Here is a 246,332-nt window from a genome sequence, read left to right as displayed (position 1 = left end):
GTGGTGGTGGTGGTGGTGGTGGGGGGGGGGGGGTAGATAGGTGGTGGTGGTGGTGGTGGTGGTGGGGGGGGGGGTGTTGGTGCAGTGTAGTTTAGATAATTAGGGGTGACCTATATAGGAACAAAAAATCTCAAAATGACCTCCTCACCTTGAACATTACCAGCATTTCCTATTTACTATACATTACAAACGAAGCTACTGTTAAAGTCCAATGTTCAAAAACAGAATTCAACAATCAAAAATGGAGGTAAATTCTCGAACAAAAAGAAGTCAAAATTCAGGTCATGAACGAACTTGCTTTCTGCTAAAAAACCATAGCCGTTAGAACACCGGAAACGACTCGAATAGTCGTGCAAAATAATCTCTACCCTAACTTGGACAAAATCTGAATATCGAAAAAAAACACTAGAAATAACAAAAATAGTAGACCAATATAACATAAAAAGCGTTAAAATTTTTTCAGTTCAGGGGTGTGGGTAGGTGCTGGTGGGAGGGGGGGGGGAGATAGGTACGAGGGGGGAGGTAGGTACGTTGGTGGGGAGGGTTAGGTACGTGAGGGGGTAGTTTTTTTCGGGGGGGCAGGGTGGATCAAATTTTCTCAAATTGACCTCTTCACCTTGAATTACAGACTGTTACCAATTGCTATACATTACAAACTAAGCTATTGTTGAAATCCAATGTTCGAAAACAGAAGTCAAAAATCAAAAACGGAGGTAAAAGCTAGAATAGAAAGAAGTCAAAATTCAAGTCATGAACAAACTTGCTTTCTGCTAAAAAAAACCTGTAGAATATCAATACTCCTCTTCGAGTAGTAAAAACCTGTAGAATCTCAATACTCCTCTTCGAGTCGTTAAAAAACCAAGAGCTCCGCAATATAGCTCCGCTCGGCTTACAGCTTCGCAGCTATAATGAACGCAATTTCTGCTTTAAACAGCCAGTGGCTCCAATGCTGTTGGACTAAGCAAAAGCATATCAAAAAAGCTTTTTGTCATGGATAAAATATTTTGCTATAAAAATTTCCCAATTAATCGAAACTTGATACACCTCGATATGAGATGCATGATTGTGACATATCTTACAGAACTTGAAACACTAACTTGAAGTCTTGCCTATAACTTTAAATATCAACATTTCATGGTAAATCTTGATAAGAACTCGGTAAGCTAAACCAAGACACCTCTTGACAAATCTTGATTACAATTTTTACCATTTTCAAATTACTGTTCGATGTATCTAGCACGAAAAAAATAATTCGAAACAGCTTCCTTTGAACTCAAACTACAAAGTGAAGGTAAAGAAGATCAATCGCAGTTTTTCGACCATAAAAACCTAAAAGATTTTCCAATGACTTAGATAAGCCAAAAATAGAAGCTAGAAGACATCTTTTGGTACTCATGTCCTATACTGGCTACAAACGTTTAATTTGTTCCTTAATAAAAATATTTTAAACTTCATTTCGGTGTTGTTTATTAATTTATTAGATTTTTATTTATTTATTAGATTTAGATTTTTTGATTATCGATGTTGATTAATTTATTATTTTTTCCTTTCTTTGAGAACATAGAGGGGGGGGGGGGATCCCAGTGGCGGTCCTCTAAGGTGCGTACTATATACATAACGAAATTGCATCCAATTTCATTAAACTGGACATACTAGGCTCAGTTGTTGATTAATGAATTAAATGAATTTTCCAACATATCTTGATACATCTTAATATATTGGTGCTTAATCCTATGATTTCGTGCTAAATCTCTTTTAAAGGTGCTTCATAAATTTTACGCATTTTTTCTGTTTGTGCCCAGTACGTTATGCGCCCCCTTACAGAGCACGTGCTATTACATAGCAAAGCATTATGTAAAAATATTGCACGTGAGTCTGGGGGTGCAAATAAAATGCACCCACTAAGCTGGGGGCACAAACGGAGAAGATCCAATTTTACAATTTAGTATGTCCTGCAAGTCATGGATAACGTCTCTTGGTTATCTTGCCATTATCTTGTTTCCTGATACCCATGCAAGGATGCAAGTTTGTACAAATTTTGATCGTTTTCATAGCAAGTACTATTTCAAGATCGCGGCAAAATTTAGCATCCTTTAGTATGTTTGTTATCAGTGTGTATCCAACTTCGGTTCACTGGGCCCATTAAAATGTCCACTTTGCCCAAAAAAACAAACAAAAGTTAACAAAAAAGACTAGATTTTCTTGCCCAAGACAATAGTCAGGTTTGAACGTCAACAACTAACTGTAATCATATTTTCAGATTTTCAGGTAATCAACATATCAAATACGTAACTTGTAAAGTAAATTGGTTATAACTCCATATACTGATAAGCATAAACTAAGGAAAAATAAAACTTGAAATTCCGACAGGAAAAAAACAATGAATTCATTTTTGGAAAATTTACCCACCTTCCAGATCTGAATAAAACCTATGCCTTTTTTTTCAAACCAAGGGGAATTAATTATGAATGACAGAGATTAAATCACAAAATTAAAATCATACAAACCCAATTTCGAAAAACCAAGAAAGTTAGGGCGTTTCTACATAATTTTTCTACAGAATGTTTGTATAAAATTCCAAACAAAAAGTTTATACCATTTTTGTTCAAATTCAAATGCGTCAAAGGCACAAAATGACAAAAACTGACACATAACTACAAAATTTTTGCATTTTTCCGATGCAGTTGTATTAGTGAATTATGTTTTGAGCCAAAAGTTTAGTCAACAGTATGTGAGTAGTCAAGTATTAAGTAGCCAAGTAACCCTATATTGTCTTCACAATAAATGAGCATTAAAGATACAATCAGAAAACGTTTTCAACTTTTGAACTCTTGTCTCTCCAGTTTGAATCAGTACAACTTTTTTGACATTTTCGCCTAAATGGAGTAAACAATAGTTCCTTTTGTAATTTTTACACTAGCTTGTTTGTGAAACCAAATATTGAGGACACTTGACCACTTTGTATTGTCACGAGCTACTTTTAAAGTTGTTTTGTTTAAAATGAATTATGAAGTTTTTGTCTAAAGTCCACACCTGGTGACGAATGAGTGTTGATATTGTAGTTGACGCCAGATGTCGGGTAGCTCATCACTTGGCTGGGAGTGGGCCTCTGACTGGCCAGTACATCTGTTGAGAACCCCCCGGGAGACGATGAAACACCCGATCCCGACGGACTCGATCCGACTTGAATATTTTCTCGAGCTTTCAGGTCCTCTTTCTGCAACAGTTCCGCGTAGTGCACTTGCAGATCAAGCAAATGCTGCCGTTGCTAAAAGTTAAAGGTGGAGCAAAATTAACAAACACTGTAAACAAAGTAAATAATAACATCAAAGTAGATAATCCTGTAAGAGTTTATATATGCAAGTCGATTTCCTTAACGTTTAATGGAGAGAATACGGCATTCCTATTTGAGCTGGAAAAATGTTGCCAGCTAATCCGTTCGAAAGGTAGCCTTCAGCTAAAACACATTTGTAAATAAACAAATCCTACTTCAATCTTATAACTCTTCAAGGCTTGTTCCAAGCAAAAGAATGCGGCCACGGAATGCAAAAATGCAAGAGACGATACAATCATAAAAGCAGTATGCGCCGAATGGTTGAGAATGGACACTTTTGTCTAGAGGTTTGAACACCTGTGCTTTAACTTTATTTGAACTGCTGACGTAAAATCGAAAGTCGATCTTGTGCTGGATTCATACGAATGGACATACGTATTTTGAACAAAATCAGGAAAACATACTTTGAATGACAACTTTTATAACTATTACTCGATAAATTGATAGCCAAGTAAAGCCTTGTGACCAGCGTTGGACAGGTAAATTTCAGCTGTCTGGTCTGAAAAATGCTTGTTTGAAAAAAAATAAAACAAACCACAGTTTAGGTCAATGTATAAAAACAGAAGATATTACAGATTCTCAATGACTACCGTTGAACGCGACAAGAAGTTAGATAAAGAGTCGAAATTTCACTTTCTGCATCACTGGTTTAAGACAGCAATTATTTATACCAATTTTAAGAAACCTGAAACTTTACAAAATTCGAGAAAATCAAAATTTTAAAATATCAGTTTTTTACGTGATAATCGATTTCACAAAACCGATCTAATAATGCTAATCTTACTTGCACAAAATGAGAAACAAAATATTTCAGATTTTTGTTCAGGAAAAAGTACTAAAAAAGGAAAACTATAAGGACTTTTGAGCTGCTGAAATTTTTACAATTTTTGAACAATTTTCTCAACAAATTCCATACCTTTGAAGCGCTGATCAGAAGACAAAAGGTTCATGTCAAATAGTAGCGAACTGCTGTTAAATAGAAAACCGTGTATAAAATATATTTGAAGGCAGAAATCACTACAAAGAAACATGATTGTGTTTCATTAAATATCAATTTATCTCACCAGGTGAAGTTGATTTGCAAAATCGTCGCTCTGTTTTACGAACTTGTTCTTCATCTCACTCAACTCCGTGTCCTTCCTCTGCACATCTTGCTGAAGAATCTCCTGCGAAACCTGTGAACGAATTGAACATGCTTGCTTCTTTCTACTGAGAAAATACGTAACACTTCTGATTATTTACAACGCCAAGTCAATATCAGCACTACTGGGTAAGTATGAAGATAAGTCTTACAAGTATAACACCCCTAGACGAACTGGGACGGTTATCTGCTAAGATCTTGCAAGATTCTTGCGAAAAACGGTTATCAGCTAAGACGCAAGATTGCGACGGTTATCTGGTAAGACACTTACAAGATCCTTACCAGATAGGCGTTTCATCATTTTTGGTTAAAGCACCCAAAAAAAGCCTGTGTTTTCCACCCTATAGGAAAACACAACAGAAAGAAACGTTTCACCGCGAAAAACTTTGAAACACAAAATGAGCTACATAAAAAGTATTGCTGTTTGTCATCAAGGCCAACATTCAAAAATTTTCTGCCGCTCAGTTTAAAAAATCAGCGGCCACATTTTTTTTCATTAAATAGGCAGCGCCTGGCTTCTTATCATTTGTACCAGTTGTCACATTAAAAAAACACAAAAACAGCAAATTTGCACGAAAAAGTCTATTGAAAGCAAAATACATCAGAAATGCGTTTACAATCCAAAAAAAACGGATTTATTTATGGTTTAAAATAGAAAACATTATTAACCAATGTTTGCCGTGCACCAGAGACCCAAATGGGTGACTTCAAAATAAAAGATATAGACTGATTTTTTGTTGTGGTAATACAAATAGGATTTCCAGTTGTATTTCAACCAAACAAACAAAAAATTTTGTTTTGCTACCTATACAGCCTATGATCACATCAAACAACATTTGTCGCCACCTTAAAGGGACCTGGGTTTTAATTACAAGTCTAAAAAAACAAATTTTTTAAAAAAATTCAAACAATTTCAAGCAAAAATTTCGAATTTGAACAATTACTCAACAAGTCCTCTTTTTAACTTAATTTCAATGCCAAGTTTGTTGTCAAAAGGTTTCTCGCCTCAACAATTTGAGCTTCCTTTTGTTCTTAGCTTCCTCAAGAACAATTTTCTAAGAAAAAAACGCCGTCAGAAAATTCTTCTGTTCTGTCAATCCCTACTGCTCAAAGAATTCAAAATCTCTCAGGCCAACTTGCAAACTTCTCACAAGACTCTTAATCATTTTCTAAGATTCTCGCATCACTTAGGAGTTTTCTCACAACACTTTCCAAGATTCTACCCAATCACTAAGTATAGTAACTAAACACGGAACAAGAACCATACTCAGCATGTGTTGATAATCTCAAAAATTTAGACACAATTTTTTCAGACAGATGCAATCTGCTGTTAAGTAGCCAGGGGTATTTAATAATAAAAAGATCCCCAATTCATTGAATCTTTATCTAAAGAAAGCAACTAAGGCGAAAAAATGAAAAATTCTTTTAAAACAGAACACGTAATTAAACAATAAAGTGATATTTAAGCGAAACTCGAACGTAGATTTATAATTCATTAAAGAAGACTTATAGCCAAAGATAGTAGATGTCGATATTGAGTCTATAAGAAGCAACATTTCTCGTTGCTAAAAAAAGAAACATAACAAATCGTTTCATCTAAGAAAATAAAACTAAGGTCAATGATAACTTTCCTCGCCGTTGAAAGAACTTAATAAAGACGTCATTGCAGCGGCATTTTCTGAAAAATGGCAATCAAACGATTAGAAAGTTTTTGAAAGAATACAATTTCAATAAATTAGGCCAAAAGTAGCTTGTTATGTTTTTTTTATTTAAATCATCAAATTGTTTGCCTGCTTCAAAGTTGAATCCAGCAAAAATCAAGAGCAAAGAAGTTTTTTTATTTTTTATCTTATTCACGCAGACAAAACAAACTATATAGTAAAAAAAGCCAAAACAAATAAAAAACTGCGATTACCCAATTGTTCAACTTCCAGAAGGGCAATATAGGAGCTGGGTAATGAAAAACTACGGAATATTTTGAGCTGAAAAGTAATAGGCTGCCAGAGGACAATTCGATATTGACACAGACCATCCCCTTTCATAGTCATTTTATGATCAGGAGGTGAAAAATAGGCATTTCAAAAAATTACACTTTCAATTTCCGAAGGCAGATTTATAATCCATTAAAAAAACTAATAGCCAAAGATCGTAGATGTCGATATTGGGTCTACAGGAAGCAAAATTCCACGTTGCTAGAAAAGGGAGCCTAAAAAATCGTTTAATCTAAAAAATTAAAACTAAGTCAATGAAAACTTTCCTCGCTATTAAAAAAAATAAATAAAGCCAGGATTTTCGAAGGATTCGAAAATCAATTTCAAATTATTTTCAGCTTTAAAAATGTTCCAGCAGGTAATTTTCAATTTGTCTTCTTTTCTGAATTTGTAATTAGTAGTCTGCGATCCATTGTTTTTGCCTGACCAAAATTCGAACGAATAAACGTGATAAAAAAGCCCCTGGCAAACATTCTTCCAAAAATCGTTACCTTCAAGATATTGCAAAATGAATGCCTAACTTGCCAAGCGATCAATATTTTTCACGATCCTGAAAGACGACTGGTTAAGTTTTAGCACCCTTGCAATTTCGTTCCGATCGAGCACTGTCTCAATGGTTGCTATTGACGCGTCATCCATCAATATAAGCAGAAATTTTCGAGATGAAGTTGCAGGCGCTTTAAGAAATAAACTGAAAAAATCACTGCACCTCAAAACTTTAGAAACAGAGCAACTTTTGTTAAGTCTGCCATACAACGAGATTTCACGAATCTTCAATTTCTTCATTTAATTTTTGCAATTTACACGATTAGGCCTTCTGATTATATGTCACCTGAAAAAAGTCTATTTGAATTATTACTTGTTTTTACATTTCTTTTCATTTCGCCATTACATTTTAAATCATGCTCTTATTTTTTTAAAAACAGTATTTCATACTTCAATTTGCACAGAAAGTTTAATTTTGCAAAATTACTGGTCATAAAGGCGAAAAAATTGTGATCGAAATCACGCTTTATGTAAAAGGTTGATCAAGCTGGAACATCAGATTATCCGGCATAATTTTGGAAGAGCATCGTTATATGATCAGGAAGTGAAAAATAGGCGTTTCCAAAAGTCACACCTAAATTTTTCTCCACTTTATCCTAATCTTAACCTTATTCAATGTCTTACTCAATTTCCTAAGGCAGATTTTTAATCCATTAAAAAAACTAATAGCCAAAGATCGCAGAGGTCGATATTGGGTCTACAGGAAGCAAAATTCCACGTTGCTAGAAGAAAAAACATAGAAAAATCGCTTAATCTAAGGAATTAAAACTAAGTCAATGAAAAATTTTCTCGGTATTGAAAAAAATTAATAATGACACGATTGCATTGTCATATTTCAAGAAAGATATTCAAAAGATTAGTTAAAATAATAAATACAAAATATATCAAAAAATTTTAATCTAATTGAAAGCATACGAATCAAAAATAAGGCCCAAAGAAACTTGTATTGTTTTTTATTATAATCCTCATGTGGTCGCCTGCTTCAAGGTTGAATCCAACAAAAGAATCAAGAGGAAAATTTTTATTTTTTTTAAATTATTCGCGCTGACAAGACACAATATATAGTAGCAAAATAGCCAAACAAAGCATATAACAAATAAAATGTAAGCGTTTGTCCCATAGTTCGGAAGATTTCGAGCCCAAAAGTAATAGGCTGCCAAAGGACAATTCGTTATTGATAAACTATCCCCTTTCATAGAAGGTCATTATATGATCAGGAGGTGAAAAATAGATATTTCAAATAACTATACTTAATTTTTTATCCACCTTATCCCAATTTTAATCTTGTTCAACGCCTTTCTCAATTTCCTAAGGCAGACTTAAAATCCATTAATAAAAACAAATAGCCAAAGATCGTAGATGTTGATATTGAGTCTATAGGAAGCAATGTTCCACGTTACTAGAAAAGGAAACATAAAAAAAACGTCTAATCTAAGAAATTAAAACTAAGGCAATGAAAACTTTCCTCGCTATTGAAAAAAATTAATAAAGACAGGATTTTCGAAGGACTCGAAAACCAATTTCAAAAAATTTTTAGCTTTTAAAATGTTTCAGCAGGTGCTTTTTGTCTTCTTTTTTGAATTTGTAATTAGTAGTCTGCAATCCATTGTTTTTGCCTGGCCAAAATTCAAACGAATGAACTTGAAAAAAGAGCCCCTGCAAACATTTTTCCAAGAAATCATTACCTTCAAGATATTGCAAAATGAATGCCTAATTTGCCAAGCTATTTTACACAACCCTGAAAGACACCTGGTTACTTTTTAGGACCATTGCAAGTTCATTCCGATCGAGCACTGTCTCAATGGTTGCTATTGACGCGTCGTGCATCAATATGAGCAGAAATTTTCGAGATAAAGTTGCAGGTGCTTTAAGAAATAAACTGAAAAAATCACTGCACCTCAAAACTTTAGAAACAGAGCAACTTTTGTTAAGTCTGCCATACAACGAGATTTCACGAGTCTTCAAACTCTTCATTTAATTTTTGCTATTTATATGATTAGGCGTTCTGATTATATGTCACCTAAAAAAAGTCTATATGAATTATTACTTGTTTTTACATTTCTTTTCATTTCGCCATTACATTTTAAATAATCATGCTCTCATTTTTTAAAAACAGTACTTGATACTTCAATTTTCACAGAAAGTTTGATTTTGCAACTTTATTGGTCATAAAAGTGAAAAAATTGTGATCGAAATCACGCTTTATGTAAAATGTTGATCAAGCTGGAACATCAGATTATCCTGCATAATTTTGGACGATTATCTTGCATGAGAATGTATAGTCTCGCAAGATTCTGCCAGACACTCGCAAGATTCTGCAAGTTATTCATTTAAAAACTAGCATCAGCACCGATTTTCAACAATATAACTAATTCGAAGTTGATAAGAGCCTCGGCAATAAAGTCAGCAGACTCAAACAAATGCTACAAACTGTTTGATAGCAATAATGAACATTTTAAGGAACATAACTGACTAACAACGGCTAAATGCTATCAAACCACTGGTGAGCGAATGGTAGATAGCAAAGATTTAGGGAGGATAGTCTAAAGGCTAGTGGCAGGGGTGAAGTGTAGGGGGGGGGGGGGGTTGGGCGCGCTGTAATACGGGTGACACGATGTGCAGGGGTGGCTGAAAGGGTGGGGGGAGGTGAGGTGGGAGGGGCTGATGGGCGAGGGGTTGAAATGGGGGGTGGGGGGTGGTGAAGTGGGTTGTGGGTCAAACTCAAAGAGTCGCCCTTCACGCATTAAATTTATGTCTCCGAAACAGTTTTGGTGAATCGCATACGATTATGGTAAGGCGAAAGGTTCCAAGATATCTTTATGCCCTCTGGGCGATAACTGTTTATCCGTTTTTGAGGACGAAAAGTAAGAGAAGTCAGAAAGAAATTGATCGCATCTATTCTGTCTCGGACCTCTAGCTTCGTGGACATATAACTTTTACACGTTTTTTTACATAGTAAAGGACTGTATAACAACACAAAAAGTTATTGTGTGCATTAAAATTCCGGGGGACACAGAAAAGATCCAATTGATCAAGCAAAAATTACATTAAAAAAGACCACAGGACTAATATAACTGCTACAAACTTTATTTGAGAGTCAATTAAAATAGTTCGAAAATAATGTGTTCGACTGATCGCAATGTGGACAAAAAATTGACCACGTTCAACCTTTTGGATCTATTATGTTTTGCCCCTCCCCCGTGTTTTTATGCCCCCAATTAAAATTTATGTGTAGTTATAGAGCACGTTACTTTTTAACAATAGTGCCTGGGGCGAAAAGGTTAAATGCACACTCAGCTGTTGGGCCGAAACAGAATACATAGGCGTGATAGCCGATGGGTAAGGTATGTGGTTCACACACCAATAATTGAGAGTTCAATCCCCTGCCTCCGTTACGTTATCTGTGCAAGGATGAGCTCTTACTTAACCATAGCTTCAGGTTGACCATAGCCTGACCAATGTTGGCTGCAATAGTGGTACCATTTGAAAGTTTCAGACGTAAAAAAAAGTGGCTATAATCGCCAAATAGGAGCAATGCTGCTTATAAAAAGACCAGTCGGAAATGTGGGGAATAATAAGAAAAAGGGCAGCTGAGAACAGGCTACCGTAGACCTAATGCTGTTCCGCTGCGATTACGCAGGAGCCACAATTGTTATTATCACTATTATTGATAGATCAAATGTACTGGGGGGAGCACAAATGGAAAAAGTCCCAAAATTGTTTCGGGTGACTAAAAGACGAATTCTTTAGTGTATTATATCAATAAACTAAGTATATCAAATGCATTTTTTTAGGAACAGCAAGCTTATAATGACTCTAAGCTAATTGTGAACATAGGACGTGACTTAAAAATTTTAAAAACAGTTTCAAAGTTAGAAAGGTAACGAGATTTAATTCTTGAGAGATCTTTCGCAGCTTTAAAACTCGTAAATAAGAGCTATTAGTTAACTAGCGTAGATTGAACAGTTACAGTCTATTATCAATACTAATTCGGATGTTAAATGAGCACAAACTAACTGCCTTTGTTTTTTCAGCCTTTAAGCAAGAACAGATTAGGAAATGTCTTTTTCAACACACATAAGCCACCAAAAGTCAAAAAACATGAAAGAGATTATCGATTTTGTTTTGACCTATAAGCTAATGGAAGATATCTCAGACTGTTTTCACTTCAGAATGCGTAGCCATTTCAAAAGTAAGCCAATTTTCTGGGGCCTAGTGATTGATGTTCAGGGTTTCAATTAAAGCTAGGGGTGTTCAAAGCAATTCTGATATGTTTCTGTGGGATTGCTATTCGACGAAAAATTCAGCTTGAAAAATTACGATCAATTGTTGGAGCCAAAAGACTTCATGGAAGTAATAAAAATCGATAAAATTCAACTTTCTAATTAAATAGGGGCTTGCATGTTATTAAAACTTGACCCTTTTAATCGTACCAAGTTAAATAAAATTGTGGAATCTGTTCTTTCTATAAATTATTACTGTAAAATCTGAGGTGTATGATTGCCAAAAACGAATCTAACTCAATAAAATCCAAAACTGAGCGTTATTGCCTGCAACCTATGTTTAACGACACTCAGCAATGTCTAATTAATTTAGTAATTTCCTGTAACCATTAAGCCAGCGGTCCATAATCTAACTATATGTTTGCTTTCTTTAACGTCTTTACATGATTTTTGCTTATGGGCTATGAAAAGATGAGTGAAAAAGATAAAGATGCATGGGGCACATTAAAACAAAGAAAACCAGTTTTCCAGAAAATTCGAAATTGTCGGAAACATGTAATTTGAACAAATTTTCTCATTAAATCGCAAAACATGAGATAACGAGCAATGACTTTTACAATACCAGAATTTCGACCAAAAAGTCAACTTATTTGAGATTCGTTTAAGTAAGACGGATTTCATATATCATATGTTTTCTGTTTTTTTTTTAAAAACGAAAGGCTAATGTTGAACTCCTCAAAACTCTTTTGAAATGAAATCTACAAATTTTAGGCAAGGAGGCTCGGTAATGTCCGTTCGCACATATGTTCCGACCCTTATCAACCACAAAAGTCAAAAAAATTTATTGAAAGTTTGACTATCAAAATTGACACAGTTTTCAAACTAACATAAGTTTTCAATTTCGCGCCATTGACCTAAAAATTGTCTCAATATAAATTTCAGAGAATTTTCATTAACTTTCTTGAAATTGGATTTTTATTTTCATAAAAATAAGGTTTTTGTACAGGTTTTTTCAAGAATTTTTCAAGAATATAGAGTTTTCATTTTCCTAAACCAAAAAAACAGCTGAACTCAAAAAATGTCGGTCTCTTGTAAAAATACAAGGCCAATCACTGTTTGTTATGCGAAAAACAGCAACTGTTCTCACCCAAAAATTTGTTTCGGTACAAATCGACCACCATTACGATGCAGAGGAATACCCCAAAATTTCCGCTTTAGTAAAATTGGCTCGGAAATGAGTTACATAAAATGAAAGAAATTAGATGACATCCTTTGTATCTTACTTTTCGCAAAAGGGGTTCCGCCAATTTTGCGAAATAAAAGAACATTTGGTGCAAAAAGTAGGTAACAAATCTTGTAGCACGTTTCCGCTCAATTTAGGTATCTATTATTCGCGAGCATTTTGAGCATGCAATAAGCACTTTAATAAAGATTTAATTGAAGTTTTCAAAGCTTTAAAGTGCTTTAAATACATGCAACCACAAAACCTGATTCTTTTCCGAAAAATCCCTTGCACATCAAAGACTTTGTCTATCAATGTGGGACTGGCCAATTTTCATAAGTAGTAATAAATAGTACTAATAAGTAGTAATAAGTAGTAATAAAGTACTATAAGTAGTAATAAAGTAGTAATAAAGTACTACTAGTAGTAATAAGTTAGGCCTAATTAAATAAATAGTAATTAAGTTAGGCTTAATTGCGGATTATATGCAAAACCGAGCTACATTGCGTGCGAAAAATTGATACGTAAATTGCGCGGATGCGTGATACAACTCGCGCGAAAAATAGGTTATTGAGTTTGTACTTGTATTTCGCGGCTGAAATTAGGACACTTTTGCGAACACGGGATACGATATTCCCTTCCATTTTGCCGGTTTCTGCTTAAGTAGCTATTTTCCGCAATATTGTACCACTTTTAATGTATTAACATAGTGAAAACGAACACGAGAGACACACATCGGGCAGATCTGCCCGTGACGATTTGGGTATACCTCTGCACTGTAATGACGTGTCAAAAGCGGCAACATTTACGACCACCACTAATAGATTGCCAGAGCAAATTTCAGTTGCTTTGTAGAAATTTATCCTTAAAACAAGGAAAAACAATACCTATCGATACTAGAAAAGTAAGTCTTTGAAAAAAATAATTTACCTAAATTGTAAAGATTCAATTAAATCTAAAAACTTTTAAATCTAAAAAGCTTTCCCATTAAAGGATTTATCCACAATAGACAAAACATGCCTATAAAATCGGTGACAGTCACTCAGAAACTGAAAATCAGACGTGACCAAAAACGTATTCACGCAAAAGAAAAAATTCATAAAAATGATATGTGTGTTCTAGGTCAACAGACAGCATAAGTTACAAGACAAAATAATGTGAAAATCAGTTTTTCTAACAATAATGTAACAGGCGTAATCTTTTGAGTCAATGAATAAAGAAAACTTTTCGTTTTCGCATTTCTGCTTCAATTCCTTTGACTACGACTGCCTTCAGTAAATTGCGTAACATTCTTGAAATAAATAATGAGTGAATCTGTTTAATACAACGACGGCTAGTAATAAAGATTTAGACTAACTAAGGCAAACATTGCAGAACAGCTCCTTATATCAAGTCTGAAGAACTATTAAAAAGAAAATCTGAAAACGAGAACAAAATCGCTTTTCATAACATCAGATATTAATATCAAAATATTTCATATCCAATTTAGTTTTATTAAGCAGTTTGTTCTTGGCCATTAAGACTTTATCAATAAAAAATTATCTATTTTATCAGAATTTTTATAGACAAAGCGCTTGAATTAGAATTAGGAAGTAGTAGAGAGATAGATTTTTCTATTAAGGGACACCTAAAAGCCGATCGCACTAGCAACAACAACCCTGAAAAACGCATTTTTAGGCAGCATTTTCTTTGCTTTATTTTGTTCTGCTTAACCGTAGCAGTTAAGAGAAAAGTCACACCTCAAAAGGACATACTTTCTCTCTCTCGCTCTCTCTGTCTCTCACTCGCAGATTCGGCGTTAGAAAATTCACCGTCTATATTCGAATTTCCAACAGCAATGAAAACTGAAGAATGTGCAAATATATCTTAAGAAATAACACCTCGAGAAAAGAAATTTTAATTTCTTTGAATTATTGTAAAGCAAGAGCCAACTATTAAAAAAAATATTTGGCGACAGTATCTCTTTCTTTCTTTCTTTCGTTCTTTCTTTCTTTCTTTCTCTCTCTCTCTCTCTCTCTCTCTCTCTCTCTCGCTCTCTCTCTCTCTCTCTCTCTCTCTCTCTCTCTCTCTCTCTCTCTCTCTCTTTCACACCCACGCACGCGCTCGCGCAAACATACAACAACAGATATGTCCACGAACACAAAACATACCCGGCAGATTGCCGGAAAATATCCGCCGTTGATTCCCATTACCAAGACTGGGATTGAAAGAGAAAAAAAACTAAAGAAAAAAATTATTTTTGTACACAAATATTTTAAAAGTGCGAACTATTTTGATGTCATTTTCGAGCAAAACAAACTCCTGTTTAGTATTGAGACAACACAAGGTCTTGTATCAATGCCAATAAGCATTAGAGATGGTAACTAAGAACAAACTTTGAGTAACAGGCATTTAAAATTGGGCTTTATGGGTTTATCCCGTTTCTATTTTTGATTTCGTTTTTTTGTTACTGACTCTGTTCATTTTGAATTGCTTTGCTGAGCAACTTCTGTCTAAAAACACTTTTAGCAGAGTGAAAGAATGTTGAAACTAGAGAAGTCAAAAAGATTTAACGCAAAATGTTGAAAAAGCTGTCACCTAAGGTAAAGCAAAAAAAATTTTATTCGACGAAGTAAAAAACAATAGGAGCGCTAAAATAGCCGGCTGAGCTGTAGAATCTATTAATAACAAAAAATCAAACAGACACAAACTTGCAACATTCCTATAATTTTACACACACACAGATTCAGTGCAACACAATCATACTCTCATTTGCAAGCACACACACATGTATAAATAAGTATATACAAGTCGCACTTTTAGGCATATATCTCAAATTTGTGCGCGTACAATCAGGAAGACATACACAGAGACGAGCGCACAAAAACGTTTACACATACATACACGCGCGTAAAAAATAACAGCTCTCTCAGTCAAACAGACGGACAGACGGACAGACAGACAGACAGACAGACACACACATGCCCAAACACACATACACACACACACACACAAACCTCTGTCACACACACGCACACAAACACACACATACATACATACATACATAAAAACATAACCAATTAACGTCGCTAAAATTGCTCTCGAACGGCTAGTGGGAGCTCTAATCAAAGCCTGCTTCAGTAGGGGGAGGATATAGCCTAATTGGGACTGCGAAGTTCACAAGGGGCTTCAGGTAACCTCATTTAAGGTTATTTACAGCACTATTAAGAATTAAAGCAAAAAAGGCACCAATTTCGATGCACTTATTTATTGACTTTTAGTTTTAAATTTCCGCCAATTATATTTAGCTGCTGGAAATTGTCAATGAGAGAGAATCTTAGATCACACAAAATTCAGAAAGTAAATGGCGTAAAAGTCAACCGAGAAGTCAAACAACGGTCAAGCAACAATTCTACAATAAAAGACACACACGTGTACAGTAACGGCTTCTTTTCGCGAGCAATTAGATAAACATAAAACGACAAGTTTCAGGAGAATTGCTCTCGAACGACAGGCGAGGCAGTTTAATTCAGGGACTGTTGCCTAGATAAATTTTTCTTTATGGGTGCAAAAATAGTTTACCACGCCGGGATTCGAACCACGGACCTCCCGCTAACTCGCCAAAAGCACCGCCAACTCAGCTGTCAGGCCCTTCTTGTTGCTATGCTGCAATCGATTTTAATTTAGCGACATCTTTACTTTGGAGTGAGAACAATAGAAATCACTGAAAAAGGTAGAGTGAAAGCGTGAAAAAGTCATTTGAGAATTCAGAGAACGTTTTGAAGTAAAGCGCAAAAAGGGTCAAGCAAAAAAAAAATGTAAAAAAGACCAATACGTTTACAATAACTGCTACAAATTTCGTTCGGGGGAAATTAACAATTTAATGCACACCCCAACGCTCACAACTCGTAAACTATTGATTTGTTACGAAAAGAAATTTATTTTAGGTAAAAACCTAAGGAAAAACCAAACCTTGCTTTTTCTAACGTAAACCTATTTTTCAAAAGTTTACTTTGCAGGATCAATTTAGTTTTGAGAGATCTTGAACTATACTACTTCAAACCTTAGCTAAAAAGATAAAAATTGGCCAAACTCGTCTTAAGAAAGAAGTTCGCCCGAGAAAAAGTACCAAAAAATAGGGTTCGAAAAATAAATTAATTATGTACTGCTAAAAAAACTCCATCTCTTGATGGCGTTGAGATAGATAGGTTGTTCTTGTACCACGCTAGGATTCGAACCATAGTGGATATCCCGATCCCTCATCAGAAGCACTGTCCTCTCGGCTATCAGGCCCTTCCTGTTGCTATGCTTCAATCAATTTTATTTTAGCAACAAGCTTTACTTCGCATTGAGAGCAATAGAGATGAAGAATGAAAAAGAACTCGAAAATGAAGAATGAAAGTGTGAAAAATTCACTTGAGAAGTCAAAGAATGTTCTAGAAGAAAAGCGCAAAATGGTCAAGCAAAACGTTTGCATAAAAAAGATCAACACGTTTACAATAATTGCTACGAGCTTCGTTCGAGAGCTATTAATAAAAATGTTTGGAGCACTAGTAATATCACTTGCAAATAAATCAAATCGTTATCATTTTGTAGACAATTTAGGGACCCTGGCAAAAAAATCAATATGTTTGCATTCTCTAGTGGCCAAAGATCAATTTTTTCAGAAAAACAGTTGAATTTATGAAAAACGAGTTTTTTAGATCCAAACCATAAATCATTTAACTAACTAATTTTAAGTTTCAATCAGTTAGAACCACAAAAATGGGTCTAAGTTCCAATAAATATGACAGAAAAGAAATAGCTTCCGAAAAGCAATATATTTTCTGCATTTCTGGGAGATCTGCATTAAAAATAAAATTGAACGTTTCAAAGTCTGCTCCAATGCCTGCAAGATAAGACTGACGATGTTTTCAGAGCCTTTCTCAGACAAATCATAGCTTATTTTAGATACCCAAAGACCTCAATTAGATCCAACAAATGTCAACCTTGTTTAATGGAACTAAACATGAACAAAGTTAGAGATCGCACGTTTCGAAGTTTTTAGTGGGTTTCTAAACTTGCTATTAAAAATAGAATATTTAAACAAAAATACAATTGTCTTTTGGCAACAATTTCAGTTTTTATTGATTTTTATTCTAATTAAAATCAGTGGTGACACACGTTTCTCCAAATGCAAAATTTGTGACAGACCATTCCAAAATTTCACTAAATTTATACGCGAAAGGCCTTGGACAGAAGTAAAAAAGAATAGTTGCCAACAAAAATGTTCAGATCTCTAAATCTATCTTTGGATAATACGGAAAACTACTCCAAGTGAAGGCAGTGATAAGCAAAAACGGTTAACTGTGTTAATTTTTATCCTTAATCAATTTCACTTGAAAGAATAATGTATGGACGAAAAGCTTACGATCAATTTTTCAAAAATACCTCAGTTATTTGAAGTCAAATATCACATCTTCCTTCATATGGAACATATTATTTCGGATAACAAAACTTAACCGCTTTGAAACCTTACTCCAGCAATGATATTAAACTGCAGCGGATAAACAATTAAAGATAGCATTCACTAAATTTTCTACATAATTTATTTTCTTCAAAATAATTTAAGGTCGTATTTCTCCTAGTTGTTTCTCGTGGTTGCTCTCAAGCAACTGACGAGCGGTTGGTTTCGTCAGTAGCTGACTACGGTTTGAGGAGGCTTGCTTTAGATTAATTGAATGGGCCTGGGGTGATGGACGCAGGGGAGGGGGAACTCACGGGGGTGAAGTGGGGAGGTCAAACTCTAAGAACCCCCTTCACGCCATAAATTTATGTCTCCAAAACGGTTTCGGCAAATCGACTACATAGAGTCTAGTAACTCGAAAGTCTCTAAGATAACTAGAAACCCTCCGGGATGACCTGATTATTCCGTTTTTGAGAACCCAAAAATTTCTAACTTGTTCAATTTCAGGTGACGTTTCACGCGATCGCTATCTTGCTTCAGGTATCTTGCCCGTGTTCAAAGAAAACACTGATTTGATATTTGAATGTTTAAAAAGTGAGCTAGGATGAGATTGCGATTGGCTTAATCGCTATCTTATATATCTTTTAAATGGCTTTTAATTTCTTGCCTTAACTACAAACAAACTGCTATCAATCAACTCTCAATAAACTTTTAAAAAACGACGGGAAAGATGTGGGATCAAATCTGAATTGTGTATCTGATATTTAGTTTTTCCTTACTCAATTTACAACAATTTGTCATTTAAAAACTGGACAAACACAACTTATCAATATATCAATAACTGAAAGCTGGAGAAAACATAATAACACAACCTCTTTTATAGATTCAGTTAGCCTCCAATTTATATTTCAATTAAAAAATAAAGCAAATTATGCGAAACCAATAAAATTATGATAAGAAAATGAGGGCAATCTTAAAGTCCTTGAAAGTTGCCTTGAATTTGAAATGAGTGTTAATTGGAGGAAGATGAATGTTTTAACTGACCTGAATGCGCTCAATCATTTTATTGGCCTCTTTTTCCTGGTTCTCCAGCTGGGTCATGATAGAGTTATCCCCCTGGTGGTCTAACACCATCTCCTTCTCCAGCAAGTGGAATTCCATGTCCTCAAACAACTGCAGCTCGTATTCCAATTGGTCAGCTTCGAACTTGTACTTGAGAAGCAATTCCTCGTGCTGGCTCTCGGGACACGAGTCCAGTTGTCGGTTTGTAATATCGTGCTGCTTTTTTAACAGTTCAATTTTCTCACGTTGCTTGGCTATTTTGTTCTCCTCCTGAAATTAATTATTGCAACGCTCTTTGAGTTCACTATACAACACTTGCTGTCTTTTAGCTCCAACCATCAATTTCTTTTTGTTCATCATACCTGTCAATTTTTCCATGGTCACCGGGTTTTCAATGGATACAAAGCAAGAACATGCAAACTGCCATCCCGCCTCTCACCCATAACCCAATTTCAATTAAAATGACCTTGAGCACTGAACAACACGTTCACGAGGCGAAAATGGTAGAAATATTGATGAACGAAATTTCTTCACAATGCCCAAAAGGATATTTTATTTATAATCACTGCTAGAAACCATCACGAGGTCGCTTTTCGACTTAGAATTATAATCAGGCGGAATTTAGAATGCACCCACCCCTTCCCGTACCAATAGATATTTAAAAGCCTTTCTGCTTTATAAAGAATACAGGGTCTATCCATATTTGCTGTTGAGCCATAAAAAATTTCAGCAATACAAAAATGCATTTATTTGCTCACAACAAGCTAATCTAAACATATTTTTTTAATCTATCGGAGAGGGCAACGGGGGAAGATATATTTCTATACAGAGTGGGGAAGGGGAGGGGAGATGGCGAAGTGCCGAGGGGGAGAAGGAGGGAGAGCGAGATGGGGAGGTAGTGTATCCGAGTGATGGGGGGAGGTTGAGCGGGTTTTATGGCAATTTGAAATCTGCATGGAAAATCACAACTTTTGCGATTCGAAACAATCTAAATTTGACTGTAACATGGAAATGTTGAAACACTCTTAAGCACACATTGATTTCGGCAAACCTTGATCAAAGAAAAACTCACTAGCTTTGAACAGTAGCTGCTTGATGTTTAAACGTGTAACTTTTCCTACAAACTCAGAAGCGGAACAAACAAAACGCATGCAAGAAAGAATGAATAAAACATGAACAAAATATAAAAGATAGGGGTGCTTCCTGGAGATGAGGAAACAACTCAAATAAATCGTCATCACTGCAAATCAAATTCACCACCTGCAGATTAGAGCCTCACTTCAGAATAAACACTATCCACACAACTGAAAGCTCAAATAGCCAAAAACACTACAGCCCATATTTACCCTAGTTAGTTCCCACTTACCCTATTAAGTTATGCTTATAGTTGCCAGTATTAAAAAATTTTTATTGACCATTTGATGGTTGGACACCAGGTTCAAAAAAGTTCCAGCTCTCTCATGATGAATAGATCGAGTCTTGCAATGATCTTGCTTAAAACACGCACTTGCAAGTTTTAAAGTGTCCAAAATCTTCAGTGCCAGAAGTTGAAGTGACATAGGTTTCTATATACATAGAAGAAGTTAATATGATGAACTCCCCGCATTTTTGAACTCGCAGGCTGCTTGTTTTAAGTGAGGTCCGGTAACTCTGCAGAAGTCACTTCGAAATTCTGGGTTATCTGCTCGAACCGCTACGAGGTTCTCGACAAACGCTAGAAGTTCTCAGTGACTTGCAGCAGTCACTTAACATACATTTTACATTATTGTGATCTTCACGTAGATAATTCAACTGTTTCGACATTGTGAGCTTTCGGTGTTGTGGTTTGTTTGCTGAGTGGGTTGTGGACTTACAATTGCGAGTCTCTGTTGCATTTCCGGGCTCCGCGCCATAGGCCGCTTTTGAAAGCACAATTTAGACATGTAATTCACACCACCACAAGGGTTCAACACAATTCACCCTCTCCCATATCTTACAAGAATAGGTCACTTTTTCAAACAACCCCACCAACTGAACAAATAAAGGTTCTCCGCCATTGAATTTTGCTCAAGAAGTAACACGGCTTATAAATTAAATTTAGCAAAGAGCGAGGTTGTTACAAAAAATGGTAAATCGAAAATTTTCGGGTACGAGATGAAAAAGCTGTCATTTTTGTTTTCCTTTCTAACTGACCCAAAAAAGAAAACCCCCACTTTAAACACGTAAATATTTAATGGCCAACTGGCGTGAATAATTAACGCTCACACACAATGCTAAAATAAATAGTGAATAATTTATCACGGGGTGAACAGATTAACAGCGCCGTACAAGGCTGCAAAATTGGACCGAAAAGAGGGTGCTAGGATAGCGGGTTTAGCTGACATCGAAAAATTGAAAAAAAATTAGCAGACAGCTTAATTCTGTTTGGTCGACAAATCTGATTAGTCAGCAATTGGTGTGCCATTTTTGGCTGTCGGCTAATCGCTCTGTCGGCCAATTGGGAGATGAAGGCAGAGGTATAGATAGGAGTTTAATTACAACTTACCATCATATGCGTGCTTTTCATGGCCTTTTCAATGATGCGTTTACGTCTCAATATGTGCTGCAGTAAATCCTTCTCCTTCTCAAAGCTCATCAGCTCAGCTCTCAACTGAGACTGAACCTTAGCTCTCTTTTCCTCCAACTGAAACAAACAATCATCAAACTAAACAGTAGGAAAAATCCTTAGAAAGCTGTAAATAGGGACGCTCATCAGTTTTATTCAAGCATTTTCGTGGCAATCAAAGGCGCAATTTTGGATATTGAGATTCAGTTTGCGCAAAAGCATTAAATTAAAGGTAATATTTCGGTTAACAAGCAGAAATTAAAGAATCGACCGGCAATCTCTGTGCTTTATGTTTCAGCGTAGCTGCAGAGAAATAGACGAGTAAATATAAAAAGAGGAACTGAAAGTGATCCTGTTTTGTTTTAATATACAAAATGATCAATCGAATTTAGCACATGAAACGCACCAGATGGAAGTCCTTTCGCAGGACTGTCAGCTACAAAACACATTTGATCGTCAAGATCTTGCAAACCTATTTAAAATTTGCTGGAATCTCGCAAGATACGATTCCCGAAAGTAACGGCTGCTCTTCTATCAAAGAACATAGCCGGCAGATTGCCGGAATAGCTGCGAAAGAATAGACCTGCGTACCATATAATAGAGATAGAAACAGATACAGATCTAAATTGAAAAAAAATCGACACCGCTCAAAAAACTAGGCTAAAAACATTCAGCGATAAATTAGTAAAGCTTGTTAAAATCCATTTCACAGAAGCCTCTTATTAGGGGCCTTTACTGTACATAGGAGTTGCTTTGACCTTAAACAAATTCAAATTAAACTTAAGTTTTAAAGTGCAAAAGTCATTTTATTGAGTGAGGTAAGTCACGTATGATCAAAATCTAATCACGCAAAATAACCTTTCGCTAAAGCGAGTGAGAAATGACGTCACGCGCGCAAATGCCGTTAGTGAGAGGAAGAAGTCATTCAGAAAATTTGACTTTTTCAGCTTTGCTGTGTGAGCAAATGTAAAACGAAAAAAGAGCGTCAGACGACGAAACAAAAAACATAGCCGGAAGAATTCCGGAAGCGACTCGAAGCACCAAAACTTCACAAAAAGCTGAAGCCATTGCCTTTTGTATTAAACCATTAACTCATTACCTCCGCGGGTCTGATCTAAAAATCGGTGAAATTTAAACGACTGTCACCAAGAGAAAGAAAATGCAGCAAAATTTTATTATTAAAAACGTTTGGTAACGTTAAAAAAGTCTTAAAATTTTTAGGATGGTCAAAAAACTGATAACCTGACAAAGCTGACAGGGCCATCAATTGCCCTCAGCTAATTAATGATTCTAATCTCAAAAAGATCGCGAAAGCAAACGGCAGATAAAAACTTTTCAAAAAAGACAGGAAAGTCAAAATTATTCAAAAAAGAGTGCTCAAACTTAAGAATCAGAGAACCACTACAATTAGATTTCTAATCACGGCAATTAAGACAAAAATAATACATGATTCTTCCTTGTTGTATATATGCTAGACAACATGATTTCATACTAATTCAAAAAATAAATTAATTATAGAAAAACAAAAGCAACAGAATAATATTCAAAGGCAAACAATCGTCTAAAAACAATACAAGCCGGGAAGAAAATTGCAATGAATAGTAATGAGTCGAAATGTTGGAAAAGACTTTCTAGCAAACTCCCAGTACTGCCTTATTTTGAATTAAATCAATTGCAAACCGAAGAAACCAAGATCTAAGAAAAAGCTGAATTCATTCAATTTTTTAACAACTGAAAAAATTAATATAACGAATACAAAAGTAGGTGCCAGGACAAAACTATAATGATACAAACAAGAATGTGAAGAATATAGACACAATGTTAGGAACACCGTAACAAAAAGACCAATTCTTGATTTTTGAAAGTTAAAAATCAAATTTAAAAAAATCAAAAAAAAAACGAGTACTTTTCACTGATCAGCATTCGAGACATAGAAAAGACAACGAGTCATTCGAGACAAAGATCCAACTTGCTGAACAGAATAAAACAAGAAAATTCAGAATTCAGACATACGAAACAATGAAACATTTTGCAAAAAGTGGTCAAAAATATTTAGGACCGCATTTATGAAAAAAATTTACCTGTTTTTTCAAAAACATAACAACAAAAAATGATTGAATTTTTATTGAAACGAAATTAAAGTCCCTCATGTTCCCCAAAATACTATTTCTAGAAATTAAAAGCAAAATACAAACAAAAAACTGAAAAAAATTGGCAAAAAACTACGAAAATCGGACTAGCAAATGTACAATTTTATGAAACAAAATTACATCGAGGTAGAAAGAGGCATTGGGTATATGAATTATCAAAGGGAAGTTGCCATAGTAACTGATTTTTGACAAAAAACAGCTAAAACATCCAAAAATGAATAAATTAATAGAAAAAAAGCCAAAAATTAACTAAAAAATCAAGAAATATGTGCCAATTTCGCATTTGAAACGCAATTTCAGGCTATGCAAAATACTGTGCTATCAATTTCCGTGGTTTACATTTCAACATAGCATCGCTTAAAAATTATTTCTACAAAAAACCAAATTACAAGCAAAAAAACTAGGCCACTTAGAAGAAAAAACGGCTAAAAACGGTTATCTATATGTGCCATTCAGTCAAAAACTACTTTTCAATGTCAAAAAGTCATTCACTAAACGCAACGCATGATCAAAAAACTTCTCTCGCTCAGAAAAAATTAGTTCACACTGCAATTTTACTCGCTTTCGCTTTTAGGTCAAAAGATTGTCTGAACGAATAGTACTTCCGGTAAAAAAAAAACATAGCCGGAAGAATTCCGGAAGCAACTCGAAGCGTAAAAACTTGACAAAAACCTAATTGCAGCTGAAACCATTACCTTTTTTTAATAAACCATAAACTCATTACCCCCCCCCCCCCCCCCCGGTCTGATCTAAAAATTGGTGAAATTTAAACCACTGTCACCAAGAGAAACAAAATGCCGCAAAAATATTTATTATTGAAAACGTTTGGTAAGGATAAGTGCAAAATAATTAGGATAGTCAAAAAACTGATAGTCTCAAAAAGCTGACAGGGCTATCAACTGCCCTAAATAGTTCATGATTCTAATCTCAAAAAGATCGCTAAAGCAAACGGCAGATAATAATAACTTAGAAACTAAATTAAATTTTTCAAAAAATAATGCTCAAAGTTAGGAATCAGAAAACTACTACAGTTAGATTTCTCATCACTGCAATTAAGACAAAAACAACATATACCTTTTTCTTCTTGTATATATGCTAGACAACATCATTTCAAACTAATTCAAAAATTAAAATAATCATAGAAAAGCAACCGAGTAATATTTAAAGGCAAAAAAATGTTTAAGAACAATACCAAGCTCGGAAAAAATACTATAAAAAATAAAGGTAGCAATTCTGGAAAAGGCTTTCTAGTAAAAACTTAGTACTGCCTTATGTTGAATGCAATCAATTGCAACCCAAAGAAATGACTAAAATCTAAGAAAAAGCCTAAATCATTCAATTTGTTAATAACTGAAAAAAAAATAAAACCAGTATCAATGTAGGTGCCAGGACAGAGCTAGAATGATACAAGCTAGAATGTGAAAAAAATGGACACAATGTAAGGAACACCGTAACAAAGACTAATTCTTGATTTTTAAAAATCAAAGTTAAAAAAACAAGAAAAACTAACACCATTTCATATTTCATTATTCGAGACAAAGAAAATACAGCGATACATCCGAGACCAAAAATATATCCTCCTGAACAGATCACAAAAAAAGAAAAAGCAGAAATCAAACATACGAAACATAGAAACATTTTGAAAAAAATAGGTTAAAAAATTTTTAGGACTGCATTTATAAAAAAAACTTAACTAATTTTCAAAAATTCAACGCTAAAAAATTATCGACGTTGTTATTGAAACGAAATTAAAGCCCCTCATGTTACACAAAAAGAATATTTCTAGTAATTAAAACCAAAATACAGACAAAAAACTGAGAAAAATAGGAAAAAAAACTACAAAAATCGGATTAGCATATGTACAATTTTAAAAAACAAAATTACATCGAGGTAAAAAGAGGCATCGAGTATATAAATTGTCAAGGGGAAGTTGTCATATTGACTGATTTTTGACAAAAAGACGGCTAAAAGATCCAAAAATGAAAATAATAGGAAAAAAGCCAAAAATTAGTTAAAAAATCAAGAAATTTATGCCAATTTTGAACTTGAAACGCGTTTTCAGGCTCTCCAAAACACTGCGCTATTAATTTCCAAGGTTTACATTTCAATATAGCATTGAATAAAAATCATTTCTACAAAAAACCAAATTACAAGCAAAAAAATGGGCCACTTAGACGAAAAAACGGCTAAAAACGGTTATCTATATGTGCCATTCAGTCAAAAACTACTTTTCAAAGTCAAAAAGTCATTCACTAAACGCAGCGCATGATCAAAAAACTTCTCTCGCTCAGAAAAAATTAGTTCACACGGCAATTTTTCTCACTTTCGCTTTTAGGTCAAAACAGCGTCTGAACGAATAGTACTTCCGGTAAAAAAAAAAACCTTAAGAAAACCAATACTCCTCTTCGAGTCGTAAAAACCAAGAGCACCGCAATATAGCTACGCTCAGCTTACAGCTTCGCAGCTATAAAAAGGAAAAATTGACACCGCACAGTTCGTTTAAACGGTTTCAAATCTGTCCAAATATTACGTCTTTGCAGTTAAATTTTGTTAACTGTATTATCCACTATACTGTCGATTTCCGTTGCATCACTTGATACTCAATAAGTGCAGATAACCAATTTTCAGCTTTGCTGTTCAACAAAATTGTTTGAATCAAAAAAACAAAAGTTCAAATTGAAAAAAAAAATCAAATTTTGCTTGTGTTTGGTTAATAACTCATCTTATAACTCGAATTTAGGAAATCTGCTCCCAAAAAACTATTAAGGATGACTTTGAGTAACGCTGAACCAAATTTCGAGTTCCTATCAAACTTGTATAAAGGAGTAATTTCAAAGCAACTCAGATATTATAAAACTGACTCAATTTAAAAAGCGAATTCTGCTTCTCAATTGGCTTCAGCAACAATTCACATCGAAAGTACGCTATACTTCATTAAAACCAGAAAGAGAACCTGACTTCATTTTTGGATTTTTGTTAATAACTCGAGCAAAAAAGCAAATCAGGGAAATATTGAACCAAAAAGTGACAGCCCTACGTGACTATGGTTGTGCAAAGTTTCAAGTCTATCTTCAAAAAACGAGAAACAGTTTTAGGCCGATTATTTTTGAACAAAAATCTGAATATTCGGTTTTGAAATCCAATTCAAGATCACAAAAATTTTCAATGACACCAATGTTGAAACTAGGATTCATTAAAATCAGTACGATTAGTTGACTTTATGCTTTGCACAAAGTTTTTCTTTCTCGGGAAATTTGATCCTCAGAATGAAAGATTGAGAATATCAAGCTCAATTAATGTTCGGACCCACTTGTGGGGGAGGAACTATATACTCAAATGAGTTTTTTTTGTTCAGTCAATTTTGGCCGATCGATATATTCATCGTAGAGAAATGTGAGTGGTATCATTAAAAAGCTGTTCCAGCGTAGAATTCAAAATTAAAAAGATTGTTTTGAATTTCGGTTTTTTTTTCGAGGAGTTATCGAGGATTGAAGTTTTGCGTGAACACGGGATATTTGGCCTGAATTTGTTCACTTTTAGTGTAATATACATTTCATGCCACAAAATGGACCAATTGTGTGTTACTAATAGACTGAAGGTGATAAAAAGAATAGTTCTGGTCTCATAGGGAAGTACGCTATAAAAAAAAATCGAATTCTGTTTGAGAGCTCTTTTTTTGAAAATATTTTCAGTTTCTTTTAGTTTTTTTAAGTCACCTAGGGACTAGTCACTTTTCATATCGAAGTTCCCATAACAACAAACCTCACTTACAGTCAAATGAAAACCAATGAACAAAAAAATTCGTTTTCAAGGAATTGCTCATGTTTTTTTTGTCTTCCAAACTGAGTTTTCGTAAATTTAAATAAAAATTTGATTTCCTTTTTGAGTATTTACTAATTTTTTGGAGTCCTATGGCATAAAATCATTAACTAAATGTGTAATATGTTCCGTAATGAGCATTAAAGGAACATATCTAGTGCTTTGAGTGCACAGCTATTGGCTGTTAAGGCTTTAAAAATAATTTTTCGATAACTTTTTTTGAACATTAACCACTCATAAATTTATTTCGTGAACTGTGAGTCAGTCTCAGTAATGACAGTACCCTCAATCTTCCTAAAGCAACCAATATTTACCTGGTTAGCAGTTTTATTTACTAACTATTGGATATATGACTTCAATGACTCAAGATCTCAATTTTTTAAAAAATTTTGTGGTTATTTTTGTATTATTGGTTACTTTTGAACTCATATCACATTATCCAAATTTTGATAACTCCCATTGGCTGAGAAAATACGTTAAGTGGATCACTCATAAAGTTTGCAGAGAATGGTTTAAATGGCTCCGACTTTTTCTTCTCGCACTTTTCTACTTAATTTTTGGTTGTTGCCTGTTTTTGTTGTTGTTTTCATAGTCATAAGACCAATTGTGGTGTCTTATTGATTACCTAAGAATTAAAAACGTCATTTTATTCAAATTGGGTTATACTTTCGCGTACTTATTGACTACGGTTGAAAACTAGTGACTTTAATGGCTGTTAAGACTTTGAAAATAAATTTTCAAAAAATTTTTTTGAACTCTAAACAATCTAAAACTTTTTTTCGTGAGCTGTTAGTCAGTCTCAGTAGTGACAGGGGGCCCTTTTTTCTACTGCAACCAAAATTAACTTGGTTAGAGGTTTTATCTTCCAACTATTGGTTCTATGACATCAATGACAAGATTTCAAAAATTTTTTTTTTTAATTTTTTGGATATTTTCGTATTATTGGTAACTTTTGAACTCTTATCACAATATCCAAACATTGATAGAGCCCATGGGCTTAAGAAAGACTTTCAGTTGCTCACAGATGAAGTTTTCAGAGAAAAACTTTTGCTTTAAATGGCTCCCACACTTTCTTCTCGCATTTTCCTACTGAATTTTTGGTTTTTGCCTGTTTTTGTTGTTGTTTTCATAGTCATAAGACTTATTGTGATGCTTTATTGATTAACTATGCATGACCAAATTTCTTTTTTCCCATGAGGTCATATCGGAGTGTATTTATTGACTTCCGTTGAAAGCTATTGAATTTAATAGCTGTTAAGTCCTTAAAATTAATTTTTCGAAAATTTTTAAAAATCATTAACCAATCTTAAACTTTTTTCGTGAACTGCTGGTCAGTCTCAGTATTGAGAGGACCCCTTTCTTCTACTGCGTTCAAAATAAATCTGGTTCTCGGCTTTATCTTGTACCTAATAGTTTTAAGACTTCAATGCCACGGGTTTTCATAGTTTTTTAATTTTTGGATACTTTTTCTTATTTTTGGTTCCTTTTGAAACCTTATATTATCATAATACTGAGAGTTCCCATTGTTTTAGGAAGAAGTTCAATGGGTCATAGATAAAGTTTTCCGAGTAGAGCCTATGATTTAATTTGCTTCGACACTTTCTTCAGGCACTTTTCTACTGAATTTTTTGTTTTTGCCTGTATTTGTTGTTGTTTTCATAGTTAATGACGTCTTCTAATGGTTTATTGATGAAATATGAATGGCAAAAAATCCTTTTCGTCTCATCAATTTGGCGTATTTACTGGCTTCAGTTGAAAGCTATTGATTTTCATGGCGATGATAATACGAGTTTTTATAAAATTTCGTGGTTCTAATGTATTTGTTCATATTTGATACTTTTTTGAAGTTATATTCTTAAAAAAGAAGTATCCTATTGTTGTTGAAAAAATTATTTGAAACTAGGAAAGTTTTTATTGAAAGTTCGCTTTTTAATATCTTCGACACTTCTCGCTGAATTTTTTTTTTGAATTTGCTGTTTTTTCCTGTTTTTTTTTTGTTCTTTATGTAGCCGCAAAATTGATGACCGGTCGCATATGCTTGTAAATGAAGATTGAATGAATGTTGTTACTCGAAGCACTCAATTTATAGCGAACAGTCTTAAAGTTTATGATATACAATTTCGACTTTTTTTTCAACCTTTTCAGTTTTTGTTGTTCTTTTCGTCGTAACTTATTTTCATCATTAAGAGGTCCCATCCAATTTCTTGTTTTTCAAAAAATTACATGTCTACTTTTTTGAATTGTCACTGACGTATTGTTTGTTGCGCAATATGCTTTTTATTAAACGTTGTTTGAGTGGTCAATTTTGTGTTTCTTTTTCTCTTCTTTCAACACAATCGCGTGATAATAGATCCCAGCGGTTTTCAAATGTGGCACAGGTAAAGTTAGTTAATATATCCGTATGAATCCTTTCGCTGAAATACTAGAAATAACAATTGAAATAAAAGTACATAATATTCAGATATTAGCTATTGATTTTAATGGTATCAATAAATTGTGTTTTGGCAAATCGTTTGTAATTTTTTTAGTTGTTCTGCATCTTTAGTACGTTTTATGGCTTAGTCCAACCAAAGACAAGGCCTCTTGGATTTGTAATAACTATTTAAAAAGTTTTCAAGGTTTATTTAGTTAAAAGCTAATGCTTTTTAAGACTTTCGAAACTTCTTGGTTTAAAAAATATTGATTAATTTTTGAATTTCGCCTCATTATTCGTTCTCTTTGTCGACTTGTTAGCTAGTCCCATTAATAAAATTTTCCATCTGCTGTACAATTAAGAAAAAGTAAATTTGTGTTGTTAAGATTTTGTCTGACCGCATTTTGACGTTGTTATTAGGTGCTTTTAAATTTAGTTATTGAGTTTTTGCCGTGAAATGTATGTTTTTGCTTATTTTGTTGTTTGTTTTTTTTCTCGTAGTCTTTTTTAAAGGCAGATCTTGTTGCGCTGTAATGAGGCATGGCATTATGTAATTTAATTAGTGGTTAGATTGTGTAACGATTGTTTTCAACTCAAATATCTATTTTTTTTTATCGTCATTTGGTTGAAAATTAAGTAAAGAATGTTGATAAGCCCGGGTCGGAACATCATGTGCGAACGCACATTAGCGAGCCTCCTTGTCTTTTCATATGTCTAACTTAAACGGTACATAACTAATATGTCCCGGAAAGACAAGAAATAGCAACAAGTAATTCAGTAATGTCAGCTAATTAAGACAAAGTTAACGAGTTTCAACTGATTTTTGGTAATTTTTCAAGCTCTATTTCTACTGCTTTACTTGTCAATACTGAACTGTTGAGTGAATAGAGCCAAATAATTTGTCAGAATCTCTAAGTACAATGAATTCGGCGTTCGGGATGCTTTTTACGGTGCGCCGTGCTCTCTGAATTGATATCAATATCGCAAAATTCACTGAAACTGGCATACCAAATACGGAATCTCGTACTCCATTTGAGCTCAATTCGTTTTAATAACATATTTGATTTCATAATTTAAAAACATGTGACAATGACAATCTGTTAATCGTGACAAAACTTGGGTTTGAGTTCCAGTTTCCCTTCAAATATGATAATCATCTACTAATCATAGTTACTAAATATAAACGTTAACAAAATTGAACAAATTAACTTGTCTTCGATACGATTCAGCATTTAAATTTGCCCGTCTTGCTATTCTGACTTTACTTTGATATGGCCTTGAGTTGATTTGCTTATTTTTGAAGCTCATCCTTAACGCCGAAGAAAATTATTATAAATATCAGCCTATGTATAGCAAAAATTTTCTTTGATAAAAATCAAAAGCATTTTTGCAGATTTTTCAAAATGGTAGAATAGTTTACCATAATTCGTTGGACAATGTCTGAATCGTGTCGACTATATAGAGTGCAACTGTTTGAGTAAAAAATGGTCTGAAAAACACTCTAAAAATCGAATTTTTTAGAGAATTGGATTCATATGCTGCTTGGTTTTCTTCAGTTCTTTTGCACCTAATATCAAAAATAAAATTCGCTCAATTTAACTGTACTCCGTTTAACTTCTTCAAGACGTTGAAATAAAAGTTTTTAAGTAAGTATTTCAGTAATGGCTTTGCAGGAGCAAAGGAAAATCAATATTTTATGAATAGTGACACTACCAGAGCAGTAAATACTCAAAGTAAAACTCAAATTACTCGCATATTTTGCAATGAACAGTAATGAGGGCAAACAGTAATGAGCACTATAACGGATTATTTTGGCTTGTTTCTTTTTAATAGAAAAACAAACACCGCAAAAACAAACATTTAGATTTTTAATTTAGCAAAAGTTGAAGAGGCAGAAAATACGTACAATTTTTTTTGTTCTCCTTCCATCAGATTTAGTCCAACCAAAGACAAGTCCTCTTGGATTTGTAATAACTATTTAGTAAGTTTTCAGGGTTTATTTAGTTAAAAGCTAATGCTTTTTAAGACTTTTAAAACTTCTTGGTTTAAAAAATATTGATTAATTTTTGAATTTCGCCTCATTATTCGTTCTCTTTGTCGACTTGTTAGCTAGTCCCATTAAGAAAATTTTCCATCTGCTGTATAATTAAAAAAACGTAAATTTGTGTTGTTAAGGTTTTGTCTGACTGCATTTTGACGTTGTTATTAGGTGCTTTTAAATTTAGTTATTGAGTTTTTGCCGTGAAATGTATGTTTTTGCTTATTTTGTTGTTTGTTTTTTTTCTCGTAGTCTTTTTTAAAGGCAGATCTTGTTGCGCTGTAATGAGGCATGGCATTATGTAATTTAATTAGTGGTTAGATTGTGTAACGATTGTTTTCAACTCAATTATCTATTTTTTTTTATCGTCATTTGGTTGAAAATTAAGTAAAGAATGTTGATAAGCCCGGGTCGGAACATCATGTGCGAACGCACATTAGCGAGCCTCCTTGTCTTTTCATATGTCTAACTTAAACGGTACATAACTAATATGTCCCGGAAAGACAAGAAATAGCAACAAGTAATTCAGTAATGTCAGCTAATTAAGACAAAGTTAACGAGTTTCAACTGATTTTTGGTAATTTTTCAAGCTCTATTTCTACTGCTTTACTTGTCAATACTGAACTGTTGATTGAATAGAGCCAAATAATTTGTCAGAATCTCTAAGTACAATGAATTCGGCGTTCGGGATGCTTTTTACGGTGCCCCGTGCTCTCTGAATTGATATCAATATCGCAAAATTCACTGAAACTGGCATACCAAATACGGAATCTCGTACTCCATTTGAGCTCAATTCGTTTTAATAACATATTTGATTTCATAATTTAAAAACACGTGACAATGACAATCTGTTAATCGTGACAAAACTTGGGTTTGAGTTCCAGTTTCCCTTCAAATATCATAATCATCTACTAATCATAGTTACTAAATATAAACGTTAACAAAATTGAACAAATTAACTTGTCTTCGATACGATTCAGCATTTAAATTTGCCCGTCTTGCTATTCTGACTTTACTTTGATATGGCCTTGAGTTGATTTGCTTATTTTTGAAGCTCATCCTTAACGCCGAAGAAAATTATTATAAATATCAGCCTATGTATAGCAAAAATTTTCTTTGATAAAAATCAAAAGCATTTTTGCAGATTTTTCAAAATGGTAGAATAGTTTACCATAATTCGTTGGACAATGTCTGAATCGTGTCGACTATATAGAGTGCAACTGTTTGAGTAAAAAATGGTCTGAAAAACACTCTAAAAATCGAATTTTTTAGAGAATTGGATTCATATGCTGCTTGGTTTTCTTCAGTTCTTTTGCACCTAATATCAAAAATAAAATTCGCTCAATTTAACTGTACTCCGTTTAACTTCTTCAAGACGTTGAAATAAAAGTTTTTAAGTAAGTATTTCAGTAATGGCTTTGCAGGAGCAAAGGAAAATCAATATTTTATGAATAGTGACACTACCAGAGCAGTAAATACTCAAAGTAAAACTCAAATTACTCGCATATTTTGCAATTAACAGTAATGAGGGCAAACAGTAATGAGCACTATAACGGATTATTTTGGCTTGTTTCTTTTTAATAGAAAAACAAACACCGCAAAAACAAACATTTAGATTTTTAATTTAGCAAAAGTTGAAGAGGCAGAAAATACGTACAATTTTTTTTGTTCTCCTTCCATCAGATTTAGTCCAACCAAAGACAAGTCCTCTTGGATTTGTAATAACTATTTAGTAAGTTTTCAGGTTTTATTTAGTTAAAAGCTAATGCTTTTTAAGACTTTTAAAACTTCTTGGTTTAAAAAATATTGATTAATTTTTGAATTTCGCCTCATTATTCGTTCTCTTTGTCGACTTGTTAGCTAGTCCCATTAAGAAAATTTTCCATCTGCTGTATAATTAAAAAAAAACGTAAATTTGTGTTGTTAAGGTTTTGTCTGACTGCATTTTGACGTTGTTATTAGGTGCTTTTAAATTTAGTTATTGAGTTTTTGCCGTGAAATGTATGTTTTTGCTTATTTTGTTGTTTGTTTTTTTTCTCGTAGTCTTTTTTAAAGGCAGATCTTGTTGCGCTGTAATGAGGCATGGCATTATGTAATTTAATTAGTGGTTAGATTGTGTAACGATTGTTTTCAACTCAAATATCTATTTTTTTTTATCGTCATTTGGTTGAAAATTAAGTAAAGAATGTTGATAAGCCCGGGTCGGAACATCATGTGCGAACGCACATTAGCGAGCCTCCTTGTCTTTTCATATGTCTAACTTAAACGGTACATAACTAATATGTCCCGGAAAGACAAGAAATAGCAACAAGTAATTCAGTAATGTCAGCTAATTAAGACAAAGTTAACGAGTTTCAACTGATTTTTGGTGATTTTTCAAGCTCTATTTCTACTGCTTTACTTGTCAATACTGAACTGTTGATTGAATAGAGCCAAATAATTTGTCAGAATCTCTAAGTACAATGAATTCGGCGTTCGGGATGCTTTTTACGGTGCCCCGTGCTCTCTGAATTGATATCAATATCGCAAAATTCACTGAAACTGGCATACCAAATACGGAATCTCGTACTCCATTTGAGCTCAATTCGTTTTAATAACATATTTGATTTCATAATTTAAAAACACGTGACAATGACAATCTGTTAATCGTGACAAAACTTGGGTTTGAGTTCCAGTTTCCCTTCAAATATGATAATCATCTACTAATCATAGTTACTAAATATAAACGTTAACAAAATTGAACAAATTAACTTGTCTTCGATACGATTCAGCATTTAAATTTGCCCGTCTTGCTATTCTGACTTTACTTTGATATGGCCTTGAGTTGATTTGCTTATTTTTGAAGCTCATCCTTAACGCCGAAGAAAATTATTATAAATATCAGCCTATGTATAGCAAAAATTTTCTTTGATAAAAATCAAAAGCATTTTTGCAGATTTTTCAAAATGGTAGAATAGTTTACCATAATTCGTTGGACAATGTCTGAATCGTGTCGACTATATAGAGTGCAACTGTTTGAGTAAAAAATGGTCTGAAAAACACTCTAAAAATCGAATTTTTTAGAGAATTGGATTCATATGCTGCTTGGTTTTCTTCAGTTCTTTTGCACCTAATATCAAAAATAAAATTCGCTCAATTTAACTGTACTCCGTTTAACTTCTTCAAGACGTTGAAATAAAAGTTTTTAAGTAAGTATTTCAGTAATGGCTTTGCAGGAGCAAAGGAAAATCAATATTTTATGAATAGTGACACTACCAGAGCAGTAAATACTCAAAGTAAAACTCTAATTACTCGCATATTTTGCAATGAACAGTAATGAGGGCAAACAGTAATGAGCACTATAACGGATTATTTTGGCTTGTTTCTTTTTAATAGAAAAACAAACACCGCAAAAACAAACATTTAGATTTTTAATTTAGCAAAAGTTGAAGAGTCAGAAAATACGTACAATTTTTTTTGTTCTCCTTCCATCAGATTTAGTCCAACCAAAGACAAGTCCTCTTGGATTTGTAATAACTATTTAGTAAGTTTTCAGGGTTTATTTAGTTAAAAGCTAATGCTTTTTAAGACTTTTAAAACTTCTTGGTTTAAAAAATATTGATTAATTTTTGAATTTCGCCTCATTATTCGTTCTCTTTGTCGACTTGTTAGCTAGTCCCATTAAGAAAATTTTCCATCTGCTGTATAATTAAAAAAACGTAAATTTGTGTTGTTAAGGTTTTGTCTGACTGCATTTTGACGTTGTTATTAGGTGCTTTTAAATTTAGTTATTGAGTTTTTGCCGTGAAATGTATGTTTTTGCTTATTTTGTTGTTTGTTTTTTTCTCGTAGTCTTTTTTAAACGCAGATCTTGTTGGCGCTGTAATGAGGCATGGCATTATGTAATTTAATTAGTGGTTAGATTGTGTAACGATTGTTTTCAACTCAAATATCTATTTTTGTTATATCGTCATTTGGTTGACAATTAAGTAAAGAATGTTGATAAGCTCGGGTCGGAACATCATGTGCGAACGCACATTAGCGAGCCTCCTTGTCTTTTCATATGTCAAACTTAAACGGCACATCACTAATATGTCCCGGAAAGACAAGAGATAGCTACAAGTAATTCAGTAATGTCAGCTAATTAAGACAAAGTTAACGAGTTTCAATTGATTTTTGGTAATTTTTCAAGCTCTATTTCTACTGCTTTACTTGTCAATACTGAACTGTTGATTGAATAGAGCCAAATAATGTGTCAGAATCTCTGAGTACAATGAATTCGGCGTTCGGGTGCTTTTTACGGTGCCCCGTGCTCTCTGAATTGATATCAATATCGCAAATTTCACTGAAACTGGCATACCAAATACGGAATCTCGTACTCCATTTGAGCTCAATTCGTTTTAATAACATATTTGATTTCGTAATTTAAAAACACCTGACAATGACGATCTGGTAATCGCGACAAAACTTGGGTTTGAGTTCCAGTTTCCCTTCAAATATGATAATCATCTACTAATCATAGTTACTAAATATAAACGTTAACAAAATTGAACAAATCAACTTGTCTTCGATACGATTCAATATTTAAGTTTGCCCGTCTTGCTATTCTGACTTTACTTTGATATGGCCTTGAGTTGATTTGCTTATTTGTGAAGCTCATCCTTAACGCCGAAGAAAATTATTATAAATATCAGCCTATGTTTAGCAAAATTTTTCTTTGATAAAAATCAAAAGCATTTTTGCAGATTTTTCAAAATGGTAGAATAGTTTACCATAATTCGTTGGACAATGTCTGAATTGTGTCGATTATATAGAGTGCAACTGTTTGAGTAAAAAATGGTCTGAAAACACTCTAAAAATCGAATTTTTTAGAGAATTGGGTTCATATGCTGCTTGGTTTTCTTCAGTTCATTTTCACCTAATATCAAAAATAAAATTCCCTCATTTTAACTGTACTCCGTTTAACTTCTTCAATACGTTGAAATAAAAGTTTTTAAGTAAGTATTTCACTAATGGCTTTGCAGGAGCAAAGGAAAATCAATATTTTATGAATAGTGACACTACCAGAGCAGTAAATACTCAAAGTAAAAGTCAAAATACTCGCATATTTTGCAATGAACAGTAATGAGGGCAAACAGTAATGAGCTCTATAACGGATTACTTTGACTTGTTTCTTTTTAATAAAAAAAACAAACACCGCAAAAACAAACAATTAGATTTTTAATTTAGCAAAAGTTGAAGAGTCAGAAAATACGTACAATTTTTTTGTTCTCCTTCCATCAGATTTATCAAAAAATGATTTGGATTTTATTTCTACTCATAAGGAGGTTCAATTTATTTCAACAATTTTTTGACACACCAAACATAAATTAAGTTGGCAGCCTTTTTGTTCGAACTGATACGACTCAAGAAGTATTCGAGCCAATAAATACATTGAAATGTAAAACCAAACTGATTTTGATAACATAAGTAATATGATATTCATTTCACTGTGCTTGTGATTTATAGCAGCATTTGAAACTCTTGCCTATCACGAGTTGACCCAAAAGCTTGGAAGATTTCAAAGGTGAAGCCATTCCAGACGGATGGAACACAATTATCTTAATTCCTTCAGGCGCAAAAGTCTGCTCCGTTCGTTAACAACGGTTCTTTTAAATTATAAAGGGTCAAATTCTTATTTTTGGTACAAAAACATAATAGACTGTCTACTCGGCAATGCGGTTTTCAACCTAAATAATCTTGAGGCGATGCTAATAAAATTTAGCGAATTTATTTGCGGACTTGCTGTAAAAATACGCAGAATTTTTCTGTTTTGTTGACTTAAAAAGGCTTTTGATACAGTTAGTTTGATACAGAAAAATTTTGAGTGAAAATCGAGTGGTGAGAGTTCTGAGGTGTTCTCCTGAAGTTTTTGAGAAACTACTCATCAGAAAGGCGACAATAAATTGAAATTAATCTTGAATGCTCAGATTAAAAAAAGTGAAATTCAGTGAACCGCAGGGATCGGCATTTAGCCCACAATTGTTAATAGCGTCAAATGAAATGTCGAGGGTTTTGACAAATGATTTGAACGGTTTAACTGCGATAACCTAATGAGCATAGAAAAATATTTGCCCCTAAATTCTTGTTTGAAAACAACGAGACATAGAAAACCAACCAGTGCAAGTAGGTATCTAGGTCTCATTTTAGAAAACGTTGAAATTCAAGCTTCACGTCAACTAATTTTCTGAAGTTTCATAGTTTTGCACAGTTGTACATCACGCTAGAACTATTAGTACGCTAGTAGTTAGTACATCACGCATCTCGGACTGAACTCATTAGCTGATCCGAAATCAGTTAATGGGCATGGTTTATTAGTATGGTGCAAAGTATAAAAATGTTTGATTGAGATTTGGTAAAAGAATAATTCAAGTTATTTTTTCCAGCGCTCGACTGAGTCTGTTTCATTCGTACTACGGGATCACGGAATACTAACTGTTTACTCGTTTTCCGTGAACCACATTTTTTCTAACAAAATTCAAGCAAATTTCATTATAAAATCAAGCTCATACCAAGAATTCAATGTCTTTCAAAACGTTCTTTGCTCAAACAGTTTTTACGCATTAGCCATAACGAACTGAGAGAAACTTCTACAGCTGTGTTAAAAAAATTCTTATGCGTTCATCATCGAAAATATTGGAAATGAAAAAAACCATTGCTTCTTGTCTTAAACGAAGTGACCTCCTTTTGCTCTTTGTTCTAAAAATACTTTTGGAGTTTTGATATTATGGACATGTTTATCAGCTGTAAGCATATTTTACTGTTTTATTACGCGATTGTAATTGAACGAATTGGAACAAAAGCATGGATAATGGTCAAATTCAGAACAGCTTGAATTGGTCTCTATTTCACAGTTTATATTTGACTCTAAAACAAACAAGGAGGCTCGTTAATATGCGTTCGCACATAATGTTCCGACCCGAGCTCATCTACATTTTTGACTTAATTGTCAACCAAATGAAGAGATAACAAAAATAGATGTTTGAGTTGAACAAAATTGGTACAAAACCTAACAACTAATTGAATTACATAATGTCATGCCTCATTACAGCACTCACGAGATCTGCCATTGAAAAGGCTACGAGAAAAAACAACAAACAACAAAAAAAGCAAAAACAAAAATTTCACGGCAGAAACCCAATATCTAAATATCTAAATTTAAAACCACCTAGAAAAAACGTCAAAATGCACATCAGATAAAACCTCAACTACACAAATTTAGTTTTTCCTATTTATACAGCAGATGAATAATTTCCTTGATGAGAATAGGTAACAATTCGACAAAGAGAAGAAAAAATGAGGTCAAAAAAATGAATAAATCAAAAATCAATCAACATTTTTTCAAACAAATCGTTTCAAAAGTCTAAAAAACTTTCAGCTTATAACAAAATAATTCTTAATAAATTTAATAAAAAAACAATGGTACCTGTCTTTGGTTAGACTAAGCCACAGGAACGGACTAAAGACGCAGAAAATCTCAAAAATTACGAACAATTTGCAAAATTACAAATTATTGAAGCCATTAAAAATCATTACCTCTTATCTGAACATTATGTTTGTTTATTTTAGGTTTTGTTTATACTAATTAAGCTTTAATTTATAATGAAAGAATAAATAAGTTCATTTGGGCCACATTTGAAAATCATTGGGTTCCGTTATTACCTGAAAGTGCTAAAAGAAGAGAAAAGAAACAAAAAAACACCAATCACAAAATTTTTAAGAAAACGCATCTTGTCCACCAACCAAAACATCAATTACGACATAATATCAGTAGACAAGTTAGTTTTTGAAATTCAAGGAATTGGAGGGGACCTCTCAATGACGAGAATAAGTTAAAAGTTGACGAAAAGAAACAAAAACTGAAAAGTTTGAAAATTCTCTGAAAAAGTAGAACATCAAAAATTTTAAGGCAATTCGCTATAAACTGGCTGCTTTGTGTATAATGATTCATTTAATCGGCAACTACAAGTTTATGAGACCGTTCAGCATTTTATGGCTACCTAAAGAATAAAAGGCAAAAACAGCAAATTCAAAAAATTATGCGAGAAGTGTCAAAGCCATTAGAGTATAAACTTTTCAATAAAAATCGTTGCATTTTAAATTAGTTTTTTAACAGCAACGGGATCGTTTTTTTGTTACAAAAGGACTTGGAAAATCAACAAACTTAAACAAACATAATAAAGTCACGAAGTTTTTTAAGAAAACCATTGTATCAAAGCCCCTAAATTCAGTAGCTGCCCATGGAATTAAACAAATACGCAGTTCTTCTTCAATGAGTAAGCAATGATGTTTTTCATCCATACGTAATCGGTAACTCATCACAATAGGTCGCATGGCAATGAAAAATACAAAGAGCACGAAATTTTTGAGAAAACCCATGTTATCAACGCCATAAAATTCAATAACTTTCAACAAAAACCAATAAATGCGCTAACTTATGTCCAGATGTGACAACAAGGATGTTTGCCATTCAAATATTATCAATAAGACAATACAAAATGTCATTGACTATGAAAACAACAACAAGTACAAGCAAAATAAAAAAAAATTCAGTGGAAAACTGCGAGAAGAAATTGTCGAAGCCATTTAAACCAAAAACTTTTCTCGGAAAATTTTCCTGCGATCCATTGAACATCATTTCTAAGCCAATGGGAACGATCAAAAATAGGAAAATGTAATAAGATTTCAAAAGGAACCAAAATTACAAAAAAATAAATTTAAAAAAATTATGAAAACTCGTTCTTCGAAGTCAAAATACTGTTACATAGAAGATAAAACCGCTAACTAGAACAATTTTTGTTGAAATAGAACGGAAAAGGGTTCTGTAGTTACTGAGACGGACTTACAGTTGACGAAAATATGTTTAAGATTGATTCATGTTACAAAAAACTTTTCAAAAATTTTTTAAAAGTCTCAACAGCCATTAATTTCAACCGCTTCCAACGGAAGTCAATAGGTGCCCTCTAATATGCCTCAATGAGAAGACAAGGATATTTTTCATGCATAGGTAATCAATAAGACATCACAATAAGTCTTATGATTATGAAAAAAACAACAAATAAAGGCTAAAACCAAAAATTCTCGTAGAACAGTACGAGAAGAAAGTGTCGAAGCCAATTAAACCATTCTCTGAAAACTATAGCTATGGTCCATTGAATTTCTTTTTCAAGCCAATGAGAGCATTTAATAAGAGGATAGCAGGATAAGATGTCAGAAGGAACCAATAATACGAAATGTAAAAAAAATTGAAAAAAATGAAATCTTGTGGCATTGAAGTCATATAATCAAAAATTAGAAGATAAAACCGTTAACGAGATTAATTTTCGTTGCAGTAGGAAGGAAGGGGGTCCTGTCATTACTAAGACTGACTTAAAATTCACAAAAAAAGGTTAAGATTAACTAATATTAAAAAGAATTCGAAAACTTATTTTCAAAATCTTATTAGCCATTACCTGTCCACTCAAAGCACTAGATAGGTTCAATTAATGGTCATTACGAAACCTATTGCACTTTTAGTAAACGATTTTATGCCATAGGATTCCAAAAATTTAGTAAAACCTCAAAGAGAATATCAAAAATTCATTTAAATTTACGAAAACTGAGATACGAGTCCGAAGAAAAAAAGATAATCGATTCCTTGGAAAAAATTTTGTTCATTGGACTTCATTTGCCATTAACGAAACCTCGATATAAAAAGTGACTAGTCTCTAGCTGAGTTGAAAAAACAAGAAAAATATGCAAAATTTTCTAAAAAAAGAGCTCTCAAATGGAAATCGATTTTTTTTACAGTAAACTTCCCTATGAGACCAGAACTAGTCTTTTTATTGCCTTTCGTCTATTAGGAACAAAAAAACGATTTATTTTATGCCGTGAAATGTAACTTTGAATTAAGGTTTTCGTAGAAAAAATGTTAATAACAAAAATTACGGTAAAAGTGAACAAAAGTGAACCGAATATCCCGTATTCACATGAAATTTACACCTCGATAACTTCTCGAAAAAAACGAAATTCAAAAAAATCTTCTTAATTTCGAAGTCTACGCTGGATGAGCTTTTTATTGATACCACTCATATTTCTCTACGATGAATATATCGATCGGCCAAAATTGTCTGAACAAAAAAACCCGTTTGTGTATATAGTTCCTCCCCCCACAAGTGGGGTGGGAAAAAATAGAGTCTGGGTCTCTCTGATTGAAAGAAAATTCCACATAAGTAGTCCAAAAAACGACCCGAATAACAAAAAGCTTCACATAGCAATTGAATAGGAAAAAGTAAGTCGACTACCTACCTTAAACAAAAGAGTTTCGAAGCGATTCTGTGATGTATATAATATTTCCAGTCGGTACAAAATACTTTACATACATGCCAAACAAACCTCGCTTGTTCTGGAAGGGCAATAGCAGTTCATATAAATTGAAGAAACTTGACGGTTAAAAGTAATTTCTCATTTTAACTTCAGTTCTTTATTTTCATAGAAGTTCGACAGAGAAAATAAACAATTAATTACCTTTCTTATAATTATAGATGCAGAAAATAAATTAGCTGCAATTTTTGCTGAATGTGTGAAGAAATTGTTACAAAAAACGTCACAGTATTAAATACTGACGTCATAATCTGACGTCAAAACAACAAATTATCAGACATTTTCAATACTTAGAAACCATAAAATGGGAAATCCGTGAAATTGTGGCCTTAGATCAACCGAATTTGAAAATTGCGATGAACCGATCTTCTAGATGAGCAGAGCACAATGATGCGCATAAATTTCTACTCAATTATTAAACAGAATTAAAAATGACAAGGTTACGATACGGTGTCAAGGGTTCAAAACAAAACTACAAATTGGCTGTAAATTTGTTGCTATTTTGGCGACAGTGTAATTGTGCGTAAGAACTTGCATGCGTTAGGGTTTATATGTATGTGTATAAATGGGCGTGCCTGCGTGTGGGTGGGCGTATGTGTGCGTGTGTGTCTTTTTTCGCGCTGCTATTGAGGACTTCTTCGGAAATTCCAGTCGAAACTCACATAAGCTCAAAACTTAACAATAAGCTGCCAAGGGGGAAGAGGGTGGCAGAAAAAACAAGACTTCTGAGAAATGCCTCCTATTGCAACCCGACTCTTATATCTTTTTGGGCTGAAAAATTCGACCCGAGCAAGAAGCTTATTTACCGCATTACCGATGGTGAGAAAACATTTCAAAGCCGGCAGCTTACGTGCAATCGCCAATTAGTATTTTGACTTCAAAGCGACCTAGAATTTTCGTTTGACTATTTTTCGCCTCTGACCTTAGTGCAACTTACGGTCGCACCATTTTCCCGATCTTACCCCAAGATCCGACTTTGGTGCAACCAACTTTCCAGATTATTAAGTTTTTTTGCGCTTTACCCCCCCCCCCTCTCTTTATGCAAAAAAATGGTCTGATTGTACACCGCAGTATGGAAAATTCCTGTGAGTAGCTCTGGAAAGCTATAGCAGTTAACTGCCAGAAGAGTACAAGCGTTTCTCTTGATGACGAGGAGTGTGATGTGGTGTTTCTAAGATTGCGATCAAAGTTACTGACCTCTTTGATGGCTGCACTCTGGTTGAGCTTGACCTCCTCGAAAACAGCTCGCAGCTTCTCCATCTTCACCTTCGCCTCTCTCATCACCACCTGTGCAATAAACCACATATTTACACTTACTAAGACATAAGAATTATGACAAATAGCACCCGTAAAGACTGACAAAAACGGCAATGTTTTATCCTTGATGGAAGAAAAGAATGCTCGTTAGACTAATAAAAAACCTGAATTCAGATAATGATGGTGGACAGATAAAGTGAGCCGCAGCAGACAGTCTCCTCTTTTATCGCTACTTGATAATTGATAATAAATAATTTATAATAGATACTTAATAATTTGATAATTGGGTAAGACGTTCCCCGATGAGTAGCTTGAGTAATCATCAAAATAAAACGACTAAACTCAAAGCGAGCTTTACTTATTCTAAATGCCCTTCACCAATTTCTATGTGCTTTTTACCTCTTTCTACCTTTGCTTCAATTATAACTGGATAAGGACATTAATTGTACTTGACTTATTTACGGTGCACACATCTTTGTTCTGCTGCAAATTTTGTTGAATATTTTGCTGCCCATTTAATTTTAGTTCAAATATCGCTTTACTCGCATAAATTGCTCTTGTCTCTTTAGCTCCTGTGTTTAATTTTGTTTTGGGATAAAATCTCTATAAAATCTTTCAAATTCAATAAGCGCAAAAATTTGCCCGCTTTTCATTAAATTTCTGTCCAACTTTTCAATATTTTCTATCCTAATATATGCAAAACCATAATTGATCTTAGTAAGTTTATGAAGCCAGAAATTCGTTGGTTTACACTTACATTAAAAGGAATTGAAGTAGTTTCCGACACTTAATTTAATTTATCTTCTGAAAATAAAAAATCGCACGTGCGTTGTTAGGTTGTTAAGCAAATTCAGCAGCTAAAAGGAGAAAATTATCGAAACTTGAGCTCGATATAAATACTTTTTGCCCCCTGTTTTTGCGTCCTGATTATTTATTTGTGGAGTGCACGTGGAATCTATTTGTGGCTATTGGGGCTAGACGAAGATCTTTATATCAGTTCCCCGGTGAGATCGTTCCTTTTCTAATACTTTTTACGTATTTGTTGCCGCGGTTGCCATAGGCTTCATTCGTCAGGAGTCACGAAATTTGTCCCACCCCCACCCCCCAAGTAAACTTCCTGTGGTGGCTGTCCCCCCAAGTTTTCTGGGGTTTGCCTGTGAAAATAATTGTCTCAAATTATTCCCCAATTCGCGTTCTTCACTCACAAGTCGGAAAATGGAAAACAAAAAGATACCAAAAAAGTGAGTTCTGCTTGCGGTTCTTGCAATTTAATTTGCAGAGATTATAGTTTCACGATAGACACGAATCGAGATAAATTAACAAACACCCAGTTAAATTTGATTGAAACCGGAAACCGCTTATTTATTCACTGTTTTTGCGTCCAATTATTGTTCACCATGCACAACACACTTAGTTCTGAGCAAGCTAATCAGCTTGATACAACAGAAAAGATCCAGACAGGTTTTGAATCCACCGAATTCAGTGATAGCGAAAACCAAGAAATCCACGACGAGTATTTTGTCCATAAGAACACTGAAATCTGGATTCCTGGTCACGATAAAAACATATACAAAGCAAAAGTTATTGGCCACGAAAACAACAGACCAAGAGTCCATTATGTGAATTGGAATAGAAAGTATGACACCACTTTTGACTCGTATTCAGTTTGGAGTTATCTGCAATTGGTAGAAAAACTCAAGCAGCATACAGTTATGACCGATGAGGTAAACAACTTGATACAAAACGCTTTTGAAACTCCAGCGCAATTTAGTTTTGAGTCTTCTTCCAGTGGTTTAACACAAGATTTAGCGAGGCTTAATCTAGGGGACAAAAATCGTGCAGATAGAATTTTATCAAATGCAGAGAAAGAATCTTTGATGAAAGAAATTTTTCCACTCAGAAACACAAATTACAGCGTGCCTCATGAGAACGAAGTGTGTTGGGAAGATATATGGAATACTGTTTGCACACGCAGATGCAAGTTTTACAGATTGCCGACGGGAAAAATTGGTAAACAGTATGTCGAGATGCTAAATTGCGAACTTGAATTGTTCCTGAAATCAAATATTCCATCAGAGCGACTTCTGGTTTTTTCGGCTCTCATACTCCACAGAGACAATCAAAGTGAGACACTCCAAAGATGTAAAAATAACAATTGAAAGTAGGATGAAGGAGTGGTCGATGGAAAAATTTCAACCTCTTGTTCAATCTTTTAAGAGATGTACTCAATTCTCGAGCAAATCTGTGAGAATTCAAAAGAGCGACCCCGAGGAGAAACTACGAGCGTTTGCGAAAATGGTTCAAGAAGGGAACATCAAAAATGCAACTAGGTTCCTTGCAGACGAAAACGGAAGGAGTGTTCTTAAGCCTTCTGATTTAATAGACGGAAGAACTGTAACCGAAATTCTGCAAGAAAAGCACCCGAAAGCCTCACCATTATTTGAGGGGACATTCAACATATCAGAATTTCCTCCTCTGGAAAAACTGAATATAACAAGTAGTACAGTTGAAAAACAAGCCCGGAAACTTTTCGGTAGTTCAGGACCCTCTGGATCAGACGCCAACCACTGGTTTGATGCGTTAATTAGGTTTGGCCTCGAAAGCTCCAGGTAATTTGGAATAGAAAGTATGACACCAGCTAGGAAAGTATGACACCAGAAGTTTCTCAATAGAAAGTATGACACCAGAAGTTTCTCAGCTAGGTAATTTGATCGCAAACGAAATCATTTCGTGGCGTAAAATCAAAGCCTTGTTCTCATGTCGACTTATTGCATTAGATAAACAGCCAGGAGTCAGACCAATCGGCATTGGTGAAACTTTACGAAGATTACTCGGTAAAGCAGTAGCTGACTTAACTGGTGATGACTTGGCTTAAGCGTTTGGATCAGAACAACTTGCGGGTGGAGTGTCATGTGGAATTGAGGGGTCGATTCATGGACTTCGAGAGTTGTTTGAGAAAGTCCTCCAATGGTTTTGGTCTGTTGCTGCGTGATGCAAAAAATGCATTCAATTCTATAAACAGAAGTTCCGCACTTCTAAACGCTAGAACCCTTTGGTCCAGAGCTTCCACTTTTCTGTACAATAGTTACCAGGAAAGCTCTAAACTTGTGCTGAGCAATACTGACGTTGTTATCCGCAGCGAAGAAGGGACAACTCAAGGCGATCCTCTTTCAATGCTGTTTTATGGTGTTGCTCTATTGCCTTTAATACAAAAATTGCACAACCCGACGAAACATAAACAAAGTTTTTATGCAGATGATGCCGCGGCTTGCGCTAAGTTTGATGACTTAAAACAGTGGCTGCAACAAGTAGTTGATGAGGGGCCAAAGTATGGATACTACCCTGAGCCAAAAAAGCTTCCTTATTGTTCATCCAGACCATGTTGATGAAGCCAAGAGTTGCTTTGAGCAAACCGGTTTGAAAATTGTTACTGTAGAACGTTATCTTGGAGGCTTCATTGGCGATAAAACTACCATGAAAGAATTTGTTCATGAAAAAATCAAAAATTGGCAGGCTAAGATTAAAATTCTGAGCGCTGCAGCCAGTTCATGCCCTTATGAGAGTTTCTCGGTGTTCACTAAATCAGTCCAGGCCGAATGGAATTTTCTCATGAGAGTTGTCCCAGATTGCGATGAATTTTTGAAACCACTAGAAGATTCAATAAAAAACCAGTTCATATCAACCGTAACTAAAATTTATAATGTGAGTAATCCCCAACGTACCCTGTTCAGTTTGTCTGCTAAGAATGGATGATTAGGTATTCCTGACCCAGTGGTAAAGGAGAGTGAACAGTTTGAATTGTCCAAGAAAACATCTTCACTGATTTCGGATTCTATTGTGAATGGAACGGCTTTGGACGTCGACGCACACAAAACTCACGTTCGCAGCAGCAAACAAACTTTTCAGCTGGAAAATGAGTCCCAGCAGAGTAATACATATAAGGCTTTGTTAGAACAAGCATGCTCATCAGAGAGAAGAATGGAGCGGAATTTCAAAACGGGGAAACTCTTGTTGGTTAACCGCAAAAGTGTCAGAGAGAGACAATTTTGTTTTGTCGAAGAACGAATTCCAGGATTCCATGGCGCTAAGATACGGTTTACCCCTAACAAACCTCCCTGTGAAATTTGACGGTTGTGGTGAAGATTTCCATGTTCAGCATGCCCTAATCTGCAAAAAAAGAGGCCTGATTACACAAAGGCATAATGAGATTTATTGGGAGACTTATCCTGCCTTGCATGGACTTACACTCAAAAAGAACCAGTAATTCGTGAACGTTCAGAGAATCAGAAAGCTTTAAGAGCCGATCTTCTCATAAGAGGTGTCTGGAGCCCGCAAGAAACTGCCTCGTTTGATATTCGTGTCACAGACACTGAGGTTAAATCTTACAGCAACAGAAATCCAGAGGATGTGTTGGAAAGCCGCGCTGACGAAAAGAGGAGAAAATTACTCCGAGGCTTGCCATGAAAAACATATCGCTTTTACTCCGTTAATTTTCAGTGTTGACGGCATGATGGCCAGAGAGAGAAAATTTTTCTCAGAAGACTGGCGGACAGACTCGCTTCTAAGTGGGACAAACCCTACAGCCTTATCATGAACTGGGCCAAACTGGGATTAAATTTTGCAATCTTAAGGGCTTCAAATCTGTGCATAAGAGGAACTAGATCTAAATGGAGATCGTTTCGCTATGAAGATGGAGCTTTTATTCCTTAAAGAAATATGTTGACGTTCCTGTTGTAATCGGATAAAAGTTGTCAAATATTTATCACGATACTTGAGAGGACAACGTACTTGTAGAATAAATGTCTGCTGGCATGGATTCAAAAATCTGTTTTATAAGTCACCCAATCAGCAGGGGCAACAAATTTTAACGCCAATTGTTAGCGCTCTGATGTTTTTGTCACCCAATGAGTGGCAGCATCAAACTGAAATCAAATTGAATATGGTGCGAGCAACTTCAAATCGGCTCAATTTGAAAATGTCATCAACCCAAAAAACTAAATTATATATCCAGAAGAAAGACCTCTAGCTAAGTTAATGCCTATCCAAGTGGGGAGAACAAAAAGCATATTGCAAGAGGCCTATTTCTCGTTGTGAAGAAAAGAAACGGACTGCTGATATTTGGTTAAATGAACTGCTAATCTGCTGTGTTGATGAGAATATCATGTTAACCAAGTTAATTGTCAGTTGATTTTGAACTAAGATTTTGCAATTTATGATTTTGTGTTTCTCTATACGTTTAGCTATTTGATCATTAACAAAAGTCGTTTCCCAAGATGGAAGCATAAAAACTAAGTAACTAAACCATGTTTTGATTTGTAACAATTACTCTCTTTGGCAAATGCTGGATCAGGTTTGGAGAAAAGTGTAATTTCATTTCTGGATAGAAGACGAAAAAGTTTTGGAGTCATTGCTTCATTTGTCAACACTATCAGTTCGAGTTTTGTGTTCAACAAAGACTTTTAATGGAATAACAAAAACTATATATTAGGCTGCCATGAGCTGAAGAAAGCGACTGCTGGTCAAACTTATGAGATTAAAAAACAAAATTATTTCGAAAAACAAACAGTAACATGAATGACCCAAACGGACTTTTTCAAAACTTTTGTTTTAATCAGCACAGTTTAAGTTATGAAATTGACTAAAGCATAGCTGTGCAATTCAATTTGATTGCAGACAAGTTTCAAAATAAATTTCCGAACAAAAATTAGCGTTTTCAGCGTAATAGAGAACAATAGTCTGGTGGGCCTAGTTCTGTCAATTTTCTCTTCTGTTACTAATTTTTACAGGTCTGTTTGTAGTTGCCCTATGATTCTTGCGTTTTCTTGGCTAATTCCGCTTCAAATCTGGTGACCAAAAATGATTCTTGGTATCATGTTTCTTTTCCAGTTTTTTTCAATGTTCGGGATCAAATACTTTTCAGACTAATTTGAATTTACCGAGACACCGGCAGTGCGAAAATATTTCCATTTGTTGTCACTTTTCACGATTTGTTCAGTTTTTAAAAAATGTATAGGAATCGGATATACACCTAGGAATAATACTTTTATCAACGTTCGAAGAAGAAAACTATTGCTTCTCTCTTTTCATTGTGTGCTACTTGATAAAAAACGCCATTCAGTTTATTAAACAGATATGGCATGATAATGCATAGTTTGTGGCCTGTGAGAACTGGTTAGCTTTCACTGTAGTCTTCACGTCTCACGAATTTTAGAGGCAGGCGGAAATATTCCTATTCCTCTTTCTCTGGATTTGCTTCATTGAGAGCCAGTTCCCAGTTCACTTGACAATATCTTGAGACGTGAAGACTACAGTGAGCTCCAGAATGTCTCAAACAATCCTTTAATCTACGTGGTCTGTCACTGAACCCATACGCCGAAAACAGAAGGTGCTGCAGAATCAACTATTTCGAGGCGCTTTAGCGAGACGGCGCAATTTGATAAATCGGCACGACGGGATAAGTAATACAATTTCCCCTCATCGATCCAACGGTCATCATCCCTACCCCATCAACGATTTGTGCAGAATTTTGACCCTGTTTAGACAAAGGTCTTGAAAGAACTGGGGTGACAGACTTAAACTTACGAACGAGGCTGATATCGAAAAAAAGAAAGAAAAACCCGAAATTCATGAAGTACTTAGAATATGTTCATCCGCCCTTCTGTTTTGAGAAGAGTATTCTGAAAACTGTCGTGTCACACAAAAAACATCTGAAGCAGCTTTTCAAAAAGAAAAGACCCTGGAAATAAGCCCTCAAAGAAACAACGCGAACGAAATAAACGTCAAGCGAAATCCCCAAAGGAAGATACAGCATCCACCAGCAAAGGAACAACGCTGAGTAAATGCAAGAATTGCAGTAAACAGTCAAACAGTTAGCCAAGGTAAATATTTATTCTCTGTCTTATTTCTCTACCTATTACTTAACGGTGGGGTTTAATTATCAAGCCTGTTGAGGAAACGTAGAAAAAATAGACAATGTATTTGGCCCAATCATTACAATGCCATTCATGCAAAAGAATTGTAGCCGAAGAAGATCACGTCTTTAATTGTGTCTCTTGTGATAAGTAATGCATCTCAGCGAAAAAAGCGCCGGCCTTTCGAAAAACACATAAGCCGCAATCAAAGAAATTGGCGCAAATCTACTTTTACTTTGTAATCATTGCGTGGCCACGAACAGCAAAGATATTGTGACAAAGTCGATTGCGAACCGAACATCGTCACAAAAGATCAGAGCTGAATTTAACGATGTCAAAAGGGCTCTTGAAGAACTTCGCGAGACCGTTGATACAACTTTAGAAAAAAACAACAAAAAAGGAGAAGAACGAAAAGAACAGCTCTCCCACCTGTCTAGCACGGCCAAAGACCTCAATAACATCTTTGCGCAAGTTGCTGGTAAAGGCAACTCGCCATTGAGTTCTTCTCTACCAGAAACAAGCGGAAATCGACTATGTGGAGTTCTGGAGCCCGTGGCAAACGACTCACTGGAGATAAATGGACGAAATTGCCAATATTTTTGACTGTCTTAATGCCAACTGGACAATAACAGGCATTAGGACAGACGAGTCGGAAAACGTGATATCTTGAGACCTGAGTCTTGTCGAATTATAATTCTGAACGTGTCAAACCCTTAAGACAAAACAATAATTTTATTTTCTGCACGAAAAATGAAAGGCCATCAAAATAAAGTGTTTATTGACCGTGACCTATTGGCTGAAGAGCGGGCCACGGAAAATGCTGCCCTGAGGAAGCGACGAGAAATGATCGACACCGGAAATCATCCGAAGAGTTTGCGATTTTGTAATCTACAGCACAAGCAGAGAATGTGAGACGAGTGTTTACCGGTTTGTTATGAACAACCGGCATCAGCATGACTAAGCCAATAGCATACCGAACTCTCTCCTATTGAATTTAAGCTACGAAGTATAGTTGATTTGAAGCGGAGAATGAGCCTCTCAAATATTTTAAGTTCTACCGATTATACTTTTATCTGTTTGACAGCAACTTGGTTATACTTTTGTCTGTTCAAGCCTTCGTTCATTGTATTTTGTGAAGATCGTGTATAGAACAAGGAGAAGTCGTGACGGTGATGCTATGATAGTTACAAAGGAGTCTGAGAATTTGAAAAGCCACCAGTGAACGGTTGCCGGTTTTCTGACCGACTTCGTTACTGTCGAAGTACAAGTAACTAAGATCTAAGATCACTAAACTGGCCCAGCTATCTTTCCCACTAACCAGTACGCAAACCAAGTTCCTAACAAGCTAGTTGAGCTCAATTTTCAACAACTCGTCAACGAAGAGGGATACAGTCTGGACGTAGTCCTGTGTAATAATACTGACCTGATCACGAGCTGTCATCAAGATTTTCCGATAACTAATGCTTATCAAGCATGCGGTAAGTGTCTATCTGTTCACATTGCCGTAAAAACCATCCTGACTGTGACTGCAGGTCGATTAAAGCGGCCTCTGAGAGCTTTAAACCATAGCTTCTGAGAAAAGGAGACTTATCTGTCTTTGCGTTCTCAAAAGTGAATTGGGAAGAAATTGAGGAAGACATATTTCAAAATCCCTTCTCACCATTCTGTTACAGCAAGGTCATTGTGCTAGTTGAGACATGGTGCAAATGATTGTACAATTTTTTTGAAAAGTGGGCATCCAGAAAAACGCAATATCGTCGAAGTTTGCTTCCCTCCATGGGAGTCTAAAGAAATGTCCCACATAATCAATTGCTGCTAGACAACTAAACACCCAATTTCAGAAAAACGTAGACTGGCTCGGTTAATTAAACTCAAACGTTAAGAAAAGTCAATAAAACAGAAACTGCTGGTTGATCAAGCCGATTTTGAAAAGTTTTGAAGGTCGCAGGTTTTCTGACGTAGAGAAATATCTGAAATCGATTTGACAAATTAGGGATCTGCCTTCAAGTCTGCAGTGGCAGACACTGACAGCAGAGACACTAAAAAAGATGGTTGAATTGTATAACAGCTTTTTTCAAAGCGTGTTTTCCCAAAAAGAATTGTAACAGCAAGTCTGTAACAGTTAAATGCTCTCAAACCGGCTGTTCGAGAAAGTTGCTTTTGACAGAAGACCGCATTCAGGCCGTCATATACAAATTGAAACCAAATAAATCCACGGGCCTGATGTATGTCCACGTCCATTCTTAGGAACTTGAGCAGAGCATTAAGCAAAGCTTAATGCCTAATCTTTAAGACCTGTTGCAATAACAGAGTGTTTCCTGCCGAAAGGAAGTATGCTTACATTGCCACGGTTCACAAGACTGGCAGTAAAATCTGCCTTGAAAATTACCGACAAATCAGCCTACTCTGAGCTGTTTCAAAAGTTTTCGAGAAGCTGATTTATGACAGCATCGAAAGACAAATTCGACAACAATTACTAGATATCAGTTCGGGTTCATTCCGAAATGCTCAGCGGTTGCTCAAATGACCTGCTTCTTGTCATCGTTGCTGCACTTGTCCCCTGGAGACAACGAAATTCCTAGTAAGCTGTATCTTGACTTCTCAAAAGCTTTCGATAGAATTAATCATCAAATCTTTTTACAAAGGCTTCAGGAGTATGAAATCTGTAGGCCTCCGATGCAACTGATTAGCAGTTTCAACGCTTCCAACGCGTAAAGTTGCAAGGCATCAGGTCAAAAATTCTGCAAGTTAATAGCGGTGTCCTCAAGGATCTCGGCCAGGCCCGTTATTTTTCCTCGCCAAAATAACTGATCTTTTACTACAAATTAAATCGCTCAGCTATGTCTCCGTTGACGACATAAAGCTTGATTGCACTGTCATCAGCGATTAGCAGAAGGATGCTAAATACCTGGAAACCTGGTGCAAAACAAATTTCATGACACTAAATTCCGAAAAAGTTGCTGAAATTTGCCTTCGTGAAAATGCTTGCACCCTACTCGATGGAAGTCCAGTAAAGCAAGTTAACAAGCAGAAATGGCTCGGTGTCATTATCACTGAAACAGTAAGCTGGAAAGATCGTGTCGAAATCAGGAGCAGAAAAGCAGAAGCAGCCTTGTTTCAAGACAAAAGAAACCTGTGAGGTGATACATCAGTTTTGATAAAGCTTGACGCTTATTGTACCTATGTGATGCACATTCTTTCTTATGCAAAGAAAGTTGATGTCTCAACAGTGCCGACACCAAATTGATGGAATTGGTTCAAAAAAGGTCAACTTCCAGGATACTTGATTCCTCTTATAGGAGACGACTTCTAGTTGAAGCTGTTGCCGGTTTCGTTGTACATGAGCTGCACTGTTTGTAAGTGCTTTCGTCCATCCTCTGCGGACAAGTTGACATCGACTGGAAGTGCTTTGTGTCACTTTCTACTGGCAATACAATACAATCAGAAGAACATTTTGTGTTGCCTTGTCCAACTTACAGCAAGATGAAAGCAAGCTTCTTTTATTGGGCTCTCAGATTGCCCAACAAGTTAAACTCGCTGTTTGATATCCACACAGATCAGAAAAAGTCAAAAATCGACTGACCTTGTTTTACTGGAACTTCTACGAACTTCACTACAATGAATTGCTGCAATGCACGATGCGTAGCATTAGTGGATGCACATATTGGACCTGCACTGTAACAAAGAAACTTAATGTTACACAAACTGTGAACGGATTTGTTTTTTTGGGGTTGTCTCCATATTTTTTTTACTTCCACAGGTAGTTTTCGTAATTTTTGTAAGATTGGAAAAAATTTATAACAAATTATGTTTATGACCTCTATTAAAATCAATTCATTTCAGAAGACTCTGGCTTGTATTCATTTCTGCAGAAACACTGTCCGACGAGCCAAAAAGTTGTGGAAAGATTTTTGTCTTCCAAAAACCGAACAGTTTTTTGTTTCGATGTTACGAATGTGAGAATATTCTAAATAAGCGAATGTGACTCTTGAATCTAATGGTCCAAGGATGTTAACAAAAAACGATAGTGGCCTCTTTCTTGAGATTAATGAATGTTACTTTCATAACCTACTAACGTCGGACAAATTGCTCTCAAACGGCAGGCACGCGGAGTTGGTTAATTGTAACCCGCTTAAGCAGTGACGGGGAAGGAGGAAAGAGGATGTAAATTTTCCAAGGCGCATCAAATGATTCTTTCGGAGCTTTCAAATGATTATTACAAGAAATTTATCAAGTTAGAAAAATTTTGAGATACAATTGATTTGAATTTAATTAGTACACATACACCACAATTGAGTTTTGAGCAACTTGAAAGTGTGAATGAGAGCAATTAAGATCACGCAAATTGAAGAATAAAAGCGTGAAAAGGTCACCGAAAAGTCAAATTGGTCAGACGAAAAAGGGTCAAATGAAAAATCGAATAAAGAGACGATCAACAGGGCCCAAATATTCTCTGCACATTTTCTCTTAGTGCAATAATTTATACCAGTTCCAAAGGAAGCCAAGTTTCCTCTAAAAGGTAGCCGCTTGAATACACACAAAAAATGGGATTACAGTTCTTCGTATTGATTTTCTAAGAAGCACTCAGGGCTCAATTAACCGTTTGAAGGAAATAGGCATATCATAGGACATCGTTACTGAAAAAAACGGGCCTTGAACACGCTAACCAAAATAATTAGGGAAGTGGTTTTTTCTAAAAATTATGCTCAGAATGGCTGATATCAGTTGCTTGAGCTGCATTTTTTGTACTTTATACATTAATAATTTTGCAAACAGTCATGAGTGATTTTCCTATATTCACACTTAAATACTAATGCTCAATCAAAGCTATCGAGGAACTAAATTGAGAATCAATTTTTCAACACAAAGAATGATACAAGCTCAAAAAAGCATGACTACTCAGTTCAAACTTAAAATCATGACAGCGATAGATATTTCAGTGCCAAGATATTTCAGTGCCAATTCTTCTTGAGCTTATTTAGATTGAGTTCCACTTTTCCACCCCTATTAGTTTCACCCCTCTATCATTTCACCTCTATTTTAAATCTTTATATAATTGGTACATTTAACAATCAAAATGGGGTTTTAGTTAATAATTTTTTGAATTAGAGCCTAAAACGAGAGACGCGGAGGGTTTGGAGAAAGGTTTGTGCGGCGAAATGATCGCGGGGCTAAAGTAATTGGGGTGAAAATAGGAAGAATTGATTTAGATATTAAGGCACTAAGTTACCTCGTGCTCCTCCAAGGTCAAAGGGAACTGCTCCTTAGCGGGCAATTGTTGCTGCGGGAGATGGTGTTGAGAACTATACTGAGGACTGACTGATGAAGAAAACTTGTTAATCTCTGAGAAAGCACCACTACTTGGCTTGCCAGTCAAACCAGCCTGCTGAAAGAGACAACAACCAAATGCAAATCAACTCAAATTTACAAAAAGAAAGCAAACCAATTTTGAAGGAAAAGCATGGAAACCGAAACGCGTGAACAAAAATATAAAATGCAATGAGCGAAAATCAATTCCTTTTGCAAAGAAGGCTGAAATCACAAAATGCTTCTGAACTTAAGTTGAGTGAACGCAGGGAAAGAGCAATCAACTCATGGTGTCTACTCAACAGAACTCGACGTCAGCGTCAAAAAACATACTTGATCACTTTCGGGATCCGAGTCCCGACCGATCATTTTCATTTGATTGGACGCCGATGACGAAGAAGAGGATAAGGAAGTAGCAGCGTTGTTGTTGGTGCTGGTACCGCTGTCACTTGTTTGGTTGTTGTTGTTAGAAGGAGACCCGGCACTTGAATTCAAATCTAGGGTCATTTTGTGAGCAGGACTTTGTTTGACGGTTTTGCGACCGAACTCGTGTCCAGCGAAAGCTAAAGTAAAAAACATTCATTCGTATTTTGAAGAGAAACTAAGAAGTTCGCAGCAAAAACAGGAATTAAAAAACAAATAGTTCACAGCTCGGATTAATAGTTGTTAACAGCTGCTACTACTCAAATAAACTTGAGAAGACTTCAAGCACAAAAATCAGTAATTTAACGATACTCATCGCGAATTTACCCTCAATGAGTAAATTTCCAATGAATTATACTTTATAAGACATTCAAAAAACAATATGAGCACTCTTTGGGGTGACAGATCGCGTTCAAATTTAACAAATCAACAAAGAAGTTTGTAGTAAAATTAGTACGGTTAAAGGAAGTTTTGATTGTCATGAGAAATTCCTTAGTTTCAAGCCCAACAAAAACAATTCTTATTATTTGACCAAAAATTTCGGAAATCAATTATTTTTTTCTCAAAAATTTTTTTCTGCCACTTAAAAAATATTGTAACAACAATTTTTCTCTGTATCGAACAGTTTTTTTGCACATTAGAAGACTGCAGGAAATTTAGAGCTCTCAAAATAGCCAAAAAATTAACTTTGAAAATGTAAAATTAAAAGCAGTAAAATGTACTCTTTTCTAAATTCTAGAGTTACATTTGCAAAAAAAACCCTAATTTCAGCAGAACCGACCATTTCAGCGTTTTCAAAAAACCGGTGAGACCAAAAAAACCGGTTTCAAGGAATGAACATCAAATCAACCAAATTCATTATTCAAGAGCGAAGATAGAACTCTTCCTATCTGTTTTCATTGTATTCCTTATGTTGTCAGAACAGATCGTTCAAACTATCCTCCTCTGGTATATTGTAATACAGAAGAAACAGAGCTAGAGTTTATTGATAGGAAAACTTTCATATTTTTTTGAGAATTAGAAAATTAATTCTCGTTTCACTATTTTGAAATTGCTCTACGAATTGATTTTTTCCAGACTGTGGGCAATTTCATAAAGTGAGAAACTAAATTGTTTAATTATTGTTACGGTCCTCAAAAAAAGAACGAAGTGTTTTTGAAACAAAAAAAGTTTTCTGTTTTTCATTTTACAAAAAAAACTTCGAAGATTGACAGATTTTCTGATAACCAAACTTTTTTCAATACTACTAAATAAGAACTTTTAAGGGCAGCCTTTAACAATTCCGTGCTTGTTAGACACAAAAAATGTCAGAGTGCAAAAACTGTCAGTTATCTTAAAAATTAAGAAAATTACTTAATATTTGCAACAAAAAGCGGCTTTAAACATGTTCAAAACCGAAATTTTGTTTTAAAAACCTACCTGGTTAACACATCTGCGAGAAAATGAAAAGAAAAGAATCAGCCCGCTATGCTTATGAAAGATCATAAGACAAAAACTTTCGAAAAAATTTTTAAAAAAGTACATTTCAAACTTTACTACAATCAATGAATTTGACTCAGCAAGAGCCACTTTTAAAGTTAAATCAAACAAGACAATCAACGAAGCAAACCATGGGTAAAAAAGCCGCCAGTACGAAAAAAGAACTTTCTGTATCGGTGTTTCTTTTGTGTGCTTGTGTGCGTGCGCTTAAATAGTGTATGTATGTGTGTGTGTGTTGTAGGTGTAATGCGTTTGCAAGAGAGTGGAGAAGTCTTAAATTATCAAAAAAAAAAAACGAAAAACATTTGTTATAAATTGGAAAAAGTTTCAAAAAGTTCATTAACATTTATGTGTCAATTTTACAATTCCCAAAAAAATGCCTCAAGAAGTACGCATCTATGTTTCCAGAAAGAACAAACAAGACATAAAAGAAGGAAGCGAACGTTGGTTAAAGACCAGCTGTCAAAAAGAATTATTTTTGTGTCGGAGTTTTGTTTGTGTGTTAGCGCACGCGCGTGTGTGTAAGTGTGTGTGTCTGTGTATGTGCGAGCGCGCTTTTGTGAGTTTAAGTATGCGAGTGCGTTTGTCGTGTCTGTGTAAGTGTGTGGAATGTTTGTGTAGGGGAGAGAGAGAGAGAGAGAGAGAGAGAGAGATAGAGTTAGTTAGTTAGTCTGAGAGAGCTGGTTCATTTAAATGTTAGACACAAATAGAGGCAGAGTGCTGAAACTGTCAAAAATCATTTAAAAACATACCATATCTTTGTTACAAATTGCAGCTTTAAATTTGTCCAAATACAAAATTCCGTTTTTCAAATCTCATTGGTAACGCACCAGCGAGACTTTAAATAATTTAATGTTTTCAATATGCTCATTAGACATTAAAAACTATATTTTTCAAAAACTTCAAAAAGTTCCACTTCAAAGTTCAGAGCCAAAATTGCAATTACCAATTCAATAGCCCCGACAATTCAATAGCTGTTTAGAAAAAATCGACGAAGACCTAATTGAACGTGAGGAACCTTGAGAAAAGATCAGTTGCCAAAAAGAAAATTTGGGATCAAATCTGTTTGTGCCCCCCCCCCCTGTACGTTACGCTCCCCCAGTTACAGAGCAGGTGCCATTACATAGTAAATCATTATGTATAAATATGGCATAAATATGACCTCTGGGTTGGGGGTGTGCACCCATTAAGCTGGGGTCACAAACGGAAAAAATCAAAAAAATTGTTCACGTTTTTTTAAAGTTGGGATTTGTGTTTGTTTGTGTTCGTCTGTGTATGTATGTATGTGTGTGTGTGTGTTTGTATGATTTCGCTGTGTCTGTGTCTTTCTACCCAAAAAAATAAGCAAATATAAGTTGCTTTGGGATACTCCCTCTCAACTGTTTCTCTGACAGAAACTAACGGTTGTATTTACAACCTCGAGAGTTATGTTGGAACAAACTATGCTACACATAGACTCGCACGAGCCATCTTGTTAACATGTCTTATCTGGCATTAATGATATAATCAAAAATTGCGTGACGAAAACTAGAAGGATTTTATAATCAAGTGAAAAAGTGAAAGTGTGTTTGTATGCTTATTTTTGTTGAGAGGCTTTTAATTTTTTTTTATATTTACAGCAAAGAGCCAAGGAAAATCATCTAATATTTTTTTTAAAAAGCCAGATATGTTCTTTCACCATTAAAGAACCAAAATGACGTCAGATTACGACAAGGATAATTTTGGATCTTATGATTAGCATAAAGTGTCTCTGATAGCAAGATGAACATGCAAGAACCGACAAAGGTGATATTGTGTGAAATGCTAACTTTGCAACTAAAGAGCAAAAATAAAAGAAACGACATATCAATTCGCTTTTGAAGTTTCATTCATTTGAAAAATCAGTGCGCTTTTTTTATATTTATTTGTTCTGGACCTTAACTATCTAAAACAAAAGATAACTTGTCCGGAAAAATCATTTTGCAACTTCTTTATTTTTATCGCCGTTGCTAAAAATCACAAAAGAAATAAAAAAGCAGTGACTTTTTTCAGTCGTCTTCATACACAGAGAAAAAATTATATTGGCTAAAACTTGCTTCAGCTAATAAAAATCTATGCAAAAAAATACTCCTTTTCCAATCTAAAAACGACCATTTACAACAATTGTAAGTTTACAACAATTGCTCCAAACATTGTTCGACAGCAATTAAAAAATTGAAATAAGATCCCATCACAAAAACATTCCTTTTCAAGATGAGACACAGACCTGCAGCCAATTTTTTCACAATTCTGACTATCTCAGCGCCACTGGCTAATGTGCAGCAGCTAGGACAATTGCACTCACGGATTTGATCTTTACAAATAAGGGTAATTGACAGATTGAGAAATTGAAAACAAAGCATTTTTCACCCAAGATCATTATAAAATTCCTAGTTTGCAAAACCCCATTCAACTTAATTAACATTTTAACTGGTACAGCTGACAAGTTTGGTACCGCTGAGTACAGCTGAGATACCGCACTTTTTGTAGAACATATTTAACAAAATCAAAAAAAACCTTATCAAGTTGGTTATTTAAAACAGAAAGCAAAACAAAATTTTGCCAGGCGCTTCGTTCGACGTTTAAGGGTAAACGGCCACTATTTGAATTAGGCCGCTAAAGCAGAGAGAGAGAGAGAGAGAGAGAGAGAGAGAGAGAGAGAGAGAGAGAGAGAGAGAGAGAGAGGAGAGAGAGAGAGAGAGAGAGAGAGAGAGAGAGAGAGAAAACAGATTAGATACCACAAAAATCAAATAATAAAACTTATGAATTTACAGTTGATACTTTACAGTAACCTTAATGAGTAAGAAAAATAAAGAACTTGTGGAAAGCAGTTACAGCAAATGCAATCTCAGCTAAAATTAAAAAAAATAGCCCAAATCAGAATACTTTCAAAAGTAAAAGCTCAAAGCAAAACAAAACTACATACTGAAACCCTCAACGAGAGCATGAAAAACAATTTTAGAAGTCGCAAAGCATTAGCAATTCCGTTTAGGGCAAGAGGGACAACAAACAAATGAAGGAGAGATTCGAAAATTCACTTAAAACCTTTCAAAAACAAATAGTACCTGATTCGATAAATGTATGAGAAACGAGTCACACTAGAAGGCCAAGGAAAACAGGTTTTTGTGAAGATTGAGCAATAAGACCTCAAAAAAAGCAACAAACAAACAGGACTAAAAATCACTAAAATTTTAGAACATAAATAGTTTGAAGTAATAAAAACCATTGAAACGAACGCAAATTAGTTAATTCTATTCATCTATGCTACGACTCATTAGCGACGATGACAATTGTCAAACAAATTGGAACTATTGCCAGAAAATAGCGCCACTGTTTCCCGTAACACAAATTGGGATTGAAGGAACAGAAAAACAATGGTTAAAAAACTGATTGTTGTACGAAAACATTTTTAAAGTGTGAACTTTTTGATTGCATTTCGTAGTTATGCATAACCCTGTTCCTCAATGAAAATATACAGAGACTAATATCAGTACCAATAAGCATTAGAGATGCTAACTAAGAATTATAAGATCTTAATTAAGCTCTTAATTATGAATTATACGATTTTCTTAGCGGGCATCGAAAATTGGGCGTCATAGGTTTATACTGTTTCTATACTGATTTCGTTCTTCAATGTCGATTCTATTGCTTTTAGATTGCATTGCTGAGCAATTGCTATTTAAAAGCAATTTGAGTAGGATGAGCGAAAAAGGAAACTAGCCAAGAAAAGTGAAAGAGATTTCATGAAAAGTATTAATGTTCGTCGAAAAGAAAGAAATTAAAAATTCAAAGACAAACTAAACAATAAAAAGAGGGCAAAAACAAAAAAGCGCTTAAATTTTCAAACAGTTTGCTTCAACGCCAGAGAGAGCGTTAGCTGTTCTCTGGAAAACAATTCATATAAATAAATTTCATTAGCAACCAATAATTGATCTGATCATTAGGCGATATGGCAACAAAAATTCAATAAACATCAAACGTAAATAAAAATTTTTGAAAACAGATAAGGTCAAAGTCATAAAAACACTAACTACTAACTCAAACTATCAATTATTGCTTTATTAGCAAAGTATGAGATCAGTATAAAATGAGACTAAGAGATAACACCACAAAAGGTCATCCAAAACTGGGCGTAACTCTGATATTGTTTGAAAATAAAGTTGTCAAAAAACAGTTAAAACATTTGAATATCAATTGCAACTATTACCAAGCATCTATCACGCAATATTAGAGAACCAATTGTACCAACGACTAAAGAAACAGTGCCACAAAAAATTACAAAAGCGAACAAAACTAAAAAAAAACTGATATTTCATTTAAACAAATAGTGTCAGAGTCATATAGACAATTAACCGCCGTTGATGAATTCAATAAATGCAACCATGCATTATTAGAAAACATTTATGACTTGTTGAAAACAAGTGTTGATAAAATCAGTAGATAAAATAGAAGTCAAATTGCCATACGAAAATAAATCGCTTCAAAACATCGAAAATTGGTCCAAATACAAATGTCTCGCTCTACTTTAAAGGGAATCTGAAAAAATCACGCTTCAGACCTACTCTCTTTTCTGCTCCCTTCACAACACCAGCATGAATAACATGGCCTCCTTAATTTGACTTCTTTTTGGCGTTAAAAAGTCAAAATTTGACCAGGTCTTAAAAAAACATAGCAGGACAAGTCGTGAATAATAATCCGAAGAAAAGACTTAAATTATGAAATTAAAGTTAATGTTTTACAGTAACCTTAATCTAAGGCAGTCAAAAAACAACGGGACCGAAGTTTGATTTCAAAAAACTTCAGAAAACAAAAATATTTAATCGGAAATCAGGTGGGCCTGAACACGCAATGTTACTTACTTTTATTCAGTTGGCAACAGAAGTATAAAAATTGTGACCAACTTAATACCTTGGTCAAAATGTTAACTGAAGCAATTCTGAACAACAGCGGTGCTAGATGAGAAAACGCAGTATGCTATGCGGAATTAAATTCTGATGGCTCTACCATATTTAATATCTTGTTTCCAGTCAGATTTGTGAGACCAAAAAATTGCAAAATAGCTCAAAAAAGGTAATTGCATAGAGGTAATAATACAAAGAATGTTCACATGTGAATTTCAGCTGAATTCAAAGTGAAAATTCAATTATGCTTCAGCAAAAGAAAATCTGCGCAAAACCAATACTCCTTTCCAATCGTAAAGCGACCAAAGTTTACATTAATTGCTTCAAACTTCGTTCGACATTGATTAAAAATTCAAATAAAATCAAATCACAAAACCATTCCTCTTCAAGATGAAAAAAAGATCTGCAGCCAATTTTTATCACAACTCTGACAATCTCAGCGCCACTGGCTCCTGTGCAGCAGTTTGAACAAATGCAATCTCGGACTTCATCTTTACAAATAAGGGTAATTGACAGATTGAGAAATTGAAAACAAAGCATTTTTCACCCAAGATCATTATAAAAATCCTAGTTTGCAATACCCCACTCAACTTAACTAACATTTTAACTGGTACAGCTGACAAAAAACAATAAACTAAAATAAACTCTTTTGAATACTTCTGAGATACCGCAATTTTTGTAGAACATACTTTACAAAACAAAAGGCTTAATTAATTTGATTATTTAAAAGGGAAAACAAAACAAAATTTCGGCACGCTCTTTGTTTGACGTTTAAGGGTAAACAGCCACTATTTGAATTGAGCCGCTGAAGAGAGAGAGAGAGAGAGAGAGAGAGAGAGAGAGAGAGAATTCAAAATGGTCAAGCAAACATTTTGAATTTAAAATACACTCGTCCAAAGATCGCTCAGAAGTATTTGAAAGCCCAACTCAGAAGTAAATGAAAAAGAAATATTTTTCCTGTTAACATAATAAGATCCTGGTTTGCAAAACCAAACTCAATCAACATTTTAACTGATACAGCTGACATAAAACAATAATATAAAACATACTCTTTTGAATACTTGTGAAGCATCGCAGTGCTTGTAGAAAATACTATACGAAAAAAAAAATCGTCATTATTGTATTTATTCAATTGTTCTCTCTGCCAACATGAACGAAACAGAAGAAAATTTGAAACAAAAAGTTTTTTTAATTCAAAACTTACTCCGAAAAAAAACTAGTTACTAAATAACTTTTTCCAAAAACTAAGAAAACACTATGAACCGCCAAAACAGTTTCTGTGAATCGGATACTTAGAGACTAGTGAGCTAAAACGCACTAAGATAACTTAACGCCCTCTAGTCGCTACTTGTTTATCCCGTTTTTGAGGACGAAAAGTCAAATGAGTCAGACGAAAAATGAGTCAAGCAAAAAATCTCAAAAAAAGACCACAGTACTAATATAATTGCCAAACACTTCGTTTGAGAAGAATTAAAAATTGACACTAGGTCTTCTTAGAATGAGTAAGAAAAATAAAGAACTTGTGGAAAGCAATTACAGCAAATGCAATCTCAGCTAAAATTAAAAAAAATAGCCCAAATCAGAATACTTTCAAAAGTAAAAGTTCAAAGCAAAACAAAACTACATACTGAAACCTTCAACGAGAGCATGAAAAACAATTTTAGAAGTCGCAAAGCATTAGCAATTCCGTTTAGGGCAATAGGGACAAAAAACAAATGAAGGAGAGATTCGAAAATTCACTTGAAACCTTTCAAAAACAAATAGTACCTGATTCGATAAATGGATGAGAAATGAATGAGTCACACTAGAAGGCCAAGGAAAACAGGTTTTTGTGAAGATTGAGCAATAAGACCTCAAAAAAGCAAAAAACAAACAGGACTAAAAAATCACTAAAATTTTAGAACATAAATAGTTTGAAGTAATAAAAACCACTGAAACGAACGCAAATTAGTTAATTCTATTCATCTATGCTACGACTCATTAGCGACGATGACAATTGTCAAACAAATTGGAACTATTATCAGAAAATAGCGCCACTGTTTCCCGTAACACAAATTGGGATTGAAGGAACAGAAAAACAATGGTTAAAAAACTGATTGTTGTACGAAAACATTTTTAAAGTGTGAACTTTTTGATTGCATTTCGTAGTTATGCATAACCCTGTTCCTCAATGAAAATATACAGAGACTAATATCAGTACCAATAAGCATTAGAGATGCTAACTAAGAATTATAAGATATTAATTAAGCTCCTAATTATGAATTAAACGATTTTCTTAGCGGGCATCGAAAATTGGGCGTCATAGGTTTATACGGTTTCTATACTGATTTCGTTTTTCAATGTCGATTCTATTGCTTTTAGATTGCATTGCTGAGCAATTGCTATTTAAAAGCAATTTGAGTAGGATGAGCGAAAAAGGAAACTAGGCAAGAAAAGTGAAAGAGATTTCATGAAAAGTATTAATGTTCGTCGAAAAGAAAGAAATTAAAAATTCAAAGACAAACTAAACAATAAAAAGAGGGCAAAAACAAAAAAGCGCTTAAATTTTCAAACAGTTTGCTTCAATGCCATAGAGAGCGTTAGCTGTTCTCTGGAAAACAATTCATATAATTAAATTTCATTATCAACCAATAATTGATCTGATCATTAGGCGATATGGCAACAAAAATTACAATAAACATCAAACGTAAATAAAAATTTTTGAAAACAGATAAGGTCAAAGTCATAAAACACTAACTAATAACTCAAACTATCAATTATTGCTTTATTAGCAAAGTATGAGATCAGTATAAAATGAGACTAAGAGATAACACCACAAAAGGTCATCCAAAACTGGGCACAACTCTGATATTGTTTGAAAATAAAGTTGTCCAAAAACAGTTAAAACATTTGGATATCAATTGCAACTATTACCTAGCATCTATGACGCAATATTAGAGAACCAATTGTACCAACGACTAAAGAAACAGTGCCACAAAAAATTACAAAAGCGAACAAAACTAAAAAAACTGATATTTCATCTAAACAAATAGTGTCAGAGTCATATAGACAATTAACCGCCGTTGATGAATTCAATAAATACAACCATGCATTATTAGAAAACATTTATGACTTGTTGAAAACAAGTGTTGATAAAATCAGTAGATAAAATAAAGCCAAATTGCCATACGAAAATAAATCGCTTCAAAACATCGAAAATTTGTCCAAATACCAATGTCTCGCTCTACTTTAAAGGGAATCTGAAAAAATCACGCTTCACACCTACTCTCTTTTCTGCTCCCTTCACAACACCAGCATGAATAACATGGCCTCCTTAATTTGACTTCTTTTTGGCGTTAAAAAGTCGAAAATTTGACCAGGTCTTAAAAAAACATAGCAGGACAAGTCGTGAATAATAATCCGAAGAAAAGACTTAAATTATGAAATTAAAGTTAATGTTTTACAGTAACCTTAATCTAAGGCAGTCAAAAAACAACGGGACCGAAGTTTGATTTCAAAAAACTTCAGAAAACAAAAATATTTAATCGGAAATCAGGTGGGCCTGAACACGCAATGTTACTTACTTTTATTCAGTTGGCAACAGAAGTATAAAAATTGTGACCAACTTAATACCTTGGTCAAAATGTTAACTGAAGCAATTCTGAACAACAGCGGTGCTAGATGAGAAAATGCAGTATGCTATGCGGAATTAAATTTGATGGCTCTATCATATTTAATATCTTGTTTCCGGTCAGATTTGTGAGACCCAAAAAATTGCAATATAGCTCAAAAAAGGTAATTGCATACTTACATTTCCGAGAGACATTATAGCATACCATAGAAAACAATTTTGATACAAAGAATGTCCACATGTCAATTTCAGCTTAATTCAAAGTAATAATTCAAATACTAAAAAAATACTTTCAAATACTTAATACAAATACTTATTTCAAATACTCAAAAAAAAACTAAAATTATGGTAAAAATTTCTCACCTTTGTGTGCGGCACAATTCATGCAAGAATTTGCTTTGTAATATTTTGGAAATTGATCAAGACTACAGCTTCGAGAGCTTCAAAAGAGCTAGCCTATGCCGTCTTAATTCTTTGATATGAAATGCTGATAATTGACAACGTCTCAAATCAAGCAAATAAATCTAATTAACATTCATAGACAAGATTTGAAACAATAACATGGTTTTGAACTAATCCAACCACTATTTAAGCCATTCGACTGTTTGAAACTTCTAAAAATAACCTTCTGTAACTTGAGGGATAAAACTGAAGTACATAACAGAACATGTCCACTATTTTGACGAAAAAGCAAGGCACCGAAACTATCAACAAGGAATTCTGAAGACTAAACAAGAATAGGTCGCAAAACGTGAAATAATTCTCGCCTACATTCTTATAAGGGCGAAATATAGAATCAGAAAGAGCGAAAATGATTTATAATTTTAGAACATAGCCGAGGGCTAACCAAAAGAGCCCAGTGACAAGTATATGGTAGTTTCTAACAGGTATTACAGTAGTATGCAGACACAATCACTCTTACCTGTTGGGCTATACAGTTGTGAACAGTGTGTGCTAAAAGCGGTAATTACTAATCGCACGGAATAATCTACGGGTCTAGAAAAAGGTATTCACAATCTAAACACACAAAAGCTGCAATGAAATGGTGGAGCGTTTCTTGATCTTATTAGCAGAACTAAGCAGCAAGCTAGATTGTAAAATATACCTTCGCTAACGGTGTAAATAACACAAAATTCAATTTTGCATAGATTAGACAGTACTTACTAAAGCGAACGATATCTCAGTATATGCAAATGTACAACACAACTAAAATTGAGAAAATTGATATTTTCTCTTTTTTCTTCACTTAAAAATGCTTCATTATAATTTTTCGTGTTTGTTGTATAACCAAAACGCAAATACGTACAAAAATGCGTCACGCTAAGTTAAATAATGACAATTTTGAAAAGTAGCAAAAATGATCAAAATTTAAAGCAATGCTGTGACGCTTGACCTATAGACCAAACTAAACACTGAAAAAAATTAACGCCATATTTTGATCCTTTGGATAGGAACGATTTAAATTTGAGGCATTAGCTATACAAGTTTGCCTAATCTCATGCTGCTGAAAAATATCTCAAGATTAAGCTTTTTTAAGACAGCAGAAATTCCGTTGTACCTTTTAATCCTTGCAAGTCAATTTGAAAAACAAAACGTCAACAATTCAGTTCTTACAATACATGACATTTGCATAACTGTTTTCTTTTCTCCACAAAGACTAGACAATCGCGTCATAGAATATAGAATAACCAACTCAAGAGCTCGTGAAAAATCAATTTGCATAGACAAATCCAAACCTAATAGAAATTGCCACAAGCGTTAATTTAAATTACAAATTCACTCATTTAAGATGATTAAGGTAACAACTTTCACCTTAAAACATTTCGTAGAAATATTTTCAAAAACTCACCTGAACGGCTACAATACAATGTGAACATTAAAATGAAAAACTATTCTAACAATATATGTGGTACGTTATTAAGCGAAAAATTGATTATAAAGAAGCTCAGGGAAATTTTTCCGCAACGAAATTGATGTGGAATTTAGGCAAAAACCAATTAAAGCACTTGAAAAGTCGTCGTCACTTGAATTACAACTTGACATTTGCTTACAAATGTGATCAGGAGACCTTTTATTCTACTGAAAAATATTTTAACTAATTTAATGGCTGCAGCTTTTAAATGCCATGCTGAAGAAATAGCAGCAGATCTCTCGAAGCAGAAGTAAGAGAACAAAATGTCATGCATTAAACAAGTGAATTCCATCCACAAGAATCAAGAAAACAAAACCTAAAGTGCAGCAAGTAACATTCCGGATACAATCAAGCTTTCTATTGAACAAAACATAGCCGGCAGATTGCCGGAATAGCTGCGAAAGAATAGACCTGCGTGCCATATAATAGAGATAGAAACAGATACAGATCTAAATTGAAAAAAAAATCGACGCCTCTCAAAAAAACTAGGTAAAAAACATTCAGCGATAAATTAATAAAGCTTGTTAAAATTCATTCCGCAGAAGCCTCTTATTAGGGACCTTTACTGCACATATGAGTTCCTTTGACCTTAAACAAATTCAAATTAAACCTAAGTTATAAAGTGCAAAAGTCATTTTATTGAGTGAGGTAAGTCACGTATGATCAAAATCTAATCACGCAAATAACCTAAAAACTTTCGCTAAAGCGAGTGAGAAATGACGTCACGCGCACAAATGCCGTTAGTGAGAGGAAGAAGTCATTCAGAAAATTTGACTTTTTCAGCTTTGCTGTGTGAACAAATGTAAAACGAAAAAAGAGCGTCAGACGACGAAACAAAAAAAAACATAGCAGGACAAGTCCTGACGTACAATTCAAAGAATTTTCATTGACTAAACAGAAAACTAGACCTAGAACGGACTATGAATGGATTGGGAAAACCATTTAAAAAAAATCCGATCCAAAAAATCGAAAAAACTGTAAAAATCAAAGTGAAATTGCCGCATGTGAACAAAAAACCACTAGCGAGAGAGTGAATTTTTGTTCAAACACCGTTTTCTCACTCTACTTTAAAATTAGAGAGAAAAAATTTCACGCCGCAAAACCACTCGCTTTTTCGCTCCACTTCCTGTTTCGGCGTGACCAAAATCACTACTCCAATTTGACTTCAAAAATCATGAAAATGTGTGAACAGATCTAAAAAAAAAGACAGCGCCCCAATACAATTCAAATTCTTTGAATTGTAAAAAACCAAGAGCACCGCAATATAGCTTCGCTCAGCTTACAGCTTCGCAGCTATAAAAAAACAAAAACCTGATTATTGTACTATCCCCTTATGCAACCCAGCTTGTCCGTAGGCAGTTCTTCTGTCTTCAAAGTAAATTTGAGATATAAATTGAGCTTACTGCTCTGACATTTATTTGCTAAAACTGCCTCTATGTTCCAAGCTGGTTTTCTCTCCAGATCAAGTCGGAAAAGTTTCAACGTACCGCAGAGCGATAATAGTGCTGATGCTGGGGGTGAGGTGATTGTCTACAGAAACTGCCTTTGTCCTCGTAAAAAATGTTTTTGCTATCGTATAACACTGCCATCGAGCAGCCGGAGAAGAGCCGCGAAAGAGACTCCTGAGAACTGAGACCCCATATTAAAAGAGACCACTGATAACAAAATCTTTTAAAGTAAAAATGATATTCTAATTTTCATTGAATTCTACTCAAATCATCTTTGAAACTCCAATTGTACTTCAAATAATAGAGCCCTGTGATCATTTAGTTTAGAGGACCTAACATTCAAATAGCGTTTATATTCTCCATTTAAATTCAATAAGCGAGTGCAAAAGTCATTCGTTTAAATTAACTCACATTAAGTCGAAAATATTATTACACACCATTAACATAAAAACTAATACCATGAGAGTAACAAAAGATATCACGCAGAAATATTGCTGCCGAATGCCAAGAGTTGCCATAGAAAACTGATGTTTGTTTTCTTATGATGTCATCAAATGGTCACAAAAAATGGATGGATACGACGAACAAACAATAGAGGACATTTCCTGCACTACAAATACAATTTCAATGACTCAACACGAAAGAACAAGAACTCGAAAAAAACACTCCGAAGATTGCCTAAAAAATAGCCGCCGTTCCCCTAACCACGATTGAAAGAACTGAAAATAACTATTATAAAAACAAAATTAAAAAGCGATCTATTTTGACATCAAATCGTAGTTGGACAAAGTCCTGTTTCTTAATGAGGGACAGGGACTACTATCAAAACCAATAAACATTGGAGATGGTAAGTAAGTGTAATATGAACAAAGTTCAAGCCGCGAGCACAAAATTGGGCTTGATGAGTTTATCCCGATTCTACTTATGATTTCGTTTCTGCGATACTGACTCTGTTGCTTAAAGACAGCTTTGGTGAACAACTGCCGTTTAGAAGCACTTTGCGCAGAAAAAAAAGAAAGTTGAAACAAGCCATGATTAGTCAAAAAGATTTCACCTACAAGATTGAACGAGCTTTGAACTTAAGACGCAATTACTTAAGACGCAATTGCGTCGCTTTACCGAGCGGTAAAGCGACGCAATTGCTGTTCGACAAAGTTTAAAAAAAAACAGGACAAATCCTGAATAAAAATCCAAAAAATTGAATGATCTAATAATCTGGCAAATAACATATTTACTGAATAAGCCAATGACCCTATATGCGCAAACTTGGATAAACAAGCAATTAACTTTTTTCAATATATAGTGTCCTACGAATAAACCATAACATTACTCTACAGAAATATTGACACTACACACCATTACAATGAGGTCACACAACAACTATAAGCGAGTCGAAGAACGACAGTCGAAAATAGAGACAAAAACTGAAATTGGCAAAAAACGAAACTTTTTAAAATCTCAGTGGCGTAGGAGTAAAAAAAACCACATAACTCCAAGCCATGTTTCATAAACACAGAATGCAATCAAAGTCTAGATGTAATAAGATATCCCTTACCAGTTTTAATGGCTGAGTCAAGATTCATAAATTCAATTAAACACTTCGAAAACAAACGGCATCTCACCCTGTGAAAAGGCAATCTAAAAAATGAGCAAAAAAATTCAACCTTACGCAGCACTAAAAACCCAACACGAACTGTTCTCTTTGAGGCAAAGAGATAAGATCAAAAGAAAATCAACAATCTATCTAACTCTTTATGTTGCTATCTAACTCTTTATAGATCAAAAATACAGTTTTGAGAGTTACAAAGACGCTAGCCTATGCTGTCTTAGTTTTTTGATATGAAGATCTTATAATTGACAAATTCCCAGGGAGAGGAAGGGTTGGTGAGTGGGGGAGGGGTGGAGAATGGCGTAGGGGGTGAGTGCGGGCGTGCGTGAAGAAAGAATTGAGTGGGAGGATGATTGAGGGGGTCAAACTTTAAAGGTTAAGAAAAACTCTTCACGTAATGAAATTGTTTCCTCACAAAATTTCGGTGATTTGATTACTTACAGAATAGTAAAGAGTGAGACTCTAAAAATACTGCTCAGGCTTTACCTGTTACTGTTTTCTAACGAAATGTTAAAATGCTCAGCCGAAAAAACGGCCAATTGAAGAATTGCTCAAAAAATGCCACCTGAGTAATATATGTGCTACAAACATCGATTGAGAGCAAATAAGCAAAAACAAAATGCAAATTGACTTGCGTGAAAAAAATCTTTCTGAAAAATCAAAAATTTGTTCAAACATTAATTCTGGCTCCACTGTAAAAGTATATTGAAAAATTTAACATCTCAAACATAGTAGCTTTTTCGCTTTCTTTACTACTCCAGCGTGACCAAAAGACAGCACAGCCATGCCATATAAATCTTCTGGATAATGAAAGATCGAATCGCTATAATAGGCGTCTGAGAAGATGAGGTAGGCTTTAATGACTATTAAAGCACTAGAAAACTTCGAAAACAAATGACTGAAAATCTCTAATAAGCAGTCACAAAGAGAACACTTGCCGAACCCGAACAAACGCAATCACGAAAAAAGAATTTTTTCAAATACATTTTTATCAATACACTTTAGAAGCAGCTTGAAAGTGCAACAGCCTTCAAACTACTCGCCTTTTCGCTATCATGACTCCTTTGCGTTGACTAAAATCACCACAGCAATCCGACTCTTCTGTAACCTCAACAGATGTTAAAAAGAAAAGAAGATGTTCTGTTACATAAACGGATGCAAACTTACGTGATGGAGATTCAAAATAATCACTGCTTCGGTCCACAACAGCTCCACAATCAGTTACAGTGGTCGAGATATTAGCTGAGATTAAATTATTATTATCTCCGATCGTACTGCCTCCCTCCCCAGTAGCCCAGTAGAATACGTGTTGACTTCACATCTGGATAAACTAATAGCATCAGGGGGAGTACTAATGGAAGTAGTGCCAGTAGACATAGTGTTGGCAGGAGTACCCCTCCTCGCTTCATTGCTCATGAATTTATTACACAGCGAATCTGTCCCCTTTCCTTCGTATTTCCTGCTGCGTGATTGTTTCCTTCATCTTCCGAGCTCAATCTTTCAATCATTGCCGGGAAATAGCTGTCATTGATTCCCATAACCACGATTGAAAGAACGGATAAAAATTATATACAAAAACAAAATTAAAAAACGAACTATTTTGACATCAATTCGTAGTTGGACTAAGTCCTGTTTCTTAACGAAAAACAGGGACAACTATTAAAATCAATAAACATTAGAGATGGTAAGTAAGTGTTATAAGAACAAAGTTCAAGTCGCAGGTACCAAATTATGCTTTATGAGTTTATCCCGGTTTTATTTATGATTTCGTTTCTGCAATAAAAACTGTTGCTTAAAGACTGTTTTGGTGAGCAAGTGCCGTTTAAAAGCAATTTGAGCAGCAAAAAAGTTGAAAAAACCAAGAAAAGTCAAAAAGATTTCACCTAAGAGATTGAACAAGCTTTGAACTTAGGTAAAGCGACACAATTATTGTTAGAGGTAAAGAAGTAGAAACATAGTAGGACAAATCCTGAATTAAAATCCGAAAAGTCAATGATCTAATGACCTGACAAATAATATAATCACAGACAAAGCCAGTGACCCTATATGCGCAAACTTGAAGATATAAAAGCAATTAAAACCTTTCTTTTTCAAGATATAGAGTCTTACGAATAAACCATAACATTGCTCTACAAAAAAACGGACTCTACGCATCGCTGAGAATGAGTAGGTCATACAACAACTTTGAGCGAATCGAAGAACAATCCAAAATAGAAGCGAAAATTGATATTGGCAAAAGCGAAACTTTCTGTAAGGTCAGTGTCGTAGGAGTAAAACACCAACCACATAACTCAGAGCCAAGTTCCAAAATCACAGAATGGAATCAAAGTCTAGAAGTAATAAGCTATCCCTTACCAAATCTAATGACTGAAGAAAGGATAAACCAAACAAAGGAAGTCAAGATTTACAAATTCAATTAAACACTTCGAAAACAAACGGCATCTCACCCTGTGAAAAGGCTACCTAAAAAATGAGCAAAAATTCAACATTACGCAGCACTAAAAACCCAACATGAATTGTTCTCTTTGAGGCAAAGAGAAGACCAAAAGAAAAGCAACGAAACCATAAAAGACGCAATTATCACCTATTATGTTGCTATCTAACTCTTAATAGATCAAAACTACAGTTTTGAGAGTTACAAAGGCGCTAGCCTATGCTGTCTTAGTTCTTTGATATGGAATTCTTATAATTGACAAATTCCCAGGCGGATGAAGGGGTGGTGATCGGGGGGAGGGGTGGAGAATGAGGTAGTGGATGTGAGTGAGGGGTGTGCAAGGAAAATAGGGTAGGGATGTGAGTGAGGGGGTTTGCGAGGAGAGAATTGAGTGGGAAGATGATTGAGGGGGACAAAATTTTAAGGTTAAGAAACGCCCTTCACGTAATGAAAATGTTTCCTCAAAAAAGTTTCGGTGAATTGAATAATTACAGACCAGTAAAGCGTAAGACTCTAAGAGTACTGCTCAGTCGCCTAATTTCCTCCGCGCTTTACCTGTTATTGCTTTCTGAGGACGAAATGTTAAAAAGCTCAGACGAAAAAACGGCCAATTGAAAAATTGCACAAAAAAGGCCACCGCAGTAATATAAGTGATACGAACTTCGATTGAGTGCAATTAAGCAGAAATCAAAAACAAATTGACTCGCGTAAAAAAAAATCCCTCTCAAAAAGCAAAAATTCGTTCAAACATTAATTCTCGCTCCACCTTTAAAGTATTTTGAAAAAAAAATCACGCCTCAAACCTAGTAGCTTTTTCGCTTTCTTTACTACTCCAGCGTGACCAAAAGACAGCACAGCCATGCCATATAAATCTTCTGGATTATAAGATAGAGTCGCTATAATAGGCGGCTGAGAAGATGAGGGAGGCTTCAATGACTATTAAAGCACTAGAAAATTTCGAAGACAAATGATTGAAAATCTCTAATAAGCAGTCAAAAGAGAAGAAGTCTTGCCGAACCAGAACAAACACTATCACGAAAAAGGAATTTTTTCAAATACCTTTTTTATCAATTCACTTTAGAAGCAGCTTGAAAGTGCAACAGCCTTCAAACTACTCGCCTTTTCGCTATCATGACTCCTTTGCGTTGACTAAAATCACCACAGCAATCCGACTCTTCTGTAACCTCAACAGATGTTAAAAAGAAAAGAAGATGTTCTGTTACATAAACGGATGCAAACTTACGTGATGGAGATTCAAAATCATCACTGCTTCGGTCCCCAACAGCTCCACCATCAGTTACAGTGGTCGAGATATTAGCTGAGATTAAATTATTATCTCCGATCGTACTGCCTCCCTCCCCAGTAGAAGACGTGTCGACTTCACATCTGGATGAAGTAATAGCAGTAGGGGGAGTAGTAATGGAAGTAGTGCCAGTAGACATAGTGTTGGCAGGAGTACCCCTCCTCCCTTCATTGCTCATGAATTTATTACACAGCGAATCTGTCCCCTTTCCTTCGTATTTCTTGCTGCGTGATTGTTTCCTTCATCTTCCGAGCTCAATCTTTCAATCATTGCCGGGAAATAGCTGTCATTGATTCCCATAACCACGATTGAAAGAACGGATAAAAATTATATACAAAAACAAAATTAAAAAACGAACTATTTTGACATCAATTCGTAGTTGGACTAAGTCCTGTTTCTTAACGAAAAACAGGGACAACTATTAAAATCAATAAACATTAGAGATGGTAAATAAGTGTTATAAGAACAAAGTTCAAGTCGCAGGTACCAAATTATGCTTTATGAGTTTATCCCGGTTTTATTTATGATTTCGTTTCTGCAATAAAAACTGTTGCTTAAAGACTGTTTTGGTGAGCAAGTGCCGTTTAAAAGCAATTTGAGCAGCAAAAAAGTTGAAAAAACCAAGAAAAGTCAAAAAGATTTCACCTAAGAGATTGAACAAGCTTTGAACTTAGGTAAAGCGACACAATTATTGTTAGACGTAAAGAAGTAGAAACATAGTAGGACAAATCCTGAATTAAAATCCGAAAAGTCAATGATCTAATGACCTGACAAATAATATAATCACAGACAAAGCCAGTGACCCTATATGCGCAAACTTGAAGATATAAAAGCAATTAAAACCTTTCTTTTTCAAGATATAGAGTCTTACGAATAAACCATAACATTGCTCTACAAAAAAATGGACTCTACGCATCGCTGAGAATGAGTAGGTCATACAACAACTTTGAGCGAATCGAAGAACAATCCAAAATAGAAGCGAAAATTGATATTGGCAAAAGCGAAACTTTCTGTAAGGTCAGTGTCGTAGGAGTAAAACACCAACCACATAACTCAGAGCCAAGTTCCAAAATCACAGAATGGAATCAAAGTCTAGAAGTAATAAGCTATCCCTTACCAAATCTAATGACTGAAGAAAGGATAAACCAAACAAAGGAAGTCAAGATTTACAAATTCAATTAAACACTTCGAAAACAAACGGCATCTCACCCTGTGAAAAGGCTACCTAAAAAATGAGCAAAAATTCAACATTACGCAGCACTAAAAACCCAACATGAATTGTTCTCTTTGAGGCAAAGAGAAGACCAAAAGAAAAGCAACGAAACCATAAAAGACGCAATTATCACCTATTATGTTGCTATCTAACTCTTAATAGATCAAAACTACAGTTTTGAGAGTTACAAAGGCGCTAGCCTATGCTGTCTTAGTTCTTTGATATGGAATTCTTATAATTGACAAATTCCCAGGCGGATGAAGGGGTGGTGATCGGGGGGAGGGGTGGAGAATGAGGTAGTGGATGTGAGTGAGGGGTGTGCAAGGAAAATAGGGTAGGGATGTGAGTGAGGGGGTTTGCGAGGAGAGAATTGAGTGGGAAGATGATTGAGGGGGACAAAATTTTAAGGTTAAGAAACGCCCTTCACGTAATGAAAATGTTTCCTCAAAAAAGTTTCGGTGAATTGAATAATTACAGACCAGTAAAGCGTAAGACTCTAAGAGTACTGCTCAGTCGCCTAATTTCCTCCGCGCTTTACCTGTTATTGCTTTCTGAGGACGAAATGTTAAAAAGCTCAGACGAAAAAACGGCCAATTGAAAAATTGCACAAAAAAGGCCACCGCAGTAATATAAGTGATACGAACTTCGATTGAGTGCAATTAAGCAGAAATCAAAAACAAATTGACTCGCGTAAAAAAAAATCCCTCTCAAAAAGCAAAAATTCGTTCAAACATTAATTCTCGCTCCACCTTTAAAGTATTTTGAAAAAAAAATCACGCCTCAAACCTAGTAGCTTTTTCGCTTTCTTTACTACTCCAGCGTGACCAAAAGACAGCACAGCCATGCCATATAAATCTTCTGGATTATAAGATAGAGTCGCTATAATAGGCGGCTGAGAAGATGAGGGAGGCTTCAATGACTATTAAAGCACTAGAAAATTTCGAAGACAAATGATTGAAAATCTCTAATAAGCAGTCAAAAGAGAAGAAGTCTTGCCGAACCAGAACAAACACTATCACGAAAAAGGAATTTTTTCAAATACCTTTTTTATCAATTCACTTTAGAAGCAGCTTGAAAGTGCAACAGCCTTCAAACTACTCGCCTTTTCGCTATCATGACTCCTTTGCGTTGACTAAAATCACCACAGCAATCCGACTCTTCTGTAACCTCAACAGATGTTAAAAAGAAAAGAAGATGTTCTGTTACATAAACGGATGCAAACTTACGTGATGGAGATTCAAAATCATCACTGCTTCGGTCCCCAACAGCTCCACCATCAGTTACAGTGGTCGAGATATTAGCTGAGATTAAATTATTATTATCTCCGATCGTACTGCCTCCCTCCCCAGTAGAAGACGTGTCGACTTCACATCTGGATGAAGTAATAGCAGTAGGGGGAGTAGTAATGGAAGTAGTGCCAGTAGACATAGCGTTGGCAGGAGTACCCCCTCCTCCCCCTCCATTGCTCATGAGATTATTACACAGGGCGAATATGTCCTCTTTCCTTCGTATTTCCTGCTGCGTGATTGTTTCTTCCATCTTCCGAGCTGTGGCTACTTCATTATGTACAGACACTAGCACTGTCTCGCTGTCCACTACAGCTAGAAAAAAATGTCTTAACTTATTCAGGAGTTTAATTAAAGTAATACTATTGCCTCCTCCTCTGATCCCCTCGACCGCCTTCACCTCTTTTACAGTGATATTATGTGAAAGCAATTTCAATTTTAAGCACATCAGAATTAGATATCAATGGTTGCTTGTCGCAGTCATTTACAACGCTGAAGTTGGAACAAAATATACGAAAATGAGATGGAGATCTAAACTGCAGTTAGTGAATTGGATTTGGTTAAAAAATTACGGCCGAATTTTTCCTACAATCGTCTTCGTTAAACAAAAAAATGCTGTATTCGTTTAAATTATCAGGCTGAGAAGTAGCTAGTACACAAATTATGGGACTCAAATAGAGCATTCGTTGAGGGTAAACAGTTTCAGTTAACGTTCTGAGAAATAAAATATTCCAAAGACAAACAACCTTTCTGGGTCATGAGAAAAAACAGCATGCAGAATGCATCCCATTCTTCTCTTCTCACGCACATTTTCAACTTAAAATTCATCTAGAAAATTTTCAACTTGAAATTAAATCAAAGTCGTCAACTCAGCCATGCTTGTCAATTCAGTAAAACTTTTCACCTCATTTCTCTTAAAAGTAATTTTTACTTCCAACTCTAATTTTTTATACGAGCTAATGATTCGAGCAGACAAACATTCTTCGGCTTACCTGAGGTATTCTGCAGAAGCTGCGAAATGATTGGTTGACCAGAAATTGTGGACACTAAACCCGCTGAAATTGGTGACGTCACTCCGTCTTTGCCAGGAGCAGCCGAAGTCTCCAAGATTGATGCGAGCAGTGGAGTTTCAGGATAGCTAGTGCACACTGGGCTAATAATGGGTCGAAAAGCGCTGTTGTTCAAGCTTGCTGGGGTAGCTGGACTATCGCTATTGTTATTTAGCAGCGCACTGTGGAACAGACTTTCATCAAAAGATACAGAGAAGTTACTGTCGGTTTCGATGCTTGTGAAAGAACCGACTCTTAACTCGTTTTGGAAACCGATTGGAAATGAGAGGACATTTTTATTTGACAAGGGGCTCACAAGCTCTTTCTCTTCTTGTTTTTCCTCCAACGATACTTCACTTTGACAAACATTTTCCTGGGTGGTTGAAAAGTTTTGAGCCATATAGTTTGTGTTTTCATAGTCGGGAACGTTTTCGGAGGGGTGATTTCCATAGTCATCATGCTCAAACATTTCTTCAATTTTAAACACGCGCTCATTGCAATTTTCATCAGCATCGAATTTCATCTCATCGGAGGTAAAATTAACATTGGAAATGTGTTCACTTGTCTGAATATCAAAAATATCGCCTGTGGCAATTTCCGCTTTCTGAACATCAACGTTTAATCGATTTTCCACAATATTTGAGTTCACATAAATATCTTCCTCGTCAAAAGAGTTTCTATATTCTAGATTTGCAGCTTTCGCTTGTGACTCTAATAGTTTTTCCGAGGAGTCACTATACGGTTTTAAAATCTCAGTGAGTTGGTTTTGTGGGTCTTCGACACCATGAAGTACGCCAGACTGACCGGGCTCCTGGTCAATATCCCCAATCAATTTATCGCCAACTGTTGCGCTTTTATCATTAGCACATTCCGCTGACTCAAAACCTGCAGCATCAACACAGTAACTAACCTGGAAAATGTCAGTTTCAAGATCATCTTCAAAAGGATCCAGGGATGCTTCCTGATTTTCTAGTTTTCCGTCCCCTAAGATAAATTGGGTTTCCAGCGACTCCTCTTCGAATTCTATTAAGTTTTCTTTCTCAACAACCCAATTTTCGTCGTCCAATATTGAAGTTTCCTTAGGTGAATGGGTTCCAAATTCAATAAGAGAAGTTACATCTACATTGGGCAAGCTAGGTTCTTCAGATATCCCTTCAACAGCGTCAAAATTGCAAGATGTTAAACTAACTTCTGGGCATTCGTAGGCCGCGTCTTTTTCTTTATCATTTACAGGAGTCGGAAGCTCAAAAAGGGGGCCAGGAAAGACATTTAATCCATCTAATTCAGAAAATTTGCTGGATATTGGAGTATTTGCATTTACTTCGGCATCGTCAACAATATTCGTGTTGTAAATAGGGCCATCAAAATCAGAAATAACTGTTCCTGATAGCAATCGAATATCAATGTCAGTTATTTCATCGAAAGGACTACCTTTGTCAATTGTGTTTATAGTGTCAATGTCTTCGAAACTACTATTCAACTCTACTTCTTGTGCTTCAATGTTGGGGTTTAAGTCAGCAGTGTTTACGTTTGAAGAACTTTCACCACTACATGCAAACTTGCTTTCATCACGTGACGGCCCAGTGAGTATCAAATGCATGTGAACATTGTCGTCCACACTTTGAACAGACTTTTGCTCTGATTTTAGTTCCGAAATATCTGAAGACTTTTGGTCTCTAGGTAGAGAATGATTAGGTGTGTTTTGAAGACTACTGCCACTCTCGGTACGACTTTTATCCGAAAATGAAGATTTCAAAGTGTTGAAAGCGGATGAAAACGAGCCTGATAGTCTCTTATGTATGTTATCCACTAAACTCGGTGAATGTTCACGCATTTTAGGTCTTTCTAGGGTAGCAAATTTTGTTGGCGTTGATTTTGATTCAATACTCTCTCGTAGTTGGATATTTTTGGCATTTTCCACATCCATTAGTGGTTCCGTTGAAGAAAGATTCCGATGAATCGACTCTTCAGCTTTTAAAGACGATGGTTGAGAAACTCCGCTATCTTCATTCAAATCAACTAAAAGTTCCTGTTTTGGTGAAAAGTCACACCCAGCAGCCAAGCTTCCCGATGAAGTTGGCGGCGGCGTATCGTTAAATTGAAAATCGTTGCGTACATTTATTTCAGCTTCATCAATCCTTGCCTCTTCAGAAACAAGAGCTTCGCCGATAATTCTTGTTTTAATTTCACTTGTAATGTTCAAAGTAGATGTTTCTGACTCGTCTTTCGTTGCATTTTCAGTTTCATCGTCCGTATCGTCACATAGACTTGTCTCTCTCAAGTTACGTTCCATTTCTATGTTTAAATCCGAAGGTAGTCCGGACACGTTGATATAATTGGGCTCTAATTCATCATCATCTTCCTCGTAAAAATCCAGCATTTGTCTGTTAGACGATTCGCAGAGATTTTCACTCTTAAACGACGACATCATAGAATCCAATTCAAGTAGTTCAATTTCTTGCTTTTGTGATAGGCACAACTCATCTTGTAGTTTTGATAACTGGTCAATTTCAGCGAATACGGCTGAAACATCACCAAGATCAATGTGCACATCGCAATCATCCATTGACCCTGGACTGCTAAATGAACATACTGCGTTCGTTCTCTCATACGTAAATGAATTTTGCTTTATCAAATCTGAGCTCGATTTTGATTTTCCAACCAGACTCGATCTTCTAAGCGGCGGAATGCTAGGCGGTACAACTGCTTCCGACTGCATTTTAGATTCCATTGATTCTGGATTTGGTCGACTAATACTTCCTGAAGGACAATGGTCCGTAGAAGGTTGAGAAAAAGTCTGAAACTGGTCCGATTCTAGAACGCGGTCTGGCTGTTCAAGGTAACTCATCTCTTCAATTTCGCTGACATCATACAATTTCGATTGCGATATTGGGTAAACAGCATAATCAAAGTCCGTGCATTCGTCAAAAAATGCAGATTCGCTTGTAGTAGACTGCACCTGCACCCGTGTTGCTTCGAATGAGTTGCATTCTCGTTTCTCAATTTTATTGCTTGATGTCGGCAAATCAATATTCCGTACAGTTAGGTCATCGTTTGTTTCCCGTATCTCGCCCTCATATTTAGCGGTATTAGAGGTAGCAGAGATGATATTTTCATTTTCACTGTAGTTCAAAAGTTGGTAAAAATTTGCATTGTTTTCAGCGTAATCGTTCCGTTTATTTAACAAACAGTGTGATATATTAGGGGATACGTGCAAATTTTGTTTACTGAGAGAGGTTGAATCTGCAATGTCAATTTCAGAAGTTCTATTTGTCGCGCCCGGTAAACAATTATTTTCCCGTTTATGTAGCGAAGTAATTCCCATGCTCGAGGGAATTGTTTCACGCTCGCTTAATCCAAGATTAGTGGCTTCAGATAAAGGTTGCAGATAGGAGTTTTGAAGATCGCTTGAATAGCTGCGGGATAAGGAAGCACTTGTGCTGTTTTCGTTCTCTTCCCAGCCACCAACACTTGTTTCCTTCAAAGCTTGAGAATCAAGTGCTTCAGTGGGGAACAAATTTGTATCTATCTCATGACAGCTTTGCTTTATTTCGTTAGCTCCTTCGCTATCCATGTTTAATCTTGACGCCATAATTTCATTGGTTTCTTCTAAGCTTTCCTCAAATTTAAGATTTGATTCTTTGATTGTCGTTAACACTAAGTCTTCATCTAAACAAAATTAAATTCAAAAATCCCACACATGAGGCCCCACATTGAGGCATGAAACTTCAATAATCCAGAATGGTTTAAAGCAAAAAACAATTGCAATAGATTTTCTCTATAGCAGCTCAGCGCAACCTATTAAAACGTTCAATGATATTCACTGAAACAGAAGGTACATTATCAGCGAGAATTTAGACAGCCCATTAAAATTGTAGCTTTGAAGTTATGAACATAAGATGAATCAATTATCACCAAAATGGATCGAAAGCAAAGCGTTATCACTATTAATCACCTAGGTTTTGCACAAACTGCGATCATGTTAAACTTTGTTAATGTTTATTATGCTGCAAATGCAACTTTGCTAGCATGAAGAAACACATAAAAGATTAACGTTTGCAGGTCATTATAAAACTAAATATTCTGGCAAATTCGCGGATAAAACCTTTTGAAAAGTCCTCACAGAGAACGGATGCAGGAGAGATGAACAAAACTCCTGACATGAAGGCAACGTTCATTAATTGTAACCGATGCACTTTCTGAGTGAAAGGTGTCGAATGAGAATCATGTTTGAATTGGTTTCAAGCAAAATGACAGGGAATTACTGACGCGGAGTAGAACAAAGGAAACTGTGTGGATCTGTTCTTATTATCAGAAAAAGGTACAACAGAGGACCCACGTGAATTGAACTGTAAAAGGGTGCGGATCTATTCTGTTTCCCCCCCCCCAGTGTTTTTATGACCCCCAGTTACAATTTATATGTTGTTATATAGCAAATTATTATGTAAGAAAATAGCACGTGCGCCTGGGGGTCATAAAAGATTTATGCCCACTAAGCTGGGGGGGGGGGGGGAACACAATAGATCCAAGGGTGCACCCATAAAATGGTGTGCACTGTATAAGGGTAGAGTGCACTTCACAAAACTTAACAGCGACCCAAAAGGAATGGAAACCTGGCCTACCTAGATCTGAACAAAAACGTAAATCAGGACAGGAAAATCACATGCCATTGCTGTTAAATGTCTACTGACACTGGAATAATCTTAAATTTCCGTAGTTGCGCACCTTTACAACATTTTTAAAAAATGTGATTCAAGACTCTAACCACAGGATTTTCAAGGTAAACAGTGATTGGCAATCTTCTGATATAGCTCTTAATAAAAATCAAGAGTTGTATTTAAAAAACATTCGAGTGGTTATCTAGTATTGTTGTTGTGACTTTTCGGCATCAAGCCGAGAAAATTGCTCCCATAGAAGTTTTGGTCTTGATTCCACTATTTTCTGCAATCGGAGCAATCACAGAAAATGGTCCATGTACACACTACTCTTTTGTTGAAGTTCGACATCAGTCGGTCCCACATGAATGACAGAATACGCCTTTTGAGTCCCAAAGGCTGGGAAAAGTCTATCTTTCTCTAGCTTTAGCTGTAATATCCGTGCACTGTCTACGGTTACGGTTTGGGTTGGATGTTATTCCTAAGCACTTTAAACCTCGGAGTTACTGAGGAAAATTTTCCAAGTTTCAGACTTGAATTTAATGGAGCAAATGTAAAAGTTCAATCAGTTTAATACAAAATTAGATCAATTGCTTGTAAATATTAGTTAAACTAACAGATAACAGGTTTACCTGCTTGACGAATCCCGTCATGAACAAACATTCCTTGACATGTCCCGTCAAGATTAAATTCTATGATGATTCCCATCATTATTTATGATGCTTTCTCTATATTGTTAAAATCCGGTTTACTATTAGTAACCATCTCTTTTTGTTCTCCTTTTTGTTTATGAAAATTTCGAATTATGCGCTTAATATGTAATTTATGAGCATGTCATACATTATGGTTCACTATACTGCCTCCCTCTTAGAAAAATGTGAGTGTTCCACTCACTCACACAGTAAGAGTTTCAAATGTCCATTTTCGAGTTCATATATTCTTGTGCTTTTTCAATGCCGTACTTGTCATAGATATTACGGGCCTCCTCGTCTTCCATTATTTTCTTTGCTTGAAGAATGATTTTGAACATGTCCTCACGACCACCCTTGTCCGGATGACAAAGCATTGCTAACGTTTTGAAATGTTTCTGGATAGTACTGGTTGTGGCCCCCTGTGGCAGGAATAGAAGTTCATAAACATTTGGAGGTCGACTGAACGGGCTCTGCGCATTGATCGCCTCCAGCCTCCTCTGTATGACCTTCTTTGAGGTTTGCTCTGTTTTTACTCTACCCCTCAGCTTTCTATTGTCTATCTCGGCATTCTCCAACTCCCGAGCTAAGCACTCCCGCTCGTCCACCAGAGCGATACATTCCCTTGTTTTTGTTTCGGCTACATTTGTAACCTCCTCCAACTCTTTCTTCAATGTTTCCACCTGCCTTCTGCAGGACTCCCGCTGATTCCCAGCGTATTCAAGTTGCCGTTGGGTCTCCAGCAATTGATCACCTAATCTTTGACTTTCAAGTTTTAACTGCCGGAGCTCCTCTTCGAGCCGAGCCCCGGCTGTTCCCAGCATTTCGCTGTTGTCAATCTTCTTTTGTTGTTCCTCGATTCTGTGTTGCATCTCATTTAACTCATCAACGCTAATTGCGGCTCTATCCACTATATTGGGTGGTTGCAGCTGCGTCAGTGGCACCACGTACCTTTTGTTTGAGGTTACACCAACAATCCGATACACTTGTTGCCTGACTATTGACCTCACTTCGAACAACTCGGGTAGATAGTAGCAATAATCACCGATTTTTGGTTCTGCCATTCCTACATATCATACACGTAAATTAGTCTAATGTATCAATTTCAATTTCTGTCATATCTGGTACAGATTTTGCCTTTTTTGCTTTTATAACAACGATGTTTGTTTCACCGTCACACCGTTCAACTGTCCTTTTTCTTGTCAATTCTTGTCCCTTTGTACGTTGTTTTAGATAATGAAAATAACCTAGTTCCCCCATTGGGTTAATGGGTTGCAGTGCAATTACAGGATTGGTGCCACTGCGTAGCATATCGATTGAAAGAAACACGCGTACCAAACAAAATATGATTTTAGATCCAATAAAAATAGTCATTAAACTGATGGTTATTTCCCTGGCCACATGCCAGATTTGTTTCATTTCTTTACCCAAATATTCAAAAATCAGCAATTCATGCCACTGATTATTGTAATTTAAATCCGTGTTGAAATACTCTAGAGTCTCATGCTCATATAAACCTCCTTGTCCCAGGAAAACTTCTCTTCCTGTTATCGTCTTTCTCGAATGCCTTAACCTTTGGGCCCTTTTGCTAAGTTCCAGGTCCTTGTCATTGAAAAACCCTTCCATTGGCGCTGAAGTTGACCAATTGACGTTAACTCTATAATTAGGCATAACATTGGGTTTTTCAATTAATTGTATCCTTCGCCCATATGTTATCCATGACCCATTCTGCAATTCAAGAGCGTTCGGGTACATGGGGTTGCAATTAATCAGTGTGAAATTTCTATAGAATACTCTAGAAATGGGGTCCATGTATCTAATTACTTCTGAAGTGTTGTCAGAAAACACCCTAACTGGTACTTCCTCCGTACAAAACTGATTTTCGACAACATGTACGATTACTTTAGCGCACCTATGGACATATAGTATTCCTCCCGCTCTTTCTGCGTGTGTACCCAGAGCGTTTTGTTGACTTAAGAAAATTTGGTGTGAATTTCCGTTAATTGATGTCGTTAGAATCATAGCTCTGTGCAGTTTTTCTATGTGACAATTTAATAACTCTATTTCTTTCAGGTTTTCAAACATGCCTCGAAAATCCCACAGAAAAAGTTGATCGAGTTTTATGTCCCTGAGATCTGTCTCAGATATATCTGTTATTGAAAAATTTTGTTCCGTGGCCGTCAACTTTTCCGTTGTATAAAACAAATTTCTGTGGTTTGTTTCAAAAAGCAGAAAACTGTCTATTTGTTTTGTCTTGTTTTTCAACTGGACAACTAAATTTCTTTTTCTGTCTAATTTGCTCGTCAAGTACTTTTTGTTTCCAGCGCGGACTAGTTTTGCTGTTATCGAGTCTGAAAATTTAACGATCGTTAAGATGTTTGGTTTTTTGTCTTGGTCGAACAGATATTGTACTGAATCTATTTCAAATGTGTCTCCTTGATATAACAAGGTCTGCTCCTGTTTCAAAGGGTCTTTAAAATATAACCATGTTCCTTCATTTGCTTCCCTAGTTTCAATGAACAAAGTCCCCATAAAAATTTCTGCATTTATCATGATGTTACCTTTCTGTGTTTCACCTTTTGGATTGATCCAATCCACGGGGTAGACATAATTCACTCCTTTCTCATTTCCGCCTTTCATGAAAGTTTTTGATATCTTCTGAACAAATTCAGCGTCGGTTCGGTCAATATTCATCTCGTTGAGGACTTCTTTGGGAGCATTGAATTTAAAATCACCAAGACCCGGTAACCGCGTTTTGTGTCCCTGCCATAGATTTTGACAGACTGACTCTTTTATTGGGTAAAACGTTGGAATTATTTGTGATTTTTCGTTTAAGTAAGTTGCGTCGTCATACCAACTACTTTTTTTCAGCACAGTTACCGTATATGCAGCCCTGTACATGCAGTATTTTAGTTTACTCATGCTGCTTTTGGCGTAGATCAGTCCTCCTTTGTTTACCTGCTCCTCATTTATATGCGTTTCACATTTTGTCGGTTCCGTCATTGCAAATTTCTGCGTCTGTAGAATGTTCTCAAAATCATACCCCACAATCTCCAAGGATTGTGAAAAACCTAATATGCTAACCAACTGAAGAAGTTTCCAGTTCAGCTGCACGATCCAATGTGGGTTCCACGCACTCTGCATTTTGTCGTATCACCTTTTAAAAAATACATCATTATCAAATTTTTCATCTGAATCGTTATCCTTGAATAAAAAATAGTCTTTCAGTTTCCGTGGTCTTGTTATTCCCGACGCACTTCTTGTCTGATATCGTCGTTCGGTGACATTTTGCGAAGTAGAAGCCGTGCTCCTATTTGGAAATTCTTCGCCTTCACTCCTCTCGGATGTTGACACCAGACTGTCCCGCTTCTGCTGTGTGGCTACTTTGGGCGCAGGTATCTTGGTGCTTCTGCTCTTATTGTTGGTGTTAGTATTTATTGATTCTCTTGTACTCCCACCCATAGGTGTTTGAAACGATTCGTCTTTGACTGTCTCATTGTGAGTTTAAGTATTAGGATTAATTTCACTAATATTTCCTTCAGGTTGAACTTCTCTTCTTTCTGTGTCATTCTGTTTTGGGGTCACCACTTCAATTTCCACAAAATCATTGTCCTCCGTAAGGTCGTTTTGTGTTATTTTCGGTTCAATCTTTCCCTTCTTAGGTTCTTTTTTATCGGTGGTAGCACTTCTACTGTTAAAACGTTTGAGTCGATCGTAGTGGACCTTTTGTTGTTTTTTTGTTTTCACATCCTCAATAACAAAGTTCAGATCGTTTATTATTTCACGTATTACCTGCGGTCCGCTGTAAAAGGATTTAAATTTCTTTGTCTGGCCAGTTTTTATTGTGGGGTTGAACACCATTACTAAATCACCTACTTCATATTGTGGTCCAAATGTGCTACGGTCATAGTAGGTTTTTTGTCTTTGTTGCTCCACCTCCATGCTTTCCCGTACCAGCTCATGGCACGTTTGTAGTTCATCTTTCAAGCAACCAACATAATCACTCAAAGTTGGGTAGATTTTGGTTTGTATTGTTTGATACATGCAATCAATCGGCAGCGCGCATGATCGTCCAAAAAGGAGGTAAAAGGGGCTGTACTTCGTAACAGAGTGAATTGATGATCTGTACGCCATCATTACTAGCGGAAGGTAGTCGCTCCAGGTGTTGTGATGTTCACCCACGTATTTTGCAAGACTCTCTTCGATTGTGCGATTGGTGCGCTCTATCATTGCGTTTCCTTAAGGGTGATAAGCTGTTGTTGAAGTCCTGTTAATTCCCAGCTCTTTACACATGTTCTTGAAAAGATTCGACATGAAATTACTGCCCTTGTCGCTATGAAGATTTGCCGGACAACCAAACCTTGAAACCCATACATTTACAAAGGCCTTAGCGACCGTTGAAGCTTCTTGGTTGCTCATGGGAACTGCTTCATACCATTTTGTAAATTGATCTCCAATTAACAGAATGTATTTGTTTCCGCTGGACTCGGGTAAAGGTCCCATAATGTCTAAGGCAACTTGCCAGAACGGATGACTTGGTTTCCACGTTGTCAGACTGTGTATGTGTTTCTGGTGTGGAGATTTCTTTTGACAGCATTCTTCGCAAGAACTTACCCACTCATGGACATCTTTTTTCATCCCGGGCCAGTAGAATCGTTCTCGAACCCGATCAAATGTCTTGGCCATACCAAAGTGTCCGCAATGTTCATGAAGGAAAAGTAGAATTTCTTTTAGAAGTGATCTCTGAATGACTATTTGTGTTATGTTATTAATTTCGTCAATATGTTTCTGTCTCTTGATTAGATCATTTTCAATCCGTAAGTTTCTGAAATCAGTCCAAACTTTCCACAGTGCCCTAGAGGCTCCTGCCATGTGTTTTCTTTGAGGGCGTTTCCCGTTCTCAATCCAGTTTCTCAGAATAATGAGGTCGGCTGCATTTTTCTGATGTTCAACTAGTTGTTCAACAGATTTCCCTAGTCCAATGGACCAGATATTTTTTTCTTCCGTATTTATTTGGTTCACTTGATTGCAGTCTTTGACTTGGTCTTCAGTCTGTGGAACTCTCGACAGACAGTCCGCGTGAGGGATCTTTTTTCCCGCTTCGTGTTTGATTTCAAAGTCAAACTGTCCGAGCTTTTCTATCCACCGGGCCAATAATCCGTCTGGTTCCTTAAAACTATATAACCACGTGAGGGCCCTATGGTCAGTAACAATTAAAAATTTTTGTCCAAGAAGATAATTTCTGAAGTGTTGAGTAAAATAAACTATTGCAAAAAGTTCTCGTTTTGTCGCAGAATAGTTTCGTTGACTTTTGCTGAGCGTTTTGCTTGCGTATGCAATAACTCTTTCACCCCATTGTTGTCTTTGGGAAATAATTGCGCCAATTCCAAACAAGGAGGCGTCGGTGGTTAACGTATAGGGATCCATGTCATTCGGATAACCCAAAATCGGTGCTTTCTGTAAAGCTTGTTTTAGTTGTTCAACTGCTGATTCGCATTCCTTGCTCCAAGTAAAACGTTCTTTTTTGTTTAATAGCTTATAAAGCGGCTCTGCTATTTTTCCGAAATCTTGTATGAATCTTCTGTAAAAGCCTACTAGTCCTAATATAGCTCTCAATTCTTTTATTGTTCGTGGGCTTTTCATTTTACTGACTGCCGCTACTTTCTCCGGATCCACTTCTACGCCTTTATTTGATACAATGTGTCCCAGGAAATGAATTTTTTCCTGAAAAAACCTGCATTTTGAGCCTTTTATTTTCAATCCAGCGTCTTTAAGTCGCCCAAGTACGAGATCTAGGCGGTTGAGATGCTCCTCAAAGGATCTACCGAAGATGATTATGTCATCCAGGTATACTAGAGCCACTTCATAGGAGAGTCCCGACATGATCAATTCCATTAAATTTTGAAAAGCTCCTGGCGCTGACGCCAAACCCATGGGTAGTCTCTTCCATTTGTAGAGTCCCATTGGAGTTACAAAGGCTGTCACGTTCTGTGACTCTTCATCGAGTGCCATTTGAAAATATCCCGATGTCAAATCGATATTGGAAAAGTAACAATTTCCATCTAGCGAATCAATAACGTCATTTATTCTTGGTAGCGGCCAACTGGTTTTCTCGATTTGTTTATTCAAACCTCTGTAATCTACAACTAGTCTGTAGCTACCATCTTTCTTCTTCACCAATATTGATGGTGCTGCCCAATACGAATGGGTTGGTTCAATTAATTTTGCATCCTCTAGATCTTCGACAATTTTTTTCATTGCTTTTCTTTTGTCAAAACTCATACTGCAATAACTTCTTCTGAACGGCTGTGCATTTTTGTTGAGTTTAATCTGGTGTTTAATTTTGTCACAATATCCTAAGTCATTTGAGTTTCGTGAGAAGACTTGTTGATGTCTCGTGAACAATTCCTGTACTTTCTCTTTCTGCTGGTCATTTAGTTTAGAACCTTCCAAGTTTGCGTGTTTTCCCATTTGAAAAGTTTCTAATGTTTTTGGCTTATTTTGATTTGTGAAAATTCCATTCACAACTAAGTTCTGTTTGTTTTCAAAGTAAGTTCCCACTTTAGTGCTTTTATACACGGTTACTGGTGCGTCCGTTAGATTTAACACTTTTATCAAACTCCAACCATCCTCCATTGATATCATACAGGCGGCTAAAAGCAAACCAGTCTTTAGTTCAAAATCTCCAATTGCTTCCACTAATCCTTCCACTCCCGGAATTTCTTCTCCGTTTTCATCAGCTAATCTAATTTTCATTAGATTTTCGTTTTTACTCTGTATATAAGTGTTTTGTCCCGCAATTGCAAAAACTTGAACACCTTGCGTTTTCTCTGTGGTGAGCGGTATTGAAACTTTAAAGTGACTGCTATATAGTTTCTCTTCGTGTAAGTTCAATACGCATTTATTGGTTTTCAGGAAATCAATTCCCAGTAGACATTCTATACCTTCGTCTGCCGTTATCACAAACTCTTGTTCGACCTCCGGTAGTCTGGGTTGCATCTGTACCAAAAGCGTTACTCTTATTATTTTGACAGCTGAGTTATTGGCTGTTAACACTCGTTTTGTGTATGTTTGTACAATTCCCGGTTTTCCCAGTTTTTCGTATGTGGACCAGCTCAAAAGCGATATACTACTTCCACTGTCTATTAATCCAACGCATCTGTTCCCATGAAGTATGATTTCTGCGTTTAGACATTTAATTGTGTTTGTCGAACAAACTCTAATGACATTGCAGTTCTCGGTGGTTTTCTTTTTAAAAGGGCAGTTTCTTTTCAAGTGTTGGGAACTTCCACATAGGAAACAATTTCGACAATTCCTCGAAAGGTGTCCTTCTTGTCCACAGGCTCTACACTTGAAACCCTGCCTGTCGTTCCTCCTAGACGGTTCCTCTCTTCCAAAAGATCTGTCTCGGTGACTAGGTCCTGGCGTTGGAAATCGCCGCCGATCGTTAAACCCACGATCTTGTTGCTGTCCTCTGTCACGTCTGTCGTCACCCCAGCGTCCCCGGGAACCACTTCGCTCCCTAGATTGGTTTCGACGGTTTTCTCGCTGTTTGTCATCTACTGACAATTGGTTCACAAGCTTGGTGACGGCCTCCACTAAATCTTTTGTTTCATCTCGTCTAATTACCGCAACTTTTGGTGTTTGCTCTTCCTCCTCTATTCTTGTTACAGCTTCCAGATGCAATGCTCTTTCCAAAACTGTTTCAATTTTCATATCCTTGTCGCCGATTTGCTTTCTGAGGTCTAACCTCACCTGACTATGGTTGATTCCTTCTAGAAATCCTCTCAGAACGAGATGGTCTCTAATGTCTTGCGACTCCGTTGGGTAAGCTTTCAAAGCCAACTGCTTTAAATCTCCCAAAAAATCAGTCAGTTTTTCTCCTGGTTGCTGTACGCGGCGAGCTAGCCGTCCCCGGAAAACGACCGGTTTTTCGCTGTAGTGTTCTCGAAAAGCTTTAACGCATTCATCATAATTTTCTCGTGTAGCTTGCGGTAGAGTGCGATAGAACTCTATGGCAGATTTTTGTAGCCTAAGTGCAAAGTAATGCGGCCGTTCATCAACTTCGCGAGCCGGATCTCCTTCAGTTCTTTTCCACTTTTGTAGTTCCGCTAATAGCTCAAAATGCGTCACGTAACTTTCCAAGTCGTTTGAACCGGTAAATGCTTCCGGTAATAGCATTCTAGAGGTTGAGCCCGTTGCCATTTTATCTTTCCCCTACTTGTATCGTGCCCTTTTAAAACTTTGTTAAGTTGTTGAAATTAATAGTTTCTATAAAATAATTGTCAAGTAGATCGTCACCGGCAGGTGTTTTCTATTTTTAACTTCGAATTCCTATAGCACTCTCTGTTTTTTTTTACTGTTTAAAAAACTTTTCTCTATAAAAATCTAACGCTTATTTCAATACGGTATTTCCCTTTTTTTTACTTATTTATTTATTTTCCTTTATTTTCAAGGAAGTTTTAATTTACAGTTTTATAGACAACTGTCCCACCTGATTTCTGTTTTTTTTTATATGATTTTGTCTGAACTTCGATTTTCCTTGTTTTATTGATGTTTTTAATATATTTTCTTTTCTATTTACGGCAAGGATGATATTAGGTGCTTTAGTTTTCTTTTAATTTCCCCTGCTTATTGTTACCTGATCAACTTTTTTCGCTTTATATTTTCTTTTTTTTTAATGGTAGTTTCAGAAAAAGTAAATATATAACTTTCAGCAACTGTTTCAATTGATTCAACAAGGCGACTATCCCGCACTGTTTTTTTTCCGATGGTTATGCCGCTCGTTTTCTAGAACTCAATTTAGCAACTAAGGTCAAAAAAAATATTTCCTTGAATAATAGGAATTACGCAGTTGCAATCAGTTTCAATTACGAACGACAAAAACAAGAAAGAACTCTTTATTTCTACTCACTTGGTATGATGCGGTCTTTCCTTACAGAGAAGTTTCTGTCTCCACCAACGAGTAAAAGATAGCACCACGCGAGTAATTTCCCACTTGCTTTCCTGCGACTGATGTCCTGTGACTGATGTCCCCCGCTGTGGCTTCTGCAATTGACTCCCACACAAATTGGTGGAAATGGGTGGTAATTGAAAGATTTGATATCCCAAATCTTTGTGTTAGTATCGAGAAAAATTCGATTCTCGGAGTTTTTGGGGTTAAAGTGCTTTTTATTTGCGTCTCCCTACCGACAAATTTGTTAAAGATTTTAAAATGTTAACTTTCCTTTAAATCTCTGTCGCCAGTGTAATATCCGTGCACTGTCTACGGTTACGGTTTGGGTTGGATGTTATTCCTAAGCACTTTAAACCTCGGAGTTACTGAGGAAAATTTTCCAAGTTTCAGACTTGAATTTAATGGAGCAAATGTAAAAGTTCAATCAGTTTAATACAAAATTAGATCAATTGCTTGTAAATATTAGAAGATTTGTGAAGATGAGAGATGTAAAGCAATTAAAGAGAGGCAGCTCGATTGTGTAAGGTTTAGGTTTGAATATGTTCTTTGGTTTCAGTCCTATCAATGGTTAATTAATCTTAGGTTATTTTTACCCATTTTCGTTAATCTCCGTGGGATTTTCTCATAGTTATTTTCTACCGCATGGGTCCCTGTTAGTTAAACTAACAGATAACAGGTTTACCTGCTTGACGAATCCCGTCATGAACAAACATTCCTTGACATGTCCCGTCAAGATTAAATTCTATGATGATTCCCATCATTATTTATGATGCTTTCTCTATATTGTTAAAATCCGGTTTACTATTAGTAACCATCTCTTTTTGTTCTCCTTTTTGTTTATGAAAATTTCGAATTATGCGCTTAATATGTAATTTATGAGCATGTCATACATTATGGTTCACTATATAGCTAAAATCCTCCGTGTGTCCCAACAGTTGGGAACAGTTACTAGAACGCTTCTTGGCTTCGAGCGCTCTTTATCAAACCTTCCAAGTCTTCTCACGTTTTCAACCGTCGCGTAGACTTCAAATGCATCAAATATATCTTTTATGTTCTCATTTAGTGAAATCAAGTTCTCATCTTTTGTCTTTTCGAGGTCCTCTGGAATTCTTTGAATTCTGAAGGTTTTCAAGATATTGTGATGTACTTCCTTCTGTTCGTCAGACGTTTTCTGCACATTTTCAACTTTCTTAACTATCTTCTCTTCAAGGATTTTCTCCATGGATTTCTCAGTCTTCGCATTGCTGCCTGCAAGAGCAGCTTCGATTTTCTAATCAATCTGTTTGATTAGGGAATTCTCCATCTTTCTTTTTCAGGCTTTCGTTGAGCTTGTCGTCAATTTTTCCATCCACGTTCCCTTTTGTGCAGTTCTGGATGATTTGCTCTTTCTTCCCTTTATTCACGCATTCGTTACACAGGAAAAACATTACTCATCAGACTTGAGAGCACCTTTATGGCGTACTCTTCCAATCCAGCACTTTCCATGTGCATCTTCAATCCACAAGAGATACAGTTGTATGCAGCTTCTCCTATTTTGATTTGACTTTTACATGTTTTGCATTTCCCTTCGGAGTTGCGAGACAATTTGCCCCACGATACTTCAACTTTTAAACTCGGCACGTGATACTAAGGCCCAGGTGCTCAAACCGGTCCGAAGTAGCACAAGATGAGTTTTCAAGCAATATCAAATGATAAACTGAGAACCAAGAGTTATTTGCTCTTAGTTATTTTTTGGTCGCGAAGTGATTTTTCCCGACGAGCTTTTGATAGTCTTTTCTTTTTCTGGGCAAAGCGATTCAATTCACCGATGACTCCCTTCAAAGCTGCTAACGTTCGAAGTTCGTACAGAGGTTTCTGATGCAACTGAAAATACTCTGTTAGGATTTCAGGATCGTTAGATTTTTGCTTCGGCAGAATTTCACGAACAATGTTTGTTACTTGGAAACATTGGGTTCTCAAGGTTTTGATGTGATCCCAATTATCTGGAGCACCTTCACGGGTGCAAAGGACGACCCCTTTTATCTGATTGCCATACGACAATAAGATCTTCCTAAATCTTTCTGGCGACACCTGAGTGAAGTTGTTACATCTATGTTGAGTCAGCGAATTATTGAGCGTATCGGGCCAGATAATAATGTCCGTACGACGTCGCAGAGATCTCCTGAGTATGAACCGAACAGTTTTCTGTTTGTTGTTCCTTTTCTGATAGATGCACAAACCGGGTATGGCAAGGATGTGACGATTTAGTCTTTTTCGGATAAACCAGGGTAAAGATCGAATCGCATGCGACAATGAACTTTCACCAAGGATAAACATTTAGGGGATAACCACGGCTATCCCAGAACAATCTATCTGAAAAACACTATTTCCAAGTTAATAAGACGTTGGATGAAATAATTACGATGTTTAAGTAAAGCCTATCGAGAAAGATAAACTGATCATTACAAACAAAATTGTCATTAAAAACGAGTATAAACGAGGTTTTTGTCTAATACAGAGCAAACATAACTCAACATTTTGCTGGTTCACCAAAAAAAAATTGGTGATATTGAAATCATGTTTACGAGAAAATTAAGATTGCTTGCCCACACTGAAATCATCTTTTGATAGAAATTTTAAATAGCATGTGGTTACATAGACCCAATTCCATCTTTGTTGTCCAAAAGAGCCAGCATTTTACCACTAGAATTTCCGAAAATAAAAAAAATATTCTCCGGCAGGGCAACATCTCGCTGAATGTTGTACAGGACGTATTTCTGAAAAGTACAAACTCGGTGCTTTTTGTGGGTTTGAAAAATTAACAACAATTGAAGCACCCTAAATAAGCAATTGAAATTCGCAGAAAATACACTTGCATGTTACCAGGGGCGGTAATTAATATTTAAATATTAAATAGTATACAGAATTTGACCTTCAAAATGTGAAAAATGAATTAGTATTTGTAAATTCGACATTATGCCAAATAACCTTAGTTATAAAAACAGATAGAATTGAACGCGTGAACTCCTGTTGAGGAAAATTGAAACATTTGAACACCTCGGAAAAATGTTAAGCTTTGTTTTCTTACAAGTAGATGAACCAATTATTTTATTTCAAATTCAGAAAAATTCAAAAATAGATTTTATTATAATTCATTTCTTGGAACTGTAAGGGTTGGTCAATGGCAAAAAAAACTCTGTAAAATAGTCTGTTTGATTGAGCATCAGTTTCGAGGCAGCCCAACTATTGACCCAAAGTTTGAAAGCATTCAATTTAATAAATTGTTTTCAGTTTTAATGGAAAATTCCAAATTTTCTTCAGGTTATTTCTTCTTGGATATCAAAATAAATACTGATTAAATCATTAGAAGAAAATTAACTAATTCCCGATAACCCATGTTACCTTCTAAAGTACAAGGAACACCAATTATTATCCCTTTATAAAACTTAATTTTTGAACATACTAATTAAATATTGTCAGTTCAGTTACTCACAATCTGAAGGGCTACAAATCTGGCGTCTATAAAATTGTTATCAATTATAGCATTTAGTTTCGGAGACAAAAGAATACAACATTCGTTCTACTAATTTCTCTTTGGTGACATTTTTCTACTAAGTGTGCAAATGGAAAATGTGATTGGGGGTCGTTGAGTTGTGATTTCTTATTCTCTCTAATGCCATATTTGCTATAAAATCCATTGGAATTAACTTAGATTCTAAAGTATCCTCCGAATTCGAAATGGTGGAACTAGTTGAATTCAGAAATTATTGGAAAACTTCAGCTCTAGGAAGGATTAATACAAGTTAACTTTTATAAAAGTGAAATGTAGGGAAGGCAGCTTCAGAAATTGAGTTAAAAGTTATTATGAACCGTGATACGCGAATTTAGCCGGTTGAGCCCACGGTTTTGTCTTTATTTGCGTTTGCCAAGATAACTTGGTCTCAGAGTCCTTGCGTTGTTTATTTCTCCCAAACGCAGTGTTTGATCCCATCGATAGCGTTGAACATCATATTTATTCTCTGACATAATCTCGGTTCTAATGTTTGAACCATAAATTATTATGACAATTGGTTACAGATACTGTCTCATAAATAATGAGCCATAAATCAGCGTGTTTAGCTGTCACTTTCAAGTGTTTTTCTGTTTACAGCCATTTAAAAAGTAATTTTCGGAAGCTTCCGCATTCGAAAATTCGTGAGCATGTTTGTAGGGTCACTACACTGTCTTCCCCTATGAAAGCTTAATGCTCCACTCATTATTAATTTAAAAACCCAACAGCGAACTTCCATTCATAAGTTTCAAACATATTACGTGCACCGTCATCCATAAGCACGCATATTATTTAATTTACTAACTGGAATCTCTCTGTTTGGCCTCCTTTATCAGGGTGTATGAATAGCGACAGATGTTTGAATCGCCAACGGATTTCCTCAATCGTTGCAGTGGGCGAAATCCACAGTAGATCGTATATTGGCAATGCTCCTGTACCGAGTAACTTTTTCTCAGTCTCCTGTAGTCGTCGTGTAGTGAGCTTTTTGGCGTTTATCTCCGCCTCTATTTTTAACACTAACGTTTTTACCCTTGAAATAGTTTTTGAAGCTTTTTTTTTGAGCTACTTCCAGCTCCCCCTCGTATTCAACAAGTTTTTTAAGAGCTGATTTTAGCTCCCCAGACAAAACGTCCTATTCAGTTTTTGCTGACTCGCAGTCGAGTCGCATTCGCTTGAGTTGGCATTCTAACTCACCTAAACTATTAATAGTTCCGATTTTAGCACCAAAAGTGATCCCGTTGCTGTTCGGCAACGATTAGTTGTTGCTTTAACTCAAAAACTTGCCTTTGTACAATACTGTTTTCCTGTTTTCCTATTGTACGCTTTTAAGTTGCTCCTGTAATTGCAAGGAAGCAACGCTAGCTTTTGGCTGTTTTCTAACAGTGCTTTCATCCGACTCCATTCCTGCGTAGTAATAGGCGGTCTTTGTGTTAGTGTTGTTGGGTATAATTCATCGAGGCCCAAACCGTCCTAAAACGAGTTTTGACCCCGCAGATTCTATAGGCTCCTCGTCGGACAACTGCTTTCACTTCGTACAGTTGCGGCAGATAATATACATAATCTCCCACTTCTGGCTCCATTTCGCTTTCTAAACAAAACCAGTATTAGAAATGTTTAAGAGAATGAACACCATTCCAGACATTCTATTGACGTTGAAAAGTTTTCCAACTGAAAGTGATTTTTTTCTTGGCTTACAGCCCCCGGCTCATAGACCTTTTTGTCGGTGCCCGACAACTCGCTTACTTTTTTTTCAACAACATTTTTTGAGACTTGTTTTTGTTTTAACTGTTGGTTTTTCAGAACGGCTATATAATTAAGTTCGATTAATGGGTTGATCGGCTGTAGTGCCACTCTTGGTTCAAAACTTTTCAAAAAAAACTTAGTTGATAAAATTATTCTTAAACACTTTATTAGAATTTTTGCAGTCAAAAATAATGTCATTAGCGTTAAGGTCAATTTCTTTACTAATTGCTAAACTTTCAAAATGTTTCTTTCTGTGGGTTTAACTTCATGTCAATTCAAATCACTGGTGTATGTGTTGAAGTTTAATAGTTGTTCATGTGTATACTTTCCATTTGGCTCCAGGAAAACTTCTCTTCCTGCTATCGTTCTTCTAGTGTGTCTATACATATGAGCTAGTTGACTTTCTTCTAGCTGCTTCTCCATGAACAAACCATCGAAAACTTCCTTGAAAATAGGAATTTAACGTTTGGGCTCCTCAAGATGAGACAACACTTGTGGTTTTTTCTACTATCGTAAGGTTTTTATAAACCGCTATCCAAGAACCATTACCTAGTTGGAATACATTAGGGAACAATGGGTTGCACTTTATAAGCGTAAAATTTCTATAGAAAACCTTGGATATTGGGTTCATATAGCGCACGTAGCTATGATTATCATTTTGTCTTACACTAATCGGCACTTCCTCAGTACAGTAATTTAGAGCAGTTAATTCTACTATTGTTTTTGAACAACGATGAACCTGATTTATTGCACCTGCTGACTCTGCATGCAGTCCTATGAGTCCCTCTTTACCAATGAAAAGGGAATGCGAATTACCGTTGCCCATTAAAGCCAATACGTTTTGTGTAAAATTTTGTTCATTCTACATCTCAGACTTGATATTTCGTCAACAATTGCATGCAGACTATTAAATTCTAGGACAAATAACGCATCTAAACCACTTCTGCTGACATCTTGAGTAGTTAGAGTGTATGTAGTTTGCTGAGAATTTATATCGAGGCTAAATTGGTAAAAATAAACGTTTTGATGGTTAGTTTTAATTACCACTAGATGGTTTATTCTGAATTCCTCGCTCAAAACTTCTATGACAAATTTCCCTTTATCAATGGTGTAGCCCATCACATAATAATGATTATCTACAAAAATCAACTCTGCTGTGTTTTCGCCCAAGAATCCAGCTAGATTGAATAATTTTGTTATATTTCCTTTTTGGACAATGGATTGGATATAATCAAGCTCGAATCTATCTTGCTTCCAGGAATGAAATTGTTGGTTTCCAAATGGGTCTAGGAATACAATCTTTGATTCTTTTTCTGTTTGCAACATTTCCGCGTTAGTTTTTCCAAGAGTTACTTCTGAGTTGATGACTACACTACCAGAAATATTATTTTTCATTGAGGTTTGCCAAGCTACTGGATATGCAAATTTTACACCTTTGTTGTTCTCGCCTTTCATACAGGCGCTCCCTATTTTTGTTTTAATTTTGATTTCTGTTTCTGACTCTCGTAACTTCCTCAATAGGGTGGTTTCGAACCTTATTTTTTCATTTCCAAACCCCGGTAAATTTACCGGTATCCCTTGTAACAATTTGCTACACGCTTCGCTGGTAGGTGGAGAGTACGTGGGAATCAATTGCGAGTTTTCTTGAGTAAAAACTGCGTTGTCCCACTTTGTGCTTTTGTTTAGACCACTGACGGTGTATGCAGCTTGATACATGCAGTAATTTAATTGGATTTTAAAACTCTCATGATGTAATATGTGTTCGGTAGAAAATACAAGAGCATGTTTTTGGTTTTGAGTGCAGTTATGTCTTTACCACAGTGAGAACCTAGAGGTTTTTACTATAATTTCAAAGTTATTTGCTGTAATTTCTATTTTGTTGCTTTTTATGGATCCCATGAAAATGCAAAACACGAATATCTCACCAAAATTTGAGTCTGTTTGATGTCATCCTCTCTGTGTGCCTTTGCTAAAACACCTATTTTTTTTCAGAAACGTCATCACCTGGATCTTCGTACTTATCTTTATGCAAGAAACAATCTTTAAATTTGTTAGGTTTCGGTTGGCTGGCAGCGGGTCCTGTATTTGGTTTTCTGATGTTTCGACTGTTACTCGACCAGGTCCTGGTTTCCCACTCTGGGTCTTTTTCATGACTTGCTTGTCTAGTTGAGTTCGTGTAATCCTTTTTGAACTACTGTGATTTTCACCCTGATCTCTTGTTGTACTGTTGTTCGGTTTGCCTTGTGTTGCTGCTTTTGTCTTACTGGAAGTCTCACTCGGAGTGCTGTTTAGCTTTATTTTGTTGGAACTGGATGGCTGTGCTCCACTGTCTTTAGATTTTGCTTCCACATTTGTATCTATCAGTGTCTCGATGACAGGTTTAGGCTCCAACAGACCGTCATCAGATTTTCCCACCTCTGGATTAACTTCAACTTGACTTGGGAGCTTTTCTGTTTTTGTTCTCTGGTCACTTAATCCAGTGCTTTGTTGCTCGACTTCAATTTCGATGAAGCCTTCCTCTTTTTCTTCGTTGCTAGCCGGCCTCTCGGTTAATTTACTTTGTTTTTGTTATTCGTGTTGACGAAATGTGAATTTCTTGAGTCTGTCGTAATGCAATTTTTGCGGTTTTTGAGTTTTTAGGTCTTCAAAGATGAAATTCAAATCATTTATTATTTCTCGTATATCAAGAGGACTCTTATGGTACGACTTGAACTTTTTTCGTTTGCCCTGGTTTTACTGTTGGATTAAACAGCAAGATTAGGTCCCCAGTTTGGTATTTAGGTCCAAAATATTTTCGATCGTAGTAAATTTTTTGTCTCTCTTGTTCCACTTCATATTCAATTGTACAAGTTCTTGGCAGAGTTTCGGCTCATTTTTCAGGTTATCAACGTAATCACTTGGGGTTGCAAAGATTTGAGTTAGGAGTGTTTCGTACATGCAATCATAAGGTAGTACACAAAGAGCACCAAACAGAAGATAATAGGGACTGTATTTTGTTACTGTGAGAAGAGAACTGCGATATGCCATCATTATCAATTGAAGGTTTTTACTCCAAGTGTTGTGGTGTTCTACGTATTTTGCCAAACTCTCCTCAATTGTTCGGTTCGTTCGTTCCATTTATGCATTACCTTGAGGGTGATACGTTGTTGTAGAGGGGCGGTCAATGCCCATTTCCTTGCAAATATTTTTGAAAACATTTAACATAAAGTTTGTACCCTTATCACTATGCAAGTTCGCAGGGCAAACAAATCGTGAAACCCAACAGTTCATCAAAAATTTTGCTACTGTTGTTGCTTCCTGATTTTGCATGGGCACCGCTTCGTACCATTTTGAGAACTGATCTCCTATGAGTAAAATATACATGAAGCCATCACTTTCGGGTAAAGGTCCCATGATATCTAGCGCCACCTGCCACAAATGATGACTCGGTTTCCATACTGTAAATGGGTGCCTGTGAGTTTGTTGAGGTCTTTTCTGCTTTGAGCATTTATCGCAGCTCAAAATCAAATCGTATATATCACGTTTCATTCCGACCCAACAGAAACGTTCTTGGACTCTTTCAAGAGCCTTCTGCACTCCCTGGTGCCCCATGGATTAATGTAAAAGAGGTACAATGACATCCGTGTACGATCTGTGTACAACTATTTTCTGGACTTGATAGTTTTCTTCGTGCAGCCTTTGTCGCCTTAGCAGCCCTTTTGAGATATACAAATTTTGAAAATCGGTCCAGAACTTCAATGTTGTTTTTGAAGCCCCAACCATTGGTCTTTTGTTAGGTAGTTTCTTTTGTTCCACCCAGCAGAAAACTTCTTTTATTTCTCGCGAATTCGGCTGATGCTGTCGAAGATCATCTGTCTGGTCTCCAAAAACATCGGAACAGCTGTTTTCTTTGGGTTGTTTGATTAGTATCTGGGTTTTTTCTTCCTCGAGAGATGGGTCCTCTACCGCTGGCACTCTGGATAGACAATCTGCATGATGTATATTCTTCCCTGCTTGGTAATGAATTTCAAAATTAAATTGTCCCAGCTTCTCAATACACCTGGCCAGCATCCCTTCGGGTTCCTTGAAACTGTAAAAACACGTAAGCCCTTATTCAGAGTATTACTGGCACGTAAGCCCTTATTCAGAGTTTTACTGGCATATGCGATTACTCGGTCCCCCCAGTTCTGCTTCTGGATAAATATTGCTCCTCTTCCAGTTAGGCAAGCATCTGTGGTCAACGTGTAAGGGTCGGTATCGTTTGGGAAACCCAATACGGGTGCTTCTTGTAATTTTAATTTAAGTTGGATCATAGATTCGCCGCATTCTGTAGTCCAAACAAACTTTTCAGTCTTACTCAGCAAACGGTCTAGCGGCTCCGCTATTTTACCAAAATCTGCAGAGAATCGCCGATAAAATTTAACTAATCCAAGAATTGCACGAAGTTCTTTCAAATTTGAGGGAGGTTTCGTATTTGCTAATGCGGCTACTTTTTCTGGATCAACCTCTACCTCATCCTTTGATATAATATGACCTAAAAAAACCGTTTTTGAAAAAAAAACAACATTTTGAGACTTTGATTTTTAAACCGGCTTCCTCAAGCGACTTCCCAAAAATTTTTATGTCATTAAGATATATCAAGGCTACTTCGTATGAAAGTCCCGCCAGGATTAGTTCCATCAAATTTTGGAACGTTCCTGGCGCTGAGGTTAAACCCATTGATAACCTCTTCCATTTATAAAAACCAATAGGAGTGATGAAAGCAGTCAAGTTTTGTGATTCCTACTCTAAGGCCATATGGAAATAGCCTAATGTTAGGTCGATGTTCGAAAAATAAACGTATCCATCCGACGAATCTATTACATCGTTAATTCTTGGCAATGGCCAGCTTGTTTTTTCAATTTGTTCATTTAGACCTCTGTACTCTACTACTAGTCGGAATGTTCCATCTTTCTTTTTGACTAGTATGGATGGTGCTGCCCAGTATGAATGAGTTGGTTCAACCAAGTTAGCTTCTTCTAGGTCTTCCACTATTTTTTATTGCTTTCCGTTTCTCAAAGCTCATACTGCCGTAGGCCCGTCTGAATTGTTTTGCAACTTTTTCTAGTTTTACTTCATGTTTTATTTTATCACAGAAACCCAAGTCATTTGAGTTTCTGGAGAATACTTGATTGTGCCTCATGACCATTGCAACTACTTGGTCGGACTGATTTCTACTCAAATCTGTCCCCTCTAATGTTGCGTGAGTCCCCATCCGGAAAGCTTCAGGATGTTTTGGCTTGTTCTTGCTTGTGAACAAACCATTTACTTGTATGCTGTCATCGTTGCTGAAAAACTCTCCAATTTTAGTGTTTTTGAATAACTTGATTTCATTATCAGAGAGGTTCACAGCCCTCAATTGGCTCTTTGAGTCGTTTACAGATGTCAGGCAGTCAGCCAATAAAATACCTGTGCGATTCTCAAAGTCCTTGAGGCCTTCAATTAGGCCTTGACTTTTCTGTTTCACCTCAGCGTTCTCTTTTTTTACAATTACGTCTATCCAGGCTTCGTGTCTTGCCGGTATTATATGCGTTTTCAACAGAAGAGTAAATGAATTAACGTTGTTTACGTTCTGAGTAATAAGCGGAATAGTGAATTTGTCTCGACCACAAAGTAATATCTCTTTCGTTTAAATCCAGTATACATTTTTGATCAGTAAGGATGTCCAAACCTCCTAGAACCGAGATATGATTTTCGTGAGTGACTAAAAACTCATGCAAAAATTCGGGTTGTTTGAGTTTCATTTGAACTAAAAGTTCAACTTTTCCTAAGATTTTAACTGAAATGTTATTAGCAGCTAATACTGTGTTATTGTATGGGTCTTCGTTTTGTGTCTCCTATTTCTTTCGGCAGTTCAACGCTAATGAGGGGTACGCAAATGCCGCTATCGACTAGACCTACTTTCATTTGCTCTTGTATGAGTATTTGTATACTAAATCATTTTGTTGCGATAGTTGAACAGACTTTGATAACATTTTGCTGATTCTGTTGTTTGCCTGGGTTTTCTGTTAGAACAGCACAGTTTTAAGTGTTGGGACCTTCCTCAGAAAAAACAGTTCCGACAATGTTTGATTCTGTGCCCTTTTTGTCCGCATCCAAAACATGTATCATTGGAGTTTCTATTAAAATTTTTCTCCTTATTGGGAAATCCACTTTTTTCGTTTTCTAGCAAATTGGGTCTGCTTTGGTTTTGGTTGAGGTTATTTTGTCCCTGATACCCGCGTCGTGTGTTAACCCAGCGTTTGCTGTTACCACCACTTTCCCTGGAATTATCATCAGCAGTTCCCGATAACTTCTGAACCAAACCGTTAACCGCCTCGACTAGGGATTTGTTTGAGTCATCCTGTCTAATGGCAGCAATTTGAGGCAATTGTTCCTCTTCGTCTATTCTTGTCACGGCTTCCAGATTTAACGCTCTTTCTAGCGCTTTGTCCACAGTCATAGCTTTATCTTTTAACGTTTTTTCTTATGTCTAACCTAACCTGACTGTGATGTATTCCCTCCAGAAAACCCCGGAGCACTAAGTGATCACGGATATCTTGTGACTCCTCTGGGTATGCTTTGTGAGCTAAGTGCTTTAAATCCCCCAGAAAATCCGTTAATTTTTCACCTTGGTGCTGAAAACGACGCAATAGCCGTCCACGGAAAACAACCAATTTTTCGCTGTAGTGATTTTGAAAAGCCTTAACAGTTTCATCGTAGCTATCTCTCATGTTCTGCGGTAAGGTTCCGTAGAATTAAATTGCTGACTTCTGTAAGCGGAGGGCAAAATAGTGCGGCCGCTCATCTATTTCGTGAGCTGCTCCGCCAGAGCTTGCAGGTTCTGTACGTTTCCATTTTTGCAGCTCCGCCATTAGCTCAAAATGTGTCAGGTAGCTCTCAAAATCATTTGAACCGGTGAAAGCCTCCGGCAATAACATTTTTAATATGGAACCCGCTGCCATTTTGACTCAAATTACTAGGATACTTCTTTATTTTAAAGTTATGTATATGTATATATATATATATATATATATATATATATATATATATATATATATATATATTAGGTCGGAGCAATTTTAAATTATAAAGGATTTATCCGTTTTACTGGGTAAAATTTACGTTCAAATGTTTGAGGCAGCCAAATAAGACAATCTAATGCTTACGAAACTAAAAATTGCAAAATCTTATAGTTTGCTAAATCATTTGAACAGGAAACAGTAATAAGTTTTGATACTTACCTTCTTTTTCTTTCAGAAATGCAAATCTTTGCCCCAGTTTCCAGTAAACGGCCCACTATCACTGTCCACTGCATCCGAGCTCTGGAAAGAACGTCCACTGACTGCTCAGACACTCCCAGTGATTTGCTGTGATTCCCTTCTCTTGAATAATTGTTCACTCCCAGCACTCGCTGTATTTCTGCTCAATGTTAAATAATTTGTCACACCGCCCGGACTGACTCTTCTTCTTTTTTTGCTGTGTTTTGCCTGCCGTGTTTCTCTCAACTTGCCTGCGCAGTGTTTTATCTGCAATGTCGTATTGTGTCGCTGCCGCTGAACCTGCCTCTTTCAGTCACGCCCTTGCCGAGCCGAGAAAGTGTGTTTCCTTTCTCGCAGCAACAATTGCCGTGTTGACAAAACTTGTGTTCCCTCTTCCGCACAATCGCTGGCCGTGCCGATAATCGAAATACTGGGTTTTGTTCCAGGTTCCATGTTCTTTTCCTAACGTAAAAAAACAATTCTCTGTCGCCAATATAGAATACCTTGGAATTAACATAGATTCTAAAAACCCTCCAAATTCTTGTAAAAATCTCGAAATGGTGGAACTAGTTGAATTCAGAATTTGAAGGCAAATTTTAGCTCAAAGAAAAATTAATACAAGTGAACTGTTATAAAAGTGAAATGTAGAGAAGGCAGCTTCAGAAATTGCTTTAAAAGTTAATATGAAGTTTGATACGCGAATTTAATCGGTTGAGCCCCCGGTTTTATCTTTATTTGCGTTTGCCAAGATAACTTGGTCTCAGAGTCCTCGCTCTGTTTATTTTTCCCAAACGCAGTGTTTGGTCCCATCGATAGCGTTGAACATCATATTTATTCTCTGACATAATCTCGGTTCTAATGCTTGAACCATAAGTTCTTTTGACAATTGGTTAAAGATACTGTCTCATAAATAATGAGCCATAAATCAGCGTGTTTAGCTGTCTTTTTCAAAAGTTTTTTTTGTTTGCAGCCGTTTAAAATGTAATTTTCAAAAGCTTCCGCATTAAAAAATTCTTGAGCATGTTTGTAGGGTCACTACACTCCTAACTTTATGTTTACTGCATCTACTAGATCGTCATTAAACTATGGGATTCTCGTTTCGGTGCATTATTAATTATTATTTGCGAGCTTTTTGCTCAATTCTGATTATTAGTGTTTTTTTATCGTTCGACAGCTTGTATGAATTAACTTTCGAATACACTTATTAAATATTGTCAGATCAGTTACAGAAGACCTGCAGGGCAACAGTTCTGCCGTCTACAAAATTGTTATCAATTATAGCGTTTAGTTTTGGAGACAACAGAATACAACATTCGTTCTACTAATTTCTCCTTGGTGACATTTTTTTTACTAATTGTGCAAATAGAAACTGCAATTCTGGGACGTCGATTTGTGATTTTTCATTCTCTTTTTTACAATTTTTTGCTAATTTTATGTTTTCTGCATTTACTAGAGCGTCATTCAACCATGAAATTCTCATTTCTGGTGTATTAATAAATAATGTTTATCGAGCTATTTGCTCAATTCTGATTACTAGTGTTTTTATTCGTTCGACAGAAGCAGGTGTCAATGTTTCTAGGAGTAGTTTAGCTTATGTCTCTGATTGTTGGTTATCATGTGTTTTCTGAAGTTCTCGCAAAAAGTTTGCTAGTTCTTTTGAGTTTCTAGCGATAAAAATGTATGCAGTTGTTGGGCTGTCCAAATAATGCTGTCTGGATCATGGCAATTTTTTTGGGGGGCCCTGCCTCTTGAAGTGTGGAGTCAGTTTGTTCTGGTCTTCCTGTTATGAGTCATGAAGCTATTTGTCGGGTTAGCGTATTGGAAAATTTCGGGGGTATATGTGGGAACTTTGTTAAGAAATCGTCTTAGTGATTGTTGCACCAGACTGAGCCTCCTAGATGAATACAACAATTTCTCACTGTAGTGGAAAATTTTTGAGTTTAAACGGCTTGTAAAAATACGGTGTTGGGACGTTTGTAGTCGCCTGATTATTTTGTGTAACTATTTGCCTTAATAGATTTACAAATTCCTGGGCTGTCATTTTATGCTCCAATGATTTTTTTGTGCCCGTTGTATAAGTAAATTAAAGGCAATTAAAATTACTGATTTATTATTAAAAAGTCTTTATTTCTGTCTCGGTATTTTAGGTAGTGGATTTTTTAAATATTTTGTAAGATAATTCCATCCTCTAATTGTTAGGAGATAAAAACTGTTTCAATTGTTTTAATTGGATTTATATCAATTGGTTGTGAATATACAATTTTGTTTAAATCTTTTAGTCGACGAAACTCTAAATATATTCCGTTCTGTGTTATTATCAAAAGTAAACGGGTAGTTTTCGGTGTTATGATTACTTAACTGTAACCGCAAGTTTGTTAATTCGTAATATTTCACATTGAGATGATTATATTAAATAGCTAAAACTTTCTATTTACTGTGCTGCTAGTTAATGTACTCATTGCGAACGTGAAATTGAAGTGTGTGCATTTAGTGTGGGTGCAATTTCTTTTTGAAGATTTTGAAAAATGACGTTCTGATTTGATCTCATGTGTTGGAAGTGCGATTTTTGTCATGAACACTTCTCAGGAATTTAATTAATGAATCTGATAGGGAGCAGAAGAAAAGTGCCAAAAATAAGAGGAAGCGTGTCTATTTGATATCGGGTCAAGAATAGAAAAATTTTGCTGTTAGTTAAATTTTGACCGGATAATTTCATCAACTGAGAGAGAAATGCATTTATAGTTTTTTGAGAAGCTTTTTATGCGGGAATTGGTCGTTTTTCTGTGTTGAAAAAGAGAGCTTTTATTTATAGTGCGGTGTCCATAAACATATTAAGTTGATCCTCATTATGGACCTTTAGGAATTCAATTAGTTGTAAATCCTTTAACAAGCGTTTGTTTCTTTGTTCTCATGCATCACGAGGAGTGTTTGAGGCGAAAGGAGTTTCGCTGTAGTTAATGTTTATCGTGTTTCTAATAGTTAAATAGTTTGTTTAATTGGTCGTTTCTGTTCAACGATTTATCAGGATTGCAATTCCTTTAGTTAAGACTAAGCGTATCAAAAGCATTCAGAAGTAAAAACTCTAATTCTCTGTAAGAATTTTAGTTTCTGTTTTCGCGAGTTCATTCGACGGTTAGAGTTTGTTATTGCACTGATTGCACTGGTTAAGGCAGACCCTATTGGGGCCCCCGTTACAACCTTAAAATGTGAAGCGTTAGGGCTAGTTATTTCTGCGCGCGAAGTAGACCTAACTAGCTCTATCTGACCAACCTACTCTATAAAACCGTGAAAGTAAGTTTCAATTACTACGTTAGTAAATATATACAGCGCCGGAGTCAATGATATACACATAGTGCAACTATCTAGTCGACTGACTAGAGTCAGTCATGCAACAAGCGCTATATAAAAGAAAATAAAATCTTGGCAGTCTCTGATTAGTGAGGAGTACACATTTTGTATTTCCGTCTCCTGCAGTAGCTTACTAAAAAATTGACTCACTAAAGCGTTCTTTTCCATGTGAAGCAAAACCTTGTTCATGTTTTTTTCCATCTGCAAAACAAAGCAATCACAATGCAGTTTATTCAAGTTGACATAAAACTTTGGATAGTTTTTCATTGTACATTTGCTTTTTGCACAGACGCAAAAGTTTTCTTGCTTTTGAAAAGGAAGCAGCAACATGTTGTATTCTTTTATAGATTTTTGCGCCTCTCAAAACCAATGAAAAAAAAGTTATTATTCAGGTCGATACAAACGTTTGATAAGACAAGAGTTCAAAACTGGCATGTTTAACGGTGATTTTTTCAATACCATTTTGCATAATTATTAGTGATACCTGCTATCAGGCCTCGGTTGTCTCATAGAAGAAACTAATTCATTTATTTCCGACATGAAATTTGTGTAATCGATTTTTGTTATAATGATTATTGTAATTTACAGATGCGGTTCGTTAACAAAGAAAGGAAACATATGACAACAAGTGTTTTTTTTCAGTTTTGAACTCTTGTCTTATCAAACGTTTGCATCGACTTGAATAATAATTTTTTCATTCATTCGTCTTTTTAATCTTCTCGCATATTTTTTTTGGAGGCAAGTGTTAATTTAAGATCAACAGAACCCAACAAACTGCCGTTGATGTTTGCAATCTACGGCTCAGGTTGCTGTTTTATACAAAATTTTGTTTTGTTGGAAATGGTTTTATGCAACACCAATTTTATTAATCCTAAATGAACCCCGCTTTTTGTCTAAAACAGGTTTTCTTTGATTTATGGATAGAAATAAGTCTTGCATCAAGCCCATTTAAAAATTGTTTTCAAACTACAAAATTTTAAATATCCAATATTTTTTTAAAGGTAAATGTGTTCCAAACAAGCTTTCCATCAGCCAGTGGAAGGGCAGAATTGGCGTCTTTCAAAGAAACATGGTTAGAACTCCGGACAAAAAATCCCGAAAGAAGAAGTTAATCTCATTTTCCCGTTGCTTGACTCTTGATTGAAGTTTTTGTTTCCCTATAATACGTTAAATTATGCAAGGTTTACCTTTTGTCAGGTTTACTTTTTCTCCAAGAGACCTTTCAAGTTTTTGTCATGCTTCCGAAAGATAACAAATTGTTTCATTTCCAGGTCAGGGTCCTGGTATAGTGCTTTGTATTGCCTAAAAAACCAAAATATCTCCATATTTTTGTCCTGAAAAGCTGTGTTGAGGAAGTTCTTTGAGTTGTTCATTGAGTTCTTTTGAGTTGCTTTGTAAAATGAGATGTGCATAGGTGTTATTCTTATATACTGCTATCATTTTGATGTCATTAAGGTCGCCATTCTACTACCAACCCGATTATTTTTTTTTCAAAGAGGACTAACAACCAAAACAAATTTGGTCTCCTAAATACTTTTCAAGTTTTAAACAATTCTCCAACCAAATTCTCAATTTCAGTACTTCAAAATACCAACAAAAATTATTTTCAAATTTCGCCGGAAATGTATATGTTTCTAGGCAATAGAATACCTGCTCGGCAATTCTTTCATTACCATATTTCCACTTAGGAATAATAAGAGGGTCATCAAGTCATGTATGTGAGTGAAAAATTGAGCCTGGTCGGTAGGAGAGAGAAATCAATTCTTCTCTTTTGAGATTAGTGCTATCATTATTTAGATTCCAAAGTATAGCATTTTTGAAGGTCGATTTTTATGCGGATTTTGTTCGGTGTGGCTTAATAGCAGCGTCATATTGGAAAAATAAACAAAAATAAGCAAGAAAATAACACATTTTTAGTAGAAACACTGAAGAGAAAATTAATTGTTTAAATTATCAAGTGAACGTTTCTTAGCACAACTTGGTCCCACATATTTATGAGTTGCCTTAATTTTTACAAATAATGTCCAAAATCTAAATTTTGCCTAGAATCTGAGGTTTTAATTGATTTTTTTTCTCAATCTGAATCACTTTGTACATATCGTGGTTCAGAGCCGATGGGTATTTGTCCAACTACATTGTCGTTGAAACGAGTGAAATCCGAAAATTAAGTTTTCACCAACTGGTAAGAGACCTTGTTTAGTTTAATTATGCACCTAATTTAATTCAGAAGATTGCCATTTGCCACATACCCACTAGGCACATTGTCTTTGCATTTGTCATATCCTTCTAATGTTAATTTGTTGGGCTACCAAATAATTGAACTGGAGAAGACGTATCTTTCAATCATTACCCATTTGATGTTGACTCTATTCAAAATCAAAACCAATCGAAGTTATCTTTTGATAACACGTACTTTCAAAGTGTTTTAGTTCAATATGGTCATCCAACTAAAAGTTTGTGATAAAAAGTTAAGAAAAATTCGTTCAATCATTTGATCCCGTCAATCTCATACTCTTTTTCTTGATGGTTACCATCAGCAACTATTAAGCAAAAACATCAGTATTTGTTTCAGTACAAAATTCATCAATTTCAGTTTCCTGAAGTCAGGATCATTTCAGGAGACCATGAACCTAAAAACAGCAACAAATGATCCTCCTGGTCCACCATTATTCTACACTTACAAATTCTGACTTAAATTTCTCGTTGCCACACATCTGCTGCCTAAAATTTGAAAACTTTTCATCAAAAACATGAGGACAGAGTCTGTAAGGAGGACAGAGTCTGAGAAGTGATAGTGAAAGTAAGAGATCGATTTAAAGTAACGTGGTTGTAAAAGGGCTCTTCTATAATAAATGCATCTTAGAGGAGACATTGATGATCTCGAAGTTCAGTTTTTCAGTAAATCGACGGCATTGGAAAACTGTATCTTCAAAAGTCTGCATTCTTGTTCGGATGCGAGCCAAATTTTCTAGTTTCTTTTTCTGTAAAAATGTTTCAGTCAGTAAATTTTTTTCTGACAGTCTATGTTGCCCAGTAAATTTAATTAAAAGAGGAGTAATTATTTCTTCCTATATAACTATGTGTTCATCTAACATGAGAGGATTTCTATATCTATTCAAAACACGATCAACATCATATCCTGAATCACATATCGATAGGCTTCTGGGACCCCCTGTGCGTTCCAGCAGTCCCTTTCGGCCTCAATCGTTTAATGTTTACAATTTACTCCAATTTCCGCATTCGGTTATAAATGTTCGTGTGATTTTGCTGTCTGTTGATATTACCGTTTTTATAACATGAGATTTGTTAGTGTCTTTTAAACAAACACTCTCTTTACATAATCTTGTGCAAAAGAAGTTTATTAAAGCAGCCCGTATCTGCTGAAAAATGAAGTTGAGTTTATTATTGCTATAAAAAATTAATGAGCAAAGCTATACTGAATACTGAGTGGGATAATGAGTCGGATGCAGTCGAATATTTTAGTTTCGATTACATCTCAATTGTTAATTTCACATGAGTTACAATCCAGATATTTAGATTGCATTGGAGCGTTCTTTTTTACAATCCAAGAATTGGATTGTACTGGCGCTCTGTCTTTTTACAATCCAAATATTTAGATTGCATTGGTGTACTGTCCTTTTTTTACGAATTGAAGAAAAGTATTGGAGAAGTGTCTTAATCAACTTTATCTGAGTGAAGTCTGAAGCATGAAACGAAACGCGAGAAAGATCTTGGAGAGATTTGCGTGCTGAACAAAATTGAAGAGCGGAACAAGAATTAGCGACATTTCGCCTATTCTTTCTTTTAAAGCCTTAATTGAGGTTTGAAAGGACGTTTATTAGTTAGGGTGATTTTGCATACCAAGTGATTCCGGTTATGTTGGTATGAAACTTTGTTTTTCTTAGGAAAATATTACACAGACTCGAGAATATGAGAATTATTAAACTATTTTTGTTAAATTTTGTAGTTATTCGACTGGAATGTTAGACAATTTTTGAAGGAGTAATTCCGTATCCGTATAAGGCCTTGCAATATAAATAAACTCTTTCAATTTTTCAAGTTTTTGCGAAAGCTTATTTTTGCATAAATTGATATAGTTGTATTTACGGGAGAGCGAGAAAGGAACGCTTTAAAAATTATCCCTAAGAAGCCTAACTTTACCACGTGCGGCCTTTTAGCAGTAGTTTTTTTTAACAAAACCAGTTTTCTTGTTAAAGGTACTTGTGTCAGTCATCTAAACCAGTAAAAGTTCGTTTTAAAGCTTTTATGACTATTTTATGAATAAAACTACAATTTCAGATTTAATTTTGACCTTTTTTCGGCAATTCCTTTTTAGGACGCCATATTATATAAATTAGTGTTTTTAAGCATCTTCAAATTTTTTCAGCAATTTGGGAAGTTCTTTTTTATATTAGTTTTTCTAGCTGGTTCGAGTGCCGTTAAAGTTTTAGTAATAATTTAAAAAAGTAGATATATAAACAATTTTTTTTACATATTTCTCTGAATTTTGCGCTCTTAGCTATAGTTTTTCTTGTTCGATCTTAATTTTTTATTCTTGATCTTTTTTTAGAGATTTTGATTTTAATAGGTGCCACTGAAAGCCAGGTGGAGCTTTTCACTGATATAAATAATAAAAGTGATAATTTTTGTAGGTTTTTTAAAGTTTCAGGTGTTGGGTATGTTTCGGCAGGTGTTGGGCATCTAAATGCGTGAGCAGAAGAAGAAAAACCGTTTTTCCATTTGAGTTTTTTTCAAATTGACGGCGGGGAATACGATTGAATACTGTTGTTATTTTTCTAGAGATTTTTTTATGTAACAAGAAATATATAGTTAGCTTTTCTGTCAATTGGTAAATTTTTATCACTTTAAGTTAACTTTAGCGAGAATTCAACGGTTGTCTTTTGCCGACAGTTCTATTTGCACTTTCAGCTTATGATAGAGAAAAAATAAAAGATTATTTCGTTATCAGAAAGAATAGTATTTTTGAACACGGTTTTTATTATTTCAGGTAGGGTGGTCAATTTTGTCCCTGAAGTCGTTTCCGAAGTTCGTTCGACAGTGAAAACCTTAGATCTTTTCTGATTGTGCCCCCAGTAAATTATGCGCCCCCAGTTTCAGAGCACTTGCCATTACATAGTAAAATATTATGTAAAAAAGTTGCGTCTGGGGGTTGCGCCGACAAAGGTGGGGGACAAAAACGGAGAGAATATCAAATTTTCAGATCGGTTTAACAATTTTTTGGTTTTTTCAAGTCAATGAGAACGCAAAGTAGAGTAGTGATTTTAATCACACAGTAGAAAAACTGCAGATATGTTAGAAAGTCTGTAGCTTGATTTTTTCAAAGTTGATTTTTTCCAATCAATTTTAAACAATTTTACGGTTTTTTCAGGCAATTTCTTTTTCACGTGCACCTATTCCTCTTTCTTTTTTGGAGATTCACCTCATGAGTGGGGTTTTTCTGGCATGTATCTTTGATTTTGTCAACAGTCAACTGGTGATGAGGCATAATGGATATAAAATAAAAATTCTACTTCTTGGCTGGTAATTTTCATAACTTTAACACTATTTGCTCCCGAAAATTGTTCAGAAATATTTATAGTTTTACAAGCTTTTGTTAAAATTTTTGTTTTCTAATCATTTAATAGAATAATTACCAATTTGTTGCCAATGTTTGATAAAAAAGAGTTATTGGCAATTAAAACTCAGTCGCACTAAAAATTTAAACGGAATGATCTTCTTCTGTCTGCAATTTTTTTAGAAAGAGAAACTCGGTGTTTGTTTAAAGCAATAGCAATAAGCAAATGATTAGGATGATCACCTTTTTACGCGTCCCGCCATTTTTTCCAACTCAGCAAAATCTTAATCAATGTTTTTGACAACATAGCTCATAAAAAGCTCACATTTTTTTTCAATTTGTCCTCCTGCTCAGCAGTTACAGGTTACAGTTGAAGACCCCTTTTTCCTGGATATTACCGTTACCAAGTAAATGACGGAAGTTTATTTCCAAGGGTCATAGAAATCACCAACTGTCACACTAGAGAGCACATTTTTTCGGAAAAATTGGTTTCAACGTCACGTTAAAGGATGATGAAAATTAGTTATTGAGGAACGGCTTCAGGCGTTACCCTCACCTGGAAAAAATCATCATTTCAGTTTTCAAAACAGCAACGATAAAAAACTGTTCAACAGAAAACATCTTTTTAAAAAAAACTTGTTCAACAGAAAACTTCCGCTAATTCCATAATTGATTTAAGTTGTTTTTCGATTCTTTGACTGAGAAACAACAATATTCTTCATTTTGGTCATCAAAACAGTAAATGTAAAAGGAACGGTTCAGCAGAACATATCGTCCTACAAAAAAGTTTCATTGCAAGCTAATTAATTCTGTGATCAGTAGTTTGTGTTGCATTGCCCTTTTCCTAATTCCATTATTAAGTTCACCCGTTTTTTTATTTTCCTTGCCTCAGAAACACAAAATTGTTTACCCGTTCAGTTGAGGTATCGTAGAAACAACTGGATTTTAATCGAGAATAACTAACAAAAGCAAAATTCCTTGGTCTAATATAACACTTACATAGTCATACTATTTATTCTTGTCAACACTTCTCCTTTCAAACCAAAAAAGTGTTATAGTTTTTCTGTTTATTTAACTATATGTCCAAACAGTATTTTCTCATTAATAGAAAGAGCAAATAATTGAGTCTGTTGACGAAAAAATAGGTTTACCTCATCAAATTTGAGTTTTTCTTGTTTTTTTCTGAAAGAAGAACTCATAAAGCTGAAATTAGCTTTAACAAAACAGTATAACTGTTTTGAAGAAATTGTTTTGGGGTAAATCATCAGAGGAAAAATCAATTTTTTGGTCTAATTGTTCATTTGGTGTTCAGCATGGCTAAGAAAATTTAAAACCGTTTTACCTATCTCTGATAACGGAAAAACTCGATAAAGACAAGAAGTGATAAGAACAACAAGATTACAGAGAATAGCACCCAGAGTTAAAAAATTGCGCAAAACAGTTTCAAGATATCAGAGTATTATGTCAAGTATCAGCTCAATCATCTACAAACTGCGTTCTTGGGGTTTTAGAAAGCTGACTTGCTAATTAACAACCTAAAAGAAACAAATGAATTAAAAGAAACAAAGGAAGAACTGAGAAAGGCAACTAAAAAGTTTTCTTCGAAACCACTAATCCAAGCACAGTTTCATGAACAACAGAAAGATAGTCCCCTTTTCTCTCAAAGTTGCAGATAAACGAACATAAAGACAATAGCCTGGATGACTACTGAAAACCCGGCCAGTCGTCCACACATTTACAAGGTGACATTAGCGTCAGTTCGAAGAGCAGCTCAGGATCTAACAGATTATTGCCAACAACATCTGAAAAGTCAACACATGTCGTTCAAGACAACAACATTGAAGTTAAAGCTCTACTTCAACCACCTCTAACACCTCCCAGGACCAACCTTTCCCTCTTTTTACCAAAAAAACAGCAACACACAACCGCTGCTATCCAAATTTCTAAAAACCAGTAAAGCCGTTTCAGCAGAAAAAGCCAAATCGAGTCAACAACTGCAGATATCCACAAACACGTTCTTTCGATTATACCATTCAAACTGGTAAACTGAATCTCAGCGCAGCAAAAAGTCATCACATTGCTTTCAACAAAACCATCAATGGACAATACATCTGAGGTTTACGTAAATTCCAAAAAAAAGAATGATTTGCCCAACGTTCAACGCCAACAGCCGCAATCACAACTGTTGAAGCCAAACATCATGACCCACAACTAAAACGTACAAAACTATGAGTTGGAAATGGGTTAGAAAAAAGCAAAAACAACATTGAGGGTAACGTTACCCAACAGCAGATATCACACGGTGGAAAAGCGTAACTGCAGCAGTATCAATACGATCACAAGTTAGAATTCAGAGCAAAATTTTCTATCTATTTCCTGTACCTAATAATAGTGATAGCGTTTCAACTTCTGCTTCTTCTTCCCTGATGCCTTTCAACAGATAACTCGGCCATATGAACAAACCGAAGATCCCTTTTTGTAGGTATTCCAGCTCACGGAATTCATCGGTTAGTTTTCAAAAACCGTGTATCAGTGATAGGACTTGTAAAGTCGGGTACACAGAAAAAATCAAAAGTGCGAGTTGTTTCAAATTCAAGAGATAACATAAAAAGACTTGAAATCATTTTAAAAAGTCTCAACTAACAAATTTGTCTAATTCAAATACAAAATATACAGCAAAGCGGTATGAGTTCATAAAAACACACGATTTTCAGGTTTTTCCTTGAAACATGGCTGAAATTACAATTGTTTCTAAACGGAGGAACAGACAATGACATTAAATGAACAAACAATGACATTAAAACAAACAATGACATTAAAAGAAAACGGAAAAAACATAAAGGCTGCAAATGGACGGCGGTTAAACCGTACTCTTAGAGTCGTCAAATTGCTGGCAACGAAGATTACTGCGCACAATACGGAGAATCAGATAGCTGGTACTCTACATCCATGGGAAAATTTATGCCAGCGACAGCTCCCTGACAACACTTTAGTTCAGTATGAGGTTGAAAATAAAATAGACCAAGTTATTCGGCACAACAATACAGGTCCAAAAACATTCATGATTGTAGTTCTCCGTCGATGAACCAGTTGCTACGATTACAAAATTCAGACAAAAAGTACACAACTGATTATATACAAAGGAACCAGGGAACCCCTGTAACATTAATTTATAACACCAGACATAACTACTAAAACAAAATTTCTAAATTGCTTGGTCCAAGAGTTGCAATGTTCAATGATAACAACAAACCAAATGATTCTCGTTTTGCTCAAATACCGAATTGTTAGCCACCATCAGTTCCACACGACCTATGCAAAAATTACATTGCCAACGACGTTGTAAGTAGCAAGTGGCAACACTCTTCTATAAAATGAATGTATTAACACTTTCGTTTCTATGGTACAGAAAAATCTGGTGAAACTGACTTACACGGGATCAGAAATCTTCAAATATCAGTCTCTGGAAAAGTAAAAAAAATTCTTTGAGTTAACTTCTGTAACCCAGCGTGATATGAAACAGCTCTAAATGAACTGATTAACCATTTTGGAGACCCTGGTGTTGTAGTTGGTGCCGTAAAAAATTAAATCCGTTCATGGCATGCGACTGATTTAAATAATATGAAATCCTTTGTCACTTTCTCAGTTTTTTTAAATTGATTATTTCAAGAGTGTGAATACTTTAGGTTTGAAGACATTATGAGCTAAACACTGATTTAAAAAACGAAAGAGAATGTGCATTACAATATTATGTTGAAATAGACACCACATTGGCTCACAGCAACAGCTGAACTGCCTTCAATTTGTTCCGTTCCACAATTGTTAGAACATCATGCTCAAATTTATAATAAATTAAATTGCGAGCAAACATTTTCGTTTAGACAACAACGAAAAACACAAGCAGCTTCACAGAATTCTGATGGGTCGCTAGAAACCGCAATCATAAATGAATAACCAAAGCCTATCTGTCGGTGACCATCCCAACTCTGTTTTGCAGCGTACATTCAAACCACAAATAGCTACTGCTAAAATGAATAGTACGTCCTCAGTGATCTCAAACAAAGCCAAAGTAATAGAAAAGAGCAAAACAACTGACATTGCCCCAATTGCAAAAGTAACATTTTTTTGGGAATTTGTCCCGACTGCCAACAGCAGTCAGCATAAGATCGGTATAAAATTGTTATCAAAATGAAATTGTGAATTAATTGTTTGAGCAATAATCGGTTCAGACAAGTTCTTCCTCACAAAAAATTGCCCAGCTTGCAATGGCCGATATCAATCTACTCTACACGACCCATCAAATCAATTGATGACTGCGAGCAGCGTTTTCATCAGGATCTGCTACATTCAATCATACACAGCGTTCATCAATTGAAGTGTCATAATTCCAAGGCAAACATCAAAATTGTAACTATGATCAATCTTTTAGTAAAACTAAAGATCCTTAATCCCAGAGGAGTAACCCCAATTCTTATTCAAATCACCAAAACTTCTGCAAAAAGCAAAAGCCGGCTCCACCAAGAGATGATCTTGATCAGCTTCAACTCATGCCACTGTCTTTTGTAAAGAAAGCATTCTTTTGATAGTTATGCACTCAAGGATCATGGCAGCCTGTTGAAGTTCCTGCTTAACATCAGATGAAAATTTCTAGCGCTTCCTTGCGGAGACATCAACCACACTCCAATATGTGAATAGCCAGAACGAAATGCCACGCGCAAAGATGACAACGGCAGTTGTTATCACTCCATATGTCATTGAGACAAACTCTGAGATATCTTGTGCAAACAGCACGCCAGCAATGAACGTCACACCAATAAACATAATTGAGCTGAATCAAATAGATGACGCATTTTGTAATCTCCGTTCATTCATTTCCTTCAGGTTTGTGGTAGCAAGGTTTGATAACTTTTAGGTGTGAACACATCAGCCTTCAGTAGTACCCAGAACCAAAAATCAACCGTTTGGTGTGAAAACGAATTTCCACATCTAATGTACATTTAGAGATCATTCAACAACAACCAAACCATTCGTTTATCATGTTTCAAGACAAAAGACCGAAGAACCACATTGAACCAAACTCATTAAGCTTTTCTGGAAAATTGAAAGTGAAGGAAACCAGGAAGACATATCTGTTATTTCAGATGAAGAAAATGATGCATTGAAATTCTCGCAGAAAAATCCCACAAAGTTCGGAGAGATATTGATTTGGCTCGCGGGAAAACGGTTTCAGTTTTAGAGAACAAATATTTCTGTGCTCGTAATTAGGTCCTAAGCTTGGAAAAAAACTACGTTATGATAACACACAGAAAAGAAAAAGACCATCAAACACATTCAACAGATTAAGCAAAAATTACCAAAAATCAATCGAAATGACAGAGGCTGAACCTAAAAAATTATGATACCGGCCAAATCATCTGGTTAAAAAACCAAACAAACCGAAAAAAAATTCGAAGAGTGGCAAGTGCCGGTTCGATGTATCGAGAACAGTCATTGAACAACAACGTTATAATAGGACCAGATCTATTGAACAGCTTACTTGGCATACAGTAACGTCTTGGTGAACAATCATTTGTAGTATATGTAAATATTCAAAGTATATTCATGTACGTTGCCATCAAACAAAAAGATCAATCAGCAATTTGATTTCTGTGGTCAAAAAACAACTTTATAGTGTAATTTCAGTTCACTCGCTTGATTTTCGAGCATTCTGCTTGCTCTCAATGGCAGTCTTTCTCATAAATCAATGTGCTTAAGACAGTACAGAATACTTTTCCAAAGTTTTACAAAAAACAAGCAAACAATTTTAAACGGACAACTACGTTCAATTGTGCCCAATATGGCTGAAGCAAAAAACAGTGTAATGCAAGTCAAAGAAAGCCTCCAATAAGGAGATTTCAAATTGACGAAGCTCATATCAAATTGTCACGAAGCATTAGAACGTAATCCATATGAAGACAAGTCAAAAGATTTCATTCGCGTATTAGGAGGAAAAAGAAATATTGTTGATAAAAAACTTTTCTTAAAACCGTTGGAAGAACTTTCAAAGAATGCAGCAATGTATACCCAACGAAAACTTTTCAGTCTTGTTGCTTGAAATTTGGACCCAGTTGGGATTGCGTCACCAGTGACTATACGTCTCATGGTGTAGTGCAGCAAATATGGCATCGCGATCAATATGGGACACAACGTTACCTGAGAAATTACAAAAACCACTTAGTGGTTAGTAAATTATATAGATATTTTGGATTACCCCCAATTGAGCACGCGTGAGCAATTAATTTTCTTGCACTTTCACATCAAAGTAAAAATCGATTGCATGTCTTTTTTGATCCGTCAGCATATGCTATGGCAGCAATAATTTACCTGCAAAATCATGACAAAAAAACCAAACAAAGATACCAGTTTTATCAGTAAATGCACAAAAAAAAGCCCATTAGAGACTAAATTTTGGTGGTACCTGCGAATGACTGATCAAACATGCTTAACGAATCCTTTTGATCATTCTAGGGAGCAAGAGGCTCCTAAACGCCAACATGGCTGAGACCGAGCGCATGCTGAAATCCTGACCACTTACACATGAGACTGATATACCAAAAAATGAAAAAATCACTACCCCAAACTTGTTTCTGATGCAAAGATCCCACAGTTTACTGCCACCAGGAGACTTTTCGTGAAATTTACCAGCATTCTTCAAGTCGTTGAAAAACGTAAATGGACTTTTGAACAGCCTGGAAACGACATAGAAGCAAGTGGTTTGAACAGAGTCAGTCGTTGAAGGTCACTGACCTTGTGTAGATCTTCGAAAACCTGTGTGTGAGATATGGCCTTTGGACAAATTGTGAAATCATTGCCTACAAAATATGGCTCTGTACGCGTTGTCAAGGTAAAAACGGCTCACGGTACGTTAATCCACCCCGCTAACGATTTTGCACGTGTTTTATCTGTTCAGCTGTTTATTGATCAGTTTTGTTTCTCGGAACGGAAATAAATCTAGTCATCGCGAGCTACCTTCTGGTCTCTTGGTTACATCATTCAATCCTTCTTTTGTCCCATTTATGGGTATCTCCTCACCGGAGCCTGTTGATGATGCGTCAATTCAAGATGGCCGAAGCCAAAATTACGAAATTTGAAAATTTTAGCAACAAAAATATGGGAACTTGACTATGTCCGACAAAACGTGTTAACGAGTACCTCTCCCATAAAATATCAATGAATTTACATTAATAGAACAATTTTCGCTACACATAGAAAAAATTGCTTGTTTCCTTCAGATTTGTGGTGGCAAGGTTTGAGCATACTTAGGTGTAAAAACCTTAGTCTTCAAGCCTCCAATCGAAGTAGTACCCAGAACCAAAAATCAACTGTTTGGTGTAAAAACGAAAATCCATTTGTTTATCATGTTTTGAGAAACCTGGAGAAATGTGGATTTGGTTCGGGGAAAACGGTTTCACTTTCAGAGAACGACTATTTCTGTGCTCTTAATTAGCTCCTAAGCTTGGAAAAAAAACTAAGTTAAGATAACACACATAAAAGACCATCAAACACTTTAAAAAGGTTAAACACAAATTACTAAAAATCAATCGAATTGACAGAGGCTGAACCTAAAAAAACTACGATACCGGCCACATCATTTGGCTAAAGATCCAATCAAACTGGAAGAAATTCGACGGGTGGCAAGTGCCGGTTCGAAGTATCGAGGACAGTCATTGCACAGCAACCTTTTAATGGGACCAAAACTATTGAACAACTTACTTGGCAAAACGTAATGTTTTTGTGAACAATCATTAGGAGTATATTTAAATATTAAAAGTCTATTCATGTACGTTGTCATCAAACAAAAAGATCAATCAACAATTTGATTTCTGTGGTCAAAAAACAACTTTATAGTGTAATTTCAGTTCACTCGTTTGATTTTCGAGCATTCTGCTTGCTCTCAATGGCAGTCTTTCTCATAAATCAATGTGCTTAAGACAGTACAGAATACTTTTCCAAAGTTTTACAAAAAAAAGCAAACAATTTTAATGAGGACAAGTCAAAAGATTTCATTCGCGTATTAGGAGGAAAAAGAAGTATTGCTGATGAATAACTTTTCTTAAAACTGTTGGCAGCTCATTTAAAAGCGTTGAGTGTTTGAGTGTTCGAAAACTTTAATTTGAGGCCGCAAAAGTATGGATACAATTACTCAAAACAATTTTAAAAGAGACAATACTTAAGATTCACGAGCAATTGTTTTAAACAGACGGTGGAGTTGTTCGTGATTGAAATGCTTCAAAGGAAAAGCAGAAACAATTTGTTGCTAACGGGCTCAGAGAAATACACGCATCTACAGAATCTTGTCACGTTAATGGCTTTATGTACCAACAAATCAAAGTTCTGCAGACCATAAAACAAGTGGCTTAGAACAAGAAGAATTATGTTCTAATTGGTTAAAGGCTCCTAATTTCCTAAAGAAACCTTACTTTGATTGGAACTCAAGTCACAACAAAAAATTATCAGTTAACACAACAGCGTGCACATCAAAACCAAATGAAACGGTCATTGACTCAACACGTTTTCGATCTTGGACAAACTGCTGCTGACACTCGCAACTGTTTACAATCTTCTCTCCAGAATTAAAAAGCAACGAAAAAGCAAGGAACAGTACACTGCAGACTACATGGGTCAAGCATAGAGCAACTTAATCCAGGTTTCAAAGGAAAACCCTTTTCCATTCAGCAATTAGTTAGCTAAAAAGTTGACGCCAACTCGACTCTAAATGCAGGAATTGATCCGTCAACCCATACTTAGACAAAACAGAAAACTTGACTCACTAGGCCGACTACAATTTGCCCCTGTGGAATTCCATATAGATAGATTACTGCTAGATCTTCATGCTAAAGATGCAAAAACAGTCCTGTATCTTGAGCATTCACATTTACTTGCATGCAATAAGGTACCGAATCCGTCAAAGTTTTTGTTCAACAGCGATACGTTGTAATCAGCCTCAGAAACCGTTGTTAAGCATCCAATATGATGCTTTTTGTGCTGCCGTTTTGCTGATCAAAACATCCAGCCGTTAATGGCTGCACTGTCACTGTGCAGGTTCTTTGATACTCCTTCGAAATTTGCATCAGCTAATTTAGGAATCGATTTTTTTCAGACCACCTATATCGAAGACACCAAAGACAACCTCAACAAGTGCTACGGCCTGTTTTTCACTTGCACGGTCACATGTGCTGCACATCTTGAGTCATGCCCTCATTTAAAGACAAACGCGTCCCCCGACACCCTGCGACGTTTCTTTTTACAAGGATGTCAACCAAATCTCTTCTTGAGTGACAGCGGTAAAACGTTTGTTGGAGCAAACAAAGAACTAAATTGATGCGTTCTTACTCTTGACAATTAACTCAGAAGTTCTGATAAAGAACACGATTTGGAAATTCAACCCACCATACAGAGTGAGTTTTGGTGCTACCTGCGAATGGTTGATCAAAAATGCCAAACGGATCCTTTTGAGAATTCTAGGGAGCAAGAGGCTCACATCAGATGTCTTAAACGCCAACATGGTTGAGACCAAACGCATGCCGAAATCCTGACCCCTTACAAACGTGACTGACATAACAAACAATGAAAAAACCATTACCCCAAACTTTTTTCTGATGCAAAGATCCCACAGTTCACTGCCACCAGGAGATTTTTCATGAGACATACCAGCATTCGTCAAGTCGTTAAAAAAGGTAAATGGACTTTTGAACAGCCTGGAAACGAATATTTAAAAAATTTTCCCGCTTCAGCGAAGGCGAGCAAGTGATCTGAACCGAGTCAGTCGCTGAAAGTCACTGAACTTATGTTGATGTCCGAAGACCTGAACATGAGATATGGCCATTGGGACAAATTGTGAAAACGTTTTCTGTAAAATTTGGATCTGTACACGCTGTCAAGGTAAAAACGGCTCACGGTACGTTAATCCACCCTGCTACCAATTTCGCACTTGTTTTATCTGTTCAGCTGTTTATTGATCAGTTTTTTTTTCTCGGAACGGAAATCTAGTCATCGCGAGTTACCTTCTGGTCTCTTGGTTACATCATTCGATCCTTCTTTTGTCCCATTTATGGGTATCTCCTCACCGGAGCCTGTTGATGATGCGTCAATTCAAGATGGCCGAAGCCAAAATTACGAAATTTGAAAATTTTACCAACAAAAATATGGGAACTTGACTATGTCCGACAAAACGTGTTAACGAGTACCTCTCCAATAAAATATCAATGAATTTACAATACTAAAAAATTTTCTCTACACATAGAAAACATTGCTTGTTTAAATGATGTGTTTCAAATATTGTCTAAAATACTTCAAAAAAAATCCAACAGCTCGTAAAATCAGCCTAATGACATATCAGTCAAATTGAGAATGAGACAGAAAAAAACTCGTTGCTGAAATAAATACTGATTTAAAGATTCTCGTATTTCTCCTGAAAACCAATATCTTTTTAGTCACACATTTTGAACAGCTCTTTAGATGGTCATAGGATGTATTTTCAGACAAGAGGTTTCATCCCGAGCAATGCAGTGTGCGTAATTTTATTTGATCTTACAACTGAGAACAGTTTGAGTCTTTAATTAACTTGCTTATGTTTCGCTAAAAAACACTTTTTTACATCAAAAAAGCAAGGAGCAAAACTCTGTAAGTTGTTGCGCAAAACTATAAACATGGAAGTAACTTTATGTCAACAGCTAAAACAGAAGACTGCTAAGATTACTTCGAGAAGATGCATACCATTTTTTAATGATACCAAAAACATATGATGCTCAGCCAGGTTTAATTACGTTTGACATTCACTTCCAGCTATGAATATAAAGCTCGAAAAACTTAATAGGCGTTCAAAAATAGTTTTAAAAAAAGGTTGGTTAATTTCGTAAACAATTCGAACCTTGGATTTGTGCTTTGGTGGTCTGAAGATTAAAGCTAAGATTAAAGCTACATTAAATAAAAAAGAGACACTGAATGAAGCATACTAATTAGGCAACTACTGTTTGATCAAAAAATCTAAAACGCTAGAATTATTTTTGAAGTCTTGTGTTGTGTTAAGGCCCAGCTTCTTTATTAAGCTAACAAAATCGATCAAGTTCAAACCAATGTGCGAACATAGAATAGCATGAAAGCAAAACTGAATGCTACATTTCATCGAAGCTAAATAAATTTATTCATTTTGTCCATTTATTTAGCAGTTGTGAACAGTACGTAATTATCATACATGAAGATAAATTTCAACTCAGACTAGAACGATCCTCAAAATCATAATATCATTATTGGCATGTATTATTAATTACCAAGTCGAATCTATTAATAAATGGAATTCGGCTAAAATGGCTTATGAGATACCAAATTTGGTATGGCAATTTCAGCAAACTTTACAATATTCAGACCAAATCAGAGCAAGCAGTGCACTGTATAAAGAACTCTGAAATCATTTAATTAAGAGTATTTGATTACTGAAATATCTCTACCCATTCAAGAATTCAGAATTGACATGTAGAGCAGTATAAAAAGCGCTTGAAAAACTACCAAAAATCAGATGACATTTGCAATTTTAGGTTTTATCAAACTCACATACAGTGCGTAAGAAAGCACAATTTTTGTGCGGTAAATTTTTTGTTATCGTTCCTATTCTGGCTGGTTTCTGTAAATCAGCTTTGTGATTGTACAGTTTAACTAAATTTGACATATTGAAAAGAGATTTAACTTTGATATTCTCAATCTTTCTTTCTGATGAACAAAGTTTTTAAGTAAAAAAAACTTTGTACAAAGAGTTTAGTCAGTTTCTCTTAATGTTTTTAACGAAGCCGAGCGTAGTTCCAACACTGGTATTATTGAAACCAATTGAAACTATAGTTTCATTACAAATATTCAAAACTTCAGGTAAAAATATCTGGTCTATAGTTGTTTTTCGTTTGTTAAAGATACAGAAAGTTTGCATAATCATAGCCGTGTTGTAGGACGGCATCTTTTTGGTTTGGTATTTCCCTGATTTGGTTTATCGCTTGAGTTATTAACAAAAATCTCAAGGAAAATTAATTGTTTTAACTTAGATTTTTTTTGTATTCTGAGAAAAACTAATGGCTGAACAGCAAAGCTAGTAATCTAAAGAAAAGCGGATAAAAGATTTCATAAAAGTTAGCTGCACAACATTAATATCCGGACGGATTTGAAACCGCTGAAATGAACTTGGCGTCTTTCCTTGTCATTGATAGGAGAATCGTCGTTACATGTTGGCAAGTTTTAAAACTAGAAATATGAACTGCTCAGTTAGTGCAGATTTGTACACTGGACACGTCTTGTCATCCAGGCTTCAAAATTCCCTCCAAAATAACAGCCTGAGACCTATACTAATTTTGCTGAGTACGAAATAATAGTTCTGAGTTGTTTTGAAAGTGAAGAATCGTTTTTACCTGATACGGTTTCTTCCATTGCATCATGATTGTAAATGGTTTCATGGATGTTTGCTTCCTGGTAGTTTTGAGCAAATGCAAACGTGTAATTATTTTGCAAAACGCTCGAGTTCTCGTATATGGGCGAATAACGTGAATCCTCCTCATAAAAGTTGTCTGCATCAGTTGAATTAGTGTTTAAAAGTGGCAAGCTCATTTCATTGCTTGAGTTATTGGCTTGTCCGAACTTTGTAAAATTTTGATCAAAATTTGAAGTGGTATCTATCTCAATTGTAGCTGAGTTGTCCTCGTCCTTGGGGTGCTCTAACGTCGGACCATCACCTGAATTTTGATTGGATTCAGAGGGATAACATGGAAAAGTGGGAGGGGCTAATTTGTCAGAGGGAGCGAGTTGTTTACTGTTGTCTGTTTGTGCTGTTTTAGATGGGCTTGATGCATTTTGTTGCTCCAAATTAGCTGAGCCGACGGCTGTGGAAATTCGGGTAAAAGCCGTCGAAAAAGTTTGCTTTGTAAATTCGAACATGTTGCAAAAAGTTTGTAATGAATTTACATCATAGAGTGAATTTGTTGGAAAGTATTAGGAACAAAATAGGTAACTATAACTATTATATTGCAATGTTTGCATATTGGATGCGGATTAAAAACAATTATAGGTAATAAAAGGCTGCTATAAAAGTGCCGAAAATAAGCTTCATGTTTTTTTCGCACACTGCTCCATTTGATGATATACGCATGGTAGGCTTTTAAGTTGACTAGCAAGCATAGTATTTGGTTTCCACCGAGGAAAAATAATAGAATGCACTACAACTAAGTATACTCGAATCAAAAATACAAACAATATGTGTGTTTTCCCTTCACTTTTCACCAATTCTGTTGTAGCATTCAATTTCATTCACGTGCACACCACACATATACACATATAGGGGGAGAGAGGGAATAGCGAGAGAGAGAGAGAGAGAGAGAGAAAGGTAAGATTATGAAGAGTATTTTTGCTGATTGTGGTAAATGAAAAGTATAAGCAGGCGAAAAAGAGTATAATACTTTTCGATTCAACTAAACTAAAAAAGAAAACCTCCCCTGTACCCTCCTTTCCCCTCCTCCTTCCCTGTAAAATAACTGCCCGACCACCTTACCCCCCCCCCCCCCCCCCTACCACCCCGTGCCTCCTCCATTTAGGAATGGTAGCAAAACGCAACAAGCTATAGGTGTTACAACAAGAACGCGCAGCATATTCAAGGGTAGAGTGCGAGGTTATATCTAGGTTATGTGTTATAACCAGAGGCGCTTGGCTGTTTGCTGCTTATTCGCTAACCAATACGGATGCGGAATATTAAGACCCGGTAGGAAGAAGTTAAGCGCAATAGTACATTTCAGCCGTGTTTTAAGAATGAGGAAAAATTAGGAAATGTCAGTTTGATTCACGTGCGTGACTGAAATTGGCGCTACTACTTTAGTTGCTGTAATCGGGAAAAGGAAACCCTTCTTGTCACGTTTCGCTACTGTAAATATGGAGTAAATGTCTCAAGTTAAGCCGTGTTCGATGGAAAGGTTTGCGGGCAGGAGACGATACTGTGGAAAATGAAACCATAACGCAACGGTTTATTTTAAGAACACGGAACAAAGAGTGATAATTAGTGGTTTGTACACTTGATAAGAAAAAAGATGCTTTTTGGTTCAAGAGACATGTAACTTAAAAAAGAACGCAAAAAGAAATTGGAGAAAATTGTTTTGGGCACCCCAGCTTGGTGGGCGTATATCTAATATTTCTATTGGGGGGGGGGGGGGGGGGAGGGAGGGGGGAGGGGGGTGGTGTTGGCAAAAAATAATACCGAAACATAACAGATCCAATTGTGATAGGAATTTTAAAAATTAGGTAATTTTAAGGAAAAATTGAGTCGATTAAGTAATACTCTTAACCTTGTTCAGAATTGATTAAATCGGACCTCTTGCTCGAACCTTTTACAAATTTCACGTGGTTTTATTTACTTCAATGTATGCGCTCTTTCAAGTGTTTGCACCAAACTGGGAAAACTGGCAAATTTGATCGCATGTTGGATTTGTCACATGAGCGCAAAAAGGCAAATATATTCCCAGATATGAAATAGCTGGCTATGGATATATGCACGCGTTCAAAAGGGGAAAATCTGCACCCTTTATTATGTGATTAATTCAAGTTCAAAGTCTGGCTCCGTTTTGCACGATGTGCCTCAATGTTCACCTGCACTGGCCAACTTGGAACTGTAGATAAAATATTTAAAACATCTCTTTATTCTATGCCACTCTTTTTGTTCAGGTTGCACCTTCAAGTGGCTAGTTTTCTACTCCATTTCCTCCACTATTTTTTTTCATCTTTTAAACATGTGATGGTAGGTTAAAAGCATACAACTCATGGATGCCCCTACGTTGCAAAAACCACATACGTTCTGCAAAATTGTTATTAGCTTGTGAACCAAACTAAAAGCAAGGACTGCATTTTGCGTTTGACTGCTTGCTCGTATTGGTTTTTAAGTTGGGCTTTCTAATCAGTTAATTAGGCGAAGTGAATGGCACGTGAAATTCTGCTCCCAAATATTTAACTGGAACTTCAAACATTACGCGGCAAAAGCAACATTTGATTGCGTAAAGTTACTCGTAACGGTCAGCTTTATCTACCAGCATCATGTTTTAAGATTAGATTGGTCAGCATGTGTGGATAACAGTGACAAGAGAAACTAGTTCATATTTGCTTCATTATTGAAAATACTGAAGGTATATTTTTCAGTATTGAACAACAGCGATTAATGAAACATGCCAGTTAGACCCCAATTACGGAAATAACGACTAAAGTACTATATTTGTCTACAATGAAGACATTTAAAAGAGTTCAAACCACTCATATCACAATACATTTGAAAATTTAGGATGAAGGTCAATCTTATTCACGATTCCACAAGTCCCCTTGGGATATTTCAATATTTCTCTGGAAAAAATCACTACTGGGAGGACCAGTAACTTCACACGCTTACTGCCCTTCAACTGAATAAAGGGTTATACCAAGCCTTTCGTTCAACCCCTATATATAGTTTGTCCAGGCGTTAAAAAACTTTAATCAATTGCCAAAAACTATAAAAATTAGAATACGTTCTAATGTTTCTCGTTTGAGTGATATTCTAAGGCTCTCAAGAATTTTGATGATAAGGAAAGTGGGCATCGACTTTAAGATTGAAAGCTAGACCAGATTCTTTGTTCAGTTTATTAAATACCTGATCAAAAAATATATTTAAACATGATTGCAGATGGCGTGAATAGCTTGTCGGTGTTCACCCACTAATAGTCCACTTGAAAGAATGCTTTGCCTATCAGGTACTTAGGTTTACCGCAGACCTAGTAGAGTTCACTTTAATTTCCCGTCCATCATGCTAAATGGTTTTACGGTTTTCCTATCTTGTCAAGACTTTTACGGGTGGGTAACCCTATCCTCAGAGGGACTTCACTTGTTCGTCTGGGGGAAAGAGCGGGACTAGTTTAAAAGTTGAGGAAACAATCGTCTTGCTGATGTCCACGGTCGTCATTGTTGTTCTCTCTCAGTCGTTGTTGTACTCCGATTTCAACCTAATCTACCCTAAATATTGATTACCTGATCGTTGATTAAATCAAATGTCAACAGACAAAGTTAAACCCTTGTTGGGGAAGCTGTATTTTTGAAATCTGATTATTTGAAATCTAACCTAGATTAAGGTGACGCTAACAATTACATTTTATAAAATTTCGTTGATTGTTTTATAGAATGCAACATATTTTCAAAAGTTAAAGTTCCTTTCAAGTCAAAATCTTTAATTGAAACTAAATTTACGTTTAAATGGATTGGAAGCAACCGGTTGAAGATTATATAATGGCAACGATACTAAAAAACTCTATATTAAAAGAAATAACATCTTACATCATTTTTAAGAAAACAAATGTCTACCGAAAATCTATAAATACAAGAAGAAGTTTCCATAATACACGTTGTGTACCAAAAACTATTACTAATGACCTAAAATCACAACAAAATCTGTTGACTCACTCATCAACACACAAATTTAAATTATAAAGAAAAAGCATCATTATCTGATTCATAATTTAAAAATTCAACTTTAAAATACTTCACTTTCATCTTTTAAAAACTTTCAAACTTAGATTTCGCTTTTGGTTTAGGTCAATTGATAACTCAAGGTCTGTATCAATTTGGTACTTTTTCTGATAAACTCTTATGTTAAACTTTCTGTTCCTACAATTTTGTTTGGCAGGAATAACTATGACTTTAAATGGAGTCTGTTGTAATTACTTATTACGGTCGAGTAAAAAAGGCTGAAAGCAAATAAAAGGCTCATAATCGAGGACAACGCTGACTGAGTACGAGTGACAACACGTTATCTGTTGTCCTCGCTTAACGTAAAAATTTTTCATGGTAGACAGATGAAATGAAAATGAGCGGCAAGGTGGAGCCACTGTTGCCACCAGATAAATGAAAGTGCCAAGAAACTATGCAGAATCTAGTGCTATTGTTCTCAAACTTGCTTTTCTTCCACATTTCCTAGAAGCCAACCTTGGGTGCTTGTTATTCTTAATAAAATGCGATTTTGGGAAAAACAGTCTTAGTTTCGAAAATATTATTAGCAATTTATTCTAATCAATTATCTACTTCAAACAGTTGAAAGATAACGTTTACAGCATTTCGAAGAAAAAATGTTTTAAGTTACAGCTGAAAAAAACCAGGCCAAAGTGTGCTATAATCTTTTGTGGTATTTTTTGTGGTATTCCGCTCATAGTAGACTTTTCAGTGGCCTTTAAATAACAAAGCACTCGGTTGAAACACTTCTGGTTCCTCAAGAGAATCGACCCTCGGATTTATGAAAAACTAGGGAAGTTATAGTAACGGACAAATGTAACACATCGTAGTCTCACGTTTTGTTTGCAAATTTTTTATTTTTTTTATTTAGAATTAGGGTTCGAAAAATTTTTGCAGTTCAGTATTACTAGCAGCAAAACCAGAGCAACAGGAACATATAGGTTCCAAAATTGAACTTATGGTTTAATTGAAATGCCTGCAACGTTCCAAAAACAATCGACAAAACTATTTTGTCATAAAACTATTTTAACATAAAATTATTGAAAAATTAGACAACGAAGGACTAGCAATTAGCCTACAAAAATGCGACTTCGCTAAAAGCAAAATCGAATGGCTCGGATTCACTATAACCCCGAGCGGAATTACCCCACTAATTACAAAAAAAGAAGATATAATGAAACTCCACAACCCGAAAACTCTAAATCAATTATGATCGTTCCTAGTGAGCGTACACCACCTGACAAAATTCTTTCCGAATCTCGAGGACCTTTCCGAACCACTACGGTCGTTACAAAGAAAAATCAAGAATCAAAAAACAATAAACTTGATTGGAAGGACGAACATAGTTCTACATTCAACAAATTAAAAAACAAAATACATCAATTAATAGAAAACACACACTTCGACACGACAAAACAAACAAGCGTCAAATGCGATGCAAGCGCTAAAACATTCGGTGCCAGCACAGAACAGAAAAATAATAACGAAATTCACAAAATGGCAATTGCCAGCCGATTTTTAAATAATCAGCCAGATATAGCACAAATGATTTAGAACCGTGGTATGGTCCTTCGAACACTTTAAACATTACCTCTATGGAACAGAATTTACATTACAAACGGACCACGGGCGCTCCCAACAGGGTTAAACGAAAACCACGGCTAAAAACATATCAAAGCCGCTTAACAAGATGGACTAGATAGACTACTACCATTCAATTTTAACTTAGAGTATATCCTCGGAAAAAACATTGGGTTCGCTGATTAGCCACCAGTCAAAAAATCAGCCGCCCTCACCGTCGGCCGATGATACACAGTATATAATCAATTTAATTAATGACTTTAAATTCGTGCTAACACAAAATTCGATGAAATTAATATCGTCTACGCGCACTCTCCCATACAAATATAAGCCAATTTATATGGCAGCACATAATTGTACGCAAGTTTACAATAACGACAGCGGTTTGATGTAAACAAAAATCAGTCGCATTCCTTTTACCAAATTTCATCGCAATTAATTCAGTCTCGGTCACCAAAAAAATCATTCACTATTAATTCAGCCAATCAAAGATCCCCGGTTTTACAATCCAAAATTCAAAAAGTTACACAAAAAATTCAATCAATCAATTCTTTTACTTCGAATTACTTCTTACTAAATCCCCTGGGAACAATAGAATTAACGTTACAACTAGAAGCCGCCCCAAATACAATACTTTTGAACAAAAAATCATCAAAGAAAGAGAAGAACAAATAAATCAAATAACAAAATGGAACACGCAAAAGCAACAACTATTGCCACACAAACAGAAGATGAGCAATTAAGGGTCTGGTTAGAGCAGCCCAAATACCTGAATCTTCAAACCCCATCTATGCCCTTAGTAACTCAAGAGACATGCTTCAATACAGGAAAAACTTATATCAAGTGTTTGGCAAGGAGTTTTTAGCGGAGGCAACAGAAGAAGATCTCCAAATGGCACCAATTATCAAATTAATCCGGGATCGGGACTGGGAAACCCTCAAGTGAGTGAGCCATTATTTCTACTCACTGAAAAGAGATTTTTCAGTCACACCATCTGGATGCGTGCTTTAGGACAATAGATTAATGTTACCCGCAACCCCTAGACAATTAGTTTTAGATTCACTACACCAAACACACCCAGGCCAAACCGGAATGCTCAGTCTCGCGGACCTGGCCTGGTTCCCGCAAATCCATAGGGACGTCACAACTAAAGCACAACCATGTGGCGATTGTATCAAGAAAGATAAACATCTAAAACCAATTTTACCAAAGCAATCACTAGGGACACTCCCTAAACTAACTGAACCTAACGAAGAGGTCCAGTTAGCCTTTGCCGGACCCATCCCTTTTAGAGAACATAAACAAAACTGTTATATACTAGTCTCAGTAGACCGCCTAACACGCTTTCCACACGCACAAGTTTTTAAGGATTGCGATACACAAACGGCGCTTACTTGTTTAGAAGAATATTGCCAATTTCACGGCATGCCAAGATCCATCCGCTGCGACCAAGCGAAAGCTTTTAAAGCTAGAGATTTTAAAAATTTTTGTTAAAACAAAAAGATCAAACTAATTCTGGCACCCGCAGGAGACCATAGAGCCACCGGTATGGTAGAGAGATTAATTCAAACAATAAAACGCAGACCAGAAAAAGAAGCTGTTTAACCAATCCAGAATTTCTTGTGTGCTCGTACTCGGCAAATGGGCTTGACCGACAATTTTTGCCGCTTAATTGTGCATTGCTGCTGTTGGTTGCAGTTGAAGAGATGGGCGTAGCAAAATTTGAGTATCATACAACTAGCCGAGCGGGCTGAACATCTTCGAAAATGACGAGGGTGGGGGTCTCTTCATGTAGCCAACACAATTCTAAGAGAAAACCCAAACGATTCCAAAAGAAAGAGTTAATGCCGGGCACTTTCAGTTCGTAACCGCTGTCTTCTTATCATCCAAAGTGGTCCAATTGTTGACATGGAATACAACCATATTTATTTGTCCAGCTTGGACACCTTTTCCGTTATACAGTTTACATAAGAGAAAGTCTCGGATGTGTTTAGATGTCTGATTTGTCAATGAGTTTACAGCATTGGTTTCTATACCAAGACTATATGGTTGTCTGCGCGTAGTCATTTGACTACTTTGTCTGGTTGGTTTACAATCTTGATTCCTTTTTAATCGGATGGCTTAACATGATCGCTATTTCACCAAAAAAGAGTATATCTTCTTCTTTATGTGAAAAAATCAAATGCTAGCTGGTATCCGTAGTGTACAATTTGAATTTGGGAGTAATTAAGCAAACTGAGATATACCACTTTTCATGAGTTTCCTTTGTCTTATTTTGGAACAAATGCTAGTAATTGATCAAATCAAACAGACTACAGGATTATGTTACGAGGTAGAGCTCTCTCGAAAGTTGATTCAGACCTGTCGCTTCTTACAACACATCTTTCGTGACCAAGCGCCCGCAAAAAAAAATATAAAAATGTCCTCAAAAGATTGCATATGGTTGTTTGATAGTGTTAATAAAGTGCAGTGTTACCAACAGCCTACCCTATCTACCAATCTAATGCCAACAGATTTTAACCCAACCCAACTTTTCATAAAGGTGCAAACAATAATATGACTTTTCAAACCAATATCTATCTAGTCTTTACAACTCTAATAAATTTTAAGTATCTGAAACAATTCTTTTTCAAAACGTGCGTTTGGATTCGAATCGCCTAGGAACTAAATCTGAAGCTCAATACCAACCATATTTATCGGAACTCAACATTGTAATAATGGGTTCAAGGTTCTATTTCATCATCCTTTTTCCCATCATCCCTTTCTTCTCACGTCCATCATATAAAATGGGTTTTCCGGTTATCCAGGCTTTTACGAGTGGGTAACCCTATCCTCAGAGGGACTTCACTTGTTCGTCTTGGGGAAAGAGCAGGACAGGTTTAAACGTTGAGGAAACAATTGTCTTGCTGATGTCTATGGTCGTCATTTTTGTTGTCTCTCAGTCGTTGTTTTTTTCTAATCTAATCATCGTATTGATTAACTGATCGTTATTTATGTCAAATGTCCTCAACAAAATTAAACACTTGTAGGGAAGCTGCACTTTATTAATAATTTAAATCCAAATCAAATTAATGTGACGTCACCAATTACCCCCTATAAACCCACTTTGGTTGCTTCATGGAGTGCAACATTTCTTAACGAGTTCAAGATTAATCTACCTTCAAATGGTTTGGAAGCAACCGGTTGAAGATTTTCAAGTGGCGAAGACAATAAAACAAAACTCTAAATTAAACGAAATAACTGCTTATGTCAATTTATTTAAGAAAAACACAAGAAGAATGTTCTACCGAAACTCTATAGGTACAAGAAGTTAAATCAATACTTTCCTTGCACCAAAAATTGTTACTAATGACCAAAAATCACAAGGAGATCTGTTGAATCACTCTTCAACATACAAATATTACTCAGAGTAAAAATTAGACTTTTGTTTGATTTAGCGTTTATCTATTCACCCTTACTTATCAGTATATAATACTTCAACATTATTTTTTGTATACAGTTTTAAATCTGTTTCTTTTTGGCTTGGGAATAATTTAGGTCATTATCAATTTTTGTTCTTTCGTTGAACGTTGAAATTAAACTGCCGGTTCCTTCAGTCTCGTTTGGCTAGAACAATTATGTCTCTATATTGAATCTTTAGTGATTACTTAATAAAGTTGTAGAACAAAGGCTTTAGGCAAAATAAAGGCTCAACATTGAGGACAACGCTAACTCAGTACGAGTGACATCACGTTTTTTCGTTTTTTGTCACTGTCGGTTAACATATCGATTTTCATTGTAGACAGAGTGAAATGAAAATTAGTGATAAGGAAGTGTCACTGTTGTCATCAAAATAGAAAATGCCGGGATTCTAATTGTTTTAAAACATATCTCTAGTCTAATCATTCGCTAAAAGAGCAGGTCTAGGTTTCACGTTGTTGGACAAAAGAGTCAAGTCTTTGTTGCAATTTTGTCGGTTTATTTGAATCATCTTGAAAGTTGCAATGACATTGGCAACATGCTGCAAGGGCACAAAGGGGGCATCAAGGGTTTTGGAGGCATCAATTGAAGTATTTTGTCATCTTCTTTGAAATTGGCTCTGAAACTCTAAACTGAAATTTCGTCAATATCATTATTACATCAATTTGTGGGATAAGGTTAACTCACGTCGCCTAAACCAAAGAAAATTCGATTTAAAAAAACTACGGAGAAAAAACACGTGCGAGACCGGAAACGGGGCAAACGAACGTGTTTTAAGCCGTTTTTACCTTCACGACTCATGTTTCTCCATCTCATCCTGGCGTTGTCTCCATGACTCTTCCCAGTGGCTAAATGCCTCTTGGTGTTTGGTCTTTCAACACCGAAACAATGTTGAACGGTCGATCGTTGCTGTTTGACCATTTTGACCGTCGGCTAAGGGTTGGAAGATACTCTTTGAGCGGTCGATCGTTGCTGTTTGACCATTTTGACCGTCGGCTAAGGGTTGGAAGATACTCTTTCACCAAGCGTGGCCATATATGGTTCATCAGCTTCTGCGTGTTCTTCCATGTTTTCAAGCTTGCAGTTTGCTGTTCTCCAAATTGTCCTGGTGGCAAGCTATTGAGGGGACGCTGGATACGAAAGTGCTTTAGAAAGTCAAAGGTTCCTCGTTGTTAGGCTGTTCAGCAACGTTAGTCAGTAGTCTGGAGTTGAGGATTGATTCTGTTTCCCCCATGATTGTTAGGAGAGTGTCAAAAGAGAGTCTTCTGGATCCTAGAATGAGGAGAAGCGTTCTTTTGGCGCTCTGGATCAAACGCTCCCAGACACCGCCAAAATGAGGGCCGTATGGAGGATTGAATTTCCACGTTGTATCGGCTACTGCTAATGCTTTGTAGATTCTGTCATTGTCCAAGGCTTTAACAGTTCTCTTCAGTTCTTCCAAAGCTAACGAAAGTTTTCCCGTTGTCGCTGTAGAAAAGTTGGAGCTGGCATCAACGACTGCAAAATCTTCTGAAAGCATTGAGAAACGTATCTGTGTTTAGGTCTGGACACGTTTCTAAGTGAACTGCACGCGTAACCATGCATGTAAATATCAGACCATAATGTTTTTCTATAATGCCTTTGGAATCTTCGATTTAGAAGGGTCCAAAAAAATCTACACCAGAATTAGCAAAATGGAACTGTGGGAACTTTGTTTTTGCTGTTGGAAAACGAAAACTAGGTAATGGTGCCATAATTGGTAGAATGTTTTTCGTGTCAAAGTCGACGTAAGAAACAATGAAATTGTACGCTTCCTAACGCTTTCCGAAGGCCAATCACAAGGTAATGTTGTTGAATGAATGCTTTTGTTGGTTCTGTGGACTGGTGAATACATATTTGATGGGCATGCTCCAAGTACAAATGAACAATTTTGTCCTTGGCGTGCAAAATTAATGGACGTTTTTCCAAATCCAGTTGTGCATATTGCAATCGACCACAAGATCTGTGTAATCCGTTCTCATCCAACAGCGGATTTAGGCATCGTATTTTGCACTTGGAATCTAGTTTCATTCCACGTTGTAAGGAATTAACGGTCGAATGGAAAAAACTGTCCTGAGATAAATTCAGGAGATAATTTCTTGATAATTGAATGTCTTCAGTTGTGTATTGGTGATTGTTCGTTCGCATTTTAGTTGCACGATGAATTAGGTTGAAAACTGTTGCAACTGTCAGAAGAAGTTTGCCCCATGTTTAATTGTCTTGGGACTTCTCGTGACTGCCGCACATGTTGCGCGTGGTTTATTTATCTCATTCCAGATCGACTCGTTTTTGCAAAAAAATTGGGGTGGATCTAACCGTTTCTGCTGAATTTCGTTTGTCTCAAGACCGCGAGTTCCGTGATCGGCGGGATTGAGATAAGTTGAGATGTGATGCCAATGCTGGGGTAAAGAACTTTTATGAATTTCTTGCAATCAATTTGAAACAACAATGTTTTGCTTCTTATTTGAGGCTATCCAGTCCAAAACTACTTGACTGTTGGAACGGAGATAATTTTGGCCATTTGTCCTTGTCATTTCTCCTTGGATCAGTTGTAGAAGGTGCACTCCTATAACAGCGGCTTCTAGTTCCATTTTTGGGACGCTCATTTGCTTAATGGGAGCGACTTTGCACTTTCCCATGAGAAAACACGCTTGTGGCGGAGTGGCTTGACTATTAGTTGTGCGGAGATGAGCAACGGCTGCCATAGCTGCCATTGAGGCATCCACAAATATATGAAGTTGGCTGCTTGTGAATTTACTGAAATTGTGAACAGTTCTTGGTATTCGGATTTAGGGCATGGCAAAGTAGCTATTTAGGACCTTCTGGAGGGCCTTGTGTAGTTGTTGTGGTATCAAATCATCCCATTCTCATCCAAGTTTCCAAATGTGCTGCAAAACCATTTTTATTCTAATTGTCAGAGGAGACAGCAGACCGAAGGGATCGAAGATTTAAGATACCAAACTGAATATTTTTCTTTGTGTGTACAATTTTGCATCCTTAAGAAATTGTTGTAGGGGAAGTATGACAAAATCGCCAGTTGTTATGTTCCATTTTTGACCAAGGACTCTTATCATCTCTTTTGTTTCGTCTTTGTCGTCGGAGGAGATATCAGCGAGTACATCTGGTTCGTTTGAAACAAATTTTGTCAACCTGAAGCCACCATTTTTCAGGCATCTTGTCGTCTGTGATACGATTTTTTTGGCTTCTGAAATTGTTGGCAGGGACTGGATGTAGTCATCCATATAAAAGTGGTGATTAATTGCGTTCAAGCCGGCTGGAAATTTACTTTTGTTCTCTTCTGCACATTTATTGAGCACATAAATTGCACAAAATGGTGAACATGTTGCGCCGAAGATTAATCTAGTGAATTGGAATTGTCGAATGGAGTTGTCTATCATCCAAAGGAAACGAGGAGCAGACTGGTCTTCTTGTCTCACGGCAATTTGCATAAACATTCCTTTGATGTCTGACAAAACAGCAACCGGGTATTCTCTGAATCTGAACAGAACTCCAGCTAAGTTATTCAGCAAATCAGGACCAGTTAGAAGATTTGAGTTCAGTGAATCACCGCGGAACTTTGATGCTGCGTTGGCAACTCTTCTCACCATATTGACTCTGGAGGCGGTGCTTGCATTTCGACTGGCTTGACAAAAGTTTTATCCAAGTCTGTTTGGAGTGTCTGGTTGTACTTCTGATTGAGACCGGGATAGTTTTGTAGTCGTTTTTGTGGACTTTTTAGTTGGCTGACTGCTGAGAAATAGGTATTCTGGACTTTCTATACGAGTTTCCAAGGAAGGCCAATCTGATATCTTTCACCGTTGTGACAGATTGAGTTTTCCATTGTTTGCACTGCTAATTGGTCTAGTGAGCTCTCTTCATTCTGTTCGAGTAATGTACCTTCAGCTTCTATTTTCCAGAATCTTTGAAGCAATTCTTCCAACGGTTTCTCTTCAATGTCTTTCCGGCAGAAATGGTAAATGAATGGTTGGCGCGGGGGCTAGTTTGCGTTCATTGTTTTATGAGATAGCTCGTACTCTCCAGCGAGAGTCCAACCAAGCTTTGTTTTGACGCCGAATGGACGCTTTTTGCTACCTTGGATTACATTGACTGGATATGTGAAGGCAAAGGTATTGACACCAAGAAGGGCGCCTATTGCACCGTTGGCTCTGTCAGGGAAAAATGTGACTAAGTTCCTTGAAGGTGCCGCATAATTGATTGAGTTCAAGAACGTTAGTGGGTGAAACATTGAGACATGGCGTGCTATAGGCTCTTGCAATGCTGATTTGCTGATTGACTTTGTCAAAAGGCGTTACTGTCACTGTTTCACTTATTTTGGACAGTGGCATTTCGTGTTCAGTGTTTAGGTACTGCAGAGTTGTTGATGCTTGATCTTCGCAGGGAAGCTCAAGAAAGCTATTAACTTTATTGCAGCAGGAAGGTGAACTGGCTTTCGGGGTTGATCAAGGGGTAGGTATCAAACACTTTACTTCCGTTTACAAATGAAACTGGTAGTATTTGTAGATGTTCATAACATTTAGGAGGAGGAATTATATTTCGGTTGACACTGAAGTTTTGGGTCGGATTCCAAGCATTCAAATGGGCGCATTGAGTATTTTGTTGCTGTGATTGTTGTTTACCAGAAAACGCTTGACCATATCTTGTGTGCTGGCTTTTTTTACTGCTGACAGTGTCAGTACTTTTGTTTTGATTTGGTAGTTGAAAGAATGGCTGTGTTTGGGGGCTTGCTATGTTTTGTTTCGGCTGATAGGGATTACTTGTTGAGAAAGCCGCGCTGGACGAGCAGAGATTGTTCTTGCTCACAATGTCATACCTTAGGTCTGGCGCACATTTCTGGTATTCAGGGCATGTTGCGAGTATTTGACTTCCTTTGCATTTCTCGCAAGACTTGTTTGACTGATCAGCATCTTTACGCGAAAGAAAGGGTGGTTGACCATACTGGTTTGCAGGGCAATTTGAGTGCAAGGAATTCTGTTTCCAATTGTTTTGTGATTTTTTAGAAAATTGATTCATAGCATTGCTGTTCCTATTATCATTGTTGTTATTAATTCGGCTAATGTTATTATTGTTTTGACCGAAAGTGTTCCAAATATTAAACGGCTTATTAACATTTTCTCTGCTGATTTTGTTGTATTCTTGTGCCTGTACTTCAAGCCATTTCTGAAAATCAGAGACGGTTGGTTGATTACCAATTGATGTTATTGTATACTCTGTCCATTTTATCAGAATATCATGTGGAATTTTTTCTTTTCCCTTTTCCATCAATGTTGAACTTTGCAAGTCATCTTTGAAGCCTACATATTCAAAAGCTTGCACTAAGCGTTTGAGAAAAGAAGCAAAAGATACATAATTCTGTTTGTTGTAGTCATTGTTCGGACGCCAGGCTTCCAGTTGACTGATGAAAGCGATGATTGATGAAAGTGATCCATAAGCTCTTTCAAAGCAATTACGTAGTAAGCTGGGTCACACGAGTAGGCTTGAATTTTTTCTTTGGCTTTTCCTACGACCGAGTTCTGTAAGTAAGCTATGCGGTGGGCCGCTTAACTTGTTTCGAAGGATCATGCAAAGTTGTGTGGTGAAATCTTTTTCATGTTTGGCATAGTATGTGGAAGGATGTGACTGCTTAAAATGTTTGTTGCTTAAACAACTCGAGCAGAGATTTTTCTTGCTCACAATGTCATACCTTTGGTCTGCCGCACATTTCTGGTATTCAGGGCATGTTGCAAGTATTTGACTTCCTTTGCATTTCTCGCAAGACTTGTTTGACTGATCAGCATCTTTACGCGAAAGAAACGGTGGTTGACCATACTGGTTTGCAGGGCGACTTGAGTGCAAGGAATTCTGTTTCCAATTGTTTTGTGATTTTTTAGAAAATTGATTCATAGCATTGCTGTTCCTATTATCATTGTTGTTATTAATTCGGCTAATGTTATTATTGTTTTGACCGAAAGTGTTCCAAATATTAAACGGCTTATTAACATTTTCTCTGCTGATTTTGTTGTATTCTTGTGCCTGTACTTCAAGCCATTTCTGAAAATCAGAGACGGTTGGTTGATTACCAATTGATGTTATTGTATACTCTGTCCATTTTATCAGAATATTATGTGGAATTTTTTCTTTTCCTTTTCCATCAATGTTGAACTTTGCAAGTCATCTTTGAAGCCTAGATATTCAAAAGCTTGCACTAAGCGTTTGAGAAAAGAAGCAAAAGATACATAATTCTGTTTGTTGTAGTCATTGTTCGGACGCCAGGCTTCCAGTTGACTGATGAAAGCGATGATTGATGAAAGTGATCGATAAGCTCTTTCAAAGCAATTACGTAGTAAGCTGGGTCACACGAGTAGGCTTGAATTTTTTCTTTGGATTTTCCTACGACCGAGTTCTGTAAGTAAGCTATGCGGTGGGCCGCTTAACTTGTTTCGAAGGATCATGCAAAGTTGTGTGGTGAAATCTTTTTCATGTTTGGCATAGTATGTGGAAGGATGTGACTGCTTAAAATGTTTGTTGCTTAAACAACTCGAGCAGAGATTTTTCTTGCTCACAATGTCATACCTTTGGTCTGCCGCACATTTCTGGTATTCAGGGCATGTTGCAAGTATTTGACTTCCTTTGCATTTCTCGCAAGACTTGTTTGACTGATCAGCATCTTTACGCGAAAGAAACGGTGGTTGACCATACTGGTTTGCAGGGCGACTTGAGTGCAAGGAATTCTGTTTCCAATTTTTTTGTGATTTTTTAGAAAATTGATTCATAGCATTGCTGTTCCTATTATCATTGTTGTTATTAATTCGGCTAATGTTATTATTGTTTTGACCGAAAGTGTTCCAAATATTAAACGGCTTATTAACATTTTCTCTGCTTATTTTGTTGTATACTTGTGCCTGTACTTCAAGCCACTTCTGAAAATCAGAGACGGTTGGTTGATTACCAATTGATGTTATTGTATACTCTGTCCTTTTTATCAGAATATTATATGGAATTTTTTCTTTTCCCTTTTCCATCAATGTTGAACTTTGCAAGTCATCTTTGAAGCCTAGATATTCAAAAGCTTGCACTAAGCGTTTGAGAAAAGAAGCAAAAGATACAAAATTCTGTTTGTTGTAGTCATTGTTCGGACGCCAGGCTTCCAGTTGACTGATGAAAGTGTTGATTGATAAAAATGATTCATAAGCTCTTTCAATGCAATCGCGTAGTAAGCTGGGTCACACGAGTAGGCTTGAAATTTTTCTTTGGCTTTTCCTACGACCGATTTCTGTAAGTATGCTATTCGGTGTGTACCCAGTGCGTCGGATCCCGGAAATCTTAATAAGATCCCGGTTTTTTTCCCGACAAGATCCGGGAAACACACAGGGAAGATCCGGGGATCTTACCTGGAAAATTACCGGGAATTTCAAGATGTGCCAAGATAGAGCAAGATCCCGCATTTCCCGCCGGGAAATCCGGGACATTTAAAAACCCTGACAGGAAAACCGGGAAAAAATTAAATCTCGGCGGGATTTCCGGGATTCACCAGTGGGATCTTACCGGGAAACTCGGGAACTTTAAGATTCCCGCCAATTTTTCCGGGATTTCTCCGCCGGGATCTTACCGGGAAAATCGGGAAATTTAAGATTCCCGCCAGTATTTCCGGGATTTACCGGCCGGGATTTTACCGGGGAAACTGGGAAATTTAAAATTCCCACAAGTATTTCCGGGAATGAGCTGCTGGTCTTACCGGGAAAACCGGTAAAATTATGATTGTTCTGAGTGAAATCAAGAACGCTCGCCAAGTTTTTTTTCTTGGAGACAGATAAGAAACGTTTTTTTTTTCTCCGCAAAACAGACAAAACTACTTTTGATATTTGACGAGCGCAGTATTTGATAACCCGAAATTGGAGCAAAACAGATACGGCACAAACAAAACACACACACACAAAATTGAGGCAAAAATTTTTATTAGCGCAAAAAAAACGATCTAGATAGCCACTTGTTTGTAGGTGTCAAAAAAAGGCGGGCATTAGGGTATATCTCCTCAAAATCCAAATTCCAATGTTTGCAAACATGCAAACATTGAAATTTGGATTTTGAGCAGATGTACCCCATGGCCCGCCGTTTTTTTTCATCTCAAACAGTTACAATATTCCTAACCAAAAGCACAAGAAAATTTTTCAGGGAAACTGCTTTTGTCACCGGGTCACCTAACTAACCGACTTCGTCGCACTTAACATCTTACGACCCGAAAAACCAAAGTAAGAACTATCGAAATCTTTTTTCTTTAAAAATTTCATTTTTTTTCTGGACTTAATTAAACGTTCAATGCTGTCATAAAACATTAGCAGACGCTAAATTGTAAGGAAAACTAGCACAACTAACACATAACTGCATAAATTATTGCCGAGCACGTTAGAATGACACTAAGTTTCCTCGGAAGAGCACCAGAACGCTTGTACGAAATCACCCCACCAACACAAGTTGAACGGCATTTTCTCCATTAATAAAACGCGCACGTAAAAAAAAGCTGTCTTAATTCATCTGTCACAACAGAGGGTCCTTAGCTATACTCTACTCAGTGTCTGAGTTAAAAAAGAACATTGTTCTGAGTGAAATCAAGAACGGTCGCCAAGTTTTTTTTCTTGGAGACAGATAAGAAACGTTTTTTTTCTCCGCAAAACAGACAAAACTGCTTTTGATATTCGACGAGCGCAGTATTTGATCACCCAAAATTGGAGCACAACACATACGGCACAAACAAAACAGACACACACAAAATTGAGGCAAAAATTATGGCCTTCACATAAATTCATTTTTTAGACAAGTTATTGCAAATCTGGGCAAAAATTTTTATTAGCGCAAAATAACGATCTAGATAGCCCTTTGTTTGTAGGTGTCAAAAAAAGGCGGGCATTAGGGTACATCTCCTCAAAATCCAAATTCCAAAATTTGCAAACATGCAAACATTGAAATTTGGATTTTGAGCAGATGTACCCCATGGCCCGCCGTGTTTTTTATCTCAAACAGTTACGATATTCCTAACCAAAAGCACAAGAAAAACTATTCAGGGAAACTGTTTTTGTCACCGGGTCACCTAACCAACCGACTTCGTCGCACTTAACATCTTACGACCCGAAAAACCAAAGTAAGAACTATCGAAATCTTTTTTCTTTAAAAATTTCATTTTTTTCTGGAATTAATTAAACGTTCAATACTGTCATAAAGCAATAGCAGACGCTAAATTGTAGGGAAAACTAGCACAACTAACACATAACTGCATAACTTATTGCCGAGCACGTTAGAATGACACTAGGTTTCCTCGGAAGAGCACCAGAACGCTTGTACGAAATCACCCCACAAACACAAGTTGAACGGAATTTTCTCCATTAATAAAACGCGCACGTAAAAAAAGCTGCCTTAATTCATCTGTCACAACAGAGGGTCCTTAGCTATACTCTACTCAGTGTCTGAGTTAAAAAAGGACATTGTTCTGAGTGAAATCAGGAACGGACGCCAAGTTTTTTTCTTGGAGAAAGATAAGAAACATTTTTTTTCTCCGCAAAACAGACAAAACTAATTTTGATATTTGACGAGCGCAGTATTTGATCACCCGAAATTGGAGCAAAACACATACGGCACAAACAAAACAGACACACACAGAATTGAGGCAAAAATTATGACCTTCACATAAATTCACTTTTTAGACAAGTTATTCCAAATCTGGGCAAAAATTTTTATTAGCGCAAAATAACGATCTAGATAGCCCTTTGTTTGTAGGTGTCAAAAAAAGGCGGGCATTAGGGTACATCTTCTCAAAATCCAAATTCCAATGTTTGCGAACATGCAAACATTGAAATTTGGATTTTGAGCAGATGCACCCCATGGCCCTCCGTGTTTTTTTTTATCTCAAACAGTTACAAAATTACTAACCAAAAGCACAAGAAAATTTTTCAGGGAAACTGCTTTTGTCACCGGGTCACCTAACTAACCGATTTCGTCGCACTTAACATCTTACGACCCGAAAAACCAAAGTAAGAACTATCGAAATCTTTTTTCATTCAAAATTTCATTTTTTACTGGACTTAATTAAACGTTCAATACTGTCATAAAACATTAGCAGACGCTAAATTGTAGGGAAAACTAGCACAACTAACACACAACTGCATAACTTATTGCCGAGCACGTTAGAATGACACTAGGTTTCCTCGGAAGAACACCAGAACGCTTGTACGAAATCACCCCACCAACACAAGTTGAACGGAATTTTCTCCAATAATAAAACGCACACGTAAAAAAAGCTCTCTTAGTTCATCTGTCACAACAGAGGATTCTTATCTATACTCTACTCAGTGTCTGAGTTAAAAAAGAACATTGTTCTGAGTGAAATCAAAAACGGTCGCCAAATTTTTTTCTTGGAGACAGATAAGAAACGTTTTTTTTTCTCCGCAAAACAGACAAAACTGCTTTTGATGAAGCACAAGGAAAATTATTCAGGAAAACTGTTTTTGTCACCGAGTCACCTAACCAACCGACTTCGACGCACTTAACATCTTACGACCCGAAAAAACCAAAGTAAGAAGTATCGAAAACTTTTTTCATTAAAAATTTCATTTTTTTCTGGACTTAATTAAACGTTCAATACTGTCATAAAGCATTAGCAGACGCTAAATTGTAAGGAAAACTAGCACAACTAACACATAACTGCATAACTTATTGCCGAGCACGTTAGAATGACACTAGGTTTCCTCGGAAGAGCACCAGAACGCTTGTACGAAATCACCCCACAAACACAAGTTGAACGGAACTTTTCCATTAATAAAACGCGCACGTAAAAAAAGCTGCCTTAATTCATCTGTCACAACAGAGAGTCCTTAGCTATACTCTACTCAGTGTCTGAGTTAAAAAAGAACATTGTTCTGAGTGAAATCAGGAACGGACGCCAAGTTTTTTTCTTGGAGAAAGATAAGAAACGTTTTTTTTCTCCGCAAAACAGACAAAACTAATTTTGATATTTGACGAGCTCAGTATTAATCACCCGAAATTGGAGCAAAACACATACGGCACAAACAAAACAGACACACACAAAATTGAGGCAAAAATTATGACCTTCACATAAATTCACTTTTTAGACAAGTTATTCCAAATCTGGGCAAAAATTTTTATTAGCGCAAAATAACGATCTAGATAGCCCTTTGTTTGTAGGTGTCAAAAAAAGGCGGGCATTAGGGTACATCTCCTCAAAATCCAAATTCCAATGTTTGCGAACATGCAAACATTGAAATTTGGATTTTGAGCAGATGCACCCCATGGCCCTCCGTGTTTTTTTTTTATCTCAAACAGTTACAAAATTACTAACCAAAAGCATATGAAAATTTTTCAGGGAAACTGCTTTTGTCACCGGGTCACCTAACTAACCGATTTCGTCGCACTTAACATCTTACGACCCGAAAAACCAAAGTAAGAACTATCGAAATCTTTTTTCATTCAAAATTTCATTTTTTACTGGACTTAATTAAACGTTCAATACTGTCATAAAACATTAGCAGACGCTAAATTGTAGGGAAAACTAGCACAACTAACACACAACTGCATAACTTATTGCCGAGCACGTTAGAATGACACTAGGTTTCCTCGGAAGAACACCAGAACGCTTGTACGAAATCACCCCACCAACACAAGTTGAACGGAATTTTCTCCATTAATAAAACGCGCACGTAAAAAAAAGCTGTCTTAGTTCATCTGTCACAACAGAGGATCCTTAGCTATACTCTACTCAGTGTCTGAGTTAAAAAAGGACATTGTTCTGAGTGAAATCAGGAACGGACGCCAAGTTTTTTTCTTGGAGAAAGATAAGAAACGTTTATTTTCTCTGCAAAACAGACAAAACTGCTTTTGATATTCGACGAGCGCAGTATTTGATCACCCAAAATTGGAGCAAAACACATACGGCACAAACAAAACAGACACACAAAAAATTGAGGCAAAAATTATGGCCTTCCCATAAATTCATTTTTTAGACAAGTTATTCCAAATCTGGGCAAAAATTTTTATTAGCGCAAAATAACGATCTAGATAGCCCTTTGTTTGTAGGTGTCAAAAAAAAGGCGGGCATTAGGGTACATCTCCTCAAAATCCAAATTCCAAAGTTTGCAAACATGCAAACATTGAAATTTGGATTTTAAGCAGATGTACCCCATGGCCCGCCGTGTTTTTTTTATCTCAAACAGTTACGATATTCCTAACCAAAAGCACAAGGAAAATTATTCAGGAAAACTGCTTTTCTCACCGGGTCACCTAACCAACCGACTTCGTCGCACTTAACATCTTACGACCCGAAAAACCAAAGTCTCAGCCACACAATCGGCTTTTCAGTCAGCCACACATTCGGCTGTTCATACTATTGAATTACCTATTGTTTAAGCCACTCAATCGGCTTTTCAACCAGCCACACAATCAGCTGTTCAAATTCTATTTATCTACTTATTGTTTACGCCACACAATCGGCTTTTCAGTCAGCCACACAATCGGCTGTTCAAACTATCGAATTACCTATTGTTTAAGCCACACCTTCGTCTTTTCAGCCAGCCACGCGATCGGCTGTTCAAATGCTACTTCTTTTTTAATGCTATTATTTAATGCTGTTTCTTTATGTTTAAGCCAGTTTATTTATTGTTTAGGTTCATGCTATTCTTCCACCAGATACACAGAATACTCAAATGAGCAAAAATTCAAAAGTGTAATATAACAGCTCAGTCAAAAACTATGTATACGGAGAGAATTTTTAATTACTTTGAATCAGACAAAAATGGCATAACGAAAGCAAGTGTCAAAAATTCAAACTACAGCTCGAAACTTTAAAATTACGTAATTCACAAAACTAATTTCAAGTGCAACAACAAAAGCACACGCGACAAAGTTACAAATTTCGGGCAAGTAAACCTTTAATTCACATTCTCAGCGAGTAGTTTGATCTTCTTTATAAGATATTGGCTCAGAAACTCATAAGAACTGAGGTGAACCCCAACAGAGAAATCGCAACCAATGGCTTCCGCTAATTCTATATGTTTTCTCTTGTATTTGTTCAGCAGCCTACTATTCATTTTGCAGATTCCGTCAGGATTGTTCAACCGCGGAATAATATCTGCCGTCAACACTAAAGTATTGTTCTGCTGGCAGTAACTGAACAAATCGCGGATTTCCGCTGTTAACTCTTTCAGGGATATATCAGCGGGTGTAAAGATATCCCTGGGGCAAATATCATTTCCCCCAATCATGATGACTAATACATCGTAACCTCTTAGCTCATTTGTGTAATTCCTCCAATTGCGGGCTCTTTCTCCGCCTTTGCCCAGGGCAACAACATTTTCGGGTAATTGGAGCCTTTGAACATGGCTGTCCCCAAAAATTCCAATCTTTTTCTCTGTAAAAGTGTTCATTTTTAGCTGAAACAGAAATGAACTTTTTTCTAAATTTGTTTATGCCCAGCTTTTCTATATACATAAAATCAACACCTAAGACAAGACAGACTGAATATCATGGAGCTTTCGATACAAACAACCTATCAAACAGCATAAATTGAAAATTAAAAAGTTTGGTTGACCTGTAAAAATGGTCAATAAATTAGCCCCCTTGAAAAACGTAGACCACTCGTACCCACTTTTTATTTATACATACACACATAATATCAACACCTAAAACAAGACAAGATTGAATGTCATGGAGCTTTCGATACAAACAACCTTTCAAACAACATGAGTTGAAAATTAAAAAGTTTGGGTGACCTGTAAAAATGGTCAATAAATTAGCCCTCTTAAAAAACGTAGCCCACTCGTACCCACTTTTTATTTATACATACGCACATAATATCAACACCTAAGACAAGACAAGATTGAATATCATGGAGCTTTCGATACAAACAACCTTTCAAACAACATGAGTTGAAAAGTAAAAAGTTTGGGTGACCTGTAAAAATGGTCAATAAATTAGCCCTCTTAAAAACGTAGCCCACTCGTAACCACTTTTTATTTATACATACCCAAATAATATCAACACCTAAGACAAGACAAGATTGAACGTCATGGAGCTTTCGATACAAACAAAACAACCTTTCAAACAACAACAGTTGAAAATTAAAAAGTTTGGATGACCTGTAAAAATGGTCAATAAATTAGTCCTCATAAAAAACGTAGCCCACTCGTACCCACTTTTTATTTATACATACACACAAAATATCAACACCTAAGACGACAAGATTGAATATCATGGAGCTTTCGATACAAACAACCTTTCAAACAACTTGAGTTGAAAATTAAAAAGTTTGGGTGACCTGTGAAGATGGTCAATAAATTAACCCTCTTGAAAAACGTAGCCCACACGTACCCAGCTTTTATATGTACAAACACATATAGTGTTCATGCATACAGACATACATAACTTCGAGCCCGATAAATGACCTGATAAAAAAAACCTATTTTTAAAAATAGTTGTTCGCAAACTTGATTATAAAAACCCAACTTTTTGCCTAGCCCAGCTATACCACAAATCCTCAAGCAAAAAAAGTCCTTGACTAGAATGAACAATTCAATTGAACAAGTCTTTGACTGCAATGAAATTCACTTTTTATGAAAACCCACAAAAATAATTTTTGAGCTCGAAATCTGACAACGTATTAAGTACTTTTTACTCAGACCAGCAAGATCATCAATTAGTCCTCTATCAGAAGCTACTAAGACTTTCACACTCCTACGTAGACCCTCAGTTCCATTGAACAAGTCCTTGACTGCACTGAAATTCACTTTTCATGAAAACGCACAAAAATAATTTTTGAGTTCGAAATCTGACAATGTATTAAGTACTTTTTACTCAGAAAAACTAGATCAACAATTAGTCCTCTATCAGAACCTACGAGGAATTTGACACTCCTACGTAGACCCTCAGTTTCCTTGAACAAGTCTTTGACTGCAATGAAATTCACTTTTCATGAAAACGCACAAAAATAATTTTTGAGCTCGAAATCTGACAACTTATTAGGTACTTTTTAACTCAGACCAGCTAGATCAACAATTGGCCCTGTATCAGAACCTACTAGGACTATGACACTCCTACGTAGACCCTCAGTTCAATTGAACAAGTCCTTGACTGCACTGAATTTCACTTTTCATGAAAACGCACAAAAATAATTTTTGAGTTCGAAATCTGACAATGTATTAAGTACTTTTTACTCAGACCAGCTAGATCAACAATTAGTCCTCTATCAGAACCTAAGAGGACTATGACACTCCTACGTGGACCCTCAGTTCCATTGAACAAGTCTTTGACTGCAATGAAATTCACTTTTCATGAAAACGCACAAAAATAATTTTTGAGCTCGAAATCTGACAACGTATTAAGTACTTTTTACTCAGAACAGCTAGATCAACAATTAGCCCTGTATCAGAACCCACTAGGACTATGACACTCCTACGTAGACCCTCAGTTCAATTGAACAAGTCCTTGACTGCACTGAAATTCACTTTTCATGAAAACGCAAAATAATTTTTGAGTTCGAAATCTGACAATGTATTAAGTACTTTTTACTCAGAACAGCTAGATCAACAATTAGCCCTCTATCAGAACCTACTAGAACTATGACACTCCTAGGTAGACCGTGAGTTCAATTGAACAAGTCCTTGACTGCACAGAAATTCACTTTTTAAGAAAACGCACAAAAATAATTTTGAGCTCGAAATCTGACAACGTATGAAGAACTTTTTACTCAGACCAGCTAAATCAACAATTAGCCCTCTATCAGAACCTACTAGGACTGTGACACTCCCAAGTAGACCCTCAATTCAATTGAACAAGTCCTTGACTGCACTGAAATTCACTTTTTATGAAAACGCACAAAAATAATTTTTGAGCTCGAAATCTGACAACGTATTAAGTACTTTTTACTCAGACTAGCTAGATCAATAATTAGCCCTCTATCAGAACCTACTAGGACTATGACACTCCTACTTAGACCCTCAATTCAATTGAACAAGTCCTTGACTGCACTGAAATTCACTTTTCATGAAAACGTACAAAAATAATTTTTGAGCTCGAAATCTGACAACGTATTAAGTACTTTTAACTCAGACCAGCTAGATCAACAGTTAGCCCTCTATCAGAACCTACAAGGACTATGACACTCTTACGTAAAAACTCAATTCAATTGAACAAGTCCTTGACTGCACTGAAATTCACTTTTTATGAAAACGCACAAAAATAATTTTTGAGCTCAAAATCTGACAACGTATTAAGTACTTTCTTACTCAGACCAGCTAGATCAACAAATAGCCCACTATCAGAAGCTACTAAGACTTTCACACTCCTACGTAGACCCTCAGTTCCATTGAACAAGTCCTTGACTGCACTGAAATTCACTTTTCATGAAAACGCACAAAAATAATTTTTGAGTTCGAAATCTGACAATGTATTAAGTACTTTTTACTCAGAAAAGCTAGATCAACAATTAGTCCTCTATCAGAACCTACGAGGAATTTGACACTCCTACTTAGACCCTCAATTCAATTGAACAAGTCCTTGACTGCACTGAAATTCACTTTTCATGAAAACGTACAAAAATAATTTTTGAGCTCGAAATCTGACAACGTATTAAGTACTTTTAACTCAGACCAGCTAGATCAACAGTTAGCCCTCTATCAGAACCTACAAGGACTATGACACTCTTACGTATAAACTCAATTCAATTGAACAAGTCCTTGACTGCACTGAAATTCACTTTTTATGAAAACGCACAAAAATAATTTTTGAGCTCAAAATCTGACAACGTATTAAGTACTTTCTTACTCAGACCAGCTAGATCAACAATTAGCCCACTATCACAACCTACTAGGACTATGACACTCCTACGTAGACCCTCAATTCAATTGAACAAGTCCTTGACTGCACTGAAATTCAGTTTTCATGAAAACGCACAAAAATAATTTTTGAGCTCGAAATCTGACAACGTATCAATCTTCTCAGAACAGCTAGACCAGCAATTAGCTCTTTTTCAGAAACTACTAGGACTATAACACTCTTAGGTAGAATGTCAAATTTTTAGAATAAGTCCTTAGCTGTAAAAATTGAAACTGTGCGCTGCACAGAAAACCAGACCAAAAAAGCGGAAGCAAACAAAAAAAAGCGCAAAATTGAAAAACCAAGAAGAGCGCAAAGCTTCGGCGAACCTTCTTGCTTTGCAAGAACACATTCCCGCGATGTGGGAACACGGACCAAAAAACCGGTCCGAAAACCGCAGCTCTGCGGTGCAGAGCAAACCAGACCGAAAGAAAGCGACAGCTAGCCACGCTAGCAAGCAAAGAAGCGGGAAGAACTCACCTGGCAGCAGAGACGACAGCAGAGAGAAGAGAAGAGAAGACAAGACAAGCAAACAAACTCTGAAAAAATACTTTGTTAATATACATAAAAGAACATCAAAGACAACACACGAGACGCACGGCTACCCCACGCACCGACCCCCCCCCCCCCCGGCGCCAAACCGCCACCCCCCCCCAAAGGACCCCCCAAAACACAAACCGACCAACGCCAAATTTTGGCATGAGTTCTGGATCAATGCCATGGAACTCACACAACTCTAAAAGTGAGATCTACATGTCAGTAAAATGGTCATCAATGTAGTGTTTCCCCTCCTCAGGGGTCAATCTGGGGTCAAATTTCCCGGTCAATTTCTCAAAAACGGCTGAAGAAAAACAAGTCCTTGACTGCACTGAAATTCAGTTTTCATGAAAACGCACAAAAATAATTTTTGAGCTCGAAATCTGACAACGTATCAATCTTCTCAGAACAGCTAGACCAGCAATTAGCTCTTTTTCAGAAACTACTAGGACTATAACACTCTTAGGTAGAATGTCAAATTTTTAGAATAAGTCCTTAGCTGTAAAAACTGAAACTGTGCGCTGCACAGAAAACCAGACCAAAAAAGCGGAAGCAAACAAAAAAAAGCGCAAAATTGAAAAACCAAGAAGAGCGCAAAGCTTCGGCGAACCTTCTTGCTTTGCAAGAACACATTCCCGCGATGTGGGAACACGGACCAAAAAACCGGTCCGAAAACCGCAGCTCTGCGGTGCAGAGCAAACCAGACCGAAAGAAAGCGACAGCTAGCCACGCTAGCAAGCAAAGAAGCGGGAAGAACTCACCTGGCAGCAGAGACGACAGCAGAGAGAAGAGAAGAGAAGACAAGACAAGCAAACAAACTCTGAAAAAATACTTTGTTAATATACATAAAAGAACATCAAAGACAACAAACGAGACGCACGGCTACCCCACGCACCGACCCCCCCCCCGGCGCCAAACCGCCACCCCCCCCCCCCCAAAGGACCCCCCAAAACACAAACCGACCAACGCCAAATTTTGGCATGAGTTCTGGATCAATGCCATGGAACTCACACAACTCTAAAAGTGAGATCTACATGTCAGTAAAATGGTCATCAATGTAGTGTTTCCCCTCCTCAGGGGTCAATCTGGGGTCAAATTTCCCGGTCAATTTCTCAAAAACGGCTGAAGAAAAACAAACGCCCTTAGTGCCGTTTGTAGCACTGCTTGAGATACGCATCATATTAAAAAATGAGCCCAATCGGTACATTCTTCGAGGAGTTATAGCAAATATAAGGTACCGTACCAAATGACCCCAGAGCAGAGATACAGCACATTCAGAGCTAAAATTGACCATCTCAACTACATAAAATGAGGTGTAAAATATATATGGGGACAATTCCCATTACAAATGGAGTTCAATGAGCCTATTTCTGGAGTCAAAGTAATGAATTTCAACATTTCACATGTAGAAACGTGAAACGTACCAGTCACTTACTGGACAAAATGACCGTATGTGTCGAGGCCAATTTCTCAAAAACCGCTGAAAGAAACAAAACGCTATTTACAGGGATTCAAGTACTGCTCAAGCTGAGTTCAAATCAAAAAACAGATCAAAAATCGGTTCACTCTACGAGGAGATATTCCAACATCAAGGTACCGTACCAAATGACCAAAATGACCCATTTCGGGTCTTGTTTCTCTACTATAACCAATAACCACTCATTACCACTCATCATAACCACCTATAAAATATATATGGGAACAATCCCCATCATCAGGCCAATCTAATGCACCAATAAACAAAATTTAAATTGCATTATAGATGATGTAACAGAGCTCTGGTGTACTGGTACCCTGCTCCAGCAGATCAAAATAGGGGTTTCTGACCTGGCCAATTTCTCAAAAACGGCTGAACAAAAACAAACCATCTTAATACTGTTTGTAGCACGGCTTGAGATACGCATCATATTAAAAAATGAGCCCAATTGGTGCACTCTAGAAGAAGTTATAGCAAAAAGAAGGTACCGTACCAAACGACCTTGGAGGAGAGGTACACCACCTCCAGAGCTAAAATTGAACACCTAAACCACAGAAAATGATATATAAAGTATATATATTCGGAATCTGCATTAAACTGGCTATTCAAAACAGTATAATTTATACCAGAAGTGACGAAATTCAAAGTCACCAAACCCGGACCGCTCCTGTCAAACGCTTCTAGAGGTAAAATCGAGGGCAAGTTCACTGGCCAATTTCTCTAAAACGGCCGAACAAAAATAAACGCCCTTAGTACAGTTTGTAGCACTGCTTGAGATACGCATCATATTAAAAAACGATACATTCTTCGAGGAGTTATAGCAATTATAAGGTACCGTACCAAATGACCAAAAAAGCGAGGTGACGGCCATTCAGAGCCAAAATTGACAATCTCAACTACATAAAATACCATATAAAATATAGATGGGGAGACTCCCCACTAACTGGGGATTCTAAAACACTAACACTTGATGGGTAAATCGCGTGTTTTGTAGTACCGAAATTTGGGTCACCCTTAATAGCCCGAAAATTCGAACTATTTCAAATTTGAACATTGATAACTTTTTGATTAGGCCGATTTGGGAAACCAACCAAATACTGCAAGCAAGAGGGGTTCAGTGCTAACAAAATGAGACCACTCCCGTTTAATTTGGCCCTGTACTTCAGAAGTTATTAACAAAACACTGTTCTGTACCCCAGTTTTTGGGCTAAAATCGAAGCCCAAGATCTCCGGAACCGACGTAAAACAACGTGAAACAGCGTTCCCGGCGTATTTGTGGGTGTAATTCTGGTCAACTTCCACGTTCTAGGTCACGGCAAACCTTCATGGTGAGGTGGGAAAAAATTTCCCACCTCACAATGAAGGTTATGATGTTTTGTGTGTTTTGACATAAAACAACATCAACAAAAATTTGATGAAATCGTGAAAAAAGAAAAATGGTTGAATTAATGCCATTGTTTGATACAATTAGCTTCAGCAACCTAAATAGTGTCTAGAAAACGCAAAACGCACGCCCAAAAACTTGTTCAATTGCAAACAACACCACTTCACTCATTCATTTGGTCAAATGACCTATTTTGACTACCAAATATCAAGTTTCGCTAAAATAAACCTTCAAAACTAGTAAGAAAAAGATACAATCTGTTTATAGTGATACTCCCCATTAACTGAGCAATCTAAAACACTATAATTTGTAATCTTGAATCAAAAAAATTCAACATTATGTCACCGCCGAATTGGCCGAAATTGGCCGAAAGTCGAGGTTCGGCGCCTACAGAGCAAAAAATGACCAACTCAACTCCATAAAACCAGATAAAAATGTGTATGGGGTTACTCCCCACTACAATACAAATCCAACAAACCAATACATGTAGGAATGCTATGGTATTTTGAGGTACGCATATTTGGTGAACACCAATATCACCTGAAATGGTGACTTTTTTTTCAAATTTAGCAATCAATAACTTTTTTACCAGGCCGAATTAGGGTAGTACAATATATGACAAGCCAGACGATTACAATGCCAATAAAATTAGACTATGTTGGTAGAATTCTGCTAAGCACTTGACTACTTATCATTAAAACAACAAATTGTACCTCTATAAATCTAAATCTGCAAGACTTCAAAAAATGGAAGCTACTTGAGGACCGTATGTCGTTACCGCTTCTATATTACTGTAATCCAGTTTACCAGTGATCTATTGTTTTGGTAGAGTACTTTGGGTGTTATTAGCAAATTGCTGATTTACACCCAACTTTTTCAGCTATTTTAAAAGCCCAAAATTGTCGAAAAACACGCTTGACGGCGTTTAATGGCACAACTGTCGTGTCTCTGGGGCTAATTCCAGTCTATCTTTGCGTTCCTGGTTGAGTCAAACATTCATGATGAGGTGGGAAAAAAATTCGCACCTCGCCATGAAGGCTATGATGTTTTGTGTGTTTGACACAAAACAACAGTCTCCGAAATTTGCCGAAATCATGAAAAAAGTAAATTGTTGAACTAACAGCAATCACTGGTATAGTTTGTTTCATGGACTAGAATATTGTATGAAAAACGCAAATAGCACGCAGAAGATCCTTTTCATTTACCAAAACACAACACAATCAATAAAATTTGAAGATAGACATGTCATTCAGGAATCAACCTTAAATAACCGTTCGACAACAAATTTTCAGGACAAACACATTACACTACATGCATCAACAGCTTGCATGCTCTGTGAGGAGCGGTTTAGTTGTTTCTGATCTATCTAGAAAAGAAAACAATCTTCTCTTTGTATATAAAGACGTTTCGGAAAGAGAAGTTGTGTTTCAAATAAAAAAAAATCGCTCATGGACGGGTACGTTTTTCTACGATGCCCATTGGAAAAGATAGAGACGTTTCCAAAAATTATTGTGGAGATACTCATCACTGAATGGGGAAAAATTTATTACTTTATCTGAAGCATAGACTTGACAACTCTACTATATCACCTCCATCACGGACAAAATCGTGTAAGTCTGGAATTCGGGAATTGAATTATCATTCCTGAAAAAAATTCTCCTCATCACAAATTGAGGAAATGTATAGATTGGAAGCCTGCCAATCAGAAATGAAAGGCAGCTAGGTTGTTAGTTCAACTCGGGCTCCGTAGGTTACAACTCGGGCTTCGTATGTTGGTCAGACATGAACTCAATCATAATCATTTTTTTCAGCCTTAAAGCCTTTTTTTCGTTATCGTCAAACAAAAACTTTTTTCTCTGAGTTAAACTGGCACTGATGGAGCACCGTTATGACAAAAATAAGAGAAATCGAAATCTTGAGAAATCACGCAAAATCTCGTCAAGATCCTGTCAAGATCTTGGAAATGCTGCTGTGAGCTCGAAAAAAAAATGTTTTTTTTCTAAGTTTTGACTGTTATGCAGGGCAATCGAACCAAAATTTTGTCTTTCTGAAAATTTTTGGGATGTAAAAGAAGCATTTGTAATCAAAAGTAAAACTTGGAAAACCACGAAAGTTCCTGCCAAGATCCTGGAAACCCTCGTGTGGTTATTGAAGAATCCAAGATCTTGCGTGGACTTGGAAATGGTATCGTGGAAATCCAAGATCTTGCGTGGACTTGGCGTGGATGTCGTGGGTTCGAGCACTGGGCTACCTCAGAAAGTCAAAGATTAGGGTGCAAGTAGCATTTTTGTGCGAAACCATATACGGTGAATAGTGTTGAATTTTTAAGAAAACTGTAGGAGTGTTTACGAGATAATGTTTCTTGTCTATTGGTTTTTGTTACTAATTGAATCGACAATCTCATGCTTGGTCAGAAAACGTCAACGTTAACGGGTTTCCAGCTCAACTAATTAAAAAACTTACTATTCTCTTTCTTTCGGCTGAGATCATTGGAAAAGTTGACACTCCCCAGTTTCCTACCAAGATTACCGGGAAAAAAAGTTCCCGGGTTTCCCACAAAGAAAACCGGTCAAAAATTAAATCCCGGGTTTCCCACCAAGATTACCGAGAAATTATGGTATTCCCGGGTTTCCCGCCAAGATTACCGAGAATTTATAAGATTCCCGGGTTTCCCACCAAGATTGCCGAGAAATTATAAGATTCCCGGCTTTCCCGGCAGGGTTTCCGGGAATGGGATCACTGGGTATCCGTACGGCTAGTATTATTGTGAACTAGGTTGAAAAAATTGTTTATCCACTCATGGTATTTAAGTGGGTTACCATTGAAATTTGATTTTGTTATTGGCGGAAGTTTAATGCAATTTTTGTTTGTGTTTTGTAAATTAAAATTGTTTTCAAAGGGGACCGTTTCTGTTTGTATTTCAGTTCGTGGCTGAAACAGTTGCTTTCCAGGAAAAGACCAATTTGAAATTGAATTCGAATTTCCCGAAACGTTTGGTTGGCTAATATATTGAGTAATTTGGGGATGAATGGCTGTTTGGTAGTTTGTAAATGGATTTTCCGGAGCAAGCGGAAAATTAAGTGGCTGAGATGATGTACAGCAAACAAGGTTGGTACTTTGGTTGTTGAGTGTTGTATTGGGGGGAACAATTCCATCGTTTGGTTCTTCCGTTCGATTTCCCATGCTAAAATGAACTCCAGTTGGGTAATGTGGGTTCTGAAATTGTTCGGAAACGTTTCCTTGCGCTACAGTTGGTAACAACATTACTGACGCCAATTTTCCGCTAGTCTGGTTTTCACTTATTGAAACAGCTGAAAATTGAGTGTTTGAAACGGTTTGAGCAGTTGCACTTTGATTGTTGTCAAAATATAGGGGATTGTGACGACTGTCTTTGTTACAATATGGATTTGGCGTGGTCTCATTTGTCACTATATTTGTTCCTTTTTCTGAATGAAATTGACGCTGAAGCATTTGCTCAATTAAAATGCATGAACTTGATGTTTGGTATGTATTGGTTTTGTTGACTGAGCAGTTATGTTGAAGTGAGTTTTGTAAATCTAATACAAGACGTTGTATGCTTTGATCTTCTCTTTTGTTATTTAAGAGAACAGAAGACTTTTCTTTTTGTCCAACTGTGGCACTTGCTGGTTGATTCATTGGCATATAGGGCAATGTGATCAATTTTGAACTAGAGAACTGGTTCAATTTTCCAGTTGATGGGTGAATTAAATCCTGGCCGGTTATCAATAGATCTCTTTTCGGTTATCTCTTGGTCTCTGAGAACAACGTTGTGTTCTGGGGATTCAGGATTACTCAAGAAAAATCTGTCTTCAATGTTTGCTCTGGATAATAGGGTTAATGCTGGTGTTGGGGCTGCTAACAACGACATTGATTGATTTATATGTTCAACTGTCGCAAACTTTTTTTACCGTTTCTTCAGTCGTTAGTATCCTGCGCAAATTGTCTGTTGCTCTCAAGAAATTTCAAGAGGAGGTTGGGTTCATTTTCCCCTTGCTGAAGGAAAAACGCTAGTTTCGACGGTCTTGTGGGCACTGAAGGGGAGACATCGCTGGCAGGGTTCTTTACTGTCATGTTGTTTTTCTCTGAGTTTTGGGAAACTGGTGTCAATCGATGCGACTCGAGTTGTCTTCTTGAGGACTGTGAGACGCAGTTGATGTCATCACGCACTCGAGTTGATGATTGACTCAATTGACCATCATCGTCGAGACTGTTGACTTCTAGTTCCAAGATTTCTAGACGAGAGATCAAGTTCGATTGACGTTTCATGACTGAGTTTATGCTACTAGAGCTTAATTTTTCCATCATGATGCTGTCAAGGTTTGTCTTCAGCTCTTCAACGCTCTCCTTGATTTTTTTGATCAACAAAGAAAGAGTGTGGAAGCTTTTTCTCTGCTCAACGGATGTCTGTAAGAGATCAAGCTGATTTTTCATGTTGAGCTCAGTCATTTTGAACTTGTTCAATGCGTATTGTAACTTCTGGTTGTTTTCTTTTGTCATCTTGATGAACCGGCTTTAGTCAACTCGTAATGGTTCTGTCATATGTAAAGTAAAAGTAAAGAACGGCTCGAAATTTGCGGAGCGACGACTTTTTTGGTAAATTAAAAATCTTTTATGTTTATGTAGGCTAATCAGCCTAGCTTTTTTCGTTCAAAAGTAGCGACGCACATTTTCACAAAAACAAGAGTTCAAAAGTAGCGACGCACATATTCACGAAAACAAGAATTTTCACACACCTACATGTGTTTTTTTGGTGCTAAACTTAGCTGAAAAAATTGCTTTAAAACGGAAAACTAAGCGTTCGCGCGTGTGTACCGTTGATTTGTTGAACAGGACCAAATAATTGCTTTCATTTTTTTTTACATATATGACTTTGCAACGATACTCCTGTAAGTTTTAGTTCTTCTTTAATCACAATCAAGGTACCAGAAAAATTTTACTGGAGTGTTTTCTTTTTTTTGCGTGTGGAATTTTGGGAACAAGTAAAAACTAAAAACCAAACAAACTAAATCTATACTGATACTTCTGCAAAAAAGTTAATTTTTTTTCGAATTTAAAATGCGGTGCGACGACGCAACGTGAGCTACAGAGAAACAGAGGAAACTGGTTGCTTAATTGCTGGGTCTACTTTGAAGCTCTTTTCCAAGAAATTCTGTTTTGCGATTCTTATGAAGTTAAGGACAACTGCTACCATTAAACTGCTTGTATTCAATTCTGGATAGTATCTGCCACCTATGAATTGCTCATCCTTACTTTGGTGACTACTGCGACCCAAAGAAAATGCACTCCTCGTCAGTTGGTGACTACTGAGACCGACTACATTAAAAACTGAACTATTACACTTAATTTTTTTTTTGGTTTATTCGAGTTCAAACATTGCAGACCAAAAAAACTGAGACTGTTTTGATGATTAGTTTTTCTGCAATTTTCCCTGCTGTGATCAATGTTAATGACACCACATGCAATATTTATGTCATCTGGTTGTAAGTAGATATCATTGAGATGGTTTTCGAGCTCAATCACGGAATTTTTACTGCAGCATTGGTTTTCATGTAAACAGCCGTTATATAGATAGCAATGGCTCTAGAGTTCCTGGCTGCTAAATTTTGTAAAATGTTGTTTTGTGTTTTTTGTGCAGTTCCATCACTACTCCCTTCTTTGAGATAATAGCAACACCGCCCCCTTTCTGTTGATGGTTGCACTTTAACGGATCATTATATCCGTCAGTTTTGAACAGGTGATTTGTATGATTGTCCGATAAACATGTTTCAGTCAAGCAAAAAAAAGATGGCTGCAAATTCAACAGTTTTATTAGAATCTGCAGCTCATCAATTTTTTTTCTTAGGAGCGTTTTGTTTAGAAGAAGTAGACTATGTGTTGTAGACATCGTTGTTTGTTGAAAAGATTGTAGCAATTGATTTTCCTCCAATTTTTGCTTTTAGCTTTTTTTTCTGCTGTATACGATACTTTGATTTTTATTTTTTAATACCGTGTGGTGGTCATCTGCGTACAAGAAGAGCTGATATCGCTGAACTTGACAGAAAAAACCAACCAATCACTTTTTCAGAAAGTTCAGTGCGGATGTCGCAGCTGAATTGTCTGAAAATGATGAGTAGAAAAGTACTTGAATAAGAGTTGGACAATGCGTTTGTCGCAAACCCAAGGAGTAATATTTTTTTAAATTATCATCAGGCAGCAAGACAAACGGATGTGGCTATTGTTCTCTTTAGAAAAAAAAGAAAATGAAAGAAAAAACTAAGTTGAAATTCGTTCTAAAAAAATTAAAAAGCTAATTGGCGAAACAGTTTCAAATAGAAAACGCTTATGTTCAAAAGAGACCAAAAAGTTTCTGCATCACACCTTTTTTTTAGTAATTTAGTTCATCAAATACAGAAAACAAAAAATTTTTGAAGTAGTCCGAACAAATAAGTACACAGTCATGATTTTGTTTTTGGTTCCTTGTTTTAGTTTTTTGTTGTTGACTCGTTTGATGTCGGGAGTACAAATTGATTTCCCATTGCGGTATTTTTCCAGTTTGTGTTCATAATGGCATCTTTACGTTTGATATCATTTGGAACATTAACAAGGTCACCCGTATAATTGATAAAGTGATAACCGATCGTGTTGTTAACGTTGGATACCAGAACAGAAACTTTGCAGTTGTTTAGTGAAGTTATGAAACCTTGTTTTTTAGCTTCATTGTTCTTATCGTCAAAGCAAATAAGTTTGATGATAACTGATGGCAAGACAGTATCATTTCTAGTCCAAGGGAGTATATTGCAAGCTTTTATTCTCGTTTCATGTAGTCTAATTCTCGTTTCATAAGTCTGATGTACTCTGATTCAAAGAACCAGAGAGTGTCAAGAAGTACGTTGTTGCTTCGTAGCGCATCAAATGGTGGATTACAAAAATCGAATGTGTCTTTTCTACTATATTGCTCTTGAGAACGAATTCGGTCATTCAAAATTTTTCGCTCGGTTTCAACTTTTTCTATCCTCGTTTTATAGCAAGATTTTTTGCCCTTTATTTCATCTAGTTGCTCTTGTAATTTATTAATCTCTTCTTGTAACGAATTGTTTTCCCGCAATTGCATCTCTTTTAGTTGTTCCGCGTTTGTGTTAGCTTCCATTTTTGAGTTGTTTTTATCAACAGTAGAAACCGAATAAAACGTAAGAAATAAAAAAAGAACTGGTTTTGTACGATTTTTAATTTTTTTTCTCATTTTTTGCTTGTATGATTCTGGGGTACTCACGAACACTACCAAATCGTCCTAATTTGAACCTAATTCCTCCTTGCACTTGCTCGTTGACAATAAGGATAATGATAATGAGAAAAATTATCTAAAAAAGGTACGTAATCTATTAATTAATACGAGTTTTAACTTTTTAGAAATGACTGTATAAATCTGTAACTTTCATCGACCTTAATACTAGTATTTTTAATGACCCTCGGTTTTGATGCCAATTAGAATAATTACTTGAAAATCATAACAATTATAGAAAAATTATACAAAACTTTTTCCAATTTGAGCTATTCTCTTTTTCAGTTAATTCGGTAATTTTTCTTTCTCACGAAGCAATAGAGATTTCAAAGAACAAGAAACGACCGTCTTGCTCTATGTTCAACGTCTGTTAATCGTCTGCGTAATCTGCGTAATCTTGATACAATGGTCATGTTCAAAATATTCAACTTGCAACAGTGATATGCTTAGTCTTTTTAGGGCGGCCAAGTTTTAGAAATTGAATTTTTGACTATAATCGCTGAAACCATGTTGCGACGGCAAATTCTTTAAAATTGCAACTGCAATTAAGATTGCCATAATCTTGTAACGACGGCCATGTCTTAGAAATTGAACTTTCAATATGATTTCAGTAATCTTGTTACTTCGGCCGCGTCTCAAAACTTTGAACTTGTAACTATGACGAAAAAAGAGCCAAAAAATCTACAGCGAATTTGCATTCGTTTCAGTGGTGCCATAAAATAGAACCTGAAGCAATATTTACTGATGAATCGTTTGGTTTGAAAAACCTTTTATTTAGAAAAGGGTTGTTCATAAGGTTGTTTGTGTTAAAAAAAATAGAAATTTTTTTTAATTGTCAAGAAAAATATCATTTTCCCGTTATTTTTATGATGAAAACAGTGTTTTGTCAGAATCATATAGGTGAGCCGCATTCAATTGGATGTATTCGCATGCTTAGATCACGGTGCAAGCCAGCCAAGAATGACTCGACAATGTCAACTGCGACAGAGGTCAAATGATGTCAGAAAGGGCTTATGGCTTACACTGTCGGCAACGAGAAATCAAAAGGGCGTATCACGAGTATAATACCCAGTTGAACTGAAATTCAATCATTTTTGCGAATGAGTGAGCTCTCGAGAAGCATTAACAAGTATTTCAAATTAAATCGGAATCTTGGATAAGGTCTACACTCCGATCATCAAAAAAGAATTTGGCAATACTTCTTCTATATAATACTGATGAAGAGTTAAGTGATGAAAAAACTCACGAGGAACTTCAATCACTCAAGCCGAAAACTTTTTTAGGATAAGGCAGAAACCAGATCGATATGCGTAGAAACCAGTTGATGATCTAGGTGATTATTAATGTCCTGCCATTGAACATGCGAGGGTCTTTGGAGACTTGGTTGTAGTTCCAATGAAATAAAAGCGAAAGCCAGAACCGGTACCGAAATAGTATTGCAGCGATCAACTGGATTCCCGTAAAAACTAGTTTTCTGAAAAAAAATCAATTGCAGAATGATAATTCTCAACAACGCTTGCTTGAACTACAAGCTGAATTTTAGTGAAGTAATCGTTGGGCTGAGTTGACCTCTTTTCTGTGGTTGAAGCAGCTGGCTCCTGGAGACCATGAATTTAGAGGGGATCAACAATTTACATTTTGTTTTAGAAGGTTCGGGAAAAATTCGGACTGAACGATCATTGTGCTTTCAACGAACTCTTTTCACGGTCGTCAAGTTTTCTGGAGACCCCAGGTTGACCACCATACACCGATCTTAGATACCATATCAAAGTCATATATGGAGTGTATGGCTTCTTAGGTACCATATCCAAGACCATAAAATGTTCCATCGGTGGGAAAACCATCAAAAACGTGCTGCTCTGCCTAAATTACCAATTTCATGTAAAATCTTGAAAATCATACCAAAGATCATATATGGCTTCTTAGAAACCATAGCAAGATCATGCAAGAAATTTTGCTTAGACTTGGATGGAACCATATATGGTCTTTGATATGGTATCTAAGAAGGGTCATCCCGGGAAACATCAAGTTAAATGTTTCAAACTGTTGTTTCAGAATATTGCTTAAACCATCAAAAAATTATGGTCGTAGCTTTTTATTAAATGCAACTACATTCAAGGTTCAACACAGTAGACGAGGTATATTCAACTCTCAAAAGTCTTTATCGCTCAATAAATTGATTTTTTCTACATGCAAACGGTAGTTTTCCTAAAACTGAAAATCGAAAGCGAAAAAACGTTCATACGAAACAGTTGACCATTGCTCTCATTTATAAGCAGTAAATACAGAGAAGAGGTAGTTTTTGAACCATTCCGTTCAATAAGCATGGAAACACATAAAAGAATCAGCACATTGAAAATTAACGTCTAACTTTGAATTTCCTGAAATGAAAGCCATAAAGTCTGCTACCGAATCACCCATGTTAACCCTTAACGATTGGTTACAAATAAAAAAGAAAGAAACGTCCCATAAAATATTCTTGGACGTACAAAAACAGAACTTTATCGCTAACGTCATGGTTACTTATGAAAAACATCTACAGGAGAAATCAGCTCCATCCAAAGAGCTAGGTATTTCTGCAGGCGGGACGGGAACAATCAACTGTGACCCAACATCTTCAATGAACTAAGTTCTTATGCAAGAGGTCTGAGAATCAACCCCCTTGTAAGATCAACATGCAAATTTGGTTTAGGGAGGTTTAGCTTCAGTGGGGAAACTGGAAAAAAATGCCACCATTCCATTAGTTACCACTATCCATGCATATCGGGGAATAACCACAAAAGAAGAACTGAAGATATTACGTGTATAAATGAAAAAATTGTGCTACTTAAAATTAGTGATTTGATATGATCCATCCCCTCATCTCATTCCAATATCAATCAAAATCACTTTTTGAAAAATGAATACGTGCAATTGAATTAAAATAATAGAAGACCGTTTCTCAGAAGTCATCTTTTTTATGTTCATACTTCATTTGTTTAAAGGAATCTTTGATTCAAACAAATTTACTGATCGGAGCTACAATTAAAATAACCCTTTCCAACGGTTTGAACCACAAAATTGGCTAAACTGTGACCGGAATTCAGTTAATTTTCGCTATCTGCCTCATTAAACTGAATGTTGGCTTCAAAATGTTAGTTAAATTATCAAAAAATTGTGGTCCTATCATTTTATTCAATGCAACAACATTCAAGGTTCAATACAGTAGATGAGCTAGATTCAACTCTCAAAAGTTTTTATCGCTGACTAATTTAATTTTTTATAAATAAGCAAATAGTGGCCTTGCTGAGTTTAAAAGCAGACAGCGATAGCACATTCTTACACTTTAGTTGAAAATCGCTCTATTTATTATGCAGTAAAAACAGAGAAGAATTAGTTTTTGCCCTATTCCATTCAAGACACATAGAAGCACATAAAACAATCATCGCATTGAAGACTAGCATATAAATTTGATTTTCCCGAAAATGAAAGTAATGAGCATTTTTCTACTGAATCACCCATGTTAACCCTTAACGATTGGTTACAAATAAAAAAGAAAGAAACGTCCCATAAAAAATACTTGGACGTACAAAAACAGAACTTTATCGCTAAGGTCATGGTTACTTATGAAAAACATCTACAGGAGAAATCAGCTCCATCCAAAGAGCTAGGTATTCCCACAGGTGGGACGGGAACAAACAACTGTGATCCAACATTTTCAATAAACTAAGTTCTTATGCAAGAGGTCTGAGAATCAACCCCCTTGTAAGATCAACATGCAAATTTGGTTTAAGGAGGTTTAGCTTCAGTGGGGAAACTGGAAAAAAAATGCCACCATTCCATTAGTTACCACTATCCATGCATATGGGGAATAACCACAAAAGAAGAACTGAAGATATTACGTGTATAAGTGAAAAAAATGTGCTACTTAAAGTTAGTGATTTGATATGATCCATCCCCTCATCTCATTCCAATATCGAACAAAATCACTTTTTGAAAAATGAATACGTTCAATTGAATTAAAATAATAGAAGACCGTTTCTCAGAAGTCATCTTTTTTATGTTCATACTTCATTTGTTTGATGGAATCTTTGATTCAAACAAATTTACTGATCGGAGCTACAATTAGAATAACCCTTTCCAACGGTTTGAACAACAAAATTGGCTAAACTGTGACCGGATTTCAGATAATTTTCGCTATCTGCCTCATTAAACTGAATGTTGGCTTCAAAATGTTAGTTAAATTATCAAAAATTGTGGTTCTATCATTTTATTCAATGCAACGACATTCAAGGTTCAATACAGTAGATGAGCTAGATTCAACTCTCAAAAGTTTTTATTGCTGACTAATTTAATTTTTTATAAATATGCAATTAGTGGCCTTGCTGAGTTTAAAAGCAGACAGCGAAAGCACATTCTTAAACTTTAGTTGAAAATCGCTCTATTTATTATGCAGTAAAAACAGAGAAGAATTAGTTTTTGCCCTATTTCATTCAAGATACATAGAAACACATAAAACAATCATCGCATTGAAGACTAGCTTATAATTTTGATTTTCCCGAAAATGAAAGTAATGAGCATTTTTCTACTGAATCACCCATGATAACCCTTGACGAATGGTTACAAAAAAAGAAACTTCTTCATAAATTATAGTTGGACGTATTTCAAACAAAAGCAAATGAAAAGAAAAAGTTATTGATAAATTCCTGATTATTCTGTGAAACCCTAACAACTAAGTACTCCCACAGGTGGGACGGTAACAAACAACAGCGAACCAAGATGCTCAAAAAAAAGTTTAGTGGAAGAGGTCAGAGAATCTGAACCAATTCTGGAGTCAGTGTTGACTTCCAACAAAAGGATTTATAAACTTGTTTTATTTAATAAATAAATACTAAAATACTCAACCCTGATTGGTTGAAATTATGGAAATACCTTTCCCTTAAATGTTTATTTGTTATTCCCAGAGACAACAAGACAACTCTACCCTTTAGTCGGTACCAGTCAGACCTGATATAATAATAAAGTATATTTCTCTCTCTCTACTCCGCTCTTGTTTTGTATTGAGATATACGTTAGACTTTAGCATTGCGGCCGGTGCACTGTCTACTGAAGCTCAGATAGAAGAGTAACAGACTAGAGGAATAGAACTTTAGTTAGTCAGGTAAGCCTTAAGATATACTATATTCTTGAGACTCCATAAGACAGAGTTAGAGTAACCTTCCTAGGTAACCCTACCTCAGCACACGTCTTATCTGGTGCGACCAGTGCCGGACTAATTTTGAAATAACGAACAATTATTTTTCATTATCCGTAACGGAAAAATTAACAATTAAAACAGAATAACCTATAAATTAAGAACACTACAGAGATAACAATGGCCAGTAATTATCATCAACAACTAGATGATAATAATTATAACAATTACTTAATACCATTTACAATCTCTGATCATTGTCCTTTAGAAAATCGCGAAACAATACACAAAATATTAATAAATTTGAAACAAAACATCTTCAAAGAAACAAAACATATACAACAAATAAGTATCCATAGAAATCATTTAGCTCATTATCTTCCAGTAATACTACTAGGAAGAGACCAACTAAATAAAAACTATATATTTTCATTAACAAACGAAAACAAACAAAAACGAATATACTATAATTTCCAAAACGACATAACGTTACCAGACATGTTAAAAACATTTTTAAAACGACACGAAGAATCCCAAGATCGAACAAAATTAGCAGCGATACCGACTTCAACATACGAATTACTACGAAATACATCTGAGTATCTAAATGAACATCAAAAACCGATACACTCAGTTAACGATAAACTTCGAAACGATATAACAAATTATAACAATTGGTTAACAAGGATTATTGAATTAAAAACAGAACTGAAATTAGCTACCTTAGATGTAGTACAAATAATTTCTGAGTTCACATTCTTATTCTGGTTAGATAATTTTGAACATATTAACGAAAAAAGAAAAGAATTTGGAATAGCATTCAGAACAGAAATTGAAAAACTCAATGAAGAACTAAAACAAATTTGGAACAGTGAGTATTATTCACCGTATTTTGAAAGCACATTAAAAGTATGCTCAGATAGCATAAATTACATACAAGGTTTAGACAATTATATACAAATATTGGATCAGGGACAAATGGGTTCTACCACATTTAACCTATCGAAAACAGTAACAACAACTTCGACACCGAAAGATATTCAAATGAATTCAAATCTTCAAACAAAACAAAAATCAACAATTAAACCAGATAAACTGCTAACATCAAATTTATTTGGACATCAACAAACAATTACAGATGAAATATTTATTTCGGATTCCGAAGAAAGAGAAAAAGAAATAAGATTTCACAATTGGATACCAAATACAGTGAACCAAAGAGTACGAAAGAAAACTCAATTGACAGAAAATAACAACTATAGAAATAATAATTACATAAATACTCTAACGGATAATAACGACCTAAATTGGGAACAAGAAGCACAAAACTATAATAACTTAAAAAACGAAATAACAGAACAAGTAACAAATCATACAAATAAATTAATAGATAACATAGAAAATAGATTTCAACAAATAAATGAGAACATGGAAAGAAAACAAGATGAAGCATTACAGTTTATGTTTGACAAACTAGAAAAAACTATAAATGACATGAACACACAAAAAACAATAGACCCTTAGAAAATAGAAACACAGAGAATAACTATTTAACAAATCATAGACACGAAACTAGAACAAGAATATCAAATTCACAAACTACTAATTCTAATACAACGGAAGAAAGAGAAACAACAGTTACAGAACCTCCACTCCCATTTTATAAGCAATTGACATCAATGAGTATAAACGAAGAACCTCTAATTGAACAAAACATAAGTAGCGGGTCAGTACCAACAACAATAAGACCATTCGATGGCACAGATCCAGCATATACTGTCGAAGAATATTTGAACAGTATAGTCGCAGCGATGATATTTAGCAGTGGCATAGAACCAGTTAACAAACCAGGTCACCACCAATGGAAAGTAAAACGAGCAGCCTTAATATTACATACATTACAAGGCCCAGCCCAAAAATGGTATTCAACTCTACCGAGTGAAACAAAATTAGATTGGGAAATATTCTGTAAAGAATTCTCAGACATGTTCGATTCAGAAAAATCAAAACAACAAGCAAAAATAGTATTACAACAATTACAAAAACATACTAACGAGTCACTACGCTCACTTGCACTAAGAATAGAAACACTTGTCAAAACAGCATATTCATTATATACAGAAGATTATCGAAACAGCGTAATGAACCAAACATTTATTAGGTGTTTGGATAACGAATTAAAAACAACAGCACTGAAAAAACACGCAAACCATAAACAAACACCGAGAGAACCAGAAATGACATTCAAAAACTTAGTAGACAAAATAGACCAAATGGATTTGACAAGAACAATAACAAACAATCACAAACGATTATATGAAGTTAATCAAACAACAAATAGTATTCATGATGATCTTAAACAAATGAATATAGCATGTAACAATATAAACGATTTAAACCAAAACGATTTAGAACAGTTTGAAGGAACAATTTGTAATGTCCTTAATGGAATTAACAATACTTACGACAGAAAAAACTTTAAAGGACGACCAAAATTTGCATTATTTTGTAGTTACTGTAGCTCTCATGGTCATACAAAAGGCAGATGCTTTAAACGACCAAGAAGAGAAAGCATACCAAGACCAAAAGAAAAATCCTTTTACGGTCATATGAGAAACAACCAATTCTTACCAAATCGGAGAATTGACTCAAATAATGTTAATGGACGTCAATTACCATCGACGTCACCAGTCTATAACAGTTCTAGAAGCAGAACAACATATAGACCACAATCACGAGATAACTATAATACACCGAATGATCAACGAAACAAAAACTCTAACAATTATAACAACCGAAATTTCAGTTACAATAGAAATAACTATAACAGAAGCAGAACAAACAGCTACAACAGAAGCAATGATTATAACAGTCGAAACAACAGTAGGTCGAATTCAAGATATAACAGTCAAACAAGACCACAATCACCATATAATAACAATAATAACAGAAATAACAATTATAATAATAATTATGATAGACAGAGGTACAATAGTAGATTCAAGTAGAAGAGATAACTACAGAAATAGATCAATCAGCGATAGTAGACATAATTCAAACAACTATCGCACAACTACTAATAGTAACAATGCTAGAAAAGACAGACGAAATTCATCAAATAGAGAATACAATAACAAAAATAGATCACAAGATCGCAGATCGAACGGACATAAATATAACAATAATAACAACAAAAATAGAATAAATAGCATAGAAGCTGAGAGACAAAACGAAGATCCACCAGGCATAGATGAATACGAATACACATCAGATTCATCGAATGAAGACCAGGAAATACTTGATAAATTCTACAATGCAAACGAAGAAACATGTAACAACATAGTGAATGCATTAGAAAACAATCCGACATGGATTCTACCAATGTATCAATGTAATAAATTTGAACAAGATTTCACAAAACAAAAACCAATACTAGAAATCGATTTCCTACTTGATTCTGGAGCAACATTAAATCTCATAAATGAGGACACTTGGAACGAGATACAATATAACAACCCAGAAATACATCTGGAAAGAGCAAACAAAACATTAACAGCAGCAAATAATACTACTATAGAAACACTTGGAACTATAACATTAAATCTTACAACAGATAGAGTATCAAACAACAGAAACAAACTACAACACAATTTCAATATTCATTTCTACATAACAAAATGTAACCACAATATTCTAGGAACTCCATTTTTCAAGGAGTACATAGAAACAATAAACGTGAACACAAACAAACTAACAATAAACACTAGCACAATTCTAGATAATGATATAACATTTTTTATGAACAGTACAAAAGGATACCCATATTATTCTAGACTTTACCCAATTTTCAACAAAGAAACGATCTATCTAGATAGAGAACAAAATAAATGCATAACATTTCCAATACCAATATTTAAACAAATGGAAAATTCAAACGGAAAGAAACTTTACAGTTCCAACCACTATTTTGAACCGATAAACAAATATCAAAACATATCTTTCACCGATATTAAAGATCTTACATCAGAAACCGAACATTTTATAGACATATTCCTAATAAACAAACAACAACATAAAATAACAATAAATGAAGGCCTAATTGGTTTCATGTATCAAAACATTACATTCATAAAACAAAACGAAGAGATGTACCAAACCAATTCAATAGACTTCTTTACAGCGTTATATTTTCTTACTTACGAAAACGAGAATGATATCAATGAGATATCAAACATACAACAAAACGAAACAATTGAACAAGTAGCAACATTCGAACGAAAACCGAACTTCAAATGTAAATTTAATATCCACAAATATACAGAATCCGAAAAAGAATTCATTCAAATGTTTGATTTTCAACACTCATATCTAACACAAGATGAATTTGAAAAAGTAGTAAAAATTATACTAGACTACAAACAAGTCTACGCAACAACAAAATTTGATGTGGGAAAAACAAAAGTCAAACTGAACCTCCCTATAAAGAAAGATGCAATCTTCAAAAAACAACGAATAAGTAAAGTACCGATACATTTACGAGAAAGAATACAAAAATTACTCGATATTTTGAAAAAATACGATATAATTGCACCAGTCAACAAAGAACAATTATCAACAGGGAATACATTCACAAATCCAGTAATAATATTACGAAAAGGGGAATCACTGAAGATAGTACTAGACGCGAGATACTTAAACAGTATGATTGACGAATCAAAATGTAATTGGCCGATCGAACCAGTTGACGTGGCACTAACACGCATAAATGGAACAATATTTACAACAGCAGATCTAAATAGCGCCTACAACCAAATACCTCTTGATGAAGAATCTATGAGATACACACACTTCACAATAGGCAATGAAAAATATTGCTTCAAACGTTTATTTTACGGAATATCTATTGGACCAGCAGCTTTTGCTTCAATACTAACACATTTTCTCTATCCTTTAATACGAAAAGGAACAGTAATTACATACGTAGACGATATTTTCATTCAAACAAACTCATACGAACTCATGTACGAAACACTTATTGAATACCACAAAGTATTGTTAAAAGAAAACTTAAAAGCAGCACCCGATAAAACATACTTCATGTTAAAGAAAGTTAAATTTCTTGGACACATAATTGAAAATAAAACAATAAAACCCCTCAGTTCACGTATAGACGGTTTTCAAAAACTTGAACCTCCAAAAAGCATGAAAGCCTTACAGAGATATTTAGGAACAATAAACTTCCTTGCCAAATATGTTTATGGCATGCAGCCAATACTTCAACCATTTTATACTCTTTTACACAAAGAAACAGATTTCAAATGGACAAAAGAACATCAACAGATTTTTGAACAAATGAAAAAGACAATAACACATAACTTAGAATTAACAATGCCAGATACTACACAGCCATTCTACATTATAACAGACGCATCGAATACAGGAATTGGAGCAGCATTACTCCAACAACACCCTACTGAAAAGAAGATGAAACTAATATCAGCAAATTCTCGATTGTTCACACCTATCGAAATGCGACTCTCTACACTAATAAGAGAATGCTCTGCAATAATTTTTGCATTAACAGAATATGAATTCCTACTAACAGGGTCGAAGCATCCTATTGTACTATTTACAGATCATAAACCGATCATCTATCTATTTACACAGAAAAATAAACCAAATCACAGAGTTTACTGATTCCAGTTAATACTGATGAAATTCCCAAACTTACACATAATCTGGACAGAAGGAAAAAACCTAGCACTCCCAGACCTGTTAAGCAGAACAATAGACGAAGAACATTTTACAAAAACAAGAGATATAACAGTAGAATTACCAGAAAACATTAAATTCTTCTTTGCAAAAACACCGTTTACAAATAACCTCGAATGCAAATACAGCGTTTGCAATAATCCGAACGATGAGAATACAGACCGAACACATTACCCAGTATTAGCAAACATACATAACAACTACTTTGAGATTAACATAGATAAAAATACATATAATCCGATCTCATACGAGAAATACAATACAGAAACAAAAACAAACCTAATACCAAAATACAAACCAAAAATAAGAGATTGGCAATCACCAACAATAGAAAAAGACGATCTTATTATTAACAAAAACCAAAAAGGACCGTACACAATTCATCACGACGATGATTACCTCAGACTGATTAATGTTATAAAACAAAATTCAGAATACGAAAATGCAAAAATATCAGATATATTCTATGACGAAAAAACGAAGGTAACAGAACAACTTATTAAAGAAACACAAATATTAGATCCTGTACTACACAGAGTGAAAATACGGAAAAAACACAATAACAAACCACACTCAGTAACATTGGAGATCCGTGGCAACAAAGGATTATTTGCTTACTTTCGGAAATATAAATCAATAATAATTGACGAAACAACAGAATTAATGAAAATTATAATAAATGTTCACAAAAAGTCATTACAACGAATTTGCTTACCATTAACATTTTTGCTATGCGTATTTTACGAAAATCATTGCATAGATCTCGTAGGTCACACAGGACTCGAAAAAACAAAACGAAATATAATGGAAAAATTTTACTTCCCGAACCTCACAACATGGATAAAAATTCTTATTGCAGACTGTATCCCATGCCAAACAAACAAGGTATTCGCCAACACAAAAATAAAAAGTAAACAAGAACAATTAGCACCAACAAAAAAGTATTTTAATGAAATGATAATGATAGACACAAAAGGACCAATCTATCCTACATCAGAAGGAAACAACTATATATTCGTTATAGTTGACGCATTTTCTCACTATGTGACAATAATGTGTGCACCGAAAAATACAGCACACTATGCATTTACCGCATTATTCGAACATTGGTTCATGAAATTCGGACTACCCGATGAAATACGATCTGATAATGGATCAGAATACATCAATACAGAGCTAACACACTTATGTAATTATTTCGAAATCAAATATAAACCAAGTACAACATATGCACCTTGGACTAACGGTTTAGTAGAAGGAACAAATAGAATAATTGGACAATTTATAAGAACACTGCTGAACGAAAAATATAACAATTGGTCACGAAAAGCAAAATTTTTCCCTTATGCTTACAACACACAATATCAAACACGACTTGGAATGTCACCATACGAAGTTGTTTTTAATCAAAAACCAAGACAACCAACAAAGATTAAACTCGGAACAACAACAGATGAAATGGGCAACTGTAACCCATCAGATACAAGTGCATGTAACAAACAACCTACACATACACATTTAGAAAAACAATTTAATCACCCGAAAATTGCGAATTTACAGAAAGGAACATTTGCAAAATGGTTTTTGGACAAAGAAAAACACTATAATGATACATATCAAAGAATAACAAAGATTCTACAGAATAGAAAAAAACTAACAGACGAAATGAACATTCGATTTCGCACAGCGAAACCACTTGAAAAGAATACATTCGTATTACTTACAAATCAACAACAAATTGAAGGAGTATCGAAAAAATTACTACCACTGAAAACAGGACCATACATCATTATCGACAAACCAACAGATACAACCTACATCTTAAAAGATAATAATAAAGAACAAATAACAATACATAGAAATCACATTGTACCATACTACCCGAAAGAAAAACATATCAAATTAGAATTACAAAATTACTTATTAACAAACGAAATACCAACATTAAAGCAACCGAATTCACATACAGATGAAAATAAAATAAATAAAAATAATAACCATACAGAATCAAAACATACACACAAATACAACCTTCGGAAAAGAAAGGTCACAATGATAAAATAATAAACAATCAGAAACAACAATAATAATAATAAAAAATAAATAAAATGCACATACATAAAAAATAAATACATATTATAAATCGTGATATAAATATTAAGTATACAGTTCAACATGTAAGAATAAATATATTAACACATATTAATATGTATATCATCCAATTACACACTTCTAATAATATACCTATAACTAACTATGACAACTTATAAGTTATTCTATTCAATGGACAGACATTACAAAAGTTGTAACGAATATTAGAAAATATCAAAATGAAACCTGTATTTCTATTACACCTAACCCTATTAATTCACTAATGAAACAAACATTTCAACTATACATCTAGAATTCCAGTATTCCTAAAAATAATATATCCAGTATTTCTACGTAACACACATCCTAACCCTAACCCGTGTGTATTTTCCCGTATATGTTCCCCCGAATAAATAAAACGAAATGTATTTACGCTAACAAACGAACATTTCTATTAACAAACAAACATTTTTAACTAACAAAAGAAGATTTCTATTAAAGTTAGAACAAAAAATAATAAAACATCAAATACATATATAAAAACATCGAAAGGAATTAAAAACAAAAATTAATATAAAATAAATGACACATGACGACTAAAAACCTTCACTCTTCTTCACAACCTTCACTCTTCTTCACATTCAAACTTCCACTACATCTCCTTCATCAACAATTTTCTTCACTTCTTCCTTCAAATCTTCATCACAACTCTTCTCAAAATTGTCACAAATCTTCCTCCATCTCCTCAACTGCCATTCCATCTCAACCATTTCCTCATCCATCGTGAATACACCAACAATAGTAACACAAAATAAATAAAACGAATAATCCAAATAACAAATCGTATAAAACAAACCGATATTGATACTAGCCCCTGAACCTCTCAGATTAAGTTTAACAAAAAAGGTAAATTCTCATATAAACAATTCAAGCAAATAACAACAAAAACAAAAAACAAAAAGGTATTGATGTTCACAGGTTTAGAACTGGAATAGACGTTATTGTAGTTAAATTGAAGTAAAACAATAAACATATGATCAAAATATTCAAAATTCAAATAACAAATAAGTTCAAATAACAAAATATAACAAAGTATAAAAAATCCACGATTGATAAACTCACGGAATGGAATAGATACTTTGTAGAAATTGATAAATCAGAATACAAAATACAAATTACACAAGTGGAACTGTAATACACAAATGGAAAGGATATACAACACACAAGATAACACTAACTGGATAAAACAAAAAACTAATACTAAAACAGACAAAACAAGAAATAATGAATAGATATACAGAAATAATGAACTCCGCAAATATAAGGAACAATATAAAGAACAGTCCTCGCCATCATTGTCAAGGTTACCAAAACTAATAAACTATAACTTCCTCTTTTCCCGTAACGTGTAAGTTAACGTGAAATAATTGATATGTAAATGAACTCATAAGACAACTAGTTAATAAGGCAGAACACAATAACCCAAAACAAATTTTCACGTTAGATTAATCTCTTTATTGCCGTATAACAATATAACAAATACACATGTAAACGTTCCAGACAGTAACAATGAACTAATGCCTCATGAACACACTGGAACCACGGTGAAATAACGTCACATCTGAAACACACATTAAAACAATTAGTTCAACAACACACATTAATACAGCATTTGGTTTATGTGTACACCTGATCAAAACGATTTACTCCAACTTTGATTTCATTCAACTTTAATTTAGTTCAACTTTAAACACGATTAAAATAATTTAGTTCAACTCTGAATATCATTCGGTCAAACGACCTTCGGCTAAATAGACATGACATTAACAAAACTATACGTCATAAACTAACCTACGTCATTAACAAAAACGGACGTTAAAAATACGGATGTTAGTAAAACTAACGTAATTAGTAGCATTTGTAAAATGCCAACCTCATTAGAATCATCACTACAAAAGTACATCGATTACTACAGATATGTAGAGAGATCATTAACGGAAGAAAAAAGGCACAAAGTGATATGTTCATTACGGACATAAGAGACTTGAAACATAGTGACGGGACAAACGACTCCCATGCAGACACAATCAGTAACAAATTAGAAAATGTCAACCCAATTAACATTTACAACCATTACAAAATGGTAATTACGAAATATATCTGACACAGATCAAAGAAAATACTGAAGTAGACACTTCAGTACTAATCACTACCAAAACCTAACGTCATACCATCCCCAACTTGCACCATCCAATTAGACTACCTTACGAAATTGACATCTCACTAACATAAAAGCAAATTAGAAGACCAAGAAGTTGGCACCAACTAGATGGCACCGACTATAATGGCACCATCACTAATCATCAACTTGAAAGCTAATTGCTAGAAAAGAAGTAACAATTTAACAAATAATAAAATGGCAAATAAATGGCACCAACTTGATGGCACCAACAAATCATTAAAGAGACCCTTAAACTTACCAATATCGCAACCAAAGATACTAATTACCAACTAACATAATCATAAACACCAACTAATTATAAGAAGAAAGAATGGTAACAACAAAGCTAAAAGAATCTAAGAAAGTACTCAAAAATCGAAACAGACCTATCCAAAAGCTAACAAGACCCAGTAATTGGCAACTCAAGAACCAAAAACGAAAAACGGAAGATATACAAATGTCACAAACATTGTAGAGAACAAGAAACAAGAAAGTTAGAATCACAATTCCAATTTTGTCTTGCACAAACAACTTCTCTCCGAAAATTGAAAAATTCTCTAAAAATCAGCCAAGCTGATAACTCTAAAAAATTCTCATACAATTCAACCCAGTTGACGAATAACTCTAATTTCAATCACAGTTTCAGTAAAAATCTTTGAAAATATTCTCACAGATTCCTTTTAATAAATTCTTCAAAAATTTTCTCAATCATTTATAAACCTTTCCTCAATCATCTCTCTGTAAACCAAAACTTCAATAACTATTCCCAGTGAAAGAATATCAACATCTTTCACATTTTTATCAACCATTCACAACACAGTTCTACAATCACAGGTAAACTGAACTACCTTAATTTTATATCAGAAAGATTGATACATCATTACAACTATCATTGTAATGAAACTCCACCTATGTTGTCAGTATCAGAATTTCTAAATTCTCTTAACAAAAACCAACTTGTAATAAAAATTGCAATACAAACAGACGAGTTTACAGATATTGAATACCCAACTGGTAGTCATCTACATTTTGACGACGATTACGTTGTACTAACAAACTGCAAAATTTCACCAAAAAACTACCTCTTCCTCTTTGAAGGAGTAACGAAAACAAAACAAGAAATAAAACTCTTTTGGGGAGAACACCATTTTGATATACTTAAATATACGTTACCTTGTTCTGAAACAGTAACAGAATTCGAAACATTAAAACAACAGATAACCCAAACAAAGTGTGTTGATTTAAATCAACTAAAAACAGTTTTTATCGCAGTTTGCAAGAAAGAAGCTATATACCTCGTTGATGACAGAACAAAGAAATAACATGATACCTCTCATTGTTATAATATTATACAAATAAAAGTAACAGAAATTTGATAGTGCGGCACCGTTTAGTGTCAGTTACAATAGTAAATAACTGTCACTATTCAGTGTAGCATTGTATCTGATTTACACAGTGAACAAACAGTGAACAAACTAATATAAGTTTCAACCATTGATTTCACAGAGGCACTAGTTGCAATATATATATTATTATCTAAAGTACTATTTTTCTTAACAATCTTCTTAATACCGTGTATAATAGTTGTTTCAACATACCTAGCAGTGGTAACCATTACTGAAGTTATACGTAACCGTAGAGTTATATATGCTAGCCCACCAGTTCAATAACTTACATCACACACAAAAACATCACACCACCTAACTCACAACACCTTATGCAGGAATTACACTCAGACATATTTCACATTTGTAAATCAAATGTTGATATTATTGAACTCGAAATATTTAAATTCATCAAAATAGCACTAATAATATACTTTTTCATACGAATGTGTTTAAGTTTAGCAGAATATTTTTTTAACCCATAAAAATTGATCCACTTCCAGATATAGAAGAATCTATCTATTACACATTACATTCACAAAGATTCTACCTACAAATAGGATTTCCCGAAAACTCACCGTTATACGGTAATGTCATAATTTACCAACTACAGTTACATCTTGCAAATAGAGAAATTTGGATATCAAACCTAGGAGCACAAACACATACACCAGAACAAGAATTTATACCAGTACTAATATTAGCACCACCATATATACACATACCACAACACGGACCTGAGACCGGCGCATAAAAGCATAAAACAGCAAAAATTGCGTCGTCTAGTAATAATAACAGTAACAATAACTCCGAAAGACCACACCATAACGAAGTTACAGATCTAACAAATATACCAACCTCACCAGAAAATGAAGATACTGTAAGTATAGATACTGAAAATCCCTACACAGTACGACGAGAACGGCCGGATAGACGAGAACTTCTTAGAGCAAGACGTAGATCATCTCTATCCTTCCCCACACAAGAATCTACACTAGTTTCTTACGGTTCAACAGACATAAAATCTAATATCATTAGACCAATAGAATCAATAAATTCAGAACCACCAAGTAGAACGGGCACACCCACATTACACAATTTTAGTATAAGCTCACCAAGCGAACACTCAAGTGTAAACACAGACCATACACCAACACCTTCTGAATTACGAGCAAACCCTTTTCTACCCCCAACGTTTCAACAAAGACAAGATTTTAACTTTGTACAAGAACATTTCCGTGCACAACCATTGCAATCACCCAACAGTTCACTTTGGTCAGCAACATCCCCCCAATCAGCTAGTACAAGCACAACACCATTACGAACAAACCAGACATCATCCAACACATCTATAAGTATTACCAGAGTTGACATCCCGAACTCCCTACAACCACCTAGAAACACAGAGCTATCCCCAGCATCATTCATACCCGAAATTAGATTACCATCCAGCCATCCCGGAAGAACTAGATCAACTCCCATACTCAATCCTAACCCCCCAACCAAGAGCAGAACCAATGAACATACCTATTTATTCCCATTAGACCATAAAACTTGGAACCCACCTCCTCCTTTATACGGACCTACAAATCTTGGAGATACACTTACAAATTGGGCAAGAAATAGACTTATTAACACACTCAATCTCGCAGCACGACAACGCAATACAGCACTAGAAGTTCTAGCAACACCATCTCTCGAAATGAAATTTAACACTACAATCAAATATAACACTATATTTAACCTCCCATTTCATGCAACAACACCTTCAATTGTAACAACCACAATACCAGCACCCTTCATTTGTATAGACTTCGTATATAAATTTGACAGATATACAAAACATACACTTGGATTCGCCACATTCTATAATCCACATACAGGTTTGACATACACATGTCGCTTCAACTAAAAGCAATTATATGTATATTATTATTATTAATATTCTATATATGTATGAAAATAGAAACAAAACTCCAACTTGAACAAAGACTTAAAAACAACGCAAAACACAGAATAAAAGACCTAATTAACGAACGAATGAACATACACATTGAACAACTTAAACAGAAAAACAGAACACGAAATGGAACAAACACCTTCACAAACAAGTTTAAACACATTAATAAATATAAACATTATATTAATATCGACAATATAACAAATATAAACGATACAGATTATGAAGCAATGTGGGACACAGCTATAGACCAATGGACGAGAAACTGGAATTTCTACACAGAAAGACTAACAGATAGCATCCTAAATAAATTTAACTTGAATACCAAACGACAGAAACGACAAACAAATGTAGACTTTATTGAATTAACAGGACAGAACATTAATGGTTCCGCAACAGGACCACAGGATATATTCATAGAGCATTACGACTGTGATGCAGAAGAAATCACAAACGTAAAATACTACGAACTAAATAAAATCAGCACATGTAAATTCAAACCACTAGATCTTGACATGACAAAGACAGAAGTACAACTTTTATCAAAAGCACAAGCAGTAGAAATCAAAGCATACGCAGTTGAAGGAACAATCAAAGAACGTGTAGAATGGTGTTCACAACACACCAACTACATAAGAGCAAATAGACCTAGCTATTACGTTTCCGACGCACAACGAACAAAAATATTAGATGCAGACGAAGTTCGTAACGAACTCGCTAGAATAAACTTACTAAAGAACACACAATATAAACCTACAAGATACAATATATCATTCAACTTTATTGCAAATCCACCATTACAGAAAAAGATTGAAGATCTGCAAGGCAGAATACAATTCGATATGAACATTCCACTAGTACCACCATACGGACGCATTGTATACGATTACACAAACCCACTTTGGATACCTAGCGCAATTAAAAACGCACAGTCCAACTGTATGAAAGGACCACGTAGACAGAACAGAATAGACATCTTAGATTGGACACTCGAAATACGAGAAGTCTCACTAATCTTAAATTTAGATACCGAAGAAATATCATACATGGGAACAAAATTACCATGCGATCTCCGCAAGGGAGAATGTTTACCCACACCACTAACAAAAGCAACAATTGTGTGGGAACCACAGACACACTGTCAACTATTCGAACTAATACGATTTGACGCATATATGGTAAAATATCAAGATAGATATTGGATAGAAACGAATGCAGAATGGACCACAGTCCAACAACCAGACATCACAAAGAAAATAAAATTAAATCAAACAGACACAATAGCAACACGATTCGAAGTATACCCACTAGTCGAACGTGAATGCGGTTCACCACAACCACTACACAAAACAGAATACGACGATATATACATAATATATGAATATGGATTTGACATGCACACAGGACAAAAAGTAACAAAGAAAAAAGACAAATTTGACGATGAAAAATTTATTAAAATAAAACCAGAACAAATAATATCGGAACGTACACGATACGAAGACAAAGAAAACCAACAATACTATTATGGTTTTGTAAACGAAGAAACTCACCTTAATATGAAAATGGACCTATATATGAGTAACATTTATTCTAGAATTAGCTTACAAGCAATAGAATTCTATTCACAAATTTGCGAACAAACTCGAAACCTCAGACAATTAACATTGACTCAAGTACAAAAGAACACTCCACTCTTAGGATACATTCTTACTGGAGACAGATCCATTTTTGTGAAACAAGAAGGCGTAAACGTCATGAAAATGTATAAATGTGCGAAGAAATCATCACCTCTTTATGTACCACAAATACGCGAATGTTACGATAAAATTCCTATTCTATACAAGAACAGAGTACAATATGTACACCAACTAACAAGACAAACATACTTATGGGCAAAAACAGTACCCTGTTCACACAGTAACTTTGATCAACTCATCTCAATAGACACTGAAGGAACAGCACGATATAGAGTAACACCCTACCCAGTAAAAGTAGAAACGATATTGAACACTATATCACCGGAGGAAATAGTTTTAGATAACATGTTTAGTAAAGCAAGTTTAATAGAAAGTGGCATTTATAGTAAAGAACAACTAATACAAGAACGCAAAAGAGATCTACTCCACGAATATATGAGAGATCGTGAAAAACCACTACAAGAAGCTACATCAGCAAATGCACAAAAATTATTAGAACTCGAACAACTTGGACTTTTACAAACATACAAAAATTATGAACAATCCTTAAAATGGTTAAAAGATCTTAACATAAATGGATATAACTTCCAAATAGATCAACCAAGCGTAAATTGGAAAGAAATCTTTGATGGAGAATGGCTCAAAGACCAAATATTATCAATATTTGGTTGGCCATGGTATATTCTCGAAAAGATGGCAATTATTTACGCAATGATTAGTATGATATTATTTATAACTAACCTACTAATTAAATTTTACAACGCATTTGCAATCCATAAAGCGATTGGTAAACAAGCAAGTATTACTAAAATACTACTAACAGGAATATTTGGTATATTCTCACAAACTTTAACAGAGCTAGTTGCACAGATACAAGAAGATGACACTAGTCATGATAGCCATGATAGTGATAACAACTACTCACACTATACTAAACACAATAAAAATAGGAAACACACTTTCCGCCGTCATTCATCCGACGTTACTCATTTAACACGTAATGAAAACAACCCACCAGAACAAACATATATTGACACAAACTACAAACATTATAACACAACCATTCGTAGAACAGATCAAGGACTAGAATTGAGAACACTAGAATCACCACCTAAGAAACAAAAACCACCACTACCAGAACGGAAATACAAACAACCCGAACCATTAAAAATCGAGCCCCTTGAAACAATAACTGAAAACAAAATGACTACCTTACCTCCACAACTCATTACCCCTCCACCAGCGTATCAATGTTTAGGAAATAACATACCAGTGAGTACAACACACAATTCACCCCCCCACGTGTCACCAACCCCAAGTGCACCCAATATACAACAAACTTCAACATTTCACGGAACATCATATGAACCACAATTAGGAATCAATAAGACAACACCGTATGAAATACCACAACCATCACAAGTAAACACTCAAAATAATCTTACCCCATCAGTGAAGCTTATAGAAATACAAAATCCACCACCAATTGATTTCACCCAATTAAAACTAGTAGCAAATAAAATGAATAACCGCAGCCATAGTTTAGACATATTGAACGATGACGATCAACCACACACGAATGAAGTCACATATTTCGACACTCATTCAGCAAATACATATGAAGTGTAACCGTGAATCTTGCTAAGATCAACTAACACACTATTAGCTAACACATCTTAATACTATCCAATTTGGTACGAAACTTAACACTTACCGAGTATGTCCAATGTCAAATAAAACAGTAACACTGAATTGTTGACAATAATAACGATATTAGATAACAAACAAATCCGTAACAATAAAACACCTATAACATTGTAAATCAGTAACAATTTGTACTATTGTATAGTAACACTCTTCAGTAATAACAAATGTAAATGAGTAACATATTAATTGCAATTTTAGCTAACCATTAACAATGGCACATAAGATGGACTTTGAGTACGAATCTGCATACAGAGCAGATTCGCCCCTCAGCTACGACGTTGAGGAGGGCGAACTCAGCTCTGGATCTGGACGTTCCTCACCAGGAACAGTTCGCGATAACGCCTCTACATGTAGTACACAAACTGACGATCGTATAACAACCATGCGAATTGAGATCGATGGAGACACCAACGATCAACAGACGACACAGACCTCACTGCAACCAACGCCAAAAGAAATTGCACAAATGATCAAGGAAAAGGTAACTCATAAGCGATTAACAAGTAAAAATAACAATCAGGAAGCGTTTTCGAATAGAACACCGAACAATCCGAATGAACAAGGAACTAGTACACACGTACATAGTTATCAACATACAAGACCTAGTAACAATGGTAATAAAAACATACAAACGGTATACCAACCGCATACTGAGTTTCAATCGCCACCACTTCCTAACTATCCTCCACCAGTGAGACCACCCCCTCCTACAGATCGTGTATATGAACGAACAATATATAACAATCAACAGTTTACATCTAATAAATCTTTTATACGACCACATAATTTGAGATTTCCTTATGCGATAACACCACGAAGTAACAATCATAAATCATTCTTTCATCAATCAACGCACGAACAATCCCCATCAGCCACAGTGATGGAGACCATTTGGTTCCAGGATAACGATCCTAGATTATTAACAAACCCTCACAGCAGTAACTATAACCCCCTACTTAGTTACAGAAATTGGTCCAATATGCCATTTGACTCCCGCGATTATTGTTTTATAATGGCCCCATTACATAACTTAAAGGACCGCATATCGGAATATTTTCCCCCACTACCCTCCGAAAATACAAATACTGTCAAACGCAGCACCAAAAACATGGGACGAGATAAACTACATCAAACATACTATCCAATACTTAAACAATTCTATAGTCTTACAGAACGATTTCTGTACGACTATGATTATGAGTTCAAACTGCCAACCGTATGCACATTTGACCTTCTCGTTGCAAAGGCATCCCAAGACCTTTCCGCTTACAGCGTTTTTGACCACCAAATTTTCCAGCTAAGTTTTAACTTTTTACATCCAACGGCTAAAGATGTACAGAACAATAACTACAGAGTTCACGAGACTAAACTTGTTCATAACCTCATTTACTACACATTTTTACGAGACAAAAATAAAAACACAACAAAAAGTTATATTCATATTAATGACCAACTTACGTCACCATACTTCCTGAATTACGGATATAAGTTAAAATGGGAATACACTGTAGGAACACTCCGCAACTTCGATCCCGTAAAGAACTATTATATATTTCAACCGAACGAATCTCCCGAACGGCCACTGATGGTACCTACTGAAGCACTCGAACCGTGTGAAGAGTATCACACGTACCATCTTGAAGGCAGCGTAACAAATAGAGCTGTCATAAATCGTATCCAATTCAATAACGAACGTAAAACTACAGACTTAGAAACACAAATACGAAAATCGGTTAAAGCTTCTATAACGGAAGTCTCGCTGGACGAACTAACAAATTTGATCGCATTCTATTTGGCAAACGACGATCACTTCGTCAAAGAATATGAACAATATAATTCTCGAACGAATCATCCGAAACAAACTGAAAAGTTATAACAAGAAGCTATAACAAAGATATATGTAACAACTTTCCTCTATGTCGAAACACATAAATGTAATGAATGTACTTAGTAACAATAATGTATTTAGTAACAATACATCCAACCATGGATGACTCAGTGCATATTTGTTTATTCTTTAACCTTTTTAGATAACCTTTCACTTTTAATATCCCCCATTTATACGACTAGTTATACCCTTTGGTATAACACTGAAAGTGAAATAAAATATGATAAATTCCAAAACATACTTTTCTAGTTTACCCCTAAATTAGTCATATGTATACATGTAAATATGCAAAGCCTTCCATAGTTAGATATATGCAATTTTGTAAATAGAATGGAAAAGACAATAAAAAGGAACACAATAGTTTTATGAGTAACACTAATACATGCAAAGAATAACACAATGTATAAGCCAGACATGTCAAAATTTCAAAACACTTTACATATATATATATATTACTCATAACGAGTTAAGACATGATCATTTAATTTACAAACAAAACACATACTTTAGGGTAATATGTACATTTATACATGAAAACTTTAATTCATTGTACAAAAATGATTCTGTAACAACAAATAACAAAATACATAGCACTTAGTATTACACTTGTACCAAACAGAATGAGAGAATTTCTCAAATATTTTGACATTCGAAAATTTCACAATCCAAACTTAACACTCGAAATATGCAATGTAACAATTCTGAACAAAACAAATATGTAACTTAAACAAAATAATATATATGCATGTCAGCACATATAGACACATGTAACCCATTCGTAACAACTAACATCTTATTTGTAACAATTACTAAATACTTTTTCCTCAAAAAGGAAAATTCGGTTATTGGATATAAGCGCGCGGACAGGCAACATTTTACATCATTTGAAATACCCGTTAATGGAAATCAAACGATTGGGAAATTGGGTCATATCCATTACAATCTTTAAAATACTCAGCACCTTTTAGGCATTCTAACAAAATATACAGATACAAAAAGCGCAGTCATATAATTTGACGTTGTAGAAGTATAACAAAACCATTGTAAACAGACAGACATCAGAATGACTCTTGATCTCGAATAGATTCAAGAAGTAATACATGTTCATCTCAATTACAAAATCCAACATGGCCAAGAAAGCCACAAAAAGTCCACTACCCTCAATTTCTCCATGGAATTCCATAACAAAAAACATTCAAACACAGGAGTTAACCAGGAAATCTACGCGATTGAAATCAAATGATTTCTAAATATAAACGGAACAAAATACATTCTTTTTCTTTTTCCCACCGGAAGGGATACTACGTAATAACAAAGAACATTTACATAGAGAAAAATAATAAACACTTTAACAGCTAACACATACAAATCAGGTAAGTCAGGTAAGTCACTGGACAACAGGAGCACCACATCCATCAACACTGGAGCGGCACAGAAGGATCTTCACCCACTGGAAGTGTGGTGGTGGAATAGATACTTTTGTGGTTGTTGATGTTCATCCTTGCTATGTGGGCAACCTGTGTCCAGGGATCTATTATCTGGAAAACACGACTACAAAGCAACACCTTCAACCAAAAAAGAAGAAACACCTTTCAGAGAGAATGAAGAGAAATTAATTCGTTTTAATATACAGTAAAGAAGACTTTCAAAAAACAAAAACTCTAAAACCCGGAAAGATGGAGTCAGTGTTGACTTCCAACAAAAGGATTTATAAACTTGTTTTATTTAATAAATAAATACTAAAATACTCAACCCTGATTGGTTGAAATTATGGAAATACCTTTCCCTTAAATGTTTATTTGTTATTCCCAGAGACAACAAGACAACTCTACCCTTTAGTCGGTACCAGTCAGACCTGATATAATAATAAAGTATATTTCTCTCTCTCTACTCCGCTCTTGTTTTGTATTGAGATATACGTTAGACTTTAGCATTGCGGCCGGTGCACTGTCTACTGAAGCTCAGATAGAAGAGTAACAGACTAGAGGAATAGAACTTTAGTTAGTCAGGTAAGCCTTAAGATATACTATATTCTTGAGACTCCATAAGACAGAGTTAGAGTAACCTTCCTAGGTAACCCTACCTCAGCACACGTCTTAATTCCCTCGAAAGGTCAGCATGAGGTGCACGAAAGGTGCTTCTGAAATTAGTGAACTGATATGGTCGATCTCTCAACTAATGCCAAGATCAATAAAAGTGACTTTTTGTACCATGAAAACGTGCACATAAATTATAATAAAGGAGTTCCGTTTCGTACAAAATCATCTTCTCATATTCATACTTCATTTGTCTAATGACATCTTTGATAAAAACAATTTTACTGATCGGAGCTACCAAAATGAATAACCCTTTCCAGCAGTTTCAACAACAAAATTGTCTAAAATAACGGAAATTTGAATTTTATTTCAAATGGCTTTTGATATCTGCTTCATTAAACTAAATGTTGATATCAAAGTTTTAGTTAAACAATAAAAAAAACACTAGTTAAACAATAAATAGGTTGTATCTTTTTATTAAATGCTACAACACTCAAGGTTCAACTTAGTAGATGATGCAGATTCAACACTCATAATCCTCTATAGCTCGCTCCTTTTATTCTATATGACAATAGTAGCCTTCCAGAATTTAAAAGCAGACATCACAAAAATAGTTCACAGGAAACAGTTGAAAATTGCTCTTATTATTAAAATGTAAATAGAGAGAAGATTTAATTTTTGAACGATTCATATCAAGAAGCGTAGAAACACATAAAACAGTAGTCACTTTAAAAACTAACATCTTTGATTACCTGAAAGCCATGAGGAGTTTACTACTGAATTGACCTTGTTACCTCTTAACGAATGGGTACCAATAAAAAAGAAACAATAAAGAGAGCAAATAAAAAGAAAATTTTGTCGATAACGTCCTGATTGTTTATGAAACCCGAACAGCTAAGTTCTCCAACAGGTTGGACGGTAACAATCAACAGCGAACCAACATCTTCAAAAATAAAAAAAAATTGAAAGAGGTCAGAGAATTTGAACCAATCCCCTCGAATTGTCAGCATTCATATTTGGCTCAGGGAGATAGCTTCATTAGGAAACTGGATTGAATTCGATTAGATACAGCTATCCATGCAAATCCGGGAAAATTTGAAGAAAATAGGTGTATATTTGATAAAATTGTGCTTCTTAAAATTAGTGAAATGATATAATTCATCTCCTTATTTAATTACAAGATCAATCAATGTGACTTGACTTTTTGTACTACGAAAGACGTGCACATGAAATTTAAATAAGGACTTCCGTTTCTCAAAAACCAACTTCTTATGGTCTTACTTCATTTGTGTAATGGCATCTGTGATGCAAACTACTTTACTGGTCGGAGCTAAAAAATGAACAATCGTTTTCTGCTTTTTCAACAATAATATTGGCTGAACGGCAACAAAAGTTTGAATTTTAATTATAATTTTCACCATCTGCCTGCACCTTCTGCACCATCTGCCGATTTTCCGTAAATCTGCATCATATTATTGAGTTTTCACGTGACTTCTTCTTTTGCTGGAAGCAGTTGCAAACAACTATTAAAAAAGATATAGGAATCAACTGCCTTTATGGTAGTTCTAAAGCAAAGTTGATCTGCACGGATAACAGTGAGGTTATCAACCCAAGCAAGACACACAATATTTTGGAACGGTTTTTTCAACGTGTAGAGGTGCGTTGTTGATTGTTTCACGAGTTTTTAATCCTAAATTGCACCCTGAAGTTTCATCTTTATTTAATATATTTGACATCCTCTACGTAGAATTGATTTACCCAAAAATTATAACATATAAACCCTACAATATGCCTCATGAGATCAAACATTTCATTTTATTGACAAAACGGCAATTTAGAACAAATCAATAATATTAATGAGCGGCTGCAATAATAATTTTGGAAACACAGAGAAATACTAAACTTAGAAATATTTATCTATCCTTATGACCAACAAGTGACAAACAATTTGGTACCAGCAAGAAAAAATGATATAAATACTTACATTATAAACAATTTCATTGTTAGAACAAATAAAAAAATCATATGTAACAAAGTGTTTGACCCAACTACACGATCGAATCATCTTGATTAAATTTCAAATCAGGCAACAAAAATCAATTCAAAAATGTGAGCAAGAAACCTTGTTTTTAGGACAAAATAATTTATAGCCCAACTTAAGTCAGGAAATTAGTCATAAAATAAATTGTCATAGATTGTACAAGTGTAACATTCGTAATTAAATGCTACAAAAAATCAAATATCAATTTGAAAAATGAAGTCTAAAGAAGGCACTTTTGAAAACAGTGTACACAAGGATCAACAAGTCATTTTTTTCTGTAGATGAAAGGTTTGGTTTACAAATTACACGCATTAAGAGAACAAAAAGCACCATTTTCTCGTGTAAAACCCCTCATATGTTCATTGAACTAAAAGCCGCAATCACAAATACCGAAGAGCTTTCGAAAAATACCACAGCCAACTTATTGAAAGCTTATAGTCAGAGAAAAACAAATGGAACCACGTCAAGGAAATACGGAATTCCAACAAAAGGGAAATGGACAATTCCTTGAAAAACCGTTTTGTTATATTATTACAGTTAATTAAAAGATTAGAAGATCTGCTCCATCAAAAGTTGACAAGATTAAGCGGTTTTTACGCAAAAGATCTTGATTGCACGTTAATTGTGCCTAAGGCAAGCACTAAGAGAATGTTTTCAATCAGATTTCGGACGAAAAATGAGTGTCTTGATTTGTTTCGTGCTCGCTCTTGGGAGACATAAATCTCTGGGCCCATCTAAATTACCCTCATGGACTTTACAGGATGGAACTCTTAAAATAGCCGAGCCTCTGTGTTTTATTTTGAATAAGTTAATCAAAAATGATGTTTATCCTAGGGTATTTAAGAGAGCTAACGACAAATCTTTTCTCAAGAAAAAGAGATATTGATGAACCACAGAATCATGATTCAATTTCTCTAACACCCGCACTCTCAACAGTTTTTGAATCCCTAGTTTTACAACAATTTGAAAAGCGCGTTAAGAAAAATAAGCTTGTCTCAAAATCACAGTTTTTACAATGGGTGTTCTCTTTTGTTGAATAGAAAAATAAGACACATTACGAGCAACTAAAATAAACCGCAGCAAGTTTTTTATGCCTATACAAACCATTCGACTACATCGACCATGATATCTGGATTCAAAAAAAAACTTTTTTGATTTTCTTTTTCTGTACTGAACCTACCTAATAACAATTTCTCTCAATCATAGAACCCAAAACTGGTTGAGAACTATTTTGAATCTTAATGGATTAAAAAACGCAAGGGAATCTATAGGGAACAGTTCTAGGTCCTCTTTTACGCAAATGTTGCATGGATGTTCTATGTAACTATTTTTTGAGTTTTTGGGTAACGATTCAGTTTGCTGATGAAACAGTTCTGCTACAATCAAACACATCTTTAGTAAATTGAAAACTGCAGATGAAACGGGGATAGGAATAGGAAATCAATCTATAATGTCCAGATACAAAGAAAAAAAATCAGTTTTCATATTGACACAGAACTTAAGTATCAGAAGCAAGTCTAAACAATACTGATCAAAATGACATAGGGCATTAGAGGCGTATATGCCATTCGAAATATCGTACCTCAGGGATGTAAAAAGAGCATTTAAGTTCTCTGGTTTCAATCCAATCTGAAATATTTCCAGGTACTTTTGTCTTCTAATCATCATAGCCTCTTAACAGCACTAGAAAAACAGTCTAATTGGGCTTTCAAAGTTTGTTTCAATCGATAAAAAGTGGATTCTTTTTCAGATCTAAAAATCCAATATGGCATTGTTTCTCTTTGCCTTCCAAATACTGGACACACATTGTCTGGACTCACATATTGTCACACATACTTAAAAGCAGTAGACCCGCTTTTCAACACGACAAAAAGACTTTATCAACGTCCAAATTTTATCTAAATTGGAGTACAATAAATTTGCCATTCACTATGATCTCATAATGCAAAGAGCATGAAAAAAGTGCCAGTAAAACAGGTTTTCTGTTACATAATTCCATTGCACGCAGTTTTTTTGTTCAAAATATATGAAATGGCGAAAACAAACTGCAAAATTTTTTTCCTAGATAGATACAAGAAGAAGCAGACGATTAATTTGTATGGTGGACTAACTTGGAAACCCCTCAGGTTCAAATAATTTTGAATCTATGCTTAAACTGAAACTGAAACTTCCAGTCTATGGTTTCCGATCCTCATTAATCTGCTATCAATAGCATTCGGATTTCTACAGTAAAAAAAACCCGCATTTTGGGGCGGTAGGTAGCACTCTTTTCCATAGCAAGTCAAAATTTTTACTGTTTTACAAAATCTCTCTGCTATTCCTGCGATAATTTAACCATCAGGATACAATGGGTATAGTGTCCCAAACTCATGAGAACTTTATCAATCTTCTTTATGTTCAACCCACGATTTAGAGAAAGCAACAGCGGTCTTAGAGAAGCACCTTGCTGAACTTGATAATTATAAATTGCTCGTATAGTAATGCAAGAGTGGCACAATGTTAAAAAATGTTCAGTTCTGTAATTTTTGAACAGAAACAACCAGGCTATGTTGAAAAACCAAGCTTACTGCCCGCCAATTTTGTTTAATTTTTAGGCATAGCAAAGTTTTTAAATACTAAAAGAATTGTTAAGGCACTCAAAGCTTCCAATTATGTATAGATCTGTGAAAAAAACTTACTTTTGCTTTCTTTCTAGTTTTGGATTTCCTCAAAACCTTTGTTTTAATTGAAGAGAACTTATAGCATTGTTCAGATTTTGAGTTTTAGAGTGAAATTGTTTATCAGAATGAAAAATTTACGGTTTTCTTTTCTACAAAGCCGCCTTGGGATCAAAAAAGTTTGATTAAGTAACTGTTTCTCACAATTTTTTTTCCGTAAATTGTTTGTCGACAAGTTTAAATGTTCAGAGGCATGAAATTCGTCGACATTGAACTCAATTCGACACTTTTTCGATAGATCCACATTTGCGTTTCAACAAAGGCACAATAAATACTTCATAGCCATGACGATCCTTGGAATTGCACTTATATTGTGCGTTTTCAATAGAATTAAACTAGCGCTTCATTTTTTTTGAGAATCCTGTTAATGCAAAGAGAGGTTTCAAGAAGCTTGCCTTAGTAGATCCACCATCCTTTTTTCCATACTGAACAACCGGTAACTTAAAATATCAGAATATTTTCAATTAACTGATTTTGCCTGAACAATATCCTCAAGCGGTAGACTTTTGAGCAGAACTTCAACAGCTTTTATCTGACTAAAAGCAAGTGTTTCCTGAATTGAAGCTTGTCATCAAAACGGTTTCTCAGCATTTCATTGTCTTTGATCGACAAATCAGCACATTATGGCTCATTAGTTTAGATTCCTTTCCCAAAATTTTGCTCGAAAATAGGTGTTCGGGTTTTACAGTGTTGTTTATAGTCTGTTCTCAAAAATACATTCACATTTTTTCAAGTTCTGAGACCTGCAGTGCTAATACAATATCTTTAGTGCCATGTGAAGTTAGTGCTGTGTTATCAGCTTAGCGTATGCAATTGTTTTCTGAGTTATTGGAGCTAGACATGTCCTTAACGTAAATAATGAAAAATAAAGGACCAAAAATTGTGCGTTGGGGAAAGGCACGTTTAATTGTCTTCTTCCGTGATGATTTTTTCCGTGTTCAAATCTTGTTTTTCTGTTTCCAATTTTCACTTTGAGTTAAAATTCAATTAAGTCAGATATGATCCTGCTGACATTTGGTCAGCAAAGAACTCTGTTCGAAAAACTCTGCTTCAAATCTGTGGCTGTGACTAATTAATCCGGATTTCTTCACTCAATGTTATTAATGCATCAACAAATCAATTTCAAACAAAATCCAAACTCATTGTGATTAAATCTTTCTGCTTATCGAAAATGAGCTAAACCGATTGAAGGTTACTTTTTCAAAAATGTTCCCGAAAGGTGACAGAAGTAAACACTTTCTTTGAAAGAAGGAATTATTTTTGCTGTTTTCAAGAAGTCAGAGAAAAGTTTAAAAAAACTAATTTTGAAAATAGTTTTCTTGAGCAGATAAAAATTTTGTTATAACAGTCCAGGTTATACTTCGAGTGTTGCTTGGCAAGCGTCCCGATTATTCCAGTTGTTGTCATGGTCCCGGGTTGACCACCATAGATAAATCTTGGCAACCATATCCAAGCCATATATGGTGACCAAGAAAACTTGGCAACCATATACCTGCCCATACGAAATTTCAAACGTAGGCTGAAGAAGCGTGAAATAAGTGCCTGTGACATATTTTAGTGGTGAAAAGTCTCTGTTGAAACTTTGAAAAAAGTTCAAGTTCATGGTTTCTTGGCAACCATATATATGACCATAAACGTTCATGGTGCCATGGATGACCATATATGGTAAAATTTAAATCGTTCAAATGCGAATTTTTAGCAGATATCGGATAAGATCTTTTCTCCAAAAAAGTGTTTGGAGACGTATTGCAGAAAACTTGTGGTTTATGGTTTCTTGGCAACCATATGCAAGACCATGCACCTTCATGGTTCTTACAGGTACCATGAAACTTTATGGTCTTGGATATGGTTGCCAAGAATTTTTTTAAATCTTGACTTTTTAAATAAATATTTATAGGGCTCAGAGTCGCAAATCATTGGATTTATAGATAGATCAAAATAATTTTAAAAGAGAGGAACAGTGGCGTTTAACACTTTTCGATGTTTAAAGTTTTTACTGAAAAAAATAGTCCTAAATTTTTCCGCCTTCGCGGCAGAGGTCTTCGGTGTCCTTTCAGTAAGCAATGCTATTATATTGAGTCCGGAATTTTGCGTTTGGATTTTAAATCGGCCTGAGCAAACATTTATTAAGGTGTAACTTTAAAAAAATAATTCTTTTTATGCGTTATGCTTAACTGATGCAGTTTTTATAGTAATAAGCGCTGTTTTTAGCTGGAAATTTTGTTATCTACGCTTGCTTTGGGTTCATGAAGTTGTCCAAGCCAATAGTTCTTAGTAATTTAACAATTTTTTTTCATTTTTTGTGAAATCATGAAATTCTTGTTGATGTTGTTTTTTGTCAAAACACACAAAACATCCTGGCCTTTACGGCGGGGTGGGAAATTTTTTCTCACTTCGCGGTAGAGGTCTTCGTTGTCCTCTCAGTACGCAATAGACTTGGATTGCATCCGGAATCACGTTTGAGGCGCAGATTTAATTTGTTTTGTAAGAATTTGCTAGAAGTTTCTATACGCTCAGAGGTCAAAATTGAGGTTACAGCTAATTGTTTTGCTGATATCTGACAAAATATTGTATCAAATTGAATGCGCGAGTAAGCATTCTGTTCCTACTGAAACGTAGGAACAGAATCTCCTAAGATCTGTTCTCCAAAAAAGTGTTTGGAGACGTATTGTAGAAAACTTGTTGTTTATGGTTTCTTGGCAACCATATGCAAGACCATGCACCTTCATGGTTCTTACAGGTACCATGAAACTTTATGGTCTTGGATATGGTTGCCAAGAATTTTTTTAAATCTTGACTTTTTAAATAAATATTTATAGGGCTCAGAGTCGCAAATCATTGGATTTATAGATAGATCAAAATAATTTTAAAAAAGAGGAACAGTGGCGTTTAACACTTTTCGATGTTTAAAATTTTTACTGAGAAAAATAGTCCTAAATTTTTCCGCTTTCGCGGCAGAGGTCTTCGGTGTCCTTTCAGTAAGCAATGCTATTATATTGCGTCCGGAATTTTGCGTTTGGATTTTAAATCGGCCTGAGCAAACATTTATTAAGGTGTAACTTTAAAAAAATAATTCTTTTTATGCGTTATGCTTAACTGATGCAGTTTTTATAGTAATAAGCGCTGTTTTTAGCTGGAAATTTTGTTATCTACGCTTGCTTTGGGCTCATGAAGTTGTTCGAGCCAATAGTTCTTAGTAATTTAACAATTTTTTTTCATTTTTTGTGAAATCATGAAATTCTTGTTGATGTTGTTTTTGTCAAAACACACAAAACATCCTGGCCTTTACGGCGGGGTGGGAAATTTTTTCTCACTTCGTGGTAGAGGTCGTCGTTGTCCTCTAAGTACGTAATAGACTTGGATTGCATCCGGAATCACGTTCGAGGCGCAGATTTGATTTGTTTTGTAAGAATTTGCTAGAAGTTTCTATACGCTCAGAGGTCAAAATTGAGGTTACAGCTAATTGTTTTGCTGATATCTGACAAAATATTGTATCAAACTGAATGCGCGAGTAAGCATTCTGTTCCTACTGAACTATGTATGCTTTCCTTTTTTAGTTTGGTCTTTGAATCGGCCTGAGCAAACATTTAATATGGTGTAATTTTAAAAAACAATTGATTTTATTCGTTATTCTCAATTGATGCAGTGTTTAATGTAATGAGCGTTGTTTTTACCTGCACACTGTGTTATTTACGCTTGCTTCGCGTCCATGAAACTGTTCGAGCCAATATATCTTAATAATTTAACAATTTTTCATTTTTCGTGAAATCATGAAATTTTTGTTGATGTTGTTTTTTGTCAAAAACACAAAACACCCTAGCTTTTACGGCGACGTGGGAAATTTTTTTCCTTTTCGCAGTAGAGTTCCTTGGTGTCCTCTCAGTACGCAAGAGACTTTGATTGCATCCGGAATCACGTCCGAGGCGCAGATTTGATTTGCTTTGTAAGAATTTGCTAGAAGTTTCTATACGCTCTGAGATCAAAATTGAGATTAGAGCTAATTGTTTTGTTGATATCTGACAAAGTATTGTATCAAATTGAATGCGCGATAAGTATTCCGTTCCTACTGAACTATGTATGCTTTCCTTTTTAAGTTTGGTCTTTGAATCGGCCTGAGCAAACATTTAATATGGTGTAATTTTAAAAAACAATTGATTTTATTCGTTTTTATCAATTGATGCAGTGTTTAATGTAATGAGCGTTGTTTTTACCTGCAAACTGTGTTATTCACGCTTGCTTCCAGTCCATAAAACTGTTCGAGCCAATATATCTTAATAATTTAACAATTTTTTATTTTTCGTGAAATCATGAAATTCTTGTTGATGTTGTTTTTGTCAAAACACACAAAACACCCTAGCCTTTACGGCGAGGTGGGAATTTTTTTTGCCACTTCGCAGTAGAGGTCTTTGTTGTGTTCTCAGTACGCAATGGACTTGGATTGCATCCTGAATCACGTCCGAGGCGCATATTTGATTTGTTTTGTAAGAATTTGCTAGAAATTTCTATACGCTCAGAGATCGAAATTGAGGTTTCAGCTAATTGTTTTGTTTATATCTGTCAAAATACTGTATCAAATTCAATGCGTTTGTAAGCATTCCCTTCCTACTGAACTATGTATGCTTTCTGTTTTAGTTTGGTTTTTAAATCGGCCTGAGCAAACATTTATTATGTTGCAAATATTTTTTTTTGTTCGTTATTCTGAATTGATGCAGTGTTTATTGCACTGAGCTTTGTTTTAATCTAAAACTGTGCTTTTCACACTTGTTTTGCGTCCATAAAGCTGTTCGAGCCAATTTTTCTTAGTTTTTTAACAATTTTTCATTTTTCGTGAAATCATGAAATTCTTGTTTGTGTTGTTTTTTGTCAAAACACACAAAACACCCTGAACTTTATGGCGAGGTAGGAAATTTTTTCTCACTTCGCGGTAGAGGGCTTCGATGTCCTCTCAGTACTCAATGGACTTAGATTGCGTCCGCAATCACGGCCGAGGCGCTTATTTCCTTTGTTTTGTAAGAATTTGCTAGAAATTTCTATATTCTCAGTGATCGAAATAGAGGTTACAGCTTATTGTTTTTTTGATATCTGCCAAAATACCGTATCAAATTGAATGCGCGAGTAAGCAATATTATGGTGTAATTTTAAAAAAATAATTCTTTTTATGCTTCATTCTGAATTGATGCAGTTTTTATCGTAATGAGCGCTGTTTTTACCTGCAAATCGTGTTATTTACGCTTGCCTTGGGTCCATGAAGCTGTCCGAGCCAATATTTCTTAGTAACTTAATAATTTTTCATTTTTCGTGAATTCATGAAATTCTTGTTGATGTTGTTTTTTGTCAAAACACACAAAACACCCTGGCCTTTATGGCGAGGTGGGAAGTTAGCGGTAGAGGTCTTGGGTGTTCAGTAACACTGAGTGGACTTGGACTGACTTCAGATGTGCCAACTTCGTACCGTTTTTAGTCGTTTTGGGTGATTTTGCCAGAAATTGGGGTCTCCCAACAGCCCAAAAATCGGGGTACGCTTCATGTCTTTGATGATTTCTCCAAAACTACTGGACCAAACTGGATGGGTATTGTCTCGTTGTGTTGGCTCTAAGCCCTCCTTGATTGCAGTGTTAAGTTGGTTTCTCAAAGAGTTGGTTTTCGTATCAAGAAGTTATTAATGTTCAAAGTTGAAAAAAGTCGAATTTTTGGGCTGTTCTGGGTGACCCAAATTTCGGTTTTTTATTGTAATGAGGGTTGTTGTTACTTGCAATTTGTGTTATTTACGCTAGTGTCGGGTCCAAGAAGTTATTTGAGTCAATAGTTTTTAGCAATTCAACAATTTTTCTGTTTTCACGATTTCATCAAATTTCTGTGGATGTTGTTTTATGTCAAAACACACAAAACATCATAACCTTCATGGTGAGGTGGGAAATTTTTTCCCACCTCACGATGAAGGTTTGCAGTGAACTAGAACGTGGAAGTGGACCAGAATTACACCCACAAATACGCCGGGAACGCTGTTTCACGTTGTTTTACGTCGGTTCAGGAGATCTTGGGCTTCAATTTTAGCCCAAAAAGTGGGGTACTGAACAGTATTTTGTTAATATCTTCTAAAGTACTGAACCAAATTAAACGGGAATGGTCGCATTTTGTTGGCACTGAACCCTTCTTGCTTGCAGTGTTTGGTTGGTTTCCCAAATCGGCCTAATCAAAAAGTTATTAATGTTCAAAGTTGAAAATGTTCGAATTTTCGGGCTATTCTGGGTGACCCAAATTTCGGTACAACAAAACACGCGATTTACCCAACAAGTGTTGGTGTTTTAGAATCCTCAGTTAGTGAGGAGTATCCCCATATATAGTTTATATAGTATTTTATGTAGTTGAGATGGTCAATTTTGACTCTGCAGAGCGGTCACCTCGCTTTTTTGGGCATTTGGTACGGTACCTTATAATTGCTATAACTCCTCGAAGAATGTACCGATTGTGCTCATTTTTTAATATGATGCGTATATCAAGCAGTGCTACAAACAGTACTAAGGGCGTTCATTTTGGTTTAGCCGTTTTAGAGAAATTGGCCAGTAAACTTGCCCTCGATTTTAGCCCCAGAAGCGGTTGACACCAGTGGGTGACACCAGTGACACCTTGAAGCTTTGAACTATATTATGAAAGTTGAGTGTTTTGAATTCCTCAGTTAGTGGGGAGTCTCCCCATATATATTTTGTATGTAGTTATACGTAGTCCAGATGGTCAATTTTAGCGATCCGTGACCCGTACTTGTCCTAATTGGGCATTTGGTACGGTACCTTTATGTTGGAATTTCTCCTCGTAGAGTGAACCGATTTTTGATCTGTTTGTTGATTTGAACTCAGCTTGAGCCGTACTTGAATCCCTGTAAATAGCGTTTTGTTTCTTCCAGCCGTTTTCGAGAAATTGGCCAGGACACATACCCCCATTTTCACCAATTCGTGTCCGGTACTTTTCGGGTATGTACATGTGAGACCAACAAAAAAGACGAATTTAGCCCCGCGAATTGGTTCTTTAGACTGCCCCGATATTGAGGATTCTCCCCGTATATGTTTTATAGGGCGTTTTCCGTAGTTTAGATGGTCAATTTTGGGTCTGCAAGTCACCTCTCCTCGTTTCTGTCGAGATTGGTACGGTACCCTAACTTTGCAATATCTCGTCGTAAGATGGACCGATTTGGATGATATTTTGACACAAAGCGTGCCGCAAGTAGTACTCATTTTGCTGTAAGTTTGGTTCTTTTTTGTTCGATCAGTTTTGAAATATTGACCATTAAATATACCCCAGTTTGACCATCTGAAACAGGAGAATTGACATCTCCAACCTGTTACTGACCACCGTAGATGTTACTTTTACCGTTGTTTGGGCAGCTGGGTAGACTCAGTGTATCCCAGTGATGTTCCTAGCAAAATTTGGATTTTATAATTATAATCGTTGATGAACTTGTATGGACATTTGGACATTTTGGGTCATCATGGTCCTTTTTTTGGACGTTTGGTACCAACGGCTCGATCGTTTATAACTCTGCCTACAGTTATATTTTTTCCTATTGAGTTGCATAGTTAGAGAGCTCATTATGCGTGCTTTCTTTTGATATAATGAAACCTGAAAAAATGTTCACCAGAAGTTGTAAATTTGTGTACGAGCATTGGAAACGTCCCAATTTTCGATCGGATCTCGTTGGTTTATCCTTATAACTCTGTGTAGAGAGGGATTTTTTTCAATTTCTTTAATGATTCTGACAGGTCAGTTTAAGATGGTTTTAATGGTATACATGTCGTATTGTTTCGTTTTCAAAAAGCTTCTGAAATTAGCCAGCGAGCAAACCTTAATTTTAGTCGTTTTCTGCGTTTCTGACATCGTATACCTGAGTTACTAACTCAAAAAGTGGGCCGAATCGACCCAAACTTAGTATGCAGTATCCCCTGTGTAGGTAGAGTGTAAAACAAAAAGAATTTTTGGTATAGCTTGCCTAGGAAAAAAGTTAGTATTTCATACGGAAATTTGCGAATTTCGCGAATAAGGAATTTTGAAAATAGGTCTTTTTGATTAGGTCATAGAGTCGTCCAAAGTGAACCAAACTTGGTATGGAGTATCCCCTGTGTAGGTAGAGTGTAAAACAAAAAGAATTTTTGGTATAGCTTGCTTTGGAAAAAAGTTAGTATTTCATACGGAAATTTGCGAATTTCGCGAATAAGGAATTTTGAAAATAGGTCTTTTTGATTAGGTCATAGAGTCGTTCAAAGTGAACCAAACTTGGTATGGAGTATCCCCTGTGTAGGTAGAGTGTAAAACAAAAAGAATTTTTTGTATAGCTTGCCTAGGAAAAAAGTTAGTATTTCATACGGAAATTTGCGAATTTCGCGAATAAGGAATTTTGAAAATAGGTCTATTTCATCGGGTCAAGGAGTTGTCCAAATCAAACCAAACTCGGTATGGAGTATCCCATGTGTACTTAGATTATACAACAAAAAAAAATTTGCTATAGCTTGCGTAGGAAAAAAGTTAGTTTTTCGTACGGAAATTTGCGACTTTTGCAAGTAACGAATTTTAAAAATAGGTCTTTTTCGTCGGGTCAAGGAGTTGTCCAAATCAATCCAAACCCGGTATGTAGTATCCCATGGGTAACTAGATTGTAAAACAAAAAGAATTTTTGGTATGGCTTGCCTAGGAAAAAAGTTAGTATTTCATATGGAAATTTGCTATTATTTCGAATAATTTTGCGATTATAATTTTAAAAATAGGTCTTTTTCGTCGGGTCAAGGAGTTGTCCAAATCTAACCAAACTCGGTATCGAGTATCCCATGGGTAATTAGATTGTAAAACAAAAAGAATTTTTGGTATAGCTTGCCTAGGAAAAAAGTTAGTATTTCATACGGAAATTTGCGAATTTCGCGAATAGGAATTTTAAAAATAGGTCTTTTTCGTCGGGTCAAGGAGTTGTCCAAATCAATCCAAACCCGGTATGTAGTATCCCATGGGTAACTAGATTGTAAAACAAAAAGAATTTTTGGTATGGCTTGCCTAGGAACAAAGTTAGTATTTCATATGGAAATTTGCTATTATTTCGAATAATTTTGCGATTATAATTTTAAAAATAGGTCTTTTTGTCGGGTCAAGGAGTTGTCCAAATCTAACCAAACTCGGTATCGAGTATCCCATGGGTAATTAGATTGTAAAACAAAAAGAATTTTTGGTATAGCTTGCCTAGGAAAAAAGTTAGTATTTCATACGGAAGTTTGCTATTATTTCGAATAATTTTGCGATTATAATTTTAAAAATAGGTCTTTTTCGTCGGGTCAAGGAGTTGTCCAAATCTAACCAAACTCGGTATCGAGTATCCCATGGGTAATTAGATTGTAAAACAAAAAGAATTTTTGGTATAGCTTGCCTAGGAAAAAAGTTAGTATTTCATACGGAAATTTGCGAATTTCGCGAATAAGGAATTTTAAAAATAGGTCTTTTTCGTCGGGTCAAGGAGTTGTCCAAATCAATCCAAACCCGGTATGTAGTATCCCATGGGTAACTAGATTGTAAAACAAAAAGAATTTTTGGTATGGCTTGCCTAGGAAAAAAGTTAGTATTTCATATGGAAATTTGCTATTATTTCGAATAATTTTGCGATTATAATTTTAAAAATAGGTCTTTTTCGTCGGGTCAAGGAGTTGTCCAAATCTAACCAAACTCGGTATCGAGTATCCCATGGGTAATTAGATTGTAAAACAAAAAGAATTTTTGGTATAGCTTGCCTAGGAAAAAAGTTAGTATTTCATACGGAAGTTTGCTATTATTTCGAATAATTTTGCGATTATAATTTTAAAAATAGGTCTTTTTCGTCGGGTCAAGGAGTTGTCCAAATCTAACCAAACTCGGTATCGAGTATCCCATGGGTAATTAGATTGTAAAAAAAAAGAATTTTTGGTATAGCTTGCCTAGGAAAAAAGTTAGTATTTCATACGGAAATTTGCGAATTTCGCGAATAAGGAATTTTAAAAATAGGTCTTTTTCAAAGGGTCAAAAAGTGGTCCGAATCGAACCAAACTTGACATAGGAGTTTCCCAGTGCCTTTTAGTACTAAGGTTTTTGTTTTTTCTGTAATATTTATTATTATTATTATTATATACTATTATTTTAAGGTGAGGGCTTCTAGCCCCATGAGGTGCACACCCCCTTCCTGCCCCGTTGAGACGCCGGCTAGTCGGTTTCCACCCCGCTGGGCTTTCGTGCACCTCATGTTGGGGACGTACTTGGTGTGAGGACGAGTTTTTCGGGCGTTTTTTGGTCTGGTCGACCATTCTTTGGTCTGACCCATTCAGGTCTTCGGTCTGGCGCATAACCATAAAATATAAAGCCTTGGTGATTTCGTAAAAGATGGGTTTTTTGTCGCTTTTTGGTACAAAACGCAAACCTATCAGTCCAAACAATACGTAATTTGCAAAAAAATTGGTCACAATATGAGTTTTAGCAGAAAAGTTGGATTTGTGGTAGAAAAAAGTTAGTTTGTCGTACGGAAATTTGCGAATTTCGCAAATAACGAATTTTAAAAATAGGTCTTTTTCATCGGGTCAAGGAGTTGTCCAAATCTAACCAAACTCGGTATCGAGTATCCCATGGGTAATTAGATTGTAAAACAAAAAGAATTTTTGGTATAGCTTGCCTAGGAAAAAAGTTAGTATTTCATACGGAAATTTGCGAATTTCGCGAATAAGGAATTTTAAAAATAGGTCGTTTTCGTCGGGTCAAGGAGTTGTCCAAATCTAACCAAACTCGGTATCGAGTATCCCATGGGTAATTAGATTGTAAAACAAAAAGAATTTTTGGTATAGCTTGCCTAGGAAAAAAGTTAGTTTTTCGTACGGAAATTTGCGAATTTCGCAAATAACGAATTTTAAAAATAGGTCTTTTTCATCGGGTCAAGGAGTTGTCCAAATCTAACCAAACTCGGTATCGAGTATCCCATTGGTAATTAGATTGTAAAACAAAAAGAATTTTTGGTATAGCTTGCCTAGGAAAAAAGTTAGTATTTCATACGGAAATTTGCGAATTTCGCGAATAAGGAATTTTGAATAATTTTTAAAAATAGGTCTTTTTGATTAGGTCATAGAGTCGTCCAAAGTGAACCAAACTTGGCATGGAGTATCTCATGTGTGTCTAGAGTGTAAAACAAAAGGAGTTTTTGGTATAGCTTGCCCCTGAAAAAAGTAAGTTTTTCGTACGGAAATTTGCCATTATTTCAAATAAATAATTTTAAAAATAGGTCTTTTTCATCGGGTCAAGGAGTTGTCCAAATCTAACCAAACAAGCTATCGAGTATCCCATGGGTAATTAGATTGTAAAATAAAAAGAATTTTTGGTATAGCTTGCCTAGGAAAAAAGTTAGTATTTCATACGGAAATTTGCGAATTTCGCGAATAAGGAATTTTAAAAATAGGTCGTTTTCGTCGGGTCAAGGAGTTGTCCAAATCTAACCAAACTCGGTATCGAGTATCCCATGGGTAATTAGATTGTAAAACAAAAAGAATTTTTGGTATAGCTTGCCTAGGAAAAAAATTAGTATTTCATACGGAAATTTGCGAATTTCGCGAATAAGGAATTTTGAATAATTTTTAAAAATAGGTCTTTTTGATTAGGTCATAGAGTCGTCCAAAGTGAACCAAACTTGGCATGGAGTATCTCATGTGTGTCTAGAGTGTAAAACAAAAGGAATTTTTGGTATAGCTTGCCTCTGAAAAAAGTTAGTTTTTCGTACGGAAATTTGCTATTAATTCGAATAATTAATTTTGAAAATAGGTCTTTTTCAAAGGGTCAAAAAGTGGTCGGAATTGAGCCAAACTTGGTATGCAGTATCCTCTGTGTACGTAGATTTTAGAAGAGAAAGAATTTCTGCTGTAGCTTGCCTCTAGAAAAAAGTTAGGTTTTCATACGAAAATTCCGATTAATTCGAATAATTCCTAAGTAGAGAGATGATAGTCTCAGTGGTTTCGTAAAAGATTGCTTTTTGTCGCTTTTTGGTACAAAACGCAAACCTATCGGTCCAACCAATACTGAATCTGCAAAAAATTTGGTCAGAATATGAGTTTTAGCAGAAAAGTTGGATTTGTGGTAGAAATGGCGAATTTGCGTACAAGACGCTAAAAGTTAAAGTCTCAGTGGTTTTGTAAAAGATTGCTTTTTGTCGCTTTTTGGTACAAAACGCAAACCTATCGGTCCAACCAATACTGAATCTGCAAAAAATTTGGTCAGAATATGAGTTTTAGCAGAAAAGTTGGATTTGTGGTAGAAATTGCGAATTTGCGTACAAGACGCTAAAACTTAAAGTCTCAGTGGTTTTGTAAAAGATTGCTTTTTGTCGCTTTTTGGTACAAAACGCAAACCTATCGGTCCAACCAATACTGAATCTGCAAAAAATTTGGTCAGAATATGAGTTTTAGCAGAAAAGTTGGATTTGTGGTAGAAATTGCGAATTTGCGTACAAGACGCTAAAACTTAAAGTCTCAGTGGTTTTGTAAAAGATTGCTTTTTGTCGCTTTTTGGTACAAAACGCAAACCTATCGGTCCAACCAATACTGAATCTGCAAAAAATTTGGTCAGAATATGAGTTTTAGCAGAAAAGTTGGATTTGTGGTAGAAATTGCGAATTTGCGTACAAGACGCTAAAACTTAAAGTCTCAGTGGTTTTGTAAAAGATTGCTTTTTGTCGCTTTTTGGTACAAAACGCGAATCTATCGGTCCAACCAATACTGAATCTGCAAAAAATTTGGTCAGAATATGAGTTTTAGCAGAAAAGTTGGATTTGTGGTAGAAATTGCGAATTTGCGTACAAGACGCTAAAACTTAAAGTCTCAGTGGTTTTGTAAAAGATTGCTTTTTGTCGCTTTTTGGTACAAAACGCAAACCTATCGGTCCAACCAATACTGAATCTGCAAAAAATTTGGTCAGAATATGAGTTTTAGCAGAAAAGTTGGATTTGTGGTAGAACTTGCGAATTTGCTTACAAGACGCTCAAATTTAAAGTCTCAGTGGTTTCGTAAAAGATTGCTTTTTAGTCGCTTTTAGGTAAAAAACGCAAACATATTGGTCCAAATGTAGACCCGACATTTATAATTATAGAAGTGATTTGCTTGCTTATTCATTTATTTATTAATTTTAGGTTGGAAACTTAGAAGACTTAGGTGTACTTTTGACTCCTAAATTTACTTTTTTTTTTCAAAATTTCTCTCTAAATTGGTTTTATTTTTGCCCTGTATTGTCCAATATGTTCCTTTTAGATCATAATGAGTTCGGCATTCCCTTCAACATCAACTTTTGTTCCCCCAAAGTTTACAATCCCGAAGAAAACGCGTCAGGCCACGGAAGAGGTTCGTAATTTTATCGAAAAATTAATTTTGTTGATGTATTGATCTCTTATTTCTTTCTCTGCAATGCTAGCGAGTAAAAAGCGCAGGGGCAACCCTAGATTTCCTCGCTGGCAGTGTGGATTTCTTAATTCTAACCTTTTAAATCTTCGTTTCGTACGGAAATTTGCGAATTTCGCAAATAACGAATTTTAAAAATAGGTCTTTTTCATCGGGTCAAGGAGTTGTCCAAATCTAACCAAACTCGGTATCGAGTATCCCATGGGTAATTAGATTGTAAAACAAAAAGAGTTTTTGATATGGCTTGCCTAGGAAAAAAGTTAGTATTTCATATGGAAATTTGCTATTATTTCGAATAATTTTGCGATTATAATTTTAAAAATAAGTCTTTTTCATCGGGTCAAGGAGTTGTCCAAATCTAACCAAACTCGGTATCGAGTATTCCATGGGTAATTAGATTGTAAAACAAAAAGAATTTTTGGTATAGCTTGCCTAGGAAAAAAAGTTAGTATTTCATACGAAATTTGCGAATTTCGCGAATAAGGAATTTTAAAAATAGGTCTTTTTCGTCGGGTCAAGGAGTTGTCCAAATCTAACCAAACTCGGTATCGAGTATCCCATGGGTAATTAGATTGTAAAACAAAAAGAATTTTTGGTATAGCTTGCCTAGGAAAAAAGTTAGTATTTCATACGGAAATTTGCGAATTTCGCGAATAAGGAATTTTAAAAATAGGTCTTTTTCGTCGGGTCAAGGAGTTGTCCAAATCAAACCAAACTCGGTATGGAGTATCCCATGTGTACTTAGATTATAAAACAAAAAAAAATTTTGCTATAGCTTGCGTAGGAAAAAAGTTAGTTTTTCATACGGAAATTTGCTATTATTTCGAATAATTTTGCGATTATAATTTTAAAAATAAGTCTTTTTCATCGGGTCAAGGAGTTGTCCAAATCTAACCAAACTCGGTATCGAGTATTCCATGGGTAATTAGATTGTAAAACAAAAAGAATTTTTGATATGGCTTGCCTAGGAAAAAAGTTAGTATTTCATATGGAAATTTGCTATTATTTCGAATAATTTTGCGATTATAATTTTAAAAATAAGTCTTTTTCATCGGGTCAAGGAGTTGTCCAAATCTAACCAAACTCGGTATCGAGTATTCCATGGGTAATTAGATTGTAAAACAAAAAGAATTTTTGGTATAGATTGCCTAGGAAAAAAGTTAGTATTTCATACGGAAATTTGCGAATTTCGCGAATAAGGAATTTTAAAAATAGGTCTTTTTCGTCGGGTCAAGGAGTTGTCCAAATCTAACCAAACTCGGTATCGAGTATCCCATGGGTAATTAGATTGTAAAACAAAAAGAATTTTTGGTATAGCTTGCCTAGGAAAAAAGTTAGTATTTCATATGGAAATTTGCGATTAATTCGAATAATTAATTTTAAATAATTTTTAAAAATAGGTCTTTTTGATTAGGTCATAGAGTCGTCCAAATCGAACCAAACTCGGTATCGAGTATCCGATGGGTAATTAGATTGTAAAACAAAAAGAATTTTTGGTATAGCTTGCCTAGGAAAAAAGTTAGTATTTCATACGGAAATTTGCGAATTTCGCGAATAAGGAATTTTAAAAATAGGTCTTTTTCGTCGGGTCAAGGAGTTGTCCAAATCAATCCAAACCCGGTATGTAGTATCCCATGGGTAACTAGATTGTAAAACAAAAAGAATTTTGTTATGGCTTGCCTAGGAAAAAAGTTAGTATTTCGTACGGAAATTTCCGATTGATTCGAATAAATAATTTTAAAAATAGGTCTTTTTGATTAGGTCATAGAGTCGTCCAAAGTGAACCAAACTTGGCATGGAGTATCTCATTTATGTCTAGAGTGTAAAACAAAAAGAATTTTTGGTATAGCTTGCCTCTGAAAAAAGTTAGTTTTTCGTACGGAAATTTGCGAATTTCGCGAATAAGGAATTTTGAAAATAGGTTGAAAATAGGTCTTTTTCAAAGTGTCAAGGAGTTGTTCAAAGTGAACCAAACTTGGTATGGAGTATCCCATGTGTACCTAGAGTCTCAAACAAAAAGAATTTTTGGTATAGCTTGCCCCTGAAAAAAGTAAGTTTTTCGTACGGAAATTTGCGATTGATTCGAATAAATAATTTTAAAAATAGGTCTTCTTGATTAGGTCATAGAGTTGTCCAAATTGAACTAAAATTGGCATGGAGTATACGCTGTGTATCTAGAGTCTAAAACAAAAAGACTTTTTGCTATAGCTTGCGTAGGAAAAAGTTATTTTTTCGTACGTAAACTTCCGATTAATTCTAAGAATTAATTTTAAATTATTTTTTAAAAATAGGTCTTTTTGATTAGGTCATAGAGTCGTCCAAAGTGAACCAAACTTGGCATGGAGTATCTCATGTGTGTCTAGAGTGTAAAACAAAAAGAATTTTTTGTATAGCTTGCCTCTGAAAAAAGTTAGTTTTTCGTACGGAAATTTCCGAATTTCGCAAATAACGAATTTTAAAAATAGGTCTCTTTCATCGGATCAAGGAGTTGTTGAAATCAAACCAAACTTGGTATGGAGTATCCCATGTGTACCTAGAGTGTAAAACAAAAAGAATTTTTGGTATAGCTTACCTCTGAAAAAAGTAAGTTTTTCGTACGGAAATTTGCGAATTTCGCAAATAACGAATTTTAAAAATAGGTCTCTTTCATCGGATCAAGGAGTTGTTGAAATCAAACCAAACTTGGTATGGAGTATCCCATGTGTACCTAGAGTGTAAATAAAAAAAAGAATTTTTTGTATAGCTTGCCTCTGAAAAAAGTTAGTTTTTCATACGGAAATTTCCGAATTTCGCAAATAACGAATTTTAAAAATAGGTCTCTTTCATCGGATCAAGGAGTTGTTGAAATCAAACCAAACTTGGTATGGAGTATCCCATGTGTACCTAGAGTGTAAAACAAAAAGAATTTTTTGTATAGCTTGCCTCTGAAAAAATATAGTTTTTCGTACCGAAATTTGCGAATTTCTCAAATAACGAATTTTAAAAATAGGTCTCTTTCATCATTGTCACTTTTTGGTACAAAACGCGAATATATCGGTCCAACCAATATTGAATCGGCAAAAAAATTGGTCAGAATATGAGTTTTAGCAGAAAAGTTGAATTTGTGGTGGAAATTGCGAATTTGCGTACAAGACGCTAAAATTTAAAGTCTCAGTGGTTTCGTAAAAGAATGTTTTTGAAGCTTTTTGGTACAAAACGCAAACATATCTGTCCAATCAATACTGAATCTGCAAAAAATTTGGTCAGAATATGAGTTTTAGCAGAAAAGTTGCGATTAGGTTAAAAAAAAGTTTTCTCTCGGAATTCTTCTTTCTTTTTTTATTCGAGATGCAAGTGGATTGAAATGTTTGAGTTTTTTGATGATGAATCATTTTCTCTCATCTTCAGAAAGTATGTCGATCCAAATTTTTTGAATATAGAAGTGATTTGCTTTATCAAGTTTAGGTTGGAAACTTAGAAGACTTAGGTGTACTTTTGCCTCTTAATTATATCCTTTTTTTTTTGCAAAATTTCTCTCTAAAATGTTTTTTTTTTGCTCTGGATTGTTCAAGGCCTATCAATGGGCATCAACAGAAGTATCTTTCTGGAAAATGAGCCATAGTTTAGGTGTAATTGGGTCCAGTAAAACAAAACTTCTATCTAAAGGTAAAAAAAGTCTTCTCTCAAAAGTCTTCTATTTTTCGAGGCTAGTGAAATGGGATTTTCTTGTCTTCTTTCGGCATTTATTTTTGCTTTTTCCTAGGTTGTATCCATTCCTGTCAAAAAGATACTTCTGTTGATTTCCATTGATAGGCCTTGAACAATCCAGAGCAAAAAAAACATTTTAGAGAGAAATTTTGCAAAAAAAAAAGAGTATATTCAAGATGCAAAAGTACACCTAAGTTTTCTAAGTTTCCAACCTAAACTTGATAAAGCAAATCACTTCTATATGCAAAAAATTTGAATCGACATACTTTCTGAAGATGAGAGAAAATGATACATCATCAAAGAACTCAAACATTTCAAGCCACTAGCATCTCGAATAAAAAAAGAAGGAAGAATTCCGAGAGAAAACTTTTTTTTAACCTAATCGCAACTTTTCTGCTAAAACTCATATTCTGACCAAATTTTTTTAAAATTCAGTATTGGTTGGACAGATAAATTTGCGTTTTGTACTAAAATACGGCAAAAAGCAATCTTTTATACGAAACCACAGAGACTTTAAATTTTAGCGTCTTGTACGGAATTATGTAATTCAATTTTTCCGCTAAAACTCATATAAGTTTTTCCAGCCCTTTCAACTGCATATTTTTCAGCAGAAAGAAGAAGACAAAGAAAATATGACACTGCCTCACTGCCAGAAGAAGAAACGGTCGAGAAAACTGGAGAAGAACCCTAAATCTGTAAGATTTTCTGGATTCCAAACAAAAGCAACAGTTCTCGCTGATGCTAAAAAGGAGCTCTACAAATTTATACCTGAAGCAGCTTCTGTAGTGTTCCTGAGCTCTCGTCCAAATCAAAAAACGATGAATGGATGGGTTAACTTCAATACTGCAAAAGATTGTGAAGAATTTATCAAAAAATTGTCAAAAGATCCAAGAAATGACTTTATCAAGATGGTCAAGCCTGGCGAACATGACAAGCCGCATCGTTGCGGAATTTTGCACTTCACTTCATCTCTTTCACTTCTTGAAGATTGGAAAAAGAAAAAGTTTCCTTCTGCTGGAGCTGACATTCAATTCAATGACCCGGAGGAAACTCGATTCCTGAATTTCGTGAACTTTTAATGTATTTTTTTTGCTTTTTCTAAGAGGGAAATCGAATATTAATATATTGGTTTTTGCCTAAAGTTATGGTAGCTGTATACGTGTCTGAGAAGCAAAAGAATCACAAAAAAGGTCATATGTGTTTTAGCAGAAAAGTTGAATTTGTGGTGGAAATTACATAATTCCGCACAAGACGCTAAAATTTAAAGTCTCAGTGGTTTTGTATAAAAGATTGCTTTTTGCCGTCTTTTTAGTACAAAATGCAAACATATCTGTCCAATCAATACTGAATCTGCAAAAAATTTGGTCAGAATATGAGTTTTAGCAGAAAAGTTGCGATTAGGTTAAAAAAAAGTTTCCTCTCGGAATTCTTTTTTTACTCGAGATGCTAGTGGATTTTAAAAATAGGTCTTTTTCATCGGGTCAAGGAGTTGTTCAAAGTGAACCAAACTTGGTATGGAGTATCTCATTTATGTCTAGAGTGTAAAACAAAAAGAATTTTTGGTATAGCTTACCTCTGAAAAAAGTTAGTTTTTCGTACGGAAATTTGCGAATTTCGCAAATAACGAATTTTAAAAATAGGTCTTTTTCATCGGGTCAAGGAGTTGTCCAAATCTAACCAAACTCGGTATCGAGTATCCCATGGGTAATTAGATTGTAAAACAAAAAGAATTTTTGGTATAGCTTGCCTAGGAAAAAAGTTAGTATTTCATACGGAAATTTGCGAATTTCGCGAATGAGGAATTTTAAATAATTTTTAAAAATAGGTCTTTTTGATTAGGTCATAGAGTCGTCCAAAGTGAACCAAACTTGGCATGGAGTATCTCATGTGTGTCTAGAGTGTAAAACAAAAAGAATTTTTGGTATAGCTTGCCCCTGAAAAAAGTAAGTTTTTCGTACGGAAATTTGCCATTATTTCAAATAAATAATTTTAAAAATAGGTCTTTTTGATTAGGTCATAGAGTCGTCCAAAGTGAACCAAACTTGGCATGGAGTATCTCATGTGTGTCTAGAGTGTAAAACAAAAAGAATTTTTGGTATAGCTTGCCCCTGAAAAAAGTAAGTTTTTCGTACGGAAATTTGCCATTATTTCAAATAAATAATTTTAAAAATAGGTCTTTTTGATTAGGTCATAGAGTCGTCCAAAGTGAACCAAACTTGGCATAGAGTATCCCATGTGTACCTAGAGTCTCAAACAAAACAAATTTTTTGTATAGCTTGCCTCTGAAAAAAGCTAGTTTTTCGTACGGAAATTTGCGATTAATTCGAATAATTAATTTTAAATAATTTTTAAAAATAGGTCTTTTTGATTAGGTCATAGAGTCGTCCAAATCTAACCAAACTCGGTATCGAGTATCCCATGGGTAATTAGATTGTAAAACAAAAAGAATTTTTGGTATAGCTTGCCTAGGAAAAAAGTTAGTATTTCATACGGAAATTTGCGAATTTCGCGAATAAGGAATTTTAAAAATAGGTTTTTTTCGTCGGGTCAAGGAGTTGTCCAAATCTAACCAAACTCGGTATCGAGTATCCCATGGGTAACTAGATTGTAAAACAAAAAGAATTTTTGGTATGGCTTGCCTTTGAAAAAAAGTTAGTATTTCATACGGAAATTTGCGAATTTCGCGAATAAGGAATTTTAAATACTTTTTAAAAATAGGTCTTTTTGATTAGGTCATAGAGTCGTCCAAAGTGAACCAAACTTGGCATAGAGTATCCCATGTGTACCTAGAGTCTCAAACAAAACAAATTTTTTGTATAGCTTGCCTCTGAAAAAAGCTAGTTTTTCGTACGGAAATTTGCGATTAATTCGAATAATTAATTTTAAATAATTTTTAAAAATAGGTCTTTTTGATTAGGTCATAGAGTCGTCCAAATCTAACCAAACTCGGTATCGAGTATCCCATGGGTAATTAGATTGTAAAACAAAAAGAATTTTTGGTATAGCTTGCCTAGGAAAAAAGTTAGTATTTCATACGGAAATTTGCGAATTTCGCGAATAAGGAATTTTAAAAATAGGTTTTTTTCGTCGGGTCAAGGAGTTGTCCAAATCTAACCAAACTCGGTATCGAGTATCCCATGGGTAATTAGATTGTAAAACAATAAGAATTTTTGGTATAGCTTGCCTAGGAAAAAAGTTAGTATTTCATACGGAAATTTGCGAATTTCGCGAATAAGGAATTTTAAAAATAGGTCTTTTTCGTCGGGTCAAGGAGTTGTCCAAATCAATCCAAACCCGGTATGTAGTATCCCATGGGTAACTAGATTGTAAAACAAAAAGAATTTTTGGTATGGCTTGCCTAGGAAAAAAGTTAGTATTTCATACGGAAATTTGCGAATTTCGCGAATAAGGAATTTTAAAAATAGGTCTTTTTCGTCGGGTCAAGGAGTTGTCCAAATCTAACCAAACTCGGTATCGAGTATCCCATGGGTAATTAAATTGTAAAACAAAAAGAATTTTTGGTATAGCTCGCCTAGGAAAAAAGTTAGTATCTCATACGGAAATTTGCGAATTTCGCGAATAAGGAATTTTAAAAATAGGTCTTTTTCGTCGGGTCAAGGAGTTGTCCAAATCAATCCAAACCCGGTATGTAGTATCCCATGGGTAACTAGATTGTAAAACAAAAAGAATTTTTGGTATAGCTTACCTCTGAAAAAAGTTAGTTTTTCGTACGGAAATTTGCGAATTTCGCAAATAACGAATTTTAAAAATAGGTCTTTTTCATCGGGTCAAGGAGTTGTTCAAAGTGAACCAAACTTGGTATGGAGTATCCCCTGTGTGTCTAGAGTGTAAAACAAAAAGAATTTTTGGTATAGCTTGCCTCTGAAAAAAGTTAGTTTTTCGTACGGAAATTTCCGATTAATTCGAATAAATAATTTAAAATAGTTTTTAAAAATAGGTCTTTTTGATTAGGTCATAGAGTCGTCCAAAGTGAACTAAACTGGGTATGGAGTATCCCCTGTGTGTCTAGAGTGTAAAACAAAAAGAATTTTTGGTATAGCTTGCCTCTGAAAAAAGTTAGTTTTTCCTACGGAAATTTCCGATTAATTCGAATAAATAATTTAAAATAGTTTTTAAAAATAGGTCTTTTTGATTAGGTCATAGAGTCGTCCAAAGTGAACTAAACTGGGTATGGAGTATACCATGGGTGCCTAGAGTCTAAAACAGAAGGAATTTTTGCTATAGCTTGCCTAGGAAAAAAGTTAGTTTTTCGTACGGAAATTTGCGAATTTCGCAAATAACGAATTTTAAAAATAGGTCTTTTTCATCGGGTCAAGGAGTTGTTGAAATCAAACCAAACATGGCATGGAGTATCTCATGTGTGTCTAGAGTGTAAAACAAAAAGAATTTTTGGTATAGCTTACCTCTGAAAAAAGTTAGTTTTTCGTACGGAAATTTGCGAATTTCGCAAATAACGAATTTTAAAAAGAGGTCTTTTTCATCGGGTCAAGGAGTTGTTCAAAGTGAACCAAACTTGGTATGGAGTATCTCATGTGTACCTAGAGTGTCAAACAAAAGAATTTTTGGTATAGCTTACCTCTGAATAAAGTTAGTTTTTCGTACGGAAATTTGCGAATTTCGCAAATAACGAATTTTAAAAATAGGTCTTTTTCATCGGGTCAAGGAGTTGTTCAAAGTGAACCAAACTTGGTATGGAGTATCTCATGTGTGTCTAGAGTGTAAAACAAAAAGAATTTTTGGTATAGCTTGCCTCTGAAAAAAGTTAGTTTTTCGTACGGAAATTTGCGAATTTCGCGAATAAGGAATTTTGAAAATAGGTTAAAAATAGGTCTTTTTGATTAAGTCATAGAGTCGTCCAAAGTGAACTAAACTGGGCATGGAGTATACCATGGGTGCCTAGAGTCTAAAACAGAAGGAATTTTTGCTATAGCTTGCCTAGGAAAAAAGTTAGTTTTTCGTACGGAAATTTGCGAATTTCGCAAATAACGAATTTTAAAAATAGGTCTTTTTCATCGGGTCAAGGAGTTGTTGAAATCAAACCAAACTTGGCATGGAGTATCTCATGTGTGTCTAGAGTGTAAAACAAAAAGAATTTTTGGTATGGCTTGCCTAGGAAAAAAGTTAGTATTTCATATGGAAATTTGCTATTATTTCGAATAATTTTGCGATTATAATTTTAAAAATAGGTCTTTTTCGTCGGGTCAAGGAGTTGTTCAAAGTGAACCAAACTTGGCATGGAGTATCTCATGTGTGTCTAGAGTGTAAAACAAAAAGAATTTTTGGTATAGCTTGCCTCTGAAAAAAGTTAGTTTTTCGAACGGAAATTTGCGAATTTCGCGAATAAGGAATTTTGAAAATAGGTTAAAAATATGTCTTTTTGATTAGGTCATAGAGTCGTCCAAAGTGAACTAAACTGGGTATAGAGTATACCATGGGTGCCTAGAGTCTAAAACAGAAGGAATTTTTGCTATAGCTTGCCTAGGAAAAAAGTTAGTTTTTCGTACGGAAATTTGCGAATTTCGCAAATAACGAATTTTAAAAATAGGTCTTTTTCATCGGGTTAAGGAGTTGTTGAAACCAAACCAAACTTGGCATGGAGTATCTCATGTGTGTCTAGAGTGTAAAACAAAAAGAATTTTTGGTATAGCTTACCTCTGAAAAAAGTTAGTTTTTCGTACGGAAATTTGCGAATTTCGCAAATAACGAATTTTAAAAACAGGTCTTATTTCATCGGGTCAAGGAGTTGTTCAAAGTGAACCAAACTTGGTATGGAGTATCTCATGTGTACCTAGAGTGTAAAACAAAAAGAATTTTTGGTATAGCTTACCTCTGAAAAAAGTTAGTTTTTCGTACGGAAATTTGCGAATTTCGCAAATAACGAATTTTAAAAACAGGTCTTTTTCATCGGGTCAAGGAGTTGTTCAAAGTAAACCAAACTTGGTATGGAGTATCTCATGTGTGTCTAGAGTGTAAAACAAAGAGAATTTTTGGTATAGCTTGCCTCTGAAAAAAGTTAGTATTTCATACGGAAATTTGCGAATTTCGAGAATAAGGAATTTTAAAAATAGGTCTTTTTCGTCGGGTCAAGGAGTTGTCCAAATCAATCCAAACCCGGTATGTAGTATCCCATGGGTAACTAGATTGTAAAACAAAAAGAATTTTTGGTATGGCTTGCCTTTGAAAAAAAGTTAGTATTTCATACGGAAATTTGCGAATTTCGCGAATAAGGAATTTTAAATACTTTTTAAAAATAGGTCTTTTTGATTAGGTCATAGAGTCGTCCAAAGTGAACCAAACTTGGCATAGAGTATCCCATGTGTACCTAGAGTCTCAAACAAAAAGAATTTTTTGTATAGCTTGCCTCTGAAAAAAGCTAGTTTTTCGTACGGAAATTTGCGATTAATTCGAATAATTAATTTTAAATAATTTTTAAAAATAGGTCTTTTTGATTAGGTCATAGAGTCGTCCAAATCGAACCAAACTCGGTATCGAGTATCCCATGGGTAACTAGATTGTAAAACAAAAAGAATTTTTGGTATAGCTTGCCTAGGAAAAAAGTTAGTTTTTCATACGGAAATTTGCGACTATTTCAAATATTTAATTTTTAAATATAGTATTTTTCATCGGGTCAAGAAGTTATTCAAATTGAACCAAACTCGGTATGGAGTATTCCATGTGTACCTAGATTCGAAAATAAAAAGAATTATGAAGTATGAAGTATCCCCTTTGTGTCTAGATTGTAATCTAGAAGGAATTTTTGGTATAGCTTGCCTAGGAAGAAATTTAGGTTTTTATTCGGAAAATTAAGATTAACTCGAATAATAATTTTTAAATTTTGAAATAAGTATTTTTAATTGGGTCTTAGAATCGAATAATTTTTTTAAAATTTTTTAAATAATTATTTTTAAATGCGTCATAGAGTTGTCCAAATTGAACCAAACTTGGTATGCAGTATCTCCTGTGTACCTAGAGTCTAGAACGGAAAGAATTTAGCTATAGCTTGTCTTTGGAAAGAGTTACGTTTTCGTACGTAAATTCGCGATTATTTCGAATAAATAATTTTGAAAATAGGACTTTTTCAAAGGGTCAAAAAGTGGTCCCAATTGATTCAAACTTGGTATGCAGTATCCCCCGTGTACGTAGAGTCTAGAAGAGAAAGAATTTCTTCTATAGCTTGCCTGTAGAAAAGGTTAGTTTTTCAATAGGATCTTTGCGATTATTTCAAATAATTTTGAAATTTCGAATTATGTTTTCTGGATTTGGTCATAGAGATGATTAAATTGAACCAAATTTTATATGTATTATACCCTTTGTATGTAGATTGCAGAACAGAAGAGATTTTTGCTATAGCTTGCCCCTGGAAAAAGTTAGGTTTTTATACGAAAATTCAGAATATATTGAATAATTATTTCGAATTATTAGTATAGTATTTTTTATTTGGTCCAGTCAATAATGAATCTTTGAAAAATTTGGTAAAAATGTGAGTTTTAGAAGAAAAGTTGCGATTAGGTTAAAAAAATTTTCTCGGAATTCTTCTCTTTCTTTTTTAATCGAGATGCTAGTGAATTGAGATGTATGAGTTGTTCGATAATGTCTCGTTTTCTATCAGCTTCAGAAAGTATGCATACTCGATTTTTTTGGATGTTGAAGTGATTTGCTCTATAAGTTTAGGTTGGAAACTCAGAAGAGTTAGGTGTACTTTTGCCTCTTAAATATACCTCCTTTTTCGCAAAATATCTCTCTAAATTGCCCTGGATCATTCAAGGCCAGTTATTGCTGTAGTTTTAGTTAGTTAATTCGGAACATAATTTTCAGATCAATCATTATGAGAAAGTCCTCACGCGCTAATTGTGGATTGAACCCGCAGCTAAGAATTATGACTGGAGCTGACGAAAATCTCGATAAAGAAGCCAGCAAGCATGTCTGGGTTTTCTACAAGAAGCACGATAAAAAACCTTTTGAATTAGAGTATAATAGCCCAAGGTGGCCTCGTGAGTATACAACTGCGATGAAGATGAATATGAAGCCAAAGGAGAAGGTTATGCTTTATTTCGATCATGGTTATATTAAAAGCTCGTTGTGCGCTATTCCATTGAGGTCAAATAAAATTGAAGTGGAGAGAAATGTTGAGGCCAGGGTTGCGCAAGCTGAAACTTCACTCACTGACGTCAGTTTCGCCCCTCAGTAAGTGGCGATTATTTCAAATACTGCAAATAGTTAGGTAGTTTTTTAAATCGTTTTCGACTACATCGTTTTCGACCCCTAAAGAAACCTAGGCGTTAGGTTTTGAACGTTCCTTGGAATATACTACAGACTAGCATTAGTTTTAAGCTGATTGTTCTCCATTGTACAGGCATAATTTCCATATTTATCAAATCTAATAAAACCGCAGAAATTTTAGAACACTTTAACACTTTGAAAAATTGTTGGCCTCATGTCGATTTTTGTTTATCTTTTATACCTGCTTCAATACTAAAGGCGGTCCGAGGGGTTCACGGTGGCTTTTTTCCGGCATTCTATCCGCTATGTTTTACTTTGACGTCATCAAAACCTCATTTCTTTTTCCCCTAGGGTGGAGAAAACTTCTAGCTGTCCAGTTGAACGAAACGACACCAATACGAACGAGGCGATGGTTTCTCAAAAGACAATTCTGAAGCGAAAGGGCGCTGAGAAACAAAAGTCCGCAAAAGCGTCGAAGTCTTTGTGTTTTGACAAGGGTACTGTGGGTTGCTCTCAGCAAACGTCAACTGCACCTCCAATTGTACTAGGAGCCTCTTCCACCCCTGTCAATGAAATTTCTAAAGTTAGTCTAATATTGAAACTTATTGAATCACTTCGGTACAAGTTCGCATTGCTACTCATTTTTATTAGTGCTATGAATCGTCCCAAACCTAAACAACCTAACAAAAAAACTTTAATTAAGCTTCGAAGATTATTGATTTGTTTTTAAGACTTTATGAATGATATTTTTGGTTTGAAATGTATCATCCTGTTTTTCAGAAATCTTCCGCGGACTTTGAGGAAGCTCTCGCTGGAATGACAAGTGTTGTGACCAGAATGTTTGAAGAATTAATAAAAGTTCAGGAAGAGCATTCTAAGAAGACGGCTTCTGAGAACAAAATGCTTCGATCAAAGCTTGCAGTATTAATGAAAAAATCGAAGCAGAAAGTTGTGTCTTCAAATGCTGTGCCGCTTGAGGCAGGAGAAGTAAACAGGGAACCATTGATGTTCCATGGTACCGATCTTATGACAGTTGATGCGTCACATGGTCCTTCAGCATTTGGAAGAGCGATTGGGGCTGTGATGTTCGGAACAGGAGAGGAGAGTGCATTGATTAATCTTCGTGTCGGTAGTAAGATTAATAAAAGTGGTGCTCGTATACCATGCAGTGCTGATGACGATAGACTCTTCCGTGAGGCAGTTGAGCGTAACTTCCCATATGATAAAGAAGGAGCTTTATACAAAGCGTGGGCGGGGGCGAACCAATATGGAGCTGAGATGAGTCAAAAGTATCCACATAAAAGGGATAAGGAGAATTCTGAGCCCATTCAATAACTTCGATGTTTACTGGCTATATATTTGCTGCTTTGTTCTATTTATGCTCACCTTTATGCGCAAGTTTGTTTTGTTTTTTTCGCCTTGCCATTTTTGCAAGTGGATGGATTTCCATTCAGCTTTGATACAAAATTAAATGCTTCCTTTTGTCTTCAAGTTGCACGTTTATTTTTCTTTTCAAGATTGTTAATGATTGTTATGGCAATTAATACATGTTTCCATTTTTTTCCCTACTCTTTTCATCTATGTTGCCAAAGTGCTCAATTTGACAAACATGATTTAACGGTTGGTTGCTTTTTCAGATATGTCTGACAGTGTTGCAAGTGATGAAAATTTTGGGGAAGATTCTTTTGATTCTTGGTCAGACTCCTCTGAATGGTCTGCTGATGGATTAGTTTCGCAACCGCGAAAACGATCGGCTAGAATTTTGTCGGACTCCTCTGACGACGGTGCGCAAGTTGAAGTTGGAGGCAATGAATTAGTCAGTTTTCATTCGGAGAGCGTCACCACTGAGACAAGTGCCAATTTAAGGGACGACAGCAACGAAAATCTTTATGTAAAACAATTGGAAAAGAGTCTTGGCACATTAATTGAGTCTCACAGGCAGAAGTTGAAAGACTTCAGAAGAACTGAGAAAGCGTCGAATGCTGAGCTACTGAATTCATTGGGCCTAATTCTGTGCGATGAGAATGTTTACATTGATAATGAAAATGCGGTTGTTGTAATGTATAATAGTCAGAACCTGATGGAGTTAGAAGCAGGCCCCGAAGCTTCAAAATTCGGTCGACTTCTTGGGAGAAAGATGTTTGGTGAAAAAGAAGATTGCTTACTCAAAACGCAGATGCTTGGACCCGGCAGAAGCTGTACGGAGCAAAGAGAACGTGTTGCAAAAGAAGCTGAAGACGCATTTGATAGTTAGTTCTCTTTTCTCATTTGTGTTCTCCAAAACCAAACGTTAAGTTTCTGTGCTTAGAAAATCACTAAGCAATAAAACTACATCAATAACTGTTCCAAATTTACAAAAAATTTATCTCACTTCACTGAAATTTGCCATGTTTGCTTTTAGATGTTGTACGGAACAAGTACCCACGTAACCCTGAGCTGGCCCTCAAAGAAGCAAGGAGCGCTGCTAATCAGATGGGTCTGGACTTCAAAAAGCCGCCCACGAAATCCTCAAAGAGAATCCGGGAGGAAAGATCTTGAGTGGAAGCTAAAGAAGGGCGAACGAATGACAAGGATGATAACTTTCAGTCAAAGGAAAATAAGAATGACTAAAGCAATGAGACTTCAACCGCTGATAGAAAAAAACGGTTGCGCAAATTATTCCTGAGCTACTCGGTAACTTTTTGCATCTTATTTTGGTTTTTTTTCTGATTTTTTTTCATTTCAAGCGCTATATGCAGTTTTGCTATGCTTTTCCTTCTCTATTTGTTTTGAGTGTTTTAACTCTTGCTTTAATTCAAGCTATAATTGATAATTGTTTCGTAATTTTTTTTTGTAATTTTCTTACGAGTTGAAAGTTTTTAGCCAACAAATTATGTTGCAGATCAGAATTATATCCTTGTTTAGTTTATTTCGGCAAAAATAATCTATCTTCAGTCGTTTCTTATCTTTCAGTTGGAATGAGACAGAAGCACAAAGCTCTAATTTTGGCTCAATGTGACGCCCATGTTACTTCTCAGTTATTATCTCAGGAATCTCGAGATGTACAACCAATGGTTAGCAAAATCACACCCGATGAGTACTGGGCTTCTGTACGCAAAAATTCTTTATACGAAAAATATGATAAGTTGCTTCGAGCATGCTATGCTGCATCTAAACAGTCGCTTTTCAAAATTTTGCCTGACAATTTTGGCGGATTTGGTTTTTTTATCACGGCAGTGAGTTATTGAAAAAGTCAAATACGTGCCCTGAAAATGTCTGGGCTCTTCTCGAGAATATTGATGAAGAAGATGAGCATCTGATAGAGCCAATTTCGGTCTTCAGGCCAACAGACGCTTGCAGAAAAGTCAGGTTGATGGTTGGAGCTGTTAGGTTCGTAAACCACTCTTGCGTTCCTAATTGTGAGTACATTGTGTCCAACATCAAAGGAGTCAAATGTATTAAGCTGAAAATAATCAAGAATCTGTTGCCTGGCGATGAACTTTTTGGCTTTTACGGAAGCGATTTTTTTGACGCCGGTAACAGAAATTGCAAATGTCCCAACACAAGTTTTCACGAAGTTGCTGAGACTGGTTCACAAAATGCAGCGTTTTCTCGCCAACGGTATTCTTTGATTGACTCGAAATTATTGACACACGTTTTCAGGGAAAGGAGAAGATTCCTTTTGGCAAGTACGAAAAAGAGGCGAAAAGTTAGACCAAACCTCGGAGAAGGACGAAGATATTCCAGTAGTAGTTCTAGCAGTTTGTTCAACGACTCAACTGATGAGTCTTGGTCTAGCCATGACGAAAACGATCTTGAGCAGACAATTTGCGCTGAAAACGAAACAACAATAATACCTGAGGAGAATCAGGAAGACGAAAATTCAACAATGGCACTGGAAGAGAATGAAAACGATGAGAATGAAACGATGATACCTGAAGGAAACGAGGGAGATAATCGAGTGAATCTTTTTTTCTCCACACCAGACAACTCGGAAACGGATGCACAGTTGTGGTTTAATATCAGTAATGATCTACAGGATTTGTCGGAGATTCTTTATGTATCTAATTCGAATGCAGATGAGCAAAAACCTGACGAAGGATCCTCTGAAGATGAAGCTGTTGACTCTGGTTCTCTTTCAAATTTTGTACTCTGCGTTTTTGCAATAATCGCCAAGCACGGAACATCTGATTCTGAAGCAACTGATTGGGTTAAACTGATTCAAGCTGTGCGCCCTCAAATTGTTGTTCCAAGCTTCAGATCAATGAAGAAAAAGTTCCACTTGACGGAAGAAGAGAAGGCAAATCATGTGAAAAAATGTGGATTTGGTTTCCGATGGCAATTAGATTTTGTGGACGAGTTGTTATCCGTGATCACGAAACACTTGAAGTCTATAAAGAAATTTGATGCCCAACGAAATCAGGAAAGTGATTTAAATCTCCCACAGTTCTTCGTAACGACTTCCAATTTACTTAATGTATTCCTCATTTTGAACTCGGATGGTGTCAAAATAATGAGATCAGCCTCCAAGTCGATCTGGCCTGTCTGGCTTGCGATAGCCAATTTACCTCCGAAATTGAGATCATCGTTCGAGAACATTGTTTTGGCTTCCCTTTGGCTAGGAGATAACAAACCGAATTGGGATAGTGTCTTTCAGGCAAGTCTGAACATTTCTTTTAAACAATTTTTTTGTTATCAAAGTTGTGTAATTGTTCTTGTTTTTAGAACATAGAGGACAAACTGCAGGAGAAAGTGCGCACAGTCTTTTTCTCTGGTGTCAGTTACAGAGTCAAATTCAAAATCATTTTGCTGGTATCGGATATTCCTGCCACTGCCTCAATCTTGAATATGCACCACCATTTAGCTAAATATGCTTGCACGCTCTGTTTAGTGCAAACTCAGCTCGGGGATGAGATGCGATTCTTTCCTAATAGAGCGTTTGTTATGTGAACTCCCGAAGTTCACAACGAGTGCCTTCAAAAACTCGAAACAGAGAATTTGAGATCTTACCGGGGTGTCAAAGGTCGTTGCAAAATTTTTGATTTGATAGACAACCTGCCCTTGGCTGCGCCTGTGGACGTGATGCATCAAGTTTACATGGGAGTATCTAAAGTTTTGATGATAGTCATTTCGAGCAAAACTGCGAAAGGTGACCTCGAAGTTTTGGATCGATTGGTTCAATCTATTCAGGTTAGTTTTACTTAATTCAGCATTTTTTTTGACATCAATTTAGCTATTTTTTTTTTAGCTCACCTGTGATTGCAAACGAAAAGTTCGCAGCCTTAAAGACATCAATTTTTTGAAGGCAAACGAATTGAAAACATGGCTGCTGTACATTGGTCCAGTTTTGTTTCATCTCACTGTAAATGAAAGTCTCTTCGAACGGTTTCTCCTTTTGAGCTACAGTATTCGACTTCTTCTGACATCTCGGACTTACGCTGATCAAGCCGGTAAATTGATACATTTGTTTCTAAACAAAGTCGAGGAATGCTATGGCAACGAAGTTTTCTCAGCGAATATTCACGCTCTTTCTCATTTATCTTGGCAGGTAAAAAATTTTGGCCCGCTGTGGACAACATCTGCCATGATGTTTGAGTCAGCAAATTATCTGCTGCAGTCAACGTTTACGGGAACTGTTAACCATCTGGCCTTGCTTGTCGAACGATACAGACGAAACAAAGCATCCTACGCTTCGAAAGTTGACACAGATTCTCTCACTGGGCTCTGTCTTGAGCTGAAACTTAGAGCGAAATCTTTCACAAGGAAAGCTGTTAAGTCAAGTATCCCTGAAAGGTTTCAAGGCGAAGGCGATGAATTCTACAGTAATGCACAAATACGAGGTCTCGAGTTCGATTCGGTGGCTCATTTCTCTTCTGTCAACAGCTATGTCAGCTTCAGTACACACAACTCTACCAAGTACGGTCGAATTCGAATATTTATGGTTAAAAATGGGTTAGAAAAGATTGGAATTCAGCTGTACCGAGTGGTCAATGCTGTCAAATGCAACCATCCAGTAAAAGCGCCCTTTTTCTCTTTCCTGAAAGTTGAAGAATCGTCAAGATACGACACAATATTCGCAGACTCGATAAAGGAAAAGTTGCTACGGATTGATGCTCTGAATGAGATATACTTCGTACCACTCATTGAGGCTTTCGAACACGACTGAGACTTTCGTCTTTTTTTCTATTTTAATTTGATTAGCATTTTTTATTGCCCAGAGCAAGAAAAACTCAAACCAAACTCGTTGTTATGAGGTTTCCTAAAAAAATTGTATGTTTAAAAAACTTTTTTCAGAGATAAAGTTCCTCCTTTCGGTCAAGCAGTTTTTTCCACTGAGCCAAATAGGAGCCCTACATTGTCATATTAATAATCAATGCAATGAACAACGATTTTTATCCAGCTCTTCTAGTTAAAAAAAAGTTTGCGTTTTAATTTTGTTTGAACACAGTTTCCTATACTGATGTTCCCTTTTCTCGTTGTTTCTGCCCTTTGCTTTAGCATTGATCTTAAGTTCATGCACTATTGATATTTGTCTATTACATCGCTATCGACTGCGTTGTGCCCAGATCCGGAAAAGTTAATTACAACTAAATATTTCGAGGTTTCGTAAAAAAAGACTAATTTTTTAAAATAAGGCGTTTCTGTTAGGTCAAAGACTTGTCTAACGGAAACAAATTTAAAGCTGTAGCTGGTTTGAAAAAATGGTCATTGAAATGTTCAAAAACTTCTCCAGTGTTCATTTTTCTCGTAATATTTCTTCAAATTTTTCGTTACCCAAAAATGTTAATTTGTCTTTATGACTTCCGATTGTCTCTCTGCAGTTTTCACCCGATATTTAAACTTGTGTTTCTTTATTATTCTATGCGTGCTTACAAGTGCTTACAAGTGTTTTTCATAATTTTGATGCAAAATGTATGTTTTTTTAGATGTTGTGCCACAGGAAGTATTGTATTTGTATATTAAGGACCCCTTAGAGACAAAAGTGGTCTAATTGACCCCACTTGATCTCACGAACTTAAATTTATTCAAACAAGAGAACTAATTGCTGCAATAAACACTATCGTGGCTTCTTGTGGTTGGGTTACGGTTTTCCTGTATGCCATAAATGCTTCTCATCTCAAGCTTACGAGATTAATAAATGATTGAAAAAATTCTCTCTTGACCATTTATAGCCGCTTCATTGTTTTCTGGTCTTTATCGTTGATTCAAGTGCTTTCCTGGATGCCATGGAAAGTTTCGTGGATGCCATACAAGAATTCTTGGTTGCCATACAAGATTTCTTGGATGCCATACAAGAGCCAGACCTGGATGCCATACAAGTTTTCTTGGATGCCATACAAGATTTCTTGGATGCCATACAAGAGCAATAGAGACCAAAAATGTTCTGTTTGTGGTTTATCCTGTCTACTTTCTACGTGTATACCCACCCTTTCATGGAATCGCTGAATGGCGAAAAAAAATTTGTATGGAAAACTTGGCAACCATGGTAAGATCATGCAACGAAAATTTTGTATGGCGTGTATGGAACCATATATGGCTCTTGGATATGGTTGCCAAGAATGGTCATCTCGGGGTAGTAAGAAAACGGACTCTTCGACATATTCGTTCCTAGCGATTTGCAAATTGAAATTTTTTGAGCTAAAATTGCTCCAATATCAGTAAACGGCAGGTTGAAGTGTTCAAAATTCTCTTCAACTGCATTAAATTGATCGCACACAGTTTATTCTAGCATTGCTTTATCAACCAAGTGGAAAAATTTTCTTTTTTTGATACTTGCCTCATTTTCTGATCTTTTTGACCAAAATTCCCGAAATTTCTCCTTTACCAACTCCGCCAAGGAAAACTGTTTATTATTAATTTTATGGAACCTAGTCAAATGTTACGCAATTTTTTCTTTTTGGCTTTAGCTTCTTTCACTTTGTTGGCTATCCGGTTTATATTTCTTGTTATTATTATTCTGCTTAATAATGGGAACTTTAATGTCCACAGTTACACCAAGAATTTGATTTAGCAGCTCAAATGTCACATTTACTGTCGTGCATGCAAATGTGTCGCTGCAAAATATAATTTTTTCTAGTAAAAAATGTTTCCATTCTCAGTTTTTTCCATTTTGATGTTTATTCCTTGCTAGTGTTTGTTGATTTCTCAATAAAATCCTTAATCTGCAAATGAACAGATATATCTGAACAATCTGTTGCTGCAGAAGCAAGTCCGTTAGAGAAAAATACGTTCACAACTTCTGTCTCTCTAGAAAACGATTATTGACACCTTTCGCTCGAGATTATCGAAAGATTCATGCCATTCAAAAACTTGATCATCTTGTCAGATTAAAAACTAATTATAACACAGAGGCTCGGTAATGTGCGTACGCACATAAGGTTCCCACCCCGCTCATCCACATTCTTGAGTTAATTGGCTACCAAATTATGAAGAGTTAGGAAACCTTCAACAACATGCATATCATTTAATAAACAACCAATGGAAAACAATAATGCCCCCTATAGGACCGATGAACACTGTTGATAATAGGACTACTCGAAAGGACAATAAGAAATATCAAACAACAAACCTTATATACGACCAAAACTCGATGGCTATAATAAATAAAATCAGAAAATCAAACTCGCATCAGATAAAACCTAAACAAAACAATTTAACCTATACTTTATTAGAAAAGGTAGGAGACCTGTTCTCAATGCGACTGATAAACAGATCAACCAAAAAAAGCAAAGAGGTGCGAAGTTTAAAAATCCGTTTCCATTTTTGAAAACAATTAATTTTACCGTTATTGAGGTCATTTGATATCTACTGAATTAACTAAAATGTTCATTTATACCTCCATAGAAGCAATTGAGACATGTCATTACCCAATGTTTAATTAAGCGACACTTAAAAGCCAAGGAAAATTACGATTATTGTTATATATTTAAAAGAAAACAAAAATCCTATAAAATGTACAAATATAAAAAAATCTCAAAAATTTGATGAAATCTCGTAGAAACAGTAGTAAGAGGAACAAGAAATAATTGGTTGAAGCTAAAGCTTTCATAGAGATCAACTATAGTTCACTGGAAACGTTTTGTTACCTGTGTTTACAGAGACTGAGCTACAAATTGACCGAAAAACTTTTTTTAATTAATGACAGAGATCAAAAACCCAAATGTTTTTGAAAACAAATATTTTCAAAAGTCATAACAGACTTAAAATTTCAACAAACGGCATTGGATTAGATTGTAATACGTCCGGAAGTCAAATGGGCCTGTTTATAATGAGACTAAGTCAAGACCCCACAAAATAACAACAAATATGTAAAGAAGACAAAACTCCAAACAATTTAACGAGATCACACTATTCAAGGTTCTATAATTATGAGATCAAACCTACCAGAACAATAAGTTGTCACTTTCTCTTCATTTTAACATCACAGAGCTTTCCTTATAAAAAAGTGTACGAGGAGATGACAACAAAAAGAAACCCAAAAATTTAACAGTATAGAAACCAAGAAAACTTTTTTGTGAAATTATTGGTCGAAGCAAAAGGTCACAACGTATAACCGAGCGCAAAAAAAGGTATGAATCAACAAAAGTCAACAAGATTTCTAATTAGTGAGATTGAGTTACATGGTTACGAAATTGAAAGGAAAATTTTTTTTCTCATTTCAGTTCTAAAATCATTAAAACAAACAAATATAAATTGAAATCTTTAACTAGGTTGAGTTATACGTTCTGGGGAAACCATTGAGACCTAATGTCATCAAGTATATGGCAAAACAACAACAAAAAAGACAATCATAGTCAAAAACAAAAAATGCATTTCAATTTTGAGAGATAACTTTGTCTCAGCCCAAAAAAGCATAAACTATATAAACTATATAACTAAAACAATTAACATATCCAGATACTCCTTTTCTCAACGCTGTGCATTTTCTCTAATAGGCATTCCTTCAATGATTGACAAATACTAATTACACAAACAAGGACCAGCGAATTTTATTATGGTTTCAGAATAAGCTCATGGTCTTTGTGGTTCTGACCAATTGTTTTCATAATTTTTTTTTCATAATTCTTGAAAATTACTTTCAATTGTTATCTATTTTGTAGTCCAATGGCTTATTGTCCCATGTCAAAGATCCAGATACATTTTAGGGGTTATAAATGAAGCTAGACGATTCTTTCAGATGTTATCTAATGTCTATTTTAAATTTGAATATAATTGTTTCAAGAAAATATTGGTTAATTTTTGAACTTTGCCACTTTTTTATCCTATTTGTCTCAACCTTGGGCGCAGAAAAAACAAGCAGAAACTGATTTCTTCTGAGTTATAAATAATTGTTCGTAACGGTTTTATTTTCCATTAATGGTCTCTTTCTTTTTATACTACGCGTTTTCAAGTTTTTTTCGAGCATAATTGCATTTTTATGAGTTCATTTTCTTGCCTTGTCAATTTTATCATACAATTATTTATAACTCAGAAGAAATCAGTTTTTGCTTGGTTTTTCTGAGACTGCGCCCGAGGTTGAGACAAATAGGATAAAAAAGTGGCAAAGTTCAAAAATTAACCAATATTTTCTTGAAACAATTATATTCAAAGTTAAAACAGACATTAGATAACATCTGAAAAAATAGTCTAGATTCATATATAACTCGTAAAATGTATATGGATCTTTGACTTGAGACAATAAGCCATTGGACTACAAAAAAGATAACAAGTGAAAGTAATTTTCAAGAATTCATAAAAAAAATATATGAAAACAATTGGTCAGAACCACAAAAACCATGAGCTTATTCTGAAACCGTAATAAAATTTGTTGATATTTGTTTGTGTAATTAGTATCTGTCAATCATTGAGCCATAATCCAAATGTCTTGTAAGTTAAAAAAAGTTTACATAAGAAAACTTTACATAGCGGAAATGGTTTTCAAAGATGTCGCGCCCCATTAAAATCTCCATAAACTTTTTTGAAAGGATCCATGGCGAGATTAAGATCAGCCCCGATATTATTGCGCGTCTAATAAAATAGTCATCTGTTCTAATGGTTGCGAAGCAGATCAATTTTTTAACAAAATTTTTCACCCGCTGGCTTTGAAAGTCTTCTGAAATTAGTATTTCGACAGTTTTTTGCAAAATAAAACTCGATAATTACACGAAATGCATTTTTATTTTTGACAAACATTAAAAATAAAAATAAACTTTGTGTAATTATCGAGTTTTAATTTGCAAAATCTGGCGAAATAATAATTCCAGAAGACTTTCAAAGCCAGCGGGCGGAGAACTAGCTCGTTTGTCTGCTTAAAAAGAATATGGCAGCAGCTTTAAGGTATCTTCTTCCAGCAAATTTAAATTAATTGGGCTAAAAAAGCAATTTTAATCACAAAAAAGTCGAGTTTTGAAAAAATTGGCAAAATTTCTAGCCAAGAAACAGGGATTGAAGAATTCAGCAACTCACCTCTATCTTTAGAGATAAAATCAATAGCACTATACTAAAAAATTTGAACATAATTTAGCAAAGTTGACGAAAAGTAGGTCAAAAATACCGAAAATGTGAATAAAAAAGTGAACTATTTCAAAAATTCACAAAACTTTAAACCTCGATAACTCCCTATGAAAAACGAAAACTGAAAAAATCTTTTTAGTTCCATATTCTACACTGGACGGGCTTTTAAATGATACCGCTCATAACTCTCTACGATGATTATATCGATCGGCCAAAATTGTCTGAACAAAAAAACCATTTCAGTATATAGTTCCTCCCCCACGTAAGTGGGTCGGAGCAAAAAAGTTAATATTGAAATCTCCATACACAGTTTGCTTGTCTTCAGATTTTTGATTTAAGCTGTCTAAACAGTTATGCAATCTGTCAAAATTTTGCACACGCAAGATAAAATAATTGTTTGTTGTCATTTAGTTTTCTTTTTGACACTCAAAGCCTGAATGTCTTTTGACGTAGTTTTCCTATAGCAAAAAATCCTTTCTGTTTCCCACATAAACACTAACACGTTGGTCTTTCTTTTTACACGAAATGAGTTGTTGATAGCAATTGAGCAAACTTGAGAATTTGTTTGTTATTGTTTAACAATGTTTCAAAAAACAACTAGCTTCAGCTTCAATCACCTTCTATTTACTCAATCTGATTTAATTAAATTCACAGGAAATTTTTAAACAATTAAGTCACAGTTGGCGCAGAGGACTACGCAGTAGAAGGACAGCAGGAGGTCAGAGGTTCGAAACCGTGTGGTGACTATTCTTTTTTGTAAGAATACTGAAAACGCAGTGAAAATAAATAATTCACCGCGATTCACCGCATTCACCGCAAAAAGATGTAAGAAATACGCGGTGAAAATTATTTTTTTTCACCGCATTTCACCGCATTTCTTACGAAAATTCACCGCCAAACCTCGACCCGGGATACATTCGTGCAAATTGGCTGAGAATAAACTGAAAAGAATAACTTTTTGCACTCTGAAAACAGTTGAAACTCTCTTTTAGACGAGGACTCTAGTTTAGCAGATATTTTGTGATTAGAATTAATAACATATTTTTAAGGTTTTTTGATTAAATGTTATTTTTTCTGTCATCATGACAGAAAAAGCTCTAATAAAGCTCAAAAAAGCTGTAACCATGAAGTTCTAATAAAGCTCAAAAAACCCGGGTCGAGATGTCAGCGCCGTTTCAGCGCGTTATTTTGTAAGAAGTGCGCTGAATGTGCTAAAATTATGTAAGAAATGAGCTGAATGCGCTGAAATGAGCTGAAACGCGCTGATTTTTCAAAATTTTCAGCGCAAAATTCTTACATAAATTTGCGCTTAAATGCGCTGAAACTTTGTAAGAAATGTAGTCAAATTTCAGTGCATTTGGTAAAATTATTTAGTGGATTTAAACGCTTTTTGACAACGATTCCTCAATTTCGAACCATTTGGTTTTCCTTATATAACGAATAACTTTTTCTTTAAAAATGCGCTGAAAAGCTCTGAAAATATGTCAGAAATGAGCTGAATTTTCAGCGCATTTCTTACATAAGTTTAGCGCATTTCTTCTTAAACTGTCTATTAATATAAAATTAAATTAAATAGGAAGAAATTCAGGAATCTTTGCCGAAGTCGATTGGGCTGCGGCACCGGAGAGCAGGGTTCGATTCTCAGTGATAGCTATTTTTTGAAAACTCAGCGGTTTTCAGCGCGTTTTTTGCAATGTTTCAGCGCATTTCAGCACATTTCAGCGCATTTTTATGTAAGGTTTTTGCGCTTAACTTTTTGGAAAATCAGCGCATTTCAGCGCATTTCTTACATAAATTTTCTCGACCCGGGAAGCTGTAATCATGAAGCTCTAATAAAGCTCAGCATGCTTTGCTAACACATTGAACAAGCTGTGAAACTATTTGCAATATCTCTCTTTATCTGAAACGATGAAGAAACTGAGCTGAAACTGAGCACAACAAGCAGAAACTGAGCTGCGCTACAAACGTGATTATTATTATGAAAATAATTAAAGTTTTCGCCATTTCCGTTTGGAAAATAATAATAGCGTTGATATTATAAGTTAGTTATAATGTTTTTCATGCTTTTAACCAAGTTTTGACCTATGGCTAAAACTGATAACCCAATATTGAATAAATTCTCATCTAATTAATTATTAGATTGAAATAGGGATTGTCATTGATCAGACAACTTTAAGTCTAGAATTGGAAGATGTAGACATTTATCATACTGCTGAGAGATTTATCGGTTGTTGCATAACAGAAAAATTGTGCAACAGTGGAAAGTTTATCTTGTCAGCGAAACCTATTTCCAACTGTTAAGCTCAAATTTCAAGCTGAGTTTCACCGATAGACAAAATGGAAGAAAAGTTCTACTGGTAAGTCCGATTTTCTTTTTGGTTTAAAAGCTTATGGTGCTTGGAAACCATGACAATATTCAAAATGTTTAACCTACCTTCCAGATCAGTGTAACTGCTCGTTTAAAAATTGAACTTATTGTTCCGGCCCCTCTTGAGGGGGAAGGAACTATATACGCAAATGGGTTTTTTTGGTCAGTCAATTTTGGCCGATCGATATATTCATCGTAGAGAGTTGAGACTGGTATCATTAGAAAGCTTGTCCAGCGTAGAATATAAAATTAAAAATATTTTTCAATTTTCGTTTTTTACAGGGAGTTATCGAGGTTTAAATTTTGAGAAAATAGAGTCAATTCCGGTGAGATTTTATTCACAATTTCCGGAATTTTTGACTAAAACTTCGCCAATTTTGCTAAAATTTGTTATTTTTTTAGAGTGTTGTTGATTTTTTGTAAAGACAAAAAACTTTTTTTCAGCTATTTTTTTAATTTTTTGTCGAAAAACTCTTGCTAAATATTTCAAAATGAAGAATTTTCATCAAAATCAGCACAAAAATAAGTTTCTTTAGTCCTGTTTGATTAAAATTACAGGAAGTACAGAACCAAGCACTACTAACATCTTTTTAGACTCAAAATGGGGCTTCTTCTACTTCAAACTCCGTTGGGAGTGCTCTGTAATTAAACTTCTGCCCTTTTCTGCTATATTTATTCGTTGACTATCAAAAACGCAGCATCTATTTTTGAGTTTCTAACTAACAAAATATCAATATCTAGAACATTCGATTAATTAAGTGATCCTAATAGACAAACAGCACTGGCAGGGCTAATTTTAGACCAATCTTGGACGGGTAAAAATCTTTAAAAAATTCGGATTGTAATCAGTCGGTCTTTTTTATTAAAAAAATCAATTGTTTCTACATTAATTAAATAACAGAACATTTCAAACCAAATCCCACTATAAAAAAGTCCATTTGGATTTCCAAATAGCTCCACATTGTTGTATCTAGTTGGTTACTTTAAAATTTAGGTTGTTTTGACTTTTAAAAGTATTCGATTTTTAAATAAATAAGGACTTTTTGAACTTTCCCTCTATTTTTCTCTTAATTTGATCAACTTGTTGCTTATTGTCAGCAATAAAAGAATGTTTCTTCTTTTTATTGAAATCAACTTTAGTCTTTTGTTGCGCTTTCACACGTTAAGCTTGTTTTTCTGGCTTTAATATTACTAGATTTCACATCTTTTTGAAAATTTTTCAGGTATTTGCCCATTCTTCACGTTTTCTATATTTGTCACTTTATCACGTTATTGACCGTTCGTATATAAAATTGTTGGCTTTGAAAACAAGGCGCAATTGATAACGTTAAAATCCTTGAAGATATAGATTATGATTTCAACGGCTTCGACATTACATTTTCGAATAATTTATTTGAATTTTTAAAGTTTTGTCTTTAACTGAACTTTGTACTTTGTCTCTTTAGTTGTAAAAAAATTCCAGTACAATGACCCGGTTTCACTGGTCTTTCATGGAAGAATAGATGGTCCGATATTCTGATATTAGTAAATAGCTGATGGCTTCATGACTCGCAATTTTGTAACTTCGCAATTTTGCTCCTTTTGTTGTCTGTTTATTATCTAATCTCGTTATTTACAACGCAAATATGACATTATTGTTGTCAAAGAAAGGTTTCAAGAGGGATTGGTGTCACAAAATCTGATGTTTTTCAAGAATTCGTTGACTTTACTGGCTTCGACACGGAAAAAAAATAAATTTATTTTTAATTTTTGTCATGTTTGACGTTCTTTTTGTAGACCTAAGACATATTCTGGACAATTTCAACTCTCATGGGCTTACTTTGGAAGATTAAAGGGACTTAATTATATGTTTCAGTCTGTAATTAATAGCGTTCATGTCTTTGGTAATATTTTTTTTTCAAAAAAAATTAAGTGGTACTTAATTTTGCATTTTTTTCTTTTTTATCTACTTGTTACCTAGCTTCATTAATGAGAGGACATAATACATTATCGTTGCTCGCAGAAGGTCCGATCGAACATACTTTGATGGCCATAGTATGGTTTTACGGTTTCGAAAGCGTTTTCTGCCAAGTTTTAATTGATTTTTTGTTTGTTGTCTATTTGTTAATCTTTTTGTAACCGCATAAAAATTTGAATACCGGCAGTTCTTATTTCCTTCTATAGAAGAACTGATAATTGTACACAAATGGGATATCTTAGTTGATTTCTAATTGCTTTCATTACTTTGAAATTATTTGTCTGAAAAATAATAAGCAACATTTACAACTTTACTGTTTTTGTTCTTTATTGTCTAATTGTTACCAAGTTTTTTTTATTGAGTAGTCCCATATCTCTTCTGGTGAATTAAAAGTTATTTGTTTAACATCATTTTTATCTGACGCTATTTTGACTTTTTTTTAAGTTTTGTTCTTAAACTGACATGAAGTTTTTGATGTAATTATTTCTTGTTGTTGTTTGATTTTGCTGTTCGTCTTGACTCGCTTGCCTAATATTTGTACATCTCATCAATCTAATGCACCATAATTCACTCCACCACAGAGTTATATGCTTTGGAGGCTATTTTTTCGTTCATACGCCAATTTTAAAAAAAGTACTTGAATTTTCGGGTTTTTCTATGTTCCTCATTTGATAGACAATCATACCAAAATTGTGGATGAGCGGGGTCGAAACCTTATGTGCAATTGCACATTACCGAGTCGCCTTGTTTAATTTTTCTTTTGTGTACATAATTCATTGCATATTGGTCAATCCAATTCAATTCAATATTTGAAACGTTAAAAAGCACAAATTTGAACGCTTACACCAAAACAATAAAAGCGGAAAAATGAACAATTTCGGCTTTTTTATTAGAAAAAGTTGGTTAAATTGTTTTGCGTGGGTTGGGAAGTCCTCTCACCCGCATACCCAGGTTGTTATGCCCGAACGGACCCAATTCGAACTCACAGGGTGCGTTTGCAGGCCAAAATTACATGGTCTGGGAAATGATTCGACCGCAAAATTTTCTGCTCAATTTTGTAATTTTGGTTTGATCAGTTGTTTATTGCGCCTGGGACGATCTGAACAGAGCTGAATTCAAGCGCGAATAATCTTATCATAAAGTACTTTGAGCGCAATTTGGTCTGATCAGAAAACATTTCGCGCGCATTTCATTTACTTCATTTTTTTGCAATTATTTTCACTGAGAGATGTTGGCTCCGCCAGGAGCCAACAATAGTGCCGAATTCTGCCTAAAAACCCATCTAGAATCTGAGTCTAGCTGATAGCAGTTGTTGCTCCCATTCACAAGCAGTTTTGAATAACTGCAGGTCAAGACTTTTTTGTGTAAAGCTGTTTAAATTCAGCTATTCCTTCGCGAATATCCACCAATGGCCTATTAACCAAATTATTTTTTCAACACTTCGGTTTTTGTCCATCCCAATTTGTTTATTTTTTTTGTATATAATTTACTGAAATATGTTGGCTCCACCAGGAGCCAACAATAAAGCAGCGTTCCTCTTAAAGACCCAATTAGAATCTGATGGCCCCAAGCAGAACCGAAGAGTCTAGCTGATAGCAACTGATGGTCCCATTTACAAGCAGTTTTGAATAACTGCAGGTCAAGACAATTTGTATGTAAAGCCGTTTAAGCTCAGCTATTCTTTCGCGTACATGCACCATTGGTATATTAACCGAAATATTTTTCAAACACTTCGATTTTTGTTGAGCGCACTCAATTCATTTCATTTTTTATTATTATACTGAGAGATGTTGGCACCACCAGGAGCCAACAATAAAGCAGCGTTGTTCTTAAAGACCCATATAGAATCTGATGGCGCTGATCAGAACCGAAGAATCCAGTTGATAGCAATTGCTGGTCCCATTTTCAGGCAATTTTGAATAACTGCAGATCAAGAGTTTAATATTTAAAGCTGCTTAAGTTTAGCTCTTTTTTCGCGCAGCAATGGCATATAGACCGATTTAATTTTTCGAAACGTTTTTTTTTGTTTTTTGTGTGTCAGTGCTCTTAGATTTGACCTTTGATTGAATATTTTACTGCAAACATTAAACTGCAAACATCTCTGCAAACATATTTTCTGATCAGATTATTTATGGCCCGCTTGATTATCAGAAGTGATTTCGAGGCATTTGATTTTCTGATCAGGACTGATTTTGAGCACACTTGAGTCTGACCAGAGGCAATTTCCAGCACACTTGAATTTGATCAGAGGCAATTTCAAGCGCACCTGAGTCTGATCAGCGGTGGATTCGAGCTCAGCCTAGTCTGATCAGTAGTGACTTTCCAGCTCACGATAGTCTGAATAGAGGTAATTTTGAGTGCAAAGACGCGTGGACAGTGGTCTGGAATATATCTCGACCACGATAATTTAGAAAATTCTCTGATCAGTGGCAATTTTGGTCTGAGTGGTCTAATCAGAGACCATCTCAGGAGCACAAAAATCTGGACAAAAATGGGTTGTAATTGGTCTGGGCCAGGGTTGCACAAAGCTCTGGGCAATAGTCTGATTGCAGTATGATCAGTAACCGCTTCTGTATGGGACGGTCTGATCAGAGAGATTGTCGAGGGTAGTTCGAGTGCCCGCAAAGTTTTGAGTGCACCTCAGTCTGATCAGATGTTACTTTATAATAATAATAATAAAAATAATAATAATAATAATAATAATAATAATAATAATAATAATAATAATAATGAATTTAACTAAACTTGGTTGCACCAAGCTTAGTACGTCCCTAACGGGGCTTGAATTTGGTTTCCCTCAAACACTGTCCATCCATATGGGTACAATTTGTAATTAAAATTCTTCTTAGCTAAATCAAATAGATATTCTTTGACTTCTTTTTTGAATTTGTGAGGACATGAATATGGGTTATAGTTGGGAAAATCACGTGCCAGTGACATCGAATTGTTGAAGTTTGTAACTCGTTGGAAAAAATTTGATCAGCAACGCTGGCGATTACATTCGTTTGAGTATAAAAATATTTTCTCGTTTGATCGTGTTTTCGGACGTCCATTCCTTATTTGCCAAAATTGCTCTGCCTCAAGTGGAAGTTTTCTTGTCAAAATTCTGTTCAAAACTACGAGATCCAAAAAGACAAGTTGATATGTGATCGGAAGTAAATTTACTGATCGAAGACAATCATTGTATTCTTTATCAGTAAAATGACTGTTTGATTGTATCCATTTTAAACTTTTTCTCTGAAGCCTTTCCATTTGCCTGACGATAGTTTTACTGGCATACCAAACATTTGATCCATAAAACAAGATTGATATTATGTAAGTTTTGACTGGGTTGCATTTAACTGACAATTTTGTTTCACTTGGAATTGATCTCTTTAGATAAGCAAGCTTCTGATTGGCTTTTCGTAGAACAAAACTTAAATGATAATCCCATGACAAATTTTCGGAAAAATATATGCCCAGGTCTTTGAAGTGTATTTCCTGTGAGATGTTTCTATGGCTGGGAAGACGCAAAATTTGCTTGTTTTGATTTTTACGTAAGGAAAATTGCACGTTTTTAAACTTATCGAAATTGAAGTTTAACCGATTGTCCTGGCTCCAAACAATAGCATTTTCAATATCTTTTTCCATCTGCATTTTGTTTTCCACGTTGTTGATGATTTTTGTGTCATCCGCGTATAAATAGCACTCATTGACAACTATTTCGGGCAGAACATTTTTATAAACGGAAAAAAGAAACTTTAAAAATTGACCCTTCAGGCCCACCGCTGGTGATTGGTCGAAATTACATTTTTCCGCAAGATAATACAACTTTCTGCTGTTGATCAGTTAAATATGACTAAAAAAATTCAAGAAAGCTCTATCAAATCCCATTTGGCAAAGTTTTAAAAGCATGATATTAAAACTGATAGTATCAGAGGCCTGTGCTATGTCTAAATACACTGAATGATACTAAATGATAATCCCATGACAAATTTCGGAAAAATATATGCCCAGGTTTTTGAAGTGTATTTCCTGTGAGATGTTTCTATGGCTGGGAAGACGCAAAATTTGCTTGTTTTGATTTTTACGTAAGGAAAATTGCACGTTTTTAAACTTATCGAAATTGAAGTTTAACCGATTCTCCTTGCTCCACATAATAGCATTTTCAATATCTTTTTCCAGCTGCATTCTATTGTCTACAGTGCTGACGATTTTTGTGTCATCCGCGTATAAAAAGCACTCATTGCCAATTATTTCGGGTAGGTCATTTATATAAACGGAAAAAAGAAACACAGTGAAAATTGACCCTTGAGGCCCACCGCTTGTGGTCGGTCGAAAGTCCGATTTTCCGCAAGATATTACCACTCTCTGTTGTCGATCTGTTAAATATGACGCAAAAAACCTCAAGAAAGCACTATCAAATCCCATTCGACATAATTTTACAAGTATGATGTTATAATTGATGGTGTCAAAGGCTTTTGCTATGTCTAGATACACTGTCATTGGCATTTTGTTGGCTTCAAGTAACTCATACAACCTGTTGCAGTAGACAAGCAATTGAGTGATGGTTGAACGATTTTTCCTAAAACCATGTTGCTCTACGCAAAACTTTTGTTGCAGAAAGATTGAGAACTGTTTATACACCATACGCTCAAATAGTAGTGACAAGGAGCTAAGCATGGCAATCAGTCGGTAGTTTTTGATATCTAATTTGCTACCACTTTTGAAATGGGGTCGTACATGCACTTTTTTCCACAAACTGGGAAACTCACATTTGCTAACATAGCCGCTTTGCTAAACTGAATGTCATCAAGAAATATTTCTGGACTTTGATTAAATGGAATAACAACTTCAGTATCGTCTTGAACAAAAACAGAAGCGAAATAATTGTTAAAACAATCTGCAATGCTCTTGTACCCAAAGACTTCTTTTTCCATGTACACCATTTTCTCTGGAAGAGCTGGTTGTTTTGTTATTTGTCTCATTAATTTATATGCATCGTTTGTTGACCAGACCTTGCTTTTTTCAACGAAATTTTTCTTGTCATTATTTAGAGAAATGGATAATTCTTCTCTAAGTCGTGAAATTTTCTCTGCGTTTTGTGTATTTTTCAAAGCTGTTCTGAGTTTATTTTCTAAATGGATACTATTAGAGGACATGTAAAAGGTGCATTAGTTCTTCTAGATGTTTTGAGTGGAATTGCAATAGAAGACGCTACTTCTAATTTATGGTAAAAGGAGTCGACAATATTATCAATTGAGTCAAATGAAGACATTGGAAAATTAAAATTAATCGTAAATTCGTTCCAATTAGCTTTGCCAATATTTAAAAGTTTCATTTTAGGCAAGGGTTTTTGCTCAGCATATTCAATCGAAATTTCAGCTAACAAATACTTGTGATCTGAGAACAATTTCTCCTCTAATATTTCGCTACACAAATTAGCATTGTTACTCAGAAAAATGTCCAGCGAGCTTGCATGAGATTGCAGTGATGACATATTTAGTTTTTTGAATTCGTTCAAAACTGCTTTTTCGTATTAACAATTACTACTTAAAGTAAGGCAATCTGTGTGAGTGAAGTTAATATCACCATTCAAAAAGAAAGTAAAGGATTCAATCGACCTTTGATATTCTTGGACATCTCTGACAATCTCTTGAATGGTTTTGCAGAACAAATCTGCACTGATTCTATATTTGCTGTCAGCTGGGGGATTATAAATGGTGATAATAACGATTGTAACCTCCTTGAAAATGTATAAGCAACAACAAATGAAATCTGAATTTGTTCGCAAAACCTCCATCTTGCATGATAAGGTGTTTCGGTGTGCTATTAAGACGCCCCCGTGTGGTCCATGTTTTCTATCTGATCGCGACTGGACTGAATAAGATTGACTAATTAAGACTTCTTGGTTTTCAATAATTGGGTTTAACCAGGTTTCAGTGAGGCAAACAATATCGGGATTAATAGTTTTTAGGAGGATATCCAACATCACTCGTCTATCCATACTTAATAATGAACGACAATTCAATGATAGTACACGCAAAATTTTACTTGATTGTAGTCAACTGAAATCAGCAGAGTTCGTTAGTAGGCGACTATTTTCTTCTATAGATAAGTTAGTGTCAATCTTTTTGTTCCTGAAAAACAGCCTAGCTGATCTAATTTTAATGTCTGAACGGTTGGTGTTCATGTTTTGAGCAAGTTTAAATCGATACTCTAGAGCTTGTTTTTTTTTCCCACTCATTTTTCGATAAAAACGGTTTGATAAATACATTGTCGGCCTTCAATTTTGAATTTGACATCATCATGATTCTGCAATTCCAAGTGTTTGAAAATTTTGTCTGATCAAAAAATATTTTCACCCCGAACCGTCTGATCAGAGGCCACTTGCACATCAACCTGGGTATTATTTCGAAATATGCAAAATAATTTCAAATTCAACAGTTTCTTGGGAAACCAAGTTTAAAAATAGATCTAAAATAAACAATACACTCTAGAGGTGTCAGTATTTTGTAAAGACTTTCCAAAAGATGAAAATTTTGTGAAAAAGTAAGTAGACATGTTGAACGATAAGTTCAGTCTCTTTTTCAGTTGACACAACATGCAGTGTGAATGGCAGACAATATAATAATGTTGCTAACAAAATTCGGACCATTTTGTTATGTTTGAACAATTTTCCACATTGAAAATACTGCTTTTGAAAAATTTTATTGGCTGGAAATGGGCAATTAATATTAAATATCTTTTATCTAGATCTCGGAACACATTTAGGGTGAATCATATGTTTTACTTTATTATTAATCAGGTTGCTAAACCTAATGTTACTAAGAGCGGTAATGATTATTGAATTTTTTCATTATTTGTTTTTTTAAATAAATAGAGTGTGCTTGTTATTGTTTAGTTCGGGGAGACATTGCTGTGAATTTCTTCAAATTTCGATGACAGTACCGGACAGACACGCAAGCTATCAACAATCAATAGCACCTGTAAAATGCTTGCATGCGTTAAACATTGACAACACAACAATACTTTAGCATATGTTATGTTTACAAAGCCTATTTGTTTTCCAGAACCCAGTAAAATTTCACTGAAGCTTTCACAAAATTTCGAAACGGCTATCCTACGTTCTCAACAACTGAATTACAATCTTTTATCATTGTTTATTACAGTTTAATTTTTACTCATATATCAGTTGAAGAAAATCACACAATTTGCAGACATTTTTCCATTCTCGATCGACAAGCACACTAAATCCACTCAAAGTTCATTAAAACAAAAACAACTTTAATATTTTCTGGTGGTGCTCCCCTCGTCCTTCTCTTTCATCCGAGCTGGGGGACCAACTGCATTTGAGTAATAAACAAACAAATTCAGGCAAACGGCGAAAACCACGCCTTAAATACTAGTGGTAGACTAGGATATCAACATGGTTCACCTTGAATAACTCTTTGACCCGATAAAACGCTCTATTTTTCAATATGAAATGAGCCAAAAATGTTGATTTAAATCTTCGACAGACCATTTTTTATAGAGAAGTTATAGAGACAGTTCTTAGAGTTTTACAACCTGCATACCAGTATCGGTTTGAGGTATCAATACGCTTCACATTGAACTACTCTACGAGCTCCCCCTCCTCTTCCTTAGAAAACAATTGCTGCGCACGAGGCCGTTCCGAGCGCACGAACTTCCGGACAATTATTCTGAACATTTCTGAAACGAGGTTGCGTAAAGTATTTTTCTGATCAGAAAAGATTATGATCCGGAGATAGGCTGATCTATGCGGAAGCCCTTTCTAGCGTTCTAGCGGACAGTAGTCTGCAAATGGCCTTGACTAGGGTTGCAGACAATTCTGGACAATAGTCTGAGTTGGGTCTAATCAGAGGTCTATTCAGTCTGAGTTGGTCTGATCAAAGACAACCTCGAGAGCACTCGAATCTCAGACAATGTTTGGAGCGCATATCAGTCAGATCAGAGTTTATTTTAGTCTTTGATGGTCTGATCAGAGGTTACTTGGATCTGGAATGGTCTGATTGGATGTGATTTCGGTCTGGGACCTCAATTTGGATCCATTCATATTTATTCCCAACTCGGTTTCTCATAAATGACAATGATGAACGTACACCAGTACCATGAGCAAAAAAAAGCACTTCAGTTGTGGTTGAATTCCAGTTTTGATTTACCGTGCGCTTTTAAATATCCACATATATTTTCATTTCCAAATTTTTAGAACGTGAAATCAACACCAAAAATTGCTTTTTAATTGCTCTCAAACGAAGTTTATCTCAATTATATTGGTCTTGTGGTCCTCTTACACTATTTTTTGATTGACCGATTTTTAGTCTGACTCTTTTGACATTATTTCTTCAACAATGTGATAAACAGGTAACGACGGTATGCCACTGAGTGGCCGATTTGCTCTTTTAACTGTTTTGAGGAGATGTATATTCATGATCTGGAGGTCAGTTGTTAATCTTAAGATTTTGACCACCTCAGAAATTTCCCTCTCCCCACTCACTCCCTACCCACACTCCCACTATCAATGCTTTAAAACCTTTTAGTTTGGAGATTTGAACCCCTCCAAACACCCCCATCGCTTGACCAACACCCCACGCCTCCACACAAACGCTTGCTCCCTGAGACCCCACTCTGCTTACCCCTTTAATGCTAGCATTCCTGAGACACAGCTGGCTATCACAAAACCATCCGCTTGCATGTTGCTTAAGAGCGATTCGCCAATTAGTCGGTAAGGTTTTAGGCATTGTTTCTATGATAAAAACTAAAAAGTATTTACTGAAATGCATCGAAAAACACAGAACTAATATACAAGTTACAGATACAGACATTTAAAAATGAATAATTTGAATAACAATTTCTGGAACAGAAATTGACACATATTGAAAGAGATATCCGCTTTCCGAACAAAATTTGGGATACCTAAGTATCATATTATTGTTACTCTATAATTTCATATTAAATCTTGACTTTTTAGGAAGATATCAATAAAATATCCCATGTTTTTGAATTATGCTCAGATTCTCCAAAATTTTTACAAAATTTTACGTTCCCTTATCAAAAAATTTTTTTAAGATAATATTAAATCGATTCAAGTTTCAGTTGACTCGGTGATTAATTAGGCAAATGGAACCAATTGTTTTCGGTTAAGCAGAACGTTTCTTTATTTTTCAGCAGCATCTTGGCAGACCTTAACCTCTAAGCTATGGACGAGATCTTTTCAGCAATGATTCAGCGAATAGAAGTTAGTTTCTAAACTGAATTCAAATACAACAAAAATACACATTGTCTTAAATGAGCTGATGGTTTCGGCCCTCTTTTCTCCGCTATTATTTTATTTAGGCTCTGGCGTCCTCACATATGGTTCTGAAGAAAGAAAGTGCATCAATTTTGGGTCGAAATGTGGTCTGTATAACTTTGATCTTAACTGAAACATAAGTGCAAAATTACAACACAAAAACTGAAAGCTTTACGGAATTTTACACTTGGTAACAACTTTGTTATTAACTATCACTGGGGCTCTGTAGCTCACTGCACAACTGTCGTCAAAGTAGAAAAGAACAAAGGTCATGGCATCAACGCTAAAAATTGCTCCAACATGTGAGAATTGCGGTGAATCAGGTTAATTGCTCTTAAACGAAGCTTGTAGCAATTTATATTAGTCCTACGGTCTCACATTATGGCGATTTTTTTGCTTGGGCTAATTTTTGTCTCTGGCCTTTTTGATTTTTCGCCCTCAAAATGGGATAAATAGGTAACTCCCGGAGGGCATTAGGTTCTCTTAGAGCATTTCAGCTCACTAGGCTTTAAGTATGCGATTCACCGAAACTGTTTTGGGGACATAAATTCAGTGTGCTGGGCTGTTCGGAGATTTTCTAAGGTTTGATTCCCTACAGTCCCCTTCCGCTGCGCTGAACCCTTGAATTAGGCTAAAGCTAACTTTCCCATACCGTAGCTAGCTACTGATAAAGCAAACTGCTCAGCAGTCGTTTGAGAGAAACTCACCCGACGTTAGGTGGTTACGTCTGACTTTATAATAAGTAATTTTAGCGCTGAATGCAGTGAATAGAACATAAAACTAAATATGTTTCACCTAAGGACAGAGTGCCGCGTTTTTTAGCAGTGATTGCGGTTACAGTGATGCATTTTGTAAGAATAGCGGTGTTTGATGGTTGCGTGAAAAGCTTAATTCACCGCTGCCGACAAAAGCAGTGAGAGTGAAAAGTTCAGAGTTAAATGCGGCAAACCCTAAAGCATCACAAGTGACCGCAAAAAAATCCCAGCAAAACTTTAACAGTGATTTTTTAATTTGCAGTCTTCAAAGTAGAAACACTTATTTTCAAAGCTTTTGTTGGCAGCTGTAACTTTTTTTCACCGCTTATAATACGGAATGAGTATTGAGATCAATATTCATTACCGTATTTGATTCATTTAATTAATTCTTTGCAGTATTTGGTTCCTTTTACAATTAATTTTTAATTGAGTTCAAATACTTGACTTTCAGCTATTTATTCATTTACTAGACAGGAAACTGTCTGTTCACACTATAAACAAATGTTGTGTTCCTGTTGTTGTGTATGGTCAAAACATGATCATATTATTTTCCTGTTGAGAAGTAATTTGTGTCTATCAATTTCATTCTTCGCATTTCTACTGCGAAAGATCAAATGTGATTTAAACTTAATCATTTGCTTTTCAAAAGCTAGTTATATAAGTCAAGTTGTCAATCGCGACGAAAAGACTCAATACTAAAAGTAAAATTGAATAGTTACTAAGGTGAACTTTGCAAACGCAACGCAAACTCCACTCTCTACTATAATAAATTCCAATCGCGGCTCAATTGTACTAGTCATAAGGTTTAAAAGTGTAACTTGGTGCAGTCAGCAGTTAATACAAGAAAAACGCACATTCACAGATATACCTCCTGGGCAAAGGCAACAATCACACCACCTCTCTCCTGGGAGAAGTGGACTCAGCAATGGAAGCTCGTCCAGCTAGCGAAAAGGGAATTTAACTCGAAGTTTTTCTAAGTGGACCACATTCAGGAGTTGTGTTCTCCCTTAGAACCATACATGAGGTGCCGGTTGAAAAACCAACTCAACTAACGGAAAATTCAACTAACGGAGATCGCAAAACT

The 246,332-nt window shown here is 35.5% G+C and overlaps 2 protein-coding genes across 2 annotated transcripts; both read right to left on the bottom strand.

The window, feature by feature from the left end:
- Nucleotides 1-2,995: 2,995 nt before the first annotated feature.
- On the bottom strand, nt 2,996-75,093 carry LOC142340361 (uncharacterized). Its single transcript, XM_075390935.1, has 9 exons — nt 74,881-75,093; nt 56,137-56,366; nt 55,727-55,882; nt 43,526-43,615; nt 21,469-21,606; nt 20,798-20,842; nt 18,927-19,214; nt 4,399-4,509; nt 2,996-3,268 (listed from the first exon to the last, which is right to left on the bottom strand). The coding sequence occupies exons 1-9, from the start codon at nt 75,077-75,079 to the stop codon at nt 2,996-2,998; spliced, it is 1,530 nt and encodes a 509-aa protein (XP_075247050.1). The 5' UTR covers nt 75,080-75,093.
- A 1,951-nt stretch (nt 75,094-77,044) lies between these two features.
- On the bottom strand, nt 77,045-127,728 carry LOC142339376 (uncharacterized). Its single transcript, XM_075389385.1, has 3 exons — nt 126,671-127,728; nt 78,432-82,157; nt 77,045-77,754 (listed from the first exon to the last, which is right to left on the bottom strand). Exons 1-3 carry the CDS (start codon nt 127,191-127,193, stop codon nt 77,243-77,245), a joined length of 4,761 nt encoding a protein of 1,586 aa, XP_075245500.1. The 5' UTR covers nt 127,194-127,728; the 3' UTR covers nt 77,045-77,242.
- Nucleotides 127,729-246,332: the final 118,604 nt, after the last annotated feature.

This window comes from Convolutriloba macropyga, chromosome 5 (genome assembly GCF_964194025.1).
Source record: "Convolutriloba macropyga chromosome 5, txConMacr16.3, whole genome shotgun sequence".
NCBI classification, from domain to species: domain Eukaryota; kingdom Metazoa; phylum Xenacoelomorpha; order Acoela; family Convolutidae; genus Convolutriloba; species Convolutriloba macropyga.
Note: the sequence above shows the minus strand (reverse complement) of the source record. Positions and strands in the feature narration are given on the sequence as shown.

Excerpts from the sequence above, each read along its gene's own strand:
- LOC142340361 (XM_075390935.1), bottom strand. The coding sequence starts at position 75,079 with ATGTCTACTGGCACTACTTCCATTACTACTCCCCCTACTGCTATTACT. Across the intron at positions 21,607-43,525 it reads AGAGTGCAGCCATCAAAGAG|TTGGAGGAAAAGAGAGCTAA; the intron begins GTCAGTAACTTT and ends TGTTTGTTTCAG. Across the intron at positions 19,215-20,797 it reads TGCAACAGAGACTCGCAATT|GAGGAGAACAAAATAGCCAA; the intron begins GTAAGTCCACAA and ends AATTAATTTCAG.
- LOC142339376 (XM_075389385.1), bottom strand. The coding sequence starts at position 127,193 with ATGTTCGAATTTACAAAGCAAACTTTTTCGACGGCTTTTACCCGAATT. Across the intron at positions 82,158-126,670 it reads AATGGAAGAAACCGTATCAG|ATGAAGACTTAGTGTTAACG; the intron begins GTAAAAACGATT and ends AATTTTGTTTAG. Across the intron at positions 77,755-78,431 it reads GCTTCTGCAGAATACCTCAG|CTGTAGTGGACAGCGAGACA; the intron begins GTAAGCCGAAGA and ends ATTTTTTTCTAG.